This window comes from Amblyomma americanum, chromosome 6 (assembly GCF_052857255.1).
Source record: "Amblyomma americanum isolate KBUSLIRL-KWMA chromosome 6, ASM5285725v1, whole genome shotgun sequence".
Lineage (NCBI taxonomy): Eukaryota > Metazoa > Arthropoda > Arachnida > Ixodida > Ixodidae > Amblyomma > Amblyomma americanum.
In genome coordinates, this window is record NC_135502.1 from 40,386,768 (window position 1) to 40,641,088 (window position 254,321).

General features: G+C 47.3%; 1 protein-coding gene and 1 non-coding gene across 4 annotated transcripts; both read right to left on the reverse strand.

Annotated features, from left to right (window-relative positions):
• Positions 1-7,125: 7,125 nt before the first annotated feature.
• Positions 7,126-235,020, reverse strand: LOC144136660 (uncharacterized). 3 transcript variants are annotated; one of them, XR_013315655.1, is made up of 5 exons: positions 234,818-235,020; positions 189,617-189,698; positions 108,544-108,740; positions 12,162-12,508; positions 7,126-11,794 (listed from the first exon to the last, which is right to left on the reverse strand). XR_013315655.1 is itself a non-coding variant. In XM_077669179.1 (3 exons), the coding sequence occupies exons 1-3, from the start codon at positions 234,828-234,830 to the stop codon at positions 176,587-176,589; spliced, it is 306 nt and encodes a 101-aa protein (XP_077525305.1). In that variant the 5' UTR covers positions 234,831-235,020; the 3' UTR covers positions 176,308-176,586. The 3 variants fall into 3 exon arrangements, 1 of the variants encoding a protein (XP_077525305.1); XR_013315654.1 differs by lacking the exons at positions 108,544-108,740; positions 189,617-189,698; positions 234,818-235,020 and adding an exon at positions 71,680-72,226; XM_077669179.1 differs by lacking the exons at positions 7,126-11,794; positions 12,162-12,508; positions 108,544-108,740 and adding an exon at positions 176,308-176,797.
• On the reverse strand, positions 219,038-219,110 carry TRNAP-CGG (transfer RNA proline (anticodon CGG)). Its single transcript has one exon. It is a non-coding gene; the product is annotated as a tRNA-Pro (tRNA).
• Positions 235,021-254,321: the final 19,301 nt, after the last annotated feature.

The following is a 254,321-nucleotide window of genomic DNA, read 5'->3' on the forward strand; positions in this document are numbered from 1 at the left end:
TATCTGAAAATTGTTGCAGTGAGCTGGAGGTCAATTAGCTTGAGGATGCCTTTCACATAGCAGGCACTACCCAAGTAGGACAAAAGGTTTGGTTTGGTTTATGGGGTTTAACGTCCTAAAGCGACTCAGGCTAGATGGACGCCATAGTGGAGGGCTCCGGAAGATTTCGACCACCTGGGGTTCTTTAGCGTGCACTGACATCGCACAGTACACGGGCCTCCAGAATTTCGCCTCCATCGAAATTCCACCGCCGCGGCCGGGATCGAACCCGCGTCTTTCGGGTCAGCAGCCGAGCGCCGTAACCTCTGGGCCACCGCGGCGGCACGGAGAAATGGATAGGAACTGCCGAACGAGACCGAGATGAGAAAAATACTCTAAACCGGAACACGAACAGAGAAGCGGTCGGCCAACCTTAGATGGCACCTCTACAGCAGGCTACTCTGCGAGGCACTGAGATGGCATACACTGCCCGATGAACGGATGGAACGCGAGCTGGAGCAAAGAGGTTTTCGCTCATATGTCGTTCTTCTCTCGTTTTCTTTAACGCTTTACACGTCGCTCTGCAACCTAATACGCGGTTTCTGTCTTTCTGAAGCGAAAAGCTTCACTACGCTAGGTAAAGCAGTCGTCGCGTAGGCCGGAGAATGACCTTGAACGACCTTCATCCCAACCACGTTAGCCATGTATGACCATATGTGGTACAGTTATGGTGTCGATAACTTGACCCCTGACTTTGGCCCATGACCTTTAGTTGACCTCTGACATTTGACCTTGGGTGACCTTGACGTTAAGAATATCGGCTGGGGTGATGTGAAGCCGCGTGGTGACATCCGATGGGGGTGTCGTAAGACCATGTGATACCACGTCATAGCCACATGGTCGTGTGGGTATATATACAACGGCTGTCGCGAGCGTGTAGCGGAGCTGCCACGGACGAGCCTCAGACGCTTAGCAAGCGTGCTTGCTTTTCGATGAATTCCAGGGTTAGCCAAGTTAAGCCACAGCCATTTTTTTTAAACAGGATGACTTTAAAATACACACCGGCGCATGTCTGTGGTACACGAGACATAAGAAACTATTGTAAAACCGAGAATAAAATACGTAGAAAACGAGGAAGCCCATCCACAAGCCTTGGGAAATTACTCTGTGCGGTGCGGAGAGGCGGAAAATTCGAAAGCAGGCAGAGGAATAAAAGTAGACTGGCGGGTGCGGGAGCTTGAGAAAGAGGTGGAGAAGTCAGAGAAGATACGATGCACCGCGAGTGGCCAAGAGCGTAAACAGATTATGTAATTAGATGGCGAAGCGTTGTCCGCTATAGTGCCCACAAAGTCAAGCCGTCCGCACAACGTAAGGCACCGTATAGCACGTGGTGCGAATTGCGCTCATTAGACCTCCCCAGGCTTTGAATAAATTAAAACTCGAGTGGTGTACGAGAGGGCCAGAGAAATCGTCGTCAGCAGTAGGCTAAGTATAAATGTAGTACGTTCTATACTCAAAGGTGGAAAACACTTTGCCCGTGGTCTGTGTAGTGTTGCAGTGGCCGCCCAAGGAAGCACCAGATGGTCTTCGATGTCTGTGTACTGCTGAATTCGTATTCAACTTGTGCACAAAAACGATCTGAGCGACTGCAACACATCTCTCCGGAACATTCGAGCAGCCGCCCAAAAACGATGATGCTCGTCGACTGGCTCCTTCCAGCCGTTCTGACTTTCTTGCTCTTTTTGAGGACAACTCCAGCCCGTTCTCGTCGAATATAATCCGCCATAGATGAGCTTTTCGCGACTAGATTCTGATTAAGTTTGTTCGGCCCGAAAAGGCTGTCTGATTGTTGATGAATTTGGAGTTGAAACTTGGGAAGTATATTTTTCAGCGCCACTCCGATTCGAAGCCTTGACGTTGGTGATGACCTCGAGCGTAGCGGGTGTGCTTCGTTCAATTTTGTATTTGCAGTTTCTGTTTTCCTTGTGCCATAAAATATCACCATACGATGCAAATCGTTGCCTAAAAGCTTCGGGCGCGTAATCCTCACTTGACGTAACCACTATCTACTTGTGGAAACGGCCGCAGGTGGCGACATCTGTCTTTTGTTGTTCGCTATTTCCAAGAGCTCAAAGGCAAATTAATTAGTCGAACTTCGTTATAACGGAACTGTTTATAACGAAATAATGGATGTAGCGAAGGAATGGCGATTCCCTTTGGAAGCTCGCTCAACACGGACTATAACGAAGCTACGGCTACAACGAAGTAATCGCCGGGCCCCTTGAACTTCGTTATAACGAGGTTAAACTGTATACTCTCCGTGATTCGAAGTCGGTAATCTATTAACCTACAGGCACTAATTCATTGTCGTGGTTAGGATGCGCACATGCAGCACATGCAAAAGTTCGTCATACAGCTGCACCTTTCCGACCTTTTTTTTTTCTTATTCGGTAATGAGCTCGTAAATTCACTATTCTCATCTCGCCAAGGGAAATCGTCGGCCAATAATGCCGTTTTTGTGTCACTGACGCAAAGAAGGCTGTTCTAACGCAACAAAAGCCACTACGCGTATCCAAGAATGAAAAAAAAAAACGGCCTTGAGTGTCTATACGGTATCCGCTTCCAAGACGCGCAACGAAACACAAATACAGTTAGTCCTCGTAATGTCAAAACTTTACACGTTGTGAAGCTATAATAGATGCAGACAAGGAAACGCAAGTCCCTTGAAATGTAACGTAACCCATTCCAGTACGGGTATGAGAGAGCAGTGATCATAAAGAATCGATTGCATCATCTCTTAGGCATTGTATAGTAACGGGGAACAACTGGAAATCCTGCTATCATGCGTGCCGCTTTTGTTGAAAATGCCACCGGGAGCTGCATTTTGTAACGATTCATTCCCCGACTCGTTCTTACTGACTCCTTATCATTTGCTGCTGCCAGCAGTGACGTCACGCAGGGTTGACGGCAAGCAAGCAGTGTCTTTCGCCAGGTTTGGTATCAATGGCACAAGTGCAAAAAAAGTAAGAAAAAACTAAACGGGAAAATATTCCCTATACAAGAAACGAGGCACCGGCGTTCTCTTCCAAGGTGTGCGTGGCAGTGGAGCTCGTTTCGCGTCCCCATCGCACCCATCCTCTTGAAGTTGAGGGGAGCTGTTCGTCTAAATTCACCCACGCAAAGCTTAAACATTCCAGAGGACGCCGCAAGCATGCTACCGCGAGACCCGGTCTATGCACAGGGTATCCATCCCCCTTCACGGCGTGTCAGCAATGGCGTTCGACTGCTGACCACGAGACTGCGGCATCGATGCCAGATCACGGCGGTCGCATTTCAATGGAGGCGACATTCAAAAGCGCGCCCTTGTTCCATGCGATATGAATGTAAGGTGAAGAAACTAAAGTGGGTGAAATTCGCATCGAAGCGACTCACCATCTCCCGCATATCCGCCCCGCAGCCACGGGACGCCGTAAAGCTCATGTAGCGCGTACCATTCAAGACACCACTCCACGTTCGTGGATCCTGAACAGAGCAGCGATCGCTGGAGACACAGAGCGGTGCGTCGCCAGCTCTAAATCTGCGTGGCTGTAGCGGCGAGGAGTTCCAATCGCCCTCACCCTCGACAAACCTAGGGTACTGCTAGAGGCACCGTACAGCCGCGATTACATGAATGCGACAGAAGTCGACTCCAGTCCGGTGTTTGAGGGGAAGTGCAAAAACGTCAAGGAAGAGAGTAGAGGACGAGTCACGCCTGGAGTCGACTTCTTTCGCATTCATGTAAACGCGGCTCGTGCAACGGTGTCCCGCATGATAGGCGCTTCTAGCACACCGGAGACGTACTAGCGGAGACGTATACCGGTTTACCGGATCCCTCCTGCGCACGCGCAGCGGCTCCTCCTGACCTCAACAATAGAGAGTTTTAGCCGCCCCGTACGGTAAACACGGTAACTATACGGCAACTGCTACCTTATGGCAAATCTGGCTAGGCAAGCCCGAGGAGGGTAACAACGGCAACACGTTACTACCGTATTTTTCCACACGGCTCTCCGCTAAAACTGTCTAATGCCTCTGCGCGTGCGCAGGAGGAGTACGGTAAACCGCTATACGTATGCGCTAATACGTCTCCGGTGTGCTAAAAACGTCTTATTTCGGCGAAGGGTGTATACATGCACATCTCCAACCGAGTCGGCCGACCCGGCTTTCTCTACTGCCCGCCGCAGCAGCAGCAGCATTGGGGCGCGTCCGCAGCGCGCGCACGCATACGCGGCGCAGTAGCGGACGCCCTTTGCGCGACGCGTCGCGAGCCTCTTTTGTTCTTTTTTCGCGCCGTTGCGGCCGCAAATTTCTATCAGGGCGAGACGACGTCCGTCTGAGCCGCTTCCTCTCCCTCCTCTGGGCCCGCCGCAGAGGCGTTGTTCGCCGCTGCCGCGCGTCCCCCGTTGGTGCGGCACTCCGGAACTTGGCCTCGCCGCTGTCTCCTCGCGGGACGCGCATTCCGCCCGGATTCCGAGCGCATTCCGCCTGCGCCGCCCGACGCCGAAGAAGACGCGAGCAGATGCGCGGCTGCGACAGTGTCCGGCACGATTTGCTGTGCACGTAAGTAAATATAACTGTCGAAGAGGAATGAATTTTAGCTGTCAATAGCTAGGCGAAACTTCGTCTGGTCAGGTAACATAAAGTAGGCAAATAAATGCAGCTAAATATGACTAAGTCAAAGTAGATGGATTTGACGCGTCGGAGCCCACATGTTTGCTTGTTCAGAACATTGTGAACAAGGATTATGAACAAGGAACCCGTGTAGGGGCTCAGAAACGGCAATTCTATCTAAAATTATCACATTGAAAAAAAAAAGCGCACAAAAGACAGAAGACTAGAAGAAAGAAACTTGTACCAACTTACATGGATTTACACCAACCCGCCCAACTGAACGCTCTACTATCTACTTTGACATGGTCATCTTTAAGTGCATTTATTTGTTTCCAAAGTGAATTTCCCTCAATGCCGTATGTATAGAATCAAGTTACGTGTGTAAAAAAAAAAAATAATAATAATAATAATAATAATAATAATAATAATAATAATAATCCATATAAGTAAATAATAATTTATGCTACACGGCACGCTGCCGCAATAAAAAAAATAAGTTGCGTACGAGACATCAAGAGGACACATTTGTATCAAAGGGGACATGACGAGCAGGCAGGCAGCTGCTTACGCGTGTCGTCATGCATAACCAACTCGCCCTTATCGTTACGCTTCTCAACTACAAGACAAACTTTCCGTCTGGCTCCGGACTACACCTTTACTTACTCCCTACAGTCGGATACAACTCAAGAACGAAGCGGCAGGTACCCCTCAAAGGAGGCCCCCCAGCCAATGGCGTCGATCGATTTCCATGTCACCGCAGTTAATCCGATGAAGTCGTGGTTAGCCCTCTTTCATCTGCCACCCCATGTGGTATTACTCTAGTGAGTCCAAGGGGATGAGTAAAAGGGGCAAGGGGGAGAAACGGACGACGCCATTGGCTCGAGGGGCTCCTTTCAGGAGCATTTGCTTCGTTCTTGAATTGCATCTGACTAAAGACTATTACGATACTCGCAATGCGAAATTTCTGCCCAGCTAGCTGTTGACGATTTTGCATTTTGAGGTTTACAAAGGTAAATAATTCGAGAGGGACATGCATATAGTGTATGTACAGGTGTAGACAAATCATTTCTTAGACTACACTCTTTTCCGGTCCTTCGCTCAAGGCGCGCGACGACGCGGCCGTGCTGAACCTCCACTTTCTTCGTAACCACCCTCCTGCACTCACTCTGCCGGTTACGCCGACAACGTCAACGTTCAACCCAATGAACAGGATTAACAGCTGCGCTGTAAAAGGCAGAAACTGCGAACCGCCAGCGACTCCATCGCAGATCGCTAGAACTGCTTCGCGTGACTTCATGACTCGGAAGACATTTTGCGTCACACTGGTTCGAGCACACCCGCATGAACGTCGGTCCCTGAGTCAGGTTCATATGATCAGGCCGAACGAGGAAGACGGATTCTATCACAGCAGTACTGCTCGAAACATAGCAATCTTAATAACTGACATGCAATTACATCGATAAGATATCGTCGTTCAAGCACGGAGCATAAATGCGCACGAAAGACGAATGGCCCTGTTTCAAACGCTTGTTCCGTTATAAATACGCATCTTGACGTGTATCAAAGGGAAGGAACGAGCTCTCGGAGCGAGATTCTGATATACCCGCCACCCCAAATATCTGCCGGGCGCTTCCTGCATGTTTCAGACGACGTGATTGTATTCAACAATCAGTGCCTTTAACGTCCTATTACGAGCATTCAATTGTGGCTCTCTTTGACCTTTACGAGGATCAATGCCCCAAAGGCATCATGCTGGCGAGAAAGCTTAGCTACTTCACGATGTTCTTCCCCACCTTCGCGCCAACCCACTACGAGTATCCCAGAGCCGTTCTGCTCCAAAGAGAATGGTAGGTGCAAGAGTTAGTACTACAGCGACAGCCGCATAAGGCACGTTTAGCGAAATCATGACGTCGACGTTGTAACCTCCTCTCCTCCTCCCCCCCCCCCCCCCCCCCCCCCCCCCCCCCCCCCACTAGAGCAACTCACGAATGATTACTGCCTCGGGCTGCATACCCACACACTGCAAGCAAAAGGGATTCCTATAGGAGGTTCCAATCCGCCAATGTGTGTGTAGCAGCATAAACGCAACGGACAACCTTCACCACTAAACATAGTCACTAAACACTCCGACTGGCATCAGTGTTTGACCGCACCTCAGCTCTCGATGAAATTCGCATTAACGTCCGGTCACAAGTTCTTCAGCTTTAGAGTGTGCCATTACAAGGACACTAATGACATATTCCTGCACCCTTCCTTCCGTGTGCTGGCAAGTGTCGTACCTTTACGGTCGACGCATCAATGGAGTACGCACAGACTGTATGCATACATCGCATTCTTCGTTGTAGCGAAGTGGATTTGGCGGCGGGCGTTTCTCACACAGACAGAATTTCGATTGTACTGCAAAAGAGTGCCGCAGACGGAATGAAGCCTGCGGACGCCGCACGAGTAAACCTACTATAGAGCGCAGCGTTTATGGAGAAACGTTTTTTTTTTTTTTTTCATTAGCAGAGAACTAGCTCCATGTGGTGGGTCAGCTGTTGCAAAATGCTGTCTTTGGAATCGCTGCGCTGCAATAACCTGCTCTATTTTAACGTACCTCTGCAGCGTGTCAACTTCAAAAATATTTTCCACGCGTTTCAACATGCGACTGTAGGCCGTCTTTTCCTATAGGGAAGCCTTAGGAGCGACAGGGCTCCATATAGCGAGACCAAACGACAGCCCTCGCCTATCTATAGTGCTAGAGATTCGCACAGCCTTTTAATTTCGCAGCGACGACGCCTGCCGCTAATGCGCATTAATATCGCCCTCTGGACAAAAAAAAGATAAAGAAAACGAGAGAAAGAGAGAGAGGGCGAAGGAGTTGGCTTTGCGAGAGAGAGTGCGCAGGCGTCTGGCCACCTGCCGGGACCTTACAAGGAGCCCGCGTCGATAAGTTGGCGCCGCGCAGTTTAGAGCAGCGCTTCGACCACAGGGTGGGGCGGTGCGTTTTAAGCGCCCTAATGAACACCTTGGCGCGCGCGAACTGCCCCGTTCGAACCCGCGGGCGTTTCACTCCGCCGTGTGTGTAACGAAGATTAACGGTACAGGCGGCCTCCAGCGGCGGAAGCCTCCGACAAGCGAGCCGCAATTATACGCGAATGCTTCGAAAGAAAGGGTTGAACAGCGAGGGACAGAGGGCGGGGAACGGAGTGGAACACCCTCGGCCCAGGCTATCATAACTCGCAAGTCGACAAAGATTACCAGCCAGGGGCGTGGTCAACGGATCGATCCCCGGTCCTGCTGCTACTGGGCGGGGCTCTCACCGCGGAAACACGTGGGATTCCTTTGACGCTAAGCAAAACAAAGCGGACGGCCGAAGAGATTTACGTGGGTATCCCGCGTGCGCTGTCAAAGCGGCCACCACGCACTCTTGCTGATGTTTGGGTTTCAAGGGGACATTAATAGTCCCTGGCTATAGTGCGCCTATCATTTCGCAGCCTGCTTGGATCTGAGTGTTTCAGACTGCAGCATTACGCCCTCGGGCCAGGTTATAGCTCCCTTATAAACATTTCAGTAGGCAGCCCACAGCTGTCGATAGACTGTATGCGTGGACTGTGCAAAAAGTGCTGTAAACAAATAGCTAAAACAAAATTAATGTAGGACGCAGTAATCAGGTCCCATATTTCCTATTGCTGGGGAATTCACACTCAAGGCCTTTAGGAGACAACGTTATAAGCTTGTCACCAACACCTTGGCAATGAAAGCAAAGTTAAGCTAGGGGTTTATCCCCCCTCCCCCCGCTCCCCTGGATAACACTACAGGTTTAAAATTTACTTCTTTATTCATTCGAGCTGTGTGAAAAGCACCGCATGATCAGCAGAGTCATTAAAACGTCGAAAGGAAAAGTAGAAAGATCAGACTTTATAAAGTTCAACAAGGCCCTAAACCTGGGAGCGTCAAGTTTCAGAAAAAGATTATGGCCGCTGTAAAAAACGACAGCAGGTCACAGTCGTATATACGACAACCTCCTTTCGCATTGTGTCAGAACCGCCAGCCAGAGTGTCGACTTTGGGCACGCCCTATTACATATTGCTATAGACAACAACTAGGATATTAGTCACGACAAGTAAACGCTATTTAGTAAAGCGAAGGTCGGCACAGAATCGAACGTGTCCAATCCGGAACTCCTGCGGTATAGAAACTTTGTGCAAAGAGCACCTTTCTGACTATTTCCAAGACGCGGAAAATCAGCCCGCAAAAATCAGCCGTCGCGTGGTCGCAAACATTGGCAGCCGGAAGACAGCCAGATTGTCTCAACTACTTATTTGGATTTTTTTTTTTTCGTGAAGAGATGAGCGCGAACTTAAGAGAAACCAAAGAGGGCGACCACCTGCCCTCTGTGGTTCGTCTTATGTTTTCTCTCCGCTCTCCGTAAAAATCAGGCACCAACTATATACAGTTGAACCTCGTTATAACGGAGTTGAAGGGGCCCCGCGATTACTTCGCTATAACCGTAACCTCGTTACAGTCCGTGTTGACCAAGCTTCCAAGGGGAATCATCATTCTTTCGTTATATCCGATATTTCTTATAACGAGGTTCTATTGAGGTTCACCGTTGACGGTTCGCTCATCACTGGGCAGGCAAGTATCCTTAGCTGCACTACAAGGCGGCTTTTACGCGGTTGCCGTAGACGTTTCCGGAAGCAGAAGGCTATAAAAGAAAGATCACGCGACCATGGTCGTATCCAGCAAGAAATAGGTCTTGCACGCGCGGCCACCGTCCAACCCTCTACAGAACCCACCGAGAACTTCTCACCAACGCGCATCTAGCTGCGGCGCTTTCATCAATTCATCAGCGAGGCGTAGCCTGACATTTCCCCTTCGCTATAGCAAGTTTGTCAGAAAAGGGACGACCCCAGGGAAGTAGGTATTAGAAGAAAGAAAACTGGCTGTCTCGTTGGCAGGTTATGTCTCAAAAGTGTTCTTAGTAAGGTTTTCGGAAGCTCACAAATACATATATCTACTGAGACATGTTTCTATTAGAAAGGCGCCATAGAAACTATACTGAGGCTTACTTATTTTTCTACTCATTCCCCTTCAATTATACGCCAACCTTAGTAGCGTTTTGTTTTATCGCGTTTTTTTATAGTAATTACCGGCTTGGCAGCAATGGATGTATCTTGTAAACAGAGCAAATATAAGATTAATAATCTTGAAAAAGAAAATTCCAGGCCACTTTAGGCTATAGTAGCATTAAAATGCGTTCAAGGAAGTGCACTTATCCAGCAGCCAAAGCCATTCGGGCGGGTTACATACAGTTTCTCGAGTACGTATCTTATAGGCGCATAATGTTTTCACGAAAGTAGTGCCGTGAAGACGTCGCATATCTTGACGTGCATGCCTCACGTCCGTAAGCGTTTCCCATGCACTGTGGATAGGCATCAGCAAAATCACGTCGTATACGGCTCACTCAGACAAGTGTTTAGAGAAGCCCGATAAATGCTTCCCGATAAAAAAAAAAAAACGTCGAAACTGCAGTATGCAAAGTACAGTCAGCCCTTGACCGGCAAGGGCACTATACCGTCGGTGCGTGCGTGCGCGCACGCACGCACGGCTCACTGCAAGCGGTTCGACGCGGGCAAGCGAAGGCGTTTGCACGCCGAGCGACATAAGCGAGTGTGGCTCGAAAACTCGGCATCAGCAGCCGCGCACAGACGCACACGCGGTTCAGACGCGCGTCAGACAACGACCAGCGAGTGCGCGCGAAGCATTGAACCGCGCGAAAGCGCACGCTTCTAAAAGACGAGTTGGCCTGCACGGCGCCTCGGTGAAGAGTCGTTTATTGGAACTCGTTTAATTCGAAGTTCCGGCTTATTCGAACCGACGCACTGACCATGCACGTCAACAGCCCGTGTATTAGGGGGATCCCGAGACTAACGCCGCGCATAACTTCATCAAATTTGCTGTCCTCTTCGAGTTCGAATTGTCGACATTGGAATGTATATACACCAAAAACTACATTCACCGCAACATCAACTCGCTACGTTTGAACGGTAAAGGTTGATATTAGGAAATAAACGTGTACTGCCCCTTGAAAGCCAAATCTGATAAGTCGGTGTACGTAACACTTCCACGCTATAGCGTAGAGTAAACTGTCTTAGCAATGTAGAAATGAAAAGTTGAACGGCAAGAGACAACCACGGCGGAGCCCAGTTGAGGCTATATATAGACATGCCTTCGATAATTTAAAGATCGGGAAAAAAAGAAAGAAAAAAGTTTTTTTGATCTGTAAAATATGCGCGGATAGAAAACGCTGGAAGAATGCACGCATGCACTCGCTCAAGCGGGAAGTGACTTTAATTGCTCTGGCAAAATGAAAGCTCGTGTTGCCTCTTCTGCCTCGAGAAATAATGGGTCATTGAAATTTCGTTCATGCGCGGTCGCTATAATGAAAAGCAAGGTTCTATATATAGGTTTCTGCATTAATTGAATCGAACGCTTTGAGTACGCGAGTCTTTTTAGTCATTCTCGAAACGCCTCACGAAACACGGCACGTTTATTTTTGAACGATTTTAAGCAAGACGGCCGCCATGGCAAAACAAGAAGAGATAGCGAGAAGCGCAGAAAGCACGGTTGGCAGAGCGTCTTTGGTCTTAAGGAGTTTGACCAAAACTACCGCGCCTTGTGGCGTACGGCACAGCCCAACAATTCTGCTGATTTCGTGAACAGCGAACTATAGACTCAAGCGGCATACACCGAAACAAACACTATGTAAACGGCAAGTTTTGCTAAGGAGGTGAAAAGCAAAATAAACCCGGATGGAAACTGCGATTCGCCACAGATCACATGCGGGCTTTGCTTCTAAACATAGACACAGCGTGGGATACGGTGTAAGTTTCTTGTCGCGTTGATAATAGAGAGCCCAATACATGCGTACCGGCGAGCAAACGGCTGTTGCAAGTGCGCGCGTGGGAAGTCGCGTTTCGTTGCGAGGGTCGATTTCGCGCGGATCTTCTCCCGTCACAGCCTCGCAGGCGTGCAGTCTCGGTAAATGCGAAGAGTGGGAATGAGAGAACGCGAAGGCGAATGACGAAAATACCCACAATGAAGCGCGAAGACTACGCAGTAAATGAGACGCAAGAATTTCAAACTTGTGTGAGCCATGTACTTTTAAATAAAGAGACCATCGCTCATCTTCTCTGTGAGTGCCCTGCATTTGCGAGTGCAAGACATACACTGTGTTGTGCCCTGGACCGCCTCGATCCTCGCCCATTAACCGAGCAAAGGATCCTCGGTCCGTGGCCACAGCAGTCGACTGCCCTCAATGCATACAAGGCACTCTTTGCCTACTTGAGAGCGATTGGATTGAGTGACAAATTGTGACAGTGTTGTGTGTGTGCGTGTGTGTGTTATGCCTTTTTCCCCTTCTCTCTTCCTCCTTTTAGTCCCTTAATCCCTCTTCCCCAGTGCAGGGTAGACAACCGGAACCCCTTTCTGGCTAACATCCCTGTCTTTCCCTCCTCCTCTTTATCTATCTATCTATCTACCTTCTATACACGCCGAACATGCAGAGTGCGACAGTGATAGTAAGCGAATGGCTGAAAGCCGATCATTCCTTCAGCGTGCAACGTCTATCTGCAATACAACAACAGGAAACGCACAGGTATAGTAACACTTCAGCCAATATCAACCCATTAAGGAGCATACATTCATTAGTGTTGCGGGAAAGCCACGTCGTGTATGCAGCGGTATTCTATATAGGCGTCGAGAAACTCCACATTGTTAACAGGCGTGACTTACCGGAATGCAGAAAAGATGAAGCAATGGCGTTTGTATATCCAAGCTTGTACGACGATCCACGCAACTCGTAGACCTTGTCCCGTCAATCACGACGCGCACAGCCCTGCAACGAAAAGTGCGATTGTTTAGAACGGAAAGCCGCTTTATATATGCGTGAACATAATCAACTAGTCTGAACCGCACAAATGGCACGCGCGTTCAGAAGCCACGGCAGCTATTACGTTTTTCTCTCTATTCTTTTCCCCTCTCTTCGCTCACTTCAAAGGCGCGCTTGGGAACACAGGATTAAATTGCGCAGTCATTGTTCACGTGCTGAAAAGCACTGTGAAGAAAAATGTACTGCCACTTTTTCGGGACCGGACTTAGCCGTGTGTGCGGAATGCCAGTTTCATGAGATTATAAGAAAGAAGAAAAACAAGAGAAGTACCTTTTTCTAGAATATACGGGCGTATGTTCTCTTTCATTCCCCTCCGACAGTAAGAACCGCAGGTAAAGACGCACACCGTGCCCATAAACTTAAAGGAGCTGCGAGAAATTGCTCGGACCAGCTTTCGCGCGCGGGCCCGGACCCGCGTATCAAACATCCACGATGCTGTTCTTTTATCTTCCACGAAGCCAAGAAGCTCAAAGCGCCTTACTGCCTCTTCCCTTTAATCAGACTAGCATTTACATTTGGTACGTGAGCGCTGCCCCGTGAAGCCGCAGCTTTTAATACCGCGAGAAAAAAGACAGGTCACAGACTGAAAAAAAAAAAAGCACGCGAAAGAGCGGGAGGGGGTCGAGATGAGAAGAAACCAATCGCAGTCCGCGATGAGGTCTGGCAAGACTGAACGCACGGAGCTGCTAACAAGGTTATAAGACACACATATAGCGTTGATTCAAAGCAGTCACGTGGAAATCGATTCCTAGTGATTTAACGCTGTTTGCGAATACCTCCGACGCCTCTCAACTGAATCATTGAGATTATTGAACCGCTGATAAAACATTGGTCCGCTCCTTACCGTACAAGCGCCATGCACCGTACAGTGCTCGCAGACCGCTGTAAGTACTAAACGCATCGAGTTCGGCGTCAGCAGTCTCTTTACGCATAGCAACGTCGAAGACTGCAATCATGTTTCTTAGGAGAACTGCCAGTCCAAACGCCTGTCTGCCTTCACAGTTTGAACCGAAATTCTCTCGTAAAATCACAATTATAATCGCCAGCCAAACTAACAGCCACACTGATGTCACACCGGTCGTGATGTCAATATCCAGTCCTCTCGATAAGCCCCCGGAATACACCGAACGGCCGCCAGCCACTTTTCCCGTCCTAATCCCGCCACCTTCCCCCCTCCTCAAATACACACCCGCAGGTTTTATTTTTTTTATCCCTCTGTTATTGGTACGCTTTAACAGTTAGTGTATTAGGCCCCCGATCAGCAGCTGCTTTCCATTTAACTTCAAGTTTATTTCACGGCCACATTTCTGCTAGACTATCGTCAAGCAGCGCTGCTTTTCGAATTCAAAGCTGCCCTAAACCCCTTCGTGCTCAGCCTTAATTATTGCATTACAAACACCCACACAAAAGGCCCGTACTTCCACATGCGCTCAAGTTTCCAGCCGCCAGAGTTTTCCGCTCTTCTCACAGCCCTCTCACTTTCCGTTAAAACTCGTCGGTAAAAAAAAAAAAGAAAAAAAAAGGGGGGGGGGGGGGGTGACAGCGGCGGCGAAAGTACGCTTCACCGCAGACATCAAACGCCGCGCGCGAAAGAAAATCCGCGCAGCCGGATCGGGACAGCAGCGAGACATGAGCGCTCGCGCAACCTCCGCCGGCGCGCTCTTCGCAAAGTGCTCCCACGTGAGAGCGCGACAGCGAGCGTGGCACAATGGCCCGGACAGGGTAGAGAAAGAAAAAAACAGAGAAAAGAAAACGAAGCCACCGGGTGGCCCTCCGTTTGTGGGGCGCGCCGGCACACTCATCCCGCCGCCGCGGACAGCCCCGAGAAGAAAGCCAGGTCTGGCCCTCCTCCCGAGACACGGGTGGAAAGCTTCCTTCCTTTTTCCAGCAGCGCTTCCGCGTGGCCCGCTTTCTCCTCCCCCTTTCCCTTTCACTTCCCGTTGTTCCCGCGGTACGCGGAAGGAGAGGCCCGCAAGGGCGCGCCGCGTGAAGAGGGCAAAAATAGATCAGCGCCCTACAGTGAAAGGAAAGAAAATGGGGAGGTGGGGGGGAAGGAGACCCTTTTCTTAGTCGGCCCATTGCCCCCGCTTCGGGAGTGCGCTTTCCGCGTTCACCACGTGCCTGCTCTAGACTCTTCTTCCTCGTCTCCCTCTCGGCCTCTTAGCTACCGTTCTCCCCGTTGTGTAAGGAGAAAGGAGCCGGGAAAGAGGGGGGAGGGGGGGGGGGGTCGGGAGGGAAACGAGAGCGCATTTTTCCTTTCGGAAACACCGTTGCAATCGCCGGCTTGGTTCGTTGTCCTCGGCACTTCCTCTGACGACGACGACGAGACGGGGAAGCGGAAAAGGCGACCCCTTCCGGGGGACGGTGCCGCGTTTTCTTGGCTGTTACACCCATCGCATAAAAATCTGCGTTCCGCCAGATCAGCTCAAGCCCGTACTGCCCTGCGTACTTCGGCCGGCTGCGGCATAACTCGGCAACTTTGGAGTATTATTCTGTCACACTACTTCGTGCAAATGGCACAGCGAAATTTGGAAGAAGTATTCGCTCGCTGATCCCGCGTGCGACTGGTTGGCCCGAGTGACGTCATTCGTAGACGTCAACCAAGAGACTCAGCATTGAGAGCAACGTGCGACAGAGACCGCGACGACGTGTTCACGAGTCCGATAAGCGAATTTTGCTGCAACTATTCGTTTATCGACGAAAATTGAGACTTTTAGCACTGCCGCGTATGCTACACACGGTAAGTGCGCTTAACTGCGACCGCACGGCAGGTGTGACTAGGCAAGCCCGGCAGCGTTGCAAATGGCAACCGTATTTGCCGTACGGCCGTCCCGCTGCGCTAAAACTCTCCAATATCTGCGAAGGAGGCCATATCGATTCGGCCCTAGACGAGCTCTTCGTATACTGACCCCTGAACACCGCGGAATGACAGGCAAGCTCCACTGCGACAAGGAATCAGGTCCCGGCACTGGATGGCTGATATTGTCTGCGAAACGATACACAAGAACTTTGGACGTCCGCCCCAAGAGATGAAGCCTCGCAGAGCGCCATGTTTATGCGTAATAGAGAGTAAAACGCGGTACCAGGACGGGGCGCGCGAACGGAAATCGCGCACGGTGCGCCGACAACAATGGCTCGTACACGGAGAGGTTATACCTTCCCGGGTCAACGCGGACGGGAGGGAACAAAACCAAGGAGGGGGGCCCTCGGAACAAGGTCAGACGAAAGTGCCGCGACTTCGCTTTCACTTATCACGGGAGGTGGGGGGGAGCAGTCGAATGCGCGCGGGGGAATTCCCGGTTCCGTATAAGGGGACCCGCAAGCGACGGCATTCCCAAAAGAGAACGCTCGCACGCAAGTACAGCAACCTCTGCTGAGCAGCAAGCACTGAGAGGCCTGGGACGGAAAATTACGGGGTGAGGAGACAAGGACAGGCGCGAACGAGAGCACGGAGTGATTAGCGACCCGTAAAACTGAGCCCACTGCTCGAAGGTAACGAGCGAGGTCAAGAATCTTTCCACATGTTTTGAATCGCGTCTGTATCCATGCATAAGCTTCGGAGGACCCGGCATAAGCCGAACATAAAGTTAACAAAAACGAATAGGACCTCATTGAGGTCAGTTTCGGATTTCCCGCCTCTATCGGACGACTTTGATCGGTAGACGAATATATTCGGGCCCCTTCGCTTTCGACTGAGTTGTACTGTATGAAACAGGCAGAAAACAACATGAGTGCCCGAGTATTGATGGGCTTCGATTGGCTTGTGGTTAGCTCTCAAAGACAGCATACACAAGACCGGAGTACAAAATGATGACAGCGCCACTTTCAAATTTGAAGCTATATGGAAAAAGAGTAATAATATTTATCGGCAAAACAGTTGGTTTCGTTCGCGGACGTCACGCGCTACTCACCGTAAAGGCCGACATCTTGATTTCGCAGAACTCGAAGTGGTAAACATTTGCAAGAAGGGGCACTTTAAGTACAGCAGAGTAGGTCGAGGCTTGTAACGAATAAGGACGAAAGGTGACAACGACGACGGAATATTTCGACCACGTTACATTCCACTGAGGAATAAGAGGCGAAACAAAAATAATTTAGGGGTACGCTCAATCACTGATTACGTGTGACAATGCCCTAGCATCGGTTTGCGCCCACCAACGAGCTTGTGAAACGGGGCCAACATGCTCTCACAGACACCGTTGCATTTGTTGGTCGACGGTTCGACTCCCGTATGACACGGCTGACTCACGTTACGACTAGCAGTTCGATACTACATCTCACGTAGATTCGAACGCAACCGGCCCCGTACTTGTGCGACAGTTCGATCAGTCACAGTCTTTGACCCGAAACCACATCACTGGGCAAGTTGGTGCTCCATTCTAGGGGTACATATAATATATAGTAAGCAATGATGAGCGATGTCTCAATGGCAATGGCCTCGGTCGAGGTCGGAGTCGCCTCACAATCAAATGCATTTTATTCACATTCTTTTCTCATTCTACTCTATTCCTTTGTAGTTCGTGCGGTTGTAAGCAGTAGTACTGACTATTACTGGTCAACATTTCGTATTTTCCCGCCTCTGATGACGTCACACCGTTTCGAACAATCGTGTTTTGTAACGCCGCCACTGGCGACGCCAGGTTTTCGTGTCGAAGAGCCATCTAATGCTTTCACATTCATAAAAAAAAAAGGATGTCAGCCTAACACGGTACCGCCAATAACGCTTCGAACGCTTCTTCCAGCTGTTTAGAACTGCGGCTAAGACACTCTGCGCTACCTTTCAGGCTTCCTTTAGGCGTACGGAATGCAGAACATTCGGTCTCTAGCCGCAGACTCACATCAAAGCATTTCCTTCCCCCTTTTCTTTCTTTTTTTATTTTTATTTATTTCATTCATTGAAACCTTAAGCCCGTGGGCATTACACAAGGCTACAAACAAACAAAACTTATGGTTACAGAAAGAGCAGTTCTGATGCTTTGGAACCGGTAGCACCTTCGACAGTATATAGTGTATACTTTTGAGGAGCTCATATGACGCAGCCGACAGCTCTTGAATGTCAGACAAATCGTTCGGACTCGCAAGTCGCTGTGCACTCTCTGATGATATAAAAGTATCGCTTCCTTAGCCAGTGGACGACATCGCATCTCCGTAGCGCGACTTCCAGCTAAGGGCTCTTTTGTAACAGAAGGTTAAACGTATTTCATTTCTTTAAGAACACGTGCTTGGCCTAGTTCATAGCAGCAGCAGAAACATGAACCCTCGACACATAGAAAGAGACTTCGCTATTCCGCGAAGCCTTAGGAGCCCGGCAGAATGACGCTCGCTAACGTCACCTTTCGAACGACTCATGCCCAATATTCGTGGACAAAAATTTTGGAAATTGCAAAATTGTAAGGTACCGGTATAGAAATACAGAAGGTAATGGTCCATTCTTCCGATATGTAGCAAAATTTTTCTTTCATAGTGTTTCTATCGCTCGCATCGAGCAGCTAATACTGCCATAGAAAACTAATGAAGAACGCTTTTGACGATAGAAAATACGTTAATAGCATAAAAAAATGCAACCGTGCCGACAGGAGATCAGCGGCTATATTGATTGTTATAGTGAAAGCTTACAATATACGAAAAATTTGCGCTCAAACTTTTTCCCCGCTCAATAATGCTTTTGTCCAGAACTGCTAGGTATGCGACGAGCAAAGACTTCATTCCTCATTAATAATTCCGAACAGACTGAATCAGTGTCACTGCCTATCTCGAAATAAACTTCGGCCTATCGATACGCGAATCGCGAACTCAACAGAATGCACTTTTTAAATGTCGCGTCAAACTGTTCGACAGAAAATGTCTCATCTGCGGTTAAACCTGGCACAACGGCCTGCCGAGAGACACACGGCAAAAAAAAAAGCTAGTGCTTAACATGCCCTTACCACGACGTGAAACGAACAGGCCGGAACTTTACGTGATTCGCCCAAGAAACTCAAATAAACCGTTTCACGCCCATTGCATCGCCGTCAAAGCAAGGCTGCCTGTTTTCCCTCCCAAGATTTCGTACACACATGGACATCGCCGAGGGAAAAAAAAGAAAAAACAAAGAAACTGGCGAGGGCAAACACAAAAGCCGTCACCCGTTCCGCCGACTCCACGCCTCAGACAGAAGCCGCCGAGCACAAACGGCGGCGGAGGTCCCGCCGACAAAACTTCGTGCGCAAGAAACGATGGCAGCTGGAGATAGCGGCTCGCCCCAGAACAGAAAAGAAGAGCGAACAGAGAACCGGCCCAGGAAAACAAAACAAAAAAGCAAAGGGATTACAACGCAGAGAGAGAGAGCGGAAAAATGGACGCGGATGGCAAAGGATCAAGAAAAAAAAGAAATCTCTCGCGGGACCCGCTTGTCTTGCGGAAAATGACAGAGGAGCGCGAACAAGATCCTCGAACACGGTGGGAGGAGTCGCCATTATACGCTAAATAGTCACGCAAGCTCGGGGTGCGGCCTGCCTCGCTTCCTCGGGGACGGCGTGTGGCCGAGTCTCCTCTTTCTCCCTCTGGTTTTCTTTTATTTTAAGGAGGAGAAGACCACCTGTGCAAAATCTGGGGAAGCCCTCCAGGGAGCTCTCGCCAACAGAGACGTTCTCCGGAGTGCACGGTTGGTCTTCCAGAGACGCGCATAACAAGAGGCAGGATTACTCCGCGGTGAGAAAAACGTTCACTTCCGACGCAGCTGCTGACGAGGCAAAAAAGAGAAAGACTGAAAGAAAAACACTTGAGTGTGCGTGCGTGCGTGCGTGCGTGCGTGCGTGCGTGCGCGCACGTGCGATGTCTGGAATTTGTCACGAGTTCATACATATGTCTCCATTGTGTTGTGTGAAAACTTTCTTCGCCCTTATAAAGTACGCAAGGACTGGATGAGCTTTGCATGGGATATCAACATGGGATGTCAACATGGGATGGTAAAGCCTCTTTAACACACAACTCTATTTAAAAAAAAGGAAGACAGTAGCAAATGCTTGAAAAAACGATGCACAGTCGGCTCTAGAAGTTTGGTTTATGGCTTATGGGGGTTTAACGTCCCAAAGCGACTGAGGCTATGAGGGACGCCGTAGTGGAGGGCTCCGGCAATTTCGACCACCTGGGGTTCTTTAACGTGCACTGACATCGCACAGTACACGGGCCTCTAGCATTTCGCCTAGAAGTGTATGGAATACGAGAGACGCCAGGAAAACATATTCTTAAGGGAAAAACGTTTTGCCCTGCATGTGCGAATCGGTCGTACACGTGCAAAACAGGAGATGCCGATAAAGTTGAATCTGCAAGTGCGTCATAGTTAAGAGTAAGTTTTTTTTTATTTACACGCTTTTTTTCCGCACCGCTCACGCTTTCCATGAAATTTTGTAGCTATACAAACGAGCATGGATCGCTCGCGGCACTGCAAGCGTGTATGCGTAAATTTTCTGGGTGAAGACGGAAGGAAATGCACGTCCAGATTTGAGCTATGTTCACACTTCTACGGAGATTGCCGAGGTCCTCGTTTCTGGCAGCCCTGATGCCATAGGTAGCAAGATGATTCTCGTTCAGCTTCCGCCCTCACCGTTCGATCACGTTTCACGTGGCACTCGCGGTAATACAGGACGTAACTACGTCCACGGCCGTGGACGACCGTAGCGCTGTTGAACACTGTCACGGTTAGGTTACACTTCACATGAATAGCACCGAAAGCAGAAGATTGGACAGCCGTTGCCGTAGCTCAGTTGGTAGAGCACCGGACGCCAAATTCAGATTTCGTGGGTTCGCATCCTAGCGCCGGCATTTCGTTGTTTGTTCTGCTTTCTAATCAATTATCTTAATGCGATAAAATAATGACGCTATTAATATTCCATTGATCAGCACCGCAAATTAAAAAAAAAACATCCCTACATGTGCTCCTTGATTTCGGTGACTGCTGGCTTCCTTCGCGTATGTCGTAACGAGCACCTCTATTCCCTTCCCTTATACTATATGACCTCTTTTAGACCAATCTTGTTTACGCCATTCTTAAACAAATTAGACAAAAACATATGAAAGTTCCAATGTGCGATTAAAAAAAGGATAAATAAATGTGCAGATGCAGCCTTGACACCACCCCGCTACTTTTTGCAGGGCATATGTATAGCCGTCGAGAATGGTTAATTATAGGCTAGTTGCTTGGTCACCTTGAAAAGGAATACAGCTAGTTGCTTGGTCACCTTGAAAAGGAAGACAGCGCAGAGGCGAGCGTTGTTGTGAGCTTCCTTCGTCCGTGTTTGAGCTATTCCTTCTCAAGACTTATTGTTGGTATGGTTACTCAGAAGGTGTGGTATGGTATGGTATCGTATGGTATGGTATGGTATGGTATGGTATGGTATGGTATATGGGGCTCATCGGCCAAAAGTACATATCTACGAGGGACTGCGTAGTACTGGTCCGGATTAATCTCGACAGCCGGGGGCTCTTTAACGTGCACTGACCATCGCACAGTACACGGGCGTCCTGTGCTTCGCTTCCATCGAAACGCTGCCGCCGCGCAGCAGGGATCGAACCGCGTCCTCGGGCTCAGCAGCCGAGCGCCCGCCCAAATCACTGAGCCACCGGGGCGGTGCAATCAGAAGGGAACAACGCACACTGAAACAGTACATTTTTAAACAAGGAGTTCAGTGGAAGTTTCGCCTTATGTAGTACACAGACGTAACCACGTACACTGTATACAATACGACTCTGCGCGCACAGCAATACCGGCGACACGCTCCCTCATGTATGGGCACTTATACTAGGATTTGATTCACTGTTTTCCCTGGCGTTATCTCTCGCCGCGAGTATACCACCATGCTCCTTCGCCAACATCGCCGTAGGGAACCATCATTGCACGATCAAATGCCGTCTGTGCGCAAATGGATCCATCAGCTAACTTCCCCACATACACAAAAGCACACTGTCCGGCACGAAGTCTCGTATCGGTATGCATGCATTAGTCGTAAACACACACGCCTCGATGGGCCACAGACATGAGCATCGCTCATTGAATCTGTGCGTGGCAGTTAAGCGATGAAACCGAGGGGAAATTCTGCCATTAGTGTTTGTTTATGCCAAGAGCACGGATAAGTATATATATTAATTCGCGATCGATATGTGCAAGCGCGATGCGCTTATCTCGAGACAGGACACGCGCAAGCGCGCGCTTGATTTGCTTGGCCAGTGGAAGGTATACGCTCGCTCGAGCTATCACAGGGGGGTAATCAGGCGAACCAAAGAAATAAACAAACACGAAGCTAGGGACGTAAGAGAAGCCTTATTCTCTCCGATGCAATAGCCGTGGCCGATCCCGAAACAACAGTGTCTAGGCATCACGCTGTACTATTCCCCACTTGCTCTTATTGTTGTTTGTTGACGGTTGGCAAACAAGCCGGGTGCTTCACGCTTCAAGGAAAAGAACTATAAATGCTCCCAGCTAGCTGACCACGATACGAAAATTTTGGCCGGTGTAAAGTTCTACTAATTATAAATCTTCCCGGGATACTTGAGCTGCCATGCGGGACATGCATTCAGGCGGTGCTCAGGCGCGGTATTTAGATAGGGAAGAACGAATGATGTGGCTAAAAGATATAGGTATGAAAATGTGGAATATATATATTCGAACCTCGCTATAACGAAATGGTTTATAACGAAATAATGAATATAACGAATGAATGACGGTTCACCTTGGAAGCGCGGTCAAAACGGCCTATAACGAAGTAATCGCGAGGTGTGTGTGTGTATTATATATATATATATATATATATATATATATATATATATATATATATATATATATATATATATATATATAGTAGTTTATGGTTTCCCTTGGTGTCTTCGCCTAAAACGAAATTCATTAGCCATCTGCTTCCTGCACACTCGCTTCCTACATATTACTTGTACGCTGTAGTACTCGATCACGCAGAAGGAATTTGCTCTTTCATGCATACGCAGGATTTTTTTTTTCGCGAAATCAGTGCACACAGTCAGTCAGCCATATACCAGTGTAATTACTGGCACACTGGTGGACCTGAGATCATGGACCGAATGCAGAGCTAAATTGTCTTGAAATACATGAAATAATATTTGTCATTGCTTTTCTGCCTGCGTCTCTTATTTTTTTTTTTGAAACTGAGCGAAGGCCCCGCCGTGATTCTACCTGTGAATGGTTATTTTCTTCTGTGAAGCATTCTTTTGTGTTTTATTCACAACACTGTTGTTATTGTTACTTTACTTTGCACGGTGGCTTTTAGAGAAATGCATTACTGTCTTTCACACGTCCGCATCTTTCATTGTGCAGTGGGCGATTTTTCTGCATTGTGTATTCCTGCCCTCAATAATTCCCTCTGGGCATTGATCTCGATGTTTGAAAAAAAAATAAAACAATACGTTTTTCTATCTGTTGTTTTGGGCAACAAGGCGCGCCTTTGGAGGCATCGAGCCGCATCGTAACTGGGTAGCACTGCAGGCATACCAGCAGTTAACACAACGACGACCGCCATGACCGAAGCGAGGATTCTCCGTCCAAGAATACAGCGATACCCCACCGCTCACGTTCGTTAACCTGCGCCAAGCGCCGGTACACACATGATCGGGATATGTGACGCAAGGAGTGTTTTCTCAACAGTGCTCGGAGACGCGCCCGCGTTGCACAGCGGCTAAATATAGACAGCTCGAGCGCGCTACCACGAATCACGTCTCCTCATCCAGACGGGGCACATATCGTGGATCGAGTCAGCCTCCGATTCCGGGAATCCACGAGAGCGCTGGCGTATATATGCACGCAGAGTGGCTCTTGCTCGCTCCTTCTACGCCCCCCCCCCCCCCCCCCCCCCGGGCTTCCTCTCCACTGGCATCTTTATTTCTATTTTTATTTTCATAATGCACTGCAGGCCGCGCGAGGTAGTGTTCGGCGAAGTTTACGTGAGTCGGCTGTCGGTACAGGAGTATAGACCGCCGCTGTGGAAACCTGTGTTTCTTGTACCTAAACCTATTTCTTTCCGCTGTATAGACTGAGTCAACAAGAGCTCGTGCACGTAAGCTGCTACAATTAATGGCAATGTCCTCCTCACAACCAACGCTACCCTATACGCGGCATATATGCTAAATGCAACAAAAAGCAGAGTCGCTGAAACCTGGAAAAGCACAGGGAAAGCTTAACCTACTTGGCCGCAGAGAAACGATACACGTTATTTACTTTTCTACCTCGAAAACTGAATGAAGGAAATGATACGCCATCAAAGGTGAGGGACCCGAACCTACGATCGCGCGCGCAGCTCTGCCTGACAGCTGAAATTATAAAATTAATGTTAATGAAACCTTACACTTCAGCTTCTCTTTTCCGTCGTGATCATTCCTGCCAAGTATGGCAGTCGTGTGGCGTTCCGTATTGGTTGGTTGGTTGGTTTCTGGGAAAGGAAATGGCGCAGTATCTGTCTCATATATCGTTGGACACCTGAACCGCGCCGTAAGGGAAGGGATAAAGGAGGGAGTGAAAGAAGAAAGAAGAGGTGCCGTAGTGGAGGGCTCCGGAATAATTTCGACCACCTGGGGATCTTTAACGTGCACTGACATCGCACAGCACTCGGGCGCCTTAGCGTTTCGCCTCCATCGAAACGCAGCCGCCGCGGTCGGGTTCGAACCCGGGGACTCCGGATCAGTAGCCGAGCGCCCTAACCGCTGAGCCACCGCGGCGGGTCCCGTCCGCATTAGCACAAATCAGTTTTACGGTCGGCCTTTTTCGTGGCCACAGTTTATGTGATCACTATATGCACGTCAGTTTCCATGGTTTCACTAAATTGCCAGCGCGTTAATATACATTCTCCTATGCAGGTACCAGGTTTCCTTTTATTTTTTTGTGTGTGTGCGCGGGGGGGGGGGGGGGGGGGGCAAGTCTGCAAAAACTGTCTTTGTGTGTGTGTTATGTGTATGTGGGAGACGACGTCTGCTGGGAAAAGCATGCCGAACTGTAGCATGATCGCTCCCACTGCATACGTGCCTTCCCGCTCCCCTCTAGCTGAATTGAAAAATTCAGGCTTCTCTTCGAGGATTTAAAACAGTTTATGAACGAAGTCATCATTTTCGATTGTTGTACACCAGCCATTCAACGCCCATACGTGTTTCAATAAAGCTACCCTTATGGTGTCATCGCCAGGCACGACGCACCACAACCTCGGCCATGCAGCTGAATGTGGGCATCAGTTCAGGTATCAGCGAGGCTATTGATCCCAAGGAATATATAGAATGCAATAACAGGCTCAAGTACACAAGACGTACTCCACACCACCCTCCTTTGAAGTTTCCCTCAAGCAAAGCTCATTACGAAGTACAAAGCTGAAACTGCTTTCTGGCAAACCTTTGCTGCCCCGCCGCGGTGGCTCAGTGGTTAGGGCGCTCGACTACTGATCCGGAGTTCCCGGGTTCGAACCCGACCGCGGCGGCTGCGTTTTTATGGAGGAAAAACGCTAAGGCGCCCGTGTGCTGTGCGATGTCAGTGCACGAAAGATCCCCAGGTGGTCGAAATTATTCCGGAGCCCTCCACTACGGCACCAATTTCTTCCTTTCTCCTTTCACTCCCTTCTTTATCCCTTCCCTTACGGCGCGGTTCAGGTGTCCAAAGATATACGAGACAGATACTGCGCCATTTCCTTTCCACAAAAAACCAATTATTATTATTATTATTAACCTTTGCTTAATCAGTTCCTCTGATTAACGGGACACTGCTCTTTAGTACGGCTTGATCAGCTACAGGTATTTGGACTCCCGACAAAAAAAAAAAGAAAATATCTTTACATAACTGTTACGCTTAACCTACTCCATCTTGAACTGTTGTCCCCTGAACTGCGACTTTCGTACACTGATAACAAAGCATACTACGCAGATGCTCGCAGCGCCGCTGTTTGCAAGCGATATAGCGGTATCGAAGTTTAATTGCCACTTGAGCATGCATCAAGGAGCAATCCCTGCCAACGGTGATGAAAGAATGCTGTGACCGTTTCAACACCCTGATGCAGGAAAATCGGAATGCGAAAGCACGTCGTTGCACGAAAATCATGAGAGTGGGCAGGAAAGTTTTTAGCTAAATTTGTTGAAAGCCACGGACGTGTTCCGTGCTCATGTTAATCGCTATGCTGCAACAATACTGGCGCCTATTACAGCCAGTGGAACTGTCCAATCGGGCGTCAAAAAAGGGATTCTCTACTCGAAGACAACTTTCTTTATCCTTTTCAGACCTTAGAAAAATTTAGGTTCGTCAGCGTTAATAAACTATATTTCACAAGTCTGGCTGTTCCCGTGAACACAGACAAAAAAAAAATTACACCTTTAAGTCCAACACTTCTTCCTTAATAACCGTTCTCCATGTACTGCGCAGCGGTTCTGTATGCATGCGTTCAGAAACATGCAGCAACGTCTTATGATGCATATTTTGGTTAAAAGCATACGTGAGAAAAAAAACATTTAAATCACAGGGTGAAATAATTAGCGCAAGAACGTTGATGCCTCTGACTTGTTTAATAGAGCGGGTCATTAAAATTTCGACCTCGCTTACAGTTTTTGATACGCGGAGTTATAAACAACACATCGCGAGCAATGGGATGCTGTTGTTGACCATCACTGCCTTTCTTTTTTAAACTTCACAATGTTTGTGTCTTACACATTACCAAGTTACCCATAAGATGCCCAAGTTACCCTTACCAAGTTACACATAATTGAGGTACACGGGTGCACCAAGATGACATCGGCAGTGAGCGCTACGTGCAGTTAATTAACCGGTAATGACAGCTTTCTTTTGCCTCCGCAAGAAAAAAGAGAATATATATATATATATATATATATATATATATATATATATATATATATATATATATATATATATATATATATATATATATATATATATATATATCGTTATCTAAAGGAATGACCTGGGAATATCTGAGTTGAGGTATACTACCAGGGGGAACGGCATACATTTTATTTGCCGATAAAGGCGCAAAGGTATCAAGGTAACTTGCTTAAAAACTTTCGCGGCAGTTGTATAGCAGCTGTTGACGCCTGGAAGTCTCAAATTACAAAAGATTGTGGTTACGAAACACCGAGGACGACTGCGGGCAATGTATGAGTATAAATGAGCGTCGCACAGACGACGCTGGTGCGCATGAAAAAGTTTGAGACTGCAGTGCTTCGTCGTGATTAATGCAAACAAGCAAACAGTACGCGATGGAGATGCGAAAGCGAGTTCTGCTTGAAACAGCAGCACTCTGAAGTTATAAACCCAATATCGGTTGATTAAAATGCACCGGAATGGTGAAATTTGAGTGATTTCCTGACGTACACGAAACGCCGCACTTACTGAGGCCAGTAATATTTCTAATGGTGCGATTGACGGTTGTTGCCGGCAGTGTGACCGGCATTGGTCAGCACGTCCATTTAGGAGGCAAATTTCGCGGGAAAACCCCAATGCTTCGCACACGAACAGCACGCTTGCTGATTTTACTACACTGACAACAACTACTGTGTTCGAAGACACTACCGACTGCCGTGAATCTTTATTTTCTTAAGCCTATCGATCGAAAGACTGAGTTCCTGTTTCACGCATGGAAATTTTGTATAATCGAGTCGAGATGAGAAACGAAGACTGCGATTCTCTGAAGCGGCGTTCGCTGCAGTTAGGGGCCATGATAGACGTCGCAAAATGGAGACGCTGCATGGTTTCTCTACCAATGCTTGCGATACCAATGGCGCATGCTATCTAAACCGAATGCCAACTACCTAGTCAGGTGACCAAGCTTTGGCCGAAATACGAAGACCTATAGTCAGCCAATTGTTAACCTTAGTTAGACATGACTTATAGTTAGCCATGACAAGTTCAGAATTTTTCCGAATCAACAAGTTACTCCTCATGTTACTCCAGCCATGCACAAGACTATACGGACCTATACTGAAGAGAACGTGTCATCGCTCGGAATCCTGGAATTAACGACAAAAGAAATGCGTCCTGCTGAAGTGAATTTGTTTTCACACCTCAGTCTGCTGGGTCTCAGTGGTATATGTACGGCCGCACAACGCTTGTCATTGGCGCCAAATATATATCTGAAATATACAAGGCACGACTGCAAGCCATGCACTACGGACGACTCGCTTTATAAACACTTTTGCTCGGGAACCAACGTGTTCATGTTAACGAAGGTCAACTAACTGTATACGGATGATATTCCGCATGTTTTGCCTCTGCTCATTGGAACGCTGAAATCATGTAATGAAGGTAAGTGGGTACCTCTGGATCGAGCACCACAGCACCAATCCAGGTGCTATCGAATTTCGTCCAGCACAGAAGAGTTATAAAATTGCAATAACGCAATATAAAACACACAACTGAGTTTATGCCAAGCGAAACTATCAGGCAATCCGAGTTTGCCAAGGTCGGTGCTGAAACAGTGTGGAAGTAAACGTCCCCGGAATACACAAAATTCTTGTCGGGATGATTCTGATGCTAGGCAGCGACCACAATCACATGCGCTAGTGTAAGCCGGAACTGCAACCTAAGGTTACTCGGGCAGTGCGATACGTATCGAACGGAAAAAGTCACTGTGTACAGTGGCAATGAGACTGTATTGTACTGAGACTCGGTCTTGTATGATAAAATCAAGCCCGCCTCATCTTTGGAGTTGATAACTGTCCACTGTACGTTCCATAAGGTAAACTGTTATAGCATGTACGCCAGCAGTCAGAAGTTTACGGAAGGCAATATCAGCGAAAAAATTCAATTTCACCAAAGCCTTTAAGCCGTGCATCCTGAAATATATGTATGCAGCCTAATTATTACTGGCGAATAAAGCAGAGCACCCATAAAACTCAGGCAATAAAAGTCTCTCTGGATTGAGTCGCCTAGAGATATTTGACGGCAGGTGCACGTGTACAGTCGTGAGCAATATGACAGGGAGCAAATTGTGAACATTCACTTACTGACTGCTGACTAATCACGCGCGACAAGCACAGTTTTTTCACTTTTCGAAATAGTCTTCCTCGCGGCGTATAATATCCAAAAGTCATCCTTAAATTTAGTGAAGAAATAACTAGAAAATTCGCAATTTTGTGCAAAAAGTTTGTTCCCTTTCATATTGGTCACGACTGTGCAGCTTGGAGCTTTATATCTTGCGGTGGATCGCATGGGAATGCCTTTTAACGGGACACTGAAGACAAACTTGATCCACTTAATGTTCTCAGTGAAAACTGATTCTCTGACTCTTTCCGACAATGCTGAAGTTTGTCCTGCAGCAAAAGACGCACTTATCGGCGAAAAAAATTGAATTTAAGAACTTTACCGCCACTCGATTGAAACTCGTGACGTCTACGCCGAGAAGTACTGGTTCCCACCGTTCTGAAGTGAGCAGCCGCCGCGGTGGCTGAGTGGTTATGGCGCTCGGCTGCTGGCCCGAAAGACGCGGGTTCGATCACGGCCGCGGCGGTCGAATTTAGATGGAGGCGGAATTCTAGAGGCCCGTGTACTGTGCGATGTCAGTGGTTAAAGAACCCCAGGTGGTCGAAATTTCCGGAGCCCTTCACTACGGCGTCCCTCATAGCCTGAGTCGCTTTGGGACGTTAAACCCCCATAAACCAAACCGTTCTGAAGTGTATGGCGGTGTAGCATAGCCTCTGGGATCCGTGCCCCCAAATCGGTGTCGACGCAGGCAGTTTAGTTGTTAAATATCCCGGCGATGGCGACACCTGTATTTCTCTATTTGTTTTCATTTTCTTGCTTATTAAAGCTCTGCTGTCGGCGAGAGTGGTCTCTTTATCGTTAGATCGAACGCCGTAGTCTATCGATCCAGGCTAACTTAGTTTGTCCTGAGTGTCCATTTGAGGTTAATAGAGATACCTTTTCCTCTTTATAGATTACGAATTTGGGCTTACACTATGCCAACATAAAAGACCTGATAGACAGGAAAAAGATCTTTACGCGAGACAGTCGTGGTCAGTATCGCTAACGGCGCCAGGGTACTAGGCCAACCTTGCTTTACAAATGAAAGCAGACATCAGCCCTTTAGCTCCGACCGCACATAAAAGGGTTTTCCTAAAGAAATAAAGCAGATAAATTTTCAATTTGATACCCACTGCTTGCACCAGACCCTGCCATTCCTGTTAATGAATTCGAGCACCTTCAAACATATTGCTCCGATTTACAGACCGGCCGGCAGCCATTGTAGACCATGGAATTTGGAATGATCCAAAATTCGATATCTCGCAAGACGATTAAACCCTGCGGTTCATTCTTCCTAAGCAACGGGTGCTCCTATGCAACTGCAGCTTTAACGTGAAGAGGATATTGAATTCCTTGTAGCGAACGGGCAGCACGCCTTTCTCAGATTCATTACAGCCCCCGGGAAGTGTGTCAAAGATGTGCGCAAGGCATTCAACCGCGGCGTTCTAGAACTGTAGAACCTTACACGCTGGAAACAGCAGCGTTAACTTATATATGCTCTCGAAACGGGGGATTGGACCCACGGCTCTGAAAACCCAGCGGAGCCATGACATATCTTGAAATAGGTTTTAGATCAAGGATCCTAGATTGGGGTAACCTTGACAATCAAAAATACAGGACGTTTCAAGGCTATCAGACATGTTACTTCCTGCATGCTATATATAGACTCCCTGTACCCTTCCCACCACACCTTCCCCTCCGGCACGTGACCTTCCTGTCTGCAGATGGTTATATAACTCATCTCGAGAGTATCCGATTTTTCCACGCAATAGAACGTTTGCAATCAAATACTCAGTCAACCGAGACGCGGTTATAAAACCAGGAAACCATGGCAGGAATAGGCAGAATGAGTACGGAAATCTTACGGTGCAGGTTACGACTTCAGAAATAACATACAGTGTACGAAATGGAAACAATCTGCCGCGCTGCTAACACTATCCCACATATAGACGTATACTTCAACGCGGCGTACAACGGCTATCTGCCCGGATGCTTCTCAGAGCAACGTCAGGTTACTTCTTACGCCTTCGTGAGTGCGCCGACGGAAAAAAGAGAACAGGAAATGTGCCTCAAAGGTCCGGCAGAAAGAACAGACACGGAGAAAACTCAGAGCCCCTACCGGCCAGATTGCAAGTTCGCACAGGTAAACGTGGCACCGTTACAAACAGGATAACGTACATACAGTAAAACGCACACAGCTTAGGTGACAGCCCCTGCGAACTTGTTGGAAGCTAGTGACAAGTGGCGACCACAGCGGACCGCCCGCGGCGAAAAGAGGTGAGAGGCAAAATGGCGGGAAGTTTCCCGCCATGCGTTAGGCCTGACGAGAGCGGCCGAGTGTATGCGTACGGAACTAAAGTGCGGCCGACAGTCATGGTGGCGCCATATTTCCTCGATTCAGAAAATACAAAAGATCAACGCTGGTAACAATGCGATGAGGTGCTTCAAAGCCAACGTGGGGAAAATAGTACTGCGCCGCAGGATGCAGATATTCAGGTGCAGGTCGAACACACGTGCGCGCCACCACATCTGTTGAACGTCGGCAAATTCAGCTGAGGCACTTCCGTAATAACGCTGATTAAAGCCAGGCACGGATATTGAAGGTTTAGTTTACGTTAGCTTTTCTCCGCGGCAAAGAAGCGGTATCCAGCTGCGAGAAGAGAACACTTCCGACTATCCGGCTCGACTGAGGCTCCACCCTAAGGTAAATCGCGAATCATCGCGATACCGAGTGGATTTAAAGGTGCATAAGGATTGCGGCAGCCAAAGGGTCGGACTAAAGACGGCAGCATCGCGTACCGCGCAGCAAGGCAAGAAGGACTCACGTCTAGGGACGGCCGATCACACTTCGGCCGCGCGCCCATGCGGTCCTGCAGCAGCGGCAAGCAGCAGCAGGCGGTAACCGCGCACCGTCGTCATGGCCGCCGCTGCTCGGCCACCGTGCACGCATGCACTGCACTGCACTCCGCCGGCCCCACCAGACAGTGCAGACTGCAGAGGCAGCAACAGGCATGCCCCGCGCCACAGCTCACAAAAGGGGGGGGGGGGGTGCGGCGGCGGCCGGCAACCAGCCAGACTGTTGCGGCAGAACCACTGCCAGACTTGCAGCAGCAGCAGTGCACGCGTCCCCCTGCAGTGTGCGTGCGGCGGGCGCGAGCAACGCAGCAAGGAGCGGGCGGCCGCCGCTGCTGCATAGACGGGGGTGCTGTAAAACGCCCGCCAGACAGGACAGTCCCACTTCGCCAGTGCGCGGGGAGGGGAGGAACCGGTGATGACGACGTCGCCGGCGGCGGCGCCATGGTGTGGTTGCTGCGCGCTGCTGCCGCCGCCTTCCGTAGCGGAGGTGATGCAAAGGGAGGGGGGGGGGGGGGGGGGCGGGGGGGCGACGACGACGATGGTTTTCCGCGCGCGATCGCGCAGCGCGGCACATCGAGCAGCACTGCCCCCAACGAAGCGAACTGCCCACCGCCGTCCGTTCGTGGGGGTGTGAAGCTGTCGTGTCTGCACAACGCGTGGCCTGTGCGGGCAGCAGCCCCTCCCCCCATGTTCTCTTCTTCCCTCCCAACTAGTGGCGTTTGGTATCTTCTTTCTTTGTGCGCCGACGGTGAGGAGACAAAAATAAGGTAGTTAAGATTCACCATATGATACACCCTTCCTCAAACCAGACTACAGAGGGAAAGTATGCGGCTGGAATAACCGATTCGGGCAGCGATTTGCATGTTTCGCGCGCCAAAAAACGTGGAGAGCGAGTTTCTCACCGGCGGGGTGTCCAGTGCCCGGAAACGACGTGCACGTGGTCAGCTACATGGCGCGGCTCAAGAACAGCTGAGCAGAGATTTGATAACTTTGAAAGCGGAACAGCATCATGGAGCCGGGCACTGACGCATGCGTTACGGGAGCGTATCTCCGCAACACCATAGACAAACCGTGCCATTCAATGAACAAGGCAGAAACTCCCAATCCGCACGGGGCAACTAGCTTTCGAGTAGCTCAGCTGCTGGACTCTGGGAACTGCAGTCACGTTCGCTGCTGCAGATGAACAGGTATTTCGCGTCCATAAAATCAACAATGGAGCGTTATTGCTACTATCGCTCACTAGAGAACGACTAGAGAGCCAAGCACGAAGAAAAGTTGCGATGCTTCGTGACTGCGAAACGCAGGCCTCCTATAATTGCTTCTCTTGCACCAAAACGTACTTGAGCAGTTTATGAGTGGCGACATAGGTGTTTATTGGTCACGACGTTAGCAAAACATATTAATTCATTCGTTGCTAAGACACATATTGCACGAGATTTATATACAATTATAGAAATAAGATTTTATTTTTGCCAGTAGGGCCTGAAATTTTTTTACGGTGGGAACGCGACATGTGTATACATCAATATGGTCTGTTTACACTCGACTGATGACGGAAAAAATTACTGAAGAAATCATAAAATGTTTAGCTTTACATATGACACCTCGGAGGACCTCGGAAGGAAAAATTCACATCAGTGGATAGTTTTAGCAACGTCGTACAGTAAAAACTCGGTTAACTACTCTAACCGTATCTACACAGCAAATGTGGCTAGGCAACGGCAACGCGTTATCGTATTTACCGTGCGGCTGTTCACCTGTGCTAAAACTCTCCATTGAAAAGAATCCTTACACGCTCTCTAACAGGCGCGAATAATTTCGCGCTGCGAAAGTAGGTGCACTTTGTGCGACTATATACGGTGAAAAGTATGGGCCCAATTAAGCTGCATAAAGGAAGCAACGAGGAAGCACGCGTGACAGGCTTATATATATATATATATATATTATATATATATTATATATTATATATATATATATAATATATATATATATATATATATATATATATATATATATATATATATATATATATATATATACTATATATATATATATATATATATATATATATATATATAAGCTTTTCATAAAACTGCGGGGCTCAAGGAAAAAAAAAAGGCGCGGGGGGGGGTGGGGGGGGGGGGGGGGGGGGGGGGGGGGGGGGGGGGGGACAAAAACTGTACCTAAATCTACTCCCAGAAAATGAACACCCCCCCCCCCCCCCTTCCAACCCTCAATACCAAGGTGCACGAATAAAGAACGAGCGTCAAATAACAAACACAAGTCAGCATAATAACAAGCATGACTCCTCACAAGAAGAAAATATTACGTACGGTCACCTTTGGCTGCACGCATGCGCAGAATACACCAGCCGTACACTATGGAGTACAGGCAATCTGGTCGAGGCGAAAAGACTCCGAAGCCGGTAACCTAATGCCCCCTCGCTCCCCGTACTGTTTCCATGGGCCATATGACCACTGATAGCACTGACTTCGCTCACTTTTTGGCGCACGCGGCCCTTGTTCCCGCCAGGAGCGTGGGAGTAGAGTGTTCCGCATATACTATATACGACAGCGACCGTTGCCCTTATAAAAATGGTCTATAGACAGTCTATAGACTCTGATTGACTCGATTGCCTTCCTATAGATATATCTTTGTCTATCATAGTCTATAGCTTTTCTATTGACAAATGTCTACTAGAAATGCATGGCCATAAATCTATAGATTGTCTATAGACTGTCTATAGGATTTGTATAGCCTATAGACTGTTCTTTAGGGTTTGTCTATAGACTTTATAGACAGAAGTCTACGGACAGTCTATAGACTGTCTAAATAAATGTTTGTAAGGGTGGAACCCACGTGGCTCCCTCATGCTATCCCCATATCGCAGTAGAATACCCATGTTTGCTGATAAACTGCACATCATAAAATAGTCGGTCGGCCAATCACATGCACCGAAGGCCTAGCAAGCGGTCGATAGCTTTCGCCAAAACCGCCGGCCCATCAATTGGATCATTGCTCAAGATGCATGGTTTGAATCAGAGAACTCCACCTCCCCATGCCGAAAACCGCGTTGCACATATGGACGAACGGTTCAGAACACGCCGTGGTTCGGATGCAAGGTTCGAAGGAGGTTCCTACGGAAAGCTTGTTGCAGCATACCGCCAATGAAAACTAAAAAAAAATCACAGTGCGCTTAGAAATTGATGATTGTGAATTTTTATGGTGCAAGGGCATCTATGGCCAAAGAGAGCCATGGCACAAGGTATTTTTGACTTCTCAAGGTGGGGTCAAAGACCTATTTCCCAAGAATTTCACCCTAAAATAAGCCGAGCACCAGACCAGGGGAAAGAATTAGAAATTAGGCTGCTTAGAAATTGACAGCTTCACCGTGTCGCAGGTGGCCACGTCTGCCAATGTCCATGATCAATTGTCCATCACTTTGAATCAATAACTGAATCGGAGAACAGCGGCTTACAAACGCCAACCATATATACCCAGTAAACTTGGCTACAGCACATACTGCTAAACAGAACTTGCGTGCTGGCACTCACCATGAGGGAACAGGAATCCTGCCAATGCACGGCGGCTGCTGCTGCTATTATAATACGAATACCTTAATTGACTCCTTAGAAATGCGACAGAATATGCAAAGCACCAGGGAAAGCAGATTAGTTTAAAAGTGAACGGCCCTCACTAATTAACAGCGCCTGCCCTATTACCATGGCCAGCTGTTCCATTGTTAGGTGCAGCTCTATCAGAAATGCGTGACTTAAGTCCGATTCGTATGTGGCCCCCGACGGCGTGCGAGCAAGGGAGAGTTTGAATGAACGCCTACGTTAAAGGAACACTGAGCACAGCTGCATACAATTATTGTTCTGGTTAGGGCACTCGACTACTGATCCGGAGTTCCTGGGTTCGAACCCGACCGCGGCGGCTGCGTTTTTATGGGGGAAAAACGCTAAGGCGCCTGTGTGCTGTGCGATGTCATTGCACGTTTAAAGATCCCCGGGTGGTCGAAATTATTCCGGAGCCCTCCACTACGGGCACCTCTCTCTTCCTTTCTTCTTTCACTCTCTCCTTTATCCCTTCCCTTACGGCGCGGTTCAGGTGTCCAACGATATATGAGACAGATACTGCGCCATTTCCTTCACCCCCCTCCCCCCAAAAAAAAAACAATTATAATTATATATATAACAGCTGATTCGCTGGCTCGTTCTGGCTACGGTGACGCTTGTCTGGCCGCAAAAGGCGGATTTATTAACGAGAAAATTCGAGTCAAAAAACCCTTCCCGTCAGCTTATTCATACTCGTAACGTCCTTACCGAGAATAGGACTCGTTGTCACTGTCTTAAAGTGAATGGCGTTATAGCGTTGCCTCTGTGATCAGCGTCCCAAAATCGATGTCGACTCATGCGCTCTACTTGCGAAATCGACTGATAATGGCGACATCTGCATTTCATTTTTGGACTTCTCTAGCTTATAAAAGCTCCGTTTTCTGTGAGAGTGCATGGTCTCTTAATCGGTATACGACGCAGCAGTCTATGATAAAGGGGAACTTAAATTTGTGCCGGGTGTCCCCTTAAATTTCAGCGCTTGCTCCACATAACCACTCAATGCATGCCCCGTAACAGCAACAGTCTGGAGTTGGGCTAATTGAAGAAATGTAAACATGTGTGTTGTCGTCTACTCCTTGTACCGTGTCCACGCGCTCTTTTCCTTCATGTTCACATACTCCATTTTCCCCATTAGGTACAGCAGGGTCTAAACATCGAGACATGTCCCTCTAATCTGAGAGAGGCATCGCATGTAGCATAGTAAAGTCCATTGTACGTATGATAATGTACAAGTCGAATCGATACACCAAGGCAACACATCATAGCACGGCGCCCACGATTACTCCTCGAGTAAAACTGTGAATGCAGACTACTTTTCCTCCTTCGCGTTCAGTTCGCCCGTTTATTTTCCGTATGGTATGCAGATCTCAGTCGCTAGCGCCGTGCTCGAAACGAACGAAGTCGAAGCGAGAGCGACTCGAGAACGTCTCGCGCTCCCCCGTTTCATCATCACAGTTGGCACACGCAACGACACCACGGCAGACCAATCGGGGCGGCCTCGCGTATCCGGCCCCCCCTTTTGGCGCCCCAGCAGTCGACAGCAGGACGACATCCCCCCTTTTCTCGACTAGGTCTTCGCAAGAACAAGAAGCCAGCGAAGAGGCAGGAAAAGCGCGGGAAAAAAAGCGCGCGCGCGGGCGCTGCCGCCGCCGTCGGCGACGCCTCCGCAGCACTTCGGGCCCGGCGGCGTACGCAGCCGTTGGCTGCCGCCGGTGCTGGGACGTGGCCGGGCTCGACGCCAGCGCTGCTGCCGCCTGCAGCCAACAGACCCCGCCTATGGCGGTCCCCTCCTCTATTTTACGCTCAACACGTCTTCCACGGGCCTGTCTTCCTCCTCTTTTGCTTTTTCCCCCCCTCTTCTGTCTCTTCTTTATCTCTTTTTGTTTCTGTTCCCCTCGTGGAGGATGAGCTCAACACGATATACGTCGGCGCGTGTTCCCGCGCCAGCGACGGCGGCTCGCTTACGTGGCGCGGTTTCCTGTGGTATAACTCTCGTCCGACCTGCAGCATCACCATAACCAGAACACGGACACGGAACGCCCGCCGCGAGTGCCTTCTGTGGGGGGGGAAAAAACAACAAAAAGTAGCGGAGGATTCCCGGCTGAGAAGCGTGAGAGTACGACACATCACTACACAGAGGGCGCTCCTTACACCCGGGCCGAGTGCAGCTGGCAGCTACACAGCGAGACGGACGCAATACACGCCCCAAGGACTGCGCCAATGGACCAGTGGCGAGACACATCATGCGACTCGCGTGCCTCTCACAAAAGGCTTGCTTCGATGTTGTGCACTTCTTCCCAGTCGTGCCACTTTCGTTCCAAAACACGCAGAGAAAAACGGCTCGCTTGTGTGCACAGCAACATCGTGCGCGGAACTCGTTGGCACCAAGGTATCCATGCGCTCGAACATTTCAGGGGACGCAACGCCGCTCCTTCTGTGATTCCCTCCAGGTTACGGGGTTTCATCTTTACAGCTGTAGCCTACCCCTTCCCCATATCCTACAATCCGCCTAGTAAAAAAATCTGCAATAAAAAATTAATTTGCCAACAACAAAACATACGCAATCATGATGAAAACATTTTAATTGGAACTAATATTGGTGGTCGGTCCCCCTATTCCTGCAGTCCATTGGACCTTGCAGCCGCTCTTGCTCTTTCGGTCAGCTCCTGCTGAAGAGCTGCACAGCATTTCCTTCGACCGCTCAATCGTTGGCTCTTTTATCCTTACCATTACTGTGCTGCTTTGTCAGGCCCATACAATGTGGTATAGGCCCGCCTCTACGCCACAGTGTGTGCATTGTGGCTTATAGTGGTCGGGGTAGATTGCGTGAAGCATTTTGGGGCTTGAGGATGAGTTGGTATTCTTCTCAGTGGTATTGACTCCTCCTTGTCTAGTTCTTCATCCGGTGGCGCGTATCCTTTTCTGCCTAGCCTTATAGTATTGTAGGATTTCTGAGTATGTGGTCAGCATGTTTGAGTAGCTCTGCTCGTTCGTGTGTTGAGTGCCCAGGGTAGGAGTGCTGAGGCTGCGGCGTGTGCGCCTTCGTTCCCCCCAACAGACTGATGCGCTGGTGTCCATGTGACCTTCGCTTGCCTTTCAGCTTCCTTTGTGATTCAGGATCCTAATGGCTGCCTGCCCTATCCTGCCTCTATAGTTGCAGTTCCTGCACACTTCCATATATACATACGCGACCAAATGGCAAGAAAGTTATCTTGGCTCATTTTCATACCTCGCCGGCGACAAACAGCCATCTTCTGAACAAAAAAAAAATTAAGTAGTACCGGTCTACATGGTACGAAACAACGAAAGCGCCAAGGGACAAGCGCTCAGCACTACATTTGTTCGCTGACCGATGACCCTGAAAACTTGATCAGCTGATTTTTTCTATTAGCTTACACTGCACCCAGTAGACAGCGTTCGTATTGGATTGCTACGGTTACATGTCAGCTTGTTACAGTCCCGGAAAGCGCGAAAGCAAACGAACCAAGCGATGCGACTGCCTATCCCAATAGGTGCACTCCAGCTGCTGTGGTTCGGAGTCCTTCCCTTCGGAGCTCAATAAAATGCTCGCACGTGTACGGCACAGCTACAATTAACCATCCATACAAAGACCGCTATCCGCTAATCAAGGTCAATTCCGTTCACCTCCGGCAACGGTGATTTCGACAGTGTCACTTTCAGTTCCCGCATGCCACAAGTACACCCCGGCACACTTGAAGCCATCGCAGCACCTACCTTCCTCATTTCACAGACGTCATTGCGCCCATGAAGTCTGCACGCAAATGCAGAAATAAAGAAACGTCCACAACTTGTACACAAACGCTTCAGGTAAGGTGCAAAAAAAAAAGTAGAAACATGCCTAAGCAGTGATCCAGTCGGCAAAGCCTCTGGGCTTCGTGGCCATGCAACCACAACCCGTTCCCAACCTCGAACCTTTTGTCCGCGAGCGGTACACCTCGTTAGGGGGCGTTGCGACCCTTCAGGACAACGGCTTCGGAATGCGACGGCAATTACCACGCATCTTCTAACGAAGGGGCCAAGCCAACGCTCCACAGACCGGGGGCAGTGCCGCAGAGACAGGAAAAGCAGCAGGGCCAACGGAGAAAGCCTCCCTCTCTCCCTTTGTCCCCCACAACAGTGGACAGACTGTGAGCAGCAGCACGGGACCAACGACGGCAAAGCCATTCGGATGAAGAGGGGCGAGCAAAAGCGGGGGCGTGAAAACGAGACATGCCCCCGCGGAAGCGCCAGGATTGGCTCGCACGTTGCTACGGCTGCCCAGGATGGGACCAAAGAAGTGGGAACGACGGGGGGAGGCCGCACCGCCAATGGCCGAGTTGAGGAGAGGGTCGGTTTTGTGGCGTCGTGTCGCCGCTCCGTAGTCACGACACAGGAGCCCCACCAGCACGACCAGCACAGCAGCGGTCCCCTTATCTGCGCACCCCACGCGGCCAGCCTCTTGTGCAGGGAAAGACCATTGGCGAGGCGTACTCCGGCCGGCCCTTCCGCCGCGGGCCTCTCGGCCACAGCGAAGTGTCCGCTGCGATTGTGCTTTTGTCGTAAACGGGCGTTTCCGTGAGCCGTGGTATTTCTGCGGCAAGCTGATGAACAGTCCTCTGCGGCCGACAACAGGATGTGTTAATGTCCCTGATTGGTATACTATATATAGTGTTGCACTCGGCTTTAATGGACCCCTGATGTGCATGGCAGTATGCTATAAGCGGATACCAATAAAGAACGAAGCGGCCGCTGGCACTCAAAGGATGTTCTCCAGCCAATGGCGTCCAGCGATTTTCCACGACTCCGCGGTTAATCCGCTTAAGCCGTTGTTCATCCCCTGTGCATATTCCACCCCCTGCGATGTCACGCTAGCGGGTACAAGGAATCAACCACGGCGTCATGAGAACCGGTCGACGCCATTGGCTGGAGGGCCTCCTTCGAGGGTCATTTGCTGCTGCGTTCTTGAGTTGTGTCCGACTGTAGCTGCCAATAGGCGCTATATAGTATATGTAGCGGATTTTCCGCGGATGTCTTATGACATACGCGGAAAGATGGCAGAAGACATGCGCTACGGCGTTTATCGACTGCCACGCGAGAGCAATGCTACCGCATAATATCCGATGACGTGATTGCCAAGCCATCAATGAGAACAAAAAGAACGTGTCTGAGAGGCTGCACAGGCTCTTTTTTTTTTTTCATCAGTCGAAGCGAAGAGCGTTTTGCGCGTCAACACCCGAGAGAATACAATCACCGGATGGCCGCAGAGCGGTTGCTCCTCCCACGGCCTTCGCGGATGCGAGGAAACGCCGGACGACTTGATTCAAAGGACTGCCTCCACACAATCAACGAATGGCCGTTCTAATGGCAATGGCTGAGCGGCTATGCTCTGTTAACCCCGCGATACCCCTTACAAAAATGGTCTACAGACAGTCTATAGACTTCTTATAGACTATTGCCTTCCTTTAGATATTTCTTTTTGTCTATCCACAGTCTATAAACTGCATGTCTATAGAAAAAAGTCTAAAAGTGAATGGCCATAAATCTATAGATTGTCTACAGACTATCTATAGGATTTGTATTGTCCATAACTGTTTCTCGAGGGTTTTCTATAGAGGGTCTACAGACTTATAGAAATTTATGGACCGTCTAAAAGACTGTCTAAAGAGATTTTTGTAGGCCGTGCCTCAGACCCTTATGCAACAGCTACTCCATGGCAGATTCGGGCTCATGCATCCTGGCATTCCGAGACGCTTTACGAACCGGCTTTGCAGGCAGCTGGATCCAGAAAAAACTGCCGAACTGGAATGACCTCCCGACGATGCTCGACTGGATGGGTAAGTTAGTTCCCACAAGAAAGTATAACACGAAGAATGCAGACTCATCGCGGTCGATGATGAGATCTGACCATGAAAGTCACGTGGTCGAGCTACCTATTCCGGCGGGTATACGCACTGAATCACTCCTGAAAGAACATTAAAGTTGGAGAGAAAGAAGCATCCACATTTTCAAATCACAACGTGGCATGTGCAGTGGTAACTTTTTGTTTTGCCTTGTGTATGCTTGCCAATAGGCTGACACGAAGAAGTTTATGTATCACCGAGAAGAGCTAAAACAAGTGAGACAAAAATAGAATGCGAAACAAAAAGATACGCTGGAAAGCCAAATAAAGATGCGCTTGTTATTCACAGGTCGGTCTGCGGAAAAATATTTAGAAAGTCTAGCGATGTGGCCGGTTTTAGGGACGTAAAACGGTATTCCCGATACTCTGCGCATATGTTGGCGCTGTGACCATCGGTACCACCAAGTCAGAGCTGCATGCAGAAAGTGTTTTTGCGGCTTTCTCTCATAACCGCCTGTTAGTTGTGGGCGACTAGCCAGTATACACAGGGCGTTTCATATTATTCCCAATACCGGGTGGTGCACCTACGGTGTTCTGCAATTTTTTAAAATAGGATTTTTGAGGTAGAAGAGCGCTTTTTCGGCTTGGCATTGTCAGCTGTGTAGCGCTCAGAACACAGTGGCTGGTTAACAAATACTGAATGATTAACTCTTTAACTATATCCGTTAGTATCCTTATTTATTGAGACGTTTGTAGCCGAACGTAAGTAATATCCATATAAGTTTTTAGAATCTCCAAAACGCAGTTACCCTCTGCGTTGTGGCCCAACAAATTCTGCCTACATCGCGCCAAAATACATGCACTTTCGAAAAGCCTGCAGGCGAAGTAACCTCTGCAGTGCACTAACTCGTCGAAATAGCCAAAATTTGTTGGGCCACAGCGCCGAGGGTAACCGCGTTTTCGAAAGTCTAAAAACTGATATGGATATTATTTGCTGTGGGATATACGCCTCTCAATTCAGGAGACTAACAGTAACAGTTAGAAAGCTATTCAATATTGCTAACCCACTAGTTAACACAGCTGTACTCTGATGCGCTACGCCACTGGCAATGCTATGCCGAAAAAAGGCACTCGTCTAACTCAATTTTTAGGTCAATTTCAAAAAGATCAATTTTTAAAAATTGCAGCCCATCTTAGGTGATACGCACGGCATATATACTATGAAAGCTACAATGCACCGCTTTTAGGGTTGCCATGGGCTGCCCAGCCGGACATTTCACTGAAAGATATCTGTGAATATTATTCGATTATTTATCTTACAGATTCTAAATCATTTTCTAATTAGTTTGTTGATTAATTCGTATCAGACGAAATGAAGCCCCTTGTAAATCCAACGTTTGTCCAACTTGTGAGATGCTCCCCTTACAAAAATTTCGGTAGGCAGTCCATAGATTGCCCATAGACTTTTGTCTTTAAACTACACAGCCAGTATATTGACCAATCCTAGATATTAGTCTATAGGCAATACAAATCCTATAGACAGTCTTTAGACAATCTACAGATTTGTGGCTTACACTTTTAGTAGAATTTTTTCTATAGACAGTCTATAGACCGTGAATAAACCGAAGGCAATATGTACGGAAAGGCAATAGAGTCTATAAGCAGTCTATAGACTGTCTATAGGCCACTTTTATAAGGGTCGCTTTTGTACAGATAAGATGAATTTCTACTCCGCATGTCGCGCGAGTTGTGCTTCAGACGCACCGATGATTATAACGTCGTTTCAAGGAGCGCTAAACTTTTCTTCAGAAACTCGTGCTCTGTTACGAGTCGCTCCCTTCGCGTGGATATTTTTTCAGCTCCTTGTCAGAAAGGCAGTTGTATCTGGTCAGCAAGTCAACAAACGTAGCAGGAATCCCGGCTTTTCGAAAGGAAAGATAACACCTAGCGTTCTCGCTGTTGAAACATCGTGGAGAAAAGCATGGGGCGTGCAAGGCAGCAGCTTGAAGAAAACGAAGTCGCAGCCATAGCACGCAATCGCCGTGTAAACTTTGAACGAAAGGCGCAAGGCTAAAAATGCGAAAGCACACAAGGCAAGAAGGGGCTCGTACACCTACATACAGCCTGGATGCCGGCCTACCTTCTTAACACCTGCTATTTGCTACTGCAATGAACAGAAAAACATATGCTGCAACAAGGGCACTGTCGACTGATTATTATATGTAGACGCTACATGGAACGTATATGTGCATGTGTTTACGCTCTCAAACCCCGAATACAAACGACGGTTGAGAATCTCGTGCATTCAGATCAATCTGAATGTTGCATTACACAAAATAAACACGTGTTTCTCGGCTAATGAGTAAATTCTCGTCGACACGGCGAAGGATGGCAAATCATACTATAACAGCGCTGATGCGATATATAAAGGTTAACTATCTTCCATAACAAAAGGCATTTACAAGTACTGAAGCAGCTGATATTGAAAGCTAGCTCACTCTGTACATGCATATGACGTCATAGAAAATGAAGCCCCCCCCCCCCCCCCCCCCCCCCGCACACACACCACACACACAGTTCACGGCAAAAGCGGCGATACGGTATAACAAGAGAGAAGATATTAATGTAGGTCGTGGCACACATTTTTTCCCATGGAGCTTCCCTGTTCGGTACCCGTATGTACGCGAGCTCTGCGTGGCTTCCTTTGAAAGACCTAGGGTCCCCGGCGAGCACACCCAGCATACGCGTAATCCCAGCGTCGATCGAGTCAACACAGGCACGGACCTGCATAGCTGCAGGGACCGCGGCCGTCCTCGCTTTTGACGTGGGCATGCGGGCAATCCCACTTATGCCTCTTCGTTCTCTTTCTATAGCCTCAATATATCTATATATTGAAAGGGGGAGGGGGGGGGGGGGTATTGTAGGTACCGGTGCGGTGGCAGTCTTTACGAAACAGCGCACGCGGGCCACGCATGCCTGCATTCGCGACCTTGAGGGCGACCGGTGACAACCGACGGGGACTGTATGCGTGCCGTCATATAACAGCTCGGTCACGGGGACGGCGCCGTAATAACGGCCCCTTCTCGTCCCAGCATGCACGACGCGGGTCTTTGGCGACGGCCCTTCCTTTTTCTCCTGCCCCTCCCCAAGCTCCCCCGTCGTTCTCCCGAATCTATATCTGTATAGGGAGTATACGACGGCGTGAGGCGAGGTTGCGACGTCGGGTTTTTGTGCCACTCGAACCGCCGCAGACATCCGGCACTGTCACTGTGCATACATCGCTGTGTGTGCAGGCCCTGTGGTCTTGACCCCATTCCGTAACGTATACCACGCATTGGGGAAATATTTGGGGCGAGATTGTTTGAACAGTGCAGCATACTGCGCGTCTGATCAGTCGTCTCTGTCAGTACAGTTTCCGATCGAAAGCTCTACACCAAGAGCTGTCCATAGGCCAAACATGTTGTCGGGACCAAATGCGCTGGGCAGGCGTTCTTCCTGGTGCAGTTTGGTGCACCTTGACGGATTGTCCGTATCCACAGTAAATGTTGCAGTAGTTTTCCAGTGCTCAGAAAAAAAAAAAAAGCTATCTTCGCCACATGCTCGTTTGCAAAGAGAAGCGGCAGATAGGCCAGAGAAGAGCGCGATAAGGATATATTTGGCTGGCTGAAAGCTAGCAAAAAGGGGGCAATTAAACGATCAATTTCTGTTATGATTTACAAAGCGCTGCGCTCTCGAGGCGTCGACACTGCTTTAAGCGAAGTGCCGCGAAATAGTGCGAGAAACAATCCGCTTAGACCATGCACCACTCCAGAGCGTAAGAGATTGCACAAAACTATACTGTACAAGCTGGGCTTGCTTTTTTACAGCTCAACAATACTTTACGAAGATAGGACAGGAAGGGCAAAGAGGTACAGTCCTTGCCAAAAGTACACAGCCCAAGAGGCCGGTTTCAGAGCCCTGCAGCGCTGCTCCTCGTGCATACTCAGGGACCCTAATCTCACGAAGGCGGGAGAAAGTTAAGTCCTCAACTCTCTCGAGCTTAGGACTGTCAAACGTGCTTAAGAGCTCCGCTTACAGTGCTTGGAAGAAAACCCCATCCGCGTGTAAATTTTTTACAAAGACTGTACATACAGATCACGGGTTGCACCATGGCCTCATAGCAGCCACCGTGTCTGCGAGCAAGAGCAAGGCGAAATGTAGGAGCTTTCCCCTGGTCTGGTGATCGACTTTCTCTGCGGCGAAATGCTTGCGAAAAAGGGTCTTTGACTGAGGAAAAACGCTAAGGCGCCCGTGTGCTGTGCGATGTCAGTGCATGTTAAAGATCCCCAGGTGGTTGAAATTATTCCGGAGCCCTCCACTACGGCACCTCTTCCTTCCTTTCTGCTTTCACTCCCTCCTTTATCCCTTCCCTAACGGCGCGGTTCAGGTGTCCAACGATATATATGAGACAGATACTGCGCCATTTCCTTTCCCCCAAAACCAATTATTATTATTTATTATTATTGCCCCGTGTGCGGACCAAGTATACGTTAGCCAACGCGCTCGCGGCCAAGCTGCACGACATTCCGCCATTAAAAAAAAAATGAAAACATCTTTGCCGAATTCGCTCATCACAACCTTGCATGGAAACACCATGCTTAAACCCAATTTTCCGTCAAAATAATTTTAAAAAATACATTATTCAAATAAGACCCTTCCCCTATGTGGAGTAAAGGAAGTAAGCTGTCCTCCATTTTACCCTTATATAGCATGAACGCTGTCCCTATACCTCTTGTTCCATAAGGCAAGTGCGTTCTAAAAACTTCGAGTATTTTTTGCACTGCTCGGCGCTCAGATCATTAACTCTCAGGGTACACAATGCAAGGCAGGCAAATCTTGCACGGACGCTGAAGTGACGCGCAGGAGGTGGTAATGCACGTTACGAAATAATTGTAATAAGTAAAAAAAAAGAAAGATATATGATTTCCGAAAGTTTCTTTACCACATGCCACGCCATTTTCGTATTGTTATAGGTAAAAAATGAACAAAAAATTCAACATTTTTCGTAGCGAAGAAAAACAAGAGCTCGTAGTAACTCGTCTTTTCCTGCAAAACAAAAAAAAGACCACAAAAAAAACCGTAAAAAAAGTAACTTTGTACCAAAAAACCCAACTGGTAAACAAATTTGACTTCAGAAACTATCACCCGATTTTGCCCCTGACATTTGGAAAAAATAAACTCAAAAACGAAGGGCCCTATACAATATACGGTGTATACGCTTTCAAAGATATACGGGTGTCCTTAGTACGTATGAAGTTGTTGAACCAAGCTGGTTATTCATGCAGGGGAACTCTTTACTGCGGATGGAAAAGTGTAGACGCGAAATGGGGACGAAAAAGCGGATAAAAACCTGGCATGCATCGCCGCAGGGATACTGTGACGTCTTTTAGGAAGCACCGAGTATCGCCGCTTCAGCTTTCGGCATACAGCAAACAGCTATGACAGCACTATGGCTGCGACGGAAGACACAAAGCGCGACAACTTCAGGGTCGGGCGCTGTTTTCCCAGTAAAATGTATCAAAACATGTTAGAGCTCCTCATAATGCGAAAAATTAGGTTATTTTCTTCATTAATTCATTGGGCCCCTGTCATGTTGATTCAAGAACCACTGCGTTTTATTGACCCTGCAGAGCTATAGTGTTACCTGCCAGAAAGAACGGTTTGCATACTTGAAATCCAGATGCTTTTTAACGGACTCGAAAATCGTTAAATAGAAACGAAGAATGGATTTACGCATTAAAAAAAAATGAGATCCGATGCAATATGAAAGCGCGCGTGATTCGACAAAAAAACTAACGCACCGTTAGAACGCGAGGGAGAAATCGGAACACTGTTCCGTATTAGAAGAAAACTCGAAATAAACGGCAGTCATGGATGATCTGGTTTTATTACCTTTAGCGCTCGAGGGCGGCAGGAACGCGAATACCAATTACAAGGCGTGCCGATTGAAGTTATTCATCGGTGACTGAAATACACATACGAAGAACCAATGGAGTGATGTGACTGAATACTGGTGCTGTTCCCTGGCACGCGTGAACTTGGTACGGCGTGCTTCGGTGTCGTATACAGGCGAGAGTATATGTGGTATACATGAGAGCATGGTAAGCGTATACGGTATGCACAGCGGTAAAGGCATGAAATGCATGACGGTGAAGGGGACCGAAAGGGAGGAAGGAAATAAAGTGAAGGTTATGCGTGCCTATTATATAGTATATACAAGGACTGGGCCGGCTTCCAGAACTCACGTGGCAGAGCATCCTGGTTACGCAGAGACGTCAGACCGATCAGAAAAATAAGTTGGATGTCGTGAAACTCGTGATCACAGCAGCAGGTTCTTACCGAGGAATACAAAACGCCTGCAACCACGGATATCATTGAGCAGGATGATGCAGATAGTTTTACATGATGATGAATTTTTATGGCGTAAGGGCAGCTTTTGGCCAAAGAGCGCCATGGCACAAGGTAGTTTTCATTGCCCAAGGTGGGGTCAAAGACCCATTTCCCAAGCATTTCACCCTAAATAAGCCGAGCACCAGGCGAGGGAAAGCTTGTACCCATTGTATCACAGGGTGCTCGGCAGCACTGGGGATCGAACCCCGCACCTCCCGCATGCGAGGCGGATAGTTTGTTTTACATGTACTGGTCGTTCCATTATTTCCAACAGAACGGCGGGAGCATCGATCGAGCATGAATAGCTCGCGTGAGATTGTGAAAGTGTCGCGTCCGCAGTCAAAACTGAAGTTAACCACCGCTAATCAGTGCTAGCAGCTACATAGCTAACCATTGTTCTTATCAACCATGGGCGTATAGTACCAATCAGTCCTCCTGCATGCTGCCAGACTACATACAACGGGGTACTAAAACGGACTGCCATCATCTCGATAACATTTGAACGGTTCTAAATTGTGATGCAACCTTTGTGTAACCAAGGACTGCAGGAAACCCAAGCAAAAATGCTAGAAAAATTCACACGGACCGCGCAACGACCATAGGCCTCTAATGACAGCAGCTGCAACAAAACGCCGATCACGAAGAGTGCCAGGCAGGAAAACGCGACCTCCTCTATGTTATTCGCCGTATTTTCCAAAAGGAATTCAGAGCGTTGGATCGGGAAGCACGACAGATGTGAGAGTCAATGCAGAATACCTGTGCAGCCTCCAATTTGCCGATGGAGCGCAGTGCATGCCCTGCATGCTAAGCAACTAAGGGGATGCACTGCAGCACATGCACGGTTGAGAACTATATGCACCATGCAGTACATGCCAAATAGAACAGCATACGCAGTCATATGGTCTAGAAGTTGAAATGGATTACCGTCTATATAAATAGTTCAAGTACATATAGTGACAGTAGATCTGGATGGCGAGAAAGAAATAAGTATATGGTGGAGTGCATATCTGCCAAGGACCCTCAGATTATAAAAAAGAGCTTACCGATATCCCTGAAAAGAAAACCGTAAAGCATTGAGTTCTACAACAGTGCCCACCTATGCGGGCAAGGTTTGGAGGGTGACGAAAAACTTTGAAATTAGACTGCCGACAGCACATTCAGCTGTATACCTAGAAAAACAACGGGGTTAACGTTAAAAGACAAAGTGGAAAATGTGGCCGGGTTAGAAAAGGAACTAACCGTAACGGTATTCTACCCGAAATTTGTAGGGAAAATGGCCTTGAGAAGGACAATTAAGTAATGCAGGCAGAAAGCTAAACGATTATTGGTTATACGTAGTACAAGGGGGGGGGGGGGGACGAGATTAATAAATTTGCAGGGATTGGGTAACTGCACCCGGCGTAGTTAAGAATATAGTTAGCAGTTAGTGAGTGGGATATATGCCTTTGTCCTGCAGTGTAAGAAACAGCGATGATGAAAATGATGGCGATGAACTTTCATGCGTACCCTACTCTGCCCAAACGAGGAAATGTGCGCACAGCATTTTGTTAAAAAAAAAAAAAGAATGCAACTGACCACCAGCCGCGGTGGCGCAGTAACTGCGGCGTTTCGTCGCGGCGGCCGAATTTCGATAGAAGCAAAACGCTGAAACGCTCGTGTGCTGTACGATTTCAGTGTGCACGCTAAAGAAGCACAGGTGGTCTAGATTAATTAACAGCCATCCATTACGCGCCGTCCCTCGCAGCCGAGAAGTCGCTAAACGTTTCGGAGCTGGACTGTTTGCTCAGAGACGAAGTTGTGACACGGATTTATTTCCCGCGACTGGGGTTGATTGAATATCACGCATCGGAATCTCAGTAGAATACGCAACTCCTCACTCCGCTGCAATCGAAATGCGGCGGCCTGGTATCGAACCGGCAACCTCGCGGCAGCGCGTCACAGTCGCTGAGCCGTCGAGGGGGTGAAAGGAGACTAGCTATTGGTCAGTGAATTGTGAAAGCGGCGACGCCCGAGGTGACGTCACGCCCTTTCACTCACAGGCCGAAACGCCGGATGAAATGCGACGACCGAGGTGACCTTATACGGCGGCGCGGCTTATCGCTCGCGTTCGGAAAACGCTGCGGCGACAGCAGGGTAAGCAACCCCAGCAATGTGCTTATGCATGCGCATAGCTCGTGCTTTCTTGCACAACGTGGCGACGAATGCGCGCATTGGCCCGCCGCGCCGGCAGCTTTCGGCCAATGCCGAAAGCTTCGCGGTGGTCGACCCACCGCGTGCTTTCCGTGCCGAGAGAAAGCACAACGAGCTCGAAAAGAAGCCAACAAGCGGAAACAACAGAATGCGAGAGAGAGAAAGCGAAATGAAGGAAGGAAGGAAAGAGGGGGGTGGAAGAGAAAGTGTTCGCGCAGGAGGCTTCGGCAGCGTGCGGCAAACTTGGAATCGGTCCAGTGCAGGGCCGCGGTTCAAAATAGTCGCACGGTCGCCGCTGCCGTTTCGCGAAATACCCGCGAGTGACCCTGCACGCAACCCCCGCGCACGCGCGCGTTCTCGCGACATTCGCGAAGTGGAAAACCGCGCTCAACTTTTCGCGGTATCAGAAGCAATCGCTCGCTGCGCACTATACATCGGAGTCCGCGGGTGCCAGGCAGCACTGTACACAGTACACGGCTTTGCGCCAGTATTCTCAATCGTCATCCCGCGGGGCATCAGAGCTCATTATACAAAGTACGACGCCCTAACCCTTGGTCTGGCACAAACTCCCAAGTGCATGACTGGCGCGTAACGGCACTCTAAATATAATCGCAAAGTCATGCCGCACGCATACTGCTGACAGGCAATGAAACCTGAACAACCTACATGAACAGTGTCTCGGTTCCAACCTGTACCTGTGTGAGGAACATGCAGCGATGTTATAACGTCAAACATCATGCCTAAATTCCGCGTCGAGCAATTTCTTCGTCGTTCAAGCAATACTATACAAGAATAATTTTATTGAATTACATGGCCACTTGTTAATGTCATGACGCGACACCTTCTAACCCAGTTTCGTTTGCATTTCGTTCAGGCCCGACAGTACGAACTGCGCTAAGCGACCTGTTAGTTTGCTTGGCACAGCAATCATGTGACCATGTCCAAATAGCCGGCGGAAAGGCGCTTAAATTGGGCGCAAGCTTAAAGGAACCCAAGATATCTCGCGAATCCTTCCCCTGCTTTTTTCAATTCATCAATGTGATCATGATGATGATAAGGAGGAGGAGGAGGAGGAGGAGGAGGAGGAGGAGGAGGAGGAGGAGGAGGAGGAGGAGGAGGACAAAACAGAGAGTCGACACCGCGCACCAGAGGAGGCGACAAAACCCAGGGCACTGTCAGTCAGGTCAACTCGCTGTTTTTGTCATTATATTCTCGAATTTGCACTAATTAGCCCAATCAGACACAGCCAAGTCTTTCGTGGCTTCTGCTACGTCAGTGAAAATAAAGTTCCGCCATTGGCCGGTTTCTGAAGTGAGAAAAATTTCTTTAGACAGTCTACAGACTCGACTCCACTCCATGCATAGACTCTCTATAGACAAATCTTAGGAATAGTGTATAGAGAATACAAATCCTATAGACAATCTATAGAAAATCTATACCTTTATGGTCATACATTCACTTTTAATTGACTCTATTATAGACAGTCTATAGAGTGTCAATAGAAAAGAGGAAATATCTATGGGAAAGCAGCAGAGTCTATAACAAATCTATAGACTGTCTATAGAACACTTTTATAAAGGTTATCCCAATGAGTGAGCAGAGCACGTTCACAAGCATTACACAAAAGAGTTAACAAACGTTTCCCCGCCTCCGTCAGTTAAGCGCCAGTTAATACATTATTTTCGCCCCTTGTTCCCTCCCATACCTCCTCTCCACTAGTTCAGAGCCTTTCTAAGACCACAGAAAGCATACTCTCCAGACCGTCTACTCCACTCCATGCAGAGCTCAACCACAGACAACACACACACACACACACACACACACACACACACACACACACACACACACACACACACACACACACACACACACACACACACACACACACACACACACACACACACACACACACACACACACACACACACACACACACACACACACACACACACACACACACACACACACACACACACACACACACACACACACACACACACACACACACACACACACACACACACACACACACACACACACACACACACACACACACACACACACACACACACACACACACACACACACACACACACACACACACACACACACACACACACACACACACACACACACACACACACACACACACACACACACACACACACACACACACACACACACACACACACACACACACACACACACACACACACACACACACACACACACACACACACACACACACACACACACACACACACACACACACACACACACACACACACACACACACACACACACACACACACACACACACACACACACACACACACACACACACACACACACACACACACACACACACACACACACACACACACACACACACACACACACACACACACACACACACACACACACACACACACACACACACACACACACACACACACACACACGCACACACGCACACACACACACACACACACACACACAAAAGCACGCGTAAGTGTTTCGTGACAATAAAAAAACAGGGGGGTGGCGGCAATTAACCGCCTCAAGCCCGGTGCACACCGAAACCGCGCCAAGGGGAAAAGCTGACGTCGGGAAGCGGGTTAACCCACGTGTTTTCAGCGACGGCCGTCATACTAGGCCAGCAGCACTGTCTACCGAGGGGAAAGCCCCGTATACAGGTAGTGACGCATCATGATGACGTACTCGCGATGTGGATGAGCATACAGGTACACGCACGTCAAAACTTTTCATTGTGAATACAGAAAGAACTAGAGCACGCGCTGTCTCCGCAAGGTGGCAAACAAGTGCAGGACGCTCACGCTACTATTTGCCCCGTGCCCATACGTGCATATACAACAGCCGTGCCAACAGGACTGGCGACGCGGAGGAACAGCTTTTCGCTGCACCAGGTGTGTGCACTGTGCCTGCCCGGCACGTTCCACGAATCTCTATATATACACAGGAATGCCGATAAGAAAAAAGAATCGGCACCTCTGAGCATGCGTGGTTTAATCTCCTTTATCATCATCATTCTCTCCTGCTGACCTCCACTTAACACTGTCCTTAGTAGCTTAGAGCACCCATTTAGGGCATAGCCACAGCGAGCCGGCAGTCCTATAGTGTCTGTAGGGCGAAACGGTTCGTTTTCAGCAGAAACTGACTGGCACATCGCAGGCGTAAACTTTCGGTGCATCAGCCAACGCCCTTCTCGCAGGAGACAAAGCAGCGTCAACAACAGAGCAATGTTTCCCCGCAGAAGCCGCAGAGTCACCCTCCTCGCGTCATATACTCCGGAAGCGAGGCGACAATCAGCGTCTCACGAGCGGTTAGGGGGAAACGACGGCCGAATTCGCGGGATTCACAATCCTCTGCACTACCCCCACCGGCCGTGTCCCTTGCCGCAGTTCGTTCGAGGAAAGCGCGAATGGGCGGGGCCTGTGGAACACGAGGAGGCCTCCTGGCTACGACCGCTCCAGACGGCCGATCAACGACGCCTGCAGAGCACCCAAGGAGGGAAGGGGGAGAGAGCGGCCGTGGCCTCGAGCCAGCTCTTCTCAAAATACACGCGCGTAAGGCACTGTCGAACGGCGACCAAATACAGGGTATAACGGGGCAACAGTTTAGGCTTAGCTCGCCCGCCTCACCGCTGAAGGATATACACGTACACGATCCCTGTAGCACGCACGTGAGCACACACGTTCAAAGCCACAACTTCGTAAAATGAGCCGGACAACACCGGTTAGTCCTCGCCACAAACGGTTATCCTGCGAGGATACTAGCTGATGTTAATGCCCCTCAGCAGCAGTTCTTTAGGCGCGTGATGGTTGCCATTTAACGGACTAATGGCTTCGAAAGGCAAATCACTTATGTTCCCCTCTTGGTAGTTTCTAGATCAGAGTGAGTGGCAGCACAGGATCAGAGCGAAGATCCACGCTTTGCACATCGGACGATTGAGGATTGCCAGCAAGGACAGTAAAGCGAAGAGAGAACTGCACAGAACTGCACAACGCTCCACTTAACCCGTCCTCCTGGACAGCCCGTTCCCACGAGAACCTACCGCAAAAATGGGTGGCATGACTGCAGGTGATATACACCGTCTCTGGCAGGAGGTGTATGCACAGCAGCGTTCAATGCTCGTTGCTCCGAACGTGACCATGTGACACGGAGCGGACACGTCGTTGAGTTTTCACAGACGTACACAAGTTCGGCGCGGAAAAGAAAACACAGACTATTTGCATAAAGGTGTTGTCTAACGCGCAACATACGCCGACCAAGAAGTCGCAAAAAAAAAAAGAAGCGCGGTTAAGCGTTGCCAACAACGGCCTTCACCAAAATGGAATGGCTAACCATGAAGATAGGGAAAAGTGGACGAACCGTCAGAACGGACAATAAAAGCACGGCACAAATTCCACAGGTGTGAAAAGATTCGCGTCTCCAAAATCATCCAGATGCCGATAGCCCGCCTCAAAACGTTCGTGCATCAAACACCCGAAGCTATATACTACAGGAATTGTAACAGCGGAGGTCATAGAAACGTGCTTGCAAAAGCACGAGCAGTGATCACCGCGGCGGCATGCTGAAAACTCCAGGCTTATCGCACAGACTTAATGTGCACTGCAAGCGGTTAATTTGGATGAAGCGGGGTACTTACGAAAAGCCGCGCAGCTTAACGAACGAGGAAACAATGCAGAGCCCTTATAAAAAGTTTGGAGCCCGAAATGTTTGCTTCCAGGCCATGCTGCGAGCTTCGCTGCGCACCACCAGAGTTGTGAATCTCTTGAAGGCGAGAGAAAAGCTCGTCCCCGCTAATCTGAAAGTGAGGGCTGGCACAAATGCCACGAGGCATCCTTGCTCTTGACAAAGCTTGTGCCGCACAAGTCAGCGCAGTGGAAGCACTGCACGGAACTTGTGAGGCCGAGACAACGAGTCGCACGGTTCAATGCATTTGAGCGAGACACGAAAGAAGACACGATGACCTTCATATAGCTGTAATACTGGAATAAAAATGTGCGGGTCAAACAAGATCTACTCACGAATTCACAGCATAATTTGGCACATGCGCCAAACGTTCGCTAACCTTTTAATAGCATTAAGTATAGTCGTGATTCGTAAGCTCATGTGCGGGCGGTGGCAGTAAATTATCTGCCCGTATTTTTTTTTTAATTTACACAGAGTTCCTCCACTCTGTCAGACAAAGAAATAAGTATAAGAAAGAAATATTCTGCTCCCCGAATTTTCTTGCCTGTCGTGCACTGAGCCCGTGACAGGCTGCGTTATGTACTCGGCGACGTTTTCCAGGCGTAATTGACGTGGCTAGACCAAAAACGCCATAACTGCGCTGCTTAATTCATGATCATCAGCCTCACTACGCCTACTGCTCCCACGTTCCTCCAATTAACCGTGTCCTGTGCCAGCTGCGGCCACTCTATCCCCGCAAACTCAATAATCTGCTCCGCCTGCCTAGCTTTCTGCCGCACCCTATACTGCGCTTGCCTTCTCTTGGAATGCCGTCCGTTGCTCTTGAAGACCATCGCTTTGTTATCATGCTTACTCATCGCATGCCCGCCCATACCCATTTGTTCTTCTTGATTTTAACTACAGGATGACATTAACTCGCGTTTGTTCCCTGACCTACCGCGGTATTTTCCTGTATCTTAAGCTTACACCTATAATTTGTCTTTCCATATCTCACCGCGTTGCCCTCAATTTAAGTTGAACCCTTTCGCTAGCCTCCACGTTTTTGCCCCATAGATCAGTACCGGTAAGATACATCTGTTATATACTTTTGCCTGGAGGGATGCTAGTTATGACCTGAGTTATATGACCTGAGAGTACCTGCTAAATGCGCCCCACCCCGTTCTTATTCTTCTAGCTAATTCATTCTTGTGGTCCGGATCTGCGGCCAGAAGACGTATTCCCTAATGCAATCTTAGCGCCTCGCTACCAATTGTCAACTGCTGTTCCCTTCCGAGACTGTTCACATTAATCTAGTTTTCTGCAGGTTAATTTTTAGACCTAACGTGCTGTTTTGCCTCATTAAGTCATTGACCATGCTTTGCAATGCGTCCCCAGCGTCACCTAGCAAGGCAATGTTAACAGCGAATCGCAAATTACTAAGGTATTCTCCATTAACCCTTATCCCCAATTCTTCCCAATCCGTCCTCTGAATACCGCCTGTAAACACGCAGTAAATACCAGTGGCGAGATAGTGTCTCCGTGCCTGACACCCTTCGTCTCAGTGTTTTTCTTTACTTTCTCTAGGGATGAGTATGCAGGCTGTGCAGCCGCTATAGATATATTTCAGCATTTTTACATATGGTTCTCCTACACCTCGATTCCGTCAAGCCTGCATGACGACTGAAGTCTCGACTGAGTCAAACACTTTTTTCGTAATCTATGAATGCTCTATTTAGCTCCTTAATTACTGCCCGTTAACATTTAACGCACCAGTTATTAATGTTATTGCTAAGGTTACTTTCATTCGCTGACCAGTAGCATCGACTAAAACATTAAGCAAGTAACATCGCTTCCATTGTCGAATCGCGGCCACCTGTAACGCCCCGCCAACTAACCTACAAAACCACGCCTCTCCACCGCAGCCTCCTTCCTGACAGCATGAAAGTGCCTCTCCCTCCTCCATTCTTTCCCTCCCGGCGCGGTAGTTCTGAGCGAGGCAGTTACTGGATTCTTCTTTCGTAGCTACAACTCGTTCCCATGCCCTCCCTTCCCCCACTAACACAGAAAGGTTCGCCCCGCAAAATATGACAGGGTCGCAGAGTACAGAAGAGCCGTGCTCCAACTTAGCCTAGTGTAACACCTCCCCCATTCCCTTTCTTCCAGGACAGCACGCATACTCCACGAACGAAGGTGCCGTGCGGTGAAAATCTCGCAACGCAGGCCGAGGCAGTGTGCGCGATGCAGACGCACGAGTAAGCACGCCACGTGAGAGGCACCTGACCTATGACATGGAGCTGAGCGCCCGGCAGACAGCGCTGAGCGGCCGACCGATGCCGGTACAGCCAGCGGCGGAGCTGCTGCTGATGCAGGCGCACTAGACGGCCGCCAGACGCAGACAGACACCTGCTGCAAGGCTGCCGTTGATCGCGAGCGCATTTTTTTTATCGCCGGAGGCGAGGACGACAGAAGGTGACGCTATAGCTGCACCGCCGCGACCCATGAGCCGCTGCACGCGCAAAACGGCCCCAGCAGCCGGCGTAGCAGCGGCAGCAGCGACCGTACACACGAATAGCATGTCCGACCGACCGACAGCGGGCTCTTTTCTTTCCCGCTCTTTCCATCCATGTGTGTTCCTTTTTCTGTTTTTGTTTTTACATGGCGCCTTCCGCGCAGATGTGCGCGGCGGTCGCCGCCGACGCGTCTGCCGCGGGCTTTTGTGTCTTTTTTCATTGTTTTCGTTTTCCGTCTTTCGTCAAAGGGCTTGCCTCTCACACGGCTGTCCGCAACGCGCTTCAGAGTGCAGACACACACGCGCGCGACTATGCGTGCGGCTGGCCTATGCATGCATGCTTACACACACACACACACACACACACACACACACACACACACACACACACACACACACACACACACACACACACACACACACACACACACACACACACACACACACACACACACACACACACACACACACACACACACACACACACACACACACACACACACACACACACACACACACACACACACACACACACGCACGCACGCACGCACACGCACACACACAGTTAGGAAGAGGCAGTGCCTACGCACAACAGCGTCAAAACACGGTCTGTGACACTGTGGCGTGCGACAGTGTCGGAAAGCCGACGTTTGCGAGCGCGGCCAAGCTTGGGGAGTCAGAGCCCTCCGTTCCGGCAGCGACTGTGCGAGCGTACGCGAGGCACTGGACCAGGAGAGCCGCCTAACGACTGTGGTCGGGCCGAATTTTCGGCGGCGCGAACGCCATAGCATAGTGAGTAATGGACAAAATACACGATCACGCGCCGGGGTGGCCCAGTGGGTAGGGCGCTCGGCTACTGAGCCGAAGTGCTCAGTAGCCGAACACGAACCGCAGCGGCCGCCCGCGTTTCGATGGAGGCGAAACGCAAAAGGCGCCCGTGTGCTGTGCGATGCGAGTGCACGTTAAAGATCCCCAGGTGGTCTAAATTACTCTTGAGCCCTCCACCACGGCACCTCTTTCTTCCTTTCTTCTTTCACTCCCACCTTTCTTATTCCTCACGGCGCGGTTGAGGTGTCCACTGAGAAATGAGACAGTTACTGCACCATTTCCTTTCTTCAAGAAAAAAAAAATACGGAGGGCACTTTAGACTGCTTAGACAACTTCAGACAACCGCTTAAGACAACTTAGTGTGTTGACCTCGGATATCGCGAAGCGTATACCACCTCGGATTTAATAAAACTTAGTGTGTCAACCTCGGATTTAAGGAAGGCTTGGCTGCTAACGCATTCAAACGATCCATCCGCTGAGGATGGCCTACAAGTTATCTTTCCTCTCCATACATCTAAATACACTCAACAAATGCAACCCACACAATACACAGACAAATGCCCATGGTGCCATGAAACACCCACGCTCTATCACATAACGTGGGCCTGCCAGAGAATAGAGGTGGCACCAAAAATACCAAACCCGAGTGCGGAGCAATGGGAAGGAATGCTCTCCAACGACCGTCAGGACGTCCAACTTGGGCTAATCCGGCGAGCACAGCTGGCATCGGCATCCAGCGGAGCCCTGGACTAGGGGCAGACGACCATTGCTGAGAAGACGGACGACACATCTGCCTCCGCCAAATTGCTCACCTACTCTCTAGAGCTCAATAAACGTTTTCCTTCCTTCCTTCCTCTCTCCATCTCTCAATTCGCTTCCTCCATCATTCCATCTCTCCCGACGCGGTCGAGGTGCGCACCGCGAGTGAGAGTTACATCTTTCATTCTCCCACAATTATTATCATCATTATTATTACACTGTTCCGACTCGAAACGTGGTTCCCGAGTGAAGCACACAAACGACGCAAAACGTGAGTACAGGAGCACAGACTCAATAAAGGCACGTCTCACCGTTCAGCAGCATACGCGTAATCGAAAGCCTCCCCAAATGCTTCCGCGGCTATTCCTCAAAACAAGGCACCGCTCCAGGGCCGCGAAAACTTTCCTGTAAATCGAGTGAAGGAATATCTTCAGGGAAACCGGCGTCTCTACGTGACACGTGTCATAAAACAAAAGCTCAACGCTCGCAGCAATGGGTGACGCATCACGAACGGAGAGACGAGCCGGGGGCATTGCACGAACGCAGCTTCAGAAGGGCGTTTGACGTTTTCGGAGACCGCCCTCCCCCTTCCTTCCATCCTTCCTTCTCCTCCCCCACCGAGTTGGATTGTTTGCACTGCCTCCTTGGAGCCTGCTCCGCGTCACAGCTCCGACATGTGTTACTTCGTATCGCCGCCCGTTCGCGTGTCGTGTCGCTGGCGCGCCTATAGTGCCGCGTTCTGCCGATTTACGAGACGGGCCGTTACAACCACACAACCCCCGTCGCCCTTGTGTTCCTCCAAGAGTCCACTGGGCCGTTACAACCACACAACCCCCGTCGCCCTTGTGTTCCTCCAAGAGTCCACCGGGCCGTTACAACCACACAACCCCCGTCGCCCTTGTGTTCCTCCAAGAGTCCACCGGGCCGTTACAACCACACAACCCCCGTCGCCCTTGTGTTCCTCCAAGAGTCCAGCGGCAATGTGCAAAGCCGCGACCGAGCGTTCGATTCAAACGCAAACCCTCGGACTGCCGCAAGAATTCGCGGAAACCTTTTAAATCTGCAAGAACAGAAAAACAAGGGGGGGCTGCACGAAAGAAGTAAAGAGAGGACGTGGTCCGGTTTGGAGGTGTTATGAGAGGCGAAATGCACAAATCCCTCTTTACTCTGAGGCGTCATTTCACGTTAAATCATACCCGTTAGTCAATTGGATCTTCGAGACAATAAATAACGTGGTAGTTTGAACGTATTCATTCAAGGCACTATCGAAAACTTGCCCGATTAATATCCAACCTCCCAAAAAGGCTCACGACGGCTACATTTTTGGCTTGGTTGCCGCTCGGAACACCGCGATGCATCATACATGTGTTGTTTCTCGAAGACTCCCACATCTCAAATGGAACATTTATGTCAACATTTCCTCAAGTTGTGTTCTAAAATGTAGGTTTTCATATTATCGCTGGGTTGTTGCGCCAGTTTGAGTAGCCACCGCAGTCTAAGCACTCCCACATCTCAAATGGAACATTTATGTCAACATTTCCTCAAGTTGTGTTCTAAAATGTAGGTTTTCATATTATCGCTGGGTTGTTGCGCCAGTTTGAGTAGCCACCGCAGTCTAAGCAAGAGGGTGGGGCATCACGTGGTCTGCGTGCTGATGACAGCTATGGCATTTACGAGCCTGCAAAGGTGAGCAAGGCCGCACAGCAATACCTTAAAGCGTTCAATTAACTACGCTGATTAATTTGACAGTACACCGTCTCACAAAACCGCTTCCGAATTTCTTTAATTTCCTGCTTTGCGCTTGATAGCCAATTACTTGTGGCGTGCATGTCAAAGGAACTAACGTTTTTCGGTTAAAACCGAATTTTTAACACTGAATTCGGTGTACTTTCATCAGTTTTTCGTTTAGGTTCAAAACCAAGAAGTCCAACCCCTAGCTACGAGGTATTAAACACGCGGTCAAGGGCTCCGGAATAATTTAGCCCACCTCGGGTTCCTTACGCAGCCGGCGTCGAAAACTCTATTCAAGGGCGTTTTTTGCATTTCGTCCCCATTGGAATGTAACCACCGAGAACGAACCCGCGAATTCGTGCTCAGTAAGGGCCTAGCGCCACAGTAACGAGTCACCGAGACCTGTACTGGGGCTCCAAGACAACCGACCTATAGAAAGCAAACAGTGCGACCATTATGACAACGCTTATAAAAGTGGTCTATAGACTTCTTACAGACTCTATTACGTTCCTATAGATATTTCCTTTTTCTATTCTATAGTCTAGAGACTGTCTACAGACGAAAGTCTACTAAATGTGTATGGCCATAAATCTATAGATTGTCTATAGTGTTTATATTGCCTAAACACTACTTAGAATTTGTGTATAGAAAGCCTATAGACTTTATAGACAAAAGTCTATGTACAGTCTATAGACTAAATATATTTTTGTAAGGGAAGGCATGCGCAAATGTGCGAAGAGACATCATTCAGGCCCCGTGCAAGGTTTGATGCTATATACAGCACTGCACTTTGCGGTCATAAACCTGAACCCTCGCCCGAACAAAATCGCACAGGAATAAAGAAGACAGCCAATAACTGCGGTGTTGCGCAAGTAACCACACATGTCAACTTTTTTGCAGATAATAAAGTCGTACGTCACTTTTGGCGCGGTCGCTTGATAAGTATAACGTATCAGTGCTGGTAAGAAAATATAGAGTCACTAAGATCATTCATTACACCCTAGCTTCGCGTAGCGACAACCAGGCAGTGCTGCAGCGGTGCTGGATATAAGTTCACAGCCTATGTCGTAAGAGAAATAATAAACGAAGAATGAAAATGAATTTAATTACAGACTGCTCAAACGTGTCATAGAAGCATATGCTTTACACGGAGGGCAGCAGCCCTCTCAGAGTGTCTGACAACTACGCGGGACAGCTTGGTTAGACAGTCAGCAATGCAATATACGTGCAAAGTGAAAGTGAATGGGTGTCATTTCAGCTCGTCTAATGCTTGCTCCTCTTCAGCCGTGCAAGCGCTCTAGCACAACTGGCAGAGCAGTTGCCCTGTACACTGGACGAATTCAGCTGGCTACAGACCAAATAATTCGCACCGATATTCCATAAAATGACCAAAACCGAGACACGCTAACATCGGCTCGCAATATCAACAGCTACTTCGTTTGTTGCCGACGATACGACTTGGTTTTATACGTCACGTGTGTGCGGCAAACACTGTGCGTTGCATATTATCTTTCCTTCTCTGTGTGTGTTTTTTAATTTGTACGAAGTTTTATATCTTATGTGTAAATAGCACCGGGTTTTCTTTCGAAACCTTTAATTAACTAGCCCAACTTTTTTCCATTGGTTTATATTTTTCAGCCTTTCGTCGATTGCATAACGTGAGAAGGTTTTTGGTTTATGGGGATTTTAACGTCCCAAAGCGACTCAGGCTATGAGAGACGCCGTAGTGAAGGGCTCCGGGAATTTCGACCACCTGGGGTTCTTTAACGTGCACTGACATCGCACAGTACACGGGCCTCTAGAATTCCGCCTCCATCGAAATTCGACCGCCACGGCCGGGATCGAACCCGCGTCTTTCGGGCCGGCAGCCGAGCGCCATAACCACTCAGCCACCGCGGCGGCTATAACGTGAGGAGGACTATTCGGCACTGAAAGAGGAAGCCAACACCTCCTTGAGACCCATCTGAATAAAATGCAACAAAAACGGACGAGCAGTCACACCGAGGATCCGCGAGCAAAAAAAGAACCCACGCGCAAGGTATATAGCACGGAATTACGGCGATGTCGCCAAGGCATTCTTTCAGAGAGCCGAAGTGCAAAGCACTGCAAGGCGAAAAGCGTAATTTCTCCAGTCAGCTCCTAATGAGGCACACGGATTTATGATGGGGGAAAACGAAAACATATATAGAAGACCTGGAGCTACAGATTCGAACTATAGGGCAGAAGGCGACAACATGCCTTTTGCCGCGAAGATTCCACTCTCTCTCTCTCTCTCGTTCTCTGTCCTTGCGGAGTTGCGACATTTCAAGGGCAGTGCACACGTCGAGAGATGCGAGAAGCCGTTGCGTATGCACAGCGTGTATTCGCTCGCGGGCAGAGACACGGTTTGAATAGCACGCGGCGAGGTCGCCCGACATTCGAAAGAGCAGCGCGTATACGAGAGCATGCTTCTCCCGTCCTGAGCGCGATTATTTTCCCCCTACTGCTTCGCAAGCACTTTGGAAGCTTGAAACCTCGCGAAACGATGCCAACACGTCCTGGAGACGGAAAAGAACTCGGATCGTATGACATGCGCCCCTCACCCGCTGAAAGGCACCACATGCTTTGAACAAAGATCAATTAATGCCAGGCCGCTAAGATTCTTCCTCACCGCAATTGTAAGCAATGCCCGCGAGACACCGCGGCAGACGGTCTGGCTGACGAATGCCCCCTCAAAAGGTGTTCATTTCGCCACGTGCTATTTGCTGCCAATCAAAGTTAGTCACAAGGATGGGTAGGTATTGGTAGCGGGCGAAGCTTAATTCCCAACATGCTTACAAAAAAAAAAAAATTCGAGACACTTTGGCAACTAAGGTGTTGAGAGGCGAAAGCCGACTATTCTGTAGCAATTTTCACTATGCCGTGACGACTTCCGGTGGATGTGACGTCACACCGTTTGCATGGCTATATCGATACCCAAATTATACATCTCTCGCGGATCTTTACTATCAATTACGCTTAATTACACATTTTCCGTCTAATTTGACACAAATCCGACGTTTTTCCGTCCATTTTGTGACAATTTTCACTATGCCGTGACGACTTCCGGCGGATGTGACGTCACAACGTTCCCGTGGCTATATCAACGTTCGCGCTATTTCGACGCAATTTCGGAATTTTGCCTATAATTAATTAACTATTTACTGTACAGTCATCAAACTTCGCTGCTAGGTTTATTTTTTCCTCCTCTATCTGAAGCAACCATTCTTTTTCTGCTATCTTTCCTGGTTATCGAGTTAATCGTGTGACACCCTCTGCGAACGGACGGACGACAGTATGAGCCATTACAGGCTTTCGCCTTAAAAGAAGGCTGCAGCAGGATAAGCCGCCATGTATGCTTCAAGATCGCACCTTGGAAAAGTAAGAAACCGGCAAGCACGTATAAGTTACCGTGACATCACAACGGTGGCTTAGTCATTTGAGCATCCGCCTCGCATGCGGGAGGTGTGGGGTTCGATCCCCAGTGTCGCCGCGTACCCACCGCAGATACAATGGATACAAGCTTTCCCCTGCATGGTGCTCGGCTTAATCAGGGTGAAATGCTTGGGAAATGGGTATCTGACCACACATTGAGTAGAAGAAAGAAGCCCTGTGCCATGGCGCTCTCTGGCCACAGATGCCCTTGTGCCATAAAAAATCATCATTATCATCAAGTTACCGCGACTGCTAAAGCTTCGTTCAGTCGCATCTCGACAGACCAGATCTTGTCACGACGTTTTGATGAACAGATGGATACTCGTTCGCAAGGAGGCAGTCCCGTAGCTTTTCAACGCTCGTACATTATACACCTTCAAAGCAAGTAATGAGAGGGGGTATAAGGAGGGAAAGAGTGCAACAAACGATGTTCACGCGGATGCCGTTGAATAGGCGGCCCTGAAGCTTCGCAATTGGTAACACAGACAGAACGCTTTCTTGAAGGCCCAGCTAGCTATAGCACTCTAAACTAAAAACTCGACATACCACTAGTGCAAAATGGTGACAGCTTTGCCAGAGACTAGAGCAGCAAACGATACTAAACATACTAAACGACACTCTAAAAGGTCGTAATGATGTTAGCCTTGTCCAAGCCCAAGGCGCTGACGCTAGTACGAGCGTAATAAGGTCATTGACTGGCTCGGAGGATATCGCGTGATGTGTCGAGACCTGTACGTAACGCTTGTTAACATGCCTGGCTAGACGAGTGTTCCTCAATCATTTGACTTTTAGAGAGATTGCTCACATCCCCGCGCATAATGTGGAGGCTCTTGGCACGCTTAGTGCATTTTCTTCGCTCAGAATAATCTGGGAAAGTCTACAGGACACGTGACCAGGGCCGCTCACGAGTGTGCACCGTGAAAACAATGGAAGCGTCTGCCAGGACATTCGCGCAGCTATGATTATGGTTTGGTTTATGGGCGTTTAACGTCCCAAAGCGATTCAGGCTATGAGGGACGCCGTAGTGAAGGGCCCCGGAAATTTCGACCACCTGGGGTTCTTAACGTGCATTGACATCGCACAGTACACGGACCTCTAGAATTTCGCCTCCATCGAAATTCGACCGCCGCGACCGAGATCGAGCCCGCGTCTTTCGGGTCAGCAGCCGAGCACCATAACCACTGAGCCACCGCGGCGGCTAAAACGCGCAACTATATATGAACGCAGAACAAGTAGAAAAGCGTGAACGAAACTAAACCTGCTCTCTGTGACGTCATCTACCCATACAAGGCCACTGGTCGGGGACACGCCTCAAATACGGTCTGCTCCTTCCCCTAGTGTTCCTGCCATGTACATGTATATAAGAACCACGACAACGCGGGCGATATACGCATGAATGCCATATCATTAGGTTGGAAGAATCGGAAACGCGTGAAAAGCCTTTTGCAAAGTCTGTCGTGACTTGCAAAATCACGGCGGACAAGTCGTAACTGCAAGTCTTTACTGAAATTTCTAAGATGATGTAGAGTCCAGAGAAACATGATGAAACAGCTGATAAAGTTGAAAAACACTTTCGTAGAAGTTACGGCAAGATGCCGCAAGCATACAGCATTCTCATTCGGGTAAAGGAAGCATTCGCGAGTGAAATGGTTCACGTTGGGCGAACTTCACGATGATCTCACCGAACAGTGACACGAACAATTAAGCCCTGCAGAAAACCAGCAGTCTGTCTGCCTCAGCTAAGTCTCATAGCGCCTATATACGTGCAAGATGGAAGATATTGGGAGTGATGTACTAACGGTCTTCAAATGGGGCAGGAAACAGCAAGACAGCTTGGAGAGGTAACATGATCCGCGCCCACCTCATAAATTTGGCCACCGCGGTGGCTCAGTGGTTATGGCTCGCGGCAGCTGAAATGAAAGACGCGGGTTCGATCCCTGCCGCAGCGGTCGAATTTCGAAATTCTAGAGGCCCGTGCACTGTGGGATGTCAGTGCACGTTAAAAAAAATTGCTGATGGCCTAGCTCTGTTAGGCCAGGATATACGTAGCGAAAGCGCGGCGACTTCTGGTTCGGAAGAGTTAACATGAAACCAGTGCATTCACTAGATGCGCCTTTATTCATGATTAAACTTTGCGCCGTCGTGGCGGAGTGGCAGCGTCTCCGCCTCAAACGCCAAAGGCCCTGGTTCGATTTCCAGCTTCGACACAGGTCTTTTTTTCTTATTCAGTGAGTGTGCTGGGGCTTCAGCGGCTCCCATAGATGCCGCCACCGAATACGTTGGTTAGCGGTTAAGAGCGTAAGGGCGGGTAAGGGCGGCTCCGCGGCGAGGCGCGCGGTGTGACGTCATGCCAGATGGCGCGGCGAGCGCGCGGCGTCCGCCCAACTGCGGCGGTTGCTAGGCAACGGCTCAAGGCCTATCTCTGTGCCTCCTCGGAGCACCGCCACAGCGAAATCTCAAGTTCGTGGCCAGTGTAGCTTTCGCTACAAAAGCCCAGGTGTTCGAAATTTCCGGAGCCCTTCACTACGGCGTCCCTTATAGTCTGAGCCGCTTTGGGACATCGAACCCCCACAAACCACTCATAAACTAGTGGTTGTTGTGCAACAAGCCTGACAGATTTTTTTTACAAGTCTCAGTGAAACCGTTCTTATTACGACTTTATATTCTACTCAGCAGTAACTGGGTATACTTCTGCCGCTGGCAACAGTGGCAAACGCGTCATTTCTCTTGCTGTTTAGGCCAAGGATCAATGTAAATATCGATACACTGAGAAGCTAATTATTACAACGTAATCGCAGACGTGGAATTGGTCATCATGTCATGGAACAGGGACTCCTTGTATTCGATGGCCTAGTAACCAATTCTTGAAAACCTTGAAACCTACGCTATTGCCACACTCTGGAGATTTCCACAACTAAAGCTCTGCTCCACCTTGTTATCGGTCTCATGTTTCAAACGAAAGTGAGTCATCCAGAGCGAACTGTGGAACTAGGGGGCGAGGGCGCCTATGGTGAATATCGATCTGGGAAAGGTTTGGGAGACGTATGCCTGCGGATAAAACCCGCTCACATTTGCTTCATGTGGGCAAATGCAGCTCGGGGGTAATGTCACCATGATTTGGGGCAAACCCCATGTCGACCACTGTCTTCGCTTCTGCATCACTTATTTCTGTTATACTACCTCGCTAGCCGGGAAATCTCACGAGAGAGGTGGACATGAACATAGTCAGCTGAGAAGTTGGTGCGCGAGATGACTTGAATAATGGGCTGTAGTGCCAGTGTGAGAAGACAGGTGTCGCTGGCATGCAGGGCGGACGAAAACGAACGTCGATGGGTGCTCGAGTCGTGGACGATGAGCGCCATCGCTAGGGTGGGCATCGCATGATAAGCGGTATGAGGTGGTCCGGAGATATATGTACCTGGAATCTATGAGCGATTAAACACTTATCACAAATACAATGACAGATTAGATTGGTGAGGGTCAAAATCAGCGCGCACACGTACTACTGTATCGGGTGAACGAGGGTTTCGCAAGCGAACCCATCAACAAATGAGGGTGGAAGTGTCAAACCACGGCGCAGGAAATATAATGCGCTGGTGGAATTACTAGTGGGGCTATTAGCATTACGGTAGAAGATTAAATCATTTGAAATGCGAACTCTAGGTGTTTGCAGCAGTAATTAAGGGTACTGGTACAATTGTCCATTGTAAGGGAACAAGAAGCCGTAAATTAACCTGCCGGACCATGTGGTACCGGGCAAAAGCCATGGCCTACACAGTATTACATAGAAGTCGAACATCTTGCAGGATGGAAAATCGAATTATTTAGTGGGCGGTATATGACACAATCGTCAGCGAAACAGAGGAGCAAAAAACCATGATCTGTGTCTTCGAGTATAACTCCAAAAAGGGAGAGGAAACATGGGGGCCGACTGTGAATTAGAGTAAACAAGGTGTTGACATTTCGTTAGGGATCCCCGGATCCATTCTATAACTGGCGGGTGAAAGGCATATAAGGCTCGAAACTGAAGAAGTAAGCGACTATGGAGGACTCCACCAGAAGCTTTCATGTGGCCCAGAAACGGCGGGACTCGGAAAGAATGTTTCGGCGCATGGAAGGGTGCAAATAATGATGGTATATACAATGCTTTGTTTGTCGCATGAGCGTCATTTTGAAAATGCCGCGTTGATTCTTCATCGTTCGTACCTTCTGTTTTGCTCTTAACCTGTCAGCTGTGCTGCCTATAATCTAGGTCGTACGATTGGTTTTCAGTGTATTTGATACCAAAAAAATAGGCTTCCAGATTTAAGTCCAAAAACGAAGAACAGACACCATGAATCGAACGCTACGCATTTATGTTCACCGCAACAGTGCAGCCTGCACTCTGCGAGCATCATATCACCTTAGTTTTTTTTTTTTTTTTTTGAGAAGCAGATCATGAATCTGGCCGTGGCCGCACTTACAATGCAGGCGTGCCTACCTGTTGCCATGGAAACGGCCACGCCTGCGCAACCTGCGCGCAAATGTGGCCACATTTCCTCGGAACAAAATGGCTACGCATACTCTGAATTACGTATTTCGTTATTTCTACGTTAGCCGCGTAGCTCTCTTGTTGTTTGTATGTGGATTGGAAGGAACTTTCACAGAAATGTTGTGGGCAACATCTTGCTCTCCGCTCGTCTTTCAAAATTCCTACGAAATTCTTCCTCTCTCTCGTGCTCTTTTTGTGAAGGAAAGTGGCGAACATCGGTGGAATGATCGTTCCTCTTTTCAGACGTATAAAACTCTGAGAATTTGACTCAAAGCCGTGGTGAGTTTTTGTTATCATGCACACTTGACACACGCCTCACGCCTCCTCCGCAGTTATGTTATAATGACGCCGACATTGTGGCAAAGCTAACTTGGAAAAGAGAGGGAATAAAGCACTATGTCCAGAGCAAAAGCATGGATGGTGGACACGGCTTGACACATTCAACATTCTTTGCGATGCACACGGCTGCCTCCTCACGTCCTGACGAATAAAAAAAAATGTGCTTCAAACAATGCACAAGCCTGGCGGCGTTAATTGGTCTCTCGTTTACTATAATCTAAATACATTACGGGTCTTACGGTTTTTTGGAGGGTAAACAATTAACATATTTTTTTATGCATATAGGTACACGAGTCGTTTACAAGTTATAATAGTGAAGGGCGAATCCAATCACCCGCAGATTCGATGGAGATGTATGAAGCGTTTCATTGCAGCAAAACTCTCTTAAAACTAACATGCGTTTGTCTCGTTTTTTTTTTCACTGTTCTCAGGCAAGCTTCAGGTGTGGGAAGCAGGAAATTAAACCTAAAAGGACCCCGTGCAAGATTTCTTCGAAAATATTTTCGCTTTCATGATTGGAACCACTTTCGCTATACTGTTGCAATCTGCTATCACCTCAAGCCAGAAGCCCATTTTTTTGTTCCATACGATAGAAGGACGTCTCTTAGCCCAATGCACTACGTCATAGCGTGACGGGACACCGAGATCTGTCTATGAAATGGTACGTTGAAGCAACTGCGCCGGCAATGGGCACCCCGGGACGGTCGACGCGGGCTACAATGGCTTTTTTTTTTTTTGGCCACAGATATTGCACAAGTAATAGATCGGGCTATGCAAGAGCTCACCGAAAAGTCACTTCAATGGACCTAATTAAGTGAACGCCCTGGTGCCTACGGGTATGAAATATAAACAGGCCGAGATACGTGACCATTAGAGCTAAGACTGCCGCCGATTTCAATAAACGATTATGCTACGATGCCTCGCTGCTTCACTGATGGTTCACGATGTAAAGGAGTGTATAACCGCCCAACGATAAGTCTTGCCAATGGACCTTATTAAGTGCTCTGAAGCCGGCGAGTGTAAAGTCGTGGAAAGTTGGCGCGATGGCCACCGACACGTGACCTTTGAACGTAACACTGGCGGCGAATCCAGATGGCACCGGTACCTGTGACAGCTCTTTCGCAGGAACAGGGCAGCAAACACTGCACTGCTGCAGCACGTGGTAAGTGCCACAGGAAATCGAAGACGCCGGCGTTTCCCGTCGTTAACACGCCTCCTAGCAAACAAGGCGCCGCCCTCCCACTCGCTTCGGAGTGCAGGCTGCAAATGCCGAGCGCACAGGCACGTTGCCACAGTCGCGGCCAACTTGAGGAAACGAGGATGATTTCGATCTTGCGCTGAGGATGCATACAGCCGAACACTTTGTGCTCACTGACTGCAACGCGTCCTTTATTTAACGCCCTTCATGTGCGCAGTGCTCGATGGATATGTTCGACAGAAGGAAACAGGAGGAACATACTGGCGCCACCGTCTGGACGCCATAAAAGATTCCACGGAAGCTGCCAATGTTCTTGAAACGCATTTTTCTGCTCCTTCTCATCAGGATGCTAAGTAGAGCTTACATCGGGGCTATAGTATCGAAGCCGAGCCAGGGACAAGCATAATGAAATCGACGCACCTCATAGCAATGAGGGATAAACTTTGTTTTCCTGCTTGTGGTCCATGCACATTTTAATGTCCCTAAGAATGCACAGTGTTACGGACATATCGATGCAGTAATGGAGGCATACAGAATAGAGAAAGTTGCCCCTGTATAGTACAATTGCTGTGTTCGATATAACGTGTTTGGGCGGTAATGACAACGACACCGTGCCTACATGAATAGGCCGTTAGCAAAGAGAATTGGCCTTCATGGCATTTCTCCGGCGTCTCTAATATTTTGTTTGTGCTTTGTCGGCACACACCTGAAGCAGTTTAGATTCAAAGCTAATGCGGCATGTCTGGCATGCATGCACCGAAGTAGAGGGACAGTGACTCATTTTGTTCACAAGTTTACAACGTTTGCAAGCAGGTCGTTCGTCGATACAAAAATGACTCTTCCGTCAATACCTCAACGACCTAAGTTGCACGCGAGGGTTACTGGACTGCATCTTGGCGCCTGTGAAGGATTGGGTTTAACATGCTTCCATGCTGTCCGAATAGTATACCTAGCTGTGTTAAACCTCTCTATACGTATCGTGGCATGAGTTTTGAGAGTCCTTTCCTACAAATAATGCACGACGCACAGCAAAATCGTAAGGCAAGTAGACTATTTAGTTGCCATTAGGAAAGTTAAAGGCGCACATAAGGGCTCCACATTCTGCATGAACCAACTCAGACCTGAACGCTTGTTGGCAGGACCTTGACAGTACAGTTTGGTGATCACTAAAAGAAATATACACTACATTTTAGCTAGAAAAGAAGGAAAGTTGCAAACGGTAGCCGATATAGTGACAACAGCTGAGAGAGAGTAATGTAGATTTCAGTAGCAAGTTTGCCAACTTTCACCTTATGTTGATGCAAAAAAAAAGAATGCGATTGTTGTAATGCAGGCATACACCGGCAAAAAGACAAGCTACCAGACCATTTAAAAATTGGGGTGGGAATTAACCATAATCAGGAGATTCCAATTCTTCTGAGCCCTGTACCGCCTGCAATGTCAATGTGGTCTGGTTTGACGGAGAAGTAGAGTTGCAATGCCTGGACACGCACCTTCAACAAAATTTCCGCGATCGTGGGTGCAGCAAGATTCTGCATGTCGGACTCTTAAGTATGCACTCAGTTCATGCGCTCACAGCCGGAGCTCGAGACTTCTCTCGCATGCGACCCTCTGGAAAACCGACGTGTCAGCCATTGCCTATCACGTGGGAGTAAGGCTGCAGATATCGCGCTGCGAGTGAGTCAAGATTAGTGCATCTGTCGAGGCCACACGAACGCGAAGGGCAACCTGCCCAGGCGGCGAAGGTCGCGAGCGAGCGGCATGCCCGCAATAACCCCATCGCGAATGGGGCGCGTGCCTCGTGCTTTGAAACTACGATTCCTCAGTTCATTTATGGGCGTCACTGTTTAGTTAGGCATCGTCTCATGACGCGTCGGCAAGGGATGTCCAAGCGCAGCAACCACCCCACCCCTTCCCCCCTCCCCCCCTCGACGACAACGCCGCGAGTCGCAGCGGCAGCGCGCGCGGCGCGTCGGTACACGTGGAACGTAGGTGCACCTCGGACCCGCGAGGACACGAATTTAGGTCGCACAGCGGAGAAGCGGACACAAATGCGCGGAACAAACAGTGAGAAACGCGGCGTGGAGGACAGCATCGGGTTAAGCAAACACTGCCGATAAGGCCGAGGTGGACTCACCTGCAAAGCGGCGCTGCTCGGCGTGCGGCCTCCGCCCTCGGTGGCTCGCGGCTGGCGCGTGGCTGCAAAAGCCACCCCCCCAACAGCGCACAGCACACACTGCACAGCGCCGGCACACGATGCCGCCGGCCACAGCACTGCACCACAGCGGTGCCCGCCGCCGATGCTGCCGCAGGTCGACGACGGGCCGCGTGGCGCGCGCGCCCCTCTTGGAAGCGCGGCCGGCCAACGGCTCTCCGGCGGAGCGAAAGGGTTGCGCCGGCTCCGTCTGGCTCCGCAATCCACGCCGCGGAACAGGCCCGACCGCGCCGCGGGCGAGCCACCGCGGCCGTCTGCTAGGCCTAACCGTTCAAACTAAGCTGCTCCCCTCGCTCTCTCTCGTCGCTCTCTCCCTCATGGCGGCGGGAGCGCCGTGGCGCGAGTCGGGGAGGAGAGAACCCAAACAGGCTTTCTCGCCAATGAACGCAGCGCGGCACCGCCATTTTTTATGCGTCCGTTCAAACGGGCCAATGGGGGCCCGCTTTTGGGCATTGAATGACAGCGCGCACTCGTGAAAATGGGGCAAGGAGGGTGCCAGGGGGTGGCGGGGTGGCGAAGGGAAGCAAACCCAAGAAAGGGAAGACTAGCCTCGAAACGGTGACTACACCGACGCGCGCGCGCGAGACGAACAAGAAAATGTACAGTTTCCGGTTCCGGCGGCGGCGGCAGAGCGGTTCTTCTATTCTTTTTTCCTTCCTCTCCCTCCACTCCCCCTCTTTCCTCCTCCCTTCTTACCATCGGTCGGCCGCACAGAGAAGCGTCTGGGTTTTTGCAGGCAGAGCGAAACCCGCAGTGCTCGCGCGGAGCGCCTGGGCATCTGTGTTTTTTCCCCGTCTGCGGCTCCCGTGTTACGCCACGAAGCCAGTTGTGCGGCTAGTTAAATGCTCCGGAGTGCTCGGAACGTGGGTACGTATGCGTGCCACCCTATTATCTGCATTCGCGCGAAGACGACGCGACCGCGCGGGCGGCCATCTTTGACGACGCCAAGCCCAGCGTCAGCGCTAAAACGTTGTCGCCCAAATGTCGGTCGGCTACGCATGTGGCGCGAGAAGAGGCGGCGATCTTTTTTTTTTTAACAATGCGGAATGCTGTGCACTGCCTGAAGCGTCTCGCGTGCTGCGGCGGAACTCTGTGCCCCCGAACGCGCTGCTCGCAGCCGTGGTATGTGTGTTTGTCTGTGTGTGCGCCACTACGATGCAGCTGGGCGTCGAGCGCCGAGTCGCACATCCCAGCAGTGCACGGAAGTTGTCATCTGAACCCGCACAGTTCTCTGTTCTGTACACGTCGGCGTGGCAGCTAGCTGGCCTAAGCAAAGTTCTGCACAGGTTTCACGGTAGCCAAACGAGTGCATACGTAACCCTGAAAGAGCGATGAGCGTAGTGCGGTTTCCATTTCCCGAGCGCGATTGCGTAGAAACCGTTACGCACCCACTCAAAACAGGGGTCAAGTTTCAATGTGTCGTTCGCTATTGCATCTTGAGAAAGGCGCGCAAATAAACGTTCTGGTTTATTTTAGGAGTTGCTTTTCTGTTACTGAAAATTTGTATTAAAGCCTGACGTGAGGAAATTTTCACAGTGGTTCTGAATAACGTGTAATTGCATGAGCCATGTGAGGTTGAAAGCGTACACGGCGAATGCTCTGCTTTGTGACTGTACTGGTCTGGTGATGTCTGGTTTTACCGCAAATCAGGAACGGGCGCTTTGCACGATTACAGATAATTAGTTTTCGTTTACGAATGCAAGAAACCTTCAGAGTACGCAAATGATACATAAAAAGCCGCGCACAAAAATCTACACAAGCTTTGCAATGCTTTTCTGCTTTTGTCTTTATAGCAGTGGGAAACTGTTCCTTGGCATTTATATTTGTGGCACATTACAAGAAACTGCTGTTAGTCGTGCACGCCTATCTGTATTGGGCTTGTCATATGATAGAAAAATTTGCGACTTCCTTAACTAGAAATAAGCAAGGCACACAAAAGTGTCAGGTGAATTTTCCCTGCCATGTAGCCATATGAATCAATAAGCAAAGAATTTGTTATAAATTAGTTTACTGAGTGATAAGGCTCCGGGTTATACGCGTAGTTCAATATGTAACGCGATAATGCACTAGATATTCGCTGCTGATTTCACTGCTCGTGTAGTTTGCATATGGTGATGAGGGCCTGAGAGTTACTTAGGTGCAGTGGATCACTTGCGACAGCGCCTTTGGCCAGCGTCATCCTATACAAGCGACTTGAACATGCCTGTTTGGCACTTCATCAGTGCATAAATATCGTACATACTGATGTTTTCTGCTTCAAAATCGACCGAGCTTGGACGCCAGCCTGATATGCATTATCGTAGTACACGCGCGCAATTAGCCTTTAGGCTAATTATAATTAGCCTTTTAGGCTTTCTGAACATCAATATAGAATTCGCATCACTATCTACAGTGATCTGCGAAATCCTGCTCATGTTGCCAACACTAATTTAAGCGCAAGTTGTAATGATGAAAGTCCATTTGCTTACATACATATAACGGTGTGTCTGCTTTACACTGTATACACACCGCTGTTGGTAATAGTGGCGGGAAGCTACACAACGCCGGAGAAATAAAAACGACCCGAAGATTAAAGAAACCGCGTTTTGGCACTGTTAGCTAATGCTTAAGTCCAAAGACAGATACAGAAATGTGAGCAAGAGTCCTTATTTGTCAATTTTAGCATCAAGGACGTAACCCCGAAAGTCTCGAATTTGGGAACGATTACTGAAGTGCAAACAAAAGACAATCGTCACTGACGAAAAAAAAATCCTTAAGCGGGTACGTTCAAACCCGTCCGTATAAGTATTGATTACAAAATCAGCGTGAAGGATAAAAAACAAGGACGCCGAGCACGATCGCAGCAAACCACAGCTATTTGTTTGTGCATGAATTTCACATGCATGCTGAGGAAATAAATATAAGGAGTAATTGCTGTTGGAGACTTTCTCATTTCATGAAAGTGGAACGAACCGCTCAATACTCATCTAGCACATACAGGGAAGAGAAAAATGTAGCACTCTTCATATTCTGCCTCTTCCTTAAATAATCCATAATTGCACATACTGCACTGCAACCGGGGAACGCCAGCAATTAAGTTCAGTACTGTGAAGAGGCTGGCAGTACTTCTCAAAACATCGCAGTATGTTCATCTAATCCTTCATATAAATGGAAGGCTAATTTTCGCCTTCACGTCAAATTTCACAACATGCGTATAATAAAATCAGCGCCGGAACAAAAAACTCGAGAAACATGCCACCAAGGGTTGTGGAAGGTTGTACGCCAGCCTCAAAAGCTTATGGAGCGCAGCCTTTATAAAGAAATTTCTGTGCATGCATATCGTGTTGCCTGACATTTACTGCAAATTTTTTAAATTGTGGAGTTCAACGCCCAGAGGCGCCACATGGGCAATGCAGCAGGGACGCCGTAGTGATGGGCTCCGGATTAATTTAGACCACCTGGGGTTTTTCACGTGCGCTGGCCTCGCACAACACACGGGCGTTTCGGCATTCCTCCTCCGTAGAAATGCGGCCGCCACATCTGGAATCGAAGCCACGACTTTGGGCTCAGCAGCCGAACGCCAAAGCCGCTGCTGGCCCACCGTGTAACATGCATGCACACTCGGAGCAAGGCTGCTTGCAAAGGCGGTGAAGTTTTATTCACCAGTGATACGTTCCACAACTTTTGCACACGGCTTCTAGTCAGATTCGGCGCATTGCATTCACTGATGCCTTTTGCGGATATATTAGGACACAACTTAAGAAAAAAGACAGCAGTTGCTAACACTGGATTGTTAACGTACGTGACGTCCTGCATGACTCCGCTAGCCAATAACAACTATGAACAAAATCAGCTTTTTTAATGTTTGTCGTTAATGAACAAGGCAGGTATCAAATTTCTAGAGCTTCTAATTTTTTTCTTGCGATTAGCTTCTGGTTTAAAGAGTTAGAAACGTTTTCAGAACGGACTGCTTTTTTGGTCGTGGGCAAATTCTGTGCGGCGGTCCTCAATGTGGACGGAGCTTGACTGCAGACTTAAGTTGTATCCGACTATAACAGCTCCAACTTCGTAAGCTCCTTTCGTATATTAAGCTCCATGTGCAGTCCTCTTATTCTAGTTTTAGTGTCGTGCTTTTTGTGTGTTTGAACTTTTTATTCATACGCTGGGTTTTGTGTCAGAAATCAGAACCTGTCCTGCGGAAAGAAATGCAGCGTAAGCCATGTATCCCACACATCACAAGAAAGGACTGGCAGTACAGACCCAGACATCCACTGAATGGTTTTGGTTAACGCATAGTGCGTATACCGTTGGCTTGCATGGACTAATCATTTCTACCACAAATTGTTTTGTTTTTACACCTTCTAAGAGTCGTGCTATAAAAGACGAGTAACTTAGATTACGTGTAAGGCAAAACATGCTTTCGCCGACTGTGCTTCGCATCTCATCTGGCGGGGCTGAAGTATCGCATGTACAATCTCCTGGCCGAACATGTGACTGCAGCCAGGGCGAAAACAGCAGAGGACCTAACCTTTTTTTGCAGTTATTTTGTTGGGTTATCCTGATTCTTGCGTTTTTCGCACTCGTATATCCTTGACGCGATGAGGCAGGGTGCCTGAAGTACACTATACACAGTAGTGCAGGTGACACCAAAAGCATAGGCTATACGTCATTCAGGACCCAATGCAGAAATAATTGTAAATTGTGGGGTTCAAAGGGACACTGATGACAGAAAAAAGTTGGCCTGTGTTGATAGGGCACTGGGTTCTGATCAAAAAGAGACCGTTATCGCAGAAAACGGAGCCTTTATAGCTATAGAACCGACCAGAAAAAAAAAAAACGAAATACAGGTGTCGCCATCAGCGGCCAATTTCGCAAGTGAAATGCGTGCGTCGACATCGATTTTGGGACGCGAATCCCGGAGCTACGCTAAGTATCCATTCACTTCAAAGATGGTGGCAACCCGTCCTTTTCGATAAGGACGTCATGAGTTTGAATCGTCTGGTGGGAAGATCTTTTAATGCAATTTTCTCGCCGATGAATGACCCCCCCCCCCCCTTTTTTTTTTCCTGCCGGACAAACGTCAACGTAGCCAGAAAGAGTTAGAGAATTAATTGTCAGTGAGAATAATAATTGCATGGAATTTCCCTCAATGTCCCGTTAACGTCCCGAAGCGACATATGAGCTATGAAGGACGCTGTATAATGGAGAGCTCCGCAGAAAAGATAAAAACCCGAAAATATAGATCGTATGTAGTAGGTGCTTGCATCCTCAGTTCTTCAGGGATTCGAGTACGTCATCCACCAGTTGTACTGGACGTTGGCAGAGACAGGGGCCGATAATTCTATAGGGGCGGCGGTCGTAATTGGCGCGCCAATTCAGGATTGGATTACGGCACCTCGACCATCCCTAAACACAAAACACTGCCCCAACTCCGAAATGAATGTCATCAAACACCTCTGGGAAGTCTGTAAATCTGAGGCGATGCGTTAAGGATGAAATCAGACCTATATCTAAATGTGCGTCGAGTGAGACACGAGCAGCTATGAAGACCACGGAAGACAGCGTTAACAAAGGCATACAGTGAGCTGTATAGGGTTGCCAGACTATAACGCTCGTCGGACTAATAAAAAAGGCTTGCTTGCAACCGTATGCGCCGCGTCAGGCCAGCGACCACGACAGCCCTGCATCGTCGGACCAGCAACGTTCGCGGGCGCCTGTCTCACTCAATGCCGAACCCTTCCTTCGTGAGGGCGCAGCGAATGCCCCCCCCACCCCCCCACCCCTTCTTTTTTTCGCACGCACACACAGGGCGCCTGCGCAAGTGGCCCGGAGGCGAAAGCTGCCCGTCTGGCGGGAACCCGCTCCGTGAGGCGCAGCCGCTTCGTGATCGGGAGGCGAGGGGTGGCCATAAATTGGCCGCCAGGCTTTTTCGAACGCGATGCATTACAGCACTATAGCTGCGACCGCGCCTCAGGCGACCGTGCACTTGTACGTCTCCCCCCCCCCCCCCCCCCCCTTCCAAGCTGAGCTTCGCGTGCACTGCTGTATAGAATCGCAAGCACTGCGCTCGATCATTTGTGAGGATAAGCTGGACGCTGTACAGGGTCTGGTTCATGTGGACTGAACCATTGGCGGGCTCGAGTGATACCGCAGAGTGTGGTGGTTGTGCAGCACATGCGCGGATATCACGCAACTCCGTCTGGAGGACCACACTAACCATCGGCCGGCGCACATTACGGCTCCCGAATCAATCCGCCGTTCGCCCGGCCCACAGTGGAGCTAAACCTGAAAGCTTAATTTACGACGTGAAGAGCGAGTTTTCTTGGGCGTATAGTTACAAGTGGTAAACCATTTATAAACCTTCTTGTTTTGATAGGGCGTGACAGCAATTCGCGCGGTGCGTAAATCAACGCTGTTAGTCTCATTTTGTTATCGGGATGCTGTCGTTTCACGTGCACGGTTGAATTCAACCGTTTAAACCTCGGCAGCGCAAATTTATTCTCTTTTCTCTTCTTTTCATCTTGATCCACTGATTTCTCAGAGCAGTCCACGAGGTTAATGCTTTTAGACTATATAGACTGCGGCGTGTCGCTGGATCCCTTATAAAAGTGGTCTACAGACAATCTATAGACTTCTTATAGACTCTTGCCTTCCTATAGATATTTCCTGGTGCAGGCAGGGGCTTATTATTTTTCATTCTTTTTATGTTGCCCCAACCTAACAAATGTCTATTCACAGTCTATAGACTGCCCACAGACAAAAGTCTAGTAAAATTGTATGGCTATAAATCTATAGATTGTCCACAGACTGTCTATAGGATTTCTGTTCTCTTTATACTATTTTCTAGGGTTTGTCTATAGCCAGTCTAAGGACTGTCCATAGACCAAAGTATATGGACAGTCTGTATATATATATATATATATATATATATATATATATATATATATATATATATATATATATATATATATATATATATATATATATATAAATGAAATGAGCGACTCGTTTTTGACAAACATGAAGGGAGCCACCTTGGTTTCGGCGACTGTTGGCTCCCTTCGTATGTATATATGAAGAGAGCCAATATATATATATATATATATATATATATATATATATATATATATATATATATATATATATATATATATATATATATATATATATATATATATATATATATATTCTTTATAGCCCGTGTTGACTGAGCTTCCAATGGGAATCGTCATTCTTTCGTTATAGCCATTATTTCGTTATAAACAGTTTCGTTATAACGAGATTCGACTGTACTGCCAACTTTCTTCTGTTCCTCCCAGACTTGTCATGCAGCAAACCAGAATAGCCTATGTTTTATTATTTTTTTTCTTATGCGTGCCTGCAAGTATGCTGCTATGACTTCGCCGAGGACCGCAGCCCACATGGGGAAATGTTTTCTGAAGATACTTCTTTCCATACATCCTTCCGCGTCATTAAGCAGCACATACAGTGTATATAGCCAGTGGCCGACAAAGCTTTCTATGTACCTATTACCCTTCGCATACCAGTTGTAGAAGAGCATAAAAATGAATCGGGAAAGGAAAGGTCATTATCAAAATGGATGCCCAAGGTCATCGTTATTAAATTAAGGAATTTGTTCTGCCTGTCAGAAAATTATTCATTTTCACTAATCCCCCTTTTTCTAGAAGGGTGGGGGGGGGGGGGGGGGGGCACGAAAAGTGCACTATAACAGAGTGATGGCTAGCGACTGTGGAACAAGTCATACTGAGACGAGGATAGAGTAGAAATGGGAATGGCCCTTGAACACGCCGCGTGCACGAGCAAAATGCACTCGGTAGTACGTACGAGGCCTGTTCACTAAGTTTAGCATCCTAGTCTGTAACGCGTTTAACAATTGGTCAAGTCCAAAGATTTCACATTCAAAAGAAAGTTTGAAATGTCCTCTTTCGAAAGAACTGTTCGTTTTTTACGTTATCCCCAGCAATAATGGGGCACTTGCATCATCGATACAGTAGTGTTTGCATGCCGTGAGAGAATTAAGAATGATGCTGGCTGCTGGCTACACGAACTACGCATTGCATTAGCCAACTTGTTGTCGGACACAAAGTGCACGTCCTTCAGATGTTCCTTCAGCCCTGGCGATAGCAACAATTCACACGGCGATACGTCGGGACTGTCTGGAATTCCAAATGGGTGCCTCATCAGCTGACAGTCGAGATGACAACGCTTGGCCACACACGTGTTGGGAGACAATGGAGCCATTGAAGGAGCTGCAGATCCGAGATGTTATGCCTCCCCCACCCTATAGTGCGGACTTAGTTCCACGTGACTTACTGCTATTGACAAAGCTGAAGGAACACCTGAAGGGCATGCACTTTGTGCCCGACAATAAGTTCGCTAATACAATGCCTAGTTAGTGTCGCCAGCAGCCAGCCTCATTCTTCCCTGACGGCATGCAAACACTATAGCGTATCGATGATGCAAGTGCCCCATTATTGGTGGGGATGACCGATTCTTTCGAAATGAGACATTTTCGAAAGCAGAAAGCAGACATGCTTTCTTTTTAATCACTGAATTTGAACAATTAATAAACGCGTTACAGACTAGGAGGCAAAGCTTACCGAACAGCCGAGTGGTATAATGCAACAATTCCAACAAAGTGTGCTTGGTGCACTCACATTTGGTGACTTTCTACTGGTGTCACTCTTGTTTTGTGAGTTCAAATAACTTCAACGCGTATGAAAGAAAAGGGACGCACGCAAGCACGCGCACGCACACTATATATAAGATTGAACAGCCGCCGTTAGATGACGTTCTACGTCACACTCGCGGTATTACAGGATGTGCTACGTCCGCCGCTATGGACGAGAGTGGCGCTGGTGAACACTCTCGCGGCTCGCTTACACGCAAAACATAAATACCCACGAAAGCAGCAGATTGAACAGCCGTCGGCGTAGCTGAATTTGGTAGAGCATCGGACGCGATATTCGGAGGTCGTGGGTTCGGATCCCACCGGTGGCATGGTTGTTTTTTCTGCTGCTTCATAAGCAATTTTCTTTAAGCAACAGGTTAATCGAAGTATTATTCTCCCATTCATTGGGTCTAAAAATTTAAAAAAAGAAACATTCCCCTATGCACCTTGGTTTCGGTAACTGTTGGTTTCTTAATGTGCGATTTGGCGTACTGACATTCTTAAAACGACTATTGCAAAATCAGCGTGAGATGACTGCCTGCACAAAAAGAAGTCGACAAGAAGACACGCTTAGCAAGTCAAACTAGGATACATCTTTTGGGATCGTACATTTCTATGCTACGCTCTTCAATATCTCTTTTAGCACCGCTTCAACGCGTTTTCGAAGATGAGCCAGAGCAGTTTTTTTTTCCAACAAGTGCTATGGATTAACGATAAATGCTGCGAGGGCGAAAGTGACCATTTTACTAACAGACAAAGGAGCGAAATATTTGATATTGAACATAAGCCATGGCACACTGCAGAGGTTGCTACAAACATACATGGTATGAGTGTCAAAATACGCTCCCAAGTATTTAAAAGAGTCCACGTATTGACCAGGGCTAGAAAAACAAAGAAAACAGTCATCAGTATGCAAAGACAGAGGTAAATCCATCAAGGCCTGTTTATGGGGCGATCGAAAGCGCATGACCTTTGTCCTAGTGGCGTTTACATAATTGTGGTTCTTGCGGAACTGCTTGACAGTGGCTGTAACGTTATTCATTGCTGCCATATGTTTGATAATAATAATAATAATAATAATAATAATAATAATAATAATAATAATAATAATAATAATAATAATAATAATAATAACTGTCTGACTTTACAACTTCCTCCGCGGAGGTCTCCGCGATGGCTGCCATGCAGCTACCACCCCCCGTATGCAAATACGCATGTTGCTCCGGTGTTTAGCACTATAATCCGGGCCAATGCATCTACAAAGGGCAACATGCATGCTTATGACGCGTTTTAGTGCAACGCTGCATTTATTTCCCTAGCGCGTAGCGACACATTCCACCATCGTGAGTTCCTGTTGCCTATTCTTTTCTTCCGATTTCTTTCTTCGTCTGACAGGTGCGTTACTGATGGTGTCGTTGTGCTTGTCACAGTTATAATTGGCGTCATTTTCGCCCGAGAGGACCTTCAAGTTCGAATCCGTTGAAATAAGGTGGGCAGAAAGAACTGGCAACATGAAAAGTGACACCCAGTCCCGTTCGGAGAGTGGGAGAAAACAACTTGAAGAAGCGACTCCTGTTGGCGTTGTTTCACACGGTTCGCCTATTTTCTTTTTTTCCCCAGCTACATACGCAGCGCTGGTTTTTCCCAGGCACTTTCGTCTTTTCTTTCTTTTCCTTTTCTGGGGCAGCATGCGAAGCGACCGTCCCTGTCCAAATGAGAGCGAGGCCCGTCGGGGCGGCCCGCGGTTATCGAACCCTGGCGCGTAGTGCAACACCTTGTCGTCGCCATGGAGGAACGGGTCCAGGCGTGGGCTATCGCGGCTATTATCGGGCCCTGCCGGGGAAGGGTGGTATAGGAAGGACGCCCGCGGGCCTCGTATCTGCTCCCCGGGAATGAAGCCACAAACCCCTTTGACGACGGGGTCAACGAACAGCCGTCCGGCCGTGCGCGGCTGCAGCAGCGGCCGCTTCGCCCGCCGCTGCCGCTAGGCGCGCGCGTCAACGCCGCGCATGCGCAGTGCGGTGGCCACGGCGCCTCGGAAGGTTCCCGCGCCGCCGAGGACGGCGCGGATGCCTCGGAGTGGCGGTGCGTCGATCGCCGTGCGCATATTGCAGCATAGGGAATTGGCGAGCCTCCCAGACTTTCCAGAAACCCTACATATTGCGTACACTCTCTGCCACGAGGGAACATCACGGCGTAATACACAATGCAAAAAAGAGCGCTAACGAAGTTGGGGAAATGTCATACCACTGTTCCTGCATTTGTATGGGTATTGTCATATTTTCACAGTAAAATAACGGTACCTCCTAGTACATTCCATGATAAGGTAAGCGAAGCAGGGGACGGAATAATGATGTCGCCGAATGTGATTAGGGAGTTTCCGGGGATACACTGGCCGCAGCTGGCGCAAGGCAGGGTTAATCAGAGACCCTTTCAAGTATGCCACAAGTCTCTACTCGCGAAGAGAATCAAATGACGCTAGCATCCGGTTTGTTTAGCGTAGCACTAAGTGTTAACGGAATTAGAAGAGGGGAACGCGGTAAATGCTCAGTTTCGCCTTGCTGTTTGCAGTAGTCATGCGGCTGAAGTGACAATCGCAAATGATTTTGCGCTTCACTAATACATTCTGCAGGAAGAAGAGTGTGCGGCAAATTTTTAAGCCGTTACCATCTGTGTCCTACGCTAAACCGTCCTGCAAAAAGCCCATGGATGATTAGCAGTAAATGGTAAATAAAAAAATAACAAACTTATGCACTGCGCGCCCAATGACTTTCGGAGCCGAGCGTGAGCAGATTATTCGTCCATTCGACTGCTCCTTGTATGCCTTATGTATAGGGTCGCGAAGAAAGAAGTGGGACTACTGCACTGCATTAGATCTGTATTAGCTCGCTCTTTAAGGTTACAGCGCTCAGATGCTGAGCACGTCGATGAGTGCAACCTGTGAGAGATAATAGACTTGAAAGTTTGAGTAAAGTGTGGCGCCCTTTTCTTAAATGACCTAGAGGAAATGAGTTACAGACACATAATTAGAGACAATGACGTTCTTGTTTTTGCATTATCATTAAGCCGTCGACCTTAAAGTAGTCAACGGTCATCCCCAGCTTTAGCCAGGTGGTACGCTGGAAGACGTTTTCGTGTTTGCGGTTATGCAAAGTCTAGGCGAACGCGCTACGCCGGTGTGTACAAACTCCACAAACTTACGTCCGAGCCACTCATGAGCCAGGAAAGGCTTACGCCTTAAAAACACACTCGTAACCGATCCCACGTATGCAGTATGACATCCCACGCCCACGTATGACATAAGTCGCGGTTCATACATTAACGTTTCGTGAGACGGGTTGGACCTTTTCTGCCTAATATTTAATTTTAGTCAGAACATAAGCGATGTTGTCGTTCCAGCTGCTATTTCCCTCTGGTCCGCTTTTTAGCCGTGATGTCTTCCTTTTTCTTTTTTTCTTGCGTATCCTTTGCCGACATTAGTTTCATCGCTTAGCCGCGCAGCGATTCTAGACAGCTTCTCAAACAAGGTCTTGAGTTCGATTCCCAGTCGTGGCGGACGAATTTCATTGGACGAGGCGAAATGCCAAAACGCACCTGCACCGATGTTCAGGCGCACGTTGACGAACGCTACAAATCTGGAGCTCAGCTCGGTGCACCTCGTCTGCTTCGGCAAGTGCACCTCTTCGTCAAGCAACGAATGGCTAAACGCTGTATATAGGCTTGTAACAAGTTGGAACAAGAAAACCTCTTGAAAACTTGTTCAGCTACAGGTTTACAATTACTACGCTTTACGGGACTGCGTAATACGCTACGTACCGGTGCATACCAAATGTAGTGAATGAAATTACTCTTATCTAAGGCCAGCAATGAAATCAGCTTGGTGGCCATTCCCCGCATCTCGCATTCTTTACATGGCCTGCAACGACCGGGCCGCTCTCTGCTATCATTATTCTTTCTCTCCGCCCCATCCCTGACGACGCGAAGGTCACCACATAATGCCTAACTGTTTGGCCCCAAATAACCTCTTCCGCTCGCTTTGGGATAGCCCGCTTTGTAGAACAGCGATATATGAAGAATTGTGAAGCGCAATCTCATTTTAAATGGTTACGCAGATCTTTTGGAGATGTCGGTCATTCAGTGACGCACCTGCATCGTTTACTGCACCCGTGCACATTTCGGGCAATAGGAAGTGCGACTGTGAGGACAGTGTCGGAAAATTAATTCGCTGTTTTATTTACTTTACATCACTGAAAGCAATGAATAATAGCAGGGAGACACAAAGTTTCGTTTTAGGCCACATAAGTGGCGAATTAGTACGCAGACATTAGCACACTGTACAGCGTAACTGAAAGCAGGAAAAGGCAACATGATGTCATTGATAGAGGAAACAAGGGGGGGGGGGGGCTGCGAATAAATACATGGTTCAGATGGTACGAAACTATCTGCTACAGTGTACCTGGCAGACCAGTTTTGTTGCTTGGGCACACATAACGATCTGACCGCTCTGCTGACTTTACGTCACGTTGTGCAGCACTTTGTGTGTGTGTGTGTGCGTGTGGGCGCGCGCGCGCGTGCGTGCGTGCGTGCGTGCGTGCGTGCGTGCGTGTGCGTGTGTGTGTGTGTGTGTGTGTGTGTGCGCGCGCGCGCGCGCGCGTGTGTGTGTGTGTGTGTGTGTGTGTGTGTGTGTGTGTGTGTGTGTGTGTGCGCGCGCGCGTTGATTTTTTATTACTGTTCATTTGTCCCCTTTTCATGTAATACCCAAACAGGGACTCTTAAAGGTTGATGATGATAATGACGTAATTATTGATGGCAGCGGGTGGTGGCCAGACGTCATACTTTGGGTTAGAGGAGAATTTGCGAGAGGCTGCCGCACGATCAGCACTGTTCTTCAGCGCAGAATGTTAACTTTGTGCTTGGAGTAAGACTACGAACCTAGACCTAGGACCAAGCATCGAGGCGACAACATCACACGAAGGTTATGATTGTGACATCACACGAAATGACTGTTAGACCTTAGCTGAGGTCTAGGGTTGAAGTCAGAGGGTCGAAAGTAAATTTCTATTTTATTTTTCATCATTCCAAATGATTTGTTCGTGTTCAAGGCATTATAAATGATTCAGTAGCTGGCAACCTTCTTATTTATCCAGCCCACGCAAAATGAAGAAAAAGGAGAATAACCCCAACACATCGGGCAAAACCCTCGCCAAACCCTGACCTTTCCCCTCTCGTAGGTGTGTCCCACACAGAAGAAGCCAGGAACAACAGCAACCGGGCAAGAAGTAGCCTCGACAGCAAGGAGTAGTCCTGTCGATAAAGTACACTCTGGAAATAATCACTTATATTTGGGAGCCGCCAGCCGAGTCCCACTGCTTTCCGTCTTTCCGGCACAGTAATAACGGATATAATCGGCTCCATTTCGCGTCATCAGTGTCATTTGGCCGCCATCTCCGCCGTGCAGTAGTAGTACGCGCACCGATTGCGGCGGCACTTCCCTTCCCTTCGGCGCTTACCTCCTGACCCCTTCGTCTTTACTCCTCCTCCTCTCCACTGCTCTCGCGGGGTCCCGCTCGCTCGCGTCTGGCGAGGCAAGGTCAGCCGCCGTCTGCTGCCGGGTTTTTCTCGCCGCCCGAACGGCAGCAGCCGCGGCGCGAACTAAATAAAAGCGAATCGTGAAGTCTCTCGCTAGAAGGATAGAAAGAGGGGACCAAGAGGAGAACACGAAGAGGAGGAGGAAGTAAAGAGGCAAACGAGCGATCCCCCGGCGGACGCGACGGCGCGCGCGCGCGCGTTACTACCGCCTCGCGCCATCGATTTATTTTGCTGCCCTGCCATTGTTGCGCTTGTCTGGCTCGGCGCGTTCGGGGGCTTCCGTGGATGGCTGTGCTGATTCTGCTGCTGCTGCCGACGCCGCGCGAGACGGCGTTCGGTTACGGCTGGCGCGGGCACTGCGCTGCTTTCAACTGACCGTGGCCGCTGTCCACCACTGTTCTCGAACTGGGCGCGATCTATCACTCGGAGAAAGTGTGCGGGCACATAGTTGTTCCTTTTCTCGTCGTAGTTAAGCAAGTATCCCATACTTGATGTGAAGTAGGGGTGGTCGAAACTTAATCTCGCTTCGCTGGATTCCTTAGCGCGGCTGGCATGTGCGCGGGAGCAGTCACTATGGCATGACATGGCATGGCTTGGCCGGGTTAGTTGGTCTTTATAAGGGGACCATGAATGGTGACAGCGAAGTTCCGCTGCTCGGGGAGCACGTGGGGGCATTTAGGGAAAACCATGTATGCGGTTGAAACAGCTGGAGGTTGAAACAGCTGGATATTGAAGTATCGTAGCATATCGGGGACAAAATGCCTGGGCAACTATACGCGTGGCGGGAAATGGAGGAATTGTCTAGCACGCTCAATGTTCATCGAACACTTGATGTGGAGCTGCACCACAGTGTATTCCTAGAACTTTTTTTTTTTTAAGGAAAAGGAAGCCAGTGCGGTTTCTCAGGTGAAAATTTCTCCCCCTTGGAGGGGGGCTAGATATAACCCATCAGGTTGATTACTTTGTCAAATTGTACGGCGCCCTATAGGCAGTACCTTGACTTACTTGCCAAGCTATGCCGTCGCCTTACGGAGCAGCTTAACTGGTTTTTCACGCTCTACCGACGCCTTAGGCAGCAGCATGACTGTTTTTCAAAACTGTACTACCGCTTGACTAATTTAGATAGCTAATTTAATAGCTTGACTAATTTCTCAAGCACTGCGAGCACCCTACAGGGGAAGAGCTTGAAGCTGGGGAATGGCACTCAACGTAAAAAAATACGCGTACATGTGACGTTTACACGAGAGAAGATACATCGATCTACTGTATACACGACAATGTTGTTCTAGATAAAGCCGCAGATGATAAATATTAAGGTGTATTTCTCACCGCAGATTTACGCTGGACAAAACAAGTAAATTATATTGCATATAAAGCATCATCTATTATCGGCTTCCCGCGAAGCACTTTCAAACACTTCCCAAGAGACATGAAAGAAAAGTTACACTTTACATACGTACGATCAGTGCTTGAATATGCCCGCATTTGTTGGAATCCGTACGCAATGGACCATATCATTATCCTGGCAGAACTTCAAAACACGGCTGTCCGGTTTGTATCCGGCAATTATGACAAGCGCCTAAGTATGATTAATACTAAACGGTTACTCGCCTGACCTGATTTAGAGCATCGGCGAAATCTTCGCCTCACGTTCTTTCATAGTAGTTACTATTTCCAAACAGACTTAGATCGTGATCAGTATATAAAACCGGCCACATATATATAACAGAGAAGGGACAGAGTCAAGGAGTTTCCATATGGGAGTGACACTTTTCATCTCTCGTTTTTCGTTCGAACAATTCTTCGATGAAAGTTTTCATCACCTGCAATTCTTTCAGCCTCGTCAAACAATGCATTCTTCTACGCACTGAGGGCTTAATCTAGCAATGCATACAAGTGTTTTTTGTTGGCGTATTACGTTCATTGTACATACTAGTGTCTTGCATCCCTCCAAAGCCCTGCTCAATGCCATGAAGACGATGCAGATATTAAATAAATTAATTAAATTAATGTGTACCGTCGCCCTGCTAGACAGCATATTCACTGTTTTGTCAAGATGTTCTGGCGTCCTAGCCAGCAGCTTGACTGATCTGTCAGAGTGCACCGGCGCCCAAGGCAGCAGCATCACTTCTTCGTCAAGCTGTTGTTGCCCCTGGGCGCCGGTACATTTCGTATTCTCGCGTTCGGTCGAGGGCTGTCACCTCCACCGATCCTGGAGCGTCGGAAGCTTCAGTGCACTTTCGAACTGGCTCCACACTGACATTGCGATCCTAAAGACTGCAAAAAAAATTGCATTTCCGAAATTCATGATCTAAGAATTTATATAAACATATGATCAAGTGGGTCTCTCTCTCTCTCTCTTGAAGGAGTCTTTTGCGCGTTTGCTCTGTCAACTAGTAGATCAGTTAGTGTTAATGCGAAAAAATATATAGCACAGTGAACTTAATGAAAAACGGCATGTCCACCGCGCTCGGTGCAACATTAATTTGCCTGATTCTTTCCTACCGTATACTGGAATCAAAACTATTACCCTTGATATGCTCATTATAACATTCTCCTTCAGCGGTTCACAAGCAATTCGAGGGCGAAAGGAAGAGTTAATTCACGCTTACAATAGCAAAAACGGCGACGCCGCATAGTGGTCTTGGTGCCCACTGTAAAGAACATCTGGCTTGTCGAAATCTGTCAAGACCACTGTACTGCGACCCTCATTAATTTTGCGCTGTCACCAATGCAACCTTGCCTACCCTCTGTGTACCATTGTGATTCGCGTCTAGCAAGAAAAAGCACATGCCGGAAAGCAACCACACTCTGTACATTGTACCAGTGCAGACGAAGAACGCCTGGAACTCATCTGACACGTTCCGCGAGCATCTTAGCCCTGGAAGAGCGGCAACGGCTCGAAGCGGGGTTGAATCAAGGAGAGGGGATGAGGGAGGGGGGGAGAGAGAGAGAGAGAGAACCGCTGCTACGACTGCAGGGTCAACGGCACTCGCACGCCCCCGTCTCGGCCGCAGACCCTCGCGCGCGACTGCTGCTGCTCCTCAGGCGGGCTCGCGGCAGCGGCGGCGGCAGCCTTCATCATTAGGCGGCCGGGACTCGTCGTCTGAGCCCGCGCGACGAACACAGTAATCAGGCAACAACAACGACGAACTCGAAGAGCGCCGTAATTGCTGCAGTATACGTACGCCGCCTCGCGCCTGCCCAAACATGCACGCGCGCGGGCCGACGTGCGCGCAGCGACTCAGACATGTGCGTGCTGTAGCCATGTTCGGTTCAAGTGCACTTGAGAGGGGGAAAGAGAAAGGGGGTTGGACCCACTAGACAGCGTGTCTGCGCAGGCGGGACGAGACCGGGACCGCCGACATACTGCTGGTGATGCCAACGCGCAGCGGACCTGCATGTCTGTCTGGCGGGCAGGATGCAGCAGCACGGAAAAGAAAACGCAGTCCGAAAGGAAACTCGGGATGCGTGGTTTTTGTTGCTTAACCTGGCATGTAGCGCAGATGGTGCCCAAATTTCGCGTGTTTCAGTGCATCGGAGACTTATGGCGCCCCCTTCGTTCGTGTCATCATCTATAATGGTCCTGTTCTGCTCCGACAGATGGAAGCGATGCAGGAAACGGCGTCATTTTGCTGCTTGCGTGTTCGCTGTCGTGCATTACCTGTGGAGCTGTAGCTACACCGTACTGTAACCCCTGTGAAAGCATGAGCTTCAGTAATGAGCCGCCGCTTGTGGCAAGGGGTAACGTCACGTCTATCATGATGATTAACATAATGATCCCTGAGATCGTCACAGAGCACCGAGGAAAGCACTTTGACCGCGCCGTTAATGTAAGCCACTGAATAATTTCCGCGCTGCTCGAGTTCAACGTTTTTCTGCAGAGAGAAAGTTCTCCTATGCATTGGAAATATCACTTTATTGTATAGAAGAGCTGGTAAAGTGTTCGTTGTCCAGCCAGCAAGGACTTCCTGGACAAAAAGAGCGACGGGACATTCGTGTGCTTCTTGGGCACTGTTCGCTGTGCACTTAATTTCGTTTCGCTATCTTCATTTCGGCCTCTAAAAAGTGCAGCCCGACACAGCACGACGTAATCACGAGCGTCTCTGCCACACAACTCCTGTGTACTGTGGCTAAGCCAGGCGCGTCGCCGCCAAATGTTGTCAGTGGCTCACATGTAGCAGCTGTCGATATAAAGTGGGGTTACTAGAGCTATCGTGGCTCTAGTGCTATATAGTAGACAGAATGCCTCCTTTGTGTGCGAAGTAGCTCATTTTCGCATGTAAACGCATGTCTGAAATAGTTTGTGCAGTGTTGACGAGCCCATTCGCATTGCTGAAGATTTAGCTGCACTCTCCGCGTGTGCACTGTACTATCTGCAAGCTGTCTCGGGCTACAAAAGCAATGTTCAATTAGCACTCATGTTTCGCGCTTGTTTCCTTTCTTACTGCGCAGATGGCGTCCCTGTGCCAGCCAAGGAAGCAGTACATGGGCAGCTGTTGTAACCGCCTTTTCGTAGGTAACAATTGCATGCTGAATAAACTACCTTTTTCTCACTGCACCTAAGTGTCGTGTTTCCATCTTCTCTCCCATGCATCAGGAGCCTCCAGCACCTAGCCGCTATTTCCGGTAAAATTATTTTAAGCTTTAACAACAATGGATAGTTAGAAAATGTATGGGCCTTTTTGTCTCTTGAAGAAACTAAACGCACTATTATTGTAGTCAGTTACAGGGCATCCCTCCAACCGAGCGTGCATTTGCGGGTTGAAGAAATATGAAAAGGAACGAATCATTAGCGCGCAGTCATCGATTCCTCCCTCAAATATCAATCAGAAGTATACTTTTTGCTAGTTTTTCGGATGAGTGTTACTTTATATATAGACACGCATGGGGCATATTATGGCTTATCTAAGTTGTATGCAGAAGTAAAAATAGATAGGTTTTTAAAGTGTGAACTAAGGGACAGGGAAGCCCTATCCTTCCCATATATTTTGGGGCATGTTTCTGTACTTTTTTGTTAACAGCCAACAGAGATAGCAGCTACCTGTGTATATGATTTTTATCGTTGGTTTATGCTCTTTCGACTGAACCAAAACTATGCAGCAGAAATAAAACTCCAATTTTTAATTACTTTCTTCTCTCGACGACTAAATTTAAGGCCATTTTGGCGTTGTTTTCCTGTATAAAATCAGAACAGTTCATTGCGCATGCCTAATTTTGGTTCAGTATATTTACACATACTCATATAAAATACAGGCGCAGAATTGGACTTCTTCCTCGTATCGTTTATAAGTTCATGGTACCATCGTAACAAAAAAAAAAGTTCGTTTGAGACAAATGATGTTAAAGTAGAAAGTAACTTTATTACGAAATTTCTTGCTTTGCCAACATTTCCTGACCAATTTAGTCCATAGGCACTACCTCGACAGTCATTATTCAACTCATTTTTATGTTTTATAACTAGTCGTTTAGTTTGTCAGCCTTTATTTATTTTTTTACTTGCTTTGCTGCTCAGCCAGCAAAGGAAACTTGACGCCGTCGACTTCTCTAAGCCGGCGGAGAGCGTTACGGCTACAGCTTAGCCCAAATGCCTCCAGAACCTTGTCACTTGCTACGTCGCCGCCTTTGAATGTTACGAGAGCATCTACTGTTGGCCTCTCTGGTGCTACAGAAGCATTTTTTTTAACTTCCTGATAAGAGTAAAGGACTAAAATGCCAGCATGGAGCCCATATGAACTATAATATATTTCCTAAATATGCTTTTATTCCAGCTGGACGGAGAAACATTTAGTCCTGGCCATGGAACTGTGTTTCAAATGCCTAGAAAGACAATAATCCCCACAAAAGAAAGTGTCCTCTCCGTTCGCTTCCTCCTCTTCAAACCTAGTTTTTAAAAGGAAATATATAACGTATAAAAGGGTGTGATACTGGAAAAGAAGCAGAAAAAAACGTCCTATTTAAAAAGAAACAATAAAAACGATTGAAATTTTTTTTTGCTTACCCTGTTTCTCTTCCTGTTACTCGTACCTGTGTATTGGTCAACTGTGCTTTGCACAACAAGCTGCGTTATCATGATTATTCAGGCTCCAGGGACGTTTGCAAGTGCGACTGTGTTCTTATACTCGAACGTGCGATCGTTTGTAAGTGCCTCAACGAGAAACAAACTGAAGCCGGACAATAAATGTAATGTGGTTCAGCTCTGTGCATTTTTATGGAGTCCACTTGAAGCGACGATTGCTGTTCACATGATTCCCGAACACACGTTCATATAAGACGATTTCACAGAAAATCCTGAATTATTCTAAACTTGACACTGTCTGCCACTGAGCACAGCACTTGTGCCCAGTGCTCAGTGAGCACAAGCACTTGTTAAGTCGTGATGAATATTAGAGGGGCAGTTATGACTAACACTCCAATTATTACAGGCTGCGAAGGAACGCTGAACAAGTTTCTCAAATATGCCTTCAGGAGTATGAAAATATGCATGTGTGCATATGTAAATGTATAGGATTACAAGTATATAAGTATGTGCGGAAGTAATATCAAGTTACTTATCAATAGTGTACCCCACCTTGGGTTTCAGTGGATCAGTGGACTTTTACTTGCCAAACCAGCGCTATACGAGCTATACTAGGCGCGCCTCAAACTGAACCCCGGACTCCTCCTTGGATTTATATCGTATATTAAGCAACACGGATGCATATATCTAAAATGAACTTAAGTTTTTTTATAATAATTTTTTCCGAACCGCACCCACGATCACGCATTAAACGTAAGGCGTGCAATAATTGTAGCATCACCGGACAACAATGCGAACTCCTCAAGATGAAGAAATGACAGCCTTCTGACTTTGTCTTCTGAATTATTTTGTTGCCTAAGCCAGGCGCCTTGATATGCATCATAAATGCTTGGCTGACATTGCCTAATTCGAATTTAAGACTCCTCGTGAAAAAAAAAAACTTAAGAAAAAGAAAGGGAGGGGGGCTTCAGGGCACCTAGCGTTCATCTTGTCGATCAGTGTTCGGCTGGAAGTCATCAGACGCGCTGCGTCTCACCGTTGAACAGATCAAAGCGACACTCTCCTTTCTCGCCTGTCAACACATTCTGGTCAAATCAGGGTCATACATACGGCCAAGGTATGTAAGTTGACCCAATAGCCACTGCCTGCCATTCCACTGCGATTTATCGTTTCACATCAATCTCCACACATTTGTTTGCGCATAATTTAAGACACTAGTCAAGGCAGGGCCTTCCTAATTCCATCGGCCCGAAGCAGATACGCAGATTTCTCGCATCCTCCCAGTAGGAAAAGTTCGTCCTTATTCGGAACGCGAAGCCATTGTGCCGCGGCACGTCCTTACAAAAACTTCTTTAGAGAGTCTATAGACTGTCCATAGACTTCTGTCTATAAAGTCTATAGACTATCTATGGACGAACCCTAGAGAACAGTCTGCAGACAATACAAATCCTATAGACAGTCTATGCCCATAGAATTTTAGTAGACTTTTGTCTATAGACAGTCTATAGACTGAGTAGAGAAAAATATCTTAAGGAAGGCAATAGAGCCTATAAGAATTCTATAGATTGTCTATATACCATTTTTATAAGCAGCTGAGCTCATGTAGGTGTTAATGAGTAAATACTACCTGGACTGAAAATTATCCACACTTGGGGAACGCATACATAAAAATGCGAGTTGAACAGACACTGAAAAGAAGTTCGATTAGAGGGGGTGATTGTATAGAATAAGCTGCATGTACGAGGCAGAATCTTGGTCAGGCTTCAAAGCCTATTCGTTGACGAACATCAGTAGAGAGAGAAACATTCTGGCGACTTGAGCTCCGAACTACGACGACCCACTTATGAAAGTCCATGAAGTTTAACAATTTTTCGCTGTCTCTATTCATCTGCGCTAGCGTGGAACTATACAGCGTGTGAGTTCTATTGCTCTGGAGCTGACCAGCAACCAGAGGCCATCATCATCATCAGCTGACCAGCGGCCATGCCGCATGGCTGAGCCAAGGTAACCTTAAGGCTTCTGTCCCACTTTATGCTACCGGAACCTTGTACGTGGGGATTTTATGATAAATCTGACGGATGTCGTCAAAAGTATATAGTTGTAGTGCAATAGTACGGCAAGAGAAAACGGCGGTAGTGAAGGCCATATATGAAGGTGTATATGTTATATACCAGCAGGTGTTTCACAGGAGCTGGCCACTAATTTTTAAAAATAGGCTTTTTGAGTTATCAAGACGGCTTAATTCTGCGGCAGATAACGGCAGTGTCGGCGGGCATCAGAAAATAGGTGAATAAAGTTAACTAGTAACAAATTAGAACTGTAGCGCAACCAAGACGAACACAAGAAAGGGGCGCAGAACTAGCGCTAAAGTCTGTTCGTCTTCGTTGTGCTACAGTTCTAATTTGTTACAACATCCACCATCTAGCCCAACAAAAAGTTCTTCTAAAAGTTAACTAGCTCGCCCGTTAACTAATTTCTCATAACTTTTTAACTATTACAGTTAGACACCTGGTTGCAATTAGAGATTTCTAGCCGGTCGTTAGCAATAGCTATATAAGTTTTTAGAATTTCGATAACGCGATCACCCTTGGCGCTGTGGCTCGACAAAATTTGGCTGCTTCGACTAGTTACGTGCACTGGAGTGTTTGCCTTGTCTGCATGCGTTTCGAAAGCGCCTGTACTTTCGCACGATGTAGCCGAAATTTGTTGAGTTCGAATGAACGAGGTTTCGCTACGTGCCTGCACAGCCTCCTCCTCCTCCTCTTCCTCCTTTCCATGTGTGACGCCCTCTCAAAGACAAAATATCAAGCCGGTCAGACAGCAATACAGTCACAAGTCGTACGGTGCCTAACCGAGGTAGCAAGTGCAGCGCACAGAGTAGGCTGGGAATTCAGAAGGCAGGTGCTTGCAAGGGCGCGCGCAAAATAAAATGCACAACGATATCAACTGCCCAAAAAATCGCCAATTTTTCACCTTCTCCGCCGCTGTCTCTTTTCCTGCACCTCAGCGGCAGGCTTGGACAAGCAAACTTACCGACGGAACTAAAAAATGTCGAGTGGTGGTTTGGCGAATTTCTCTCCTTATCATGATGGAATGGTACGCCCTTACTATGCACGTACCTACGCATTTCGTTGGCGTTTCTTTCCTGATGAAACAGAGCTATGGAGCCAACTGCGTGTTCATGTCGTACTCAGTTCCAGTGTACGACAGCATTTGAAGCAAGCACTGATCCATATTTTAATTAGAGCTTACTTCTTGTTCAGCGTAATATTTTGTACGCGTATTTGTTTTACGTGACGCAAGCATCAGCGCGGCAGTATTCGAAGGCCGCTTTGCAAGTGGAATACCCTCAATTATTCGTCGTTATGATGCGTCATATTCGAACTGCCAGCATTGGATCCGTGTTTCCTTTGAAATCACTTGCATTTTCTGCCGGTTACGACCCTCACATCAGGGTCAATAGTACAATTAAATAAATAAATAAATAAATATCTTACAAAAACCAGGCGCTCAGGGGAAGAAGCGCTCAGCACTTTTCTGTGCGGATAGTTCGATATCGGCAAGAATCAACGAATAGTTAGCGAACTGAGTTTCGGTAGACGGGAGCTCCGCACCCAACAAGAAAGCCCGCGCAACTCGCCGCCACCGCCAGCCTCAAAAATACGCCGCCTGGCGCGCGGGATGCGTTCGCGCCCCTCGCGAGTCGGAAGCGCAGTCTCCAGTTCCTCAGAGACGCCGCCGCGCAGGAGGAGGCGAGGAACCGCGACCTACATCGCGCCCCTCACGGGGGCAGCAGGGCGGGTGCGGTTTCCCCGGGTTTCCCTTTCGGCGCAGGTAAGAAGAAGCGGGGGTCGCAGTGAGGTGCGGGTCCCCCCCCTCTCCTCCGTATCCCGCTGACCTCGGCGGCGACAAAGACCCGGAAAGGGAGTCTGGCGGAAATGGAAAGTATACAGAGCTCGCTGGCAGCCGGCGTTATAGCTGCTGTATAGCTGCTGCTTCCGTCCGTCTCTGCATGTAGGCGCCAGCGAAGCGCCGCTCAAGCGGTCACCCTTCTTCCGCCACGCGACCCGCCGCGTCTGTCGCGTGCCCTGAGCGTGCGATGCTTCGCGCGCGAGAAAAGGACCCTGCGGGGTTGGGTAATCCGACTTGAACATCCGCGCTTTTCATCCTTTCCATTTCACGTTTCCATATATACCAGTGACACGTGCCCAGCACGAATAGTGGCTTGCGTCGCCCTGTGGCTTGTCGGATTTGCTTGTCTGCAGCGTTGCTGACGTCACTGAGGGGAGCGTGAAGCTCGTCGAAGCAGAAACCGATCGGGTTAACCATTCATAATAAAAAAAAAACCGGGTGATTTATAATTTTTTCACTCTCACGCAGTGGAGAAACAAGTTTTACAAGCAACTGTTGTAAGCAAACCGACAGCTGCTCGCGGTAGAAGCTATTATGGAAAGACTGAGCGACGGAATTTTGGTGCAACGCTTGACGAGGCACGGAGGCGAATCCGACGTTGCAGATTAGCGATCACCCGTGCCACCGGGCCAAAGAAGTTGCATCACGAGAGGGTTTTAGCATGACGTCACCAGCATTCCGTTGCTCAGTCGTCAGAAGCCCTTAATTTCGCTCTAATGAGAAAGCAACCTAGCTGCTTGTTCAAACAATGAGAGCGCTTCACAGTGCATGGGCGTGAAGCGGGTAATGAAGCGGCAAAGGTTCTTACTTTCGAAGATGCAACATTGCAACTAAGTTCGCCGCGTAGACTTAGTTCACAGTGTTACAGAGAAAAAATGAAGCCGTATACAATGTGTTGTACAATATCGGTGTCTTTACAATACGATGTTCGGATATCCTTAGAGCTATACTTTAACATACACAGATGCAAGTGCGCTGCCGGGCGACGGTTTAGCCGGGGAAGCTACAGGTGTCAGTCAAGACGCGACTTTGGTCGCGCAGTGTGAAAAATGGTAATAAATGAGAAAGAAACGAGGCAAAAAAAAAAAACGCTAAAGCTAACAACGAAAAGTTAAGTCATTTATTTTTGCTGTTAGCATATTAGGAACGTTTAATTTTTTTTTTCCTTACGTTCAAGACCGCTTTCACGTTCGCTGGTATTCTCGGCGCTGGCCTTGGCATAGCGTGCATGATGGAAGCTTCCGGTCATACACAAGCATGCAGCGAGCCTGCCAAGATAATCCGACATTGTTCTGCTGTTCGCTCAGAGCCGCAGCGGTGTACTATATACTCGGTGACGAGCTCTAGAGTAATGCGCCTCGGAGACACCTTCATGGAAGGTACACACTACGCAAGCAATCAAAAACGTGAGGGGGTCGTTCCGTAGCGCTGTCAAATTACGCTCTGAGCGTTCCTTCATATTTAAACGACCGGAAGGGCGGTGATTTATATTTGTTATCGCAGTCGCGTTGCCAACTGGCTTTGAGCTCGCTGTTTTGCTTTTCTGCACTTAAAGTGAAACGCCCCGAAGAGCGTTAATAAAATCCACGATAAACGCGGCACTTAGTACGTTTAAACAAACTATAGGCGGTAATTTTGTAGGCCGCGCAAAGAACTCTTTGCCCAAATGTTCAGCACTCCCCTAGCAATGTCCTCCCCGAGGTTTAGAATCATGAGTAACCATAGGAAACCATAGGCAAACCACCACCCACCAAATTACCGCCACTGAGCCAAGCTGCAAGAGCCAGAGGTATAAACCTCTCGGTGGTTTGTATTTCACTGCCCGTTCGTGAGGCCAGAGCGCGGGGCGGACGGAGGCGACGCGTTCCTCCTGGGACACATCCTCTACAGCCGTCGTTTACCCAGCGGAAGTGGGGTTGAAGCGGGGCCCAGCGGGCGGTGCCTCCCTCTCCTGGGGGAGTCACACGACGAGAAGATTGGTCGGTCACAAAGGCCCGTCCAGCACAGGACAGCCCCGAAAAGACCGGGCAACAACACCACGCGTCCTCCCTCCGTCAGCGACCCCCCTCCTCGGCCGCTCCGGTCGGACGCTTCCGCCAGCCCGGAGACCCCGCTGTCCGAAGAAAAACCATTTGCTCGCTGCCCGCACACTCTCAATGTGGGGGCAGCGTGCGCAGCCGGCTGTTTTTCCGCCAGTCTGACTCCAGTACCCCCGCCCAGACATACACGCTCGTATGCCACGGGGCTTCACGCCTGCATGGCCCTGTCCATTAGGAAGCGGCCGGATGGCCTGCACTGCTTCTTCCCCCCTGCTTTGCGCCGTCAGTGGTGGACATAGATCGCCGTTGCTGCCCCTGCTGCAAAGCGAGTGGGCAGGCCAGCACGCCCACAGAGTTGACCACTATTGTGGAGCCAAAGCGGCCAGTGTGACGGACAATGGACACATCAATGTGGAGCTGAACGCAGGCGTGGCGAGCTGGGAAGTAAGTCGTGTAGGAGGTCTTTTCAGAGAAGCCGTGATATGATGAACCTTTAAGCCGTCGGACGTCGTTCTACCAAAGCGGTGTACAGCGATGAGGGTCTGCATGGCCAGCAGAACTGTCCGGTGTTGTGGATATGATCGGTCATTAATTATTACAACTGAAAGCCGCTTCCGTTATTTTTTTCCACGCACGCATACAGCTGCAACACGTATGCTGCTAATCGTTAACGCAGAACTACAAGATTACTATAAATTTGCGTTAGGGACAGGTACAAAGAGTATTCCACGCATATCCTCTTTAGCTACCACTAGTTTGCACCTCGAGGTTCGTTCATAGCCGCTTCGACAAGAGTGTACATTTGGTTTTAGCTCTGTTTCGACAATGACTGGCGAGTTTTATTCGGCACCGCATACCCTATTTTGGGACTCATTACACAACACAAATGCACATGTGACAGGACTTTAGAACTGCTCTCCTCTGGCCGTATCATTTCAGTTCGTTTCATTCTTGCGTCATGCTCTTTTTCAGTATAGTGCAACAATGCAGTGCAACGCGGCAAATAGAGTGTCATAACGACAGTGCCCCACCCAGTACATCGCCACATGCTTTTTTTTTTCTACTCGCATTGTGATCACCCGGCAGTGAACTACAACGGGAAAGTTAAAAGCGCATATATAAAGAACAGGGCTCGCCTCAGATTCAGGCTGCGCCGTATAGTATATATACATCGCATACGCCGAGGCAAACGCACATTGCGCGAAACTTGGGCACCCGCAGATAAAACTCAGTTTGCGGGAAACTTTTCCGCCCGGGAGCCGCAGCTCCTCGGTGAATGGAGGCTCCGCGAAAGGCCCGGAGCGCTTTCGGCTTCCTCGCCGGGAAAAGCCCACGGGGCTCGAAAGGAAGAAAAGTAAGGAGCTGAGCGGGAGCGGCCAAGCTGTTCACAGCATGCACATAATGGTGTGTGTACAGTGGCGAAACAAGATACCGCCCGGCACTGCGTCAAAGGCGTATGCAAGGCGGGTGCGGAGCGTTCGGGTTCCCTTTCAGGGAGAAGAAACCCCTTTTGATGGAAGAGGAAGGCGTCTCTTGCACGGTATCGGGAGTTCGCGTGAAAAACGGCCGATCATTCGTCGCGCCGCTGAATCGCTTTGGGGCATGACGGTGTCGTTTGTGCCCGTAGTTCGGCAGCGTTCACCCGTTGCTGCATGTACTTTGTCCAGACACTCACAGAAGAGAAAAAAAAGGAAAACTTTAAAGCCCTCTGGCTTTGATGCACTAGGGTGATTCATTCAGAGCTTTATATGGCTTAAGATGTAATTTAAGTTGGAACTATTGCCTATAGTTATTTACTACTTTCCATTTTCAGTCGCCCAGTTGTATATTGAGGTGTTTCTTTATGGTCTTAGGGGGATTAGCGTCCCAAAGAGACCCAGGCTATGAGGGACGCCGTAGTCAAGGGCGTCTTTCGTGTCAGCAGCCGAGCGCCGTAACCGCTGAGCCACCGCGGCGGTCCGTATCCTGAGGTGCGACAGCAAGCATTTCTTATATGAATAGCGTAACTGCTATTTACGCTTTGTTGGTTAGACATATATATGCTAGCCGAAGTTCGAAGGCCTTAAACTCTCAAGATACCTCGACCGTTATTTCACAAAGGACAACGGTGAAGGCGCTCCTGAAATTCTTAAAGGACTAGGGGCTGAGTTCCCAAGTATAAACTCTTAGCTTTAAGTGTGTGCCCTCTGTCTCCTTGTCACAGTGGCCGATGGACACATGGACACGTGGAAAACTAATTTCGTTGCCGCTCTTTATTCCTTTTTTTTTCCTGTGTTCCCCTCCTACTGGGCATCGCCTGGTTAACCTCCCTCCCTTTCCGCTCTTCTGTTGCTCTCTCTCTCTCAACCTTATTTTTGCATTTTTTATTGAAAAATATTTTGCTTGCAGAACGATTCTATACCATCATCGTAGCATTTTCGGACCAACAGAAAAGAAGCCCAAGCCAGACGACAAATTTGAGGACACTATAGATGCGACCCACACGACGACAAAGCATGCCATAAAATCTGCAAGTATGCGGCTACAGCATCCGCCTCGCATGCGGGAGGTGCGGGGTTCAGTCCGCAGTGCCGCCGGGTACCCACTGGTGTTTCAATGGGTACAAGCATTCCCCGGCGTGGTGCTCGACTTTCTTCGGGGTGAAACTGTTGGGGAAAATGGCCAAATGGGCATCACCGCACCATTCGCATTTGAGATGGAACAGGGTGCAATCGGGATCTAGCAGTTAATCCATCACCCTACCTGTCTCCTTTAATGTCGAGGCACACTCGCCCCCGTTATCCAAATTCTCTGACGCCGTATTTTGCACGTACAGATCTACTCAAATTTTCATTTTTTTCTTCGCACTGTAGCCGATAGGAATAATTCCTTATTGCCTCTCGGCGCACTTTGATAGTTGAATATTTAATCAACTTAGTATAGCTTTCTTTATTTTTTGCCCACACTGCTTGGACATGTACAAGGTTTGCAGTATTGAATAAAGAAAGAATACAAAGGAGAACTTAGAAGCGGGTTCGATTCCGGCAGCGACGGTCGAATTTCGATGGAGGCGAAATTCTAGGGGCCCGTGTACTGTGCGATGTCAGTGTCCGTTAAAAAACCCCACGTAGTCGAAATTTCCGGAGCCCTTCACTATAGCGTCCCTCATAGCCTCAGTCGTTTTGGGACGTTAAACCCCCATAAGCCATAAACAAAGGAGAACTTGGTCCTGGCCTCTTGACGTGTTATGAGTCTACACATGTTAAGTTTTTTTAAATAATTTTATACCAGCAAAAAATGCTCAGAAATACCAACAAGAAAGCTTACTTGTCCTCAACTTTGGCACAGGGCATTCGCCCTTGTCAGCGGAGCTACTGAAGGCACACTAGGTACAACTTCGTCCTACTACTGTGATCAGTAAAAATTGGTTCGCTGACACTTTCCGGGTATGTTAACGTCTGTCCGGAAGCTACGAGAAATAAGAATTTAAGAATTTTTTTTTGCCGCCACTCGATTAAAATTCGTGACGACCGACCACACCGAGAATGACTAGCTGCTGTCATTTTTGAACTGAATGGCGGAGCAGTATAGCCTCCGGCATCAGCGCACATAAAAAATCGGTGTCGAACGTGCGCAGGTTACATGCGAAATCGCCCTTTTATGGCGATATCTGTATTACGTTTTTCGGTATTTTTTATATGTTGCTATTTTTCGTAAAGCAATGCTATATAAAACAGGATATGACGGTGCTTTCCAGCGTACGTCGAGCCAGTATACATATAAGGCAAATGACTCCACCGCAAGGCAAGAAGCGTGAAAAATAGACAGCAAATGCTAGCATTAATATTGAGGTCATAGTGGCGTAATAAAAGTAATAGTGACATCACATCTTTAAAAGCACACGACGACACTCTCCTCGCTGTCCTTCAGTACAATCACGTGCGACACACTCAGTCATATTAAACGGCAAAACGCACATAATCAACGAGAAGTGAGTTGGAGAAACCTGCTGGCAATGCAAGGACATCTCTTCAGTCTGCAGATCCACAACAGGGAAATTAATTCTTTCGCCGTGCATTTTGCATCAATCCTTGTTCGCCAGTTACCACGCTTCAATACGGGGTACCGCAACCAAGCTCGCACAAGCCGCCTTTCTTTCATTCGCCCAGTGATTGAAGATGACAACAAGAATGTTTCGAGGAGGAAACAAAGGCGCGCGTCACAATTAATCTGACCACTGCGGTGTCTTGTTTGCGAGGAAACGATCACTAAAACGTGCAAGCACAAACATGCATGACTGGCATATCGCATAAACAAATCTGCGGCGTAGCGAAGCCGACCATCCGCGCAGCCTCAGTATGCATGCAGGCACAGCGCGGATATTCTTGTTGCAGCCATCGATTTCGGCTTATATGCGCTCATGTTTTGGGGGGATTCTCGCCTTATTACATCTCCACGAAGAAGCGAGAACGAAAAAAAAAAGAAGAAAAGCACGGGACGACGGGCAAGACAATACCGGAGCCGTATTTCCATCGCGGAGGGGGTCTCTTGGCAGAGGGCCCCGTGACCGGCCAGCTAGGCTTTCCGAAGAAGGCGTCACACTAACTCACATCCGTGCCGCGCAGCGCACACCTCTTTCTCCTGGCAACGCAGCACAGCTCACCTCCCCCTCCTACCGAGCGAACGTAGATAGAATCGGCCGACCATTCTATCGGTGCATATAGGGTGGCATTCGGGGCCGACAGTATATCTGCCGCTGACTGCATAATAGCTCGTATACAGGCGCGTCTATGCCCTCCGCCGGCACGGCCCACAGAGGCCCCCGCTATAGCGTCCTCCGGAGGCCGCTCTGCCTCGGGCCTCTACAGCTGCTGCAAGGCCCGAGGCTACTCGCCCAACACGTGCGTGCGTCCGCTGAAGAAGGCTTCGCGGCCTGCACATACGCCGTTTGCTGCTGCTTACTTTTTACTTTCCTTCCTTTTCTTTCTTTCTCTTTACTTTTCTCTTTCCTGGCCGCGCGTCTCGCGGAGCACGCATTGTCTCCGGCGCCGCTCGATGAGTTACGTTCGTTTGTGTGGACCGCGAGGCTCGGGCGCGCGCTCCGTGCCGAGGCGGGTGGTAAATCTCCCGCGCCGACGCGACGACCACGGGCGCGGCGGCGGCTTCTCTTCGGCTCTTGGAGCGGCGGCGAGTCCGCTGTATGTACTACGTGCTGTGTGTGCGAGTCCGCCAAGTCGCACGTCCCCCCATTCCCAGGCTCTTCTATTTCTTATTTCCCTGTCTGACGCGCGCGTATACACTGATATATGCGCACTGGCCGGCAGTGCACAATGGTGCGCCCTCTCGGTTGGGCCAAGCCCGATGCGCGCGACGTCCGTCTTCTGGACCATGACGTAACAACACCTCGGTCTACGTCGCTCCGTTTTCGCTTAGCTGTGGTGACGGTGTCGTATATACTATGACTCGTGAGTCATGACTGAAAATTCCACCGTTCAAGTGCTGCTCTCCTGCTTCTACAAGCAACTTTGCTCGGGTGAACATAGGTGGGCCGTGCCATTAGTTTCTGAACACTACCTAGAGGGAAAAGAAGCACCACAGCCTGTGCATGTTTCTTAAAGAGCGCCGTCATTCAGCGTGGAATGCCAGACAGATGAACACTTTGTATTAGGCTATGATTGGCTACACGTGCCAGGTCAGAAATGTGCATTCTGGCGCGGAATAATGACTGCGGCGTGGTTCCATGCATGCTCCGAATAAGTTCTACTCCTTGAAACTAATATATTAAGGCTAACGGAAGAAACTGTTTATCATTAGGCCCGTGTGCTAAACGCACTTCGATAAACGCACTTCGTGGAGGTATGATTCGACAAAAGTAGCGCTGTACGACTGAACAAACGGAAACCTTGATAAAAGAGAGATAGACGGACACGGAGAGATCACATTCCGTGCTTATAGATCAGTTGTATAAAATCGCAACACAGGCGCCAGCTCGATGCAGTCGAGATGCAGCAAATCCGCGTCCAGCACCTCACCCCGGATGTTCGCAGCTTACAGGTCTAGATAATGCCCAGGAACTTCACTTGCGCCAAGCACACCATTCTGTCCTTGTGGGCTTTTGCGCGCGCCACCAGCGACGACCACGCAATGTGAACTTTCCTGCCTAACTCCCCCTCCCAATAACTAGGCCACACAGCCACCGTGATGGGATTAAAAGGAATCAATCAATCAATCAATCAATCAATCATTCAAGAATACATGCATGCATGCAATTTGTCGAGTTTTTTTTCTGCTCGACTATTACGAACGCTATGTTTGAATTCTTACCTATCTCTCTCTCTCTCTCCCTCATATCAGCAGCGGCATGTAGATCTTCTATAGAACGTGTCCATTCAATTGCGCCAGTGTTATCGGATGAATCAGTTATAGCTTAATGTATTTCGGACGGGAAAAGTATAGCAACCATGGAATGGATATGATACAAAGAGGAGATCAGTATTCATTGTGCTTATAACCCCTGCGTGTGCGCCCCATTCGTCAACGTCTGTTTCACTCAGGTCAAGCTTTTAATGCGAAATATTACATGGTTCATCGGCAACAATACCCCGCGTCGTCGTTGACCAACAGCAGTGGTCCCAAAAATCCAAGATGACGTCACTGTGTCATGAAAGAAAAAATAAAGTTCCTTTCGAGGATGCGGACAATTCAACCCAGCAATTTCCGATCGCGTGCTGACCACGCAACACATAGGCCAGAAAGCTGCGTCGGTTCATGGCGGAAAGGTGGACCTAGTATATGTGTTGCCTTACGACTGTATGCTTATGAGTAAGTGTGCCACTAGAAAGGAAGAGAAAGGAATTAAATTAAAAGAATAACAAATGAAATAAAAATAAACGCAATGTTTTCGCACTGAAAGCACCTAAGTAGTCTCAAGTGCCCTCTATAATTTTTTTCACTTTGATGAGCAAACCCTCCTTCGCTGCTGAGTTCGGTTCGCTCTGCGATTGGGTAAGCTCACTTAAAGAGGTGACAAAAAAAGCGGATGCCGCGGTCTTTTCCTTTTCTTTGCCACTGACAGTTGTAAAATTGGAGATCATTCTCGGACTGTACACGTTTTAAGACCATGAGCTTCGACAGACCTGAGGAGAAGTTAATCATATGCTGAGCTGCCACAGCGTGATAGTAAACTTAAAAAGAACCATGTTCAGCGTTAATGACAAGTAAACGGCTATTTAATTCTTCCCCAACTGGCAATGCGAACATGTCAATGGTAACACTCAACGAAATCATTTACATCTCATCCCAAATTCAACTTTGCAAACACAATAGGAACATCTGTACTCTAGCCAAGAGGCAAATCTTTCTGTCCACAGAAACTCTCTCAGCATGCCTTCTAGAGTTATGTAGCTCCTGAAGAACATTGGCACACTGTATTCTCACTGTTCTGGTCAAAGAGAAGTAATTCTCAGGAGTCGGGGCAGCATAAAACATAGCGCCTATTACATATGTACTCGCTCACTTCAAAGAGCGGGAATTTCTCGCCTCGCGCTTATATATAGTAAAGTTTTGAAATACACCCCAATGAGATTACATTTTAGTCTAAAAGCTGTCTTGCATTAGTCGGCGGAAACAACGGACACAGGACATGCGTCATGATTTCAGAATGCGTCACCGGAACTGCGATATTGTTCCCGCATGTGCAACACAGTCCGCCGGCACAAAAATTACGCCATTCACAAATAAGCGCAACCCACTCCTGAAGCGCAGTCATACTTAGTTACAAAGAGCGTGCTAAGACATTACGACACATTTTTCAGTCCGTTCCGGAAAGCTATTGAAGGGCGACTGAAGAAAGCAGATTAAAACTTTACCTATATACCGTCGAACTCCGCTCGATGACCTCTAACAGGCTGCCAGTTTTGCATCATCCCAAGCAACGTGCAGGGCAAACTCTCTCTTCCTTACGTAAGTAGTTGGTTTCAAAGCAGATGGGGATACGCCAGACATAAATCATGGGAAGCCGTAAACGCGGTTTAAGCTCGGCCGGGGCTCTGTTAGCAGAACTGGCGGACGTCTTCGTCGATGACTCCGAACAGCGAAACATAGACGGCGGACAGTCGTAAAGGCTCGCGATGGGAGCCAAAGAAAGCTTTCAAAGCGGCAGCTTCAGATACGTAAAACAGGCAGAGTTAAAAAGAGATTATCTTTTTTTCTCAGATGGAAGGATGAAAACACGCACCCATAACACTTGGGCACTGCTCTGTTAAAAAAACAAGCCCAAGCCTTTCAACAGAGCATGTAATCAATCGAACCTTCCCTGACAGGCGCTTGGTTAATGGTTTATAGGCGTTTAACGTCCCAAATCGACTCAGGCTATGAGGGACGCCCTAGTGAAGGGCTCCGGAAATTTGGAGCACCTGAAGTTCTTTAACTTGCACTGACATTGCACAGTACGCGGGTCTCTAAAATTTCGCCTCCATCGAAATTCGACCCACGCGGCCGGGATCGAACCCTCGTCTTTCGGGTCAGCAGCCGAGCGCCATAACCACTGAGCCACCGCGGCGTCCTGGCATGCCTTTGGGGAAGCGCTAATAGAGCAGCTATAGTATAGGAGAATGACCCGACTGCCAACCCTCTAGATGAGGCCAGTCATGTGAATGTATGCCGTCACAGCACGTTATCAGGAAGTTTGCCATTATTTACTGTTTAATTTTAATCGCAGAAGATGGTGATTTGGAGTCTGACTCATGTTTTCCAGATAAAAGATTAATGCCATCACAGGCCGTTTTGGATGCTAGATTTAAAATCCACACCTTCAGATCTCCGACGGTAGGATTCGACACCTACATCGTCGTTACAGGTGGCTTGGGAAGATGAGGGCGCACCACTTTTAAAGCGCTCGCACATTCATCACCTTCTTTTCTTTTTAGGCATTAATCAGTGCCTTAATGTACAGGCGTGCTAGATCTACACATAAAGTTGTTCAAAATTCATGTCACAGATAAAATAAAGAAAATAAAGCATCGATAAAAACGTCAAGCACGGACGGGAAGAAGCACGCCGCCGGGGCTGTGGTGCGCTTTTTTAGCGTGCGTTGCAGCGAAGCGTGAAAAAGGCACCGTTCTGGTGCCAGCACCGGAAACGCACATTGCATTGCTAAGAACAAGCCTGTTATAGTTGAGGTATATGTTTCTTGGAAGCATCAAGTATTATATTCTATTTTCTATTTTATTTGCCACAGTCCAGTTCACGTGTCATTACACTCCTTTCGGTCTGTAGTCAGTGTGGCCTAGTCGAGTGATCTAGCCTCCCTTGGGTTGACCAGATTATATCACGTGTGGCGTCAGGCAACGACAAACCTCACCCAGGATCAGTGCGCACTAAAATCAGTTTTTTTCCTATCCTGTATCGCGCGCTAACCCAATTGCAGTGCACGCTCAGTCCGGCACCACAGCAATATACTTCAGGATCGAGATGGCAGCTTAGGCCTAACCGTGCAGAGCACCGTAGCTCGAGCAAGATGACGCGATACTTAAGGTAATCTTCGTGCCAAGCGCACGGTAGCGCTGGCGGCGCTGCTGGATAATGATGACAGTGATGATGACGGATACGAACGAAGTTACGAACAGGGAGGCAACCTTTCACGAAATGAATGCGTTCTATACCCGTGGCACAGATCGCGACACAAGGAAAGAGATGTGAAAACGATTACAATGAGGCCTTACTAGAGTAAGATTAGCACGGAACCGAGCCAGTAAACTAGGCCACCTAGAAGTGGCTCGCATGAGTCGAAAATTAGCGTCCAAATACAGAGCTATAGCACACTGGAACGTGAAAGTTATGTCGAGTCAAACGAATGAAAGATGTACACCTGCAGTCGCTGCTGAGTTTACGACTCGTATGTGTCGTATTTTAATTGTCCTCTTCGCATGTTTTTTTTTTATGGTTTACGGGGGATTTAACGTCCCAAAGCGACTCAGGCTATGAGGGACGCCGTAGTGAAGGGCTCCGGAAATTTCGACCACCCGGGGTTCTTTTACGTGCACTGACATCGCACAGCACACGGGCCTCTAGAATTTCGCCTCCATCGAAATTCGACCGCCGCGGCCGGGATCGAACCCGCGTCTTTCGGGCCGGCAGCCGAGCGCCATGACCTCTCAGCCACCGCGGCGGCTCTCTTCGCATGTAATTTGACGTTCATTGTAGTCAGGACCAATACGAAGGAAGTGCTTTAGAGCAGTACAACTTTACAAGAAAGCCGAACAGGATGAGCTTAGCAGGCCTGTTGGATCTAGCTCTATCCTTTACTACAACTTTTATTGAGCGCACTGAGTGAGCATCACACTTGTAAACAAGCATTGGTAATGTTTGGCCGACGGGAAACTGATCATCTTTACTGACTAGCACCGGCTGCAAAGAAGCTATTTCTGTGTGATTCAAGTTAGACAATTTTCAACAGCTTGCAGGGACATGTCTTAGGTGAGGGTGCCATAGGAGCGGGGAGAAAATGAATAGAGGCGTTTCTTTCATTTTCTTATAGCGCATACCCATTCAACAAAACTTCGTGGGCTCCGGCTCACCTTGAGGCGATGTCTTTGGCAAAGCTTGTATGGCTGCGGGTGGCGATCGAAAGGATGGCTGCAACCACCGTATACGCACAGAAGCACGAAGTCCGCGTGCGCACGCTGACGAGAGGACTCGCGGAAGCTTCCTGTAGACGAATAAATAATCCACGGGTGACCCGCTGTCTTACCCAGTTGTGAGCATAGGCGCACTCCTGCAAAAAACAATAACAAAAGAGGGAAAGCGGTCATCGTGTGCTCTAGAAGCAATGGTTCTGCGTGTTTTGATATCGCTCGTTTAATAGATGCATTTGCTACCGCATAAGATAAACGGAGAGAAAAAATATACCAATTGATAGATGTCGGCCTGGCCAGCACTAGTGATGTCCGCAGCAAGTTAAAACTACACATTATGAGAGTAAAAAAAGAGTAAGCTGCCCTCCAGCACACTCCCTTTCATAAAAGGGAGTGCAGTAGAGGACAGATTACTATCTTTTTCACTCCTTTCACTTATGAGTGTACCGAGAACGGTAAGAAGATCAGGAGGAAGAAAAGGACCATACTAAAAGCGATGTTACGGCTTTCACGAGTGGACTGCACAACTCAGTTGCCTTAACAAGGCCCTGCTGCGCAAAATGGTTTTCCTGCAGGAACAGAAAACCAATGCCAGCTTGCAGTTTGCAGAACGCCCCGGAGCAGTCGATAGCAGCTGATATATAAGTGCGCGAAAAGAATTGTTACGTGAGACCAGCGAAGCATTCTCACACTGGAACGAGAGGGCCCTCCCAGAGCGAAGCTTTAATTGATGGGCAAGAAACACGGCAGCGAATGAGACGTCACCGACAGTATACAGGCGAAGATTTCAAGCGCGTTCTGTTCCAAAAAAAAAAAAAATCGGGCGTCCACGTGGTGGTCACCGATGGCCGAGCCATGCGCCCAGCGAGGACGAACGCCGCAGCATGCGTGATCGCGAGGTAGGCGGGACGCGTTCCGGAACCGTATCCGGCCGCGCGCGACTTTGAGCGATCACTTCCGCAAACGCGCGTTGTAACGGACGAGGAGCGCGCACGAGCGCCCGTCGAGACCTCCACCCACCCACCCACCGACACCTCCCCCCACACCCGCCCCCTCCTTCCTTTCGTCACCCGCCGGCGTCCAAATCTAATTATCGACCACGCTTCGGTGGCCACGGGCAGCGACTCGACGTTCTGTTCGCAGCGTTATGTGCAGATTGTTTCCTTTTCAGGCCGCTTTTCCTCTTTCAGCACGGGACTTCTTCACACGGCTTGGTCGCAAACTCACGCACCTATTTAGCGGCAGCGCTCTACGGCGCAGCCATTGTCCGCGGGGTAACGGAGGAAACAAATCTTCGCCGGATGACTGCACCCCGCGCGCGCGTTTTGCCCGGTGGTGGTCGTCCGCGTCGCGTATAATAGCCCTCGGAGGCGCCAAGAAGCGTAGCGGGGCTTTATTTAGAGTCTTTACTTTCTGTCCCCTCTCCCGATGGTCATTGCTTTCTTTATAAAAGCATACAGACCGAGGAAGGGCGTGCAAAGAGGGGGAGAGCTTTCCGTCCGCGAAACCCGTCATCATCTCTGAGCAGCAGCACTTGGATTGCTTTCCCGAGGGGAACCGAGGTGTGAGCGATGAACAAGGCCGACCGAGTACAAGGCGCGCCTCTCTCCGCTTTGCGCGGGAGGTAAATAAGATGTCGGTACGGTCAGTGCGAGGCCAGGGCACGTCCACCGGGGCACTTGACATGGTGCCCGTGCAAGACAGCCTTGGAGACATGGCACACTATTCTACAGCTTCGAGTCGCAGCGGTCATCGAGGACCACTGCCAACATACAACCGTTGTCCGTAAAGTTTCGAGACTGATTTATTTTCTTCTCTAGAAATGATTCCCCCCCCCAAAAAAAAAATGTTGGTGCGTATGTGTAGCGACATCTTTTCGGGCCAATCTGTGCTATTTATGTTAATTGCTCTGTCAACCGCTAGATGGCACTGCATGTAGAAAAATACGTTGTCACTAGTCGTCCGCGCATTCTACTGTGAGTGAATGTGGAGAGATGGACGTCCACCTCGAATAGCGTGTAAACATAAAATTCTGTGCGAAGCTTGGCAAGACAGCCACACAGACGTATGAGCTCCTTCGTGGCGCTTACGGCAACGAGACATTATCGCAGGCGTGAGTTTTCGAGTGGCACAAGAGGTTCGTTTCGGGGAGAACATCCGTGGAAGGCGACACAAGGCAGAGCGGCGCCCTTCAACCTCACGGGATGAAAACAAAGTGGCTCGGATCAGAGACATCGTACAGCAAGAACGCACCATTACAGTCCGCATGCTATCAGATGGTCTCGACAGTAGTAAGACAACATGCCACCAAATTTTGCGTGAGAACTTGGGGAAACGAAAGCTGAATGCCGGACTTGTGCCGCACTTCCTCACACAGGACCAGAAGGACACGCGGGCATCATTGAGCGCTGATTGCTCTCCGAGGCAGAGAAGGATGCTGCATTCGTCGACAGCATCATTGCTGAAGACAAAACATGGTGTTTTCTATACGATCCTCAAACAATGAGGCAGAACGCCGAATGGCGCTCCACAAGCTCTCTGGCGTCGAGAAAGGTGCGGCGACAGAAGACCAAAACAAAGACGATGCTGATAGTTTTTTTTTCGATGCCAGAGGTGTCATACACCACGAGTTCGTTCCACAAGGGCAGACGGTGAATCAGGAGTTTTATATCCGCGTGCTCCAACACATGCGTGATGCACTTCGACGCCGTCGCCCTGACTTATGGGCACCTGGACAATGGAGCCTTCTCCACGATAACGCAAGGCCGCACGCTGCTCTCAGCGTGACAAAATTTATCGCCAAGCACAGCATTACTGTACTTCCCCATCCGCCATACTCGCCTGACTTCACCTCATGCGATTTTTTCCTGTTTCCTCTGGTGCAGAGAGCGCTAAAAGGTCGCTGGATGGGGAGCGTGGAGACCATTCAAGGAGCCACGACAAAGGAGCTGATAGCCCTGCCAGAAGCAGCGTTTTCCAACTCTTTCCAAGACCTCAAGAAGCGTTGGAAACTGTGTATAGACTGCAAGGGTGACTATTTCGAATGGGTGCTGCACAAATGATTTCAATGTTAGACGCATTTTTTTTATTAGACTCAGTCTCGGAACTTCCTTTAAGCTCTCTCCTCTGAGCTTTCAACGTGCAGCACATGTGTAACTGGTGTCGCTAACACGGCGGCAAGCAATACAGGGGCAGCGGGGTTAGTTTTCGATGGCATGCCTAAATTTAGGCATGACGTGGTGTGGTCACTGAAGGTCATGCCATTCGTCGCTGATATGTTAAGATGAGGCCAAGATAGGAGATTAAATACCGTGGAAGGGCCAAGGAACCCTGCCGGTCTGAGTCGTGGAACAGACTGTGGGCGGCTACTTCTCGTCAGCAATAAAGGCCACCTCAAACGGTGCTCTGTTTTAAGCTTTAAGCGATAGCAAAAAGCATACGTACTGAGTCCCACTGTACGTATAGCAGCAACCGGATGACAGCGTCTTCCACCACTACGAACACAGCAAGGTAAGTTTGCCATGGCATGCCTAAATTTAGGCATGACGTAAGTGATGATGATGATGATGATGATCATGGATTTTTATGGCGCAAGGGCATCTGTGGCCAGAGAGCGCCATGGCACAAGGTTTTTTCTTCTACTCAAGGTGGGGTCAAATACCCGTTTCCCAAGCATTTCACTTCTCATAAGCCAATCACCGGGCCGCAAGGGGAAAGCTTGTGCCCATTGTATCACCGGTGGGTACCCGGCGGCACTGGGGATCGAGCCCCGCACCTCCCGCATGCGAGGCGGATGCTCAAGCGACTAGGCCACCGCTGCGGTCACATGACCGCATGACGTAAGTAACTGAAGACCTTGCCATCGGTATGGCATGTGCCGATCTGAGGCCAAAATGGCCGCTTCTAAACCGCGAGGAACATTTAGAAGAGCCTTCGAGACGCGCCGCATTGTTGGTTCAAGTCGCGGCGCCAACTATGGGCGGCTATCAACAATCGCATTCAGGACTCCAACCAAGGAACTGCTCATTTTAGGCTTTCAAATGGAACAGAAAACAAATAATTTAGTCCAAGTAGTGAGCGTTTTCAGAGAAATGACCTCAAGCAGTATGCTTAAGTTTCCGATCGTAAAACAATCAGTTAAAGAAAAGGAAAGAACTTCTAGGCCAAGAAGACAAAATAAAGTGACAAGCGTAAAGAAACATAAAACGTGCGAGTAATAAATCTAGAAAAAGAGAACAGCCGTATACATATCTGCCGGTGAATTTCTAACGCGTGTTTGTATATATAGATGTGGGCGTGCTTATATATAAGAACGGTAATCAAGGTGTTATGACCATTTTTGTTTTGAATGAAATTTTTATAGGAGATGGGAAAATGTGTCGACCATAAGGCAATAGTACTCAGATTTCAAGAAACGCTAACATTTTTCTGGAAAAAATCCGCCTATCACACGAGGTGGCATCGCTTCTGCGATTTCGCAGAATGTTAAATTTGGATCCTCGCAGAAAGAAAAATCGCAGAAAGTACATCGTGCCAAAATATACGCGCTTTCGAGAAGCTTGCAGGCAAAGCAACCTCTCCAGTGCACGTAACTCGTCGAAAACACCAAAATTTGTTGGGCCACAGCATCTAGCGTAACCGCATTTTCGAAATTCTAAAAACTGATATAGATATTATTTACGCTGTGGTACACGTCTGTCAGTAATTAAGGAGGCTAACAGCAATAGCTAAAAAGTTAACTATTCAGAATTAGTTACCCAGCCTGCTAGTTAGCACGTCTTAGCCATATTCCGATGTACTACACCGCTGGCAATGCTATACCGAAGAAAAGCGCTTTTCTAACTCAAAAAGCTTATTTTAAAAAATTCTGTAAAGTATCGGGTGAAAAACCCTGTATATTTATATGGAACCGCACAGTCATCGAAACCAAGGAAAGCGTAGGGGAACGTGTCTATCTTTTTTTCATTGAATTCGTGGCGTTGTCAATTTGAAATTAATATTTTAAATATTTTATGGCGAAAGTATAATTTATTACGCAGTAGAAGTAAAATTAATAATGAAGAATTAAAAAGATATAATTGCAATGCTATCTTCCCGTTGCTCAACACCACGAAGAGAGTGAAGAAAAAAATAGAAACATTCCCCTATGTTTTCCTTGATTTCGTTAACTGCTGGATTCATTCTAATGTATGTCATAACGAGCCCCCTCAATCCCCCACTCTTCTACATACATACATACATACATACATACATACATACATACATACATACATACATACATACATACATACACACACACACATACATACATACATACATACATACATACATACATACATACATACATACATACATACATACATACATACATACATACATACATACATACATACCTAGATGCATGCATACATACATATATACATACATACATACATACATACATACATACATGCATGCGTACGTACGTACATACATACATACATACATACATACATACATACATACATACATACATACATACATACATACATACATACACACACACACACACACACACATACATACATACATACATACATACATACATACATACATACATACATACATACATACATACATACATACATACATACATACATACCTAGATGCATGCATACATACATACATACATACATACATACATACATACATACATACATACATACATACATACATACATACATACATACATACATACATACATACATACATACATACATACATACATACATACATACATACATACATACATACATACATGCATGCGTACGTACGTACGTACATACATACATACATACATACATACATACATACACACACACATACATACATACATACATACATACATACATACATACATACATACATACATACATACATACATACATACATACATACATACATACATACATACATACATACATACATACATACATACATACATACATACATCGGAGGAGCATATATCACTTACAGACACTATTGAAGCCGGCTATAACTCCTTAAGTATGACTTCTTATGTATAATTTTTCATAAGCGCAACGTCAGTCAGGCTGCCTCCAGGAGCCGGCTCTATATGTATTCTCAACGCGTGTAACGATGCGTACAACAGCACACATAACCTGAAGAAGGCAAGTTGGCATGCGACCCGTACGTATACGGCACACACCGATGCATCGCCGCAAGCCGCATTATAAAAGTGCGAGTCGTTTGTGTAAAACTGTGCGCGACTTTTGCTTTTTCCTTTTCTGCGCACCCCGCGCGCCAACGCAAATCGAGGATCCAACGTTCGCCACGGCTCCCGCTTACGCAACGATTTCTTCTTCCTCCAAAGACACGCCGTCCTTTAAGGGACACACGCGCGCCATGGCCGAGCCACTCGTGAGGCGCCTCGCGGCGCGAGTCATCAAGGCGCCGGCGGCTCAATTATCTCGCCGGCAGTGCGTCTCGGCGCGCGTTCAAACTGCGCTGCAGAGCCAAGGGCAAGACGACAATTGCCGCGTACACACACACAATTCGCAACGGCCTCCCGCGCGCATAAAATTGTTGCCGTAGCGCCACGTCTCTGTTTTTCGGTTATGCCACGCGGAGTCGTTACGGCGACCGTGAGATATGTGGGAGAAGAGGTGAGATGTGGCAGTTGATTTGCAGCCCACCGTTGGATTCATATAACCAAGCTAATTGCCCCCCCCCCCACACACACACACACGCACGCACACAAGTGAGCGCGCGGTTTATCACACTGACCACGGCGAGATCTTTACAGAAACTGTCGAGAAAGCAAGTAATAGAAGAGCTTAAAGACCCCGAGTAACCATCATTTACGACAGCTGCGAAATGCATAAATCTCAGCTGCCGGTGTACCCCGTGAAAACTCCTGCGGTTAAACGGTTTCATTTTCGACCCTTTAGTAGAGCATTCGAGGCACTCATCAAGCAGTAAACTTAAGGCGGGAACAACCCTGGTCCTAGGAAATAGGAGTGCATAGGAGTGGAGTTTAAGGGAGCACATATGAGTGCATAGGAGCGGGGTTTAAGGGAGCACATAGGAGTGCATAGGAGCGGAGTTTAAGGGAGCACAAGGAGTGCATAGGAGTGGAGTTTAAGGGAGCACATATGAGTGCATTGGAGTGGAGCTTAAGTTAGCACATAGGAGTGCACAGGAGTGGAGTTTAAGGGAGCAAATAGGAGGGGAGTTTAAGGGAGCACATAGGAGTGCATAGGAGTGGAGTTTAAGGGAGCACACAGGGGTGCATAGGAGTGGAGTTTAAGGGAGCACATAGGAGTGCATAGGAGTGGAGTGTAAGAGAGCACATAGGAGTACATAGTAGTGGAGTTTAAGGAAGCACATAGGAGGGGAGTTTAAGGGAGCACATAGGAGTACATAGGAGTGGAGTTTAAGGGAGCACAAGGAGTGCATAGGAGTGGAGTTTCAGGGAGCACATAGGAGTGGTGTTTGGGGGAGCACAAAGGAGTGCTCCACAGTGTGGTTCAGAGCAACACAGTGTGGCCCGAATACTTTTGAACAAGATTGCACATTAAGTGCTTAAGCGAGAACAAAACAACGGCGCGACAAACAACTGAAGCAATCAGAAAGTGCAGAAGGGTAAAGAGCATTCGTATTACGCATACTGCGACGAGAACGTTTCTAAAGTTTAGAAAATTTCAAAGGAGGTCACTTCAGGTCACTTTCCTCTTGCCCAGTCGTTGCCAATGAAGTCAAAGTTATGCAGCGTAGTTCGCAAAGTTGCAACAGAAAAAAAACGCAGCCTTTATCGTGGTCGCACATGGATTTAGCGGAGTCATATCGCACGGTCGTATATCCGAAAACTGAACATACACGCAAGGTCAACGACTATATCAGCAGTAAACTACATCCAATGCGATGCTACTGCGCGCTCATCGTAGCCATATTGGCCATATTGGCTCTTCCCCTCAAACTTGCACTGTTCACAATAGACAGAAACGTTGACCCATTCGGAAGAAGGCTTGTGCTTATGGGTTTGTGGATATAAGTCGGCAGCCGTACTCCAAATGTACCCCCCTCCTCCCCCGACTTACATCACTACATACAGCTCGCACTTCAATAGAACCAGAAGAAGCAACGAAGAAAGCGACAGGAGAGAAAGAACGTGGGGCCCAGGTGTCAATTTTTTTGATGACTTGTTCCGCCAGGCACAAAGAGAAATAGTTCTTGCATTCTCGCTTCCACGACCTTGATTCGCGCTCTTCAGATCCGCCCACTTGCCTTCGCCGTGCACGCTATCACGAAATGTCTAGCGCTATGAGTCTGTGCTGCCTTCCGACTACACCACATACTGCAGAATTCCGCATCCCGGTATAGGTCTAGCCCGGCCAGCTGTTCAAACTGACTCATGCACTCTAAACAAGAATATGTCTATATGGGAATAGAAAGGAAGTAAGCTGTTCTCTAGCGCATTCCCTTTCATAAAAGGGAGTGGCCTAGAGGACAGCTTACTCTCTGTATGCTCCTTTTTGTTTAGAGTGTATCCAGCACCCTCTGGCTCATACCCGCAAGATTTGAGCCATTGCAGTGAATTCTCGCGCATTCTTTCTGGACCGATCGATCCATCGATTCGATCACTCACTCACTCACTCACCCAATCAATCAATCAATCAATCAATCAAGCAAGCAATCAATCAATCAATCAATCAATCAATCAATCAATCAATCAATCAATCAATCAATCAATCAATTCATAGCAGAACATGCTAATCTTCGCCGGTCGTTTTCGCGAACAAACTGAGATACGCCCACAGTTTTTTTTAGGCCGCAGGTCCCTGAGGCTGGGTTACGTTCACTTGCAAACCGTGACCAAGGAGTCTGTTTCGGTGTTGATATCACCAGTCGGAACGGTATTGTGGGAAAATTTTTAAATGCATCTTCCGCAGCAACAAATTCTACTGCTGCCGGAACAACGTTGCCATGAACACAAAGACCAATAAAATCAATTTATACCAAGAGCTAAAATTAGATGCTGTCTTCATGGTCCCTTTAACTCTTTCTCTCTTCAAAGCGCTCTTCCAGGCTATTTTTACCTCAAAGAGCAGGTGAACCGTTTTCTGAGAATTACATGATATTCACTGAATGAAACGTAAGAACCTTATAGGTGAACCCTATTGATAAATCATGCCAAGCGTTTTTTTTTCTTTTTTACGGCAGCATTTAAAATGGCGACGCAATCGCAAATTAATGGTCACACTTCTGCTTACAGCGTCGAAGGAGTGCGGAGAAGCTCAGTGATGATCGGTAGGGAGATTTCAGATTTCCGCTGCCTTTGCCCCGCCGCGGTGGCTCAGTGGTTAGGGCGCTCGACTACTGACCCGGAGTTCCCGGGTTCGAACCCGACCGCGGCGGCTGCGTTTTTATGGAGGAAAAACGCTAAGGCGCCCGTGTGCTGTGCGATGTCAGTGCACGTTAAAGATCCCCAGGTGGTCGAAATTATTCCGGAGCCCTCCACTACGGACCTATTCGTTCCTATCTTCTTTCACTCCCTCCTTTATCCCTTCCCTTACGGCGCGGTTCAGGTGTCCAACGATATATGAGACAGATACTGCGCCATTTCCATTCCACCAAAAACCAATTATTATTATTATTATTACCCACACCCTGCCATGCCTTGTGCGATGTCGCAAACAACACTCCGTGGTGGACTATCTCGGCGGTGGCGTTGGTTTTCTTCCTTCAGAGCAAACGTTTATGCGTTGGAAACGCGCCGCCGCCGTAGAAACGTCATCATGCGCCCCCAACCGCCTCAACGCGCTGCTAATGAGCATAAAAGCCATCGCGGTATAAAGCGGCGCTTGCGTCACCATTTGAAATGCTAGCCCCAAAAGACTTTGCATGCTTTGCCTGCAAGTTTCGCACATTCGATCATTTTATCTCGTCCAATTCCAAGAGAGAGAGAGAGAGGTTTATTGAAGGGAAAGGCAGAGAGGTTGGCTTGAAAAATATCTGTCCTGCTACTCTGCACTGGGGAACGGGAAGAGGAGAAAAAAGAGGGTCACAATGGGGGATGATGATGATGATGGGAGGAGGGGCAGATGAAATAATTTCCCCGCCCCCACCCCCCAAAAAAGCCAAAACAAGGCACACGTTCTAACACCACAAACACGAGGCAAGGCCCGTGTCGCTTAAAAAGCGTGAGAGCGCTCGCGTTGCCTGTGCAGTCTCCGAACTATCTGCTCAAGCGCCGAGGATCGAATCCTCCGAGAGGGGCCTTGTGTCCATAGCCCTCAAAGCAGATGCGAGCATGAGTCTTTCACGTGCATATGCTGGACACTCCACTAAAACATGTTCTGTAGTCTCTAGCACGCCACATGTGGTACAGTAGAGGGAGTCCGCTTATCCAATCAAGTGCAAGTACTTGCGCGTGAAGGCGACGTTTAAACGTAGCCTATGTATTATTCACACAATAGGGCGTGGTATTCCGCGAGGAACAGAAAAGGCCATCACCGGATCTAGCCGTTTAAGGCGGATGTATCGAGTGTCTGGCAGGGCCCAGTATCTAGCCGTCGCACTCCTCATAGATCGCGCAAGGAGACAAGTGGTGTCCGGTCTAGAGAACGGCACAGCTGTACGCAGGCCACTGCTGAAGGCGCTCCTTGCTTCAGCGTCGGCGGTCTCATTTCCATCGATTCCGCTGTGTCCAGGGATCCACTGGAACACTATACGGTGGCCTTTTTCCTGAGCAAATGACAGGAGTCTAATGATATCAAGAGCCAGAGCTTGGTAGGCGGTGTGGCGTAGGAAGCACCCCAAAATTTGTAGCGCAGGTTTAGAGTCAGTGAAAATGCACCATGGCACTCCTGCGGCGGTTCTCCGCAGATGTGGCGAATCGCTTCCCGAAGGCCGGCAAGCTCTGCAGCGGTTGAAGTAGAATGGTGTCCTAAAATGAATCTCCGGGTCGTCTGCTGAGCGGGGATTACGAAAGCTGCTGTCGATGCCTTTGGTGACGCAGATCCATCCGTGTAGACGTGCACACAGTTTTGGTATTCTGGCCAGATGTAGGCAAGAGCAAGTTGCTTCAGTCCGCTAACCGGCATCACAGATTTCTTTATAGTATACCAGGGACATGCAGGCATACAGAAGGCTGAGCCATCACCCATGATGGCTGCAAGGGATGATGCGGCAGGGCATAGTCTGATGGCAATTCGGATCGATGGAAGCGCAGTGCACGTGCAAAACTGCAGTCCGGTCACTCATCAAAAATCTCCGTCAGCGGGTGACAGCGGTGCCGTGTAAGCGCGCGTCAATATACACGAAGTGATTCGTGTGACAGGTAGATTGATATTGGGCACGCACGAGATTCCTCAATCGTGCCTTTGTTCGAGGCACAACGTGGTAATCCGGGGCATATCTTGAGCGCCTGAGCTTGAACACTCTCTAATGTCCGCAAGCAGGAAATGCTAATAGCAGAGAGTACAGGAAGGCTGTAACGAATGTAGCCTATAAAGAAAGTATAGTAAAGTCTTAGCAAGAAGCGCTCCGTTGGGCCCCATTTAATGCCTGCTACGAAGTGAAGGACATGGCAAAAAAGAGTGGGTCTTTTCTTTAGCCTATTTAAATGCCTCGACCATGACATATTGCGGTCAATGATAATGCCCAAAAATCTGTGGTGGGAGACGTATGGTATTGCAACCCCTTGAAGTGTTACAGGGTAGCGGCAGACAGGCTTGCGTGTGAATGCGACCACAGCACATTTTTCAGCTGCTAAATGCAAACCCTGATGCCGTAGGTAACTTAAAGTAGATGACATGGCACGTTGTAGTGTAGCGCGCATTTGCGGACGTGTCGAACCCGAAGCCCAGATGCAGATATCATCAGCATAGGCACTGATGTGAATGTGAGTGAGAAGTTCACTCACCAGTACAATCAACGCCACGTTAAATAGGGTTGGGCTGAGAACTCCTCCCTGAGGAACTCCACGGCAAACCTGATGACGGGTAGTCTCCCCATCAGGCGTAGACATGTAAACAGACCGGCCGTTGAGGTAGCTCCCAATCCACGAATACATCCGGCCGCCAAAGCCAATGTCGTCAAGGGCATCAAGGATGGCGTCATGAAGTACATTATCGTAGGCCCCCTTGATGTCCAAGAAGACAGCAGCGACGAGTCGGCGACTACGTTTTTCATGTTCCACTGTCGATATGAGGTCGATTACGCTGTCAATCGAAGAACGTCCCCTCCGGAACCCGGTCATCATATCCGGATAGAGAGCATTCTGCTCTAAAAACCATTCGAGCCGCGCCAGCACCATTCGCTCCATAACCTTACCGACGCAGCTTGTTAGTGCAACTGGCCAGTATGAGGTATTCTCATAAGGAGGCTTTCCAGGCTTCAAAAGAGCAACCAGGCGGCTGATCTTCCAGTGTTCTGGAACGATTCCGGAAGCCCATGTATCATTGTAGTAACTGAACAGCACAGTTAGGCCTTCCATGCCAAGGTGAGAGAGAGACGCGTACGAAATCCCGTCAGGACCAGGTGTAGATGCACGCCTACACGAGGAAAGAGCAGCTTCTAGTTCAGGCATCTTGAATAGCATGTCGCAGTGGTCGTCTGGTGAAGGTGGCACAAAAGCCTCCAAACTGTTTGATGCTACCGGAGTTGCGCCCACAACCATTTTGCCGAATTCTTCTGCTACCTCTACATTATTACGGGGTTGGTAAATGGACAGGGCATGGAAAGGATAGCGTTCCTGCGGGGGTGAACGCAAGCTCCTGGCTACATGCCAAATACGCGACAGCGGTTTGCGAGGGTCCAGCGATGAACAGAACTGCCTCCAACGTTGTTTCCCCAATCTCGCGAGGTGGCGCTTTATGTGTCCTTGAGCTCGGCGACAACGGGCGAGATCATACGTGGATTTAGTTCGTCTGTATTTCCTTTCGGCGCGCCGACGGACTGCGCGTAGTCTTTAGAATTCCACGTCAATAGTAGATCCTGGCGTAGGCGCACATATATACCACGTGGTCTCATCGAGAAAGGACGTAATCAAGTCTTCTATTTTAGACAGTGTTGTGAGATCCACACAGGAAGTCTCCACGGACGTCGTAAAGGCAGGCCAGTCTGTAAATCGCACGCGAGACGAAGTAGTAGGTGCGTACCACTTGAAGCATACACACCTTGGAATGTGGTCACTCCCATGTGCTTCTACGTCACTGCAGCAGCCGACGTAAGACTGGAGACTAGCTGAAACAAACGCCAGATCCAAGCACCTGCTGTACGACGTGCCACGCAGAAACGTAGGTGAAGCATCGTTGATATTGACGAAATTCTGGGAGTGCATAAAGTCAGACAAGTTCCTGCCTCGGTCATTCCTAACAGCACCGCCCCACTGAGGGTGACGAGCATTAAAATCGCCCACTGTTATAACAAAACCTATTCAGTTGGTATTTATGTAATCTCAACGTGATTACCCTATGGGACGGCATTAAATCAAATAGCTTCCCGGAGAACTGTCAAATCGGCGGCCACACATCGACTAGTGTTTGGGTCACGGGTACGAGCCATGGTCTCTCTTCGGGGAAAACGTGGAGAACAAAAAAAAAACGAGGCAGTTTTGGGCACTAGCGTGCGTACGTAGCCCATCTGCCGATGTCTGCGTTTCAGAGATTTAGCGCCGGGAAGGCCTTCCCCCCTCAGCGGGACTGGATCAGCAGCGAATCAGCGCGATCCTTCAGCTGGCACCAGACGCGCCACCACGCTCAGCTGAAAAGTCTCCTCTTTGAACACACTACGGCGTTTCCCTGGGACGGGGGGTGACTGCCATTACAGGGAGTGTCCTGTTATGCAGCCCTTTTTTTTTTCTTCACCATATTCTTTCCTTGCCTTGCCCTAAATGGTTGAAATGTTTTCAAATATTTTTCGCAACGCACAGTTCTCGAGACAATGCCTTTTCCCAAAACGACAATAGAATCACTGCAGGAAAGCCATCGCATTCTGTCGCAGTTGAGTTAGTGCCAGCTAGTTGACTGAAAAAGTGAGATATATAAACGCAACCGCAAAAACTACGCACTACTGATTAGTATAAAACCAAACAATTAGGCACTGAACCGTGGTGTTGACAGCGATGAGAGTCAATCAATGTTTACAAAGCTTACTTGCCGATCATTTACACCTCCGACAGCAGACATTTACTCCGTTTACAGTTTTTCGCACTACTTGTACAGCGAGCAGCATCGAATACGCTGTGATACTTTCAGGCATGACGCCTATTTTTGAGGCGCGTTTACATATCCTGAGGCTAACGAAAAGGGTTCAGCTCAAGGTAATGACAACGCAGCGAGCCACGGAAAGAGAAATGATAGGTGTAACGTTAAGAGACCGGGAGCGGGCAGAGTGGGTGAGGGAACAAACGCGGGTTAATGACATCCTAGTGGAAATCAAGAGGAAGAAATGGGCTTGGGCAGGGCATGTAACGCGAAGGCAAGATAACTGCTGGCCCTTAAGGGTAAATGAGTGGATTCCAAGAGAAGACAAGCGCAGCAGGGGGCGGAAGAAAGTTAGGTGGGAGGATGAGATTAAGAAGTTTGCGGGGATACGGTGGGCGCAGCTGGCAAAAGGCAGGGTTGATTCGAGAGGCATTTGTCCTGCAGTGGGCGTAGCCAGGCTGATTATGATGACATAGCCTGACAGTACCCAATAGAAGCGAGAGATTCTCGCAAGGAAACGTGCCACTTGCGACACTTTCATACAGCCGTAATAATGTACTAACCAAGGAAAAAAATAAGGCAAAAAATTAATATTTATACCAGCTTTCCGTAACATATCAGCAGAAAGAAAACAGAGATGCAGAACTGATTACACAAACTGTTATTCCAAAATCAAAAGAGGGAGAGTTTTGACAAAACCTGGAAGCTCCGTCGTTAAGCAGTGAATACAAGAGATATTTTGCTTGCTCACAACTGCTGGTAACAAACTGGTCCACACAGCAGTTGAGCAGTCTGTCCTAGGGAACAAAAAAGGGGCACAAGTAAGTTTTTGATTGTGGAACAAATCACCGGCCCGTCAAAGTAACGGTTCGGTACGACATCATTTTTCCGAGCATTGCACCCGAGCATTGCAGACCCAGACCCGAGCACCACCACCAGTATAAGGGTGTCGTCATGTAAGTCGTTGTGTAAGTGCTGCATGTGGTGGTCGCAACACAGCTCGAGAATTACGTATAGTACCGTACAGTACCGTACAACGAAATCCGACTCACTGGCATGACGGCACGCACACGGCAAAAGGAGGAAAGTTCCCTATGACACATATCAATACTAAGAATAGTAAGACGTTTAGGGGAATCCCCTTGGGGGAATCCCCTATACATCTGACCGACACTGTTCCCACTTCGAGTTATTGATCAATTCGCTTTGGTAGTTCGAACCCCAGACCAGGTAGAATTTTTCTTTAACTACGAAGTTTCCGTGAAAGCTCTATAGCTTTTCTTTGTAGCCACATGGCTGCGCTTGGGTGGATGCCAATGAGCATTTACTCTCTCATTACTAAGCATGCCCTCGGCAATGAGAGCCGAGCGGTGGTATGATACTGAAATCGTTCGGGACACAATAAAAAGCCGGACCATCGACGCATGAAGGCGTCGCGTTATATGGCAAGCATCATGACATACGTCGCACACCACGTCCCTTTTGCACCATGCGACAACACACATGCACCTGCTCATTCTGATGTAGTATATTTGTTACTCTTTGCTAATATTCCACAGAGTTGCTGCTTCGAAGTAGCTTTTAACGCAGTTAAATTCACATATAATTCCTCTCTTAACATATTATAGCACTCTGCATTCGCTCCATTATGCGTTCAAAGGGCGTAATCTGTGGCGCGAAGAGTTAACAGAAATACTGAAAGCAAATTGAAAGATCAGCTTTCCACTATGCGGAACGAACTACACGGCTAAGTTTAATCGGGGCTGCACTTGTTACAAACTTCATCTTCGAGTAAAACACCTGCACTCAGTATATATACCGTGGTTAATTCCTAATGCTGGCAATTTCGATAAGAAGGTTACAGAACAGCGTCTGTAAAGTGCTGTTCGTGCATTTCAGCCGAAGACATCACTATAGCTCGCAAAAACCAAGTTGCAATGACCATGACATTTTGATCAAGCAGGAACAGATATGACCGCAATGCCATGCAGTCAGTGGAACGTGATAACTGCACACGCGAGTAACCATTCAGAAGGCGAAAAGTGCGCAATCAATCATAAGGGAACATTATCGGAACTCCACTATGCCGACCATCGCCCTTGATTAGCGCAAATTCATGCTTCCAACCCGGGTGGTTTTAATACGAATTAAGGGTCGGTATCAAGAACGACGAAAGAAACATTGCAACATTTGACAAACGAATGTTAAATATGCAACAAGTATTTCTTCTACTGCCAACAGCTGTAGTTTGCCTCTGTTGGAAACTGTAACTACGGTATGCGAAAATTAAATTCTTCCAATGCAAATGCTTCATTTCAATTAAAAAAAAGTTTACATAATTCTATGCACTGAATAAAAGTGGCCTTTGCTTAAATGCAGGAACGTAGGGTATAGGGCAAGCATTGTTTTAGAAAAAAAGAATGATCTGAGCAACTGATTCCAGCCGCTGGCCAAACATTTGCGCAACGCTGGTCTGTTGCGAATAGCAACGGCGTTCGAGTGGAGCCGCAACCAAGGCGAGCGCTGTCAATAGAAGGAGCATTGCGCCATCTCGCGAAGGAGCCGGACACTGGAGAAAGCGATTCGCTTCTCTGATCTCCTACAGGGCGGCTTCGCCGCGCTACTTCCGTGGGCTGCAGGATAAGCCCAACCGGAACTTCAAGCGTGCCACTGGTTGCATTCGCGGGCGAATGAGGCTCGCTATGTACAGGTTTACTACTCCTAATCAACTAGAAATGCGTAAAGTGAAATACTCTATAAAGATCATTTTAAGCACGACCATTCGGTTTGCCCCGCTTTAGTAAACGGGATCAAAGCTACTACAGTCGGACACAACTTAAGTCCACAGTGAAGCTCCGCCCACATTTAGGACCGGCGCACAGAATTCCTCCACGACAAAACATTAGTCCGTTGTTAAACCTTCTCTCGTCACCTAAACAAGATGCTAATCACGAGAAAAAGAGTTATAAGCTCTAGAATTTTGATACCTGGCTTGTTTATTAAAGTCAAACATTAAACAGCTGATTTCGTTTACTTTTGTGACTGGCTAGCGGAGTAATACAGTACGGCGCGGGTCATGGACCAGTGTTAACAACTGATGTTTTTTTTTTTTAAGTTGCATCCTACTATACTATAAACGCAAACAGGACAAAATGCACTTCCCGCCGTGGTGGCTCAGTGTCTTTGGCGTTCGACTGCTAATTCCAAGGTCGCGGGTTCGATCCCGGTCGCGGCGGCCATGTTTCGATGGAGGCAAAATACAAAAACTCCAGTGCTCTGAGCCATGTACACTCACGCTAAAGGAATCCAAGCTGTTCAAAAATGAATCCGGACACCTCCACTACGGCGTCCCTCATAGCCAATGTGTCGATTCGGGGCGTTAAATCCCATAGTCTGCAATTTCACGAGATGCACAGTGATGCTCCTTAAAGCGCACAGTACGCGGAATGGGTAAAGCATATTTACTCAAGGAAAACGACGACGAACTTCATCACGTGCATGTTTTCTTGTGGTTTGTCTTCAGTTTGCATTGCTTATTTTTTGCATAACACATTTACCAACTAGCCAAACAACATGCCTTAAGGAACCGAATCTGTTATCAACAGAGCGAATGCCAACCGTTTCCGATTCCTCGGGTCAAGAAAACAACAACTAAAACAGAACGAATGAATGGCGCTGAGCGTGACGTAGGAGTTAATTCGGGTTCATGTGGTACCCCTGAAAATAGGTGGCCCGGGCATCACACGCCATACTACATGTTTCTCGGATATAAAAAAAAAAACCAATGCGATACCCAGCAGAGTGTTTCTCAGTTTTATGCTCATTCCTTAAGCACGACCAGACGACAGAGCTGGCGCGTTCAGTGAGCGTACATGCAGTTGCGCAGCAAACCTCTTCTAGAGCAGTAATATAATCCAGTATGTTTACAATATCTCCTTGCCAGAGCGAAAACAGGGCTGTGCTCCTGCTGTCTCCAGTATGTCTCTGTGTGTCCCCCCCTCCTCTTGCTTTTCTCTATGTGATACCCTCGCACGCAAGCTCTTAGGGATGTTGTGAATAAATGAAGAATTAGTCGAGTAAAACTCCAGATTCGTCGCTTCGGATACAACTCAAGAATTAAGCCGCGAATAGCCTTCAAATGAGGCTCCCCGACCAACGGCATCGACTTGTAACGACGTCGTGGCCAACCGCCTTGCATCGCATACGTTGGAAGGCAGTTAGCCGCGAAGTCATGACAACAGGTCAATGCCGTCGGTCAGGTCGCCTCTTTAGAAGGTTATTCGCCGCTTCTTTCATGAGCTTCATCCCGCTACATTCGTACAGCTATCACGCAGCCTGAACTGATGACAAGAACAATCTCAATTACCACGACCATTAATGTATATACGTGAGTGAGGCCGTGACAAAGGATATTCTGAATGGTTATACCCTCTGAAAGCAAACGTCTTAGAACAACAACAAAAAAAAAATCTGCGATCATAACTTCGCAACCTCGTCATTGTACTTGTTGTGCCCGGCCAAAGAGCAATTTTAAGAACGCAGCGCCCGCGGCCTGTTTCAACGAGTAATTGAGATACTTAGCACCGACGTTCGCTCTATATGCTTCTCACGGAGTTCGCGTAAACAAGGGGAGATCACCGCGACCGCCAGACGCAAAGCGGACGCCGGCTTTCTCGGAAGAGTCACACCGCGTGCGAGTCAAGAGCTGCAGGCTATAGAATTCAACAGTCACGTGCACGCAGCGGCGTCCCCTCACGCGTGGAAAAAAAAGGGAGGGCAATTTATTACGGCCCGCTGTTGACAAGAGCCAACATGGACGAGCGCGCACCGAGAATCGCGCCTAACGACTCTACTGCGAAGGAACAACCGCCGCGGACACTTATACACATTCCCTCTTATATATGTACCGTCCGCATGCACACAGTATGATCGCATGACTGTGTCGAATTATGCCCGGGAAACTGGACCCTAAACGCGGGCTTTTTCTGCGTGCAATGCAAACTTCCAAACACACACAAACACACACACACACAAGCGCTGAGCATCGTATTGTACAAACTCGCCCAGGAAAGCTGCGCGGAGGCGCTGGAAGAGAGAAAGGGAGAAGAAGCGGGGAGGAGGATGGGGAGGGAGAGAGAGAGAGAGAGAACGGTGCCTCTTGGTTCATAATTGCGCGGAAGTGGATAATCGCAAGGAAAGACTCTCGCCTTCGCGCGGATACCTGGCGTCGTTTAAGTTCGCGGGGCCCAACAAATGACGCAGGCATGCATGCATAGGAAGTCGCAGACGCGCGCGCACGCACACACACGACTTCGCGCGGACAGATACAAATGATCCCGCGTACGCGGCGGAGGCATGGTGAGCGCGTGAATGACCACGCGAATGCTCATGTGTCCACTGTGGCCGTGGCAATCGTGCGATCATGAAAAGTGGCCCGGTTATGTAGTGCGCGCTTCGCAGCATGTCTTGAAAGGCGCGCGGGTTGAAAGCGCGACAGGAAGCTGCTCTGCGCCCAGCCCGTCGCAATGCACACCATACCGTGCGCGCACGTGAGACCACCCTTTCTGCAAAGCTGCGAGTCCACTCTGCCGAGGCGGAGGACAGATGGGGGCCCGCCCGTTCCAGGAGACTGAAGACTCGTTTCTGCAACAGGCGCATGCGTACACGCACGCTATAGCGATGTTTCGAGCAGAGCTTGTGTTATACGTGCGTTTTTAGTTACACACTTGCTTTGTTTATTTTTTTTCTTTTCCGCGCCGTTTATTACGACGCTCGCTTGCCTCGCCTCCTCTTTCAAATTAGTCCGTTTATCTTTTCAGTTTAACGATCGCCACTTTCACGCCTTTGGGCTAGGTGCCAAATTACAACGGCCGTAGATCAGCCTATATAAAGCTTCCATGGACCACTTGCCAGAGAACCGGTCACCACCATGCTGCTAAGCGCCCTTCGCAGCAAAACCCAGGGAACGCGTCCTTTAATACCGCTGGCTAATATTAAAACTTTTTAAGCAGTTTGCGAAGAAAAAAAAATGGCAGTGGCTTAACTTGGTTAACCCTGGAATTCAGTGAAAAGCAAGCACTCCTGCTAAGCGTCTGAGGCTCTTCCATGACAGCTCCGCTACACGCTCGCGACAGCCGTTCTGTATGTACCCACACGACCACGAGGCTATGACGTGGAATCACACGGTCTTACGACACCGCCATCGGATGTCCCCCCGTGCCTTCACATCACCCCATCGGATGTTCTTAAGGTGGCCAAAGCTCAACAAAAAGACCACCCAATGTCAAAGATCAAAGCTGAGAGGTCAAATCAAGACCAGAGGTCAAAGGTCAAGGGTCAGAGGTCAACTAAAGGTTATGGGTCAAGGGTTCGACAACATAACTGTACCACATATGGCCATACATGGCTAACGTGGTTGGGCTGAAGGTCGATCAAGGTCATTCCCCGGCCTACGCGACGACTGCTTTACCTAGCGTAGTGAAACTTCCTTTCAGACGATAGGCCCGCTCGGAAAAAAGTTAAGATTCTCTCAGCTGCGACGTCTGAAGGCACCGTCTCAAATGCAGGTCGTTTGCATTCACGAGTTATGTATACGGATAGCCAAGTGTGCGACCTCACACGATCAGGCGTGCGCATTATTTTGAATGGGAGAGAAGTGAAATTGTAACTTATTTATATCTATTCTCTTTTAATTTTCGTGTTGCACGTCGAAGTAATAAATATACACGCTATTTGTTTACGTGACGCAAAAAAATAAATAAAAGACGAGGCGACATCGTCAGTTTCTTGACTTAATTACCTGCTCAAAGGTGCCAACACGTAATGAGGTTAAGCAAGTAAACGCACAAATTACCTGCCTGCTATGAAACACGAGTTCAACGGGGTGAGGCGCGAGGACCTGGGCGGGGGTGATGGAATTAATAAAGGAAGGCGCGGTGAATGTCTCCCTCGGCATAGGGAGGAAAGCGATAAAGGGTGTGAACGTTTGCAGTCAGAGGAAAAGCGTGAAAGCGTCCAATATGTGAGGAGGAAAGCGAACCCATTGTGATCGCGTTTCTGTCGCGCCAGCAAAAGACAGTTACTATAGTCATTTAACAGTTGGAACATTATTCGGAGCAAGGAGGTGAGGCCAGCGAATATCACTGCCGATTCCTCTCTTCAACGCAAATGTAGCGTCGCTGTCACCTCCCCACCCGCCGCGGTGGCTCGGTGGTTAGGGTGCTCAGCTACTGATCCGGAGTTCCCGGGTTCTAACTCGACCACGGCGGCCGCGTTTTTATGGAGGCAAAACGCTAAGGCGCCCGTGTGCTGTGCGATGTCAGTGCACGTTAAAGATCCCCAGGTGGTCGACATTATTCCGGAGCCCCCACTACGGCACCTCTTTCTTCCTTTCTTCTTTCACTCCTTCCTTTATCCCTTCCCTTACGGCGCGGTTCAGGTGTCCGCCGATATGTGAGACAGATACTGCGCCATTTCCTTTCCCCAAAAACCAACTATTATCACCTTCCCACTGAAAGTGGTAGCGGTCACGAACGGTTGGGGGTGCAAACAAGAATCGCTCCTCAAAACATTCGCTCTCAGTATATACAACCCAACGCCATCCTACCGAGAAGGAACATTTAAGTGTCGTTAGGTATGTTTATCGCACAGAGGTTCATTCATAAATAAAGGTTGAGAGTTCAACTTGAGCTAAGATTCTCCGGACTGCTACACAATATGTGGCGTTTCCGACCGTTGCCAAGAGGCACTGTTGCGTCACAATTGCAAAATAAATATGGCAGCTTCGGGGAGCATCTTTGCCCGAGAAGCGAGAACATACTTCGAAGAACTCGCAGTGAGAGATGACAGCAGCGTGGCTCACCCAGCGTTCCTGGGGCATCGCACGCGTGCTGCGCAGGCGGCGATGTGCGCGCTGCATAGAATTAGTCTCTAGCTCATAATGTCCCTCGTAGTTACGTACTTTTAAAAACACGACACGCTATAAAAAGAGCAGATTTCTGAAACTGCTGTGTAAAAATGTGAATATCTATGTACTCTTCAGCAGCCATCATGCCTGCACAAGATTCACGCCCTCCGTCCTAGCACCCTTCCCGCTTCCCGCCCTCCTCCGGGCCTTCCTCATCGGAGTGAAGGCCCTATTTGAACCCCGCCAATGATGAAGGCTTTGCCAAGACGAAGAGAAGTCCTCTTGTCGAAACGTCGGCAAGTACCCTGAGGCTCCCCCCCCCCCCCCCCTGCTCACTTTGTGTATGTCAAGAAAATACCTGCCTGCCCTCTCACTACTAAGCATTGCATTTTTTTTTATCAGAGTGTCTGACTGCTTTATGAAGTTCGTGCAAAAGATCTTGCTTCTCTCATATTTGTATCTTGTGTCGAAGCAATCCTACATGTGTATCTTCCCCGGCTATACAGTCTTCAAAAAAAGTAGTAGTAATTAATGACTTCACATGGTAACTGTAGTTACCTAACTTAATATGTTGCTACCTTGTTAGTATAGCCGGAGGTAGTAAAGTGCGCGGTAGTGACACTTACTACTACATGAAAGTAGTTAGGAATCAACCTTATCACAAAACTTAGCACCAAGAACCACCTTCTCACTGGTGACTGACACGTACCTGCGAAATCCTTGTTTACTGAAAAAACATGACAGAGTATGCATTGCTGCACCCTCACCTAGCAAGTGCCTCATTGCACTGGTGAAAATAAAAGTTCTGATGACGATGAATTTTTATGGCGCAAGGGCATCTGTGGCCAAAGAGCGCCATGGCACGTGGTCTTTTCTTCTACTCAAGGTGCGGGTCAAAAACCCATTTCCTAGGCATCTCACCCTAAAGAAGCCGAGCACCAGACAAGGGAAAACTTGTACCCATTGTATCACTGGTGGGTTCCTGGCATCACTAGGGATCGAACCCCGCACCCCCCGCAAGCGAGGCAGATGCTCAAACGACTAGGCCACCGGAGCGGTGGGAGAACAAAAGTATTGAATACGTATACGTAATTGAATGTCCCACATTTTTTCCTGGTTCTCTTTAAATAAAGGCCGCGGTACTTACTAGGAAAAACTTAGTAACTGCTTGATGCATATATTGTTACGTTCGCAGTACGCTGTGTTGGCGTGGAGTGTTAAATTTGGTATAAAAAAAAAATAATCCATACGTTATATGTGGTCAGTGCCCGCCAACAATGAGGGCTACAAAACGGCTTGCTGACCACATTACACGCAGTTATAGGCTTCGACATGGTGGTCATTAAGCGTACACAGCATGCGAGTGCAGGACACACAAAGTTACAAGATATAAGAAAACACAAATCAGAGAGGCTCGCACAAACACGGCAAGCCCACTTCGCGTGCACAGATAATGCTTTCCCGGTCACATGCCGCAAACCTGACCTTCGGTTAGTCCCAGTGGCTCTTGTCCATTCGGCTAAGATACCGCCTTTAATTAGGAACCTTCTATTGAAAAGAGTTGTAGTTGTAACTAATTGCAGAAAGGTTCAAACATATTCAATTAGAAAACCATTTTATTCAGTGTCATTCATCTGCTACTATTGTTTTTTAGGGTTAAATGAACTGTCACTAATAATCGTAACGAGCTACCAGAGGCAGTAAAGGGGTAGTAATTTAGTAACTCTGGTTTTAAGAGGGTATTACTAAATATTTACTAACACGGTAGTAACCAGGCACGTATCCAAGGGAGGGCCCGAGGGGGCCCAGCCACCACCACCCCTCGAAATCGCGCTCACCCCCCCCCCCCTCAAAGCAGTGTTCTTGTTAGGCATGGGCCCTGCCTCCCCCCCCCCCCCCCCCCGCACCTGAAAAAAAAATTTCTGGCTACGTGTCTGGTAGTGACAGTAACAAGCAGTCACGGTTAGTTAGTACCTTTTTTTTTTTTTAGTGCGAAAGCACTGCATCAAGATGTCTAATCAACTCACCGAGTTTGCGTGAAGATTGACCTTGAAGGTGACCTTGGCGAAACCTAGCATAGCAGCAGTCCATGCAGAAATAAAATAGATATTTTCACGACTGAGTTTCGAACCCGCGGCGGCGCGAACAGATCAGCTTTACCGGATACTGCGCGAGGGCATTATAAGCTATTGCCGCAGCGCATAACGCCTCGTGTTAAACTGCGACGAACTCTCGAGCTGTGCAGTGCACATTGTCGTCTTCATCAACTTCCATCTGCGGCGCGAAAAGATCAGATGAGCTTAACCTCGATCAGAGCTTATCCTGAGTGTAACACCGTTGCCAGACGTGCCGGCGATCCAGCAAAGCAAAACCATGAGCCGACCAGGCTGAACAGATGATTCCGCACGTTTACTCGGTTTAGCTACGTTAAAACCCCACAACATTTTTTTTTGACAAGCTACGTCTTGTCATGGTGTACTGTACCCATTCAAGCTTCCCAAGCAGCTTTCGACCACGAAGCCCTCCAATCATACATGGTAAATAAAATTGAATTAAGTTGAATAAGGCGTAACCTGTTCGCTCACTAACGAAGGTGAGAGCAAAAAGAAGCCGCCAAAGCAAAGCCGCCAAAGTTTAGAAAGCTCTTCAAGCCAGCGAGCATACAGCTCTACGCGATCGAATAAGGAGTCGGCGGAATTCAAAAGGACCGAAAGGAACCCCAAGAAAAAGTTTGTTCGGCGCCACAGGTGCCCATCTAGCAAACTGACGTTCATAAGCACAAGAAGCAGGTCCCGCTGATCGATTTGAAAGCGATACTTTGGCTTTTTTTTATTTTCTTAAAGGCCCTATTTGGAAGGAGGAGGGACCGGGGTGGGGGGGGGGGGGGGGGGGGCATTCAGATGGTGGGGTTAACATTCAAGAAAAATTAAAGCACAGTTTTCGTAACATTGAAAGATAGATTCGACCTTTCCTATTTCATATTTCCTCCCTAAAAAGTTGTTTTTGCGTCACGGGCTTTCCCCTAATTGAAAATGTGAGCACCAGAAAGCGGCGGGTATACCATTATTTAACAGTTGTTCCAAATCATCTGTAACTAATTACAGTCCAACCCAGATATATCGAACTGGAAGGGCATCGCGAAATAATCCGATATACTGGTAATTCGATATGGCGGCAATTCAATGGATAAAATAATTACTTAGAAAGGAACAGTTTGTTCTTTACTAATCATCACGGTTACCGCAAAGGCGCATGCAACGCCACTCAGCCGTTTGTACTGTTTCATGAGCTTGTATACACTGCTGAAGAAGGTTGCGTGCAGAAGCAGTATTTCTAGACTATCGCCAAATGTTTGAATCGGTGCCACCTGAAATACTATTACAGCACGAAAAGAAGAATCTTAATTTACATTAGAAAGTCATAAAAGTAACTGAAGACTGTCTCAGCGAAAAATTGCAGTCCGCAGTCATCCGAGCTGAAAGTCTTGTTTTGTGGAAGCTGGTAGTGCCGAAAGGCTCAGTGCTGGGTCCACTGCTCTTTTTGATTTATACGGCTGATGTGGCTTCGGATATGCCTTCACGAATTAGATTGCTCGCTATTGACTGTGCTTTTTACAAGCCAGTACAAATTGGCATGACGTAGACGCTCTCCAGATTTGCCTGAACAGCATAGCCTCGTGGTGCCCAACCCGAGGGACTTGGCCTGAATGCTAATAAATGTTACCAGGTGACATTTGCTAATTCAGAGGGCACTGACGTGTACTTACAAACTCATTGCAAGAATTCTCAGGAAGGTAAATGAAGGTAAATATTTGGGCGTTCTGTACTTTCTGTTCATTTATCCTTTTCAAGAAGTGGCGATATGATTCTGATAATGCGATATATGCAAATGTCGGCACCGTCACAGCATAACTGACGCCTAGTACTGCCCCTGGAAGCCGGACAAGGCTGTTGATGGGACGACAATTGCAAAGAAAATGACGCAAACACGCACAGAAGTTTCAACAGAAACTTTGTCAAATGTGAAATCTGCTATCGCATTCCACGATTAAGACAACCTAAGCGACCCCACAGTTTTTGCAATCATGTGTCCTGTTCCACTGCTCCCCCCCCCCCCCCCCGTCCCTCTTTTTTTATTTCACTGTTCGTAGCTATATGGCATCCCTTTATTTTTTTTATTACGCTGTACTACCCACTCCCGTGCTCTAATGCTCGGCGCTGCACATGCTCTGTAATAACATTAACATAGAGGTAGAAAACAAGCACTTAAATACGTTGCTATAGAACCGAAGCACGCAATCACATTACCCTGTAATGTCCAAACAACCATCGCGACAGTTGGACTGGAGCAATTGGCGTTACCCATATCCCCTCCACGTATGGCGACTCAGGACATGTTTTTGTCGACAGATCAGTGACAAACACCTATTCAGCAGCAGCGGCGGATATAGTGTCTGCCAGCGCCTTCAGCCACCGCTTCAGGCTCATGCATAGAACATTATCCACGGGAACCGAAATGGCAGGGAAAATACATCCGCTACATTGGTCAGCAGACCGCAAATCCCTGGACTATATTCTGCGACTCAAGAACCGCATTGCAGATCATGAAAACATACATGGAACCACGCACACGCCAGCAGCTAATCGGACAAATTGTACTTTAGCTAGCTGAGGCGTTCCAGCGCGGCCACACAAAAAAGGCTTCAGTGGATACCCAGCCATTGCGGTATATAGCAGGAAATCAAAGCGTTGATGCGGAAGCTAAGCTGACTCACGCTGATCGGGCTTCCATTCAAGTCTCGTTCTCGAGAAGTGACGCAGCAGCCTTTCTGGCTCATTCAATGCAGGCTGTCTTGCAACTGCGCTAGAACAATGTCAGCCACCGACAGAACCGCATTTCTCGGCTTGATACTGGTTCGCGACTTGACCTACACCATCAAATATTATGCGACGTCAAGGAACTTTGTTCCGTCGGTTACGGCTTGGTGCACCAAAAGCTATTCCATGAAGATCGGAAATGAAGGTAGCTCGAATTGCGTGAATTGTAACAATCAAGAGACCATTCATCGTATTATTTGCCAGTACCCTCACTACACTGATGCGAGGAGGGCCTTGGAAAATACTCTCAGACAGTTGGACAGTCGCCCTCCCTCCGAGGAAACTACCTTTAGGCGCTAGGGCGAAACTAACTGACGGCTGGTGTGCGATGAAGGCTAATAATTGTTTTTGTTTTTTTTGAGGATAGGAAATGGTGCAGTATCTGTCTCATATATCGTTGGACACCCGAACCGCGCCGTAAGGAAAGAGATAAAGGAGGGAGTGAAAGAAGAAAGGAAGAAAGAGGTGCCGTAGTGGAGGGCTCCGGAATAATTTCGACCACCTGGGGATCTTTAACGTGCACTGACATCGCACAGCACACGGGGGCGCCTTAGCGTTTTTCCTCCACAAAAACGCAGCCGCCGCGGTCGGGTTCGAACCCGGGAACTCCGGATCAGTAGTCGAGCGCCCTAACCACTGAGCCACCGCGGCGGGTAAAACTAACTGACCGCTGGTGTGCGATGAAGGCTGCAGTGCTTCAGGTTTTTATCTGAAATATAGGCCTCGATTCCCGTCTCTGACACTTGCGTGTGCTGTGCTATGCGCATCTACACGGTGTACAGCACGGACCACACACACATGTGCATGCACGTTTGCACCGGGACGTGTGCCTGTGTACCTTCAGCGTTTTCTGCAACAATGCGTGGAGTGAGTGCATGCGCGCTTGCGCCGAGAGATGAGAGTATGCAGAGCTCTTCTCTGGAACCATGCGCGGCGTGTGTGCAATGAGAACTGGTGTGTGTGCAAGACAATATGCTGAATGTGGAATACACGTACTACACTATACGTTTTCTACGCGAGGTGAGTGGCATCCAGTGTGTGCGTGGTCTCCTCCATAACCCAGACCATCCCAAGCAATTCATTGTATTATGACACCATCAGCCTCTATTCGCACCCTAACTGTCATTTTGCTTTCCCTTTTCCCCTTCCCCAGTGTGGAGTAGCAGGCCAGGGTCACCTTAGCGCCGGCCGACTTCTCTGCCTTTCCTTTCATTAAATTACTTTTCTCTCTCTCTCTCGTACAAAGCACATATTGCAGCAATATATGGTTGCCGCTAGAAATCTATCCAAATCGTTATAATAAAAAAATTGATCGATAACCACCGTCAGCCGTTAAATTCGTAGTTCTCTTCTAATATTTAAGCTAAACTGAGGACAAGAAAGGGAGCTAACACGCCACGTGTAATAGCCTGAAGCAGTTCTTGAGATCAGTGCTTTTTGTAAAGTAGCGGTGGTTCCCAGTCACCGATCCTCGATCTCTGAATGTCTTTTTGTCAAGTAGTGGCACGCTTCCTCTCATAAAAGATCCGTTCTTACTGGAGCCATGGACTAGCTTTAGAAATTGTCCATGTACAGGGCTCGACCATAGTTGCCAGGCCACGGGGTCTGCTTTCGAGCCTTGTAGCGGGGCAGTTCTACAGCACCGAAATCCGAAATCTCTGTAGGAAGGGGAGGACCCTCACCTACGAGAACCCTGGTAACTTCATACACTCTAAACACAAATACACCTATATGGGAGTAAAAAGAGTGTAGGCTGTCCTCTAGCGAACACCCGTTTATAAAAGGGTGTGCGCTAGAGGTCAGTTTTACTCCCTTTTTTACTCCCTTTGTTTAGGCGCTGTAAGCGGCCGATTGCACTCCTCAAAAACAGACCCTGTGGGTTAGGGGCTTATGAGCAGTCCTCTATATGTCCCTGTAAGTTGCGCAATAAGTAAATGAGGGCACGCTAAATTTAAAATCTTGAGGCTGCGTGGTTATGTGGGCAAGCAAGCTAGAAGTTAGTTTTGAAAAATGCATGCATCGTTGCTGCCGGAGAAACCAGGGAACAACAGACTGCAGAAGTTAAACGGCGAACGGATCGCAAAAGTAGCGGTAGTAAATGGTGCCACCAGAGCTTGCTGCAAAAAGAGCAGCTTAACGAAAAACATGGTCGAAGGAAGCTCTGTTCCGAAACAGCCCTGCGAATCCCTGAATGTGCTGCTTCGCCGCATGACCAAATGGTTGTGGGGCGAAAGCAAGGAGCATTGCGCGCTATAGTGAAGTCAGTCGTCATGCTACAAAAAGCTCCTATAAAGACCCCCGTCCGTGCCGTTCCAAACCGCATTTGCGCCTCGAGTTGGTATAGATTTTATAAACGTCTTTGTTGCTTACCTGTGTAATTAGGAAGAAAATTAGGCGATGAACAAAACTGACAAAATCTCTAAAGCGAAACCCAAATGGAGTTCAGAAAGGGAGGGCGCCCCGCCGCGGTGGCTCAGTGGTTAGGGCGCTCGACTACTGATCCTGAGTTCCCGGGTTCGAACCCGACCGCGGCGGCTGCGTTTTTATGGAGGAAAAACGCTAAGGCACCCGTGTGCTGTGCGATGTCAGAGCGCGTTAAAGATCCCCAGGTGGTCGAAATTATTCCGGAGCCCTCCACTACGGCACCTGTTCTTCCTTTCTTCTTTCACTCCCTCCTTTATCCCTTCCCTTACGGCGCGGTTCAGGTGTCCAACGATATATGAGACAGATACTGTGCCATTTCCATTCCACCAAAAACCAATTATTATTATTAAAGGGAGGGCGTCTCTTATTATTGCCCGCGGGTTTGCCGATTAAAGAGAGCGTTATAGATACGTGGGCAGAAAAGAATGAAAAAAAAAGCAAGCGGCACGCATCTTATGCACTCTGGAGCAGAAGTGGTGTACACCACGCGCGGTTGCGTGGCTTGCTGCCATTGCGACACCTTTCGGCGTTTTCGCCCAGCAGGAGGGATACAGGGATCGAAACTAGCAAGCTGAGATGTCTGCAGATAAGAATAGGTAAACCTCGCCAATATCGACGGCAGGCGCGGCCGGTGTACGCGGTGCGGCGATGCAGTTCAGTCGAAACTCGCGTGGTGTACACCACTGATTGCCCCGACTGTTTACTTGCTGTACCATGCGCTGCATTCAAAGTGCCTCTGAGCGGGGCACGCACTGCGGAGTATATAGCACAGTTCGACGCGCTTTTTGAATATTTTCAACATATCTACCGGCTACACAGCAGTCCCGGGGTTCCTGCTCGAACTTCCCTACAGCAAGCCGACTCTCCGTGGTAAGCGCATCGTTGGGATAACTGCATCACAACCGGGGGTGGGGGATGCAGCTACTCTTATGACTTATTCGGACGTGGGGAAGGCGACAGTCATGGGGAATTGTCTACCTTAATTTCACTAGGCTCGTTATAAGGGGTCGCACCACAGAAAGCTTGACGTAAGCGTGCACTTAGTGCGAACAGATTTTTTTTAGTGCCTTTTCGCTTCTCCTACAATTTTCCTACAATTCTCCTAATTTTCACTCCAAAACCCAGAATATAGCGAAAACCCCTCAGGTCGAGGTTAATCGGGCCAACATTGAAGATAGGCAACGATGCAGATTAGCAAGAATACGAATAAGTGGCGTTCATCATCCGTACAAAAACAAAGGACTCCGCATAATGGATTCATTCATCATAGCTGATGGAAATGTTCGAGCGGTCTCTGACAGTTTAACCCATGTAAAGGTGACAAGGAGAAAACAGAGGGAAGACCTCTGTCCCTTAGATTGTGCGCATGCGGTGTAATTTCCACCAGGTTAGAGATGGCGCTGCAATCAGACTCTTTCCTATATTTCACGGATACAGACTTACATTTAGTGATTCGAGAAGCATTTGTACGTACCGGTTGTGCGCGGATCAAGTCATCTTTGAAAGGACTCGCCTCAAATAACGTCGGCATTTTATAATACGAAAGCAATTCCGAAAACCTCTTGCTCTGAGGACAGCGTCAAACATTTGCGCGCACAAGAACTTGTCGCGGCGGGTCACCGATATTCAGACTGCTGTTGCTATTTATACCGCTGTGACCACCGCCAACACGGCCATGATCTATGGTTTACTGCATAAAATAATAAAAATAACCGCATTAGCCAGCCCATCGCTGCGGATAACTATGAGAACAGGCCGTTCCAACCACTGCCCCCCCCCCCCTCCCCCAACATAATAGTTTGCGAGGTTTCCCTGGTTTGCGTCAAGTAACCGCCATGATTAGCAGCACCAGTACCGGTAACACCCAGCGAAACGCCGAAGCGCGATTCGAAGCGCCTCTCCGTGTGGCTGATATGATCTCCTGGGGTGGGCCAAAACAAGTACAAATCCCGCCGGGTAAGGTTTCCGGAACGCCTTCGAGTGCAGAGATTTCAATTCTCAAACTGGAAGCATATAAAAAGGCTGCAGCGAATACTCAGGGAAAAAAGAAAGAGGAGGAGAGAATCGCTATCTAAAGAAAGCTCGGTCCTATAAAGCAAGGGCACCCTATAACTGTCTCGCTCCTCTCGCTCGTAGAGACAGAAAAAAAAAGAAAGGTGACTTCGGCTGTTCCCTTTTGTGTACTTCTTTCACAAAGCGCTCCTCTTCAGTCTTTCCTTCCAGCATTGCACAGGGCTGGAGCCCCCGACAGCTTGCATGCAGCCACGCAGCAGGGTGGGTGATTCACGCTGAGTTATATGTCGCCGCCGACAACGCAGCAGCAGCAGCAGCAGCAGCAGCGGGCGGTATAGGTGAGAGCCGCAGAGCATCGGTCCCTTTCTATCGTGCCGCCGACCCAGACGACCCAGAGTGTACGCAGCTAGCGGCGGCAGCCCAGGTTTTGCCGCCGCTGCTCTCTCGGCGTATAAAGAAAAGGGGGGCGGCAATAGAGGCAGCAGAGCTCTCTGTAAGAAGAGCCACGACGAGCGCGTCGCTATTACAGCGGGGCGTAAGAGAAAAGCGCGTCTCGAAGGTCATGCGCCAAGGTCGTCCACCGTCTGCCGCCGCCGCCGGCGGGCTAACGAGACGGAAGCCCCGCCCTCGCGAGACGCCGAGTCTGGTTTGTCCAGACACGCGCGCCTCGCGAGGAAGTGCGCGCGAACGAGGCAGCGCCGCGAATCTGCTGCTGCCCGCCGCCGCTGCCACTGCACAGGCGCTGGCTGCGGTGTCAGTGCCGGCGGAACCGTGGTCCAGCATCAGTGTCCGACCCAGCACCAGTCCCCGATGGGATCGCCATCCAGCACCAGTCTCGATGGAACCGTCGTCCGGCTTTATGTAGTCCTGGTGGAATCGCTACAGATGATGGCCTCCAGGGCTGTATTTTGGAACGATTCAGCAATTGTGCAGATATTTTGCAGCGGTTATTTTTGTGAAGCGCCGATCTGTGCCGCGTGTGATATACTGGAGCCGTCGAGCGACCTTGCTAGCAATGACCCCTGACGTCATATGCGGTAGCTACCACAGGGCAGGGGCTTATTTATGAGTGGGGAGGGGGGGCGTCACCCTTCCCACCTTGGGGCGTAATTTGACGTTTAAAAACCATGACGAACCCCATCTTCTGGACGAGAAAAGCCCTAGAAATACATGGTTCAAATGGGACCGTCCTCCCCCCCCCCCCCCCCCCCGCACACACACACACACACACACAACCGCTCCCTCCAGAAGTAAGCCATAAATCCGTCCTTGATAGAAAGGGGGGAGAGGGGGTGTCAGAAGAATAGATCGGCACAAGAATCTCGATAGAGTACAGTCTCTAACTCCGTATTCTGCAATGATTCTTTTGTTAGCCGTGTTTGTTAGCCAGGTATGCCGTATTATGCAATTATTCTACGTAACATTCGTTCGTTTTCTGCAAGCAGAATACAAAATACAAATTATTCTGCAATAAAAAGTATCCTGTAAACATTACCTTGCTCCCTTTGCCACTGGTGTGGTAAACTATACTGTTTGTGGAGCCAGTACTCGTAGCTAGCAAGCCATTTCACTCGCTGGCTCCGGTGTCAGAGGAGGGACTGATGAATGGCCAAGAAGGAGGAGTATAGATACATTGTATACGGCCCCTCCCCTGTTCTACCGCTGCCACACTAGCATCCCGCCTTTTAGCAGTTTTACCTACACAGTTGAGCAAGCACTCGGATCTCAACTGACCCCTAAAAAGCGGTTAGTAAGACGCACTAGCACTCGTCCGCAATTACAGTATCTTTAGTGTTTAAAGCGAGCCCATAGGCTCTCCCGGGCAGCTTATATTGATCATGCTGGGGGTAGAATTAGTGCGTGAACAACACAACGTTCGCCTCAGAACCCGTTGGATAGACGACGCCTCAACAAAAAAAAAAAAAAGACCCCGCACATATTGTCAAATGTTTTTGTGTGCACCGATAGAGATCATCATCATCATCATTATTATTTTTTCTTTACGTGCAGGTAACTCAGCGTGAGGTTGTTTGTTGGATTCCTCGAACGCTGAAGAAGTTTGCTTCAAGTAAATTATTTTCGAGACCCTGGATATGGCGGTGTCTCACATCGATCGGTGATTCTTTCCAAAAGCGTTCATTCATATATATGTAAAGAAACAGAAGTAGTATGTTCAATTTTCACCGTATACGCGCGAGAAAAGTTGTGAGGCACACAGGAGACATGGAAGCGAAGCTATCGAAGGGGGCAGTCCCAGAGGACAGAAATGCACAAAAATCTATATTATCTAGGAAGGAGGAAATCCTGGCCGACAGTCCAGAGGGAGGCCGCACGATGTCGCCGTCCTTTGTTGATAGCTTGCTTGCTGAGCCAAGACAGAGGACGTTAATGTAACCACGCTAGGTCACGCAGGAAATATTAAAAGAAATGTGTGATACATATGTAGTTTTCCGCACGAGATGGGGCGACTGCAGTGCTTATGGATACACAGGACAGAATGAGCCGGGACTGTAAGTATACTTGTGCCACCATACTCCGCACCACTTCTGTCTCACCCCCCCCCCCCTTTCTTTTTAAGGCCAGCATTTTCCATAGCGCTGTTCATATCCTCAGGGCATATTAAAGGGGACGGTGAACGAGCATATTTGATTATGCTTGACTGGAACAGTGCAAGGTACGAAGACGTACAGACCGATGAGGACATACACGCTGCCTCTTCGGCCTATATCCTCGTCCCTTGCTCTGTTTCATCAAACTTGATCAACCAACTAGCCCGCACCTCACCTCCTGCCAGCACATTGTTTCACATACGTGGCTATATTTGCGTGCTTCACGGATGTACACGTTGGGATAGGGCGAAAGTTCTTACTTCACATCTCTTTGAAGAACATCAGCAGCGATGGCTGCTCCAGATTCACTGCCTCCGTCCATGCAGTAACAAATATTTCTTGGCGCTCTTGTCAGCAGTTGAAGGTGTCATTCTACGCAGTCGCGAGACGAAGATGATGTTGTACTGTCGCGGGACTGTCGACGACGACGAGGACGCTGCAGCTAGTGTTGGAGTGTCCTGATTTTTGTGTGCTTCCCGACTGCGGCCTGTCAACGCCTGCTGCTGACTTAACTCCCGTAATACAAGCTTTGTCCGTAAAGTTTCGAGACTGATTTATTTTCTTCTCTAGAAATGATTCCCCAAAACAAATGTTGTTGCGTATTTGTAGCGTCATCTTTTTGGGCTAACCTGAGCTATTTATGTTAATTCCTGTGGCAACCGCTAAGACGGCACTGCATGTAGAAAAATACGTTGTCGCTAGTCGTCTGCGCATTCTACTGTGAGTGAATGTGGAGAGATGGACGTCCACCTCGAACAGCGTGTAAACGTAAAATTCCGTGTGAAGCTTGGCAAGACAGCCACACAGACGTATGAGCTCCTTCGTGACGCTTACGGCAACGAGACATTATCGCGGGCGCGAGTTTTCGAGTGGCACAAGAGGTCCGTTTCGGGGAGAACGTCGGTGGAAGACGACGCAAGGAAGGGGCGCCATTCAACCTCACGGAATGAAAACAACGTGGTTCGGATCAGGGAAACCGTACAGCAAGACCGCACCATTACAGTCCGCATGCTATCAGATGCTCTCGACATTATTAAGACAACATGCCACCAGATTTTGCGTGTGAACATGGGGAAACGAAAGCTGAATGACAGACTTGTGCCGCACTCCCTCACACAAGACCAGAAGGACACGCGGGCATCAGTGAGCGCTGATTTTCTCTTCGACGCAGAGAAGGATGCTGCATTCCTCGACAGCATCATTGCTGAAGACGAAACATGGTGTTTTCTATACGATCCTCAAACAATGAGGCAGAACGCCGAATGGCGGTCCACAAGCTCTCCGGCGTCGAGAAAGGTGCGGCGACAGAAGACCAAAACAAAGACGATGCTGATAGTTTTTTTCGATGCCAGAGATGTCATACACCACGAGTTCGTCCCACAAGGGCAGACGGTGAACAGGAGTTTTATATCCGCGTGCTCCAACACGTGCGTGATGCACTGCGACGCCGTCGCCCTGACATATGGGCATCTGGACAATGGAGCCTTCTCCACGATAACGCAAGGCCGCACGCTGCTCTCAGCGTGACAAAATTTCGCGCCAAGCACAGCATTACTGTACTTCCGCATCCGCCATACTCGCCTGACCTCTCTCCATGCGATTTTTTCCCTTGCCTCGTGTGAAGAGCTCTAAAAGGTCGCTGGATGGGAAGCCTGGAGGCCATTCAAGACGCCACGACAAAGAAGCTGACAGCCCTGCCAAAAGAAGCGTTTTCCAACTGTTTCCAAGACCTCAAGAAACGTTGGGAGCTGTGTATAGACTACAATTTCGAAGGGGTGCTGCACAAATGATTTCAATGTTCAATGCCAAAAAAAGAGTACCAAAGGAAGCTGGATGTGGCAGCTACGGAATTTCTTTGTTATTTATTTATCGATCTTAAGAGGTGAGGGGTTGAAAGTAGGAGAGGTGAGTGTTTGCATGATATTTCATTGGATGACAGGCCCGTTTTAAAATGGGCCGTACTGCAGAGTGCATGGCACGCGAGCAGGCTGATTGCTGCAGTCACTTGCTGCTTGCATTGCAGAAAAATGTCGTTTCAGAACGCCTCACCGCCAGGCTATAGTTGATGCACACTGGACTAATTTGCGCATAGAACTGAAAATCACAAAACAGACGATACAACGAGGGGCAGAAAACGCGTTGAAGATACTCAAGTGGAGTTGTGCGCATGAGCAGCAGGCACGTGCTTGGACAGGTCACAACTGTATCAGAGGCTCATTAATCGCGCCCCATACGCCCTGCCAAATCACTCGTGGCGCCACCTCTCGTCCTCAATTTCTGGGGACAGTGAGGCCTGCATGTGCTGACACAAGGAATCTCTTCGCGCCTATTGGCTGCTGCCGTGTCCCGGTTCGTGGAACGAAAATGGCTGGCCACCGATAAGGGCTTTCTGCGGCCGCTCTCACGTGGAGTACCGTGGTGGAGGGCATGACACGCCAGCCACGTCTTTTTTTTCTTTTTTTTTACGGCGATGACTACCTGTAGGCGACTCTCTCTAACTCAATAGCTTCGGCACCATATGTCGTAACTGAAAACGTCCCCGTTCATCTCCTGGTCGATAGGAATGTCATCTGTTCGGGCATTCGCGGAGTACTGCGCTCTCACATGTCGGACGTGATGCAGCCAGATACGCGCCCTCGCCCAAGCAATGACGAAGCGAAGGAAGTTCAGGTTTTTTTTTTTTTGAGTCTCGAATGCATCCTAACGCGGTGGTAAGACGAGTGCCCAATTGTTCCCAATTCAAATAAACTCGAATTTCAAATAAATTCAAATACTGCTCATTCAAATTAACAATCACAGAACGCAACCGTATAAGGTCAGTAAACTGACGGCAAAGAGCGCGTGGTCAAGGGACAGGAAAGAAATGTGCCGTCTCTTTCTGGTCCGGTGTCCTTCAAATTTACGATTCGCCAACTAGCCCAACTCCAGACTGTTTTATACCCAAGATCAGTCCTTGGCTGCATGCATAAAAGCGCAAGGAAATTCAGCATTTTCGTGGCTTCCGTGCCATGAAAACTCTTGCCAGTACCTGTATATAATTGCAACCTCTCAATCCCATCATCCCTATTCCCCCGTGCAGGGTAGCCAACCAGAACACCGTTCCAGTTAACATCCCTGCCTTCCCTCTCCCTCTTTATCTCTCTCTCTAGAGGAGACGAAATATGTCAATTAGCAACATGCTCCTTGCATGAAATGAAGTTCATATGTATAAGCTATATTTAGAAAAAAAAAACGGTTTCATTCCAAACAGCTCTGTGCAGTTCATAACGCCCCTTCCTTCGGACATTTCATAACAAATATTTGTGCACAGGAAACTATAGCCTCCTTAGCGTGGTTGCGCTGATGATTCAAGACGATGAAGATGAGCTCCGTGGTATGTCGCTGAAATCTCATCTCCTGGTGAGAATGGCCGACGGGACGCCGTCCGCCTGTAACCCACCGGTGAAAATGCACCTTCCGGCACCCACTGGTACAGAAATGCATCTTCCACTAGCCCAGCATCTACAAGTCGCCACCGAGCGGTAAAAATTAAAAACTCTACTCCGATATACGAGCCCAGTAGCTACTGTACTCGCGGTCAACTTTTTATGGCAATGCAGGAGAGGCTAGGCAGGAAAGTAAAGGATATGGTCATTGTGTCCATGGTGTAGGGAGTGGGTTGTTTGATGTTCAGGGCTAGGGGGCGGAGGGGTGAAGGGGGAAGTCGGAGAGAGGGTGCGGTGTCGTGAAAGCTCAAGAGCCCACTCCCTATAACACAGGGATAAAGCACCGCCTCTTTCCCTTTCACGGCTAGCCTCTGCTGCATTGTCATAAAAAGTTGTCCGCGCGTATAACTGCAGCCCCTCCCGCACTTCCCAGCACCTCTCGAATTCGAGGCGGATGCGCTAACCACTTTATATAGGAAAACGCTGCGATGCTATATTAAAGCATCCCCTATAATCAAGCAATGTAAGTCTGCATTTCTTGGTGATCACAAACGGCCATTCGCGTTACAAACTCGTAACCATTTTGTGACCTCTCTGTTCTTCGCATCTCAGTACAAATGCTGTCAAGGTGATCATCACTGATGCTTATCTATTTGAAGGTTTCTCTGATGGCGTATTCCAAACGATGATAAGGAGCAGCTCTCCGACTCCGCGCAGGAGGAAGATGTCTACGGAGTCTGTAGGAACAATCGCGTCGCGGTCCAATCAGAACTAAAGATCTGAATCCTAGTCGCCCATTGACACAAGCTATTCGTTTTCGCGGATCAATATAACTTGCTCCGGCTATACACCATGAGACTACTCGGCGCTTGGACGAAACTCGGACGTCGCTGTCGCGTATAAATATACTCTTTCATTTTCTCGTAACAGCGATGAGGCCAAACACCTGTAAGACTCTTTTGGCATTGAACAATATTAAGGAATACCGAAGCAAGGCTAAGTGTAAACGAAGTACGCGTATTTCGAAAGGGGGAACTTGCTGCTTCGTTATTTTCAAGGAAAGGTACAGTCTTCGTCAAAAGTATGCAGCCCAAGGGGTCTGCTTCTGAGTCCTGCAGCGCGGCTCCTCCTTCATACTCAAGGACCCTAATCTCAAGAAGGCGAGGTGAACTTATGTCCTCAACCCTCCAAAGGTTAGGACTGTCAAATGTGCAAACGAGCCCCGCTATACGGCTTGGAAGCAAACCTCTTGGGCTGTACATTTCTGACAAAAACTGTACATCTTTGAAGAAAACACTACACAAACAGGATGGGTACCAAAAAAAAAAAAACAATTTCCACGGCACACTTCAGCTCCGCCTTAAGGGTATAACGCGATAGCTAACGGGTTAATGCCCATAAATGCAGAATTACTTTACATTCACCGATCCCTCACCTCATACCGAATCCTCATAACACTACTGGTACAGTGGTACAGTGCTTAGGCGATGTGCCGCCTCCCTGCGATGGCAGGTGCTGCCATCGGTGGAGCTTGTGAGACCCAGGTTGCTTTTCCTAGCAACCTCTCGGGACCAATCATGAATTCAAGTGCGACCTGTTGCGTTGGGCAGTTTGCTCACAATCCGGTTAGGCAGGTTGTGATGACGCCACAAGGTGACATTACCTAGCTGGTCCTCCTACCCCCTAGGTGGCTTCTTTGGGGGTTTGTCGGGGATCTTTCGGTCACTGTCAACGACGACACCTAACGCTACCGCGTTAACAAACTGCCAAAGGGACACCATGGGCCGAGACACAAAAATTCTTCGCTTCGCTTGGATTCCATACATATAACAGAGCCCAGGGTAGAATAACTTACGGTTTAGCAGAACGCGCTTGCGGGTTAGTTGTTTGTTCGACTTCGTGCAAAGTCAAGAATCTACCGGGTGTTGATTTCGCCGTCATTAAATGTCTGCCTCGCTTATTAGGGCACTCATCACTTTCTCGTACGACCACACAGTTGTGCAAGAAAGATCTCACGTTTCATTCTCACTATTTTACACGTCTCATGCAAGAAATTGTTCACAAGAACACGCAAGATATTTGGCACGACGGGAGAGAGGGCGGCGGGCATGGTCAGGTCTGGGGCTCCTTTTCCTCGGTGTTTACTCCGGAAGACATTTTTCCTCGAGACGGGACGTATACATCCGTGGGACGCGCACAGGGTGGTAAGAGTAACCCGTACCGGGCGTGCACAGTCGAGTCAGGCTCCTGCGGATAATTAACCGCCGTGCAATCAAGGGTCCGCCAGCGAGAGATCGCTTAGTGCACCACGGACGGTGGCGACGCCGCGAGGCTCATCTGCATCCAGGGTGTCTTGCCATACATACACACACGCACACGTGTACACACAGACACGTGCTAATTAAACGGCCAGCTGTTGGTGCACTCTGCACATACGGCCATGTATCTTGTGGGCCGCGCGTATATGTGTTGTCGTCCTCCAGGTGAATGAGTACGCGTATGTACCTACGGACATGCACCAGGGACAAAAAGAGTGAGATAGAGAGAGAAAGAGAGAAAGCTAGAGAGAGAGAGAAGGGTTCCGTGGCAGGGGGGCATCGGACCTGTTCTCACGAGAAGCGAGCGCCACCACTGACACTCGTGCAGAGTTCAAAAACCGCGGCGCGCTACGCGTTTGCCCGGGAAGAACCGATCATCTCGGCTCCTCCTCTTCTTCGGCCGTCGCCGCGTGTACGCGGTGTGCGAGCGAAGACCTTCTGTCTCTTCTCTCTCGGTGCTGTTGCAGCTAAAGAGTTGCGCGGCCGCGGCTGTTGTTGCCGCAGGCGTTTGTTTTTGCCCCCGCGAAGATTGTGGCCCTATATGCGATAAAGGCGAGCCTCGAAGCTGCAGCGTTCAGCGTCAGGTGGTGACGCGGGCGCGCTTCACCGCCGGGCCGTCAGTGGGATCGGCTCTTTCTTCCCGGGCTGCTTTTCTATAAGGCGGTGCGGCCTTTCGGGATATAGTGTAATGTCGGATGATACGAACTGACCCTTTTGTCTCGTGAGCACTATACAGGTCTATCAAGAAGGATGCCCTTAAGCCGAACTCCGCGTAATTCCAACAAATTTTCGATCCTTTTCTGGTTGTAAATATCGGACAGGCATAATTGTATTCCTTTTGTGGCATCGTCATTGGATGAGACGCTGTCGCGCTATCGTTATCGGTGCATTCAACCAAATCGGGGCTGCAGGTGATGACGATGGAATTGAAATGAGTCAAGAGAATCGTTGTATTCACCACTCACGGCGGTTTCTAATCAGCACCACTATCACAGCGTTTGCAACGACAGCTGTTAAAGGCCCGCCGCCTGGTTCAAGCGTGGTTATAGTATTCGGCATAGCCGGAGGGCGGCAACCACAGCACCCACTCGAAGGGCGGTCACCATGGAGGAAGGAGGAGTTCTGCACCGACGTCACTCGTGAAGTCACTGAAACATGCCATGGCAAAGCACCCCTCTGAGCGGTCCGAACACAGTGACGTCACGCTTGAGAGCGTTGTCCTCCTTTGTAGTTCCTCCCACTAATTTGACGCCCTCCCGAGAATGGTGTAGTCATAAATTTCGTCTTCAAAAATCAGGCATCGATCCAACACCTCGAACACATCTTCTGCCATTCCTCAGATCACAATGATTCCTTCATGATTATGAAGGACTGCGAAAGAAGTGCTACCTTCAACAGAGTGTGTATTCCTGAAGTATAAAAGGACTGCATGGTCTATAACTGTGCATATATGCATGTCGCTCTCAAATTCTTTACTTCATGTACAGTAAAATGAAAAGACCTCAACAGCTGTCGCTGAATGTCGCGTTATGCAGTGGCAACTGTCATGTGAGTTTGTTGACGAAGCTCTAACCTTCGATATCATCCGCTGCACCGAGTGGCAGGTCCTGTAGCAGGACAGGGGCTCTCGGCTAAACCAACTGAATTCGGGTGAAACGGCTGCGTTGTTACGGCTCAGTCTGAAATTTAAGAAGCTTCTCGTGTATTTGTGATTGGTCAGCTAGCGTCCTGAGCGTAGCAGGCCGGGGCCCATAAGCTGTAATATTGGGGGACGGCCTATAGCCAAGAATTCGGAAGTTCATGGCTGACAACGATAAGGCAGCGATGAAGATGAGCAGTTGCGACCTGTCGTTACACTGCTTTGCGGATTCCGCGCATTGCCCGCCGACACTTTCCGCTGAATGGATTTTCAGCAGCCTCGCCAATACACCTTCTGGGACAATGTGTCGCCTTTCTCCTGACACTCACCACAAGAGCTCAGTAACGTAATAACACACAATGCACCAAACCGCGAATACCCAATGTTAGCGATAAGCGAATTGTTAAGAGCCAAAGAAATTAGTACGTTAGTGGAGAGCTCCGAACGTATCCGTGGAGTCTATAACGTACACCGAAACCTCGGTACACGGCCGTTTTTGCAGTTTTTCCTCCATCAAAATGCCGCCTCCGAGTCAGGGATCCAATCCTGAGAACTCATGCCAAGCAGACGAACGCTATAGTCATGAGTACCGAGGCATCCTGAAAATGATTCCACGTGGTATACTCTACAGTGGCCATATTCAGACTTCCAGCTGCGTAGCAGGTATCCGCCATGATGTTAAGGTGCCGACATTTGCGCATATATATATATATATATATATATATATATATATATATATATATATATATATATATATATATATATATATATATATATATATATATATATATATATATATATATATATATATATATATATATATATATATATATATATATATATATATATATATATATATATATATATATATATATATATATATATATCGCATTGTTTTTTTAGTTTTGATTTAGATTCTCTATCTAGGTTGCTGTCAGAAACTATGTTGCTCACATTACGGTTGGCAGGTTGTGATGACGTCACAAAGTCGCGTGGTCTTTCTCGACCAATCCTTAATGTAAGTGCCACCTGCCGCGGTGAGCAGGACGCTCACAATCCAGTGGCGAGGTTGTCACCTGCGACAGTGAGCAGGTTGTGACGTCTTCACAAGGTCACCTGACCTCTATCGACCAATCACTGCATCTCGTGAGACCGGACATCGGCGGGGTTTTGGTGTGACCACTATCTAACGCTGTCGCATTAAAATTGGGGTAGAGAGGAGACCAAAAGGTAAAAAATGGCCGCTTCCTTAGTACCTCCGAAAGACGGTCATAAAAAGTCAGCTGCGGAGACTGCAATGAAGATAAAGGCACGGGAGAAAACTATTTCACAACCGTTCTGAATCGCCACCTTGTGTACATACATGCACTGCGCAAAAAGAACGTGGTCAAAAATGCCACGACCGCAAAATCAAAACGCGCACATTCCTTGGCCACCTTTTTAAGCAGTGTGTGCGAAGGCAACACGTCATATCCCCACCGGAAGTTTCGCACTTTACGCCCGCCCAGGCCCAACTTCCTTTTTTGAACAATTGTATCTACGCACCGGACACCGCAAGTCCACCAGGAAAGTTGCTAGCGGTTCGCCCTATTTATACTAAGCTCTTGAAACGCGCATGGCGCATGCGAGGAGGTCCGGGAAACAGCGAACATCCCATTACAGCTTGATTAACCGTGCGGATGGTATACCCGTTTTATGAAACCTCAGAAATATGCAGCGGAGCTTTCCTAGTACAGGCCGCTGTCACTCACCTCTCGCATCTCAAAGCTAACGGATATTCACAACGGTAGAAAACAGAGCAATCTGGGCGAGACAAGAAAAAGACACGCACTACGCGTACACACAAATGCAGGTACTACGTATACTACGGAAATATAGCCCAAATTTCTGCTTTGCTACAGCTAATGGAAAGACTGATTTACAATCGGCTGTTGGGATGAGCGGAGTCCAAATATTACTTGCCATCATGTATGACTGGTTAAGCCTGGCCTGCATGGAGGGTTTTTTTTTTTTTTTTGCACGCGAGAACGCTCCGCGTGTAGAACGCACGCGGCCGTTCCGCCGAACTTGCGCCATTATGGGCGTTTATTGCGCCCGCTATCATTGGCGTTTATCGCGCTGGTGCAGAAACGTCCACTACGGAGCAGCCATTACGCTCACGTGCGCGCAAGGCAAGATCTAAGTCTAATCCAGCACAACGATGTAAGAGGCCTCTCAACCCTCGTATTATTACGAACGTGCCGAAGGCCTCGGAATGTATCATACCAGGAGCCGTTATTTTTACAGCACATATGAAAGTGAGAGGTCACATTATTCCTTCGTTCAAAGATTGCTCTGCAACCGCAAGACCCAAGTCAGCCTTTGAAAGACATGTAGCAGCAGGAAGAACTCCGTCTCGAGGAGTGCCGTATCAAGAACTGCGTTCTACGGCAGTTCTGTGGCACGTCCTGCACCATCTGGATCCACGCTGCTCCAATGGTCAATTTAAGCTGATTATATCTGCGTATGATTATCGGACGACCAGCATAACCGTGCAACTGTGATCGCAAAGACGGCTAGCTCTTTCTGCTATACATAACCATCTCGCGACGTTAGGTCTATTCCTATCAAATTCGTCAGACAAGCCATGCGGGGTTTCTCGACGTCATCCCTGACTCATGCCTGACCTTTAGGAGAGCTGTGGACGTAGAGTAGAGAAAAAACTGAGGAGAGGACCTCATGTCACCTTTCTTGAAGCGCCAAGTGCGGGGTTCTGTCATACCAGTCGCCAATCAGGACCAACCAATCACGACCAATCAGGGAGCCGAGAGCGGCTAGTGTCTTCGGTGCTAAGCAACGTCCGAGAATGCGTCAAGAACTTCGGGGCAGCAGACACAGCGGAAAACCTGTTGGCCGAGCTTGTGGAAGGCGTCGCGTTGCCATGACTTATAAGGGCTGAAAAATACCAGTGCTGCTTTGCTAAAAAAGCGTGTGACATCGGGTACGCACTCTGAGAACCAGGTCGGAAAGCTGGCACCTCTTATAATATATGTCCTCCTAACATCTAACAAATGTCTAACATCTGACATCTTCTAACCAAGATGGATAACACCTTTTCCTTCTCACTGCCAATTGGCTAAAGGAAGTGAAAAGCTTGACAGGTGCGGCGTAGGGCATGGGTTCTTGTTAAAGCTACACTGAGCTATCGGGACAAGCACGATCCTATACGCGTTGGCTCTCATGACGCCTTCAGACAGTCAGTGTATAACTCACTTGAGATAAGTCAAAGGTAAGCCCTGAAAACAGCGCTCGGAATTCCACCCAAGCTACTTCCAGCAAGACCTTAAAAGAAGCTCGTTCGTTTCCATTGCATCTGAAGGCCTCCCAAAGGCTACTTCTATAATCATCCGCCTTGGAGACACTCGAACAGGTCGAGCCCAGACCATACAAGGCCGCAATTAAACTACTGTAATTAAATTACCGCGATTTGATTACTTTTTCGGTAATTCGTAATGCAATAAATTCTCTGGAGCGGTTTTTTGACAGCCCCTTACAAGAATGGATATTGAGTTTCTGATACCATTATGATACGATGGTGGTGAGTCATCAGAAATTAATCACAAAGGCCACATATGTTGTGTTTTTGCATAAGCACGACATCACAAATTCTTAATGAGTTTTGCATTAAATTTTTCGTACCACACAGGTATCATAAATTCTTGATGATTCGCATTAACTTTTTGAGGCCACACTGACAACATAAATTTTATGTGTTTTTTTATGTCTCGTGCAACAATAATGCACATCAACTAACAGAACTTTCAAGTTAAATCGCTTCATTTGTAGCTGCCGGAGATAGCGTATACGGCACCAAAATTATCTTAGAAAACTAATTAGCAGCTCCTCACTTATTAGCGTCTTATTGGGAGTATATACGCATGAGCTCGCACTATGAAGAAGTACAGATGAGGTGAGTGTACCGGTGTGGCATGTACTTCTAAGTAGCACGTAGAATAGTTCAGTGGATGTTTACAGTACATTTGAGACAGCTTCCCCGCAGCGTTTCTGTGTGATGTCAATGAGTCATTAAATAATGTGGAATTCACGACGTTTCTTTTTCTTAAACCATAAAAAAAGTTTGCATGCATCATGAATCATTCAGAAATGCATCATGAATTCAGGATGTATGCAAAAGAAATTAATGAGAATCTGAACAGGAAAAAAAAAAACACACCCCGTCTTAATCAGAAACTCAGTGGCCAATGCTAATCGCTAATGCATCAGAAGTCATCAGAAACGTCTGATGAGTGTATGTCTGAAATCATTGACGTTTTACTAGAAACTCATCACATATTTTTGTAAGGGGCGAAAGTATAATTACTGTAGAAATTACATTTAATAAATAAGCACCACTGCTCTCTGTGTCGGCAAAGCTTTTCTTTGGTTTCTAGTTTGCCGGGTAGCTCGAAAGCAGAAGTGACGCGCGAAACGCCTGGGCCAGCAACCCAGAGAAGTTGCACAAGCAACCTAGTGGCAGTTGTGCGCGCAAAATTTAGCCTCCATCTTGGAAATGGAAAAAGGTAAAGCTGCATAGCTTCTGACGCTTCATACGAACACAAACACACAGACCCGCAGTTTTTGTATTTCTCAATTACACTCGAGGCTGAAAAATCTTTTATCATGCACAAAAATTTCAGGGGAGACTTAAGCTCCGCCTTAAGCGAAGCCTCCACGATAGCGTAATCAGTCAACTCCCATATAAGCACAAGGTCATTCTCTACTTTAGATTCATCGATCCCTGGTAGTCCTCATGCCCCTCCTGACGCAGCGATGCAGTTAAGCGATGCGCCACTGCCCTGCGATGGCAGGTGCTCCAAGCGGTGGGCCTTGTGCGACCCAGGTAGCTCTTCCCGAGCGACCAATCATTAAATTAGCTGCCACCTGTCGCGGTTGGCAGCTTGCTTACTATCCGACAGGCAGGTTGTGATGAAGCCGCAAAGTCACATGATCTAGGTGTCCCTCTTGCCTCCTATAGGTTGCCCTCTAGGCACCACCTGCCAGAGCCATGCTCGTGATTTTTCGCTAACAGCACCGACAACGCCGACGCCGGATTTTCTGGTGAACGGGGCCTACAACTCTATCGCGTTAAAACAATGCGTTGCCGGGCTCGTTAAAAGAGTGCGTTGCCAAGCTTTGTCTGCATACAGTGTTTGTCTAGTGGAAATGCTCACAAAGAATGGGTTAGCGCCCACGGAGTAAATTTCGTTTTGCATTTATTGCAAGACTCAGTAATGTTTTTATATTTAAATGATGTCTCAAATACTTCCCAGTTCACTGTCCCATTTTGACCCGGAGGTTGGAGCAAAATGCGACAGACTGCGCGTTAAGACATAAAAAAATGTTACCGCCTTGCGTTCCAGCTTGCCTTTTAATATTTAGTTAGCCTAATATAATGCCAGGACGATATCAAACAATTCTTTTGATATATGTGAATAATAAAAGACTACAGCCGATTTAGCTCACGTATTTGGCCAAATGCGAAGTATATGCGTTAGCACACTGCGTTTCGTTTCGCTTCCGGTTCGAGGCTGGGGATTCAAGGAGAGGCTTCAGGCAAACATCGGCAAAATCGTTGATAGGGTGACTGGGCTGAGTGTTAGCGAACTATAATATTTTGGGACCGCTTAACGTAGTCTCTTCGTCAAATATATACAGCCCAAGGTGTTTGCTTCCAAACCGTGTAGTCCTAAGCTTGGGAAGGTTGAAGCCTTAAATTCCTCCCGTCTTGGCGATATTACGGTCCCTGACTAGGGTCCCTGGGCGATCCAAGGCTCAGAAGCAGACTCCCTGGGCTGTATACCTTTGACGAAGACTGTCCCTTAAGAGGGCACTGCGATAGCGGTGTGTTCTGAATCTATTGAACACGGATGCAAGTTGAAGACCACGACATGCAATGCGCAGAGCGAGAGAGTGACAGATAAACACGAGGGGCGATCTGCATAGTGCTCTCGTGCAGTGGCTAGCGAAGCTGATCTGTTCCCACCGCCGCAGGTTTGCAACCCAGCCGCGGCCATATTTTTTTGTTCTGTAGGTCTAGCTGGTTTCAGACGCTCAGCCAACGGTTGTTTTTTTTTTTCGAGAGTGAAAACCTTAGTGCTAGCGCACTATTAGAAAGGGATAAGTCGAAAACTACCGTCGCGTTCTCCACCTCCCTTCCCCAACCCCTCTGTTCTAATCCTGAACAGAGGCCCTGGTGTTGAAGTCTCTCATAACGCTCCTATTCCACAACAATGCTTTTCTGCAAAAAGCAGCTAGGTTGCGGCCTAAAATTAAAGGCATTATCCAGCGGTAAAAAAAAAAAACAGGCCAGAAAGACACGGACGACACAAACGCTTTCCATGTGGTTTAAGCGTACGCCATGGAGTGATGATGATGGGGATGATGATGATCGCGTCTTTTCAAACACATTAATTAGGGGCCCAGCGCTACCTACCGGTAAATGTATAACGTTCTCAGGAGGGGCAATGGTCGGACGTAAACAGAACGCTTCGTTTCAAAGAAACTAATATAGAGGGAGTCACACGTGAACGAGCTGAGAACGGAGGCGTATACCTGAGCGCGAACCCTAATTTGATCGATGGCTGCAGGGGGCACGCGCTAAGCGCATTCGCATGCGTGAGCAAGCGACTCAGCGTTTGTTATTTGGCCCCGCAGCGCGTTTCCCGTCGCCAACTTTTTACGCACCCGCCCAAGATGGATCCTGGGAGACAGGAACAGCCCCGTGTAACGGCAGATGGTTTGCGCATACAGGTGTGAGCGACTGAGTGAACCAACCAGGCAGGCCGGAAGTGACACGCTCCCATTGCGCGGTCCCATTGTGTACACGTCCTTCGGTTGTTCTTCGTCATGGTATTCTTTATTGTTTTTTCTTCTTTCACTCTCTCACCGGACGCGATGAACCTATAGCTTAAGCTACGGCCAAACGCTATTACTTTTTTTATATATTTTGAACACTACAAGAGCAAATGATATTCAATATTCTATGACGACCATTTAGAGAACTTCATGTTGTTGAGGTGTTATAAAAAGGCTCTTAAAGCTCTCAGGCTGCCTGAATATCCGCCTGATGCGCGCACGATTGTTGGGCTCTGCTACGACCTTCATATTCACTGTAAGCTTCATCGACAATGATTTTGCATGTATAGGTTACGCACGTGGCCATTTAACCGAAATTCTAAGTGGCCACCAGTGAGAAATTACAAACGCAAGCAGTGGCCGTCTTAGCTGCATGGTGTACATATCTATGTGTGCTGATGCGTCATGGAAATTATTCACACATTGGTTGTGGTTTAATGAGTCATAAAAAAAAGTAATCCCCGGGGCCCTATGTTCCGGTGCCCATAGGTACGGGAAGAAAGGTCTGCTCCAACTGGACAGGTAGCAGCAGAGTCGGTCAACTAGTCCCTCCTCCCAGCAGGTGGGTAAGAAGTTATAGGGACATGGGAACCGGAAAGTATGGTCGAATGGTAAATGCATACCTAGATTGAATTCTTGTCGCTAAAACGATATGCCACACCAAGGAACCAAAGATATAACAGCGCCACACTTTTGACAAAATACGACCCAAGTTTTCCTTTGCGCGAATGCCTAGGCAACAATTGTTGGAAGAACGCGTGCAAATCCTGCTCTCATGTGTGCAAGCCTTTAAGGATGCAATTGTGGACGTTTTTGCGCCCGCCTGCTTGATTATGTCATTCACAGCGCTAACTGTAAATGCAGAGATCTGGGACAACCAAAAATCGAATTCATCACAAATTTCGCATCTTGACTATGCGAGACCATTGCGTAGAAGCACGCCGTGACCTAAAACGAAGGTGAAAATTTACCGCAAGCAGTCGTGCTTGCCCGTATGCATTTTAGAGCCTGGTGGCACCGAAGCGCACGCCAGGAACACCATGCTGCACCAGAGGAGCACCAAGTGCACCAAACGTGTACTGGGCAAGGGTGTACAGATACATAAAAGCGCACGAGGCTCCTTCCGGGAAGTTAAGAAAATATGCCCAGCTTGTGATTCCTCTGCGTCAGTGTGCAAACCAACGACGCGATAGTTAAGCCGACCAAGAGCACTGCGTCAACCAGTCACTAGCTGAGCATGACGCGCAGCGTTGGCCAAAAGTCCTCAGACTTTGCTTTGAGCCTACAGTGGATCCACTTACGGCACTTCCAAAGGACAAATTTCTTAAAAGACCGCCCACAACCTGCAGCGATTCAGAACTACAGCGGTGTCACAAGTTCCCTACCACACGGCTGAAAAGCGATCCAGTAGGCCTAGAGACTTTTTTTCTAAGACTGTACATGCTACAACCACTATACGCAAAGCGACACCACACAAACATGACACTATTCCTTGCTGTCAAACTATAACCATGGCGCATACCCTTCCCAATTTTCTTTTATAAGCAGTTTTGCTGTGGCCGAAAGTATCCGCTACTTTACCGATGTGAAGCTTTTTCTTATAGTCTGGACTAAGTGCTCCATTTTGTGCTGATCGAGCATGTAGTAACAGTTTTGAGATGCCGACCCGTAGACTAACATACAGACATATCTGCAGCATCAAGACCTCGACATTTCAGCGAGTCGTTAGCAATGCATGACAAAGTGAAATGACGCAACAGACAATGGACATGGGAAGGAGAGAAGTCCAGGATGAGCGCCGATTCTGGTCTGTCTATCTCTGCGAATACAGGAAAATATACTCTATGCAAATGGTGAACGAACATGCAAATAATTACAGAACGACCAATATGAGAAGGCAAGTATTCACCATGGTGAACACTTGTCTACAGCGCGAGCGGTAGGAAAGCACCGAGTCCATATGTCCTCATACATGCGGTCAAGAAAGCTTATGCAGGCAGGCATGAAAATGCGGTATATGCATCTATCAGCCCTCGGTATTCCTGATTACAGGACGAGACTGTACATTTGCAATGCCGCAATTACTGGCGTACAACCGCACGGCCTGCAACAGTATACCCCACGTGCGAGTAAATATCTCGTGGAGGGAGCTTTTTCACATTCTCTGCATACATCAGACGTATACGTATACTATAGCTCCTCATGTAAAGGAAGTGTTTTGCTTTTGCTGTGCTTTTGCCCTGCGCTTGGGGGCAGCAGTGAGCCAGGGGGGTAGATGAGCTGAGGAACCTCCCGCGGACAGGGTGGCGGCAGCATGTCCCAGACAGGGTGAACTGAGATCAGTCTTTATCCTGCAGTGGCCGTAGCTGCACTGACGACGATGAAGGTGATGATTATGATGATAATACTCGAGTTACTATAGGCACTCGCAGTGAAGACTGCTTTGGTAGTCTTCTTAGGTTTATTTCGCCTTCACCGATATGCTAGAGACTCGTGCACAGTGCGAAGTCGGTGCATATTAAAAAACCCCAGGTAGCCGAAATTATCCGCAGCCCTCCGCGGTGACGTTCCTCATAGCCTGAGTGTCTTTGGGACGTTAAACCCATAAAAAACCTAAGCTTCCTCTATGGTCCAGTTTTAAGGCATGCATAAAAATAAATATACACGCACATCATATACCATTCTTCCGCGATCTAACAAGGCGGGGTATGCGATGACCATCGGGCAATTCTCGCGAAGAGATTTGCCTGAACGCTTTGTAAGGACTTGAGCTTTTTTAGTCTTTAGCATCTTTTCGCAGGCAAAGGCCTCGGCGCAAGCAGAAAACCCCGAACACTACTTGACTAGCAACACTGAGCTATAGTTCGAGAACAAAAGTTTCGTAAGAATAGCATCTCAATACGCCAATCTGGATCACTTCCGAATGGCCCGGGGAATAGCCTGAAAGAGGTCTCTCCGGTCTAGGCTGGAACTGGCCGCAAGTGTGGTCATCAGTGAGCAAAAGCCGTATATCCAGGTATGGCAACGTAATTGACCTCTTTTGGCATTACAAAACTGAAACGTCGACCTATAGGACGTTCTCTTGTGGCACTTTCAAGACGCCGATATCCCACCTGTTAAAATATCCCCTTTTCACCAAAACCGAATAATTGTCCCCGCAAACCTAAACACCTTTACAGCGAGAATTCCACAATAAGTCCTTATCGACTCTGGAAATAGGATATGCTTGGCGCTGGTGCCACTCGTGAGCCTTACGTACTTCGGACAACTGGAGATACATGTCATTCCGCCTAAAATTAAAAGATACTGGCTTGAAAAGCATATAGTCGCACCTTGTTAATACGGCTTCCGTGAATGTGAACGACCCGAATTATGTGTATTTTCTTGGGTTACAAATCTTTCTTAATGCATTTACGCCTCGTTGATCTGGAAACTCGCTGTTCGGACAATACGCTAAGGCGCCCGTGTGCTGTGCGATGTCAGTGCACGTTAAAGATCCCCAGGTGGTCGAAATTATTCCGGAGCCTTCCACTACAGCACCTCTTTCTCCCTTTCTTCTTTCACTTCCTCCTTTATCCCTTCCCTTACGGCGCGGTTCAGGTGTCCAACGATATATGAGACAGATACTGCGCCATTTCCTTTCCCCAAAAAACCAATTTAAAAAAATAGACACGGTGATAATGCACAGAGCCCAATGGGGGCCAATGTATTTCAGTTATGTTAATATGAGCAGGGTTGAGAACTAAATCTCGACTACACCCAACTAGATATATCTTGCCTTAATTTGAGCGCTCGACACCAGTGAAAAGCAATGAGGAAAAAAAAGTGCAAAACTACCTGAGGGATGGCCTCCTTTCTTTTTCTTTAGGGGAAAAGGGGGTGTGGGCGGGGGGGGGGGGGGGGTAGTTCATACTTTCTAGTTTCATGGTGGCCAGTCGACGCGCCTTATCATATGCCGCATTTCATAAATGGCCGTGAAAAAAAACTGTAGTTATGTAATGGCGGTAAGTGGGATGCGTACAGCGCCGTAGCAGGAGGTGGGTCACAGCGCCACGAGGCGCCATCTCGTGTCTCATGCACCACTAGGACCTTCAAGCTGCACTGAATTATTCTAAAGATAATAGCGACTATAGGGTAATGCACGTGGCCGGAGCTCTCATGTTGTATGAATTTCATTTCACTGCCCACCACTATGCACAAAAGCAGACCTTAATCACAGTGTTTTTCACTTATAATTTTTTTGCTTTTATTCGTGATACGTTATTACGGATGACTCGCTTTTGGACAGTTTTGGCAGGGAACCAAAGGGTCCATATTAATGAGGCACGAATGTATATCGGCTTAATGACCGCAAACCGACGAGTGCGGACTGTGGAAATGCATGACTGAAGGCCACGATGAGGCCGAGTTTGTCAGACTTCGGAGCAATCCAACTGAATCCCTCATCGAACACTCTGATTATACCTGCAGTCCACAGCACAGACTCAGAGGGTAAACTAGGAGCTTTACAAGCAATGTTGTACTATCTCACTTAGTATGACGTGCCGGTATAATATAACGATTTCACTTGAATTCAATGTTCCATTCTTCCCTTTTAACTCTTTGCGACTGACTTTAGCTACAGCACGCCCCATGTTGCCTCTTCGTCATTGGCTCAAACCCATCGAAGGCGGGGCTCCGAGAATGAGAACGCAACGAGCCCGTTACGCTTTGTTGTTATGATAAGTTACGAAATCTTGCCGCGCGATACATTATGTCCAGTTTAACGAGCCGAAACTGCTCGTGAGCTATGAGAGCCCCCGTAGTACAGGCCTCTGGATTAATTCCGACCCCCCCTGGGATTCTTAGTTCTAAACCTAGGCGTTGACACACGCTCTCGCATTCCGCCTCCCCTCACATGCGGCCCCAGCAGGCAGGATTCGATCCAGCAACGTCGGGCCTCCCAGCATCCCAACGCCATAGCCGTTGAGCGAGCACATCGGGTACGCTGCATCGCCATCGACAATAAGAGTGCACAGCAGGCTGCAGATGGTCAGTCTCGGGCAGGAGCGCGGAAAACCGCTCGCGCCACCGGGGGGTGTGTGTTGTTCTACCCCCTCCTCCTGCCCTTCTCCGGCATCGGCAGGACTGGCCCCTCCGAGACTGGCTTTTCTTCCCGCCAGTCGGCTCGAGACGCGTGCGTGCAGCCCTCCGCGGTCGGGCCACGCGTGGTCGCGGCGTGGGCCCCGGCGACTGCGGCAGCAACGGAGGCAGACAGGGCAGCAGACAGACACTGCACGGGGGTCAACGCCTTCTCCCCCAGTCTGGAAGGAGGCCCCCCTCGCCACCCCACGTCGCCTGTCTGCTGCTGCTGCTCTGCTTGCTCGCCTTGCGTCTGCAGGGGCCTGCAGGTCTCGCTCCGCGCTGCACTGCACGCTGTGTGCACAGTCTGCGCACGTGTCTCGAGATTCGAGCTTTAGGGGACAAACACAATAAATACAAGGAGGAGCGGTGGCATGTGTGCGCTACTCGCACGAGCCGTCTGCGGCTTCCCAGGGACAACCAGTGAGTGGCGAGGTTTCTGGTTAAGTCCAGAGTGTCACTTTGTGCTCCCAATTCTGCAGGGTGAAGATGAGAAGACAGAAACGCCGAACGAACATTATCTAACTGAAAGCTTGATTAGGACTGATGCTTGGGCGAGTTGGTATGCCATGTTCAAGAAGAACAGCGCGAAAAGACAAGGACCACAGGATGATACACAAAGACAAGCGCTGTCTTTGCTGACTGCTTGATTAGGCTTCACCTATATACCGCACGTGAGCATTGTTCAGAATGTGGCAGTTACAACGCGGGACACGTATTAAATCATTAAACGCTTGCTGAGACGTCGGCTACCAAACGGGAGCCTTGTTCTGAATGTGTCAGTGATGGAAACGGGGATCCTGCGGTCCACATGGGAGTCGGCCTGAAGGTATCGTTTCATCTTAATGACTCTCCCCGAACCAGTTGGGCCGTTGTCAAACTCCTGACGTCAGCTCAGCTGGATGCACAAAACACGAGTATTCCAAAAACAATAGCATATCTTGATTCCTTGTTGCGACACAGAAAGGATTGATGGCTTCTGAATGCAAAACATGGTAGACTGGAAGTCATAACAAAAATAATTACGAAGTTAGCAAAAAAAAATGCCTCGATGATTAAACGATGTACTGCATGCAGGAACCTTATCATGGAAACCAAACTGTTTGTTAGGCGGAACGCAAGGTGTGCACAAAGTCTAATCTCTCACCAAATCAGCGAAAAGAAAAAGTAATAAGCTCTTCACGTAGCCCGCTTATTTACAAGTGTGTACAGCAAAGAAGCCTTTCTTCGAAAAGAAAGCAAAAGAAGAGTACGCTCCGACTAGTCGTACACGAAATGCGAACAAGTTCACGTGAGCCGCGGCACGCAAACTTCCTCACTGTGTGCATCCAAGCGTAAACTAACCAAATTGCGCCATGTCAGTCGAAATGGATTCCCTTTGAAGTGCTAGCTGTGGGATGGAGCGATCGAACAGGTGTAGCGTTGCTTCCCAGCAGAGCTTCCCAACACACTGCCCCTGCAGCACAGGCAGGGATGTGATAAAGAAATCAACGCTGCTGAATTTTCAGTGCCTGTCAGTGTTCGCAAATAGATTATTCAAGTATATAAGGCACATTTGATAGACTAACGGAATTTTTTTTTTTTTCACAAAATTCTTTCCTCTGGGAAGCACAGCTTCACGAGGCAAAAGTTCAAAGAAAGGAAGTTTTACGACCACCATGAGTTCTGAGACAGGAGTAAGTTCTATAACAGCCATAATTATGACAAGCATCAGCTCAACGAGCGAAAGTTTTACGACCGGCATAGGTTCTTTGACAAGCAAAGTTTTACGGCAGAAGCGCTACGACCGGCGGAAGTTCTACCGTAGGCAGGCGTTCGACGACAGGCAAAAGTTATGCGACAGGCCTACGTCTTGAATCAAGGACTAAGAACATGTGATAGTACGGGGTGCTTTGTCCGAATGAAGCGGCGTCTCCGTGTCTCTACGGGGTCGCAAGCGAAAAGTCCCTTTCACATTGGTGGTACAGTGTTAGTTATCAAGGTGGGCCGGGGAGTCTCGGCAGTGCACTCTGTGAGGCCATGTGATCTATGACGTAGGCCTCTTGCATGAGAGCCTTGAAGTGGGCACCTTAAAACTCCCGCGTTCACCTGCTGGCAAACAAAACGTTACTCATGTGCAGGCTAGGTAGCCCAAGTATCTGCCTTGTCTGGTCATTAGATGGTTCTGGCATATATATATATATATATATATATATATATATATATATATATATATATATATATATATATATATATATATATATATATATATATATATATATATATATATATATATATATATATATATATATATATATATATATATATATATATATATATATATATATATATGCAGGCCTTGGAAAGGAAAGGAACGTTCTCATGGTATGGAGAGGGGTAGACCACGGTGACAGGGCAGACCGAGGGTAGACCAGCTTGGTAGACGTGAAGTGACCTGTGTCACTTCTTCACTCCGATGGAGGTCAGAAGGTGTGCAAATGTTTTTGATAAAAACAAACAACTCATAGGCCATTCATTACAAATCATTCAAAGAAAAGATTGATATTGAGATCGCCCTGGAAGAAGCAGATAGCATATCTATAGACCTACGTGCTTCTATGGGAACTTGAAGTCCAATACACATATAGCTTCTACACATGCATGCTCCAAACGGTTCCCTTGCGGAGATTAATTGAAATGTTTCGTTTTAGGAGCAGTTCCCAACGTCCTATAAATGCTAAACATTCAAAGTCACCTTGAAACACGTTTTTTTTTTTTAACCTTGCACTTCAGCTTTGTCAAAGGACAGAGCAGTTCCAAACGTCGTTTTTGAGTTTGCCTGATTGCTCATGCAAAGAATTTTTCTCGGAACCGCGGAAATGGTGTGCAACTCCCTCTTTGAGCTTACTGATCATGCCGAAACCTGTGCCATTGAAGTTGCTTCTTTCAATGTCGGAAAGAAACAAACAAACACCGCCGGGAGCAACATCCTGTCGGAAGGAAAGAAGAACATTCTCGAATTCTACGGGCGGAAAAGAATTGGGTTGTATATGTAGATTAGGAGAATTAGGAGAATATTTCAAGCTATATATAGCCTGAAATCAACTTGCATGCTCTCGAGCTACAGCCACCAACCTCCCGCAAAAACAGCTCCATGAGAGTTGCTCGTGGATAACAACTTATGACAGCGATCCACTTGATTTTGATTAATTTCAGATATGAACATTTGGGGCACACTACGAAAGCCGGCAGCGGCACTGGGCACACTCCGGCAGTTTTCATGGAGCCATGCTCAGCAGAAAGTCGACGAATCGTCACGAACCTAGTGGCCGTAACGGCGTCGTCCTCTCAGTCCTGAAGTAGTACCTCAGCGGTGATTTAACTGGGCGAGCAACCCACAGTTCGTCTTCGTTCCGTGTTTAGAAATAACTCCCGCCTTTTGAAAGCACTTCACGATAAAACCTTGTGCCTGTATGTATTCCCGATGTACGCGCGATGCTGTGCTCAGTTTTGTTTATTTATTTGAAATTCCCTTAAGGTCCAGCAGGACATTACATAGGTAGGGGTGGGGATGATATGAATGGAAACCAGGGTAAAGACAACGAACACAATGAAAGATGTTATCAGGAAAAGCCAGAGCGATAAATAACGTGGGAAGTAAGCTGATATAACATTACGGAAAGTAGGCATACAAACAATATTCCAATTCAGTGATAGACTGTGATAAAAAGAATGAAAAAATAAACAGTGGTTTCGGGGGAAAAGTTTCAAAACTCTGTCCAGGATTGGTCAAAAGTTCCCAGGCCACAAGGTATGCTTTTTACCGGTATATCCTGGCATTTAAGATGCCTATAAAGCTATCAAGGTTCTCAGAGGTTAGAAAGATACTTCTTCTACCCTCTACGGATATTTAGAGCTTCGGGGGTGTCGTAACTGCCTGACCATACTGCTCAAAAGCAGACCTTGTGGCCAGGGAACTTTTGACCAACCCTGTACATATATAGTACAATAGTACATGCAAGCCTAAGAGAACGAATACTAGACGCTGAAATAAAACTAAATATGAATGCAGAGAACTAAGAAAAAACCACTCAGAAACTAAAAACTGTCTTCTGCGACTGTAACTTATAAACTGTCAGTGTCGCGCGACTCAAAGTCGAATTCTTGTGCAAGGGCACCTGACTCGAAAAGATCACCTAAAAGAAGGGTTTCACACTCATCTCCCCATGCTGGCAGCATTCGCAAACTTTCCTCGCCCACGGGCCAGTAAGAGGAAACAGGAGAGGAGGGGAAAGGAGCCCGATTTGCACATCCCTTACGCCTCTATGACGACCATTGCAATTTTTTTGCCGCCTCGGTGACTTGCTGTCTAGGCTAGTGTGAATGTACGAGCTTGCTGAGCCGACTGATGAAAAAAAAAAATCTCTAGCTGCTGATAAACAATGAACGACCGACCGGTGACCGACCGTTAACAGCGATAAAAAGATGAGATACCAATGCAAAACAAAACAAAGCATTACCGTGGCACGGCGCTTCCAGCACAGAGGCTAAAATCTATAGGGCAAGCGGGCCGCCTAGAGGATGATGCAGTACGCATGCAACGTTACAATACTGTAAGTGCAATGTGATGATTCTAGATTTTTATGGCGCAAGGGCATCTATGGCCAAAGAGCGCCATGGTACAAGATGTTTTCGACTGCTCAAGGTGGGGTCGAAGACCCATTTTCCAAGCATTTCACCCTAAATAAGCCGAGCACCAGGTAGGTGAAAGCTTAATTGTATACCTTTTGTATCACCGATGGGCGCCCGGCGGCACTGGGGATCGAACCCCGCACCTCCCGCATGCGAGGCGGATGCTCAAACACTTGGCCACCGCTGCGGTCAGTGCAATGTGTACTTACGCAGAGAAACTGCTGAACGGTTGCTCCTCCTGCATGGCGTTGGTTAACATAGTGTACTGTTAGAAGTTTTTGCTTTGACGCCGTATATGTGATATGTTAGCTGTCGTTCGAAATAAGGCACTCAACAAGAAACCAAAAACAGTTCCTCAGACAAAACATACTCGAGGCGTTTTTTCACACACATACTTCATGGTAATATTAGTGCACATACTGAATTTTATAGATATCTCTTTTTTTGAATTCGCCATTAAGCGCCGCTTTGGCGACATATGTGCCATCACTTGGTATTTTGAAAGCTCGTGTATCACATTAGGTGTTGCACCTCGGAGCTATTTAGTTTGTCGATTATTTATCTGAGAGAAACAGGGTATGTACCTTGCTCAATACTTTGGCGGTGAGCGCCGCACTGGGATATTGAAAACAAGATGCAAATAACTGGAAGCTCACTTCAAAGGTCTGATGGCACACTCAGCCTGAAAACTAAGCGTTAGCTAAATATTACAGGATCGAAAGTAAAGAAAATTTTAAGCCACATACCATGTGTTGCTGAAGTGTATACCGCAGGAAGCTAGGGGCACTTCTTTTTGTGCAAGTCATCTCTCTTGATAGAAAAGCTTATTTTGACAATCATTCTCGCAGGAAGTCTTTCAAGAAACTTCATTTAAATGAAGTAAGAAACTTGACTCGTCCACGGCGGCAAAACAAATTTTGAGAGCAATCGCCAACAGGGAAAAAATTACGTGTTTGAACTGCGAACTGTTGACGAATGCACAATTTAAATTGGTGATCAAGAAAATGGTTCGTTCAGGAGTGAAGAGCGGGTGATGCTAAACCTGCGTCATAAAAATTAAATTTCACTTTTTTTTCTTTTATATGAAGAAAGCGATCGTGAAAAACTGTGGCTTGCTGCACAACGCTTTTAAACGGCTCTACATGTTGCCGACGCTCAGCGATTGTGCTTGTTCAGTTCGTTGTCGTGCCTCTAGCTCCCCCTACCCGAGAACAATATACGGAACGCTATAGGCACATTTTAAAAGAAAGATCTCAAGGCTCTATACGAAACTGCTCTCTTCGTTGTGTCTGGAATCCGCTGCACCGCAGGCATTACGCAAAATAATTAACCATCAGCCTCTTTCTGTTGGGTGTATAGCAAACTATTTTCCACGTGTCGGCTCAGAAAAATTTACTGCCATGATCATATTTTTTTGAAAACACTAAGTAACTTCCGTTCGCATCACTCAGTATCTGTAGCAGCAAAAAGCTGACGTTTTTAGCTGACCCGCCGATTAATCAGGATCATTCTTTCTCAGTACCTTCAATTATTATTCGTATACAGCGCTCATAATCGGTGAAAAGCATAAAATACTATAATTGCATCAAGATAGCATGGTCCGTTTGTTTCAACAGCAAATAGGCACCAGCCGTAGGAGGTGATTAGGATGGAACTTTTTATCATGGTTGTCGATTGTATACAAAAAAATAACACATGCTTCTTCTAAAATGTGCCACACGATTTTGAAGAGTTAGCTTTCCGGTAAAGCTACATCGCAACAGATATATTGTTCGCCTCCCGGCCATACAGCTGCATAAGAATATATTTCAAAGCGTCTGTAGCCATGCGCTGTACAAAGCAGTCCAGGACCACTACGGTCGAAGGCAAACTTTTAGGCCGCATTAAATTCAGCAGTTATCGTGAAATCGCGATCAAAGACGGGGTCGTACCGAGTTAAGAAGGAGCTGCCACCCATCGCCACCAGATGGCAGCAGCGAACGGGCGGGAAGAAATTTTCTGCTGATGCAAGCCGGTTTCTACGAGGTGCTGGAATATGGTGCCATCTTGTGTTGGGTTATGTATTGCTGCGTTTTGTTATACTCTTCCAACTTTAATAGAGCAGACACAACACGGTACTTGGCATGCGCCAAACACTGGGTTCACGAGGCGCCTCTAAGCGATTATTTTTTTTTGTTTATTTCCTTTAATTAGCATTAAATTAATACTTCTACAGCAGTTACGTGGCGGGTTTTAAATAATGCAGATAAAGCCCCAATAGTTTGCGTTCGGAATCAGGCACGACGAACAAGACAACAGGCGCGTACGCAGGGTAGTCTAGCTCGGCATAAAAGCGTTGTATACTGTACGTTGTGCACAAAAGTATTTTGAGGGCTTGAGTATATACACACACATCGCCCGAACGCTAGCGCGATTGATACAACTCTGGCTGATAGCATAGCGCAAATTTCCAACAGCTTGCGTATGCACTACGGTTATCAAACAGACGTTTTGCGTGGATTCTGCGATCACTGTTGAGCTTAGCCTCTACTACGCAGGCTATCCGGATTACAGGCTGCCAGTCCCCGATTATATGCCTGTCTTGAGGAACAAAAGCTTTACAGGTTTTGGTAGCAGTACACGCGGATATCGCGCCTTCGTCTCGCTTCCTTAGTTGGCTAAACAGCTGGCCAAGCGAGTTAGAACCGATGAAGGAAATGTACCCGATAGAGCCGCTGGAAGCACATTTTTTACATGCAAATACTGAGCCGTTATCACTGTCGGTATAACAGAACGCCGCTGTAGCAGAGAAAAGAGGCAGCGGGGAGGGCGGCACATAAGCTCAACAAACACCACTGTGCGCATTTCCGATCGACTCTGCTCGTTTTTACGAGGCTTGATGATTGGAACAAATATGCAAAAAGCCTCCGTGCCAAAAGACATGAAGAGGTTGCAAGGTTAACCATCGACTTCGCTATTATTTTCATCATCCCAGCCCTTGTGTCTTGGAATAATTACAACCTCCAGCCATCAGGCCGTGAACGCCCCTGCTCGAAAGACGTCCTCCTTCCTGCTTTAAAAAAGAGGGATGGCCAAACCACCGCCCCCCCACCGGGGCGGCCGACGAACGAGGGGCAGCCCGACGTGTGAGACAGTGCGCTGCCCCGCGCCGACTTATCGCGCGGGCTACACAAGTCGGTTCGGGGGCCCGGAGGGCGGGAACGAGACGGGCAGCCACGGCGGCGACGCCATCATAAGAAAGCGCGCCAAACAGCGCTGAGAGCGGGGGTGCGCGCGCGCGATCGCGCCGCGTCCTGTTCGCATTTCCATACTCCTCGTGGCGCACGCGACGACGACTCGTCTTCCTGGACGGCTCTCCTCCCCCTCCTCCGTCGCGCCTTCCTCCTCCTCACTTTCCGGGCGTAAATTAAGCTCGCCCTCCGTACGTACCCCGTAGCAGTGTGAGGCTGGTGGAAGCGAGACGATCGGCGGGAGGGAGGAGAGGCAGGCAGTGTAGTGTACGCTTTGTAGCCGTGTAGTGTACGCAGGGGATGGTCGCTGGTAGGGAGAAGGCGAGCACCGAGAGAGAGGAGGAGGGAGCGAGAGCTGCGCGGGGAAAGTCGGGATGATCGTCTAGGGTCCGTCTACCCGCGGAGATCGACGCGTCTGGCCCGGTCCGCCGGCTCTGACTCAGCACGCGTGGAATGCTCCACGATCCCACGCTGCGCGCCGCGTTGCACCGTCTGGATGGCTGCGCGTTGCCGCGCGCGCAGCTCGCGTCGCGGCCGTCGCTGCAGCAGCAGGGATACTTCGGACGGGCTCACCTTTCCCTCTCAGGCTCTTCTCTCTCTCTCTATTTTGCTTGTTTGTCCACCACTAGTACGCGTGAGTGTGCGCGCGCGCGTTTGTGCCATCGATATTCGAGACGACGACGTCGACGACGTGCGAAGGAAACAAAGCAAAGAAAAAGGAGCTCGACGAGCGTTGCGTAGAGACGAGGCAGACAAGGAAAGGAGAAAACAGAAAGCGACGTGAAACTACCGGATAGAACCGGAAGACGGTAAAACAAGACAGAAAGAAAACGAACAGCGGAAGCCGGGCGCGGTAGTGTAGCGAAAGGAAACAAATAAGCGCAAAACAAGGGCATCGGCAAGATGAGAGCGCCGTCATAAAAGAGAGAGAAGAAAAAAAATATGCAAGAGTGAGACGACTCCGACGACGAAGTTCGACCCTGTTCCCAGATCTTGCTTTCCTCGCTGCTGCTGTTGCTGCTGCTCCTAACCGTGGAAAGGCGGCGGCGGTCTTCCGTGCGCCGGTCGGCGGCGCAGGCGGCAAAACCCGACCCGCTCTCGTTACGTCACAGTCCCGGGCGTCGCGCATTGGTCCATTTGAAAATCGGCCGTAGACGGGCGCACGTTTCCACTGGTGGCCGGCCCAGTTCTTTTTTTATCGTTTGTTGGGTGGCGCGCCCAGTTTCCTTTTCTGGCGTCGCGCCCAGCGCACGAGGCGGCGGCGGCGCGGTAACAGAATTGATAAAGGCCAGGAATGGTCTCGAGGGCCCGGCCGTATAACGAGGGGCCGTATATGCAAAGCGCGCGCGTAACGGCGCGGAGGCTCGCCGGCTCGCCGTCGAGGTCGTGGCGTAGCCCACCGCGACCGCACTGCCTACGCACCTTTCCGTGGAAGGCAGAGATTTGTGGACGCTCAAGAATTGAATTGCATCTCTGGAGGATGCGACACCATTTGCGAATATCCGTGTATCAACGTGTTTGCGTGATGGGAGTGCAGACATTGCGCATGCAGCATGCATAAGAGCGAAAGACACCGCTCCTCATTGGAGCTGCGATAGCTTGTCGCGCACTAATCGCAATCCCGAAGAAGCTTTCTTACCCATACATGCGTGCACTTTCCGACTGAGGATTCGTTTAGAAAGAGCAAGGATAACTCGGTCAAAGAGAACCAAGGCTAACGTGTCTGGTCCAGGTGCAGAGGTAGAGGGTTATGTGCGAACTCCAATTCCTTTAAGAGGAAAAAAAAAGGCTGGGCACGTACATGTGTACATGTGGCAGGTACATGTGCAGAGGTAGAAGGCTATGCAAACTCCTATGATTTGCACTGAAAAGGAGGGATGCGCAAATAGAGGTGCGCATGCTGAAGATACAGGTGCAGACGATGAAAGTCACTCAAACCTCCATCCTTTGCACAGAAAAAGGATGGCTGCACAAGTAGAGGTGTACCTGCTGCAAATGCAAAAGCAAAAGGTTGTGCAAACTCCTATCATTTGCACTGAAGAGGAAGGTTGTGCAAATATATATAGATGCACAAGTGCGGACATAAGTAAACGGAGCACATGATTCGGTTCTAGGAGCAATCACGCTTTCCCAATCGGAAATGAAGAAACATTGTTTGTCTATGAGAAAATGTGAACGCGCGCTGGCGTTCCGTATCCGCATTCACACACCATAGCTGGCAGTTTCAATTAGGCAACGCGTGAAAAACCTAGAAGTAAGCAGCGTGCTTTGTTTACTTTTGTCCGCACCTGTACATACCAGAGGTCCAGGTGCACAAGAGGTAGGTTACGAAAACTCTCATCCTTTGCACTGAAAAAGGATGGCTGCACAAGTATAGGTGTACATGCTGCAGGTACAGGTGCGCAGGTTGAAGGTTATGCGAACTCCTACCGCTTGCACTGAAAAGGAAGGCTGTGCAACTATATATTATAGGTGTACATGCTGCAGGTGCAGAGATAGAAGGTTATGCAGACTCCCATCCTTTGCAATGGAAAGGAAGGCCGCGCAAGTATATGTGTGCATGCTGCAGGCGCAGGTGCAGAGGTAGAAGGTTACGCAAACTCCTATCATTTGCATTGAAAAGGAAGGTTGTGCAAATACAGGTGCACATGCTGAAGATACAGGTACAGGGGATAAAAGTCGTGCAAACTCCCCACCCTTTGCAAAGAAAAAAGGAAAGCTTCACAAGTATATGTGTGCATGCTGCAGGCGCAGGTGCAGGGAAAAAAAGTCGTGCAAACTCCCCATCCTTTGCAAAGAAAATGGAAAGCTGCACAAGTATAGGTATAGTACATGCTGCAGGTACTGATACTGAAGTAGAAGGTTATGCAAACTGCTATCATTTCCGCCGGAAATGGAAGACTGCCCAAGTATAGGTGTACATGCTGCATGCACAGGCACAGAGGTAGAAAACTGTTATGCAAGTTCCAATATTTTTCACTGAAAAGGAAGGCTGCGCAAATATAAGTGCGCATAATGAGGGTACAGGCGCACAGGTAGAAGGTTACGCAAACTCTCGCACTTTGCACTGGAAAGCAAGGCTGCGCAAATATAGCTGTACTGCAAGTAAAGACGCAGAGGTAGAAATTTAAGCAAGTGCCAATGCTTCCCACCGAAAAAGAAGGCTGCGCAAATACAGATGTACATACATGGTGCACATAAATGTGCTAGAGAAGTTGTGAAGACTCCCCATCATTTCCACACGAAAGTACGTTTGGACAAGTAGACAGGATGTTTTCCATAGCGCGGGAACAACGGCAAAAGGTTATGCAGACTCCTACAGCTTGCACTGGAGAGGAAGGTTGAGCAAGCGTAGGTGCACATACAAGTGCAGAGGCAGAAAATTATGCAAGACAGTTATACAAACTCCCTTCTTTTGGACTGCAATGGTAAGACGCGCGAGTTAAGACGTTACGCTGTATTGCGACATACACTACGCATGCCACTTATGTTTATTTTAAGTTGCATAATTAAAGCTTGAATGTACAATATTAACATTTAAATGCTGAATCCTTGAGTGAGAAAGCCACGATGCTATTTTTCTGTTTTCTGAGTGGTGCAAGGGGGCTCCATGTGGGCAAAATACTTAAAATACTTATAATACTTAAAATACTCAGACAAACAAGTAAATAAATAAAATCTGAGTTTCAGCGGAGTACCCCCATAAGCTGTTGAACAACATGCTGAAGATGAATACAAACGAGCAGAGTTAGTTCTTCAAATTTCGAACTTGTAGCGACCACGTGAAGAATGCGTCAAATGTCGCAGCTAAGAATTGGTGGTTTGTGACGTACGGCTCAGGATGCCCGAAACTTTCAGTACGTAGCTCCAAAAGTCGCCCTTACAGTCAGCGTCGACTTCAGCCCACTTCATCCGTAGCACCAGAAGGTCTTGTTGGCTTGAACACCTGAAATCAGCCTACTGCTTATGCACTCGTGCGTGACAGCTTGTTACGTCATAGGCACCGCTCAGGCGCCGAAAATCTGTAGCTATCTCAATAGTTCACAGGCGGCTCGAATTTGTCCAGACCAGTGAATTACATACTGAAAACGGTTGGGCTTCGACTTTGCCCCGAGGCAGTCCACGGGATGCGTGGTGCGGCTTTAGTTATAGCTTGTATATAGACCGACCTACTACAGTTAAAGCAGTCACAGAGTCAATTGTAGGCGCGGTCACCAATACCTATACCGCCAAGGCTAAAGAAACGGGCTAGTACTGCCAAACGCTCCTTTGACCCTTGAAAAAAGCACGGTAATGTTTTCGCAACCACTTTGCTCTGTTGTGCTTGACGCAGTTTGCAAGAAAAATGACATAAGTCGATGCTGCTGCGAACTGCCATGAGGCCAGGCATTGGTAGATAGTTAACATCCCCGTTATAGGCCATTTTTACCATCACGTTCTTAACGCAACTGAAAAGCGCATGCAATGAAACGGTAGGGTACTATAAATTCGAGATTGCCAGGTTTGAGAGCATATGTGACACTCACACATGTTTCAAGCAGCTACACAAGGCGGCTGACTTCCTAAGCGTTGTTGATGACGGCAAGTGGCTGAGACTCCACATTATTCCCTCAAATGAAACTTCTTCATTATGCCAGACTCCCTGCCTAATCATTTGTTCGAAACCTGCTCCAACATGGGCAACCTGCGTTACTTACTCACAGCTCTAACATGCTGACTGTATCATCCGTAGAGGCAGAGTTAATTGGGATGAGACAAATTATTGAGTCACCACTGTCAGCCGAGCACACTTGTTGGTGCGGTGGCTTCTCAGCAGAGAGCCTCTGTTGGTTAAGAAAAGTAACGTCATATTTTACAGCGGTGGATTTGAATGGGGCGGTTGGGTTCTGGGACGTGCATGGCTCCATATTCGAATACGCCTTTCTTGGATCCTTCTCGCCATTTGTACAAGTTGGAGAATCGTGAAGTTGGAAGAAGGGAATGGCGATCTTCTTGACCAAATATGTGGGCACAGCACTGAACCGTATTTTTTTTCGCTTGGCAGCTGAAACCATTACTTTTTTGGCTAGCACTGCTTCTTGATTAGCTCCTAATACAATTTCCGGCCTTCTTAACCGCATTCTTAAAGAAGAAAATGCGATAGTATCAGTAAGTTAGCCCACTCCAAAAAATGGATTAAGGTGGATAAGTGAAACATATTAGGCGGATTAAAGTGGATTCTTTGGTATGTTGCTGTGGATTAGTGGGTGGATTAAGATGGACGAGTAGGCCGGGATAGTACAATCCCTTATGCTAATCTAATGGAAGGTATACGAGCATTCTACTCCTCAGACTTTCAAATGTGGCTCTGTTGATGACGTCATGACCCTTTCGACCAAACAGGTAATTTCGTTTCAGAGAAACCGGGTGGTTTTTGCAAGACGACAACCTAAATGCTATCGCATTGATACCGTATATACGTATTGTGTTACGGACGTATTATGTATAAACACGTATGTACAGTCCGCCATGTATTTTTACTCTGAATACAGTACGCATACGTGTTTGCACGTATGCATACGTCCTGTGTCCGAATACAGAGCGCGAAACACTCGCATAACACATGAGCTGTGTGCGCTGGACGTACATAAGACTGCACCCGTGACATACAGCGATAACTCATGGTTTGAAACAGGCTGGAAGTGAAACAGTCTAGATACAGCTTTGACAGCTGCTTTCGCAGACCAAAACACGCATTGTGGGCGTTCTAGGCAAGTGCTTTACCCTCGTACACATGTACTTGTGAAGTGAGCTACGGTATACGTAGCGCGATAGATCCCGTAACCAAAAGAATGGCGCCCATTTGGGCGCACGACTCCGGAACTGGGAATAGTCAGTGGTGCTGTTCCGAGTGCGATATCTCTACCTTTAGAAGACATGCAGGTGACACAGCCTGGTCGGTTCAAAAACAGCTTAAGGACGATAAAGAAGAAAGAGGACATGGAACGCTCTCACCACTCTGCTTGTCCTCTTCGTTCTTGAAATGTGCGGTAGCACCCGCTATAGGTGTGGATGACACGCAGTTTTTTAACAAAATGACACATTCTAAGGCGCTATCAGAACCGGACGGATTTTTCGAAGCCGATTTTCTCCGCCGGAACAGCCACAGAGACACGCATGCCAGTGTATCGCTGCACCGCAACGAAACCGCACTTCTGCCTGACATGGAATATCACCACTCAGTTAAGGAACATTAGTGTTCTGTCACGTTCCAAAATGTTAATAATTTATCCTTCCATTACCCCTAGGTACTTATTACGTCGCGAACAATAAAGCTGGGTAGTAGGTACGAATCTTGCATGTCCTCATTATTCTATAGCTGTACCGTCCTTGCGATACTTTTTTTTTGCGCATCGTCATCGCAAAGAAGCCGTCGCCAATAACGTTGCCAACTCAAAAGTTTCCGTCCTTATTTGAATTTTTTCCTTCAGCTCGTAAATAATTCTATGGCCATGCATTCGATCAGACCTAGGAGGCTGAGGGACCGTGCAGTCCCGTGCTCTCCCCTATCCCCGCAGAGGAGGCGAAGTCCAACTTGGCACCTCGGAAGGCCTTCCGCGAGCACGTGTGACCGATCCCACGGACGCCCCCGACGTCGACCGTAACGAAATCACGCCATATACACCACGAGCAGAGTGGGGCGATGCGTCGGCGGTCCGCGCACGCGACAAAAGGGTTGGTCAGCCGCGGATACTGCAATCACGGTAGGCTCCGGCCAGGTGGCGGCCTCCCATGGATGCATGAGCGTGGGTCGGTGGTGGTTCGAGGCACGCCGTGCGCACCATCGCGTGATCCGGCGCACAGCTAGCCGCCGGCAGCGCCTGCATGATGCGAGCCCAAGCTCTTCGAGCCAGTCGTGCCCTGCTTGATCAACGGCCACTACAGGGCTAAGCTATGGGCCGAAAGAACAGAGAGCCTCCCTCGGCAATGTATCGGTTCATCTAAAATTTGCATTCAATCCCGATAATCGTCGGGCTTCTTCATTCGCTTCATGAAGCCAATGAAGAAGGTGGTCTTCTTAGTTGGCAGAAGTGGACGAAGAAGGCGCCAGCATCGCTTCTGAGGCAACGACAACGACTTCAGGAACTCGGCACGGCGGATCATATGAAGTTGAAGATAATTAAGGCAAAGAAATGCATTGCATAACACGAGCTGTTAACGTGCCCCAAGCCCCACGAAAATGGTTGACGTTCAGTATACAACTCTATGGGCATGGCAAAAAGCTCGGGAGATTCGTGACAGCTAAAATTAAAAATAAATGTAACAACATATGCACACCAGGAAAGTTCCGCTGCCTGAGCTGGTGGAATTTCCAACTGGAGGATCTGCGAGCCATGCGAGACAGCATCAATGTAAGGCAGGAAAGGAAGAACTGTATATCAACGGCCCGTTTATAGCCCAAAGTGATCCTCATGTGGATTTTGCCTATTTCGATGCATTATATATATATGCATATATATATATATATATATATATATATATATATATATATATATATATATATATATATATATATATATATATATATATATATATATATATATATATATATATATATATATATATATATATATATATATATATTCTCAGTGCTTGTGCTTGTCGCACTGTGTCCATGCAAACTTCGGGCAAAAGTACCGCAGAATTTTCTCACGGAATTATCGAATAGAAGTAACTGAGCACGATATACGATATTTAGCTCTATAAATTAATTAATTGAAGTACTCATTGCTCTGGAAGTAATTTTATTGTATTAAAGTTATTAATTGTATCTCCGCTACCTACGAAGCATGTCGTCAGCAGGCAGCCCTCCAAGCACTGAATTTTAGGAACACGCGATGAGGAACCAGTTGGTGTGGCATGAACGAAAGTACAAAACAACGCTGCATGGAAGACGTGATGGAGATTCAAAGTAGAGAGGACTGCGCTTGCTCCATCTACTCTCACTTTCGCCTCCTGGCGACAGTTTCATGTTTTGCATCCACGTACTATCTAGTTCGCCCAGCTGCTAGCTCGCTAGTTCGCAGCTAGCAGCAGTTCGCTAGTTTATGCTGCTATTAATACCAACTGATATGAAGGCCGGCGACCACCTACCGGACCCTCGACCTGACTAAATGCCTTCAGAGCGGCGATGGTTCGCTTTCACGTCGTGCGCCTCTGCAGAACGGAGAAGCCACAGAACGAGCTGAACTGCCACCATTTTAGCATCACTCTGCAGAGTGCCGTGAAAAAGTTCGTTCTGTCTCGCACGTTAGCGGAACGTGATGCTATTGCACTCAAGCACAGTGCTTGATATCTCTGATATGATCGTCATCCGTTTGGTCACGGGGACAAAACATCGCGGCAGCAATTATAATCGGCATTTAAGACACACATTAAGTAACAGTCGGCTCAGTTGTGGACGTCCGGCGCTGCAGGTAGCATAGACTTCGCAAACAAGGAACCGCAAAAAAAACAATCAAATTTTCCTCCCTTGTAAGATGAGAGGCTTGGAGGCTAATGAAAAGGCTTGAAACTAAGTTACGGAAAACGCACCGAGAATTGGAAAGGAAAATGATAGGGTAAACGCTTTCCTTACCGCGAATATTGAGACCGTTCAATTTGAACGATTGCACGAAATGTCCCATACTCCGCGATCCGGTTTTGTCCGGTTTGGTCAAGTAACGCAGTTTAATATGCTGCGAAATAACTGCACATAACTTCCGGATCCGGTTTTTACATCAGCCTTATGAGGGAATACTTTTAATCTTCCCGCGGAACCTGTTGTCACCGCGGAGTGGTGACGAGTTTGGCGTCCAAGGTGACGCCCAAGGTGCGGCTCTCGTCTGGCGTCGACACTGCTCATATATGGCGGTGCTCTCGCGATTTCGCATAATAATAATAATAATAATAATAATAATAATAATAATAATAATAATAATAATAATAATAATAATAATAATAATAATAATAATAATAATAATAATAATTGGTATTTTGGCGAAAGGAAATGGCGCAGTGTCTGTCTCATATATCGTTGGACACCTGAACCGCGCCGAAAGGGAAGGGATAAAGGAGGGAGTGAAAAAAGAAAGGAAGAATGAGGTGCCGTAATGGAGAGCTCCGGAATAATTTCGACCACCTGGGGACCTTTAACGTGCACTGACATCGCACAGAACACGGGCGCCTGAGCGTTTTTCCTCCATAAAAACGCAGCCGCCGCGGTCGGGTTCGAACCCGGGAACTCAGGACCAGTAGACGAGCGCCCTAACCACTGAGCCACCGCAGCGGGTGCGATTCCGCAGCACCGACACTTCATTTGTACAGGCAAGCGGGCAGTCGATAGCTGCCCGTCTGTAACTTTCGCTTTAGCAGCTGCCGATGAGGTTTCCTGCTTTCTGAGTCTTTCTGAAGGCACGGGGGCATATTTTGGATGATTCCTTGTCGACATCAGTGTAGCGCATTGAGTTTTGTCCAATACGGCATGGGTAAGCCTTGGCACTGCACTATGGAGTAGGCCAAAGCGCTTCGCGCGAGCAATGGATTTTCTTTACTGATCGGAAAGGTTATCATGAATAGTTCTCCAACTTTGAATACTCAACTCTGACGTTGCACAGAATAAGACATATATTCTAGATGTTTTATTCTCCTATTGTACGACTGATTATATTTGATATTTTTGTGACTTTTTCTGCGAGTCTCCCAGTTTTTGTCCAGCAATTTTTTTTCTTCGTATAAGCAATACAAATTCAGTTCTCTCCTTTACGTCATTAAAACGACAGCTATATCGGCTACACTATGTTGAGCTGCAATTAAAGCAAATTTTCTAAATTTGCGGACATATAAACTTTTTTACACACTCCACTCTGAACTTGCCTTTTTTTAAATTCCCATGGTAATGAAAGAGTTAAGGTTAACGGGACACAGAGTACATCTCAATCCAATTATTATTATCAGTAAAAACTGATTCCCCGGATCTTTCTGGCTACGTTAACATTTGTTTGCCAGGAGAAGACGCATTTATTGCTGAGGAAGCCATGGATTTAAAAATCTTTCCTCCTGATTCAAACTCATGACCTCCTTACCGAAAAGGACAGGTCGCCATTGTTTTCCAGTGAACGGCGGTGAAGCGTAGCCTCTGTGATCCGCGATAAAAAAACGAAGTCGAAGCACCCGTTTAACTCGCAAAACCGGCAGATGATGACGACACCTGTATCTCGTTTTTCTGACTTTTCTTTAAAATCTCCGTTTGCGGTGAGATCAGCCTCTTTTGTGATTAAAATGCGGTACCTCAACGATACACTTCCATTTGCATTTAGTGTCTCTGAGCACGGTGGCCTAAGGGAACAAAACGCGGGTTAAGGATTGAAATCAAGAAGAGAAAATGGCCACGAGCAGAGCACGTAATTCGGGAAACAGGCAACCGATGGTTCCTTAGGGTAACGGAGTGGATTCCAATAGAAGCGAAACGTATAGCAGGAGGTGACACAGGGTCAAGGGGGAAGATGAGGTTAGGCAAACCGCGGCGATAGGGTGACCCACCTGTCGCAAGATAGGGCTAACTTTAGATCAGTGGGTGAAGGTCTCTGTCCTGGCGCAGCAGGGCTGACGATGAAGACGTGAGGAAGTGACAGCGATAGCTTTCATAGAAAAAGTGGCAGCGTGAGTGTATATTGAGATGCATTGCCGGACACGTGCTGCCATGAAGCGCTAATTGCCGTTCAAACCCTCGCCGCTGCCAACAGCCGTCCCATGTGGGTACGAACAAGACGGAGAGCCCCATGCGCACTTACGCGCACTTCGAACACATGGCGGCCGCAATTAGTAAACAACGCAGGCGCCGACGAGCTGCCCTCAGCACGCAGCACAAGGTACACCTGCTGAAGGTGCATATTAAACAAGGGAGCATCCATTTATGTCGCGTGTCAGCCATTGTAGCAGAATTATACAAAGTATAGGAGGGGCAAACGCGTGGGCCGAGAATTAAGACGAAACGGCTATAGTTTGAGAAGCGTGAGACCGTAACATTTAGTAAGATGTCCAAAAGTGTGTGTGCATAAAGCGGACCGTTACTTATACGTTTAACTATCTAAAAATCATAGAAAAACAACCGCACCTGATGCGCTGACGACTACTTGTAGCAGCAACAGAGATTACATTTAGTACACTCTAAACAGAAAGCAGTATAAAAGGAGTAAGCTGTCATCTAGAGCACTTCCTTTTATAAAAGGAAGCTCTCTCTCTCTCTCTCTCTCTCTCTCTCTCTCTCTCTCTATATATATATATATATATATATATATATATATATATATATATATATATATATATATATATATATATATATATATATATATATATATATATATATATATATATATATATATATATATATATACATACTGACACCTTTCGACCGCATGGCTGCGCAAGTAGATGCCCTCGGCGCATCTGATATCAAGTTCCTCTGTCATATCCTCGTCATGCCCCGCGTATAATGCACGTTTGTTGTTTAAGAAATTAAAAAAAAAACGCACCTCCTCCAGAAACTAAATGCTGTTGGAAGTCGGAGACTGATCTTCCGCGTAGGTAGCTTTTCAAAAGTTGTGGAACAATAGTATCGCTCTGGGCAGTCTTCAAAGTTGATTGATTTGTCTAAATCATATTTCTGTTCATAGGTGCGGCCAAATAGCTCCGAAGACTCGCGCTTTACCATGGGATAATTAATAGTTTTGATTTAAACAGATATTCTGTTGTGCATGCATTAAACTAAATAAATGTCTTAAGATTTTGCTACATGTTTTAGTAGGCCCAGAGGCCCGTAGAAGAGAGCATGGAGAAAATCATAAAAGAAAAACTGTTTGACGCACGGCTACTGGTTTTTTTAATGTGCATTCATGAGAACACCCAAACCTGTTGAATGCGTTAGTATTAACGCTGACATACAGAACTTTTTTCAGGTCTGACGAGGATATACCTATGAATTGCCTCTTTACCACGTTCTGCGCTTTGTTAAGTTCAGCAAATGTCACGTGCTGCAGCAGCAAGTACCGAACGGTTTTCTCCAAGTCCTATTCTCAGCGATCACGTGCAAACGGTTCATATGCGATTCTCGAAAATTTGTTACCGTGAATCGCTCGTGCTGCGACACAAATGAATCCCATATGCCAGGGCTATACGCTTCCTTCGTTCCCAAGTCTGAAGTCCCTAAACAGCGCGCTCGTATATGCAAGATGATAATGCTGCATTTGTTCATAACACGCCTACATTTATGGCAAAAGCCATAATTTACGGTTATTTACTCGGCTGTAGTTTTTTTTTTTACTTTCTTTTCATCATTGGTCAAACTGAGCGTAATGCGACAAAAAAGGTTGATGGGCTATTCGTCAAAGCTAATTGCATAAGTTACATCACACGAACTGCAGCTGCCATGACGTCACCAGCGAAAGTACAAGAACACCAGGAGAAGAAGAACATAGGGCACAGGGTGTTCTTGTACTTTCGCTGGTGAAGTTATATGTCTGATACACACCAACTAGCCCACATGCTTACCTTGTTGAACTGTAACTGGTTACAGGGGTGGAATTAGGGACTTTAATAACAGGTAAATGAAAAAAAATTCTTAATGGAAAATCGAAACTGACCTCCTCTATTTGTTTCAACGACAAACCTCAAAAAACATTTTGTGCAAATAAAACCACCTCCCCATAGCCGCCAGCACAAGCCACAATGATTTGCCATAAATCCGTCCCTGGCTGACAGTACATTTTGCCAGGGGAGCTACAAAAGTCCGTGCAACTTTGCACATGGAACAATCGTATCGAGATGATTTTTATGCTGCTGCCTCAGTCACCCAGCACTCCTCTACAAATTTTGTGGGTCCCGAAATCAGCGTAGAGGCGAGTAATGAAGGCACAAGTGAACGTCGTGCTAGTCGGCCAGTATACACTTCGCTGACGCGGAAGACGCGGGTTCGATCCCGGCCGCGGCGGTCGCATTTCGATGGTGGCGAAATTCTAGAGGCCCGTGTACTGCGCGATGCCAGTGCACGTTAAAGAACCCCAGGTGGTCGAGATTTCCGGAGCCCTTCACTACGGCGTCCCTCATAGCCCGAGTCGCTTTGGGACGTTAAAACTCCCACAAACCAAACCATACTTCGCTGACGAGAACAAACATTTTGGAATTCTCCACCAGTTTTATTCAGGGTGAAATGATCCGTAAAGCTATACGCCCACCTTGAAGAGCCAGCACCGTCTATGAGGACTGCCAAAATCTGGTTTGCTTGAATTCGGATCGAACACCTGAGCACCGGTGATGACCACCGTGAAGAACAGCCCATCGGAGATCTACATCGGCTGAAACGGTTGATAACCTCGAAAGGATAATCAAAGGCCAGCCTGAAATCTAAACGAAGAAACAGCGCGATGAAACAGTGAGTCAGCGCTCGTTTGAGTCGTTTCTTCGTGTGTCCGTGTTGCATCGCGCTGTTTCTTCATTTAAATGCACTACCAACAAGCCCGGAACCTTGTTCTTCTGAACTCCAGCCTGAAATCTGTCTGAAAATTCTCAAGGAAGGCGTAAGCATGAGCCAAAAGCTTAACGAATCTACACTGAGTAACGTAGGGAGAAAGCAAAACCTAGTGGACAGGATCCTCCTTTCTTTAAGGAAGAGAAAGAGGCTGATGTGAATTCCGCAAAGGCCTCTTCAACAAATTCAAGAAAGGAAAAACCTCAATTTCGAAAGCATTGTCACTGGCATTCTCCTTGGAACCAAATAGCACACCAAAGCTGGACACTAAAAAGCAGCGCCGCAAACGGGAAAAACCAAGCGAGTGAAGTATCATCGTAGTGACTCTAGCGATGTCTTTTTTTTTTCACTCAGGACTAAACTGTATGACCTTTTGGAACTTCTACCATAGATTCGTTTCCTCAAAAAAGAAGGAAGACAGAGACAGAATACAGTTCATAAGGTTAGCACCCAAAGACGATCAAATTTGTGAAGGAAAACGAAAACACCAGAAAAGGCTGATTTTCCCAGCAGTATCAACACATGCGACAATAAATAATCATGGAAACAAGAGCTAAATGTGGGGACAACGAAGGCATAAACGAAGGCATCGTACACGTTTACAGAAGTGGTACCCTTTTTAGCTTTTTAACTCCAAGTGGGGGAATTCATACTTCGCAGATGGGAGGAACTTGATTAGACCTTGTACATGAGCATTAGAGGTGAGTGGCACAATAAAGATTTCGTTCCGGTATAGTACTTCTAGCACACCTCCTAAACACGACAACGCAAACTGAAAGTGGGAAACTATTTCAAATGCCAATTTTCATTCCCGAAAGCAGAGAAGGGCTAAACCCACATATTATGAATGGTGCTTGAATGATATGTGTATGCGGGTGTCGTTATGCGTAGTGCCCCTTTTATTGCAGAGAAATTGTACAGCTTAATGACATCCTAACAGCGGCAATCAAGAACAGGAAACGAACATGTACCGGGAGTAAAAATAATCCAGAGAACAAACAACAGATGGTGCTGTAGGCTAGCCGGGTGGCTTCTGAAAATAATAAATACGTAGCAGAAAGCGGCAGAAAATCAGGTAGACAGATGATGTTAGGACGTTTCTAGGTATAGAGCGACTGCAGCTGGCTCAGGGACAATCAGATATCTGCAAAAGAGGCCTTTGTCCAGCAGTTGGACGTAGCAGGGCTGACAAGATAGGGTGGTGACGAAGATGATGATGGAACGCATGTTCTGAAAAACGTCTCACAAGATAAGCATCGATTTGCATATGCATGCGTAGACGACAGGCTGGCAGCAGGCGGAGGCGCACGTCTCACGCTCAAGCTCAGACCAAGGCGGCGTTGCATTCTCGCATTCGTCCTGAGACACCTTCCCTTTCGCGACTACGCGTGCACGAGGTGACGGAGCATGTTCACAACGCCGCTGAAGCACACTAGCGCCTAAGCAAGAGACGAGGCCACCGCGCGGTCGCCAGGTGTCCCCTGCGCGGCGGAAGTCTATCCTTTCGCGTAGAGAGATCGGTGAACTCGTTCGTTACATGCTTGGTTACCGTGTATCTATCTTTATCGCGCGACAGCGTGCCGCGATGCGTGTACACACCTAACTACGCTAAACGCGCAGGTGCTGGATCCTTCTCGTACGCATCCTCGTTGCGTGCGCGGGAAAGATCGGCGCTCAGCCCTTCGGGCACCGGACGTCTTTATTGGGTGTCTCCGCCTCCTGCGATCGCGACGAACGGAGCGGAGCTTACTTTTTAGCCAAGCCTTTGGAACTCCAGCATCCGGGACTCGTGCTCCAAGGAGTTCTCAGACAAAGCAGACACCCCCCCGAATGTCCAGATGTCGCGCGGCAGCTGGAGGTTGTAGAGGCCTCACAGGGCCGCTGGCAACCGTGCATGCTTGAGTGTCTATGTATACAGCGGCGCGAACACACGTTGATGCATACGCTGCGGGCATGCAAGTCGAGTCATTATAAGCGCGCGTTCTGGCGATCATGAATCACGAAAAGGGGAGCCGTTTAATTGCCTATGCAGATTAGGAAACCGCGTAATTTATATGATACCGCCGAGCACACATGGGTGGCAATGAGCCGCTACTACGCGGAGGATGCGTAATGGGAAGTCCGTTATCGGAAAGGATATCATCACTGCGGCCTGCTGAAACAAGCTGGTGGAAGCATACGACCCGGCGTGAACTGAGAAAGGTACGTGGCATATAAGGAGAAAACGCGCAGCGTCTCAAGGCTACTTAGAACACTGGAGCCACGGGTAGATGGTCAGTTTTGTTATTCGAAAGTGATATTTATATTTCAACACGCAGTGTCGCAGTGTGCCGAGCATGCCATGCACCCATATATTTAGACCGCTTGAATTTATCGCCCATTAATATTTCTGGCCGGACAAGATGCGGTTTTTAATTGAATGCGGGTGCCCTCTGAATGCGTGTTACTTATAGGGTACCGTACAAAGAGTCCTCTTCTTAACACGTTCGCTTATTACGATGATTTATTTTATTCTGATTGTTCTGTTAGAATGGGCACAAGGATAGAACCAAACGCAGTTTATGGAGTATCTTACTTCGTTATTAGAAGCTAGCCATTATTTAGCATTTAGTACTTATTACATTATCTAAATGTGAAAAATTTAGCTAGTGAGAAGGATTATGCACACAAACAGCAGATATTTTTGCATGCGTAATTGCCGCCGTGGTGGCTATAGCGGTTATGGTGCTCGGCTGCTGGCCGGAAAGACACGAGTTCGATCCCGGCCGCGTTGGTCGCATTTCGGCGGAGGCGAAATGCTAGAGGTCCGTGTACTGTGCAAAGTCCCGTTAAAGAACCCCAGGTGGTTGAAATTTTCCGGATCCCTCCACTATGCTGTCCCTCACAGCCTGAGTGGCTTTGGGACGTTAAACTCCATGAACCAAGCCAAACGTATACTGGGTAATTTCCTTTTAAATCTTTATAGCTTTGAAAAAAATTACACTGGTGGTCACGTGGTTGCTATCTTCACAGAGTGTGTGTTGTGCTCGGCGGACATAAGATAACAAGAGAGCGGTTACGGTTAAAGCACTAATTCGCCGAAAAATGTTACTTAACTTTTCAATTCCTAATTCCCTTTATGCTGAATGTTACAATCGCAACCTTGCATGAAGACGGTGTCAATTCGAGACTAGTCCAACTTACAGAACTTGCCAAAGTGCAACAGCGCTTGAGATATTCATAAATCAATTCTCTGCATTATTTTTAACTTGCGACCTGTTTCACAATAAGGTACGAAAAAGCGGGACATTGATGATGAACATCTCAAGACCTATTCCGTTTGGAAACTTCAGTAAAATGGCATAGTCTCCAAACGATTTATACAGTTATTAAGATCCACATGAGCAGCATCCATGTGACCATCAACGTTATTTTTTTTATAAAGCTGTAAAAATGAAAAATAAAATCACACGGTATACAAAAATATGACCCTATTAGCGATGCAATACAAGATTTTTACAACATTGTGTATAAACGTGTGAAAGAGAGAGAGAGAGAGAGAATGAGAAACCAGCTTAATTATCGGTGTCTTCAGGGACGAATCGCAAAAAAACGTTGTTTTTTTTCAACGGTTTACCTCGTGTGCCACAATGTCAGCTAGCTGCGGGACGACAGAACACTGATGTGATGGAAAATACATGCACACTTTCGCCGCGTCATACATATACCCGTTGTAATAAGGACCTAAGGAACGCCTCAGTAAGCACCACAAGAGATAAGCACTAGAATAACAATGTCTTCGGCACAGCCTCGCAGGCTCATCAGTCGAAACGGTCATCCCTGAAATATCGAGAGGGTCAAAAACACATACGCAGGGCATGACGAATTCAGTTGTCGATGACATCAACATCGTCAACTTCATCACCAATAGTAAGACGGAGAGCTCTGTTTTCCCAGTTAAAGGATTTTTACTTAGTGGACGGCTCGGAGCCCTCTTCCCAGTTCTATCCATACTCACGCATGCAGATCTCATCAATACAATTCCTTCCAATGTTCTCAATTCATCCCAATATACACCTCGTTCACTTCTGTCCACCGCTTCTTTAAGTTCCTAGGTACGATTATAGTTTAATGGCACTTTTGCGCACCTGTTGTCTACTGAAGATTCCGCGCTCAAGCCAGCTTATTCTCTCGATTTCAGCGAGAACGTCTTCCGCACCAGTTCGTTCTCCGATCGACGATGATCTTCCCTCGCAAACTAATGGAGCTTCGACAGTCTTGCACTTCAAATACGCGCACTGTCGGCCATCCATAACCCTCACTCTCTGCACCTCATCTTCGCTTCCATTTACAAGCAGCTGGACAGCGGGGTGGGCCATCTTCCGGAAGGTGAAGCTAATGAGCCATTGTGCGAGGGCAACCGTCGCCAGGCTCGCACACGCATGCGGTGCCCTCCCCCGATCCGCGCGCGGAGCCGCCGAGAGGCGCGACGATCGCTTGTCACACGGCAATTACCGGTTCTCAAGGCGCGCCGCGTCATAAATATTCATGCTCTCCGGGCCGCGTGACAACTAAACGAGGCAATGAATGCGCTTGGGCGCATTAAACCAGCCAGTACACCGGTTTCTCTCTGGGCGCGGGCTTTGCGGAGCAAAGGAAGAAGGAGGCAGTTTGCCTATACTTAAAAAAAAAAAAAACTTATCAAGCCCTCCGTGTGCCAAGTTCAATGCTATAAGAAGACGCGTCCATGCACTGTCTGATCATTCTTGACAAAGACCAGTCCCTGGTCAAAACGTTGAATAAATTCGTCAAGTTTTTCAACGTCGAAGCTTCCTCAACTTACAATACATGTGGCCCATGGCTCCTTGTCATGACCGTGACGTCACGAAAAATTCATGTTGTACACATCGGAAGGACTTGGTGGCGCAACAATATGCATTGTAAGTTGGGGGAGTCACATTATGCAGACAATGTTGAAATGTATAGGTCGAGTATACAGTTCTGCGTGCGTAGCTTTTCAGCCGCATTCAGTACCGTAAAGTGTTCGTCGCTAGACGTACGCTGTAGACTTCTCGCTACCTTGTCCCACAATCTCCACTCATTCTTCGATATGCATTGCCGCCACCGTTATGGCGCGTCGACGTGCATCACTGACAACGCGTATGTCGCGCGCTTTCGGTTTGCGCACATCGAAAAACGCACGTTGGCACTAATGGGCCGTAAGGCGGTGGTAATGGCGCCAGAAAAGAAAGAAAAATGAAAGGTCTTGGAGTAGAAAGGTCGGAGGTTCGACTCCTGTTCGATTATAAGCAGGCATGGTTTCCCTATTTACCTCATGACCGACGACGAATCGCGTTTTTATCAAACTTTGCGAGAACTTAGTAAGACACGGTGAGAGCTTGGCGGGATCATGACTTCGCGCGATGCGCACATTAAATATCACACGAATGGCGTTCACATCGCGCTAGCTGTGCTCCCAAACCTGTTACCTTTGGCGTTTTATGGAACAGTTGTGGCTTAGCACACGGCCACATGAGGTAGTTTCATTTCTGTGTGTATAAAGGAAAAAATGCCGCTGCCACGACTCGCCGCGGAATTGATACAGACATTTCAAGATACTCGTATTTTTTTTTTTAGAGGCGTTTCAAGGCGTTTCGCGGAGTGCCCCACCTGACGACGGGCACAGTTAGCCGGAGGCGAGCACTTCGCTCACAGGGCAGTCACGTGATCGTGGGTGGTCACGCTCCAACCGACTACAATGAATGTAGCGCGAGGCGCGAGGAATGAGGCACCATGCGGGAAAAAAAAGTTGAGAGTGCTATCGCCGTCAAAGCATACAGGAGAGCCGAAGACAGAGCCATTGGCTCTCCCCAAAGCCCAAGTCGGCGCCTCAGCTGATAGGCTAACCACCACTTAATCTTTCGCTTTATTGCAAGCCTCGATGACAATCAGGCTGGGAGCATCGACTGAGAGCCAGTTCTCTTTACTCATTTGCTGCCATTCCAGCCAACGCGGCGTCAGAGGTCAGGCATGATTTGTAAGCAAGCTGGGGAATAACGATATTGTGGCGCTTACATCACGGGGTAAAAAAATAAGAGGGGGGAGGGGATGATGGGGCAGAGTTTGAAGACCGCGTGCAAACAGGGGCGTTACTCACGTGACGTCACGCCTCCCAGACAAGCAATGGCAGCTGCGGTGGAAGCAAGCGGCTGCCGTCACTCTCCGAGCGTCATGGCGACCTGAAGAAGAGAACGGGGATAAATCACTCAGCTGAGTGGTGAGCAGACTCGGAAGATTAATGGTGTCTAGACAACATACTCTGGCGGGATCAGCGCAGGGACGTTCACTCGAACACTGCCAGCAATACACGTGTGCCCCGACTATTTGGGATGATTGAATAGATTAGTCTTAACTCTCAAAAATAAAGGGACAAGAAGAGACAAGCTTTGCGCGTGAAGACGAGGCGGTACGTATTAAGTTTTGGTGCACGCACAACAGCAGGAGAAGAATTAAGGGGAGAGGTGGCCACCCCCTCCGCCCCAGGGAAAATTTTTCTGCCGAAAAATCATGAAAACGATTTTTTTTCTAAGAACAATATCCGAGAAACCTATTATGCAAATAATACCGGTTCTCCACTAGTCACCCATTAGTCCTCCCCTGTACAAGAGAGGCTAGGCCTCTTCTGCGCCACTGACAGAAGAAGACAATTTAAAAAGGCCCCAATTCAAAGCACTGAGACATTGGAGTTACAGGTTACTAATTTATTTCACCGTTGAACATGTATGCATATGGCACACAGCATGAAAGGCATCAACATTAACTTATTGACGAGATGCTGCGAAACGTTATCAGACACTTTGTACTGCGTTAATGGTCGAATGAAGCAAACAATGCAATCACAGGAAGAAATCACGCAATTCTGAACTATAGCTAACGGCTGCGAATTGTTTGAACTGTTACGATGCGCCTGCAGTGATTCGCTATCCCCGTTATGCGAAATATAACGGCACGGCCTGATATGAACAAGCACGTTGACAGTATAGCAGCCAAGGGCTCTGTCTGTTTCAGCCGACGCTGCACAAAAAATTAGGTGCATCTGGAAACTGTTGTTACGAAGTTCTTACGCGAGTTCTACGATCAATCTTACAAATTATTGCTTTTGTTCCCGGCCTTATTTTTATCTCATCGATGTAAGGTGCTCAATAATATCTGCAGTTTCGTTTTATTCAGCCGTGTGCTTTATTTCCATGACCACTGTTTATGCTTTCTTTTTGTCACCTGTCATGCACAGTTACATTTGTTCTGTTCAATTACTAATACGAGGTCCTCCCAATAGTTCTTAGCTTTGATACCTATTCATTCAGCGTAATGTCATGAATTCACAGTTATTTCGCGTGGTCTTTGGAAGAAACGTGAAATTTGAAATTGTGATTCCCCAGACGTAAGCCTGTGAATTAACAACAAAACTTATTCTGGAACTGAATTTCGTGATTGATTTTTAGGAATTTGCAACCCATCGATGAAGGATATCTATCGACACTGAGCGGTCCCAACGTATCCAAGTTCGGAAGAAAATGTTTGCGAGTCCGATGAGTCAGGTGCAAATATTCAGCTTCAATTACTATATACCTCATAAAGGTAATTGTGTTTCTGTTGACGCCATATTGCTTTCTAGCTGAATCAAAGGAAATTCAATGAACCCAAGAAGGCCTTGAAGGCATTCAATACGAATTAAGTAGGATATATATTACTGCATAAACACTAATAATTGAACAGTTGACATTGTATTTATGTTGAATGCATATCGTCGCAAGCATTACACATCGTTAATTATCAGAAAAAGAGAGAGAACTTTCTACTGAGTTATCTTTCAGGTAAAAAATAATTGCACGACTTGTTTTTCATTGATGAACACTATAAGTTGAAGAAAAATAGAAGCAATATTTTATGCTTCCCTCGGTTTCAGTTACTGTTGGCTTTCTTCATACACATCGCTGTTGTTTGGAACCTTTTGCCACTGCGACACTGAAGACAAAGCTCAATATTAACGTTGAAGGTAGAATGTCTGAACACTATTTATGGAACAGTGATTTCACGCTTTAAAACAATGCTTTTCCGAGCCGCAGAAGTCCACTTTAAGCATTGACTTCAAAGCCTGCATTTTATTTAGTTTGACTCCGCGAGCAGTAAAGATGGACTTCAACTAAGAGAAGTTTGCAGTTAAAGTTCTTGGTTTCTGCCAGCCACAAATTTCACACATGGCACCAACATTTTTTTTAGAAATCTGCGCCTATTGACACCTCATCTCCAAGACTTGCTGGTACGCCCTTCAAAGCCATTATATAAACGTGAGCTTGAAGTTGAGCGAGATGAGTGCGTCACTGTGGCGTCTGCTCGTCCTGTGTCTTCAAGACAATTTTGTTACTTGCTCCTTCTAGAGTAAAAGTTAAGCACACAATGTTGGTTTCGTGCACATGGAAAAAAGTGTTGGTATGGTGTTTATGCATAAAAATAAGAAAAACTTTTGGATTGAAACCTGCACAACCTACACATGTTACAATGTGTATTTTGCATGCACGTATATTTTTCCTATCCAAAATCGCAGCAAAAAGTGAAGTGCATGAGGATGCGTTGTTTTTCTGCGTTTCAATGCACAGTCAGCAGAACGGAAATAAAACGAGAATTCCATAGGCTGTCCATAAAAATGCCGCGGCCAATTTTCCACAAAGCTCAACAAAGCCTCGATACTTCTTCAACAACCACCCTGCTGTGTATCCATAAAAGCACAACAGCATTTACTGAGTAATAGCTGTTATTGACGACGCCAGTGGTGCGTATAAGTATACATGTATAAGCGCCGCTAAAAGCCCGAACGAATAACGTACTCTATAACGTTATCCTACTGGCCATCCACTGCTTTGAAGTGCATTTGCCGAGCCTCTTAGTGCATAAGTTTCTTGACCAGAAATCGCTCTTTTCAATGTGCACTCAATGAAAACTCGATTCTTCGCATTATATCTATTCTATCTGCTGCACGTAATAGCTTGTTATTACCACAAAAGAAGGCTAACTACGAAAAGTTCCCCGCAGGCTTTTCGGTCACATCAATTTGGAATTTGCTGCCAAGCAACGTAAAATACTCACCGCATATAACCCTTAAACTCGATTTATTACACATATTTCTTCCACCTTTTCAATCCGCATTTCTTTCTCTCTCACACTATTGCATTTGTTGCTAATATTATTTCACTGTTGCAACTTTTAGACTTACTTATGCATATATATCGCATTGTGCACTGATGTATAAGATGACAGTATACGCGAAGCTCTTGAATGTCCCATGCCGTAGCCTCCTCCCGACGGATTCGGTCGTTAGAGAAGTTTTTATTTTTTTTATTTACTATACCAGGATGGGCCGTCATGCGAGGATATTACATACGAGGGGAGGGGGAGACAAAAACACGTACTTAAAGAAGACAGCACAAGCACTCTAAACAAAGCTAATATCTAATAAAGTATAAGCATGAACTGTAACTAATATTGCACACAAAACAAAAGTGTGAAGACTACAAACTAAATATGTACAGACGGTATATGCACGAGTTCACAAATTTACAACACACTAGATTGGCTCCAACATCTGGGGAAACCGCACGCAAAAATAAGCTGGCAATATACGAGAAGTGCAAATGACCATCACTCCTGGAAAAGGGCAGTAAAAAAAATATTTTTTTTTTTTAGAAATGCACTTTTCGTTCACTTGGCACATCATGATGATTCTATTTTATTGTTCGACTTTATGAACTTCCTAGGTTCACGAATAATTCCTTCGCCCTCCAGGAGTTCGAAAAATTGAATTTTAAGTCTGTAGCCTGAAACGTTATTTCAAAATTTGGCCAAACCATGGTAAAATTTTTACAGGGATTCTGAGTGGAATTGATTCTATCAAACACAATATATTGTTGCAAAAGTTATACAACTATGGAATCAGAGGAATTGCATTTGACTTAATAAAAAGCTACTTAGATAGTCGACAACAATACGTGCAGATAAACCAGGCAAAATCAAGTCTAGGAACAATAAAATACGGGGTCCCACAAGGCTCCATCTTAGGGCCCTTACTGTTTTTGTTTTATATTAATGACATTATCGATATTCCACTCACGCCAGATATAATCCTGTATGCAGACGATACTAATGTATTTTTTTCTGGAACAGACTTAGAAATGCTTGAAAGGCAAACAAACAGCTGGCTAAACAACCTATCACAATGGCTTAACATTAATCAATTATCCTTGAACACTAATAAAACAAAGTACATTATTTTCCGTCCCAGAAATAAAGCCATCAATAGAGAACCTATTATACAATTTCGTGGGGAACACCTAGAACGAGTAAACTCTCACAAATTTCTGGGGGTTATTTTTCAAGAAAATTTGAGCTGGTCTCTGCACATAGAAAAAATACGAACAGTTATTTCCAGATCAATTGGAATTATCTTCAAAGTAAAGAACTTACTACCAATGTGGTTAAAAAAGCAGTTGTATTATAGTCTAGTTTTTTCTCGTTTGCAATATTGTATTCTTGTATGGGGAACTACGACAAAAGCAAACATGGAAAACCTGCTTATACTACAAAAACGAGTCATACGATTAATAGAAAATTCTCCATATAGAGCCCCCTCAGCCCCACTTTTCGAAAAACATCAGATATTAACTATCACGAATATCATGAACAAAAGAGTAGCTTTGAAAATATATGATCAAATAAAAATGGACCCGGCTGGGTTCTCGCAAACTTTCTTCTTTAGAGACCACGACCATAACCTTCGGCATATGACCTGTAGAAAAGAACTAGTGCGTACGAACTACGGTACACAAACGCTAAAATATCGAATCGCTGATCTTCTAAATAAGTACCCGGGCATTATAGAAACCATTCACAACAGTCGTTCCACGAAAGCATTTAGCAAAAAGTTAACCCATTTCTTTTTGTGACATAGCAATGGCTTACTTTTTCTGCACATATCTGCCCTATATTAAAAAAAAAAGAAAAATCCATGTTTTTATTAGAAAAGAAAACCTTACTTTGGCCGGCATAGTTAAGCTCTTCTTTCCTTTTGTTATATTCAGTCACACCGATATTTGTATTTTATGTGCAATTTTGTGTAACAATGTTGACTCGCGAATATACTTTTTACAGCATTTCTTAATTGTGTACCTTAAATGAATATGTGCTGTTTTTTTTATGTTTTCGTGTATAATGTTATATGCAATGTCTCTTTGGTGTTATGATCTGTTTTTCTTTGGTTAAACCTGCCCACTGCTCAGTTGTAGAGTGTAAAGGGGGCGGACGCTTCGTCAGGCAACTTTTGATTGCCTTTTTGTTCGCCTCCTCGGCAACCAAGTTTGTTGAAATAAATCTGAAATCTGAATCTGAATTCACCATTACTGTTTTTCAAAGGGGACGCTGTGACCACGCATTCATGGTCAAAGCTGTTGCGCCAAGAGTTCAGTGAACGCTAAATAGCATTTTGGCATTTTGGTTTCAAATCTATCTGCTGCCCTCCCTCCTTTCGCGGCTTGCCTGATAGCCCATAGTGCTATCTCGGTTGGTAAAAGCCCTATTGCCCCAACCCTATTCCCACTGCTTCCCCCAAATCAAAAGTGATAGCTGACAGCCAAGACTAGCAGTTAATTTTTGACTGAATGTTGGGTGACTGATCGATCGATGTTGGTGTTGATCTTGAAGTCTTCTGATGGTTCGGTGATCCGGCGACACGTTGCGAAACAGACTGGACAACTTCTTCGGGACACCAGCTCTTTATTGTACGGGCGCTCACAGGCGACCTGCCCTCCGATCTCCCATCTCCCCGTTCGCGCCAAAAACTCCCCCTTAAATCCCTTCGCCCAGCATTCTGGGGACCCTTTTTGTAACCAATAGGAAATGCGCTTCTCGGAGCCAATCAGGAGAATTTCGTTCAAACTGAAGGAGCCGATAGCACGCCGGTGCTCACGTTGTTGTTGTCGCGCGGGCACCGCGCGAATTCCACGAAGACGTTGCGCATTTCCGCTTGGTTACAGCACAGAGACGCAAAATCACTAAAAACGCCAGCGGAAGCTCAGGGAAACCGAACACCCACTCCGAACCACGCACACTGCCCTGGTCGCGCTCCCCAATTCTGCTGCCTGCTCCGAGGCGTCCGGCCCGTCCCGCGGACGGTTCGCCGTTGAAAGCAATAAATTTACACGCGACCCCTCTCGAAACCCCAGGGGTCCGCGCGTCGGCCGCGTCTTGCGGCCCGAGTGCGACTTTGCAAGGACGGGCCTCCTCACTGCCGGTTAACCGTCGTTGCCGCCATATGCCGCGTTTGTCTCAAAACAAACCCATTACGGCGGCGCCTGGATGGCGGCTTCTCGAGGAGCTCTGAAAAACATCCAACACACACAAAACCAAGGTGGCCAAGCCACCGGCTTCGGGGTGCGCGCGCGATCGGTCCCTGAGCAACAGCTCGAGAACTTAACTCTAGCCTTTCAAAGTTTTTGTTCTTCCTCGAAGGAGTTTCCCAACGGAATTCGCTTCTGTCGGATATCGGGTGTATCGAAACAAATCCGGTGCTGTTGAACGAGTTCTTGTAATCTAAAACGCATTTGCTTTTCAACTGTATTAGGCTTCAAATCCTCCTCTCTACGCTTGTTTTCCTCTAGCATATTTCGTGTCTAATTGATTTTAAGTATTGCAAGTTCTTTCTTGCTAATATGCATGGATTGTCTGTAATATTCTCACAATGAAATATCTCGCTGTACCTGAGATTACAATTCTTCTGAACCTTTCTGCCTTCCTTCCAAATGTGATGCTCCTGTGAGCGAATGTGGTTTTCTGCAATAATAAATGACTTAACCTAAATGTGATTAGTTCCGCGTCTCTTCAGTTACCTAACAGTGTAAAAGTGACCTTCGACAGGAGCGTGCCAAAGCGCCGCACAGCCGTGAAGCCACGACATGGTTTTGGTCAGAAGGCATGCATGGGACCACCTCAGAATCGTTAGTATATTAACAGAGAAATGGCTTCGATGATTCACTTTGTTGAATAAACATAATCGGTTCCTGGCGATTATACAAGAGCGAAAGGCACGTTTTTTTCCCTTTTCAGGCAGGAAAAAAGTGTCACATGGGTTAACAACTATTACCTTTAAAAGACCATTTGCTAAGGGACATAAATCACAGCCAGTCTCCCTGCGGACTAAATGTTTGCCACGATGACTTAGCTAGTGGAGCAGTTAATGGTTTAAAAATGACACGCTGGCGCACTGACAAGACATTCGCCTTGAACGCGGTCTTATGGTGAATTCCAATCGCAGGCCCGGAGCGGTCTGCACGCTCTGTGACAGAGCGCCTGAATCCGGCGCAGAGCGCGCGACCTGATATTGCGATTGGAGTACACTTGCTCTGGCCAGAGCATGTAGGGCGCCGCTATCGCCGCTGAAAAAGAACGTCACGCAAACTTCCGGTCGGATCCGCCGATTTCGGCGGAGCAGTCCCGACTGCTCCACGGAGCAATCTCGGTTCGGCAACCGCTCCCTGTCTACGATTGGAAGACTCGATCCGTGCCTCAGATCTGCGTTTGGAATACAGTTGCTCCGAAAAGAGCAGGAAACGTTGCTCCAGAAGTGCTCCAACTCTGCGATTGGAAGTCACCATTAGACACCCTCTGGCTTCCACACAGCTGCACTTCGTTTAATCCATCGTCAACCTTTGAGACGCGTGAATGCAAGAGCTGTAGGATGTATTGCGACCATTGCTGATGTATATACCCTTGCCGTCTTTCGTGAGCGAGAGGGGAGGACAGCGGGCACGCTGCCGAGCGACTACACCGAGAAATAGAAGGACACGAAAAGTAAACAAGGCGCGGCACGGTTATACATGACTGACCGAGGATGGTGCGAGTTTCTTGCTCAGCCAGAAGGATTTAGAAAAGAGGAAAATTCTCATAAAGAAATCCTACTCTGTCAACGAAAGCTGCCAGGCTTACGGCCCTTCTCTACGAAGCGAAGTCCCCACTGACACCTCTAAACCATGAAGGATTATACATTAAGGTAAGTTTCGTCCTTGGGGACTAACTGCGTTCCCACAGCCCCATGTCTCTAAAAAGGCCAAACCAGTATATACGCCTCAGAGATCAAATCAGCTCTAACTAGCATCTCCGATGACTAACCGTTAATAACGAGGACTGGGTGCAGCAAAGCTTACGCCTCGCATTTTACCGATTTTCGACAAAAGTATGCGCACGTGGCAGCTTCCAAGAGACGGTGGTTGGTAGACTGCAAGGCCGGACACATGCACTCAGCTAAAAGGCGCTGTCAGTAATATAGCATAGTGGGACTCTCGTCGTCTATACCTCGCTTCGTTTCCATCTTAAAAGTCATTGCTGCCACCACCGCCAGATTATTTCAGAGCGTAAACAAAAAGTTGCATCACTGCCCGGCCAGTGCCTGTGTTTAGCTCTTACGTATAGCATAGAGGAGTGGGCAAAAGAAATGTTATTCATGCCGAGCAGGAATCGGGCGGTGTCGAGCGCGATGCCGCTTTCGTTACGAAAGGTACGGATGGAAGGAAGGTCCAGCAATCAGTGTCAGATTTTTTCACCCAGAAACACTGCGAAAAACCCGAGAATGCACGCCATTGTCATCGACATCGCTCTTTCTTCTGTCAGATTTGTACATTTGCTATTCTCGGTTGCTCACATTGGCTATTCCATTCAACAGCAATACAGGGAAGATGTCTTCGTGCAGGATATGCAGATTTGAATAGAACACAATGAATAAGCGTGTCTAAGCTACATTGTTTCAGAAACGGGCGAAACAGCCGCTCTATACAAGGAGGAGGAGCCATCCAACAACTGTCCAGGTAAGACGGATGGTGAACTCCGTTATTTATTTCATTTTAGGGCGATGCATTCAACTACAGATACGAGAAAGGTTCGCGAGCTGTAGACATACAGAAAGTACAACGTTGAGAGAATAAGCGCAAGGAGAACCGGACCCGCGTGTATAGGTAGCTGGTTATCCGCAGAAAAGGAACGCGAATAAAAACTAGTATAACCAGCCGCGGCTACGCAGTCGTCACTGTCAGCGTTTTGAAATCTGCGCCAGACAGGAAAAGGACGTTGCGCCAGACGGATGACGGCGTACGCGAACGTCCTCCCATTTCTGTTTCTTGCTTTCCTTTAGCCGGCTTGTCACATCCTCTGGCACGTACAGCCTCTCTCAGTCCGTAGACAACAGGACGCAGAGAGACGCTGCGTCTACGGAAAATACGCGCGGCCAGACAAACACGCTTACAAAGCGCCGATGCCGTAGACGTACAGAGGCGATCGCACTTGTCTAGAGCGCTCGAGAGGTGCCGTCCGGGGGAAATAAGGCGACATTCTAAAATAGGTATTGACCTTCTCTGATAATGCTTGCGCTGGAGAGCAGCCGAATAGACAAGTGAACCGCACAGGCGTCGGCGCCTTAACGCTAGCAAAGCAGTTGCGAAAAGATTTCACTTCATTTGCTCCGCAGCACACCGCCCGAGCGCTCTAGTCAAGTGTTATCGACTCCGTACACGAACACGTGAAGCAGGGAATATAACTGTATATATAAGGCTGTTTCAGCGAACACTTTCAAAAATTTTCGACAATAGGCTTTTTGGGGTAAAAACATGGCTTTTGCGACGTAGTATTACCAGTGTTGGTGCACACCAGCAAACCGCTGAATCGTCTTAAGTATTAAGCTGGTTAACTAAGTTTTGATTATTAACTTTTTAACTAGTAGGTTTAGGCGCCTAGTTGCAATTAGAGGTTTGTAGCCGGTCGTTTTTAATAGCCACATCAGTTTTTAGAATTTAGAAAATGCGATTACCCTCGACGCAGTGGCTCGTCAAAATTTGGCTGCATCGTGCGAAAAAACACGCGTTTTCGAAAGCATGCTTGCCTAGGCATACCAACCCCTCATGTGCACGTAAAAGCCAAGTTTTGTCGAGCCACAACGCCAAGGGTATTCGCATTTTCGAAATTCTAAAAACAGATATGGCTATTGAAAACGGCTGGCTACAAATCTCTAATTGCAACTACAGGCCCCTAAATCTAGTTGTACTAATTAAAACGTTGGTAATTAAATATTCGTTAACCAACTTATTACTTAAGATGATTCACCGGTTTTCTCGTGTCCGCCAACACTGGTAATACTATGCGGCAAAAGCCGTATATTTATCGCAAAAAGCCTATTTTTCAAATTTTTTTAAAGTGTTCGCAGAACCACCCGGTATATGTTCCGAAAGTCCACACCACAGCCATGCAGGAAGCGCGATAATTCGACCGCAGAAACAGGTTGCGGCAAGACTATGACTAACCACTTCTAGGAAGCTCTACACGTGTATAATGAAGCGCTAACGCGTGTGGTCAAGAACGTTGCCATGCAGTTGGACGGCCTCGCGCTAACCAATACGCAAGGCGTAGACCACGCGTCGTTAGCGAGGCCAATTTGAAATGGCAGCGGAGAGTCGGGCTTTCCCAGAAGCTATTAGCGGCAGAATTGTCTGAATGACTCTGTGTCAGCCTCTTGCGATATGCATGCAACGGCCGAGACATGCTACTCGATGGAGTGGAACATATGAAAGGAGTAACACATCTGTATCAATCCAGCAGCGTTATTTCTAACTAGCCACTAATTAACAAACTGCAAGCTTTGAGAGAACTAGTACCTATAGGATTGACTGATATTGAGTGTGCATAAATTTTCGTCCCACCGCGCGTACATTATAAAGTAGATCTGTATTTTACGGTGTCTATAAGAAACGCGTTAGTTCTGCAGCCTATAAGTAAGTGAAGTCAGCGAGTTCTACTGCACTGTACATCGAAATTGTCACCTTTTACTGGAACTGCGTAGCAACAGGGGAGCTCTGAACAGAGTTTCAGGTTGGTTGCTTTGTGTAAACCAAATTCCTGTTCCCGACCAAATAACTACCATGTTTCTAGCGCTTCCTCATTAAATAATTACAATTTTTATTTAAGGACATATTTTCCCGCATGTTTGCTAAACTAAATACACGTCATAAGACGTTGCTGCATGTTTCTGAAGGCGTGGGGAACTATTGCACCTGCGGCTGAAATATTCTTTACGCGGTTAAAGGGAAACCCCGTACCTGAGGAATATATTTTTAATAACGGTGACCTACCGAACTTCTGGTGGGGTGTCAAGAGGATATGGTCGTCTATAGACTCTCTATAGACGAACCCTAGAGAACTGTCTATAGGCAATACAAATCCTATAGGCAGTCTATAGACAATCTATAGATTTATGATCACGCACTTTAGTAGACTTTAGTCTATAGACAGTGTATATATAGACTATGAACAGACAAAAATAAATATTTATAGGAAGGCAATAGGATCTATAAGAAGTCTAGAGACTGTCTGTACACCATTTTTTGTAAGGGTTGATGTATTGCAACGCTAACCGAAGTGGTATAGGCACTGCCAACGGTCAATTACGCTCTAAGATTTTGTCCTGAATCACGGACGCTACGAATAAGCGCAGACTATACAATTAAGAACGTAAAGAAAATTCCAAATGAATTCAACTGAATTCCATCAGTTCCTGAACCAAAACTGAGGAATCCAGGCTACACCATCACCGTCATCATCACCATAATCATCAGTCCAACTACGTTCACCCCATGATCCCGATCGCTAGTCACAAACTTGTCTTGTGCCAGCTGTGGCTACATATGCCTGCTAATTTTCTGACCTCATACACCCACCTCACTCTCTGTAGCTGCCTGCTGTGCTTGCCCTTCCGTGGAGCCCACTCCTTTACTTTCAGCAGCCGTCAATTAACTGCTCTCCGCGTGACATGTCCTGGCCACTCTCATTTCTTCTTCCGATCTCAGCTAGAATATCATTAAAGGGACAGTAGATATACTGACTTTTGACGATTATAACTTCTTTTTGGCAATCGAAAGCTCCTTGCCAACATAAACGTATACACATCTATGAGGCTGAGAAACACAGCAGAACACGAGAGCGAGTTGACGGGCTAGTTGGTATTGCATGGTGTAGGAACAGCGCTAAGAACAGGACAGAAGTCAAACATGGAAGCACAGGGACGGGCGCTGTGCTTCCATGTTTGACTTCTGTCCTGTTCTTAGCGCTGTTCCTACACCACAGCAGAACAGTTTTAAACATAATTATTTTATATGACAATGTTGCCTTCCCGCAGTCTGTGTGCGCAAACCCTGACATTACAAACACGACATTGATCAGCGTGACATTAACTGAGGTATAAGTCTTACTGAAAGTTAAGCTTAAAGCACTAATTTGGTTTTAAAGAACTAACAAGAGAATAAGATATCTATATGTCTTATATCTAGATATAAGATGTAGTATGATATCTGTCACTGGCACCAGACAAAGTTTTTTTTTTTTTTCCTGGTAGCAGTGCTGATGATGGCAGCGCCACTGTTAGCATTGTGGTAATCTGCCTAAACAGGCATTTTAAAAGATGACGAAAAAGTAGGGTTACACCGCGCAAGAAATGGTGACTAGATGCAAGAGAAAAAAGTTAAGGCGTCTAAAGTTCATTCCCGGAAAAATAACCCTGATTGCAGTCTTATTCCGGCACCTGAAGGTAGCGGGTCTTGCACCAAGCAATCCTGCTTGATATATTGCCTGGACGCAGGGACCGTACCATCGCTCTCTATTGGACTTCATCAAATCAGCTAGCCTTTTTCCATTAATTTAATCATTACTACATCTTCCATCACATCTTCGCTCATCATTGAGGCCCTGAGGCAATAAATCTAGTTTTAAAAAAAATGTAGTACAGCCACCTCAGGCGGCGCATTCTCACTACGAGCCGACCGACGAAGTTTGATCACAGCACAATCGCACCGTCGCCTTTGCCTGACTTTCTTTGCCGATTAAAAATCTAAATTCTTGCCAAAACAGCGAGATCTGCCCTCGTTATTGGTATCACATAGAGCAATGCAAAACAGTACGCCAATATTTTCATACTCGGCTCCAAAACTGTAAGCCTTAAACTCGCACCTATTCCGTAACCCTATATGCTCTCTGTCTGCATCTTCACGCTTCTTCTGTCGCTAAAGAGTTTTAGCACAGCCGGAGAGCCGCAAGTGAAATACGGTAACGCGAGTTGCCGTCTTTGCTGAGGGATACTGATAAGCCGCTATTCATCATTTGAGAGTATACGCACACCTGCCAAATGCACTCCAATTACTATTCTCTTAACTATTTTCCTCTTCTTGCGATCTTCATTCAAAAAGGAGCGAAAATTATAATAAGGATATGAAATGTACTAAACATAATGGGGCAAACGACGAAATTTGTTTCTGCCTACAAGTGCTTTTCTTTTTTCTGTACACAGGAGAGATGGGTGCCTTTGCAGCTTTGCGTGGTCTCGGTGACGAGCAAAATGCGCACGAAAGTGGCATTAGTCAGCAGTGCAGCTGTGTACGATGCGCACGTGCGCATATCCCCGTGGAGTTGGGAAAAATGTGTGCGCACATGTGCGTGACACCAGGTGGCCTTGCCTGTCGGGCCTAAACTGCCGCTCTGCACTGTCATGCAGCTATACGCAACCACCTGACTCGCCTAGCCAGTCTACTCCGATAGACGTTGTGCTTTTTATAATGCCAGCTCCGCAGGCCGCGACAGGGCTTGACGACTCGAGCGAGCAGACGGGGTCAAAAATACGGGGAGAAACTTTGTTTGCTCGTGTCTCCCAACATTTTGAGAGCTGCTCGGCTGCAAACAGACGAGAGAGACGCCACTCATCTGATAATCAGGATCCTAAGCGATTGGAGTAAGAACAGTGAACAGGTCTCTGTGCTCTATACTGATCTCAAGAAATCGTGTGCAAGTGCTGACTTCAACTCACTTTGATGGCTGTGCGCAAAATTCAGTGATTCTGTGCTTGTTCTCTTGCTCTGCTTCGGTCATTTTCCATTTTTCCACCACTGAAAAGCAGTGATACTCCCACTATTTGCCGCAATCTTGGGAGCGTTTTGAAGCGACGTTATTAGTTCCACTTCCTGACTCTTCCTCTAAAAGCAAGTAAGAAGAACATTCTAATAGGGGACGAAAAACAAAATGCATGCTTGAACAAGATACGGACAAGCTTACGCACCAGTTTGGTTCCTTAAGTTCAAGAGCTCCGGCATCGAAGTCTCTGCGCGGTAATTGCGCATTGCATGAGCAAATTAATGGCCAAAGTCAGCAGGCCAGCACTATGGTCTCGGCCTATACCATGGTTAGGTTAAGTTCACTGCATTCGGGTTAATCACGAACGGATGCACTGCATCAAACCCAGAAGGATTATCTTCGCGCGCACAGCTAGCTTCGCTATATACCATACCAGTTCCACATAGGAATGAATGGGAAAAATACGTGACCTGTTGGAAAAGGAACCGTCGCAAGTCGTTCGATATGTCCAGTATATGCGACATCCATTTGTGAAGTCGCGGGTTCATAGCAAAACGTCCAAGACTGAGCCAGGCGCTGATTAGGCCTCTGCCTCATACGGTTTATGCGACATATCGCCTCACCGCAACGAGGTCGGCGCACGTGGAGATCGCTGCATAATATTACTGCCGCAGGATGACAGCGCGTCTGGACCTATAAAACGAACACTTCGCACTGTCAACCACTGCACGCGTTAGACTGAGCAAATTTAAAGATCAAGACTCTTCAAGAGACCACTAAGTTTAAATTGAAACTGAGCATGAAACAGCAGCCCAATTCGGTAAAGTGTTCCACACTTAATTTAGGCTGGTGGACAATCGCGAACGGCATGATTCAAAAACGAAGACTCCAAATACGCACAAGAAATGGACGGAGTTCATAGTTGGCATAGTGCGACATCATGTTGAAAAAACAGCACAGGCACAGGGTGTAGGAATAGACTGACAAAACCAGCGCTCACTAGCAAATGAATGATAGTTAATCATGCGTAACAGTTAACGAACCGTGACAGCCGAGACGCTGGAGGATCGCAATGCGATGTTAAGCACGAAGAGCCTCGCGAATCCAGCTCTGTTTTTTTTTTCAGTTTTGTTCTCTCACGTGGCGTGCCCATACCCAACAGTTCCAGACAAAACATTTTTGGACGGGTTTCAATTAATTAATGGATGCAGTCTTTTCATATAGTGTAAGATTTCAGCATAAAAATTAATATAACCGCGAATATCCCGTCGACAGGCTTGCATATTTTTGCTATTACCGTTTTTACCATGTATCGTCAAAAGCGTTCCCCACACGTTTTCTATGGCAGTATTTACTGTTCGATGCGATCGCTGAAAAAAAAATTGAATAGAGGAGAGGTCTGCCTGGTTGTTAGTGAGTGTATAGATCTTGCTGTTGGTGAGAAGTTGGTCGTCACCTGAAGATTGTGGAATCTGGTCTCCATGAGAAGAAGCCATCTCGATATAATAAAGCGCGGACAATAAATATGTGAGAAAAAACACGAACACCCTATTTTCGTCCACATGGATTCTACCAGGTGATAGCAAACATTGTGATGTGAAGATAACCATGCCTATACATTACCTCATCTGTGCCTGATTGCGCCTGTCATGGCTCAAAGGTACAACAGAAAAAAAATAAAATAGACAGAAAAGAGTAATTATACTGCCTAATCTATATTTAAACCTTGGAAATATTTTTTCTAGAAATTCGCTTAAAATTTTACCTGCGATTTCGGGAGTTCTGAAAGGCGCAAAAGACACACACACAGGAAAAAGGGGGGCATGACACAAAGAGCGCTCTTTGTGTTATCCCCCTTTTTTCCTGTGTGTGTGTCTTTCGCGCCTTTCAGAACTTCAATCATGAACCAACTAGCCCCAAAACAAGTTCTTCTGATTTCGGGAGCTTTACATACATCACATGTCACGGGCAGGCCACAAACCTATGTAAACCTCCTACCAGGACCTAACGCATAACAAAGTTGGCGCCATCTTCCACAAAATTGATATGACACAAAGTTCCTCGAACGTCGAGACATGAATGCACCAATTCAAGTGGCGTACACGACGCTTTCATTGAAGGTGGAGAGAAAGCCATGTTTTGTAAGCTGGAAATTTGCTTGCTTCAACTTTCTTAGTTTTTTTTTTGTGTGTTGGAAAAATATCGCATTCCGACAACAATTCACCAATCCAACGCACATATGCATGCTTACCGCGATGGCTTAGCAAGTGAACTCCTTGCATTCCTTGAAGCAGACCTATAGCCTGAGCCCTTTTTCTTTAGCAGAACGAAAGAAGGAGAGCAGGAGAGGTAAACAGGACACAACGCTAACTGAAATATAATATTAGAAAGAGAGTATATATATATATATATATATATATATATATATATATATATATATATATATATATATATATATATATATATATATATATATATATATATATATATATATATATATATATATAATCACCAAAAATTGAAGAAACATAACAGGATTTAATTCATGACGTTTCGGCTAGAGGACCAGCCTATATATATATATATATATATATATATATATATATATATATATATATATATATATATATATATATATATATATATATATATATATATATATATATATATATATATATATATACTTATGAAGGGAGCCAACAGTCCCCGAAACCAAGGTGCATAGGGGAACGTTATTATTACTTTTTTTTAATGTGTTGTGCTCGTCGGTGGGATAATATTACTTAGATTAATAAATAGCTTAAAGAAAATTATTATAAAGCAGCAGAAAAAACAACCATGCCGCCGGTGGGGTCCGAACCCACGACCTCCGAATATCGCGTCCGGTGCTCTTACCAACTGAGCGATATATATATATATATACATATATATATATATATATATATATATATATATATATATATATATATATATATATATATATATATATATATATATATATATATATATATCCACAAAAACACTGATAAGTTTCTTTTAATTTTTTTCAATAAAACTTGCCTGAGTTGTTCAATTGCTCACTCCGAATGCACTCGCGCATTTCGTTATCACAAACCAAGCACGTTGTGGCTGTAAACTCGGAGCGGTTTCGCCAAAGGGGATCAAGCTTACGAATCACATATCAGCCGCCGGAGGTCGGCTGCCCACAGTTTTCAGGTTTTAACGCGTGGTTTTTTAAAGAGCACGTTTTCAACCAGACCAAAAAAGCTCCTGTTAGACGTGAAGGCAGGTCACTCTAAGTGTATTAAGAGTAATGTTGCGTTGCAATGTCTGCACACGGCTTCAAAAATCGTGCATTCACACTGCTATAGATCAAGGAGTTGGTAACCATGCAGATGCCGGATGGTTTCCTCAATGCTGTGCTTATTTGCATTCGCGGCAAGCTGACCATGCAATGCAGCAAAGTTGGAGCTCTAAATATGCAGAACACAGCAGCCACATTTGAAGAAAGAAGCAACAAGTCTACGGTGATACATTATGTATATGATTTTAAGGATACGCTGAAGCGCACTGCTACATGTTGGGTGCTGCGCGGGTAGTTATTTCGGCGCAGCAGGCTCCCATACAAAAATTTATTTAGACAGTCTGTAGACTGTCCGTAGACTTCTGTCTATATAGTCTATAGACTATCTATAGACAAACCCTAAAGAATAGTCTGTAGGCAATACAAATCATATAAACAGTCTATAGACAATCTATGTATTTACGGCCATACATTTTTAGTAGACATTTGTCTATAGACAGTCTATAGACTATGAATAGACCAAAAGATATATCTATAGGAAGGCAACAGAGTCAATCAGAAGACTATAGATTGTCTGTAAACTATTTTTATAAGGGCTGCCAACACTGTGCCGGCTACTTCTAGATAAAGGTGAGCGTAAACTATGTCACAAAGTAGGCTTCGTGTGAAGTAGTAGTGGATTATGACTCAGTAAAACGAGCTCTTGGGCGAGTTGGTTACCTGCCTTATAGCATAGTAGCAGCGCAAAAAAACACACACAAAAGATGAAGAACTAGACACCGAGAGACACGCAGAGACGCTGCTTGCAGCGTCTGTGCTGAAATTATAATTATAACCCCCCCCCCCCCCCCACACACACACACACTTTCGCCCCAAGCGAGAAACTTTGCACAGGAAAGCCATGCCAAACCCAATTTTTCGGCCAAAATAGTTAAAGAAATACATACGTCAGATGGGACCTCGCCCCCCCCCCCCCCCCTGCCCCCAACCATCCCTTCCAAGAGTGGCCCATAATTAATACCGGCCCTAATGTTTCCTAACCAAAAACTAAAAAGGAATGACCATGCATTGCTGCATATATGGCTGCGCTCCAATCCTGTCTAATACGCGCATTCTTTTCGCCACTGAGATATAACTCACATGCAAGATCCAAAGCCTTTGTTGAAAAAGAGGGGCGTCTGTGAGTCAGCTAGTCTTTTGTACTTTTTCACGGCAAGAATTTCGTTTGAAATTGCAATTTCTATAGCGGGGGGTGAGGGTGATTTTAAACCCCGGCTTTTATTGGTCGTTTTTTGTTTCTGTCTGCGTATACAGACAGGTTTTTCCTCAATTCCTTTTTGTTAAAGAGCAACATTTGTTCGTCTACCTTCTTTGTCTCGCGCTTCTTGCAGTTCGCGCTGCTTCCTATGCGAATATTGTCTGCCGAACAGGGCGCACCATCCATGAAAAAGTCGCACGTTTAAAACTAACAGAGTAGATGTCGGTATGAGAAAAAGCGCACTTCAGATATCATTTAAATGCGGCTAACATTTTGCTTGGAGTAGTTAGGCAAGAACGTATACGTGTCAACGCATGCAATCCCTGCTTGAGGACTTCAAAAATACCTACGAAGGGAAAGGGTCCTAAACGAACCATTGATTGTACGGCGAAGCCAGCAACATAAGTATTTGAGCGACTTAAGCGAACTTTTTCGTCGTTTAAAAGCGAAAGAGTATTTTGGACGTCAAAGTACTGGCATATAATAAAGCTAAAGTTACCATAGCAGCGATACCTCCACGTTAGCGTATATATAGGACGAACTGGACACACTATACTATTTCCTGCCCGATAATCTGCGTCCACTGTGGCGTGTGACGTCACTCAGATAAATGAGCAGCTCGACCTTCTGTGCCGGTTCTCGGGCGTCACGTCCTTCGCATTTTCGGGCTCCTTGTGTTCTAAATTCAGCTTTCTAAACTCAGTGCGTTACGGCACCTGCTTCTGGCAACCCTCTACCGGAAGCAGCTCGCAGCACGAAAGTTCGCTTGATTACGTCACGCTGGCAACTGACGAAAGAGTCAGGCAATTCCACACGCGAAACGAAGATGCGTACTCAAGTTTAGCACAAATGCGTCAGTGGCTCGTAGCCCGCAAAAATGGCGAATTGCGTGCTCTGATAGATGTGCGAGCCCGTCGTTTGGTGCTCTTCACATTCATCGATGTTTTCCAAATCAATCGAGACAATCCCTTAATACTGTGCCTGCATGCCAAATCTAACAATATAGAGATTCGCCGGAGCCGTTTCAGTACTCAGAGTAAAAATTTGTACTCTATTGTATTATATGGCATTATATTGCACTGCACTGTATCGCCTTGTATTGTACTGTACTGTACTGTGCTGTATTGTATTGTATTGTATTGTATTGTATTGTATTGTATTGTAATTGCCTTTCCAATAGAGAAATTCTTTCCAGCCAGTAAAACGTTGCTAGAAACAAATATATCTGAAACTGTTATAAAGGTACCCGGCAAGATGACAGTGTATACTGAGAGAAATAACTGAAAGGTATCATCCAAAGAATCTCACCTTCCTAGTGCTACAAGCACGTGTAATGAAATTCCTTCAATCTAGATAAGTCATGTTCACTTCATTTATTAGCTATATACTGTTGCGCATCAAACGAGTTGCATGTGCGATTATGTTCGCACGCGTTTATTACAGCATAGCAAAATTTCTTAGGTGGAAACCAAAGGAAGTATAACACATCCTGTGAGCCGGATACGCTGATGAGTGAAATTCCTTGCAGCCACGCATGCTCCACAAGACCTAAGATAAATATGCAAGCGCTATCGCAAAAGTACCCACTAAAAATAAAAATAAAACGGCATGCCTCTCCTGTTGGCGCATACCTCGGATGCCTCGCTTGCGCGCACATCAAAAAGCAAATAGCTCTTTAAAGGCTGGTGGACAGGACAAATTTGCAGCAATCAGCGAACGCGGTCGAGGCCGATGTCCTATACTGCAGCGCCAGTGGGGAGCTCTGTGAGGTCGCCTGATAGAACGTATAGCGACCTAAATTGGCCGGCCAGTTGCGTGCTCTGTCTGTAGTTTACGTTTAGACACACGCGTGTATGCTGTCGTATAGCCGATGTTGTATATCTAACCAACCATCGGCATATATGGTATTTAGCATAGCGGCATAGACCCGATCCCCAGTTAACCACATCGATGATAGAACCCGTTGGTTGGCTTGTGTACGAGGCTTGACGGCCCAAAGCCACTCAGGCTATGAGGGGCGCCGTAATGGAGGGCTCCGGATAATTTCGACCACCGGAGGTTCTTTAACGTGCACTGGCATCGCACAGTACACGGGCCTCTAGAATTTCGCCTCCATCGAAATTCGACCGCCGCGGCCGGGATCGAACCCGCGTCTTTCAGGCCAGCAGCCGAACGCCATAACTACTGAGCCAGCGCGGCAGGTAGATAGATGGTAGAACACGTTACCAGTTTATTATTTTTTTTTAGTAGAGGAGCTGTACCCCAACGCCACTCCCGATTAAATATATATTGAGGGAACTTCCTCTGTCCATCGCCCAAGCATCACGCATTATACTTTTTGTTTTCCAATCTCCCAGACATTGGCCTTTTATGAAAGCCTTATTGTCTTTTTTGTCAACACTTAATAAGTACTATCGTGCTCAGTATGAGCTAAGCCGCGCTAGAACATGCCCGGGTGCTCGCACGGTGTAGCGCATACTGAGCATGAGAGTACACATATCGAAATTCCGGGACTTTTTTTTTTTCACACAATTTTCCTCCATCTCTTCGTGAATTTTTTCTCTTCTGCCTTTTTCGCCCCAACCTCAGTCCGTGACAAGTACATTTCGGCGAGTTAAAAACGACAGCTAAAATCACCGCTTTCACGATAAAGAGCTATCTCTCCCCAGTTAGTTCTAAAGTGACTTCGTACTCATCGAGCTTTGAAGAAAAGCCACGTCGTGGTTTAGTCATAAAAGGGCGATGTGTGCAAGCGGTGCAAGAAATATGTCGATGCACACTTTCCCGCGAGACCAATTTGGCGCGAGCGCTCTAACTACAGAGCTGCGTCAACATTCAAGACCGCGGCCAAATCGCGGCAAAGAAAAACTTCTTCCACCGACGTCAGGAGCCCACGACTTTCACATCCAAAGTTTGTCGCTTTTTCTCTATGGGCGATCGCCGAAGTGCAAAGCAACAGCCGTGACGAGACATGCAAGCAATGGCAATGAAGCTGCGCCACACAATCCGGCCGCGAGTGTTCTGACCGCGACGGCATCGATAACGCAACGAGCGCGCATTCCCCTGCAGGCGCCAGGGTCAAGCCGGGCAGCAGCAGCAGCGCGGGGAACGTGCCTGCAGGCACGCTCGCGAGAGCCAGCACGGCGCGTATAGCTTAAGCGTGCCGAGAGGTAGGCGGCTAAGCTTGTGGCGAAAAATAGCCTTCGAAACGTACAGGGCAAGACGGCAACAACAACAACAAAAAAATGGGAGAGAAAGAGAGAGCAACCTCAAGGTCTTCTCCGCAGGTATAGGCACGCATGCGGTATCACCGGGACACCTCTTCTCCTCGCGCACTAACAACTTGGGGGCTTCTTTTATTCTTCGCTTATTGCCTGCTTCTTTCGTCACCATCTACTCGGATTGCCGACTCGTCTTTAGAGCGCGGAAACGCACAGCCTAAACGCAAGCCAGAAAAATCGCACGTGTGTGCAAGAAGACGAAGGGGTGGCGGTTTTGAGAGGTTGGGGGGGGGGGGGATATGTCGATGGCGAGATTGGACGGATACCGGCGGATTCCCCTATATATTACTTCGATTAGCGCCAAAAGACAAGAAGAAAAAAGGCAGAGCCAAAGATGCCAGGAGTCATGGAAAGTGGGCGGCTTGGGCAACCGACGAGGCGGCTGCTGCTGCTGGGAGGAGGGAGAAATTTAGAAATGTAGGGTATGCTAATTCGGAAAACCGCGTTTGGAAACCCAGCCAAACGGACCCTTCCACCATGTCCCGCGTGCAAGCAGACCACGAGGACTCCGGGAGGACACGGTTGCAGGAAGGGGGGATGGGGGGGGGGGGGGGGGGATACGAACATGCGAACGCGTTTCTCGAAGGTAAGAAAGAAAGGGGGGGGGGGGTGTACCCCCACCCCAAGAAGGAGCGATAGCCCCCCATTGGTTGCCCGACGTCGGACGGGGGCGGAGCACGGAGGAAGGTACGAGGGAGGAGGAGGGGCCCTGACAATGGCAAGGAGAAAGAAGTAGCACGCAGCGAGGGCCTCCTGCCGCTGCAGTGTGAGGTCGAGGGTGTGTTCAAAAAAGAGAAAGAACGAAAGAGTGAGAAAAGGGAAAAGACGGAGGTAAGAGTGAAAAAGAAGAGGGCAGAAACGAAGAAACGGTTTCGAAGAAAATGTAGTGCTGCCGCCGCGAGTGTTTCCGAGCCGCGATACACATTTGGAACAGCTTCTTTGTGCCAACGAAGCCCTCGCAGAGAGAGCGGCGGTGCATGAGGCGCTTATGAGAGCGTTGATCGATCGAACGGCTGCCAGACGCGCCGCGGAGATAATCGGCCCACTCTCGGGGACGGAAATAAGCCGTCATTTTCGGCAGAGACGCGAGCGGGACAAAGCGAGTGAGACAGGGAACGAGGCACGGCCACTTCCACTGCAATGGCTTCGGCTCCTTCGAGGTGAAGGTGGTGTGCAAGAAGGCGCTGCAACTTCAGTGCTTGCACGGCCGGCCGTCACTGGGACAGTTCTCGTACTAACACCATGTGCTTTCTGTAAGCGACGCGGCATAAACCGGGAAAAGTGCAACGAGCACGCGAGCCTATGTATTATAGCTCTACAGCTCGTTCTCCCTTTACGACGTGCAACTCGCTTCTCTTGAGGTTGGTTCACTTGCCCAACGGCTGACCTGGAGGAGCCAACGTCACTGACAGCTTGAAAAGCTGAAGAGGACTGTTGCATTTGCTGCGAGATGAAAACATTTTTCTGTCCTGCTCAGAAACAAATCTAATAAAAGAAGAAAAATAAAAAGTTACAAAGAATTTTTGCCAAAATTCTATAAACGTGCGAAAGCTGGAACGCATGAACGTTAGATTGTCTTCTTAATTTACAGTTGGCTTTGTAATGATGGCTTACCACGCTGTTTTTCATGTCGTACGTTCATTGTGGCCGCCGCCTGTATAGGCCGCATATTCGCGCCGCAGATGGAAGTTGATGAAGACGACGATGTGCAATGCACAGCGCAAGAGCTATGTGCCATCTTTTCAAAGGCTAACAACAACAACACGCCAAGTGTTCGGCTGCGGCGTTAGCCTAAGGGTTCATCAACAAATGACAGTCCAGTGAGATATCGCGCAGAATGCGCAGTCAAATGAAGTCAGACATGTTCCTTCTGATTGGACTACACAGAATCTGAAAAACGCGCACGATGGACCGACATTGTGAATCTGCTGTTTCTATAGAACTACAGAAGACCCCTTCAGCAGAATTATTGCTCATCTTCAGGAATTGTATGTCCATACAGAGTTTTAACCAGAGTGGCAACCATTCCTAGTGCGGTGCTCTTCATTGCCCTTTTTCTAGTGCATCGTTGCTTAGGTGTGTCGTATTATGGTGCCCTATAGTGATGTGCCCTGTGTTGCGCCTTTTCTCGTGCTTGGTTTAGGTGCGCCGTATTATGCATTGTGTTGATTTGGTATTGTTTTCTTCATGGTTTGTACACTCTTCATGCATTTAGAACATTGCTTGACTGTAATAAATACCACGTTTGAAACAGAAAAAAAAAGCTGCTCTCGTAGCGTGGCCAGCGAAGCTGATGTGTCCGCGCCGCCGCGGGTTCGAATCCCAGTCCCTGATATTTATTTGATTTATTTTTATTTATTTATTTCACTTGGCACAAACCCACTAACATCGCATGATCTTGCTCGGGGTTTACCTACCGGAACAGTGTTCTCGCATTAAAACAGATCCCTGGACTGAAATCGGGAACTTTAAAAAATAAGCAGCAGAAGTCCCCAGACAAGCACAGAACATAAACTGGGCGCGCTTTGAATGTGCACTTTCGATATTTCCGATCAAATATACACATTCTGAAACCGTACGGGGACTGTCGGTCAGGCGATGAAAAACAACCTCTGTAAATTTCCATGGGATGTCTGAATTATGCCCCAGGATCAATTTATTCTGGAAGTTCAGGACTCAGTTCAGATGTGGAGTAATTTCAGTTATAGGTAGCTATTCCTCGCCAGTGTCGATGTGAACGCAGCCAACGGCTACAAAAGCTATACAGCTTTCTCGGGAGCTTCGCAGTTGATGAAAAATTCCCCGGACCAGGAGAAATCTCTGTTCTGTTTACTGCTAAACCCTGACAAAGCTATATATGCACTTTCATTTGCAGGCATTGACTGCGTTCACGTGGATGCTATAAACGAGTAATTACTTCAAAACCTAAAGTTCACGAGTTAGATGCTGGTTACTTTTGTACATTTTGGTACTTCACCCGGGTATAAGCCAAGTAACCCTCATACAGTCCCTTGAGGCAGTGCAAAATCGCTCAGCCCGGTTCATCTTAAATAAGTATCAAAGGACAGCCAGCGTTACTAATATGAACGCATACTTGCATCTCCCGTTATTATCAACTCGAAGAAAGCTATCTCGCCTCTCACTTTTTTATAAAATATACCACCATAACTCAATATTGCCGCTCCTTGTGGATTTAACCCCCCTTATACATTTCATATCGCCGTAACCACAGTCAAAAGGTCAACATTTCACACTCAAATACGGTTGCCCATTCTAACTCGTTTCTTCCCCGGACCTGTAATGATTGAAATAACCTATCTGCATCACTAACAAGTATAACTGGAGAAGGAAACTTTAAATCTGCGTTGCAAAGCTTCTTTTTTGCCTAGTGTTAAATCCATTTTTATTTGTCTATCTTCATTGTGTACTGTGTTCCTTGTTGCATTTTTATATTTTTGTTATATTTTTGGCACCAATGCCGCCTTAGAAACTACATTTTGTTCCTTGTTCTTTTTTTCTTTTGTTTTCTTCATGTGCTAACTTATTTACTTTGTATACATTTTACCTAAACCTTGTCTTGACATTGTATAAACTGTATCCGCCCATCCCCTCTGTAACGTACATATGTACCTCGAGGGTATCTTAAATAAATAAATAAATAAATAAACCGATATTTGCCACACACGCACAGAATTTTACTGACTCACACATCCGGACAATAGCTTACCGTAGCACTCACTATATAGCTTCAAGGTGGCTTAATTCGCTCACAGTTAGAGGTTGGCACCTGTCAGGGTGTCCAGATAAATTTTCGACAAGACCTATACCGATTTCATGATTACATATTTCTTTAACGCAGAAAAATTCCAACGGAGATGTTGATAGCCCGTCATAACTGCGGACTTATTTTCCACGGTGTCGGCCTGGTTCCGGAAAGAGTGACCCCGGAAAAAAAAAATGGTGGCAGAAAAAAATGTCCAAAAAGGTTTCAGACCCACCTGCTTGGAGTTGCAAGATTTCAGTATCTTTGTAAATAAAGCGATTAAAAAATGATTCTGATGGACCTCATGCAGTTGCAGCCATAGATAAACGCGTTGGATTCAAAAATGTTAATGTACGGGAAGCGTGAAGACTAATGCGATCAAACATCACGGGTCCACATGCTGTCAAGCGTATCATCGAATAAAATACGCTGGTGAGTGTGACACAGTGCACATTAGTGCACATCAGTGCACATTAGTGCACTGTTTGCAGTCCAGATGTAAGTCTAGAAATTACTCTGCGATATCGGTCACTTCTGGGCCAAATGTGTTTCTGAGTTCTGGTGCTCCCAGAGTGAACACGTCAGCAAGCACTTTTGTTTGGTACCTTGCGGTTTGTCGCCGCCCTTAGAGGGAAATTTTGAGTGGCTCAAAGTGGGAAAATGGAACGGAAAAATGACTCCTTGAGGAGCCCGTTTGCAGATGACAGGCAATGAATTCACAAATTTGTCTAAACGTACTGGGCAAAATTGCGAATGCTGGAAATTTTCCCCAATATGTTGGGGAAAATGTGCTAATTTATTGCCTCTCATTTCCAAACGGGCTCCTCAAGGAGTAATTTTTCCGCGCCATCTTTTCACTTGGGCGCCATTTTTTCCTAAAGGCCGTTTCCTTGCGGGGGAGATTTTTTCTGGGGACATTTTTCAAGCGGTCCTTTTTTCCAGGAACTCTTTTTCCTACACCCTTACAGGGCCACAGGCCGTAAGCTGCAGGCCAGGGGTCAAAATAAAGAGTTACGAACAGGGACGATTCATCACGCATGACCCGCTGCATAAGCAGGCAATATCAATGCAATCAATGAAGAGCCGCCACGGTGGCTCAGTGGTTATGGTGCTCGGCTGCTGGTCTGAAATACGTGGGTTCCATCCCGGCTGCGAAGGTCGCATTTCGATGGAGGAGAAATTCTAGAGGCCCGTGTACTGTGCGATGCCAGTGCACGTTAAAGAACCAAAGGTGGTCGAAATTTCCGGAGCCCTCTATTGCGGCGTCCCTGAGTCGCTTTGGGACGTCAAATCCCCATAAACCAAACCAAACCTAATCATAAGAAGTGAGAAAGAAGAAAAAATAATAATTCAGTGAGAAACTTAAGACTGCTTACATATGGGAATGGGAAAGCGTTGAAGATTCACTGTTCAGTGCAGGAGCACACAATGAAATACAGGGACGAAATGGCGCGCCACAGGCAGTGAGCTCCACTGTTTGCGCTATAAAAAAAAACATGATCATCGTCATGACCACCGGTCGACGTCATTGGCTGGAGAGCCTCCTTTGAGAGGCATTTGCTGCTTCGTTCTTGAGTTGAATTCATCGACTACAGTTTGGCTTTCAGTCTATTAAAGAGGCTCTGGACTCTGGAGTGCATGGTGACTGTCTGTAGACATCTCGCGCTTGCTTGCAGCGATGGACCGCTGGCTATGCTGTCCTGCTATTTCCACGGGGCTATATGTATATGGGTTCTGTCGTGAGACAACGGTGGTTGTGCTTCGATGGGAGCGAAATGTCTGAAATGTCCAAACGCCCAAATTATGAGATTTCGATCAGTGCTAAAAGATTCCTTTAGTCGAATTTAACCCCTGCCCTCGCCACTGCTACTTCTGACCCGTGAAAATCGTTCAACTGTTATCATATTTCACGACATATATTCCAAAAGTTTGAAGCTCTGGCGATTTGTGGAACTTTCTGCGGGATTTATTGTGCAAAGGGCTGTATACGAATTGCTGACACACACTTTTCAAACCGGGACGTCGTCATATTTCTCGCTCTGGAGTTTTATGTGCAATTGGCGCTTTCCCGAAATTCCTGTACAGCGTTCGCGAAGGGCGTTCATTGCCTCATTGCCAATATACAGGGTCTTTCACGTAAGAGTTTACACAGTTTTTAAAGGTATAGGCTCGTTAAGTTAGAAGAGCACTTTTTTTCGGCATGGCACTGCCAGCGGTGTAGTACATCAGAATACAGCTGAGAAGTGCTAACTAGCAGGCTGGGTAACTAATATGCAATAGTTAACTTTTTAACTATTACTTCTAGGATCCTTAATTATTGTTAGGCGCGTAGCCCACCGTAAGCAACATTCATATCACTTTTTATAATTTCGAAAACGCGGTTACCCTCGGCGCTGTGGCCCAACAAATTTTGGCTATTTCGACGAGTTACGTGTACATGGAGAGGTTTCCTTTGCCTTCAAGCTTCTAGAAAGCGCATGTATTTTGGCGCGATGTAGGAAAAATTTGATGGGCCACAGCGCCGAGGGCAACCGCGTTTTCGAAATTCTAAAAACTGATATGAATATTACTTACGGTGGGGTACAAGCCTCTCAATTAATATCCTAACAGTAATAATTAAAAGTTAACTATTCAGTATTAGCTAACCAGCCTGCTAGTTAGCACGTTTAGGTGTTTTCTGATCTACTACACCCCTGACAATGCTATGACGAAAAAGCGCTTTTCTAACTTAAAAAAAACCTATTTTTCTTTTTAACTTGTGTAAAGCCTTCGATGAAACACCCTCTATATTTGCAGCAGTTAAGTGAGCAGCGGCGTGTTGCGCCGTCTAGTTCACGCCATTGTAGCCGCATTACGTACATCAGAAAAAGTAAATGCTTCAAACGAAGAACGTTACTAGTTTTCGTTCTCATATCCTTTCTTCTCCTTACAGTAGTACCCCGTATGCATCCGGATGCACAATTTAGCCCAGAATTTCTGACAATAGCGGAGGTGTCTATAAAGTACCGCATTTGCTCGCGTAATCAACGCGCTCCCGTAATGAACGCACCCCGACATGGGCTGTAAAAAGTGCAATATTTTTCCATCGTATAATAAACGTACCCCATTCTTCTGGTGTGCAGTCTGCTGCTGATGATTGCAAATGATAGCAGGCACCCTTTTCTGAACAGGGCGCCAACATAGCTGCGCCGAAGAACATATAAGCGCCCCACTATGGATGGATGAATGGATGAATACGACTGAACCCTTTAAATCGGACGGTGGCTCAAGCCACCTAGCCATGACTTGTGAAATTTTACTCTTCTCTTGATTTTAGCCACCAATCAGATAACATTCGCAGATAACTACGCAACAGTATAAAGCGCCATCTGCCGAATGTCAAGACTGCTGTACCTCACTGAGGAAGAGACGATACAAGCCATGCTTGGTCATAACGTTTTTTTTTTATTCGATCTGCAATATAGAGGATTGAAGCAACTAATTCTGGTTGGGCTTCGTGCTGAATGCCGTGATCTATGATGAAGTGACGTCTACCAGTGATCTACGTGCAGGTGTAAGATAAAGGTAATTGACTACGAAAAGCGTGAAGAGTGCGCGTTGTTTTATTTTTCAGGTGATTTATTCCGGATGAAGTATTCATTCCACCAGCCTATACCGTAGAACTGAGGCGGTGAAGCAGGCGGTGAAGATCGGATGGATCCCGCACAACATAAATGCAATGGAGTGGGCACACGGTGGAAAAAGTAACAATCTTTATTCTAACGTTCCGACCAGGGTCTCGCCTTCGTCAGAGTATATGATACAGGAGAAAGACAGTTTTTTTTTAAAGCTGTTTCTTTCGCCTGTATCATATACTCTGACGAAAGCCAGACCCTGGTCGGTGGCGTGATGTATTTGTAGAGCTGATCCCCCCCTCCGCCAATGGGAGAATAATACTTCGATTAATCTGTCTCTTAAAGAAAACTACATATAAAGCAGCAGAAAAACAACCACGCCGCCGGTGGGATCCGAACCCACGACCTCCGAATACCGCGTTCGGTGCTCTACCAACTGAGCTACGGCGACGGCTGTCCCATCTGCTGCTCTCGTGGGTAGTTGGCACAGCACCGGACGCGATATTGAGGAGGTCGTGGGTTCGGATCCCACCGGCGGCATGGTTGTCTTTTCTGCTGCTTTATAAGTAATTTTCTTCAAGATACAGATTAATCGAAATATTCTCCCATTGATCGGCAGTACAAATGTAAAAAATTGAAACATTTCCCTATGCCTTTGAAAGATTTAGAAACACATGTCTAGCGGCGACGCGGTTGTTTCAGCTGATACGCAATGCCCCCATGGCTACAGTTATCGCGTAGCGGCCACCGCACTGAGAGCGGCGGCCCAGCGTATTTTCTCCTCGCGATGGCACAACCCAAACGCGCGCTCTCTCCGTGAGCCGCCGGTCGGGCTCTCGACGAGATATGCATATCAGCTGCTGCGCGAGCGTGCTCGAAATTGCAAGTCTCGCTCCTTATCGCTATGCCCGCACGCACGCGTAACCTTCCGCCGCGTTTGTCGGCAGCTATACTTGCGCATATGAACTTGTCCGCGCTTGTGTCTGAGCGGCATGCACGCGCAGATAGCGCGGGGCACGCCGTTTCCTGAGCCCCAGTTATAAAGGGGCTCAGCCGCGTATGTATAGAATATGAGTGTGAATACTTTTCGCCAGTCGAACGTGTATCCGGCATTGCTAGGATTCGGAACACGCGCAAGTGTAGTTTTTCCGCTAACAGAATTATGCAATCGCACTGAGAGGCTACTTCACTGCATACACTCTAAACAGAAATTAATAGTTTAGTTTACGGAGTTTAAAGTCCCAAAGCGACTCAGGCTATGAGGGACGCCGTAGTGAAGATCTCCGGAAATTTCCACCAGTTGGGGCTCTTTAACTGACATCGCACAGTACACGGGCCTCTGGAATTTCTCCTCCATTAAAATTCGACCGCCGCGGCCGGGATCGAACCCGCGTCTTTCGGGTCAGCAGCCGAGCGCCATAACCAATGAGGCACCACGCCGGTCGAAACTAAACAGAAAGGAGTAAAAAGCGAGTAACCTGTCCCTGTCCGCTTATAGAAGGGATTGCGTTAGAAGACGGCTAGTATTTGTGTTTAGAGTGTACTTGAGTACAAATATGTTGTCGGGATAGTTGGTGTGAATAGTCACAAATAATAAAGTTGCGCGAAAGAAACACACACAGGACAGAATACGACCGGTATCTTGTCTTGTGTGCGTTCCCTTCGCGCGGCTTTACAATGTCTGAAGTGATAATGCATACGCGAGCCAGAGACCATACCTCGAAAGTCGTGGCACAAACAGTGAAATACCACGCGAACGAAAGTCAGCTAAGAAAACTTTTCAGATACTTTTGTGAGATCTCTCGTCGAAACGCCGTCGCATGCAATACAAATGGGTTTCAGTTTAATGAATTTCAGCAAACTGGAACTTTCAGTTGAGCGAACATTTTCGAAAGTACCCAAGTAATACTGCACCAGCTGGACAAACTGCATCATCTCGGAAAACTTGCGCCAACTTTTTTCCAAGATTACAACGCCGACACTGCGCACCTTACGAAGCTTCGCAGTGCCACGATTTCTCTCTTGTGATACTGCGGGGTGCCACATCTGCTTTAGGGTATGGCTATGCACCTGACTTGCAATTAGAGCAACAGCCGCACTTACTGGCAAGCTTACTTGTCTTGGTCGCAGTCAAAGGTTCACGAGAATTTAATTAAGAATGGCACTAATTTACGCATCAGAACTAAATGAACACTTTTCCACATATTGGGAGTTAGCACCTGTAAAGATGCCAGAAGAACTCGCATAGTTTACGACGGGAACAATGCTGGATCGTTAAGTTACACAAAAATGTTATTGCTTCTTATCATGTTACCTTAATACACGTGACATGCTGCAAGTTTTAAGTATTGTGAAATAAACGCATATAGGAACAATTACAACGCTTAAAACTTAGTGCCGTTCACTATTATATAAACACCAGTAGACGTGGCAGAACAACTTTTTGTGAAGTATTGCTCAAAAAAGGCAAGGGGGAAGATTACTGCGCCCTCTGAACCTAGCGAAAATGCCTGCACTATATACTTTAAAACCAGCAAACAGCATAAAACACTTTTCTGAATTTTTCTGAAAAAAGGACCTTCCGGTTAATTTTCAGTAATAGGCTATTAGCATAGCATACATGAGTGTACATCAGCCATTTAGGTGCGCGGTGCCAACCGTGCCACATTGGATGTATCACTTAATATAAGACGCTCCACATCCACATTACGAACGGATGAACATCGTTGCCTTCAGTTTTCTCCATGCACATAAAGCTAGCACCGCCAAGTACAGCCGAGACAAATGACAAGCAGCGTCCGTAAAATTTCTGTAAAATGCTAGTGAAAATATTTAATGTATTTTTTGAGTTGTAGGAGGGACTTCGGTGAAGAATGGTTGTTATGAAGCTTCTGAGCACAAAATCGGAAGAAACAGGCGATAGACCATGTCTGGTGATAAACTGCTCCTTTTCGCGAAAAAGCGCTTCAAGGATAAACGACAGTTACATCCTCAAAAAGAAAACAGTTTCCATGCTTGAACTCTGCGATTCACTGGTTGATGCATTTGCTGTATCAGTTTATGCGATTAATGCATGCTGGTTGAGCGATCATACGCAGCCGCGAGGATTTAGCAAATGCGGCGACTGTAAAACCAAATTTCTCAACTGTATGTGAAAAGTTGCGAAAACGTCACCGATACATGGCAGTAGTCGCGGTTCAGCGTGTGACTCGCTAACAAAACAAAACTAAACTAAACTAAACAAAGGGACAACATGCTAACTCACATTCCCAGGAGAGGAGAGTGAAATTTCAAATAAGAAAACTATGCTGAAGCCCATTTTTTTTTCGATCAAAAAGTCCAAGAAATACACGGTTCAAATTTGAAAAGCTCAATCTCAGAATTCAAAAGTTTTGTAACAGCAGCTAATAAATGGTAAATTAACGACAGAAAATGAAAATTTGAAACCAATTTCCTAGTCGAGAGTAGGCGCATGGGAGGGTGTAAGAAGGACTGAGCTATGAAAGAAAATTTGTAGTCTACCTCGTCGTCGAAATTAGGTGCAAGCACAAAATGTATTACAGAAGAGGCGTAGCAAATTGCGGAAGACATAGGCTAGATGGCCGTAGGCGCGCAACCGAGTATCGGCCAGGTACCTAACACGCACAGCATTAAAAAATGAGTAAAAAAAGAGTAAGCTGTCTTCTAGCGCACTTTCTTTAATAAAAGGAAGTGCGCTGGAGGACAGTTTACTCTCTTTTTACTCCCATAAAGGCGTATTTGTGTTTATATAGAGTGCCGCAGTTGGGCTTCTGCCGCCTTCGCCCGCTTTTCTTCGATCTGGACAGACAGACAGCGTGGTCTCCCTGCATGGCTGCCTTCGCGGTTTGACGAGACGCCACTATCGCCCACTCTGCTTCTACCAGTTGCACAACGCGCACGGATTTCCTCGCCACTTTCGATGCCTTACGTGCCACCGCGTTCATTCTGTTCTCATTTTCGAGCTTGGCTTGACCACCTGGGGACCTTCAACGATGCCAGTGAATTCTTAGTTCGTCTTTACACCGCGGGAACTCGATCTACACGCTCCGAGCATTCTTAGAAACCTCGAATTAATATCCTGTGTGGCCGATTTCCCTATTAAATCGGATAAAACGACCCAGCTCCCGCCTTTTGTTTTTTCTTTGATCCCACCGCGGAAAGTAGGAGGAGTCAACCAGCATAGTTGCCTTGGCGAAAAGCGTGCCCGGAGTGTCTTTCAGCCAATCGCGTGGTGGCTTGCCGCTTTGCCGTCGGCGGAGTAATACGCGGAGTGATGCGCCTGACTGGAGTAGACTGTCCGGCACAACAACCCAACGGCAGCAAGCGAGGAGAAATCGTAGTCCGCTTGCTTCGGGCTTGCTATTTCAATGGTATGTTCTCCAAACCACAAATGTGTAGCGGTTTTATCAAACTATTACTTCCGTCGTCTGCAAAAAGAGTAACAAAAATTACTTTCTTCACGGATTTTCAGGGATTTCACGGATTTCACGAATTTCAGCGTTTTCATTGGCCGTCACAGGGCGATGAGGGGGAGTCTCGCGAAAGCAAATAGTCCACGCATATTTTTATTTCCCTGGGCTTAATTTGCGGCTGTGTTGTCTCTGATTGAAACTATTTATTCGCGGTAACCAAAAATGATAACAACGTAAAATCGAAAACGAATTTTTCCAGAAAATTTTTCAGTGCAACTTTAAAGATCCCGAGGTGGTCGAAATTCGTCCGGAGCCCTCCACTAAGGCACCTATTTCTCTCTTTCTTCTTGAACTAAATCCTTCTTCCTTTCCCTCATGGCGCGATTCTAGTATCCACCGAGAAGTGAGACACTTACTGCACCCTTTATTTCCTTCAAAACCATAATTATTTTTATTTGACCCCTTTCGGCGTACCTCACTGCTTTCGCTCCTTGATATACCTTGATGAGCTCTTTGATACGCCGCCTTCACACCTTCGGCCGCCTTCTCACTTTCGTGTGCATGCAGCCACATAAAGTTGTTGTCGCCGACATAGTTGAGCTGTTCTCGACTCAGACGTCGAACACGTCTTGTGTCGCCTGTCTAAAAGCCGCCGAATATTATAAAGTGCGAAACGAGAAGGTTAAGGATAATGACGTCGATGACGATCATAATGATGATAACAATCTATGCTCTTCCGCAATGTGTCAATGTGCCGGATGCACCACGTATGCACCACCGAGTGGTTTGAGGCGCTGGGAAAACGGGCTGCTCGATTTACACCGGCGTTAGTATACGATTATCGCTCGGAGCGCTGGGAAAGTTCCTTTTTTTTTCTTTTCTGATGAAACTATTCGGGTGGAAACTTCGGTTTTGGAGACCTTTGGTTATTGGCGTTGGTTTCGGAGTAAGCTTTGCTAGAATATGGAGACGATATTTGCATGAGCTTGCCACGAATGGACACCAAACGTATTTCATGTTCAAAAAACACTAAACAGGAACACTAAAGATTGAGTTATATGTGACTAACATTGAATCACCCTTGTTTTTGAAATGTATGTTAATATTGATAGTCTCTGGTAGCGTAAGTATATGAAACTACGCTTTTCATTTGCGTTGTATTCGGCAAGTAATGTTCTGCAAGACGTAGTTGGTACGAAACTTGCACACTTCATGCTGAACTTTCAGCCACGTGTTAATTTGCAGTCTGAATATACGTAACGAAAAACAAAGCTCACATGGAAGCTCATTTCATACCTCGCCATTTAAAAAACAGAGAAGCTCACTCCTCACTTCCCACCTGACCAATTACATGCACGACTTTCTGAGCACTGTTATTTAATTATCTGCTATGCGGGTGACTTTAAGGCGGCACCCTGCAAAGTGAGCGAAACTCTGATACCCTGCGGGACAGCTGACTTCACCTATTCTCAGCAGCGAGTCGGTAGAAGAAAACGACAGGAAGCAATAAGTTCCTACGCCAGGTGAAATTTCAGTACGAAAATCTATGGCAAGCCACAGACTTCCAAAAGCCGCAAGCTCTCTCTGTAAAGACGCGAAGCTGATTACATAACATAAGGCGGGAGGCACAGCTAGCTGCCCATTTCATTTTCGGTTACTTTATGTTTCCTAACCCGACAGAGAGACTCGTATAGAGGCGGTCACTTGCTGCATATTCGCTCGAATATAGCGTGCCAAGGTGCAGACACAAAACCGTATATACTTCGGGAGCATAAATTTCGGCGCGACCTCTACAGGGTACGCGGATCACCATTTGTCGGCACGCCATGCCCGCCGACGTGCTCTGCGGTTACTGCGTGTCCCGCGTGTGGGCCACTGCCGGAGGAGGCGGCGCTGCGGGCCGTATACGCCGGCCGTCTACTGCAGTGTGAGAAGCCCGAGCCATGCGCTGCGCGACAGCTTGACAGGGAGGCAGGATGGACGTGACCAGCACGGCGTATGCGAGCGCTCATACGACGGGCGTTTTAGAGAAATGAGAAACGCCCTGCCTCTTCGGGCATGGCGTTAATGACGAAACGCGGGGTCTTTGCGCGCGAGTCTACGTACACCGCCCATGCATTACTCTAAAAGGTTCAAGCAGTGCCCCTTGTGGTGCTTCCGCTCCAGCTGGCGATTCCAACACATAGTACCAAAGAATTTGCGGCGCTTATAGTATAGCCTAACGTCACGCGTTCCCGACGGCCGCATAACGAGCATACAGTATAGACGACTGCACTGCCCTTACAAAAATGGTCTATGACAGTCTAAAGACTTCTTACATACTTTACTGCCTTCCTATAGATATTTCATTTTCTCTATTCATAGTCTATATAGAACTATAGACAAAACTCTACTAAAAGGGCATGGCCTTAAATCTATAGAATGTCTATAGACTGTCTATAGGATTTGTATTGCCTATAGGCTGTTCTCTAAGGTCTGTCCATAGAGAGTCAATGAACCTTATAGACAAAAGTCAATGGAGAGTCTATAGACCGTCTAAAGAATTTTTTGTAAGGGCATGGTCGGCTACGCCCTCTATACGCCCTTTAGCGCTCATCGAATTTCTGCATTCCTGCATGCCGTAAAATATATTCCGACACAATTTACTGCCCACGTGCCCGAACGACCTTCTTCCCCTCACTCTGAAAGAACACTGCCCTTATACGCTTGCGTGCGCTCAGCAACTTGTTTAAGCGGGGCCGATGTTTACAGCGGAATGTGTGAAGAAAGGGCATTGCTGGGGCGTAAACCATTCACGAGCGAGAGGGAAGCTGACCGACGATCTGACAGCGTCAAGCGATTCGACAAGCTACGCATCCCGTGCGCATGTAGAGGTCGCAGGCCATAGATAGGCCCTGAGAAGTTTACGAAATGTTACAGTGCGACGGCTGCAGAAGCATGCGCGCCATTATATTTCCCCGCCAGTGTAGGTGTAATGTACGCGTGTGTGTGCGTGTGTTCGGAAGAAAGCAAATTGGGTTAGGGAACAATAAACTGAAATTAAGATAAAATGGGCATGGCCAGGTCATTTAACGCGATGGTAAGGTAAAGGGCGGTTCGTTAAGGCAACCGAGTGTATTCCAAGAGAAGATAAATGCTTTTGGGGGTGGCAGGGAGTCAGGTGAGTGGATGAGATGGGATAGGGTGGGCGCCGCCGGCGCAGGACACGGTCAGTTGAATACTAGTAGGAGAGCCTCTTGTCCTACAGCATGCAGTGGACGTGCTTGGGATGGTCATGATGTATGTGTACTTTAAGTTATAACCACGGCTGCGTGTCAAGTCCAAGAAGGCCACACATGTCTGACACGCCATGCGATCAATCCATGAACAACTCAAAGTGGTGTCCGATTAAAACAGGGTGCCCTGTCGATACAGGCTAACTTCTATTTGCTTCGGTGTCACTTTAAAGCACGACCGGCAAGGCAAAGTCGTGGCCTGCGTCACGATATATACTGACTCAATGTGCAGCTGCATGCAAGGCTCCTTCGCTATGCCGAGCGCATATTGAACCGTATAGCTCTGGCGCAGATTTAAACCGGATCAAACCAGTGGGCCACTCACAGCGTTACGCCCATGCATAGAGGTTCGGAGTCCTATGTAATTAGGAAGGGCAAAATTTTATTAATTTTTTTGGAAGCGCCTTTTAACCTATAAGTTGTCTTTGGTAGGATATGAGCTGCGAGTTACAAAAGCGTAAACGGGAATTGCTCGGTTCCTGTGACTGTCCGCAACTTTCAACAGTATTGTCAGCCTTCCCAGTGAGAAACAATATACATAGTTACTTACACGAATACATGACCATGTATGATCACTTCCCAAGGGCCCGACATGACAGACTCAACTTTCCTCCTTTGCCAGCTCTCCTTCGTTTCTTTTATCCCCCCCCCCCCCCTCCCCAAGTGTAGGGTAGTCAACCGAGAATTGTACCTCGTTAGCCCCTCCGTGGCTTCCCTATCATCTCTCTATTTAAAGTGTGCTTCATCTGTTTCTCTATACGCATTAACTGCATGCATGCCGAATTGAGCTGTGTAGCTCCGTACCCGTGCAACACAGGCAAGATTTAACATTAATGACATCAAGTGTTAGGGTCCCAAGGTTTGGTGTCACAGACCATACGGTAGTTAGAGAAATTTAAATGACACAGACGCAGTACCATTTTTTACCCATGATTTTCTCACAAATCATTCGAGAAGTAGAATGGCGTAGACTCCAATGTACACGCAGTCATGGCTAAAACGCTTAAACAAGAGCCAAACTTAATGCAGAGATCCTAGCAACATCTCTCTTTTTGAAGCGTACGCAAACATTAAAGTATTATGCAAAAATCGAGTTTCAATTCGGCAATGAGTAATGTGTTTAGCGGAATTTATCACAAACAACAACGATTTATCTCCTTGTATCTGCAGGTGACTTTGCATTTTGGTTTCTTCGGGACCCTAGTAAGTACAGTAACATCTTTATGGATCGCGTTCCGAACTGATCTTGAAATGGTTAACGCATCTAACCATAACCATAAAATTTAAGAATATAAATCTGTCCTTGTGACACCGGCTCTGAACAAGGTTTAATTCATATGGTTTCAGGAATCGATGCCCTCTTCCTTGACTATGCGGTATAAGACTATACCAAACCTGCCTATCGTAGAAGGCTGCGAAAATGCATTGTCCAGTTTTCGGCGTGTTTTTCATCTAACCACCCGCTTCTGATCTTTCAAAATGAAGCAACTTCTGAGCTATTCAAATTCGACGTGTACACTTCGAATGGTGTGGAGATAAACTTCTGCCCTTCCTTGCGCCAGCTGAAGATAAGCAAAAGTGGTTTGCCTTTGTGTTATTTTTATTTTACAGCTTTGCTGCCAGTGTGTAGCTCTCATACCCAACAATTCGGGACAAAAGCATTTTTGAACGGGAAAGAGTTTATGAACGCAATTTTTTTTTTCATATATTGTAAGATTTCGGTATAACAATCATTATATCCGCAGATTTCCCTTCACAGGCTAGCATTTTTTTACTGTTACCGCTTTTACTATCGTCAAATGCGTTCCCCATTGGCTTTCTATGGCAGTCTTGACCGTTCGATGCGAGCGATTGCAAAACTTTAAAAGAAAGATTCTGCTACATATCGGAAGCATGGACCATTGCCTTCAGTATTTCCATAACAGTGCCTTAAAATTTTCCAATATTCAATTTTTTTTTCCAAGAATGTTGGACATGGTCACAAACGGCAACAAGGAATACGAACCTCTGAAACACCGACATTTTCTTAACCCCCTAATCGATAAATGATTTTTACGCCCCGTATGCACTGTCAAGCCTGCTGCAGAATAAACACATAAAAGCTCAGGACATGAAAGAAGCAGCATTTTTCTTTCCTTCTCTCTATGTTTTTTTTTTTTTTTAGTGCGGCAGCACTAAGTCTTCCACTCACCGATTTCGCCGGTTTTTGTCTAAAGCCTGCCTCTGGCAGGTGGCTCACATGCGACGATGGGTAGGTGGCAAACTGCCCAGGTGTGTGCGTATACGCATACTATATAGGTGTGTTCAGATAAGGACGGTAATCGAGGTCCCATGAACATTTTTTTGTTCATGGGACTTGTTCATGGAAGGTATTTTCTTAGACTTCGCCATTGTGCTAACTGAAACGCAACCACATGCGCTCAGTTCGAAGTCGAATTCATGACCGTGGCTCTTTTCAACACATAATATCCTGTAATGGCAACTGAACAAAATGTGGTCTGCGTTAGGCCTTTAATGTTACAGTTTTTTTTAGTTTTTCTTGGGGTAGGGTTACCACGTACTAAAGTTCTTGCAGGGAAATTTTAAGGAAAATTGGAGAGAACTGATTTTTTTTCTTTAAATATCCGTCAAAATTGGCCTTTTTGAATTTTTCGAATTATATATAATTTAAACAGCTTATTTAAAATCATCTACCCATTCTAAGAGTACTAATTTTGTCCAACAATATTAAAAAGGACAGATTAATACTGAAAAAAAATTCATTCTCAGGCTGTTACTTCTTCTTGTCCCATTAATGTCCTAAAAACTGCCCTTATTTGAATGCCTTACTTTTTCAACACAGTTTGCAATTTTTTCGCTGCGAAATCCTAAGAGCCAAAAAATATTTTTGCTTTGATTCCAACAGAAAAGTTTACATACAATCACTAAAAAAGCAATCAGGTCCCATTTTACTTTCTGCATGCGAGAATCCAAACTAGAGATTTTGTGAAATCCCAATCGCGACGTTTTCCACCTCGTGTGATATACGATTTTCTCGCAAGACTAAGTACAATTCCCTTGTGTAGACACGTCTGCCCACCATGTATAAAAATTTCATTGCAAAACAAAAAATGGTCATGGGACCTCGATTGCCGTCCTTATCTAAACATACCCATATATGTAATATACTATATGCCACACAGTGCTAGCGCATCTAATTTCCATTTTGTCCTAACTACGCAAATCGACCATCATTTTTAAAATAAAAATAATACACATGATCATGAAACTAAGTTCGCGCAAGTTCAAATTGTGTAAGGTGTGATTCTGTGGCTTGGAATATGGTCACGTGTTACTTAGCAAAAAGCGTTATTTAGCATCTGCGAAGCATTGTTGATGCTTTCTAATGCGCAATAATTTCTTATAATTCCATTGTTACAACGTTCTACCTTCTTTTCTGAACCGTGCTGTTTTCTTTGTGTTCACTCTCGCGTTGTGTGCTTTTTCTTTTTTTTTTTTGCATGCTTACATGAAGCCCCTCTTGCTTGGGCCAAAACACTGATTTGCAGGGTATCCAAATAAAGATGTGCAAAAGAGTTTTTCGCCCCCGACAATAACGTGGAGCACCCTTAACTATTGATATGAGGGTAAGACGATGCTAGACCATACGCTCGCTACCCATTATCCATTCATAATGTAAGCGCGAACTATGTTACTTGGTGTACTAATCATAAAATTCGTGATCAATCAGGACATGAATGCAGCCGGGCTTCAGCCTCTCAGTTCAATTTCTGCTCCACACTTGAAAAGTGTAGCGGCACTGGATCATTACGTTTGCACAAGGTTGTGTGAATGCTCGAAGCTTTCGAATATCTCATCGGTTAATGCTTACATGCTTTAGATTTCACAGCAATATTCCGAATTGCCAAGTGTTTTCAAAACGTTTGGTTAGGCTAACAAAAGAACCCTAGTAAATAACAACATTGAGGAGCTCGCGCTTATAGGACATATGACATGCATACAAAAATGTTGTGCGGTGTATACGGCAGAAGCACTAACCCACGCTCTATTGCCTTCATGAAAACACTGACACGGTTATTATTTTCTTGCCAAGTGCTCACAAAGTCAAGCTGACCGGAAGTGTCACGAACGCTGGTAACGATTACTACGAAGGTTTTTGAAAGCAGAACTTAATCTTGGGAGGCAATCAGCCACCATGCCTAACCTGGTTCATTTTAACATGCCCACAGTTGGGACTACTTTACTTCCGCAGAGGAAAAAAAAACTGTAAGCACTCAGTTGCGATCTCCAACTGCACTATAACGTACACATTTTTTTTAAAGAACCATCTTGCGATTGCCAGCCAAAGTTCATTTGTTCAGCAGGATGATTAAATTTAATATGTCAGTTTTTGATCTCTCATACAGGCAGTTGGAAAGGCATTTATTTCTATTCGAAAACGTTTCGGACAGGAAGACTGCTCACTTATCCTATTCTTATTCTTATCTTATCTTATTCTTATCGAAGTACAAAATCGCTGCTCGCAGACACCTACTGCAGATGTGCTATTAAGCTTGCCAACAGGTTTTTCTCCTGTTCGCAGCACCAGCCGAATGCTGGTCTTTAGCGCTCATAACACAGAAAGGCGCTTATCAGCAGAGCCCCTCTAGGTACTCGCACAGCTAAAACCGGTTTTGTTGACTTTGTCTGCATTGCACCTGCATAGCCCCGCCTCACAAAGCCGATACAAGTGTATACGAAGCTATGTCGGCTGCCTTACGAAAGATGCGAATTCCGAGCTAAAAATTTGCTCGCTGTTTCTGGCCCGATTACCCGAGCGTATGCAAACGTTTCGTACGTTGGAAAGCGGAGACTGCTATCTGTAGCATGACTAGCGGGTCTAAGAGCCGAAGCGAGGAAATCTTCGGGACACCGGCTATATTAGTGAGAGTTTAATGAAAGGAAGCGGATTCGTGTACCGAATTATGCAGAGACGTACTGCGTACCATGACATCACATAGAGTTTTTAGACTAATGTATTTTACGCTTTACCGCACCGTGTTTAGACGTCCAATATTTTTTCATTTAAAATCACACTCTTTATTAGCCAGCTGAACCATGCTGACAACTTTGGGCAGCTTAGGTTACATCGTAGGCGTACACTGCCTCGCGTTTATATTTCCGAAACAACGGGTGATGTTGCAGCCTTGTGGAGAGTAACAAAGACTTCATGTTGGTTGGTCAACATGCGACTTCCTTATTGATTTAAACAAATCGTTCCATCGGCAGTCCATAAACGGTGCGCACAGAACAGTTAGCCACCCGTCATTTTGGCCTAAGCCCATTACGCTCTATGGCACTTAATCTCTCCTTTCTGTTGTAGCCTCAGCATGCACTTGTCCTTCGTTGCATCACGACTATATACAACACGCTCGAGTAGAACAGAGCCGAAATTTTGCATCCATTCCCTCAAAAGACTTCATCGATTCATCTGGAGATTGCTTCCATGCACCGGTGCCGCACTTGCAACCACAACAGTTCTGGAACTTCATGCTGAGAGAAGTATAAATGCCGACCATGAAGGCATACTGGGAAGGTTTCGGCATACCTCCGATAACCTTGTTCACTCTTTCCTTTGTTCCCCTAAGTGTTTCTTAGTGAACACGCAAGGAATGAATATCACCGCGGACATTTCTGCAGGGCAGCTCGAAAGTTTCGCAATAGTTCCAATTTACAAAAAAATAATGCCTAAAAATGTTAATCAGTTCTACAGGAGGTCTCTGTGGTCTAGCAAACACTGCTGGCTGGACTACGGGGACCTTTTAAAAACCTGTAGAACTGTTAGTTGTTCGCGCTGGCTGGATTAACAACATTGGTCCGGCATTGTGCAGTTGGAAACATAAGGGTGGATGGACGGAGATGTTTTATAGTCACGGTGTCGCTTTGATTAGAAAAGGTGCGAGTATCGCAAGCTAGTTCCTTGGCCCCAGGAGTGTCCCTTCGACGTGTCTCCAATATGGTAAGACAGAAAAAATACAACAAAAAATACTAGACATTTGTAATGCTCAGGTTTTGTAAGTTGCAGCCGAAATAAGCACAGACATTTAATGCTTTAATAAACGAAATACGTCTTGTATAAGAATAATACGCGCAGTCGAGACGTTTTTGGTGAACACTAAAGCTGACCGCTGAGCGCCAAAAGTAGGTAACATAGTCATTAAAATTAAGAACGCTAATTATACCGTGAACCATGAAATGTGAAATAGCATATGGTGCTCTAACTAAAGCCTAAACTAAATCCTGAGTCAACCTGGTGTGAAAAGTTATTATTGCGAATAGAAGTGCGATGATTCAAACTCAGTTCTACGTGTTCACCCCAATATTGAAGGGATTAGGTCACGAATGACAGTTACATGGTAATTAGCCCTCACGAGAGTTTTAACAGACATGCTATAGATTGTGTACGGGATATCTATGGACCATCTGAAGAAAATTTTGTTGGGGATATGCTGAGCATAAGTGGAACTAGTACAGGGACACGAAAGGTTGGAACATTTAAAGCGTGTTGTGAATACTCTCATTAGCTTTATGCAGGCTCCTTTTATGTCCAGAACCAGGACCAAAAAATAAATTTATTCACACAGTAAAACCGAGCCGGCTGGTCATCATCTAGTGCGTTGAGTCTTCGTAACAATGCAACCGTGAGGTTCCTTTGCAAATACACACACCATAACGTCATTATATCGTGACTATATGGTGGGAAAAAATAACGGTGTGATAGTCCTACAAAACAAGTTTAGCACTTAGAAGCGAATATCTGGCGAAACGTGTTTTATCAGAGCCATAAAGCCACTGCATAAATTTTCTTTCAGAAAAACAAAAAAAAAACAAAGAATAGTCAGATATGGGTAGTTTACACGTTACTGAGACATGCGCAGGCGGGCTTTCAACGAAACGACATGTTAAGGATATGGAGCCGCTGTCACCATATGTGCGTATCTGAACGTATGCAGCGTTAATCCAGTGTCTCATATGAGCACTGCAGCTTGCCGACGGCCTAATTAACTGAGCATCGACAGTTGACACATGGATGTAATACCTCCAGTCAATACTTGTCGAATGTCTGTCACAATACGCAATACAAAAGTACAGGAGGTTCAACGTGTGTCCTTGTGAGATATTAAGACTTAGTGCTTCGCTAGTAAATAACCGACAGGATCTGAAAACCTTTCTTATTCCACATGTACAATTTCGTGTATTGCATATGTTTGTGAGACTGTATAAAACGAAACAAAAAAATGTGTGACCTGACTCCCCCCACACACATACACTTTTTTTTTAATTTTTTCCCTCAGTACTCAACAGCAAATCGAATATATGGTCTAAAAAAGTAAGCTTGATAGAGCTGCGTCGAAGTCACAGGAGGGGCCAACAGACGCTCAGCGCTTTTGCCTCAAAAAGTGGCTCAATATAACACACTGAAATTGGGCGCTAAGTGTGGTGAAATATCGGCATTTGAAGCTACAAGCTGTTCGCCAGCAGGCCGTGCTATAGTATTCCGCATATAATCCATCGCATAGAGTAAACGAACAATGGATTTGGCTTTTGTGGCCGTTATTTATGTCATTATATTTGCTCAACCACCCGTGTACATTTATAACGCGCTTTTTTTGTGCATAAGGTTTCTTGATTGTCTAATATCGCTATAGGCTACAAATCCGGGAACGAAAAACAGTGCCGCACTAGGACAAATTTAACAGAGGCAGCCGATCAGCCTATGCGGAAACTCAGCGCACATTTTATGCAACCAGCTAGGTAACACGTACAGTGTTCAGCGTAATATCAGGCACACCGATGACCCCACAGGCAAGTTGCCTGGAAGCGCACTTGAGAACATGTGTCACGAGTGATAAACGAGGACTGCTGCTTTTTACAGTTCAAATATGCGTTCTTACTACACTTTTTCTTTTCTAATTCACCAATGAAGCTATGTAAAAAATTTTTAATTCAGATCATCCACCCGTTGTCAAATATCGATGAGTTTATTTCAGGGCTCCTGAGGTCCAGTTTAGCAGCGTAATATGGAGTTATCCTGAAATCACTGTAAGGTCAATATGACTGACCATGGCAGCGAATAAAGCTGGTTGTGCAGTAGCGGGAGTAACTGCAACTGTATTATTACTGGATATGCGGAATGCGGATGGTATAGGTGCTGTGAACTCGTATTTATCACGTGACTTAAGCCACGTTGCAGAGCTTAATGCTCACTGGCAATGTACCCAGAGCGTATCGGTATTTAGAAGCAACAAACGTCGCTGATGAATACATGTGGTGAACTGACAACCGAATACAAGCGCGCCTAATAGTAAAGTCTACTCTCATTAATACATCTGCGCAGTCAATTCAGACAGTTAAGCCAGCAAAGCGGAACACAATTCTTAGAGATATTTGTATATGAAAAAAAAAATTACCTTGGTAGATCATGCGCTGTCGACCAAAGGCAGTATCGTAAGTGGAGGAAAAGTCGAGCCAGGACTAGAGACCAGATAATTTAGCTCATAATGCTTTCTTGCACAAACGCAAAACCACAGAGTAACGGCCAGGAAATCGCCTCTGGTAGAAAAAAAAAAGCCGGAATATACAAAAATCCATGCCCTTCCTCCTATTTCTCTACTTGGCTGAACGGGGTGCCGCGAACGCTGCCGCCATCTGCCGACAGCTGACATAAGAAGCACCATTCTCCGATTGATTTTGATACTTATTTCTCTACTCTCTATGACCAAGGCACGCAACGGTAACTATTAAACACTCTGTAGTTGACTGCGTAAATCTCCCGTCAGATTCATCGTGATAAAGGACATATCTCTATTGAGAAAGTAAAGCCAAATCAACGCCTAGGATCTCTCCGCGAGCTACCACTTCGCTACGAGCTTTGCTCCAAATAAATATAATTTCATCAAAGCGGCACTGAAATATATAAATAAGAGAGGCAATCCAATAAGTCTGGGGAAAAAAAAAAGTGAAGAAGAAACGAAGAACAGCACATCAACTCACTGCGTGGAACTCCTCCCGGTAAGTAGTTTCGATCGTCGCGGAGAGATGGCAGCAGCGCGCCAGCCCCAATCTTTGCGCGAGGCGGGTTCTGGGAGATTCAAAATTTCGAATAGCTTCAGTCGTTAGCTTTTGTTACCCTTCTACGCAAATGGCGTAATGAGGTCACCGCGTGAACACGGCAAGTTTTGAACAATGATGTAAGCCATGTTTACGGGTCAGGCTTTCTTGTTTAATCACGGTTTTTGCTGACTTCTTAAGTTTGTAGAGTGTGAATGGGCAAATGCAAAAGAAAGCAAGATTACGAGGAATGAAAAATTAATTGTGCTGGTCGTTATCCAATTATATTAGTTTAGTAATAGCAGAGGGCCTTGAATTTAAAGTACCTAACACATGCTACAAAAGGAGCAGATAAACGTGTGTCACGCCATTAATCCCACTTTCAATTTAATATAGGCTATTTTGCTTTAGTTATGTACACTTGATGGAGTAACCATTAGGTAATTTTGCTTTTATTATGTACACTTGATGGAGTAACCATTCGGATGAATTTTTGAAATGAACGTTTTGCGAACAACGGTCACTCTTGTTGTGTTTGCTTGATGTTCTCATAAACAGTCCCAAAAAGAACGAAGCAAGAAACTAAGGTTTAATCTGAGGTTGTTAGCTACAGGTGGAAGTAGGCTTCGTTATTCTCCCGACAATCGCTCCACCGAAGCGACGTGTTAGATAACAGTTGAAGGCAAGAGTTCCATTTAAAGCAAAAAGACGCAAAATAATGACCCAAACTTCCATGCAGATGTACAGAAAGACATAGACGTACGGATAATCCTGTTTTGTACTTGAACATTCCTCCGAGAAGAGTCATGTCGTTCGTTACTGTCATATGCTGTTTCTTTTTTTTCTTACAAGATGTTACCGGTGTAGCTGAACTGTAGGCGCGCCCAGCCTCACAATAATTCCACCGGCCGTCCCTCCACCTGTGCCTCGTAATGAAAAATTAACTTCCTTTCCAAACACTGCTCCAGCAACCCAGTATTTTCTGAAACTCTACGAAGTGGTTCGCCTAGCACGCCTACATCTCAGCTGGTCGTCTCTAAGGGAGCACAACCGAGGTGATATTGTCTTCTGGCGCATGCCCACTTCTCAAGCAATGTTAGGAGCTCGTTGTGAACGCGTGAACAACATAAAATACATTGCTCCAATCTCCCGCAACTGCACAACTCGAACACAAAGGTTACGCAGTGTGGTAGAGCTTCTCCAGACACGCTTCCATGTTGACTGAGTCTACCCCAGGTGAAGATCTCCAACTGGAAATTCAAATCGGAGCAACTGTTATCAACTCGTTTCAGCCGGAATACACTGAGAGTCGATCCGTGAACGAGCTTGACCCGTTAGAACCAGTTAGGATTTCTTCGACCGGGGTTGCGCAGGCGGCAAAAAAAATACATTCTCTCCCCTTATGTTGAGGTTCCAGTTGTCGCATTGTTTCCCTCTCTCTTTTGATGCGTCAGGTATTCTTTCAGGATACACGAGGAGAGAATTGTGTAAAAAGGGAACTATGGTGTCGCCGTTTTTAGTGCTTTTTTTTTTTAACTATGCGTGTGTCAGCAAAGCCACACGAACGCAGTTTCGGTACCGCGCTAGCTCAGCTACTGACGCGTTGGAGCGGCTACATTTAGGTAGAACTATTTAAACGGAAGGATAAAAAGAGGGATGAGTGGGGAACGCAGGTTACAAAACAGCGACATGGCTTCGCATTATGAGGGTTATTATGCAAAAGACTGAATTACATCACAGAACAAACAAAGTGAGATTAAAAGAAAAACAAAACTCATAGCGGCCTCTCCGTTCGAGTCTACAGTGAAAGGTGCGCTTCATTAGGTTGGCATATTATTCCCAACTCTCCGGTTTCACAGACCTGTGGCTGCAATTTCGCGATTTAGTTTTTTTTGTTCGACAACGAATACGCATTAAAGTGTGCTCGATTTTGTAGCGATAGCTACATTACGGTAGCATTTCGAGCCTTCAGCGTGGCGGCGCTGAAGGCTCTTGTTTCACTTCATAGCATGCGCTGAAAAGTACGATAAATATGGCATTTCGCTATAATCAACCGAGCCAGTTCAAGAAAGCTGAAGTTGATTAGAAGAGAGGGTGCCGCCGCTACGTCCGATAACAAATTCCTTCTACCCTTGAAAAGAATTGTTGGCTTCACCTCAGCACTTCTGTGCGTAACAAGCAGCTTGTCAAGAAAGAACTGTGAAAGCAGGATCTCGTAGGCACAACGGAAAGAAAAGTGGAAGAGGAGTCAGACAGCGTCTCTCGACTCTTATTGCTACCTAGTTTTATCAACTAGCTAAACCTCCTCGAATTAGAGCTCCTAGATTATTTATTTTTATTATAAATAAAATAAAGCTACTGGTTTCACCTCAGTACTCACATGCGTAGGAAAAAGCTTGTCACAGAGAATTGTAAGAAAAAAAAACGATCACGCAAGAATAACGGACAAAAGAGGAATCAGACAGTGTCTCTCGACTGCTATTCGTAGCTACTTTTATCAGTTAACGTAACCTCGAATTGGAGATAACAGTTCATTTTTTGTTTATAAATAAAATAAAATTGTTGGCTTCACCTTAGTACTCGCGTGCGCAGGGGGTAGCTTGTCACGAGAAAATTGCGAAAATTAAAAGATGTCGTAGGCATAACAGACAGAAGAGGAATCACACAGAGTCGCTCATCTCCCATTGTTAGCTAAATTTAGCAACCAACTAAATCTGGTATCAAAGCTACCATATTATAGTCAGTGCAGATGTACGAGGAGCTTCGATTTGTAAATGGAGGGTGACGATCTAGTAGCGCTTGCAAAAATCTGGCACCGAAACCTTCGCGCACACTGGTGTAGAATATTTCTAAATTTCACCTAGTCACGAGCCAGTGTACTTTTACCACAGACCAGCATGCCGTTTGCTTCTCACGGCGCTCGTACGTCACAGGGAAAGAAATTTATTTTCGCTTCCATTTCTCCGGCGGCCTCAAACTTTTGCAAAAATAATGTTCAAGAGTGCGCGCTGTTGGGCCAGTCGGTAGTACATTGTTCAGCAAGTTCATTCGTGCATTGTTAAGTTGTGACCAGATGGAACGTGAGCTTGCTGAGGCTTTTTTGTTTTCCTTAAGGAACAAAAGAGATGCTTGTGTCAGTAATACTTTGATCAAATTGGATCAGAAAAAAAAAAAGCAAGTTCTTGGCATGCGCTTAGTGAGTGGTTTCGCAGACATGAAGATATAAATATGTCTGTTCTTTAGAATAAATCAGTCGCGAGTCCGCGCCTGTCCTTGTGCTTTTCGCGTCCATGTTTGTGTTGCGCAATCCCATACTCAATAAAAATAAAGAGCAGGCTAGTAATCAGTGGATAATAAAAGGGGGAAGCTATTGGAATTAAGGTGTCATCATTAAGAGTGGAAAATTAGTTAGCCAATCCCTGGTCAAATGGACCCCTTGCGAAGAGTCATCTCGATTTCTGCAGCCGCCTCTGCTACAAAGTATGCTGGCTAGAAATGTCGCACGCCTCCCAGGACTACGCCTGCCCGTGTACTAGAACATTAGTGTGTGTTTGACAGCCAGAGAGAGGCGAAATAAAAAATAAATTTTATGGAAATCAAATTCCGGATTCAGTTACTCAAATCAAAGAAAAATGGGAAAGCTAATTGGCTTTGATTGGTGCGCTCACAGCTCTCAAGACCAGCTGAATGAATATAAATCAAAGAGACTTAATTAATGCATATTTTCAATATCCGGAGCACAATACAAGCAAGCGAACTTTGCTAAACGCAAAACGATGGCGGGGCAACTACCAATCGCAGGAGCTCAAGAGACTTGAGAGACAGCAGCCACTCGGGGGCATGTGAGGCACCTCGGCGACAATACGCAGCTCTCGATATCAGCATTCTTTTGTTTTGTGTGGGTGTGCGCGTGTGTCTGCGTGTATGCGTCGAAGGCGTTGCTGCAAGGCAGTGAAGTACCTCTACCGACAGTCATGCAGTGCGCGAAACACCCCCTCCGCAAGTTTCGAGTGGTCGATTGTAATTTCTTGCACAATATATACCGTAGCCGGTTATTTTAAGCGCAACTGTTGCCTTCTCTTCACTTTTTCTTTAAAAAAAAAACAATAACAGCTGCATAGGGGACTTTCTGTGGTGTGAGCGCGTTGCCATCGTATATAGCTGAAAAATTCCGCTTACGCGCTCGCCATTGAAAATGTGTCCAAGTGGGCACGGGCCACAAAGGGCATGCGAATGTGAGCAGGTATGGCACTAGCCTGCAAAGGTCATGCCAGTCGGTAGGCCTGGGTCATTAAGGTCATGCGAGTAGGTGGCCTAGGCCGTAATGGTCATTCCAGTCGGTAGGTCTATGTCGTAGCAGTCACAGAAGCAGGCGGGCCTCAGCCGTAAAAACCATGTCAGCAGGTAGACTTCGGCCGTAAAGGTCATATGGTCATATGCGTCTTGGAATGGACGATTTCATCGACTGGTGAAAAGGAGTGGAGTCTGGAGCGTGGTACAGTTATCGCTGCCACTTCTTTGCAGCGGATAAAAGCAAGTAAGTCATTTTGGTACATACAGTAGAAAGCTTTTAGTGCTGCATGTTTCCGTTTTGAATAAATGATACAGTTACATTTCGAGTTTCCTGTGCCCTGTCTCCCGCCGATCATCTTCGTCCGCCCGTCCTCTGAGGTGCACCTGTGCGAAGGGCAGTCTATTCTAGCTCTGCACCTGCACAGCAACGGGCTCAGGACAGAGAACAAGCAGTTTGTACCACAGTCGAAAAGTCGCCGGAACATGTCAGGAGTGGAGCTGTTAAGTCACATCTTATCTGAAACTGTTATATCGTTACGAACACACATGCATGTAATCAAGAGCGTACTCTTAGTGTTAGGTCAAATAGTTAATGTTTCCGTTAGTTTCGACGAGTTTCTCTTTGACAAAGACGAACAGTGCATACCAGGTGCTGTTCTTAGTACCTACAAATTTTTATTTTAAAAACCGTAAGGTATGTCGGTGCAGTTGGTACAGAAAGGCGGACGTTATGCACGTGATACAATTCTAACACGATTAGTTAACTGAAATTAACCAACCAACTTTTCAGTCTTTTGGTTTCTTGCTTTTATGGCGCAAGATTGTATTGCCGTCAGCATTGAAAGCGAGTTCAGTTTTTAAATTTTCTGAATTGGCATTGTGGTTCGAAATATCGAGAATAAAATTTACGCCTTTGAAAGCTTCTTCAGTTGGCTTTTCCGCGTTGCACATTGATAAAATGGCGTCGCTAGAGTATCTAATGCAGGAAATAAGGACGCATTTTGTGTGTTTTACGATGTAGAGTAAGTTACCGCGATCTTGGCAACGACACCACGCACAACGACGCGATTTTATAGATAGGCAAAGCAGGAAAGCCAACTCGACGAGATTTCAAAAGAGTATTTTTGGCACTCGATATTTTGAACTACAAAGCCGATTCAGCAAACTTAACGCGATAGCATTAAGGGTGCCGTTCAGCAGGAGCTCTTGAGCCATGAGCGAAAAATCCCTGGAGAGCCAACCTAGGACATGTGGTCTTGTTGCGTCATCACAACCTGCCCACCGGATTTCAAGCCAACTGCCCACCGTGGCAGGCGGAAATTAAATTAATGATTGGTTACGAGAGTTTGCTCGGGAAAGGCAACCTGGGTCTCACAAGCCCCACCGGTGGCAGCACCTGCCATCGCAGGGCAGTGGCGCATCGCTTAACAGCTGCAACACTGTGCCTGGAGTGGTATGAAGACTCCCAGGGATCTATGACTGTAAAGTGGAGAATGACCTTATGCATGTATAGGAATCAAGCCATCCCGCTATCGAGTCATACCCTTAAGGTCCTCCAATTTTTTAAAACAAATGGCTCGCCTTCGATGTCAATGGCCTTCAATTTCGCGATATAATCTTACGCCCTAAAACCAAAAAATAAAAAGCGGGTCACTTAATTTCAGTTGAGTAATCATATTTTAATTTATCTCTATCAGGTACATAATGTGCGCCTCGCTCTACGATCCATCTGCACAGACCACACCGACGTGTCTCTCACCTCGCATATATACGTTATTATGTGCCGCAATGAACTGATATCACGATTCGCAAAGAGCACGCAAAGCCTCCAGAGAAAGTGTAACAGCTGTGAGATGATCGACCGCGGCCGACGAGAGGCCAAATCTATGCGATCAGTGGCGTCATACTTCTGACTGTGCCATCGACCGACGCAGTTGAAGAATTCGACGCTTCGGCGCTTCATCCGTACCTCAACGTGGCCTCAATACAAAGAATTCGCCTGCTGTCTCGTCGTGTAGATCGCGCATCTTTTTTTTTTCTTTTGGGAACGAATAATCTAGCCCAAATGCACACCTTATTTCTTTCGTCTCCTTACTTATGAATTTGATGCCTTTTTTCAGCGAGATCAAAGAGAAAACAGACCCGTGAACTAGTTTTAACTCGTTAAGAGCCCATGAGCATGGAAACGTGAGCATACAGAACCTTATTACACCGCTCTCTTCAGACTACACGTGCATTATACTGAGCGGGTGTTTTCACCGCCGTTTTTTTTTCAAGAGAGAGCAACGCGCCGCATACGCAGCCTGAAGACGGTAGGAAGTTACGGCGTAGTTACTTTGCTCCAATTCAGAGACCCAATTTCAAGAAATGCGCAATTAAAGAGGCGCTCTGAGTCGTCTTCCAAGCAGGCTTCTTTGTTCGAATCCGCGTTCCCAGGCCGCCAAGGAAGGGGCACGTTTTTCACACGCTTTACCCCGATAATAGACGTCTTGTTTACCTAAATGCGTATTTTATTTCGCACGCATTTAGATGCGTAGGAAGGGGATTCGTTGGTAGTTTTTGAAAGAATAGAGGCTTGCAATATAAACACGAGGCTTATACCATAGCATAAAACATAGAAGAAAAGCGTTGATGATGCTTTCGTTTTTTTTTTTTTTGCCTGCAGTTAGGAAAATAACCAGAGGTGAAGGCTTACATGCATACAATTGGATTTATGCAAACTACGCTTTCACTGAGACCTGAAGACGTCGTAATTCATAAAGTTCTTCTTTTTCTTTCGACAGATTTATGTAAACGAATGAGAGCAACTGACGTAAGGATTTGCAATATAGACCTTCCGAAACGCGCCGTTCGCTGCGATAACATCTGCATCATCCGAAACAGCTTAAATTTTACACGAGACGGACATTGTTGCTTACCCGCGCAGTTGGCGTTTGGAACGCTAAGCGGTCCTTTTTGAGCTGCCATCAACAATTTCGGTGCAGAATATGCGGCTAATTGATCTAGATTCTAGCTAAACTTGAGGTATTTAAAGGCAAGCGCGAACAAACAATAAATAGGAAGGGGATGCCTTTATCGTTGTTACCATTCCTTTTTATTTCTTTTTTCTGCCATCCACTGTGAACATCACCGACGTGTTTTGTTATCCATTCTACTGCGTATTTTGCGTGCCGTTGCTGCGTCGCGCTCTGCGTTATGCTGTCAATTCTTGAGCGGTTTTGGTTTGGTTTGGTTTGGTTTATGGGGGTTTAACGTCCCAAAGCGACTCAGGCTATGAGGGACGCACAGTGAAGCGCTCCGGAAATTTCGACCACCTGGTGTTTTTAACGTGCACTGACATCGCACAGTACACGGGCCTCCAGAATTTCGCCTCCATCGGAATTCAATCGCCGAGGCCGGGATCGAACCCACGTCTTTCGGGTCAGCAGCCGAGCGCCATAACCACTGATCCACGGCGGCAGCTTTCCCTCTCGGCGAAAAGAATGGTCTGCGCCACTGTACGCCAGCCATTAACCTGCCCGTGCAAGCTAATCTAAATAAAAAGAGCAATAAACTAAGGCGTTCCAAATTAAAACCGGAGGTCTCCGCTACAGCGTCCCTCACAGCCCACGTGTCGGGACGTCAAACTGCACATAGCGTGCCAACAGTACGCACGTGCGCATACACACAAAGACACTGATTAGGATCACGCCCGAAGACTCGCATACGCAGCGCTCCCACACAAGGACGGGGTCCAGGCATGTTTAAGCGGCCTCAACAGTTGACGCTTCTCGGGTTCTGCAAGCAAGCGGTCGTGCTCAGGGGACAGAAGCGGAGGGGTGCCACTCTGTGCGGCGGCCAATTAAGTGCGATAGATGCCCGAGTGGAGGTCACACAATGGGGCAAGATAGGAACAAACAAGCCTCGCGTCGGGTGTCGCGCCTCACTCCCGCCAGACCGTGTCGAGGTGAAGGTCAATTGAGCCGCGGGAAAATGAGCCGGCTAGCCCGGGTCACTTGCCTTCTCCACGGCGCAGTCGTCACCGCGCTGTGGGCTTCCAAAGGAAATGTAGGTGCGTGTATGCGAGTACTCGTGTGTGCTGTGTCACGAAGCTGCACGCGGATTGTGAAGGGCGCCTTAGCAGAGGGCTAGGATCAGTTTCGACCACCCGGGGTTGCTCAACGCAGATATCGCAGAGCACACGGACGTCCTTTTCATTCAGCCTACCCCGTCGAAATGTAGCCGCTGCGGCTATAGGAGTCGATCCCGTGACCTTGGCTACGGCAACCGAAGACCTAGCCACTGAGCCACATGTGGTTGCAGTGCAGAACCCGCAGCGACAGCAGTGAATATGATTTAAAACAAAGCAAAAAGTGACACCCGGGAGGAGGAGAGGACACCTAAAGAGGGGGTTATTTGGACTCCTCTTTTTGCGTTTTATCACCGAGTTGACCTCTCGGTACAGCCTCTCATATTAACTAATTCCATCGCCACGCGAATACCACAAAGCAGCGATCCCGGATTTCTCTCACATGTAGCCAGAATAATTTAGTCACAGTGAACCTTCTCCTCTTCTACTGTATGTATACGCACGGCGACATGCGTGCAGTGTATACACAAAAGACAAGACGGCAGGTGCAGCAGCGAAGCCGTACACGTCGGTAGGCATTGTCCAGCGCATGTTGCGCGCAGCCTTAAAGGGCTCTGAAACTTAAGTTCGCCTGTGACTGTACTTGCATTAGTTGACGTGTTCAGAGTCAGCTACACTGTCGCGGCACCAGAATGAACGGACAACGGCCTCGAAGTTGCTGAGCAGGACAACGATTAGAAGATGCAATTAAGTGTGCGGAAAGAGGAGGGCACGGGCGTATGCATCAATTACAAAGCATGGAATATAAATAAGATGTATAAAACGAAAACTGACACGTGTTTAAGAGGCATCTTGTTAGAAATATAAAAAACTGAGCGAAAGAACAAAGCTGGAAAGTCATAAATTAACCATTCCGAGCATAAAGCGGCACAACCAGCTCAGGGCAAGTGTCGCAGCAGCACAAATTGTTCTCATTGGTTCAATCGGAGCACATTCCTATTCGTCCTCTTTGTCGCCGCGGCGACTGCGCTTCGTTGGAGGTGGAGCAAAAAAGGCGCCCATGTGTTATGCGTTGCATCTTCGCACGTTAAAGGACCCCAGGTGGACGAAATTATTCCGGAGCCCTTCACTACGGCGTCCCTCAATCCACGTAGCCCATTTGTCGCTTCAGGACATTTAACCCCATATGTCATGTATACAGTATAACACGAAGCTTCGACCTTTTCCATGCTATCCATATCAAGTGTGCGCATGTGTGGAATCATCAATCGCATGGTTGGTCGCTTCTGAACAGTTTAAAAGTCCGGCGTCGCCAAGTTTTCTCTGTGTTTTCCTTTGTTCTGGCGCTATTTTTTAAGTTGTGTTTATTGCCTTAAGACATGAGGGGGTGTAATGAACAGAGCAGAGCAGAGGTTGACTAATCCAATAAAGCATCGCAGCGGAGGCATAGTGGTTAGAGCAATCGCCTTGCATGTGGGAGGTGCAGGGTTCGATCCCCAGTGCCGCCGGGTACTTGGCGATGCAATGCATGGGCACAAAATTAACCCTGGCCTAGTGCTCGGCTTATCTGGAAAGAAATGCTTCAGAAATGGGTCTTTGACGACTCCTTAAGTAGATAAAATACCTAGCTCCATGGCGCTCTATGGCCACAGATGCCCTTGCGCCATACAAAATCATCACATACTCCAATAAATTTCCGAAGAGAACGCTGACGGTGTCCCTACGCTCAAGCAGCATGTAGAACGCTGAACTGTCAGCGGGAATCCCAGCTGCGTCGTGTCGGGTTGTGTACCGATTTTATTTTGTATGACAGCGTACCAGTTGACCCGATTCTCCCCCTTCTTGTCACCTTCTTTTGGTGCGCTCTATAAGCTGCGCCATACAGTAATGATGTACGCAGGACCCACCGTAGCAACCAAGGCCGCTGAACGAACCGATGGTCACACTCACCACAAAGCGATGCTACAAAATGAAATGGCCCAGCTTAGCAAGTGCACCTTCCAGGCCGTCAATTTAATGATAAATCGCTCGCCATTCTGGTTAAAACCGGGCGAGTAGCCTAAACCAGCTGCCAATAATAGTGGTCAAAGCTATAGCGTGACCAAGCCGAACAAAGCGAACGGGCATTTCAACAAATACCGGAAGAAACTCACTGACTAGGTTATTTGCGGTGACGTTGCGGGTAGTGCCCCAATATGTTGACAGCGCGAGGTACCCTAATACCTTTGCTGAAAGCGCCTTTCTAGACAAAGAAGAACAAAATGAGTGCCGTTGGAGGAAGGCATCTTCCTTGAAACGCGCTGAATTGGATAGACACTTTCAAACCCAGTTTCTCGACGCAAACAGGTGGCGAGTGAAATCGTCTACTCCGCCTCACCGTGTTCACAGTGGAGCAGTGGAGCGCAAGTAGCAGCGCGAGCAGGCGGTTTCCGGACATCTGTGGTTGGCATTCCAGCGCGCCCGCATGACACACTTGTCCTCCAGTCCACTAAGTCTAGTCCATTCCAGCAAGTCCACTCCAGTGGTATACCAATAAATTTTGAACGAAGTGCCACTATATAAGACTGGTGTCGTTATTTGGCCTGAGGAACATCGGTTTTCTAGCTGCATTTGCGCAGCAAGCCTTCTCCTCTAATGCGCGTTGACTCCGACGCGACATCACATGCATTATGTAACACCAAAACGAAATGCAACTTTGGTACTAATGCTCCGAGTTTACGCTGTGACGCAGATCAAGTTAGAACAAGGTATAGTAAAATCAGGCAGTTAATACTCACAAGTCATGAATTATTACATTACCGCGGAGGACACACGAGACAAGAATAACTCGCAAAGTCAAACGTTGTGCTCGCAAATTACCTTACAAAAGAATAAGGTAAATTCAAGAAGAGGGCTCAGTCGAGCTGGTTGGTGCATGTTGATAGAAGCGACTGAACAGCGCTAACAGACAGGACGGAAGAGAATCGCATGTGTCCGTGTTGTTCTCTTCCGTCCTGTCTGTTAGCGTTGTTCAGTCGTTTCCACGGTTAATAACTTCCCTCGCAACATACCTCTCATGGTCACCGGGCAGTGAGAGTTTAAATGTCGATAAAAAAATGGCATCTTAGTACGTCCATTTAAAGCAGAAGCCGTTTTGCTCTGAAGAAATACTAAGGAGCTAGAGCGCTGGAAGACAATAAAAAAAAAGAAAAGTACGGGGAAAAAATGTAGCATTAGAAGTGTACATGCATTTATTATAGCGTTTAAGCTCTCAGGCAGAAATATATATATATATATATATATATATATATATATATATATATATATATATATATATATATATATATATATATATATATATATATATATATATATATATATATATATATATATATATATATATATATATATAAACGACGTTCATATAATGTATAAAAAGGGCTCAAACAAAACACAAAGTAAAACCGGAGACTCAAAACCAACGCAGCAGACACAATTCGCGTTCTTTTTCTGTGAATTTCGCTCCCAGATTGAGCAAGCGAGGGCGCCACGGGTCATTGCCGCCGTATCAACGGAATCTCTCATTATACATGCAAGCTTTCCTTTCTACGTGTTGCCTTTGTTTCATTTTTTTTCTTTATTCAAGGCAACGCTGGCGTGATGTCGACGAGCTGCTTCCGCAGGACCCAAGCTCCTTCCCTTTCCTACAGCGCTTCGGTTTGCTTCTTTCTTTCGTTTCCTCAGCCTCATAATTATGTCGGACCGGCATAGGTCATGCGTGACGGTCTGCACCAGTTCCTGAGGGCCGGATCTTCATGCACTGCGTACGGTTTGCACGAGCACTGAAACAAAAAAAAAACAAAAAAAACGCGCGCGCTCGTCGAGTGACAGCCAGGGAAACCACGAAACAGCGGCAGCGCCGTACAGAACCTACAATCGGAGGGAGCAGCAGAACAGCGGTATTCGCGGCAAATCAGCCGGAAAGAGATTCCGCTCGAGAACGCAACGCGGCTCGCATTTCAAAAGGGACGCGGGCATCACTCGGGCTTCGCCCTTCGAATTCAGGTTTCCCTCTCGCGCGCACTCTTGCGGGGACTCGTTAGTTATGCACCCCCCTTTCTAGAGGCGATCACGTGGGCGCCAAGCCGGGCTCGTTTCTGCCTCCCGTCCGCACCACAGCACTTCGTTTCATCTTGAGGCGCCTGCCGTGTCTCAGAGTGTGAGTGGTAGCGGTGTCTGACTATACTGTACGCTGAGTGCTCGCTCTCTCCTTATCTGTGTCTAAGGAGAAACGTCTCAACTCATCGATGACGAGAGGAAGAGAAAGATTTCGATGCATGAATTTACAGTTTTTATTTTTTCTTTCTGCGCGAACGCACGTCACGATGCTCTGCATACGTAGCAAATTTTCGAGCTCGAGGAATGAAGGCCACCTCATACGCGGCAGTTTTTGTTGCGCTAATTCAAATGAAAAAAGAAAAAAAAACGGAATTTGGTCGGCATGTCTGAACACTGCAGGCATACGTTATGAACTAGGCCGGCATAATGATACAACGGTTATTTTTATTCCATTTCGTTCCATCGTGATACCCGCCACGGTGACAAAGTGGCTACATGCTGATCGATGATCTCGGGATCTATTTCTGAGCAGTGGGGGCTGCATTTTGACGCAGGCGAAATAAAAACGCTCGTGCGCTCCATGACTTCAGCTAGCGTTAACCCCAGGTGGTTGAAATGAATCCGGAGCCCTCGTCTATGGCGTCAACATAGCTTATGTGCAGGGCGTTAAACCCCACATACCAGCATACCAGTTTCAACCATTAAATTCGTTCACTTGTTCTGCCTCTTTCTTCAATTGTATTTTTTTTTTTTTTTTACTGGACACGTGTCGAAGAATTTGTGTCTGTCAACCCTGCCACGACTTTGGGCCGATAGCAGAACGGAAATCCTGTCTCTGAACGAATACCGGGATACAGGATTTCCGGCCTGGTGCAGTTTTTCCATATATATAAGTGCCACCAACGCTTTTTATCAAGGCCGCGGAATCTGGTGAGGAATTTGTCGTTCTGCGATTCTTCGTCTTCGACATGTTCTATGACCACGTAAACAAACGCTGTTCTCGTCTTTCCGAATGACACCGTCGCCACTGCTGCATATCAAGGGCGATTGGCCCCTCGCTTTCTCATCTGTGCTGCGACAATATGCGAATTCTATTCCATCCCCCACTTATCCCTTTCTTCTTTCGTCATTGGCTGAAAAGTCGCCACGCCTTCGCTGTCTTCTGGACCGGCCAGTCAGTGCGGCGTACGATAAGAACGAAATAGAATATCATGAAAATAATGCTTATATCGTGCACTCTCGATAATCCATAGCTGGAAGGGGGCCAAAAAAATTTGTTCATCTTATGCGGAGTGTGAATTAAGCGGAGTCTTTTTGTGTGCTTGATGCCGACAGAACCAAGGTTCGAATAAAGCGGTTGTTCGAAATATGCGAGCTTTAATTGAACACATTCTACTGCGTACGGAGGGCCTGTCTTCCTTCCGGTGTCCAGAATCCACGACGCCTTTGGGCCACGAATGGCGCTCCGCCTTCAGCTGTGGTTATTGTACACACACGTATACAGGATATGACACTGGCTGGTCAAAGGCCAGTCGCTGGTTTAAGAAAATTCGCTGTCATTGCGAATTGCTAGTCTCCGACAAGCGCCTCAAGATCCGAAGAGCCCTAAGTTCCTCAAAACAATATGCGGAGAAAGACGTGCACCCCCCCCCCCCCCCCGCAACCCATTTTTTTTTTTTCGTTTTGCGGAAGCTTAAATTGCGCATCAGTGGATTCAGTTCACTGAAACGCACATACTGGAAAGGCAGTTTACATCTGCCTTTATCAGCGAGAAAGCGAGAAAGCTTTCCTGCCCGTTGTTCCTGCTTTGGAGGCGCCGACCTAATAATCGAGCGACAAAGGCTTTGTCGACACAAGGAGGAACGCCGCGTTTTAATGGAGGTCATTAAGAAGAGCAGTTAATTAGTACTGCTTCGAAATTACTGCTCTAAAGTAATTCATTATATTATTAGCTTTCTAGATCAGAAAATTCAGGCAGTACATTAAAAATCACCAAAAAAAATGAAATAAATTAGTGTAATTTCATTACAGTAATTTAGTTACTGCCATGTCTGCTATATATGCACCCACGAACGAAACTTAGGTATTAACCAGAGCCTCGTGCAAGCCACCGCGGTGGCTCAGTGTTTATGGTGCTCGGCTGCTGACCCGAAAGATGCGGGTTCGATCCGAGCCGCGGAGGTCGCATTGCGATGGAGGCGATATGCTGGAGGCCCGTGTTCTCTGCGACGTCAGTGAACATTAAGGAACCCCGGCAGTTCAAAATTATTCGCAGTCCTCCTCTACGGCGTCCCTCATGACCTGTGTCACTTTGGGACGGTAAACCACATAAATCAAGCAGCCAACCAAAGCCGCGCACACTGGACCCAGAAATTCCTCCCGTGACGACAGTGTAACCACCCGGATATCGTCACCGACATGATAAAGCCCGATACGACGGTCAAAAACAGGCTGAAACAGGCGACTATGTTTCAGCACAGAGGTATCCTTTTTAGCGATTGCCTGACCTCCATAACTGGATATATTTCTTTTATTTATATACTTCACTTCTCGCCAGTCGGAGATGACGCTTTTCTGATGGTTTTATGGCACTCGAAGATAACTGCCAATTCACCAAAACTTAAGTAAATACCCCATCGGGCATTTAGTATGCAACATTGTTCGTGTGTATTTTTTGTGCATGCATAAAAGATGCTGCGGTCATAAAGCTATGGGTGTAAGCAAGGGCTGTATGAAGTGATATCTGATCTAACTGATCCGGAGTTCCCGGGTTCGAACCCGACCGCGGCGGCTGCGTTTTTATGGAGGAAAAACGCTAAGGCGCCCGTGTGCTGCAGTGCGATGTCAGTGCACGTTAAAGATCCCCAGGTGGTCGAAATTATTCCGGAGCCCTCCACTACGGCACCTCTTCCTTCCTTTCTTCTTTCACTCCCTCCTTATCCCTTCCCTTACGGCGCGGTTCAGGTGTCCAACGATATATGAGACAGATACTGCGCCATTTCCTTTCCCCAAAAAACCAATTATTATATCTGCGATTATTACAATATCTGTCTCATTTCCTGCTGTATGCTTTGTAAAGGGCAATCCGGGGGTCTCTCAAGTGATTTAGGATCACTTTTTACGCAGACTTACCCTCATCTATGATGTGAATAAACAACTTGACTTGAAAGTTAATGAATGAATGAATGAATGCCACGACTGTGATTATGTGGTGCTGTTTACGTCATTTCCGGCTTGCGCAGGCCAAGAAAGCTTTTCTTCACCTCGAACTCTTCGCCCGAGTTGTTGTATACTGCAGAATGAAGTGCTTTTGACAGGGCACCGCTTTGAGGCTTTGGAGCACTCCTCTCCATTCCAATTTGTTCGGGTGCGTTGCGGCGATAAGACAGCGTATTCTGCCAGGAAAGCGTCTACGCAGCACACCTCGGTTCCTTCGTCCTTTTCGCGACCAGCCGCCCAGAATCGCGGGGTGCCCGGCTCCGATGAAAAGCAAGCATGCGCGGTAAACTCTGCCCAGTACATGCACTTCCCATAAGGCTGCATCATTTGCAACAAACTTTGAAGAAAAAATGGAAACACGTCACGCGTAGCGCGGGAGAAATCCTGATCGCCTCAATAGGAAACCTCAGCGTGGACGTCTGCCTAGGAGAAGCGTGTCTTTCGGCATTCTGTAGCGTTTTGTGGAACAGCCGTGCGAGTTACGAAATGCTGGACGTGCGAAAGCCCGTGTGAAAAGAAAAATTTAGACATCTAACAAGAAAGGGAAGGGAGTTTCAGGAAGAGAGACGAACTTTTGGTCAGGCTTCACTGAGCGCAGGTCCGCAGCTTCCCCCCCCCCCCCCCCTCCTTTACTTCCTTCCTTCGTGTCTTCCCTCATTTCTTCATTCCACGCGCTGGCTTGACTCGCTGGAAAGAGAGCCACACCAGAGAAGTGGCTGCGTCAAGCGCGCGACGCCAAAGCCTCTCAAAAAGAGAGAGAGAGCAGTCCGATCTTGTTGGCAATACCACGTTGCCCCCTGCGCGACCTTCTTTTCTACGCGCACACATATACTGCACTTGCCCGCGTTGGTAGCGAAAGCCGCCTTTACAACTTCATTGCAGCACCAGCGATGGGAGCCCTGAGTGGGGGTTTCAAAAACGCTGCGAGGGTACTTCTATTTTTCGAACGAATGAAAAGAGAGTGAGGTTAACGTTGGAGGGGGGGGGGGGGGGGGGGAGGTGAAACGCGGGTCTTTTTTACAGCACTGAGTCACGCATCCACTTCCTAGGGTGTCCGACTCACGCACACTCGTTCGTTCGCAAACCTCGAAAATTGCGTAAAAAAAACAAGAACAAAGAGAGGAAGATCATAAAATGAAGAACAACTCGAGGGGAAATTAGAAAAATAATAATAACGGCGTGCCGCTGCGCTTTTACAAAAGGGAGACAGACAGCGCGCGTAGAAACGCGGACCGAGGCACACGTACAGATTCAACGAATCGAGCTAGCACATGAGGCAAGCAAAAAAAAAAAACTCTCTTTTTTTTGTGTGTCTCTCTTCTATCCTGTTTTTAAGTTTCTGCGTTTTTCGTGTTTTCTATTTCTGTCTATCACGAGAAGAGAGGGAAGTTGGAGATACTGAGAGGAGGGGGAAATTCGCACCCAGCCTGGCCCTCTCACCTTCAACTGGCGAATTTAGAGTTATTTTGTTTTTTCAAAGAGAAGGAAAGGCCTTAAACCCCGGTTTAAAGTTTTTGCCGCGATATTTTTACTTCCCCATAGGTTCCCCCGTCTTATTTCCTCTGCCACCACCCCGGTCGGGACATCAGCGCGTGCCGAGCACGGACGCCGAGAGAGAGAGAGAGAGAGAGAGAGAGAGAGAGAGAGAGAGAGAGAGAGAAGCAGAGTGAGTGGACAAAGCTGCGAGCCGCGAAGCCATGAGGTACATACAGCAGCAAGTTCCGTCTCTCCCTTGCAGCGCCTTCCCTACTTCCCGACACCCGCCGCCCGACTTGCAACGCTAAGAACTATTTTCTTCCTTTTTCTGCCTTTCCTGCCTCTCATTTCACGCGGTTTCATTTCAACAGCTTTCTTTTATATTTGTGATTTTTTTTATCCTTCATGTTTTACGACGACAACAAATAACGGGACACGTAGCGGATGTAAAAAAGGAAAAGAACTAGGGGACGATGAGCCAGACGCAGTGGGGGAAGAGGGTCAAGAAAACGGAGTTGAAAAAAACTTTAAAATCTTCCCTGCTCAAAAAAAAAAAAAACGAAATTTGGTTTTCCCTGGCCCCCGCGCGCTTCGACAACGAGGGAAACCCATCGCGCCTCATCACAAGCAGCAGCACCGCTGCCTTCCCCACTTCCCTCCCTTCTTCGCCTTTCCCCGGCTCCTTTCTTCCCTATTTGGTGTCTCTCCCCCCTGAAACGCCGCCGGGGCCGGTGTCCGGCGCAAGCTACGACTCGCGGGGAGAAAGTTCCTTTGTATGAGGGACACGGCTGTACAACGCCGAGATCCGTCCATTGAGACATAAATAAATACATAAGCGGAGGAGGACAGGAGAAGGCGGTAGCAGCGCCAAGGCGAGGAATGACTCCTAATAAAGGGACCGACTGCCAGGCTGACAACGGTAGCCGGCACACTCTTCGCTTTCGAATCCAACTTCCGCGTCGCCGGACCCTCAGGCATCTAGAGGCCCTCAAGAAAGCAGCTACAGCTTCTCCTGGCTGCAGTAACGGGCTTGAAAACAAACACACAAACCAAGATACCAGCACGGTCGCAGAACTCAAACTCGCCAACTCCGACGCAGTGTATACGATGAAGTAAGTACACCGACGGAGAAAAGACAAGATGCGATGGACCCCACCGAAGAGAGGGGAGACAGAAAGACTTCAAAATAATTCCCGTCCATTTTACAACGCCAGTTGGTGGGAAGAAGGGGGAAAGAGAAGAGGGAAAGGAGTCCTCGTCCGCTGCTTCAGTGCTTGGTATACTATATACTGGACGACTCTCTCTCTCTCTCTCTCTCTCTCTCTCTCTCTCTCTCTCTCTCTCTCTCTCTCTCTCTCTCTCTCTCTCTCTCTCTCTCTCTCCTGGGCGCCGTGACGATTTTCTTTAACGGCCCTGCTCCGCGGCACCCCGACTCAGCGCAGAGTCATCGCGGAAACAAACTTGCTTGCTGTTCTCTGTTCCTTATTTCGTCACCGTCTCCGTCCCAGAAGAGAGATTGAGAGGGAAAAAAAAAAGCGGTGAGGTTTTGTCTTTAGGGAGCATCTTGCCTCCCTACTTCTTTTTTTCACACAAAAGAAAAATGCGCCTCGAACTTGGAAACCTAACAATAAAGGCGCAAATGAAAAAAGAAATAAAAAGGACCATAGGAAAATCTAGAAGGAAAGAGGCATTGTAGGAGAAGAACCTCT

Coding starts and splice junctions, on each gene's coding strand:
- LOC144136660 (XM_077669179.1), bottom strand. Junction 176,798..189,616: donor TCTGGGAGGCGTGACGTCAC/GTGAGTAACGCC, acceptor CGCATCATGCAG/GCGCTGCCGGCGGCTAGCTG.